General features: G+C 36.9%; 2 long non-coding RNA genes across 5 annotated transcripts; one reads left to right on the plus strand and one right to left on the minus strand.

Annotated features, from left to right (window-relative positions):
• The first annotated feature begins 56,932 nt into the window (after positions 1-56,932).
• On the plus strand, positions 56,933-112,484 carry LOC125694523 (uncharacterized). 2 transcript variants are annotated; one of them, XR_007377592.1, is made up of 4 exons: positions 56,933-57,042; positions 107,583-107,708; positions 109,716-109,885; positions 111,280-112,484. It is a non-coding gene; the product is annotated as an uncharacterized LOC125694523 (long non-coding RNA). The 2 variants fall into 2 exon arrangements; XR_007377591.1 differs by lacking the exon at positions 56,933-57,042 and adding an exon at positions 100,563-100,903.
• On the minus strand, positions 110,183-216,952 carry LOC125694522 (uncharacterized). 3 transcript variants are annotated; one of them, XR_007377588.1, is made up of 6 exons: positions 216,842-216,952; positions 171,011-171,058; positions 121,294-121,425; positions 118,806-118,911; positions 115,496-117,748; positions 110,183-110,529 (listed from the first exon to the last, which is right to left on the minus strand). It is a non-coding gene; the product is annotated as an uncharacterized LOC125694522 (long non-coding RNA). The 3 variants fall into 3 exon arrangements; XR_007377590.1 differs by having other exon boundaries at positions 115,496-116,374; positions 117,617-117,748; positions 118,806-121,425; XR_007377589.1 differs by having other exon boundaries at positions 115,496-115,724; positions 116,249-117,748; positions 118,806-121,425.
• Positions 216,953-288,358: the final 71,406 nt, after the last annotated feature.

Raw genomic sequence — 288,358 nt, forward strand, 5'->3', positions numbered from 1 at the left:
GTCAAGAATCGTGTGCTGGCTGTTCCCTTCCATTTTCATCTGGGTTAGCAGTACGTATTGCACTGTTTTTTTGTTTCTCAGTTATTCCTTGTAATGGCAAGATTTTCAGAAGTTCCACAGTAAGTGAAATTAAGATTCTAAAGACATTTGACATTAAATAATGGGGATATTGAGTGAAAAACCACTCCTTTCTCCCTTTCATATGTCATATTAGTCTGGTATGCTCATCTCCATACTTTTTTTTTGTTAATCTAAATTTAGAGGGAGGTGCAAATAACTTTTTGTAAGCATTGTCCAGCTTGTGTATATAGTCTAAGGACTCTAAGACTATGACAGTTACAGCAGTAAGGTATCAGATTGAAATCAGACTTTTTATTTTAGTCCTACACTGCTCTTTTGACATGATTCAAAATATCTGAGAATACCTTCTTCGAGTGGACAGAGGTACTTCCACAAAAACGTGTGCTATTGCCAGAAGGATGAAGCAGATTGGTTGGTAAGTGTGGCTGACCTGTGTTTGGTGCAAATGTCTGAGGGAATGGGAAGAGAACTGACTGTTGCCCATACTCATGCTTGTTTCTGAGGTGAAGCAGGAGGCTTCTTGGAGAGGTTCTTGCACCCAGCTGTATGCACCCACGTAGGGTGAGAATGGCGCTGAAGTTTATAATTTCATTCAACAGTCTGAAATGCCTTTCATACAGTTTGCAGTCATATACTGGGCTGAGGATGGCATTGAATTCATATTGTTTGTAGAATCATCTAACAGCTTGGGTTGAAAAGTACTGTAAAGATCACCTGGCTTCAACCCTCTTGCCATTGTCAGTGATACCTTCAATTAAATCAGGTTGCCAGAAGACCTATCCAGCCTGGCCTTGAACACTTTCATGTTTCTGCTCTACTAATGGAGCTATGGGGATAGCTGCTGTCAGCAGAGGACAATGCAAACAGTATATTCTTTGAGTACATGAGCAGGTGTTAGAAAAGCTAACATCAGTAATTGGCAGTGACTCCAAATAATTCAACTCTTGAAGGTCAGCTGGATGGAGAAGAAACTGGGCAGTGATATGCCTGTCAAGGTAGCACACTGGCACAGAGCAGAATTACCTCATCGGCAAGTAAAGGTCTATTGTGTTTAGTTGTCATGAGTCAGAAGCATAGAATTAGGTTTGTATACATAAGAACTAGGCTTACTTTCTCTAGGTTGAAGTTTAGACAAATCGCATTGCATTCTTTTTCTTCAGCCAGTGTTGGAATAATTTTCACTGCTTCTATTTATTTTACAGCTACGTAGATTTGGCATTTAATGTTTCCTGAGAGTATAGTTAATAAGAATACAACTTAACATTTGAAATTATGCGGGTGTAGAAACTGGCTCTGAAATGCATTTATTGCTACTTTGGCGATTTTAAATAGTATCCTCTATGTCAGCACCTCAGTGGTTGTTGAGGTGAGTGAATAAGTGCAATCAGGGTCAGGAATCTCCTGTAATGAGCAAACAGAAGTCAGTTTCTCAGCAGGAGTATGGTCAGCTAATTCACTTAAAGCTCTGACATAACAGCACTCAGTTTAGAGAGCTATTTCAAAATTTGGTTTCCTTAGTGGTATTTTTCAAAAAGAAATGGTCTTGTATTTTCTTAACATGATAAGTTGCCACGTTTTTGAAGCTGAATGCATTATGCATTAATGCCTGTTCTATCTTAAAGAGTTCTAGTCTAATAATTGGCTTTTAGAAAGGTAGCTAAGAATTTGGTGGAATAGTACATACATGGAATATCTTCAGGGGAAGTTTCAGAAGCCACTGAAGGTTGTTTTATTTTTTCCTTCTTGAAAGAAAGAGTTACTGAATGGGCTCTGTGAACATTTTCAAGAGGGTGCATAAGTTTTAGCTACTCAAATTTTTGCAGTACAGTTCAGTAGCTGACATTCAACTAGAAGGATTCTACAGTAGGGAATGGTACAGAAGATGTTTGTTGCTCTTTCTCACAAAGCCTTCTGAGTTGCATTATCGAAATGATGTAAAACTGATTCTTGTGCTCAAAGAGCTAAAAAACAGAAAGCATAACAGAAACCCAAACAATAAAAAACAAAGAGTACATAAATATATAACTAGATTTGATATGATCTCAAATGAAATGAAAGGAAAAATGTGCTATAACCAAGTGTGATATTGTTTATATTATTTATGGACTGAAAACTAGTCAAAATCATGACAGTCAAAAGCAATTGGAAATATCTGACCTTCTTTTAGACATTAAACTAATTCTTCACAGTCTGTCCTGAGTGTTCAGGAATCATCAGTCAACTGACACATTCCTGTGAGAAGCAATAGGGATAAAATGTTTTTCAAAATATATTGTCTTTGTTTGTTTGTTTTTGTTATTTGCTAAAAATGTGTTGTATATACAAAGAGAGCATTACAGAGCTACAGTGATTTCAAATAGAAAGGATTAAGAGAGTCCTAATTCCCAAACTGCTATTTACTTATTAGCCAATATCACTTTCATATGATATGCACATTCTAACCAGAATCCCCAAAGATGAGGCCCAGAGGGAGTAGCTGTCTGTACAAAATGAGAACCAGTAGCAGAGTTTGCAATTAACCTTAGCTTCTTGGCGGATAATGAAGTTTCATACATTTTTTATTGTGAGTTATTAATCCAAATATTAATGTCTATGGGGAATACAAGGAATCGCTTCTGCTATTAATTTTCATTTTCTTCTAATTTAAATTGTTGTCATCCCATGAAACAGAGCAATTTCATGCAATTTTGATGATGAATGACAAACCAGCAGTAGGAAAATACTGAGAGAAAGCTGCTTGAAATCAATTCTGGACTGAGAACTCCTTGGTGTGTGTAGCAATATGTTTATCTGGAGAAATTGTGATCCTCTAACAAATCATTTATAAATGGAAAAAGAAGGCTGAATTGGTCATAAATATTAACAACAACAGCCCTTCCAACCCACTGTATTTTGTTCTGCAGACATATGGTATTCAGGTTGGATAGCTGAGAATAAGAGCTTGGTTTTCCATTAGAAATGGTCTCTTGGCATTGCTTTAATATCAGAATGGAAAGTAACCTGGCGAGGGCCATGTATTGGAGAATACTTGCTGGGGAAAAAGAAAACTATGAAACAAGACTGAAACAATTATGGCAGATTGTGTCTGTCTTCCCATTGAAGACATTTTTTCACGCAGTGTGACCTAGAAAAAAGGGGCTGGCCCGAGGTTCATGTAACAATCACTGATGGTGACAGCAGATTAGAATGTCTGTGTTTTCCTTGTCATGTGGTGGTCTTTTTAGATATCTGGAACATATTCATTTGACTTAAAATAAGCGCCACAGTTTTTTAACATGCATATACAAAAGTTCAGAGTAGAAGTATATATTGTATATGTGTGTGTGTATATATATATATATATATATATATATAAAAGGATATATTGGGGGGATTGAAAATTTTGGCATGTTTCTTTCCAAAGTGATTCTAATCTGACTACAGGAAAAATTAGTGTCTGTCAAACGAAGATATCACAGAACTGATTAAAATTTCTATTTTTGAGCTGTTTTTACTTAGCAGTCCAATCCTGTAGAAACAAATTCAGCTGTGAAGTCTAAGGACATGCACACAGGTAACAAGCTGGGAAAACCATTATACAGGATTCCCAAATAAATTTCATTAGTGTTTGAACACTGTACTAATAATATATTTTATGAAGACCAAAAGTTCAGAAAGATGACAATAATTCTGAAAATAAATATTATTTTAATGCCATTGCCAGCAGGCATTTAGCAGTGTTTATAGCTACATTTATGTTGAATCACTTTAATTAATAATGAAAATCATCTCCTAAGCATGTGGGAAGTGCAATTCACAGAATCATAGAATGGTTGGAGTTGGAAGGTACTTTTAAGGGCCATCTAGTCCAACTGCCTGCAGTGAACAAGAAAACCTGCAGCTCAGTCAGGCACTCAGAGCCCTGTCCAGCCTGACCATGAAAACCAGGTGGGACATCCACCACCTCTCTGTGCAGCCTGTTTGAGTGCTTCACTGCCCTTATCACAAACAAACAAACAAATAATTTTTTTTCTGAATTTTCCCTCTTTTAGTTTGAAGCCTTTTAACCTAGTCTTACCACGACAGACCTTGCTGCACAGCAGTCTACTGCTACACAACAGGTGTTTTCACCTTATGCATTCCAGTACTCGTTTTGTCTGGGGAGTCTGATAGTGCAAAGCAGGACCAAAGAATACATTTTCACTGATGATTTTTTTTCTGTGTATTTTGGATAAGCAGGTTCCAAAGAAATACCTATATTTAACTGCAAAATTTATTTACTTAGTACTTTTCTGGAAAATATCATGCTATCTACACCATACCATTCTCTCAAGGTATATATACTCCTGTGCATACATATATCACTTAGCAAAGAAGACAAATTACCATGATAAATGAATTCCATGATCAACAAAGACAGTCCTTTTTTTTTTTTTTTTGAGTGCTACAGTGGTAGTTAAAGTATACTCTATACTTACATGTCTTATCATTCTTTATTAGTGGAAAGATTTTGTTTCTGAGAAAAGCAGGGCTTTTGCTGAATTTGGAGCTCAGTAAGAGCAAGAGATGCTTTTGATCAGATTCCTTATCTCTGGATAGGCAATGATTCCCTATGAACAGCTTTGTTTGTCTCTGGACTTCAATCATGGCTATACACAGCATACTGAAATGCAATTTTTTTTGTCTGGAACTCTAACCCTCAGGTATTCCATGACTTCTGTTCTTGAATTTCCTGTAGATATCAGCTGGAGCTTTCTCTACTTTAACACAAATATGTGAAATAATGTGTGTTTTTGGCTGTTCGTGTCCGACCTAAGAGGTTCTCTCACACTCTGTTTCTGAGAATGTAAACATCCACAGTTATACTACAGCTTACGCATGTCAGTGAACGGATTGCCTTCAGATAGGAATTATTTCATTTGACCTAGATACCACAGATCTGGGTCAAATTTTAATTAGTGTGAATTAGTCACTGATTCTACAAGCCATTTGCATTATGCTTGTATTCAGACTTATGTGTGCTATTAATCCCTCTGAAATCAACTGGTATTACTCAAGGTCTCCAGAGTGTAACTACTGGTATGATGAAAGTTTTGATGGTGCTGGCAGTTTGTAATTATTAGTCCTATCAGCATCCTTTTTCCCCTCCAAAATGCAAACCTCAGAGAAGGAAATTCTGGGTGAGAACATTGGTCAGAATGGGGGTGACAGCAGAAGGTTCCATCTTGCATTTTGATGGAAGGTTCAAGTCACTGGAGATGTTGTATCATAGGCTATACTGCCAGTCTTCACCTCTCCCCTATGTAGCTCTTTTGGCATGGGGGCAAAAAGCCAGCATCCCAGAGGCCCTTACAGAATGGTTATTCAGGCTTGTTTGCCATCAGAAGAAAGGTAACATCAAAAAAATAATTTTAACAGAAATAATCATTTTGCTCTTTTTGTAGTGAATTCATCCCATGTTTAGAGGATGAGAAAAAGTGTGAGAGTTCGAAAGAAAATTGGACTAATAAGTTATGACAGCTGGCTTGAATAGACATGGAAATCACTGAAGAGCACATATTCATACCACGGGCTATGCTGTACTGTAAGCCACAAAGCACATTCGGTATAAAACTTCTCTTTGGATCAGGAGCTGATTGACTGAAAAAGAGAGCAGTCTCTTGCTGACATGGTGGCACAGCCAAGAAATTAATTTAGTTGTGTAGAAGTGAGTAGACTGAGAATAGGGGAAGTGGAACGTGTCAAGATGTGAAAGTAAGGTGGTGGATGGTGCAGAAGTCAAGGTGAAAAAAACTGATCTGGATTTCATCTTCACCAAAATGAACAGATTAGAGATATTATGTAGAAAGGAATAATTAGCTTTGACCTCAATATTTAACACTAGAGACACTTAAGGGGAAAGTTGAGCCCCTTGTTAAAATCTCAGGTACTGACATGGTAACAACATCAGCAGTTTTTACTTAGTTATTGTTGGAGATTCAGAAAACAAATATTTTCCTGAGCTTAAAAAGACTGGAATAATATTTTGTCATTGCATTAACTCCCTACTTAAGAAAATGTTTTGATAACAGAATGTAAGAACTTAAGGCTACCATAGCAGGTTACCTAGGAGCTTCCTAAACATGTATGTGGGAGAAGGAAAATTAGCTTCAAATTTTTCCTCTGAAGTGTTTTCATTCTATCTCTGTGACTCCAAATAATCAAATTATTATTAGTATATGCCTCATAAAGGACAAAACTGTGCTCCATAAGCAGATTAAAACATGCAGGAATTTAAAGGGACCAAATTTTTCAGAGGCACTGTTAATACTTTGGACAGCCTCTCATAATAATATTAATGTGAATTTATGATCATTACCTGTTAGTTTTAGGAGGGATGTCCTGTTGCTTTTATAGTTTTCACGAGACAAGCCAAGCAGAATGATGATTAGACTCCGCATTTGCTCTGATAGAACATGAGTTCTACCAAATGGATAAGATCAGTTACAACAATATAGTTTCAGAGAGAGCATGACTTACATTAATATATATGTATTTGTTGTTGGAATATAACCATGCATTATTCATGTCCTAGCCTTTTTTGTACATTTCCTATCCTTATTACCTATACTTGATCTTTTAGATTTCCCCATGAAAACTTGCTCTTTTACTTGATAATGTCATAGGGCCTGGCACTGATTTGTTTGTGTATGTTCACAATGAGACATTAAAGAGGCATTATGATTCTGAATGACTCATCTGTTGTCCAGTTTTAAACTGTTACCCACTTGACTCCATGACTGTCAGGTACTTTTCTGTTTGAGTAGGTGAATTTTCTCCAGAACAGCTAAGCTCCTTAAAAGAGTTTGTATGTTACAGTATTTGGATACCAGGAGGTATGGGAACTCTAAAATCTGGCAAGGAAAGTCTGAGTGAGGGCATTATCTTGTGCTCGACTGAACATGAAAGTGCCACGCTTCAGACCCTAAGGTGTTTTCTGGTGACATGATTAAAGTGACATAAATGGGCAGAGCTGAAATTATGCACAGTTTGGAAAAGTATTGCTATTTGTTCTACTCCGTTTTCCATTTCGTATTCTTAGTAAAATTATCTTTCTGCAGATTACAGATGAATTATCAAAATTACTCCTTAGGATCTTCTGTTTTTATCAAATTAATTACCATTTTGAATGAACCTGTGACTTGTTTCCTCCAGATAAAGTTGTTTGCTTAGCCACTATGACTTCTTGCTTTACATAGTCACTTCCGAAGAAGGATTTTCCTAAAAGATTTTCAGATTGCTAAGTGCTCTAGTCCAGTGTTAATTGCATTTTGCTTATTTGCTGTAACGATTTGGAAGAATTCTAATATTTCAGTCAGGAAGCGCTGTTATAAAACTTCTGCAGCTGTTACTACACAAACCTTGTATTTTCAGTATGCTTGTTGTCTGTATCCCACAGAACTGGCTGGCATATTTTCCTTTATCATTGGTATTTTTTTGTTAATGGGTTCATACTGTATTCTCGTCTGATATTAATTGGCATAATTAAACTAAATCAATAGAGGTATGCTGGTTAGCACTCACCGAATTGTTAAATTTGGACACTTGACAAATTTCTTTATACTCTTGCTCCAGACTCGCATAAGGTAAATCCTGATCTCTGAGGACTCAAGTGTAATTGGTTACAATTCTGGCACCAATACTTTGTGTTTTAATCACACTGGTTGAATAGACATTTTTCACTTTTACTGACATTACCGGTTTGCTCCTGGCATTCACATAGGATGGTGATTATCTTCTGAAGTTCTAACATTTGTGGATGTCTGCTTGGCACACAAAGAGCCCTGGACAAAAGTAGGGACTGGTGACAATTTTGGATTCAACTTCCATGTGTACAGATATATAGACCACCAGAAACCTTTAATTAGAAAATGAGTAACAAGTATACATGTTAGAAGTCAGCAAACGTGTTTCTACATGCTGTTAGAGGGCAGACTGTGAATTTATCTCCAGTCTGTTCTTCATTTGTAATTCCATAAGGAAAGGAACTGGGAGCTTGAGTTCCCAGACAGTGGAGATGACATGAGGTACTTAGAATGCAGAACTGTTGAATTATAGATTATCAGCAAAAGATGGTGTGTGTTTGAAACTTCAAACAGTAGCCAGACACTCACAAAGAGTTGTTGATCATCAGACTAGTGGCAGTTATTTTGGTTGCTACGGCAGACAGAGATTGCAAACATAAATGATTAATGTGGAGAAGAATGGAGCCTGAGCACCCTGAGAGTACTCAACCAAAGGGATGCTACACGACTTGGAAATTCTGAGAATTTGCTTTTGGTCTTTTAACAGAGGACAATGGGAAGAAAAAAAAAAAAAAGAGCAATAACAGAAGCAAACCCTATGCTTAGTTTTGAACCTGAGAAGTGGCGGATTAAAAAGTGGTTTGACATTGATGGAACAGCATAGGATATACAGAACAGCACTCTCGAGCTGAGACTACTTTCTTTTGCAAATTGGAAGTGTTCTTACTTGTCTGTGCAACCAATGGAAAACTATAGCTCCTAGAAAGGATATGAAGTGTTACTCTAAGGATCAAAGAGAATTACTCATTGAAAGTGCAAAGACAGGGTTTTTTTTTTTGACATTAAGGACCAATATTTTAGAGAAAATTTAGGAAGACATAGGATCAGAATGCGTGTCTGCAACTTGATGAAGACTGTATTCGTTATGGCAGCTCTATGAGAAGAGTTTGAGCTAATACTTGCGCCAAGTTTCTAATTGCTCATTTGCTAACTGATGCTCTGACTCCAGGTTGAAGAGTTCCAACTGTCTCCCCAGGCAGTGAAATGTTGGCACTGTGCAGGAGAGGGCTGAAGGGGAAAGAGACTGGCTTACACTCAAATTCCACTTCTGTAGAAAGTGTGGATGCAGACACAATTAAGTCTCTGAAGAGAATTCAAGTTTAAGCACAGTGTCCAGGGAGGTTTCAATGTAGCCTGTAATAATATGTTTAGGAATTGGATGGATTTGGCTTGTAACAGGCCTGAACTTTGAGGAAAAGGTGAAACCTCTTAAATATTTGAAATGTGAAGGATTATCACATTTCAGTCAATCTTCCCTAGATTTTTTTATAAATAATTTCTTTTATTAATATGATCACTTACAGATATTGCCAATTGTCCTTTCAGTGAGTATCTTAAACATCAGCAAAATTCTGATGCACTCTATCAAAGAAGTAACGATTTTTTCAGCTCACAAAAAGTTAATCACAAAGAGCAAGCCTTTCAGCAGCAGTATAATAGGAGAGTAAGCCAACACAGATTCTGTTATGATGTTGATATTTGTCAGTGATAAGATTTTAAAAAAGAGATGGAAAAATTAAATCAATTTTTTCATGAAACAGCCCTCTATCCTACATACCATATGGTTGTGCATCTCTTCAAATTACAAAATTGTGTTAAGTAAACAACATTATTCTACCATGGGTCATATATCACATTTATTGAGAGAAGAGCCTTGGTGACTTTCTTTAATGTGTATTTGTAGGCTTACAAAAATCGAATTTTGGTGAAAACCTGTTCAAAACTAAATAAAACCTGGTGACTTTGTCTCTAATGGAGCAGTTAATTGTGGTCAGTAGATGTTTGTATAGTCAGAAATCTTTCAGTGAGCAATAGCAGGCAGTCTATAAATGCTTGTATAATATATGTTGCTCTTCTAGGCTGGATTTACCGAGCTATATAATATTTTTTAAGTAATTTGGGATCGGTTAGATCACAGAAACATTTTGCAGGTCTGCAGAGACAGTGTCCAAAGCTAGTTTTAGGGCTAATAAAAATGGGAGAGAAAATTAACATAAGAACATGGATGTACTTTGTTCTGTATATAAGGAGTTTTCAGGTATTGTGCTTAAGTAATGAATGTTAATTTGGTTTTTGTGCATGTGGCTCTCAGATTTTCTGATGAATAATAGTGTTCCATATTTCTACTAGTAGTCGGACAGGTGCACCAACCATTTTTACACTTCTGGAATTTTTAGTGCCCATGCATGTCCCTTGTCAGTTCTAAGGACTGTTTTCAAAACAAACAAATTTGCCAAGACAAAATGAGGTTCTGCCACAGAATGGATATGGACTCCAGCTCTTTGGTTGCTCTTGAGGTTTTAGCCCATTGGGTTTGATTGGGCCTACCAAAGGGGGGAAAATAGACAATGAAGAAAGGGGACAGCTGTCAGAGAAGGATCCAGGCCTCCCTTCCATCAAGAGCTGGCATTAATTGTGCAACTGTACAAAGTGATTTGCCTGTAAATTTTTCCAGTTCTTTTTCTGCTGCTATAGTTACTGTTATCCAAATTGTTTGGCTCGTACACCGACACAGAAAGGTTAATGAACATCCAGCTGTATAGTGGAGGTTAATAATGGACGTAGAAGTTGAAACATGCTTTAACTGTGAATCTTCAGTACATTATGCAGCTATAGAGTTCTAAAATGCCATTTTAAAATCAGTTTTCAGATTAGAATAGCATGTTATTCTCTTGATAAATTTGAACTCAGGGATTGTGACTTTTCTTTTAAATGATGATTTTTTTGGTAGAGTTTAAGGAGATCTTGATCATTGTTGGGAATTGAAGTCCTCTTGGCAGCTTCTGTTGCTGGCATGTTTCACGGTCTATAAGGATTTGTTTTTATTTTCAACCTCTTTTTTTTTTTTTTTTTTTTTTTTTTTCTTCTCAAATTGTAAATTCTTTGAACAGATGGTCTCTCTTTTTTTTTTTCCTTTCTATTTTTATACTACGAAGAAGTGCATACTATCAAAATGTGTTGCCAAGAAATCTAGCTAATTGTAGGTACCTAAGAAAGATCTTACCAGGTTAGATGGAAAGTTTGTCTTCCACAGCAATTCATCTGTGACAGCAGGCTCTAAGGTAGCAGTGGAACCATTTAACATTGCACAAACAAATTTATTGTGCATAGTCATGCAAATTTGTAAGATTTGTGAGATAGGGACTGCTTGAGCTACAGACAATGCGTTTGGTATGTCTAAGTTAAGAAGTACAAGATCTTAATGTGTCTTGACACCCCAGAACATTAAGGGTACAGCAAAAACAGGATATAAAAATTAACTTTTGAATCATGCATTGGTTGGAAGTCTTGTTCAATGTTTGAGAATATACTTAAGTGTATGAATATTCTGAATATTCTGAGACTAGCAAGACCTGTATGCATAACAGAACGGCTGCACTGAGCCTCGGCAACAGTGGTGGAAGAGGTGTGTGCCAATGCTAGGGAGAGAAAAATAAAACCAAAGTACTCGGACTACTTTTAAATGACGTGACCTGAATCTCAGCAGAAACACAAATCTTCAGCTCCCATCTGTGTTCAATATATATTTATTTTGAAATACAGTCTGACTGACAGTTATATCTCTTGGCAGCATTCACCTGTCTTTCAAAGAGTGGATTTTGTGTAGCTACATTATTTGTGTACAGTTTTGCATTTCATGGAGTAAGCTGTCTAGTTCTGTCTGCCAGGGTGATAAACAGCAGTAAAGCTGCATCTAGAACTACTGAGCTGACACTGCTTCTCTATCATTACATTAATGGAAAATGGAAAACATTCAAGGGGTGGTCCCACTCTGGTGTTTCAGCCTCTTCTTTCCTATTTTGAAAACTGTAATTCCTGATATTGTCTGCTTACTTGACCCAACGACTGATATAATCCATGAATGTTGTCAAATAGCTACAGAAATGCAGAAATAAGTTTCTACTTAGGGGAGAGGGCTTCAGTCAGCAATTGTACTTCAGAAGGATTTTTAGTACTGGAGGTACTTAGATCTTGACATCATTAACTGTCCCTTAAATTATCTGAGTGACTAGATTTCTTGTTTTGCTATCTTTCTAAATTTAAGAATTCTTTCTCCCATTACTGAGAAGATCTGTTAGTTCCAATAGAAACAATATTCCCCTAAGGTGTATTAAGAAATGAATACATGCAATACTGAATAGATACTGCTAAGTCTGGACAGAAATACTATTCGTTCACAGTTTAAGAAGACTTTTGGTTGGTTTAGAGTGGTTACCAAGTGCTACGTGTTTGAGGTGCATGTTCTCTAACCTAGCTATAGTGATTGTGACCTTCTCAAACTCCCTGGTGGGGAGTTTTCTTAATCCTCAGTGGTCACATTCCCTGCCATATCCAGTAAAGGATGGAGATTCTCCATTGCCCTCCTCTTACTGTTAATGTATTTGTAAAAAATGGTTTCCATTCTCATTTACTACAGTGTTCAGGTTGACATCAAGCTTGGCTTTTGTCTTTCTAATTTTCTCCTCCATATCTTAATAACTTCTTTGTACTCTCCCCAAGTTGCCTGTCCCTTCTTCCGCTGGAGGTAGACTCTTTTTTCTTCTGGAGTCTCAGAAAAAGTTCTCTGTTCAGCCACACCAGTCTTCTTCCCCACTGGCTCATCTTTCAATAAGCAGTATAAGTTTGACATAATATAGAGAGATAGGTATGTTTGATGCAAGATAAGCACATTTAGGAAAGAAATACCAGTTTACTCACTTTGCATACTGTTAGAATTTAGAGATTTAAGTGACAGCTAACTGAAACTAATTTGGCATGCTGATCTTAATCAAATGCTTTATATTCCTGAAATTGTGAATGGGTTACTGCCTGTATGATGGAACTTGAACTTAAGCATTTTGAATGTACAGTGAAAACAAACAACTACTGGTGTGGAACTGTTGTTCCATTCCCTGCATTACTGCCACACAGATTCCAGTGGACAAATCCTTCTTTCTTTCTTTGCCTTTGTTTTTCTTTATAAAAACAGCACTTCGTAAACCTAGAACCTGTTGTGCTGATTGTTTCAAAAGTAACCTAGTAGGAAACGATCTCAGGGAAATGTAACTATCTTGGGGAATGTGATCAAGGAAATGAGAGTCAGAAATTTCAAACTCAGGAAATTTTTCAGTGCACAAAATAAATACAACAGAGTTGTAGGGGTTGGAAAGGACCTCAGGAGATCATCAAGTCCAAATCCCCTGCTAAGGCAGGTACCCTATAACAGGTTGCACAGGTAGGCATCCAGACAGGTCCTGAATACCTCCATAGAAGCAGATTCCACAACCTCTCTAGGCAGCCTCTTCCAGTGCTCCATCACCCTTACTGTAAAGAAGTTATTCCACAGATTAGTAGGCAATTTCCTATGTTCAAGCTTAAGAGCATTCACTCCTTTTGCCTTTTGATGTTACTGTATTCCTTCCCTTATCTCTTGAAAGAATGTGCAGTAAAGATCTCTTGAAACTACGGCTTGATGTTTTCAGTGTTTGATTTTTTCGGTGTTGGAACACGCTGTCTGACTTCTGCAGTATTTTATGGGAAGATTGTAAGGATTTAAATAATCTCTTCTGTTGCACTTGAAAAAAAACAACAACACAGCATTGCATATGATTATTATGGGCTGTTTGTTTTGAGAATTCTGAGGATTAAACTTAGTGCGTAAGCTTGTGAATAGGCTAAATCAGTCCAGCATAAATAGCATGAAATAAGGAGATGGCTTGCTATTTTCAAACCAGGCTGTCCAGCAGGGATTACCACCTATCCTGTTGTAATCTTCACAGTAATAAACAGACTGTCTTTTTTGTACCAAGAGGAAGAAACTGTTTTGACACTGACTGTCAGAAAGTCAATCTTAAAACATTTCATTTCTGTACCACTTTTAAGTGATCATTGATGGAGAGAGAAATCACTTGTCTTCATCTATGGAGAATTTTCAGTGTGTGTGTCTCTTTAGCATATGAGCAGGATAAGCATTGTGTCCCCACGTTCTCAAAATATAGAGGGCAGAGCATGTGCTCCATTTGTGTCATTCAAGTGGAGGAAAGAAAGCAGAACTTAGCTACATGCACTTTATCAGACATCTCCTTGTCATACCACACAATGCCTCTAAAACCTTAAATGCATAAAAAAAATGTAAAACAACAACAACAACACCCAAGCAAACAAACAAAAAAAGCTTTGATTCTTTTGCATTCTATTTCCTATCTCATAGTCCTGCATTCTGGCACATGAGCATCACAGGAATAACTGATTAATAAAAATACTTTTTTTCCCCCTGAACTCACTGTTTCTTAAGAAAGTACTGGTTTTCAATACTTAGACCAAGTTTTATACATCTGTACATAAAATGGTGCATATAAAAAATATTTTTAAGAAGGGAAATGAGTGAAAGTTACTTGAATGGGAGAGTATGCCCCCATTTCATTATGTCAGTGGTCACTAAAATACATAATATTATGGCTTCCTGGGGAAGTCTTTCTCCTAGAATCTAATTAGAGTGACTAAGGTGATCTGAATTCTTGGTTTTAGGTGAGCTTAAATGTTACTTACAGATTGACTCAGTGGCTCAGGATGCTTGACAGCTGGGTCACAAATCCTTTTCGCGTGCACATTTCATTTTCTCATCCTAAGTCATCCTATCTTGCTGCTTCACAGAAATATTAAGATGTATTCATTGTAGTCAGTGAAGTGCATCAAAGGTCTTCAACGTAGAGTTCGAGAGCTGTTGTTAAAATGACAAAGCTGACCAACTGAAACATAAATGCCAGTACTTTCATAGAAAAAGAGATCTTCTCTTTCCTTTCTTTATGCCCTTTAACTTTAGGGCTTTCCTTTTTATTTTATTATTGCCTCTGAAGTATATAAAGCTTGATTCAAAAAACAGCTAGAATTTCTACTGCCAGAGGCTAAGCTATAAATAATTCTTCCCTCATTAGCTTTTTTTGAGTTTAACAGCTGGAATAGGTCTGTGAAGCGTATGCCAAAGTTACATATTAACTTCCTCAGTAAAGAGGAAAAAATGTGCACGCAATTTACAGTTCCTAATGAGGAAATGAATTCTTGATTTATACTTTGGTTGAAACCTGAATGTCATTAACATTTTTTTAACATTTTCAGTATTTGTAATCTACATTCTTAACCTATTAATGAAAGTGAAAATAATTCACTGGGGAGAAATATTAAAAAGTAACTTCTGCTAACTGAATTTTCAGCTAATTTTCATGAGTTTTCTACTTTCTCAAGAACGCTAAAGCAAGCTTAATTAAAAATACTTTATCTCACCTTAAAGTATAGGATCGCATGCAATGATCAATCTACGGACAAACCTTATTGTGAATCCCATGTTGTCTTCTACCATCAACTGTTTGACATGAATTAACTCTGTATTTAAACTCTTGTCTCTACCTCCAGTAGACAGTGCTCTGCTGCAGTATGTAATCACAGCTGCTAGTGGTGACCCTGAGAGAATTCTAGTGTATTAATTCATATGCAGAAATAATCTTGCAATTTTGGGGTCAGTGGTTATGGAATTTGGAAAGTTCAGAGACTGGACTGTGTTTCCCTGCTGTCCTTATCAGTTTGATGAGATAGGAAGCTTACAGACCATATTAAAAAAAAAAAACAGGAAAAATACAGCATGACTTGATCTAATGGAGACAATTTTCTCTTATATTCCACATTTCAAACCAAATATAAGGTTAAATGTGTACAGAGGGGCACTAAGCAGTGTCTGTTATTAACCAGCTTATGAAATGTTAGATTTTCCATTCTTTCATAAAGAAAGTGACTAAATTTATAATACCTGGGTAGTTGTCTGCACTTTATGACAACTTGTTTGTTCAGTGAAGCATTAGAAACCAAAGCCTAATTGCCCGAATATTTTTTTTCTCCTTGAAATTTTAACTGAATGATTTCCTTATCAAGAACTCTGATGTCCAGTTCAAAATACCAGGTAAATATTAAAACCATTCATAACTCTGACACTAATTTTAGAGCATGTCAATTATTATTTTTTTAATTGAAACAGGAAATAGTATTATTTATTATAGTTATAATAAATAATAGTATTATTTCAGGAAAAAAAATGTTTTTTGTTGCTGTTTTTTTGTTGCTGTTTTTTTGTTTTGTTTTGTTTTTCTTAAACTATTTATAAGAGATTTTGGTTTCAAAATATGATGCTTCAGTGCCTGATGGAAGTTGACACTTGGGATAAGGCTGGTTGTAGCTCTTCCCTCTCTAAACATGGACATTAGTCTGATTAAATTCCATAAGTTGCTGAGGGAAATATGAGCTTACAAGAGGAAAAACTGTAATCCCCACTGAGACCCAATAGACATCTTCTAGGACTGGAAGGAGACATCAGACAGCAAAGCCTAACAAGACAAGAAGAGCCTGCCAAATCTGTTCTTATTTTGTTTACTGCTGCCAAAGAATTGCGTACAATTATATTCCTAGGTACTCACGGTTTAGTTTATAGAGGTTAAAAACAGCACTTATGACCCTTCTGATCAATCTGTGACCTAACTTTCTTTTGCTTTACAATGGAACAATAGCTCTTAGCACCACAGCCTACCCCATGGAGAGCAGGCCTTTAAGAAACTGAGCAAACAACACGAAAGGAATTCTCACTAGATGTGAAGAAGGATGGATCTATGCGTGGCAGGGGAGGAGAAAGGGCAGAAGCTATAGAGAGAGAAAGCTTAGTAGCTTTGGGAATTTCTGCAGAGTGATTTATTCAGCCAGACTTTTAGACTTAGCATTCCAACAGATGTTGCATTTATTTATAGTTCAGGCACTGCAGACAAGGTAATTCATCAGATGGAGTCAGAAGTTAGGGTGAACGGCTGACTTTCAGTTCATAGAAATGAATACTCTAGACCATGGATGACTGCATTGACGTGTTCAGTGATAACTGCAAACTGCATTCAGGATTGCAGGGATTGAGGAAGCATGTCTGTCTCCTTTTGGTTAGTCTCTATTTAGGGTGTTCAGAACATACTCCTTACTTCGTGGCCTTGCTGTATCAGATGTAGGAGCCCAGAATGTTAAGAGCTCGGCAAGTCCAAACACCTTGCTGTAGCTCCTTATATGCTCCAGTGGGAGGATTATTTAATGTGTTCAGGACTGTTCTAGGAAAGAGGGCCTACAGGAAATATGGAGGTAATATTAAAGTAGTGCTTGCAGGATTGTTGTTTGTGCCTTTTGCAACTGTGATGCACTGATTAGATACAGACACCGTGCAAGTAGCATGGTGGAGGTTTGCCTGCGATCTTAGCTTACCAGTCACTGTGGTCTTTCTGAGGCGATGCCTGAACTTCTCTCCTTTAAAGAGCATGGAAATGGAGTGAAAAAAGGGTTTTTTGTTTTTGTTGTCCTACCACAGCCTTGGGTTGCTAACTACAGGATCTAGAACTGCTAGGGGCTATCGTTTATTTAGACATAGCTATAAGAACAAAGCTTCAAAGGAGGAGTGAAAACTGAATGGAAGAACAGGCATGCTGCTGAGGTAGTATGTATCACTGCCCTATTTCGCTTTGGCATCCTGTGGGGTGTTGCTTTTTCCCTTTAAAATTCTAAAACTCAAGATACTAGGCATACATCTTGCTGACATTTAGGTGGCTCACCTAACTAAAAAGTTAGATCATAATTTATGTGTAACGTATGTTTTTAACCACTCTCAATGAATACTAAAATATATACCTTTATACTTATTAGAGTTATTTTTGCACAAAGCCTAAAACTCAAGTTGTCTACTGGCATCTGCATGGTCTCTCACACTTTTCTGAATTGCTTTAACATTTATCTCATGGATTCTGACTTAGGACTGACTTAGGAGAACAAACAGCAGGTAGTAACTGTAAGGTTTGGAGAGTGCCAAGCAAATGGTCCTTAGCAAGCTGGATGTGAAACAGCAATCTACAACAAGACAGTTCAGCTTCATTAAGGAGGAATCTGATTGAATAGCTTTTCCTTGTAGCTATTTCAAACATTTATTTAATAATATATTATTAGAGGCATGAATTGTTTCAGGCCCATAAAGAAGAGCTTAAGAACAGAAGAGATGCTGTACAGGGGGAAAATGCTGGTCCTTCCAGGCCAATAATCTCTTCCTACCAGTCGAAAAGGAAATTGGGCTTCCAAACCTGTCTGTTTCTGTGTTCAGTTCCCCAGCATCCTTCACTGATGTGTTATGAATGTTTAAAGATAAATCTCTAATCCTTCCGATATTCATGAGAGTTTTGGATATGAATTTTTCTAATCCTTCTTGAATTTGCACATAGTGTCAGTCTCCATAACTTCATAGTGCATCCTCTCACAACGCATCTCGGATGTTCATTACACTGTGTACAAAACAGTGTTTTTCTGTTTCCAGAAATAGCTGTTTCTTTTTCTTTTCTAGCTGCAAGCATTGGTATTGATCTGATGGCTCAAAGAAGGAAAATCATAGTGTGTTCCCTTTCCTTTTCTCACTTTTCCTCCCCTCTCTGCTCCCTGCCTACCCTTGGTAGCTTTGAGCATTGTATATTAGCTCTGCTGTTTTCAACAGAAGTATAATGTGGTAAGAGGGAAAAAAATAAAAATAGAAATTCCACTTTCTTCTATATCTGTAATGTTTGTTTTTATTCTATATCAATAACAATTTCTGCTCCCATATCAGTAATATACTGGTTTTCATTCTATGCTGAAATCAAAATCAAAATGTGAAGTCCTTATCTGTCTGAGACACTGTTGACAAGGTAATCTGTACCAAGATAAGGAACCATTTTTTACTCATCATTGTGACACTGATGCATAAATTTAATACTTAAGGTTTTCTTTATTTTCCGACTGCAATTGCTGGATCAGTTGTACGAGATGGACGGAGCTGTTTAATGTAACTACAGATATAGAGTGCATTGCCAACTTTCTCATCCATCTTTCCTAAAGTGGAAAGAATGATTTGAGATATGGGATTTAGTGGTTCTGCTTCCCCTTCCAGCTCATTCTCTGATCTCTTTGCAGGAACTGCTGCAAGGAAGTCAGACAGTAGAAACAGTGAGCATTGTCTTTATAAGTATAAAAGCAGCTCAACAGGCATAAGTTTCACAAAAGATCTCTATCTTCTGTAATTATCAGTTAAGAAAGAAGTCTGATGGTATTTCAATCCAAAAGTTTTGTAATAAGAAATACAGTGCTCAGAAATTAGAAATTATTGTCTCCATGTTTTTACTGTTTTTCTCTTTGCTTATCTGAACTTTTTTTTTCTTTCTAGCAATTAGTCAGAACTGGCAACAACCAACTCTTTATATTTCTATTTGTGATAATACTAATAATTAAAGTGCTGTTGAATAATATTCATATGATGTCTTTCATCCAAAGATTTGCAAGTGCCTTTCATTCATCAAACTTCACTGTAACCATGTGAATTATAAGGCAAAAAATTGTCATGTTTTGTTTTCTATGCATAAGTGCATGTGATAGTATATGTACAATTATAGAAACATGAGCATTTGGCAAAGGACCCAGATTTGAATAGCAATCTAAGCAAAATACAACAACAACACAAACCCACAACAATATTCCTTAAAAATTCTTTCTCGATTTATTTACAGACTTAATGCTTCAATTGGTATTAGGCAGCTAACCATGATAAAATAATTTCCTCTACTTTCTTTAATCAGGTAGTATTTCTTTTCAGTTTTCCTGCAGTTTGCTTTTATTTTTGAAGGAGATTATTTAGCTACAGAATAAAAATTGGTTGGGTGCTCTTTGGAAGAGCCGCTTTCACTGTTTGAGTCCCGCCCAGAGTTAGCCTCTGAAATGCTGCTATGCAACAGGCTATGCTATGTAAATGGGCATCATACAGTAGTAGAGTTAATGGACAGCACTAATGAGAATGAAATCTGTGGTTACTTTTGAACACAGTCTATTCATAAGATTCCAAGACTGCCAGTTTGTGCAGAAAGTGATCCAGCGCTTCCCTGCTGTAACCTTCCTACCCACACCTGCCACTGCATCTCCTTTTCCTTTTTAAGAGATCTGATCAGAATCAGGTCAGACTTTCATATATTAATCTGCAATCTGCTCTAACCTCTCATCCTTTGCCTTCTGTTCTGCAGCCAATAGAGTAGACAGTCTGTTACCATGTGTTTATTTTGTAGTGGGGGTGAGGCTGACAAACACTTCTGTGACATGTAAATTGAAATTCACTGCTGGGTTATCCTCTGCCCGTTGAGAATGCTGATTGCATTCCACAGAAATTTGTCCATGCTTAACGTGCATGGCTTCTTTAAATCCAAAGTGTTCTCAGAAAAGGAAGCGTTCATGTATTCCAAGAGTAGATTTTAGGTCATCTGAAGAACTGAGAAATATGTTACAGTGTGCTCAATTCTTGCAGACCTGTTCAAACACAGTCTGTGACAGAAAAGTAGCTTGTAATATTTTATCGTACAACCAGTGGAGTATTTCAGTGCCCGTTTCTTCTGAGAGCTCTTATGAAATCCTATAAAGAAAGCAATTTTAGTTATTACATAGTTTAGTGAATTTATATAAATATTTTAAGTTCATAATATAGCTACAATTATAATGCTTACTACATCTTAAAAATAATGCAAAAGGGAGAACTCTGAAAACCACCATAGGTATGAACTTATGGCTTCAGTGCTGTATTGCTAACAACATGTTAACAGAGCACAGTGCAAAATCCATTCCTTAAAATTCTAAATTTTGGTAAGCTACTAGAAATAATGCAGAAAAAATGCAGAGGTAGTTTCTTGTTAACTGACCTTAGTGATGGATATTGTAATGATATCTAAACTGGAAAAACATTGAGAGCATTTGTATTGATAACCCTTTATGATTAATTCATAGGATGGAAATGAAAGTACAAAGATAGAATGCTACCTCGTTAACATTGAAAGCAGAAAAGCCCAATTGATTAATACCTCTTCTAAAAATGTAACTCGTTAATCTTCTCTCTTCCTGGGGTCATATATGGTCAGAGCTGAATGGATGCAGTGTTTTCAGTTGATACACATCCTCCCATTCAAGTACTCATGATTAGCACTGTAATTCATTCAGTTGAATTTTAGGACATGAAGAAATTATGAAACTTCTTTGGGAGAAAAGTAGAAAAATGTGCCGTAGGTACAAGCTTGCACAATATAGCAGGATGAGAAGTTAATTACTCATCTAACCCACGCTTTCTGTTTTGTGGCAAAAAAACTACTTGTACCAGTGCATATAAGAAGGATACGTCTGTTGATGTGAACCAATAGCTTCACCTTTAGTAACTTACATATGGCTCTGCAATGTCTAAGTAGTAGTTGTGTATGTTTGATGGGAGTAAGCTTACTGTGTTTTTCTGTTTCTAATATGCACAAGTACTGAAGGTTAAAATAGAAAGAGAAATTGTACTTGAACTCACATATAAGCGGTATTTCTCTCCCTCTACTCTGCATAAGGTCACATTCTCTTCAGAGTGACTATTGCCTATGTTTGTGTTGGAACTTAACAGTCAGTTTTCTTTAGAGACCTACGTGATTCATATCAGGACTGTTCCTAACCACCATTGAAACAAGGCTGCTTATTATAATCCCTACACACAGCCAGAAAGACTCTATCTCTGTTCCATTCTTAACCTGTTTAGAGAAGTACTCCATTGGTTTTCATTTGAGAGGAGAGAATTTGTATTTTTGAATTTTTTTTCATTACTTCTCAAACTTATTTTTGTAAAAATTGTTTCATCTGAGGAAAGGCTATGGTACGGATGGCTTCCAGCCTCTGTCTGCTTTTGAATGCTCATAAAGACTTTCCTAGTGGAAGATTAAGATGCACATACAAAATATTTGCTTTTTATAATTACTTTTTTTTTGTGGATCCCTTCTATAAATAGTCCTCAGGTTCCTGGAAAAAAAGACTGCAAACATAAAACAATTGACTACAGCTCCTTTATATCAAAAAGGTTCAGATAGCTGTTCAGGGCCTTTCCGGTTTTAATACAATAATGCAATTTTTTCTTGGTTTCAGAGTATTATCTAAAATAATCTGATTTGTTGTTCCATTCAAAAAAGGAAAACGCATTTCATAGTAATAACACATCTCCTTTGTATCAGGAACCCAAATGACTATTGTTCTACTTTTGTAAATAGCGTGTATTAGCAGCAGCTGTATATTGAAAAATCATATTTGTAAGATTGTTAGATATACATATACATTATATATTCAAATTACATAAATCTTGTAAGGAACTCTTCATTTGTAATCCACAAGAATAGTTAAACACGGCTCATTCTGTAATGAAACTGAGGGGATGTCTGCCAAAGCATTTGTTAACATTTGCTCAGTTTAGACTTGACTAGTATTTGTGTCCTCTTTTTCGGTGTGCTTTTTTATCCTAAAGTATTTTAACAATGTACTGATTCTAAGAAATATTTAGGGAAGTAAAATCGTGCCCCATATTAAGAGTCTAATTTAAGAAAAGCAAAAATGTTACCATGACTATATATAGAAAAATCCTTTCATTTCATCAGATGGCAGTTTTTTTCAATCTTTTTTTTTCCAACTTTTTTTTTTTTTTTTTTAAGAACCGTGTTAATCCAGTCACGGAATAGATGAGATCATATTTCTCTCATGTATTCAAAATTTCAGTAATGAATGAATGCAATAATGAATAAACTTCTATGATGGAGACGTTTATTCATAGAAATCACTAAAGTAGGATTCTTTGTGACTCTGGAGGTCCAGTGCACATCCTGCAAGAACAGGAACGAGTAATAGAAGCAAGGCAACATGTGGTGCTGGCATTCAGGGGAGAGTGGCCAGGAGGACAGATTCAGAGCCCATCATGGTCAGATGACTAAGAACGACATTGATGCATTCAGAATTGAAATAAACATCCCATGGGCAGCTGATTGATATGGAATTATTTTTAGAAAATGTTTTGTGTATTAATGAAGCAATGTGTGTGTTCTGGAGTTATACCCATTATTAAAGCATATTTGGGTTGATAATAAGAAAAATCCTTGTTTACACAGTTGCTTCATTGAGAGGATGTTTGCATGACTAGGCCTTTATACTTATAGTTGATTATAATTAGAAATACATAACGTAGAGTTACTATTTGATTCTTCTCTTGAATAGCAAACGTAATCCCTTGTCAGCCTCATTTTCAGGGTGAGGACTGTATTCGCTAATGCCCAGCTTTATTCAGATGGAAATGCTCTCTATTTCCCTATACGGATATTAATCTTAGTACCCTTGATACTAATGAGAATTGAAGAGAAATATGAAATTTTCCTACCTGTGAAGGACAACGCATTATCTTAAAAGAATTTAAGATGTTTAAACAAGTAGTTTTAAAATATTTCTTTGCTGTTACATAGTGCACTAAGCATTAAACACAGATCCTGTCATGAATTTTTATACGAACTTGGTTTGCAGTACGAGCAGCATAGCATAAAGAATGCAGAATTCTTAATCCAGGAGTAAAATGTATGAAATGTGTCATGCTGGTTGAGACCAATTATGCATAAGGATTGTGATAGGAAGGTCTTGCTGCACTCTATTTGCAGAAGGAATGGATTTATTTCTATTTGCCCTAAAAGTGCAAGTGGTTCCTGGGGCAGCTTCTCCCTGAATGGACAGCCAATGTTAGATAGCAGAATGTTTTGAAGAAAACTGTGTTCTGTGAAGTCCCATATATTCTCAGCGTTGCAGTCAGCCATAATATGATTTAACTGGAAATAGTTCACTTAACTATACAGCACAAGGGATTGATTTCACAAATAACTTCATGCAGTGCCTCTGTATTCACTTACTCAAGGCCAAATCCTGGAAATGAGTATTTTGTCTCAAGAGTTGTACTGTAGTGAACAAGTTTTCCTCTGAGGTTGTTTTGTCCTCCCTCAGCTAACCTCCACCCTTCCATGTAACTAAATGAGCAGTGGTACTGCTTTAAACCTGGTCCATGCAAAATGGAGACTATATCTGCACCTTGTTCTGTCTTCCCAAAGAAACCTATTGCCCCCAGAAATGTGTTTAGTTATGCTATTTTCATACAGGAGCATTTACTGTAGGTGTGAGGTATGACTCAATTATTATTTTTACAACATCAGTTAATGACTTCTTTCATCAAACAGGATGATGTATGTATAGAAACAATTTGTACTTACTACAGTTTTGATACCTGTCTTACCTACTGCAACTGCATATCGCCGTGCTTGTGTAAAGTATATCTCAACTCCCATTATAAATAGATATGAAAATAGCAGGAGAATTTAATGCCAGGGAAGTCATCAGAAAAGCCTTTTTGGAAGGTTACTGGAAGCACAGAGCTGAACAAGGAGAATGTTTTCTGTTCTGAATTCTAAAAAAACGTGACAAATAGCAAGCGGTGGTTGAGTGGTACTCAGCAGTGGATTCAATAGTCAAGTAGCTTGTTACAGCATAATCAACAGATTTGAAGTTTCTCTGATTTACACCTCATTTGATCCCTAAATCCTTAAAGAACCATTTAGAAGGGATGCTGCCATTCTTCTTGTGCAATTTAACGTCATTCTTGGTTGACAGAGAGAACATTCTGAGAAGTGGAAATCAGTAAAAAATGGAAAACAGGATGAGGGTCTCATTTTCCTTTGAGGATGTCAGGACTTGGATTTTCTTTCCTTAATTCATGCTTAGTTGCATTAGACCCCTTCATAAATGGGTGCTAGCCGCTTACTTTGACAGAGATAGTTCTTACAAGCTTCTTTTCTGGATGCATGTTGACTTTTTGTTGAAATGACCATGGATTTCATTCTTTTTGTTCCTCATCTCCATGTGCAAATAGTTCTCAGGGCACAGCATTTTCACAAACATGAATAGAATCCATGAGGTGGCACCGTCTCAGTGTTTATTTGTGAGAAATATAGCTGAACGTATTACGTAAATTCTTTGCTGGAAACACATGGAAAAGTTAGCAAATGCTTAAGTAAGCTCTTGTTTGGGAAATATTAAATAGGGCACTAGTTCACAACAAGCTAAACATCTGCAACAATTACTTGGAAAATCTTTGCCATGTGTTATTTCTAAGAAGCAAAACAAAGCAGCTGTAGCTCTACTATATCAGTTTCTGTGGATGTTTTTTTTTCTCAGCTAAATGACTGAATATGGAACAGGTTCTTTCATTACTTTGCTTACAATCCTCTTAATCAAAGACACTCTAACACGATAGTAAAGGCGTGTTTTACATCTGGGCTAGAGATAGGCCCCAGTTGCAAGCCCCTTTTGGAGATTGTTGTGGTTATGACATATCTAGAAATTTGGAACAGGTTTTGAAAGTCCAAATTTAACATAAATGTCCTTGCTATGATCATATATGGGGCATTTCTAACAATGTACTCTGAGTTTTAGATGACGTGTATGCAACATGTTTATGCACCTTCTAGAAGAAATAAATAGTTTGTCACTTTAAGAAAAGGCTAGACTGGGCAAAACCATTACTTTTTTCTTTTTTTCTGAACACGTCATTCTTCTGACACCAACTGCATGTTACCTTCTGTTAACCCAGTTTTAATTTAGTAAGAAATATCAGAACCAGGAATTCTGGAACTTGCAGCAAATGTGGGACATTAAATATTTCTAAAAGCAAATATTGAATATAATCAGAGCCATTGTACATCCTACCTGCTATGCTAAATCTTAAATGTATCGCTGGAATAAAACCTGTGACTCTTGAAGGCAGTGTGCAAGGAATTGAAAATATGTAATATGTAGTGTTACTTGCTTTGTATTATATAATATGTGTGGTTCAAAACACCCTACACAAGAAAAATGCATTGGACTAAAATGTCTGATCTCTCTGAGAAATAGCAGGCATAAATTCAGAAGAAATACGAGTAATAAAAGACATACCTTAAGGCATGACATGTAAAAGTTCAGCTTCAAATACTTTTTAAATGCTAATTAATATATTGTCTGAGATTGGATCTGGCTAGTTGAGAACACTGCAGTTGTATGGTTGATTTGCTTGTTTTTAAATTGACATAAATTTTCCTACAATATGAAAAACATTGTTATGGAACCCCATTACATGGTATTTCTCAAATAAATGTTCTCCAAGGCCTCTGAAAGAAGGAAATTAAATCAGTACCATCAGCGTTATTATTCATAGAATCAGAGAATGGCCTGGGTTGAAAAGGAGCACGATGATCATCCAGTTCCAACCCCCTGCTATGTGCAGGGTCTCCAACCAGCAGACCAGGCTGCCCAGAGCCACATCCAGCCTGGCCGTGAATGCCTGCAGGGATGGGGCATCCATAATTTGGGGCAGCTGAATTTCGGCTTTGTAGCAAGCTATCACAGAAATGCCTTCTGAAACCAATATCTGGAAACTTGATGCTGAAAAGATTTTCTGAATGGACCTGGACCTTTGTGCACTACGAATGCATCCCCCTTGACTTGTGGAAGTTTGCCTTTAATGTAGTAAGAACCCATCATACACAAAAATTTGAACATAGTCTATAGGTATTTTCTAGAGAAACTTTGCTTCTCTGGAAAGTTTCAGTAATGGTACAGGAATAATTATGATGGCCAGGGGAAACACAAAGGAAGTTTCTCACTGTATTGAAAAGAATACAGCTGAAGTTAAGTGAAACAACCCCTGGTGCAGGACGTAGTTTCAGGCATTGACGCTGGCAAAGCATGATTTATGACTGAACTTATAAGAGATAGTGGACTTTTCCCTTTAAATTCTCATGTCCAAGGTGGTTTTCTATCATAATTTTTTGATTTATTCATTTTGGAGGTAGAGACACCAGTCAAGGTGTACAATTGCCATTTTTTATTTATGGGAGCAAGTTTAAAGGCTGTATCCTTTTCCTTTTTGCATAATCTCTAAGCAACACAAGATTAAATAATCCTTTGCTAGATTCAGATTGTGAATGCAATAGAACAAAATGACCTATATTAGACATCTGTAGCACGGGAAAAAAATTCTCTAATGCATTTTGTCTGATGCATAATTTGGTTTTGGATACCTTCCATTCATGGAAATGAAGATCAGAATGAAGCTGTCAGGATCTATCAGAACATATTTTGCAGAATTGTACTAAAAAAAGAAACTGTAATCCTTAAGTGATCAGGGGAAAATCTTTTAGAAATAGGGGGGCAAGGCTTCACTTGTATGATCCCTGCAGTGACAAGAATGTTATCAGAATTCTGCTTTCAGTTCCAGACATCAAAAATGAGGGCAAAATATCCAAAGGGATTTTGGAAATAGTTATTAAAAAGCTAAATTTCCAGAAAATTGGACTTGTAGTAGTAGATTGAACTTTGTTCAATCTTTTTATTCAGGAAAGAATAAAAGATAGGTTGATGACAATCAAAATGTGATGACAATCTTCCGAGAAGGGCTGAAATCTGACCATGTTCATATATTTTATTGTGTTTTTACTTTTGAGCTGTAACAGCACTTACAGCTTACGATATACCAGTATGCACTAGAAAGTAATGTCTCCTGGATCGACCTTTCTGTCATGCAGTCAACTGCAATTCAACTGTAATTTTGCCTTATAAATTCATTTTTAAGAGATCTTTAAGCAACTTGTGAGAACAGACTATAAAGGGCATTTTTAATGTAATTGCACTGTGCAACAAGATTGTGTTATTTCTATCGCTGAAAGAAGTATTTTCTTATATTTGGGGTGATATTTCAGTAGAATCAGGAGAGTGTTGGCTGTTTAAGAATACTCTGATTCTTGATTTAAGTGGGGACAAGGAAAATGTTTATTATAAGTTTTGGTTTGTTTGTTTTTGAAGTTCTCTGAAGATTACTATTATTCCTCATTTAAAGAACTGCTAAAAACTTGTAATCCAGCAATCAAGAATGTAAATCTAAGTACAAGATTGAATTGGTGCTTCAGTGTATACACAAATTCATGTATTTTCTGAATCATCAAGCATAATTTAATCCCTCAGGGAAGTCATGCTTGACCAGTCATTTTGATGAATATGCAGAAATGCTGATAAAAATAAAAGAAATAACTGATTTTGATGTGGTAATGTTTTAGATGTTTATTTTTAGTTTGTTCTGGTCACAGTTTGCCAAGATTTACTAATTTCAGATCTTGGCGTGCATTAAAACTGCTTTTTCCTTAGCTTTAGATACTGGATTACTTCTATTCACACATTATATTTGCTGTAATCATTTTTCTTTTAAGAAATTGCTTTGGTTGTTAGCCAACACATAGAAATTTTAGGGATAACTTTTGCTAAGTGGGACATCAGTTCTTCATACATGCTTTTCTCCTTAAAGCTGTTTCTGCATTAATATTTTAGAACATTTTATTCATCTTGCACTCAGGAATGACCTTTGTCAGCTGTCACTGTCAACTAGGCATCGCTGCTCCTGACAGTTACTGTCAGCTCTGAAGAGATGTAAATCTCTATGCTATATTCCACAGGGCTGGAAAACTGAATCTCTCTTAACTGTGGAATACATTGTGGAATAAAAACAACCACCCAAGTACACGGCAAATACTATTTCTTCAGAAAATAACTTCCCCTTCCCCTTCTCCTTGCCCTTCTCCTTTTTCGAAAGACCACAGAGTATGTCCCACAACCACAACTCTGTCTCCTTTTCCCTTGTACAGACATGCTTATTTATTAGGTTTCTGGCAAATTTCCAGCTGCTTCCAGCAGTGATAATTTCTTTGCTGTGTACAGCGCTGGGCACTCTTTCAGTTTGAAAGATCAGTTTGAGGTGGTGATATTTCAAAATTTGGATCTCTATCTCATCTTCTGTCAGAGAGAAGGCCTGCTTGAACAGAGCTGCTTATCAATACTGGTCAGAAAAATAAAAAAATAAAAAAAAAAGAAGAGATTTTTACAAATTTAGTTCAGTATTTTTCCTATATATTTAAGTCTTTTTTTTAAGTTTAAAACAGACTTCTGATATAAATGAAAAATGTGTATTTCCTTTCAATCATTTTTGACATCTCTCAAGTTTTCTGATTATTCTTAGACAACCCAGCTGTACTTCAAACTGCTTTTTCCTCTTGACATACATATATAAACAATCTGAGAAAAAGAGGTAGAAAATAGGAACTGAAAATATATCAGCAGAGAAGCAATGATGCTACTTATAACAATGATTACTTTGGTAACTATGGTGCTGGCAATTTTTTCCTCATTGAAAAAAAGCTACAATGCTGCAAAAGGCACATAAGAAACAAAATTTAAAGTGGGGTAACTTCCAGGCTTGATTATAGTATTAGAAGAAATTCAGACTTTCTCTTATATTAGTTTGTAACAAAAAAAAATCAATCAGTATTTAAAAAAAAATAAAATTAAACTTAGAATCATTTAATAAAAATATCCAGACGATTCATAAAAGAGAATTTCAAGAAGTCACAGGACATATTCTTGTAGAATGTGTGGACAAGTTGTCCTCTAGGGATCATCTAGCCTAGCTGAATAGTCAGTGGCCTTTGTATGACCAAAATGACAAACATTAGGTTGAAATTCTGAAACTGAAACTGAAATGTTTCCCGTACTGCATTTATTCTGTTTATTCAGCAGGCGTTTCTGTCCTTAGCTCTGCCATATTTTTTCATGTTTAAAATAGTAAAACGAACATAAATAAAATTTTCTCTATTGGTACAATGTTGACACCCTCGCTCATGGTGTAAATCTCTTCAAGAAAAAAGACGCACCGAACCTGTTGAATGAAGGCATTGCTTTGTGATTTATAAATTTGATTGGATAGATTCCTTATGTCACCTTCAAAATTTGGGTTTATGCTTTATAGTGAATTTGTCTCTGGGTGTAGATACCTCACCGTTCTATAGTGGCTATTTTAAGTAAAACAGTTGTGGTGCCTGAATCAATGTGCTGAAAGTGGGGATAATTGCGTGCCTGTGGTACTTAATGATATGCTTTGTTTGGGTTAATATCTTTTGGGAAAGACCTGGAGATTCAGAGTGCCTCTCTGAACTATGCAGCTTTGCTACAACATGTTTTTCTGTAAGGTGAACAGCAATTTGCTGTCTAGCACTGAGTTCAATATTTAGTGTGGCGAAGGTGACATCTGCAAAAATGATTTGATAGTTTCTTGTAGTGACATTGAAACTGAGCTCTGATTCAGTTATTGAATGTCCTTGATTTGTCTTTCTGCTCTGCATTGGATTTTCTGTTGCAGACAAAGCCTGAAGAAATTGTAATACTTTGATAAAGCCATATGTCTGGCAGATATTGAATGAAATAAATGCACCCTCTTAGCCAGAGCCTGCACAATTTCTCATGCTAGGGGATTCTCTGCTGTTGCTAGTTTATTGGTCATTTTGTCATCGTGTTTAAGAAGCTATGAAATTAAGATGTCTGTGATAATGTAGGTAATGAAAGTCATAAACTGCATTTAACGCTATTACATTAAAAATCAGTCGTTAGCAAGTTCATGCATTGAAAGATCTCTTGGTTTCTTGCTGTGATCCCCATGACTATTTCCAGGAATGCTAGACTGGTTTAGACAGCTTTTGAGGTAAACATTTCAGATGACTCTCTTTTTCTATCATTGAATGTGCACCAGTTCTGCTGGTTAACCCAAGGCAACTGTCACTTGTTTTTCTTCCAGATCAGTTGAGGTGACTCATTTTCACCCATCTTTAAAAGGAGTTCAGAGCTTTGAAAAAGGCTTTCAGAATACTGAATCACAAGAGAGAAATGCATTTTGAAATATAGTATTATGTCTAAAATATTTTCCTATTCTAAAGTCTAATAAGTTTTATTTACATGTGGTCTTTTGCATCTTGGTGAAGGAATTGCAACACTTTTTTAAAACTAGGAAGCCACTTCTAGCTCCTGTGTCACTTTGGATGATAATGCTATTTTCTTTTTCTTATACAGAAACTGTTTTTCTACAGCAACTATATTTTTATGTTCAAATGCATTTCTTATATGCTCCAGTAATTTTGTTCAACTTCAACTTGCACAATTCAATTAGGATAATGGAATATTTTAATACCTTTTTTAGTAACCGTGGAAAAACATGGATGCATCCAATTAAACTATTTTTATCTGTTCTGCAGAGTTACTAACAAGCTGAAAACATTCTAGACCTTATATTATAGTCATATCTATAAAATATATCCCAACAGTTTCCTTCTTCTTGATATAAATGGTCTAAATGCTTCAAAAGAAGTTATAATATTGCTTCTGAAAACAGATGGGGAATAATGTAACCCACATTAAGTCACATTGAATCTCCAGTAGATTAAAATGATTTAGAATATAAACCTTAAAATGTGAAGCTTAATGACTTCCTGCAATTTTATTATTGCATTTGCGGATGTTTACATAACTGTATATTTTCATATCTTTTATTTTTTTAATTCTGGAGTTCTACAGGTATTTCACTTTTCCGCTTTTCCTTTTTACTGGATGCTCCCTTTGCATTGTGTCATAAAATATAAAGAAAGGGGCCCTAATTTTACTTTCTCTGCACTGCTTATCCTATGCTGTCCTATTATGTCTCCTTTGCTCATTTTGATCAGTGTTCTCTGATATTATCTCTTATTGAATGTATTTCTTTTAAAGAGATGGTGACTGGAACTGTGCAGACCAATCCATATAGGCCCTTACAATGGAACAGGATGATGGATAATGGTAGAATCTATTATATTGTCATCATAGCATCATTTCACTTTTTAATGTATTTTTTTTTTTCTTTTCTATTGCAGCTATTTTGGAAAGATTTTCTACAATCATTCCTCAACTTAATTTTTGATCACGTTTCATCTGAAAGTCAAGAAGTTGAAATCTATGGCTGAATGCATCTCCCAGAATTGCCTGTTAGGTATGTTTTTCTTTTTTACAGTTTGCAAACATGTGATAAGATTAACATTGCATACGATTTAGAAGTTCTACTCTTGAAATGCATATTGATGTACTTAAATTCTGTGTCAGAGTGGTTTTTTGGGAGAGCTGTGGTTCCACTGTGGTCTAGCTGCCTGTCTACTTCAGGGCTAACCAAAAGCTAAAGCATGTTCTCAGGGCATTATTCAAATGCCTCGTTAACACTGACAGGCACAGGGCACCAACCACCTCACTAGGAAGCCTGTTCTACGAGCCCTCAGCTTGTGCTTCCAGCCCTGTCACCAGCTCTGGTGACTCCTCTGAGCACTTCAGAGGTCCTTCATCCCTTTTTTGTATTTTGGAGCCCAGAACTGTACACAAAATACAAGGTGAGGCCAGATGCATGCTGAATACAGTGGGAGAATCAGCTCTTTTGACTGGCTGAACCTAATGTGGTTTGCCCCGACTGCCAGGTTATAATGATGATTCTTATTGAGCCTGCAAAAAGGACAGACTGGATGAAGGAGTTGAGTACCCTCAGTATGCTTGCAGGCACCAAATTTTCGGGTAGGAAGGCTCAGATGGATCTGGATAGACTAGATCAATGGACTGAGGCCAATTGTATGAGTTTTAACAAGGCCAAGTATGTGATGCAACATTTTGGTTGCAGAAATCCTATTCATTAATACAGGCTTGGGGCAAGGTGGCTGGAAAGGTGCATGGAAGAAAAGGGTATGGGGGTGCTAGTTGACAGTCAGCTGAACACAAGCCTGCAGTGTGCTCAGCTAGCCAAGAGGCCAGTGACATCCTGGCTCTCAGTAGAAATAGAGCAGCCAGCAGGAGCAGGGAGATGATTGTTCCTGTACTCAGGACAGGTGAGGATGCACCTTGACTGGTGTGTTCAGTTTTGGGCTCTTCACTAGAAGAAGGACATCAAGGCGCTGGAGCACGTCCAGAGAGCAGCAGTGAAGCTGTGAAGGGTCTTGGAGCACAAGTCTTATGAGGAGTGGCTGAGGGAAATGGGATGGTGCAGTTTGGAGAAGAGGAGGCTCAGGGGAGGCTTTAGAGTGCTCTACAATCCTGTAGGTGCAATATAGGTTGTGGTGAGGTGGGGGTCAGTGTCTTCTCTCACATAGCTAGCAGTTGGACTAGAGGGAATGGCCTCAAGTTGTGCCAAAGGAGGTTCAGGTCGGATGTTAGGAAAAATTTCTTCTCTGAAAGAATGGTGATTGCAACAGGATGCCCATGGGGGTGGGGGAAGGTGGGGGGGAGGAGAAGGTGTAGAGTAACCAGAAGTTTTCAAGAAGGATAGTTTTCAAGAAAAGGGTAGATGTCATACTGAGGGTTGTGGTCTAGAGCAGTCAAAGGCATGGGTTAATGTTTGGACTAGGTGATATTAGTGGTCTTTCCAAACTTAATGATTCTATGATTCTCTGAAACTTGTATTTTGGAAAGATAATGTTTCGTATTAACAAGAGGTTTTATTGTAATTTGTTTCCAAAAATTGCATTATCTTCAGTGTCAGCATACATACAACTTTAGTGGCAACTGAATGATAATATGTAACTATACTTGATCATTTACTGAAAAAAAAGAGCATACTTTCACTTCAGCATGCTTATGGTAGCTTGGAACATCCCACTGTTTATTTGTTCCATTTTAGATAGTCCTTATCTGAGAAAGGAGATGAGAAATATCTCCTTGTGGATTGCAGATTGCGGAGTACTTACTCCATAAGCAGATTGCAGAATACTTAATGAAGGATTCAAGGTATGAGTTTATATTGCATACTTACTGGGATTATTTCAAGGTAGCAAAAACAATCGAATTGTTAGCATTGATTTAGGAAAAGAAAAGCTGTTCTCTCTTTGTGTTTATGACTTCAGAACAAATCATTGCTTTCCATCTTGAGGAGCTGGTAAGTAGATAAAACTTTTCACGACTGTAGGGTGCACTGACACTCTACTGATATGAAATATAAATATCTAGCATCTAACTCTGGATCTGTGTTGTCTATGCAAAGGCAAAGTCTGATTCAAATGGGATTAGCAGTGTGCATGAATTTAAGCATGTCCATAAATGTCTGCAAGGCTTTAGTTATTCATTGCACTCATTATCTCAATTTGTTGTTTCGTGGAATTGTTCCAAGCATCTCATCTAATCAGATCCTCCTGCAGGCACAACATATGCTCACAATAATGTTAGCTATATATAGCTCCTTCCACAATTGTGAAGGATCAATGGAATGTTTTTATTGCCAGTGCATGTACGTGTCTGTGAATTATCCTTTAGGAATTACAATCCCTCGATGAGATTACAGTGTGAATCCTAGTGGTTATAAAGCTGATGGCAGAAGTGTAATTTCTTAGATAAAAGCATTATAATTAGATTTAGTGTATACAAATATACAGCAATGCAGTAGAAATACTGTAAAATGGATGCAAGTTATATGATTTAATTAAAAAGCAAGCTTGACACTATTGCTTGTATACCAGTTGCACATACAACCCATAAATAAAAACAATGTCACTGTGCTGAATGAAAGTCAGCCAGATGTTCTTCATTGAAAATGTTTACCTCAGTAGTAAAGCATGTTTATTTCAGGCACCTAATGACTGACCTTTCATATTTAAGCTTGAAATGCAGATGGCAAATAGCCCAGATAATTCTGTTCTCAGTAATGCTGTTGTAAATCTGTTGTGTTACTGTACATCGATGAGGGAATTGAGTGCACCCTCAGCAGGTTTGCTGACGACACCAAGCTGAGTGGTGCGGTTGATATGGTGGAAGGAAGGGATGCCATTCAGAGGGACCTCGACAGGCTGGAGGGCTGGGCTCGGGTGAACCTAATGAGGTTCAACACGGCAAAGTGCAAGGTTTTGCATTTGGGCCGGAAGAACCCCAGGCACCTGTACAGGCTGGGAGGAGTGGTCCTTGAGAGCAGCTCGGCAGAGAAGGACCTGGGGGTCCTGATGGACGAGAGACTGAATATGAGCCAGCAGTGCGCTCTGGCAGCTCAAAAGGCAAATGGGATCCTGGGCTCCATCAGGAGAGGGGTGGCCAGCAGGGACAGGGAGGTGATTGTCCCTCTCTACTCGGCTCTTGTGAGGCCCCATCTGGAGTACTGTGTCCAGGTGTGGAGCCCTCAGTACAAGAAAGACATAGAGATTTTGGAATGGGTCCAGAGGAGGGCGACTAAGATGATCAGGGGGCTGGAGCACCTCCCCTATGAGGACAGGCTGAGGGAGTTGGGCTTGTTCAGCCTGGAGAAGAGAAGGCTGCGGGGTGACCTCATTGCAGCCTATCAGTACCTGAAGGGAACCTACACCCAGGAGGGGAGTAAACTCTTCAAAAGGGCTGACAATAGCAGGACTAGGGGAAATGGATCCAAGTTGAAGGAGGGAAGATTTAGGTTGGATGTTAGGGGGAAGTTCTTTACTAGGAGAGTGGTTAGGCCCTGGAACGGGCTGCCCAGGGAGGTTGTGGATGCCCCGTCCTTGGACGTGTTCAAGGCCAGGTTGGATGGGGTCCTGGGCAACCTGATCTAAATGTGTATGTTTGGTAGCCCTGCTAGGCAGGGGGGTTGGAACTACATGATCCTTGAGGTCCCTTCCAACCCGGGTGATTCTGTGATTCTGTGATTCTGTGATTCTGTGAAAGCAGTGTACAATGTGACAAGAGGTTATGGCACATTTCTGCTTTCTTTGTTGCTTTCATCTACAAAGGCATTCATAGGAATCAATGAAAGTATGTATAAAATATTACTTGAAATGTAAGCATGTCAGAATTTGACTCTTTAGAGCCTGAAAGCATTTAGTAGTATTTTGCATTTAATTTACCCATCCTATTTAAGTGATTGTCAACTATAGAACTAAGAAAATTTTAGTCTTGCTATACAGGTGATTGTAAAATGCCAATGTTAATATTACTAAATAACTTTACCTACTGAATGGATTCAGCATGAAGCAGTTGAAAATTAATTTGATAGCATATGGTTTAATCAATGTTACTATCTTTGTTTCTAGATACATAACTCCCTTTTGGCTATGCTATTCAATATATTATTTTGATAACAGTTGGAAAAACTGTGCTGTGAAACTGAGTATTAAACTTTTTTTTCCTTATAATCATATGCCACTTTTAAATTTCTATCAAAGCTCACGATATCTAGATGGAAAAATTCAAATATTAGGACTTTCAAACAGCGGAGCAGGCAATTTCAGATGAACTTAATGCATCCAAAATGCCAGGTGCAACATAAAGGATTGGAGGTGGGAGAAATTAGTGAGGTTTATGTTGGTCTTAAATCTGAACATCCTTTTTTGTTTAAATAATATGCGTGGTCTGCATGCATGCATATGCATACACTCACCTTACTGAAAAGACATTGATTAGATAATGGAGTCAGTATGTACTCTCCATTTTTTCAAGACAAAATTCAGGTAGATTTTCAACACTATTTCATTCAGGAAAAATACTATTCAAGACGTAACTTCCACTTGCTTCTTTATCTCCTCTGTGTTTCTTTGAGGGACCTCAAGGATCATCAAGTTCCAACGCCTCACAGGCGACAGGCAGGGCCACCAACAATATGGAGAGGTATTAGTGTTACAGCTTACTATAAGCTAGCTTTGCTCGTCTTTTATTATGATCCTTCTTCTTGGTGAAAACTGAATAGATCAGCATGTCACACACGATCATTGGTTTGAAGGAATCTTTGCACCATAGGTTGTAAAAGTCCATCCGAATGTATTACACTGTGTGTAATAGAGAGTGTCCCTACTGTCAAGGGTGTAGTAACATAGACATAGTAACAAGTATTTCATTTTTATGGAATGGTAGGCCATTTGTAGTATTGTATTTATTTGATATCTGTATCTGAGATAGCAACATGTATCACCTGAGTGAATGACTTGCCTTGGATTTGTTTACTGCCAAAAAATTAGGATCTAATTTGACTTGTTTGATACTGGTTTTTTTTCTGACAAAGTACTGGAACTTTCTGGATGAGAACTGAGTTTTGTTGTCACTTACAGTCTTTTTAGTCTTCATGAAAACAGCAGTCTTCAGCTTTCATGTTTGCGCTGAATTAAATTTTCTTGCATCAGTATTTCACATGATCATATGCTGCACTTTACTACTCCAACATATGACCTGAATAAAATTAAATTTGATTTCACTTTTCCTATACATCGTTGTTGACCGTTTCACAGTGTTTTCTTCCACACTGGAGGACCTCAGTGCTCTCAAATTGATGTTAAGAAGATAAAAAATGTCACTAAGTTCCATGGGTCTTCAAAGAGCTACTTCAGTTACACATGCACGCTACTGCTTAGCTGGGTTTCTGTTATTTCAGAAAGAAAAATCTAACACTACTTACAAGTCCCTCATGCTGCTTAAATAGTATCTCTTCAGCTTCTAAGTTGTTGCATTTGTTGTCTGTATCGTCAAATAATTTCATTATAATTGGTGCAGAAAGTCTGTGAAAAGCATGACACTGGGAATAAATATCTTTTTGAAGGGATGAGAAAGTGATTTTGTCTAACTGAAATAATCATTGTGGAAGAAGACATAATAACAAGGTGGTGAAACGAATGTGTTTGCCCCCTTCTTCTAATTTAAACCAGAGGCTGAGAGGTGTTACAGAACATAATACCAATTTGTGATGCTATTCATACTCTTATATTATGCAGTTTTTTAAAGCATTTGGCAACTTTTTGCTCAAGGTGTAATTTAATCTGAAAGAAAAAGGGAGAGAAAAGATTTGTGTTGTCATTGTGAAAACGCTCGTTAAGACATTTCTGCAATTGAATCTCAGCCACAGTTTTTGCTAGTTATAAAAGATTATTGTAGGATAGGCTTCCCTCAAGTCCAGCTACTACTGTTTCTTGAGTATGATACATTCTATTTTCCAAAAGCCTGTGCTGAATGATGTGCAATGATTGTGTGATCTCGTGATGGCTGGAAAGATAGTAATTGTCACCAGTACATCTTCAGCATTAGAATATGCCACTGTAAAATCAGATCAGTCAGATTTGGCAGATGCTCAAATAACAATTTTGGTAACTTGCTTGGAAATAACACTTAAAATTGAATTTGGAGTTTAGTAAAAAAAATTACAGCACACAAGCCATTGAGAGTCCAGCCTTGAAAGGACACTCTGGTGATTAAATACCATGCACATTCAAAATAGGGAAAAATAGGAATAGAAATAGGCTTATTATTCAGTCAGGTTTATTGCTATTTTTTTTTATCTCCTCAAAGATGGTTTATTTTGGGCTTATTAAAGTAAATAACAGCGATAATTTCATTTATCAGTTGCTATTCTATTTAGTGACTTTATTAATTAAACATAATTCATGATTTTTATGAAAGGCTGTGACTGCCCTCATAGGAAGGACTAAAATCAGGAGAAATAGGAAATATTAGCTGTCAGTAAAAAGAAAAAAAAGGAAATTCAATAAAGATGTAAAGATAAAAAAGAAAAAGAACAGAGTCCCCTTTCACCAGCTTGAATGCAGTTAATAACAGAAACCTTTGACAGGAAATTACATCATGGGAGGTTAAAAAAAAAGAAAAAAAGGATAAAAAGCCTTATTATGTGAAAAAAAATATTTGACAATGGCTACTATATTTACTACTATGAGATTTTTTTGTCCCTGCTTTCAGATGCTGGACTTGAAAATCCTTTGTTATGTTATAGGTGTAGATGTTATGAGTTAAGTTTTGCACATTTTCTCTTTGAATCATTGCTTTACTTGGAAGGAAAATAGTAGAATGTGGCAAGATTATGTTCTAGGCATTCTAGATGCTCCCTCAGCAATTCTTGTTTCCTATCATCAACTGTCTTGATGTTTGCTTTGGTGGGGTTGAATTACTGCAAAAGGAATATGAGGACAATAATTAATCTCCTACATTTACTGTATCCATTGGGATCTTCATCTTTGCCTTTCATCAGCTCTCTTGACCTCAGCTCCCTGACCTGGGAGCAGCTACTGGGTACTATGCAGCAAGCTGGTTCATTTTTCTCCTCCCCTTTTTTCTTTTATTGTGAGTGACACATGAAATTGCAAGTGGCTGGTATGTGAGTTTCTTTGAGTACTGCCTCTTAGATCAGCCTCATTTTTCTCACTGTTTAGTTTTGCTGAGAAAATTAATAGTTCTTTGTTTCTGTAGAATCGGCACCATCTTTGCTTTTAAAGAATGTGTGGGTCTGTGTGTTTCTACTTTGTGAATGAGGCCAGAATCTCTATTAAGATATTAATTTCAGCTACCTTTGGTTAGAATAAGGATCAGTAAGAGCATAATTAATTATGTTATTATATAATGTATGTAATTAATTATATTCATACGTTGATCATTATAATAAGCGTTTCAGCAAGAAATTGCTATGTATTTCTAAAGACAAGGTAATGGAAAATGGTAATGGAACAGCAGGGATAGCAACAATACCTGCACTGCTCTCAATTTTTGTCTTTAGTCAGGATGCATTAGTGAATACAACTGGTTCAGGACTGAATTGTGACAGCACAAAGTCTCTGGATAATCTTGACACTTAACTTGAATCCTGATTGACTTAATGTTGAGCAGAAAGCTAATCTAGTAGCTTTAGTTCAACAATACTGCACCCTTTGTAACTCTAGCATTGTAACCCTTCTTGCATAGGCGAGGAATCAAATCTGTCAAAAACATGATTAGGCTTGGAAAGGTCTCAAGGATAGATTTCTAATAGTGGATATTAAATCCACTTGAACCTTTTCAATATAAATACACCCATTTATTTCATGGAAAGTGTAATACCTTTTGTTGATTATTATTGTACTTTTCATCAAAAAAGAAAAAAAAGTTCACAAATGTCTCTACTAGAAAGTCATATTTCAATTCAGAATCATATTTCTATTCAGCTTTTATATTTCTTTTATTTATTTTTCTTTAAAACTGATGATGTGTACAATTCATGCTCACTGTCCTGGGTACTACTGTGTACTACAGGAATCCAATATTTTTATTGGAAGTAAGTATTCTAGAGTGGTCCCATTTGATTTCAAATCCAAATGTGAGTGGTCACATTTGGATTTGCTGAAGCAAAGCAAACTACAGTGCACATGAAAACAGTGAGTGAAAAAGCTATAGATGTTAATTATTTTCTTAGTAATTACTGTTGTATTTTGTTATTTTTAGCCTAATCTGAGTTCTCTTAGTCATGAGATTTAGTAACCCCAAGAAGAATGACTAATGTGAGTTGAAAATAATGAACCATTATCCAAGAGAAGAGAAATGTACTTATCGTGCAAATGAGAAAGGGCTGTTGGGGAATAAGACGAATGAGCTATAACTTTAAAATAATATAATGAATCCTGAGGGCAGCTTACAGCTTCCCGGGGAAACTGAACTAGCTAGGCATGTGACAAACCACAGACCTTTGTTAAATATTGTAGCTATTTACAGCTCAAGGTTGCAGTTTGTTGGTTTTTTTATGTGTGTGTGTGCACGTTTTATGGGGAGAGAGGGAGAGCTAGAGGGAAGAAGGTTATTTTGTTTTATGCTAGGATATTTGTAGACCCTTACCTTGAGATCTGCATACCTGATTTACAGATATATAGAATTCAGTCTAGCTCATTTGTGTTTTGCTTATCATACCACAGCCTATTCAGTTTGACAATCTGTACTCCACATTCACTCCATCTTTAGACTGCTAATATTTTAGTGATATCAGCTCTCCCGTGAAAAGTGGAGATGTGTCATCAAGAGTGAAGAATGTTATTTAAAGGTTGTCATTCAGGACACCAGGGAGTGAGGGAGAAGATTCTTTTTCTTTAGCAGCCACAGGTAGCTGGGACAAAGTCAGATTTGAAAGCTGTCACCCAAAGGCACTGGTGAAATACAGATTAAAAGCAACACAATTAATACTTCCCTTTCTCTTACCTCCTTCAAATTTCAGATCAGGAATAGCAGCTAGCAGTTTGCATTCTCTCACAGCTTCCCTTACCCTTCTGCAAGCAATCACATTGACTTCAGACTAACACCAAGAGCACTCTCTATTGAATGCCAAGAATTGCCTGAAAGAGGCGATTCCTTTGAGATCATCCATGTTAAAGTGACACAGTGCAACCCCCATTTAGCCATCTTCTAATAACTGCACTTGGAAATCAAGTGTGGGAATTAGCACTGCAAGTCCTTTTAGAAACTAGTTTAAAATTAGTTTAGAAGGTTTTTGTTTCCCCTCCCTCTATCTTTTCTTTGCAATTGAAGACTCAGTTGTGTTTTTCTCTTGTACTATTGTAGCATCAGGATCCTAAACATTTTTGTAAAATGGTGAACAATCTACGAAGAGTTTATAAAGTGAGTTTATAGAGATTATGTGACTTGTGTGACTTGATATAGTAGTTCTGTACCAAATGTAGGAACTGAAGTCTGTATCTGTATATCCAATTCCATTATTGGATTTTTCCACCTCATGTTAAGTAAGTAATATGTAGGCCACTCTGAAAGTAGTGCCTTGTGTTAATCTCTGTGGAAACTACAACAGATACCAGAGGCACAATAACACTATTTGATAGAGCAAATTCTCAGCTACAGGCCACTGTTTTTCAACATGGTTCCTACCATTAGCTTTATATTTTCAACAGCAATGGACAAGAGCCTGCATGCCTTGCTCATAAAAATCTGCATGGCCAACTGGAACATGGCTTGTATTTCCCATCGCTGTCCCCACTGCTGAAACACACCACCCACTGCTCACTGTGCTCACATCCATTGCTTGGTCTCCATAAAAACACCACAAGTGTTGCCATTTTTTTTTTCTGCAGGAAGGCATTCAGTGACACACCTTTGCTTCATCCACATTTCCATGTCAGACACCATTCTGTCAGACTGCCTCTCTTCTGCCATCTGTCACATGGCAGCAAAACATCATGGGGTGCTGATGGAAGGTTCAACCTCTACTGCTGTACCAGCAACATCCACCTCTGATGCTGTGGGCCAACGTCGTAACTTAGGAGGTATAACTTTCAGAGCTCCTTATATAAAATTAGGAGTTAACATAGAAATCAGGCTATTGGTCCCACCAGCTTTTCCTCATGGTAAGGCCTCTGTACCTGCAATATCATGTCATTTGTGAGCATCACTGTACAAAGGCCAGAGAGATGGCTTATCAGTGCAGATGCATGTCCTGAAGTATGATAGGCATTCCTTTGGCAAAGTGTCTTTATGCTCTCATTACGATTTTTCCTTCTTCTGCCTGTGCAGCATTTGCTTTCTTTCAAGGCTGACATCTAGAATTCAAATAATTCTATGTATTAAGAAAGCTCCATACAATTTATTTGTTATTCACAGGCTGTTTGTGAAGTAGTTATAAATGTTTCTACTTGAATTTGGTAGAGAAATTGTGTTCAACTTCTGCCTTCTTCTGGCTCTATTAGGCATAGCAGTGAGAAAAGTACTTGAACTCAAACTGTGTTATAATATAATGATACTATATAATCCTCTTAATTTCTGTAAGTTAGCAACTGCTTTTTCAGATAATGCAGCACTGACTTTCTACCCATGCTTTTGAACAGAAAGGAAGCAAATTATCATTTACATCGTTTTTGACGATTTATTTTTTGAGCACCATGAGCCCCTCATCTACAATTCCCACAGGGTTCTGCAGAAGGCTCCAGGTATCCCAAATTATACTGTTTCTATGGTTTAATAAAAATAATGTCCTCATTCAGTTTTTAGATGTAATTCTTAATTGATGTATACCTACCATTTTTTGTTTTGTTTCTTTTAAATCATGGACGTTTGGTGTGATGTACATATGCATCATTGCAGTGCAGCTTCTAAACAAATGCTAGTGTTCTAATAGTTCTGGCTTTGACAGAATATGAGCAGTGTTGTTCTTTTACCACCCTTTCTATATACAGTCACAAACATGAGGAAATCAGTGGTTCCTGTTGTGGCAATGCTGAAGTGCTTTGTGTGACATAATAGTGAAAAGGATTTTCCTCCTTTTCTCTCATTTTTACCACTTAAATGATTTCATGTCTGTGAAAATGCAAGAAAAATGAAATCAGCAGTAGCCTGTGGTCCCAACTACCCAGGATAAAACAGTAGCCTGGACAGGAGAAAATTTAAATACATTCTTCACCGCCTGTCTTTCACAATAGCTGGTAAAAGTGTATGAATTCACTGAATGTCAATAGGAAATGGTGAGCAAAGAGCAAAATGAAACATTTTAATTTGGTCATTCAATAAAGAGCAATCAGCACTGGGACATAACTGTTGCACTACCTACTGCAATAATTGGAAAGATCAGGAAAAGCTAACCTGGCTCAGTATATCCAGACAAACAGAACCAAATTCACTGTTTAAGGGTTCTCATGCATTTCATGTTCTCTTTCCATGAGGCAGTGAGTGACCTCACATAAAACTTAACCTTTTTATTAGGAACAGTAATGCTCCAGCAGTTCCTTTATGGTCAGAATATTTATTTCCATAGATTATTGTTATTTTTCCAGAGCTGTGTGTGTGTGTTCCGCTCTGTTAAAGTTTTTAGAGACTGAAATTCTGTTCTTCCTCAGACAGTTGAAATCCACTGATTTCAACTCATAAGCAAAACACAAATAGTCAAGTTGGAAGTGGATTGATTTGTAATGTATTGAAGGTATTTACTATATTTTTACAATCTGTTTAAAAACAAAGCCAAAAAGAATGGAACGTGGCACTATTATTATTTTTTTTTTTTCCCAGAATTTACAAGAGCTTTTTAACTTCAAAATTAGCATTGGCATGAATGAGTTGAAGCTTTGCATTCTTAAACCAGGTGAAAATGTGATAGTCAGAATCCGCAGGGCTGAGCTTGGATCTGAACTCACTAGAGTAACACCTACAATCTTTTCTTCAAAATAGTTTATCTGATGCTGAACTGAAGAATTAATCAACACGTGGCCATCTGTAAATGAAGTCTGGCCAAAAACATTTATCATATGCTTAGATATACTTTTGGTGTTACCATGGAATTCACTAAACAAAACAGAACCCCTTTCCTTTTCTCTGCTTTTCCCCATCTATACAGAACGTACGTGGATCTACCTCTGAATTCATCCAACTTTACAGATTAATTTTTGAGCCCAAAGGCATAACTAAGATTTAAGACATGAATTCTACAATCTATCAATGAAATTTAGCAACGATTGAAATGCTATTGCTCATTGCTTATTATTCATTCATATTTTAAACTCCCAGCTGGAAATTTCTTGAAACAAAATATCAATATTCTTGGTGATACCATTAAAATTTTACTGATCCTCTATATAGGAATTATAAGATATGCCAAAATGTGTATGGGAACGTTATGCTTTGAGACTCACGTGGGAGTATAAACATAATTGCTGTTATCCCAGTTAGTCAATCTGTCAGCTTATCCTGTGGAACAGAATTCATTCAGTGTACTTTTCTCATTCTTCTTTACTGTTGTTTTGTTTTTTTTTTCACTGAACTTCTGTGTTATGTTGTTCTGTTTTGTTTTTGTTTTTTTTTTTTTTTTCTTTCAGGTTCATACTTTCTTTTCTTTTTTTTTCTTTCCCCAGCATTTTTAATGGTAGCAATTAGTGACTGCATTAAATATTATATGCAGTATAATTCCTTTTTTCCATCAAGGAAGGAAATTGAACATTTTCGGTTTGTGCATTTTTGTTTTGTTGGCAACAAAAATGAAAAAGAAAATAGTGAAATATTTAACCTTGTTTTGTGAAACTAATGCATGACACAAGTGGTTGCAATTCTTAGTGAGCTCTCAAGGTGTTCATCAGAGAGTTTTTATTTAATTTTACGCTTCCTGTGCTTTTTCCTTGAAAATAGTTGTTCCCAAATGTATGTACTGCCAAAAAACAATGACACCAATAAGATACAATTGTGAAGCAAGGGATGTCTTTCTCTAGTAAGATAGGTCTTATAGAAGTCTAGTAAATAGACATGGTCAATTTTTTCTTTGGGTTGTATGCCAGATTGCAACTATACATCACATCTGAAAATTTATGCTAACTGAAAGTGGAGTACCAAAAAATTGATGACTTTTTTTTTTGAAACCTTGTCACCCATTCTCAGAATTGAAAGAGAAAGCAAGTCTGCATATTTTTCACTGTTCACAGGGCTGTGCTTAGCCAATGTATAAAAATACATAAATTTATTTGCCAACTTGAGCTTGCCATAATTTGAATTTCATTTTGAACTCTGATATGGTTTGAAGTAGCACAGATTAGTTTTCCCCTTGAAGATGCATGTTTATCTCATTTTAAATGAGTGGTGAAATCCAACAAAAGAGCTAGATCTGTGAGTTATCTCAAAACTAATTGGAAGCATCATAAATTATTTTATACTTGTTAGGAGCCTTTTGAGACATTGAAAAGTACAAAATCTGTCAGCACCACATAAGTACTGTGGAAATTTCTTCCTTAGTGAAGGTGTTAATTTATGAAATTATTTAACAAAACAACACAAGTCCAAGTTTAATAATTAAATAAGAAAACTCACGCGTCTGCTTCATAACAAAAAAGCTTATTTCTCTTCAAGCCTTCAGGAATTAGATTTTGTACAGTCGATTCCTGTGCAGCCAGTTGTTTCCTACTTCTGTCTGAACAGCTGCATGTGGAAGCAACCACCTTACAAACTCCTGGTGTTCTGTGTCCTTGTGACTGATTAGTGCCATCCCTTGTTTGCTCGAGATTTCTCTTCACAACCATTGATTTTCCATTTCTCCTTTTTCAGTGGGGAGAACTGAGGTTGTAAAGCATTGTTATACAAATGTCCTCACCCACTATATGAAGGGAAGGACTTGTCACTTAGCATGGGGTAAGGGTAGGGGTAGAGAGCTGGATGGAGGCAAGGGCTCTAATAAAAAGAAGAAACGCAAAAGGAAAAAGCTTTCTGCAAAGCCTTTAAGGAATTCTGCAAGGAAAATGACAAAGCTTAGTAGAAATTAGCAACAATGAACATTAACAGGTACAGACATGATTATGAATATGTTGCACCAGGTCCGCCTTTAATGGAGTCAGTTTTCTCCATAGCAGTTTGTACAGTGCTGTGCTTTGAATTTCTGGCTAAAATAGTTTTGGTATTTGGCATTTCAGCTGTTGCTGAACAGTGCTTCCAGAGCATCAAGACTTTTCCCTACTCCTCTATCGGTGAGTAGCCTGGGAATGGGCAAAAAACTGGGAGGATACACAGCCAGGACAGCTGACCCAAACCAGTCGAAGGGATATTCCAATGCCATATGGCTTTGTGCTCAGCAAATGAAAGTTTAGGGAACAGAAGTGCTTGCCTTTCCAAGTAAGAGCCGTGTCTGCTGAAACTCTGCTTTCCAGGAAGTGGTCTTATTGGCACTGCCTGCCAATAAGAGGCAGTGAATAAATTCCTTTTTATGCTTTGCTTGTGTGCACAGCTTGTATTTCACCTATTAAACTGTCATTATCTCTATCCATGAGTTTTCTTGCCTTCCTTCTATTTTCTCCACATCCTGTAGGAGAGAGGAGTGAGTAAGCAACTTGTGTGGGTGTTTGGCTGGGGTCAACCCACCACTTATATATAAATATTTCTCATCTTATATCCTAGATTTTGATGCTAATGAGATTGCTGTATATAAGAATATAAAAATCACATTATATTTACAAAAATGTTTTAGAGGCACATCTTGCTCTCAAGCTGTACTGTTAGATCCGACTGATCTTTTCAAATAAGAATTAAAAATAGGAACATGCAAACATGGTTCTCTGAAAACCTTACCGTTTTACTTTCAAATTTTTGCTTGAATTACAAAGCTCTGAAATCATACGGTGCAGGATTCCATCATGACAGGCACTATCATAATTTAGATGACCACAAAATTAAAAGTTCAAAGACTTTTTTTTTTTTTTTTTGGTAGAAGAAAAAGATTCCATAGTTCATTAAACGTGGTAATAGAAGTTATTGTTCTATGTTGTTTACTGTTAGGAAGTTAAAATGTCTAGAGATTAATGCAGAAATGCTCTAGGGTATCAAGTAGTTTTAAGACAAAATATTTACTAGTCTCTGAGTCTCAATTTTCAAAATTTCAATAACTTTTTATGTGTTATGTTGTATTTAAAGCACATTAGAATTTTAGAAATGATAAATGTTCTGTTAGTAATCACAGTCACTTGCAATTCTGGGACAAAGGAAAGCGATGGGCTGCTTTTTCTTAATTTTTCAGTATCTCTGTTGTGGCATCCTTCAAATATCAGTAAAGTCATCCCAAGACCATGCTCTTCAGAGTGGATAATTAATGTATGTCTGACCTCGTTAAGGTGCTGGGTGCAAGCATTAACCTCGTTGTATTTCATAGGCGTACACTGACTATTTGTAGTTAGTGCAGGAGTGAAAATAAATAAGTTCAGTGAATAAAGTTTATAGAAAGTAAGGTTTAAGCCCTACTACATGGATGGGGGGAAAAAAGAATAAGTAATAGTATGAAAAGTTAATAGACTGCTCAAGCTGAGATCATTCTTATCCAACTCTGCTCCATTTTACATGTAAAGAACAAAGTTTATTTATAAATGCCAACAGTTCATTTCATCAGCAAGGAAAGTTTTTTTTTTTCTGTAAGCTGCTGTCTAGTAGAACCTTCAAAATTGATCATAACCATCACATTTATTTTTCCATACAACTTAACTGTCAAAAAACTTTCACATTCGTAGTAAATTAATCTGAAAAAAACTCATCAAAAATGTCTGTATTTTCATTTTGAAAGCAGTAATTTATATTTGCGTAATTTATTTCACTTCTCTGAACAGCACTGCAATTAACCACAATACTTTCCATGATAAACCTGTTTTCTGGGGAATCATCATTCACATATAATTATTTACTCCACATTCAAAGGGTTGTGTGAGAGAAAGGCATCATGATGTAAAACCAAATTTGGAAGTATCTCCATCCTTATCTAAACTTTAGCCTGCCCGCTGTTATTTTATGACTTTAGTAGATAGTTTTTAAAAAGTATTTTATTATATGGCCAATTAAAGGGATGCATCAGAAAAGTTTTGTGTTATCTTTACCATGAAGAATACAGCACAAGCTATGTATCAGCTCAATTAAGCACATATAACCCTGAAGCTCCTATGTTAATTCCTGTGGTGATAAAACAGTAATTGTTCTGAGAGACTACAAGCAAAACTGTGACTCAAGCAAGGACATGTTGTTCTATTTGATTGCAATTACTGGCATATAACTAATTGTTTTCTCCACCATCTTGATGTACTGCTTCATTTTCCCTGAGGATTTCTCACAAGATCTTTTATCTTATTATTTTTGTGTTGACTATTTAATCTGCATTCCCAACCAAATTGAAATAATTGTGTCTATTTACCTGATGATTTTTTGAGATCTCTATTTATTGCAGTATTTGAAATGTTTCAATTAGTTTCACATTAATCTTTAATTTGGGCATTTTTGAATACTCAGATTCTATATTCTTCTTTTTTTTTTTTTCCTTAAGTACAGACTTCTGCTCCAAATAGGCATAATTAGTTCATACTTTGTAAGGACTTCACTTTGCCATGGGCTTACAGCCTTCAGAAAAGCTACTCTGGACATAGATTTTCAAGAAAATATTTTCCTTAAGATTAAATAATCCTAATAAGATGAAGGTGTATTGAAGTACAACCAGTTTCTTTCTTTCTTTCTATTTGTAACAAATTAGATAATAACACAAGTAAAAGTTGTATTCATATTTCTCTGTGAATTTCTTTCTGGAGCCCGTTGTGCCATTCTGACATGTTAAGAACTTCTGTCTTTCTCTCCGTCTGGTAATTGAAAATAATAACACAAATCACATCAAAACCACTGAAAAGACTGGGTGCACTTCTGCTGATATTCACTGCAAGATAGTTAGTTAAAAGTCAGATGACGAATACACTTTCTTTATTTCAGATATGCTATCTTATTCAATGATTGCCCAAAATGTAGACAAATAAAGAATTACTGTCAATATGTGTAGATGCTGTTTCCAAACTCATCTGAGATAAATGAATTTGCCAGGAAGATGGAAGAAAGAGATCACTTGAGATAGAACTAACCAAGTGAAACTGCCCCAAGGGTCTAGGCTGCCATCAGTAAATATTTTACGTTATGTGATTATAATTAATACAACAAATACTGTGCGCGTGAAGAGAGCCTTGTTGCTCATTCAAACATGAAAGATTTGAGAAGACAATGAAGTAGACAGGCTGGAGAGCAGCTAGGAGTTGTACTTGACCGATGGGTTAGAGAGGGATGTCTGTGGTGCCTATCTATAAAAGTGTTAAACAGTGACTCACAGTGGTTGGAGGCTCAAGGTACTGTGATTTTAAGTACCTAAAAAAGACCTCTCCACTCCTTTTTATGGTTTATGCTTCATAACAATGCCTGGCAAAACAAGGGAGTGAGAGTGACGTTCTGCTATTCAAACACAAAATAAGTGTTTTAACTAAGCAGAGTGTTACAGGTAGATCAAAGGGTGAATGTGATTAGAGAAATTAATTGTCCAGGCTGTGCAACTATTAAAAAAAGAAGAAAGGGAAGGGAAGGGAAGGGAAGGGAAGGGAAGGGAAGGGAAGGGAAGGGAAGGGAAGGGAAGGGAAGGGAAGGGAAGGGAAGGGAAGGGAAGGGAAGGGAAGGGAAGGGAAGGGAAGGGAAGGGAAGGGAAGGGAAGGGAAGGGAAGGAAGAAATCTAAAACATTTGTCAGTTGACTTAAAAGCATCTGTAACAGGCTGCAAAATAACTGGTTATAACATCTGCTCTTATGATAAGCTGTTTTCACTCGCAGGAATAACAAACATGGTAATAGTAGGGCTCTGCATCAAGCCAGACATAAAAAAAATGTTTGTACTTTTGTTTTTGTACTTTAAAATATTTTAAGTGGTTTCATTAGAATTATCATTTACAGTCATGGGAACAGTTATCATTTAAAGGATCAGCTGAGATGTCTTAGGACACATCCAAATATGAAATTGCTTCTTCCGTTTGTGTGCTCATTTTTCTTTGAGGCTGCTCAGAGGAGCAGGTATTTGCATAATAGTGAAGTGATTATGCTGACTTCTAACAAGGATTTGAGGATCAGAAAGGGTTTGAAAAGCTACAGATCTACACAGTGTGAAAAGATATGAAGCTGTAAAATAAATGGAATTTATTAGTAAATACTTAAATAACAGTGAGTCAGTAGGGAAAAACACGACTTCTGTAGAAGGAAATCTTACCTTTAAAATTTATTAGAAATTTTTGAAGAAATAAGTGCGCATGTGAATGTGAATAAATAGTTAACACTCCTCTCAGATACCTTATGGGTGCTTGGTACAGGTCCTCACCAAAGAAAGCAGGAAATTCGGAGCAGAGAAATTCAACTTTGTGCCTGATTTTGAACTAGTTCTGTCCATATGAATGTGAGCAATCTAATTCTTTTGGAGTGCAAGCTTTAAAATTTCGTTAACAGTGTTACAGATGAACTCAGAGCCTTGTGAGAATATGAAGATATAGCAGGTACAGTAGCCTTGTACACCCTCTAGTGGTATGTACAGATTTTAAGGCTTTGGTCAAATCTCTGTCTTTTATGTAGTTTTTCCATGTATCTTTGTCTATCATACATGTTGAAATACATCCCAGTGGAATTTGGCTCATGTTTTGTTAACCATCCTTACATCTAGACTTCTAGCAGTAACAACAGCAATAAATAAGTAACAATAAACAACAATAACAAATAAATGGCAGATTGTCAAAAGTCATTTGTTGTCTACACTCACATAAATCTGATTTAAAAAGACCTGACACGACATGTTCTCTTAGAACTAACCTTATCATTCAGGCAGAGACTTCAAAAAATCTTGGGAAAAAATGGCTTCTTTGTCAGTCTTTTTGGTTTTACCCTCATGTGTGTACAGTTCAGTATAGTTCTTAATAGTTCTTAATTGTTTGTAACATAAGACCTGTGATTTTCATCTATCACACCAGGAAGCACATTAATCAATTAGACTCAAGTTGGTTGAGATTAAGAGGGTGTTAAGTGCAGGATTCTGGAGAAATTGAGAGGGGAGAACGGATTTGTATTTTATTAACAGCCATGCTTCTGTATCTTAGCAACTCTTAATGTATTTGCAATAATCTACTGCAGCCTATCCATCCATCCTTGGATGTTTTTCTAAAGAAGGTTTCAGAGGAGTTTTACTGAAGAAAGTTTCAGACCTGGGACACCTATCAATCTTTGAAACATCCCTAGAACGTATGCTAAGAACAACGACTAATTTTATGTTTTTTGAACAGTTAGGCTATAACATCTACCTGTCTTTATCACAGTGCTCATCCCAGTGTGAGCTTGGTGAATGTTGTTTAACCCAGCATTCAGTCTGAATTCTGCTCCTTAGGATGCCCTAGATACAACATCATAAATGGCTGGAGTAGAGGTGAAACATTCTGCCTAGAGCTCTGAGTCTTAAGGAAGTGGTCACTTGGCAAGCTTTTAAGCTCTGTGGCTCAGAGCTAAGGTGTGTCAAGATCATAAAGAATTAACTCCTTGCTTTCCAGAAAGTGTGGAAAAATTCCCTGTTGAGTGACTTAGCTGTAGGCCATGGAAAAGGTACAGCCTCAGCCCAATTTGTACAGTGCTGTAGCTAGTGCTTCAGGTGAACTGCTTTTGTAGTTTCCACGGCTGCAGTGAGTCTTCTTGCTTGTTCCTGCTTTTCAGCCAGGTCTGCTCATTAACTAGAACTGGCCAGACATCTCTGAGGAATGCTATCTGAAATATAGACCCAGAACTAGGAGGGCCAAGGGACAGGAATGGAAACTTAGCTGGTGTGTTATGGGGAAAAAGAGAAAACATGTTATTTGATTTGATTAGCTAGCATCAGAATTTTATCCCACCACTGTTGCATTTGTGGTCTGATTCTGAAATAAATGAATGCTTTTAATGAGTCTTAATAGCATCATTACAATCTAAGCTACATTGCTGAGTAGAATGCAAGATAAGATACTGAAGCCAAACCTCTTTATCTCTTGCAGACCATTTGCTATTTTATGTGAATTTATTAATGTAGAAAAAGGATCTATATACTTACATTTTCTTTGTTACATATATGATCTAGTTACTAGTTCTCTCAGAAATGCTGAACATTTGTTTCTTCTTGCATACAAGTTCTTTTGAGCTTGTAGCACTTTTTGTTCTGTTCCATAACTCACTGGAGAGCCTGTATTTCCATGCAGCTTTTTCCCAGGTCTTAGTGACATAAATGTTGCAATAGTGTGCAAGAGATCAGTTATAGTGTTTTTGATGATTGCTGGATAGCTAGCAACCTGTCTGGTTATACGTTCTTGAAAATAATTTGAAAGAATGAGTCTCACTGAAACTGCAAAATAATTTTCTGTAGTCTTTCAATGGGGAGCTGTAGTTAGCAGCTTTAAATAGTTTAGAAACGTTGGTTAAAAGTCTGCTAGTGTGAGAATGCAGTATTCATTTACCTATAACTTGAGCTATAGGTTCAGAAGAGTTTCTTAAACTTCTGTACTGTAGAAATTATACAAGGAATGGTAAAATAACAACATATTTTAGACTCCTTCCAATACTGCTGTAGTTTGAACAAGTTTCATCAAGACATTATCAATTTAAGAATATGAGGATGCTGATGAAATATGTTGATACATAGTGACTCTGAAGGGAATAGGTGAAATAAATGCTGTTCAATTTATTTCCATTTCTTTTTATTGTATTGTACATATGCTTGATCCATCCGTATGAAGGAGTCCTGAAATTTCTGTCAAGCTTGAGTCATTGGTCTAAGTGGTGGATATGCTGTGAAACAATATTATGTACTGGAGATAGATGACTTGTCACCTTATTTGATATAATTGTTATTTTAAAGTCTAACTGCTCATGTTGGTCTTTCTCTCCTTGTTACATTTTCCCGTTATGCTTTTGCAATAAGCTGCTCATTTTGGTTTAGTATCTAAGTAGGTCACTTTTAAAATAATGCCTCCTATTTATTCTCATGGAAATTACAACAGATCACAGAATTGCAGGGGTTGGAAGGGAACTCTTAGAGATCACTGAGTCCAACCCACCTGCTAAAGCAGGTTCCCTACAGTAGGTCATACAGATAGGAGATCAGGTCTTGAATATATCCAAAGAAGGAGATTCCACAACTACACTGGGCATCCTGTTCTAGCATTCTGTCACCTTCAATGTAAAGAATTTCTTCCATATGTTTGTGTGGAACTTCGTGTATTCATGTATATTCATGTGTTTGTGTATAGATTTTGGCCATTCCTCCATGTCCTATCACTACACACCACTGAAAGGAGTCTGATCTCATCCAATTGCCTTCTGCACTTCAGATATTTATAGATACTGATCAGATCCCCTCTCAGTCTTCTCTAAGCTGAACAGTCCCAGGTCCCACAGCCTTTACTTGTGTGGAAGATGCTCCAGGCCCTTTACCATCCTTATCACCCTTTGCTGGACTCTTTCTAGGAGATCCCTGTCTTTTCTGAACTGGGGAGCCCAGAACTGGACACAGTATTCCAGATGTGGCCTCATCAAAGCAGAATTCAGAAGGAGGATCATCTCCCTTGAGCTGCTGGCCATGCTCTTTTAAATGCATCCCAGGACACCATTGGCCTTCTTGGACACAAGGGCACACTGCTGATTCCTGGTCAGCCTATTGTCCACCAAGACCCCCAGGTGCTCTGCAGAGCTCTATCCAGTGGGTCATCCTCCAACCTGTAGCTGCATGTGGCTATTTCTCCCCAGGTGCAGGACTCTACACTTGCTGTTCTTGAAACCTCATCTGGTTTCTCCACCCAACTTTCCAGTCCTTCCAGGTTTCTCTGAATGGCAGCACAGCCTTCTTGCATGTCAGCCATCTCCCAGCTTTGCATCATCAGTAAACTTGCTAAGGGTGAACTCTATTCCATCATAAATGTCATTGATGAAGATGGTGAACAACACTGAACTCAGCACTGGCCCCTGGGAAACACCATTAGCTCTAGGCCTGTATATATTATTATTACAGACCTGTAACGTGTTATTACAGTGAATATCAGTAGGTGCCATTTTTTTCCACATGGAGGAATTCAGTGACACATCTCTGCTTCATCTACACTTCCATGTCAATTACCATTTTATCAGACTGTCCCTCTGCTGTCAGATGACAAAATGTAATGGAATATTGATGGGAAAGATCAACCTCTACCACTACTACCACCACCTCAGCTGTACCACCATCTCTGTCTGACACTGTGGGCCAAGATAATAAATAAGAGGCATTACTTTCAGAGCAGGCCTCGCATAGAATTTAATTTTTGTTAAAGTAGATCATCAAGCTCGTATCTAAAGGCAAATAAGAGAACAATGCTGTTACTCCTAATGAACGGGAAAAGTAATCTGATCTTAATCTAAACAAATTATATTTAATTGAAAGAATTTTTAACAAGTACACCTGAAATAAATTCATTTATCTTTGACATCTACCTCTAACTCATAAAATATCAGGCTATGACATGACAAGTTGTGAAGTACCTAACCAGCTGTGTTAGAAAGTTGCTGGAGGAACAGATTTAGTTTTAATAGTGAAGGGAAATAACACACAGAAAATGGACAAAATGTTAGTTCCATATAAAAATAATTAGAAAGCTTCCTAACAAAAACTGTTACACTGATCAAGATTTTAGACTCTATATTTGCTAACAAAGTGGTTATTAGGAGGTGTTTTAAAACAACAACAACAAAAAGACACCTTATAGTAGCCAATGCATCTAGATGAGGAGAGAAATCTTTCAGGCTTATTGGCTAATACTGATATCTCAGAAAACACCTACATGGCACTGTATCTGTTATCATGTTATGGGCAGTGCATGCATATTACTTAGCAAGTTAGTTACAATAGATACTATTTTGTTTTTGCAGTGATTGTATCATAGAGGCTCAGACCTCATGCACTTTAGATGAGGTTTTCTCAAGTACACAGTTATTTTCTGCAATAGCTTAGATTCTTGAATAAGAATCATGTTTCATGGCTTTGGAGGCATTTTCCTTGGTAAGCTGCCACATTGTGGGAATCAATGTATTATTTATATTTTACTAATTGTTAGATCCTGATGTACTCAGCTCAATATGAGTAGCAACTTACTCAGTGGGACCCTTCTGGAGTACAGTGCTACTCATTGTGAAGGCAGATGCCACTAATTGGTTCCATGTGACCAAGCCTGAAAAACAGCTTATAATGGCTATGCAGATATGTCTATGAAGCTGGCAAACTCAGCCTTAACTTTGACATTTTAGTACTTTAGAAAAGATTTAAGTGCTATTTTTGATGTGCTATATTTAATGTATTGATTTCAAACCTCTCCGCTTCTTTTTTTGTGATCAAACTTGAAAATTGCTGGTATTTCATGAATAATTCCTAGAATTTGGGGATGTTCTTTCTTTAGTGTGGGGTCCGGAATATTTAGCAATGCTAGTGCTTGTGTTATTTTAAAAACTGTACAAGTCTTATTTATTTTAAATAGTGTTAGTCCATTCAAATACAGACAGTTTGACCTTTCAACTTCCCTTTTATCTAAGTGATACAGCCCAGAACTTGTGCTTGCAAGTAGTTATTCTTGTTCTCTTAATCTTTTATTCTCTGGATGTCTTGTAACAGCACAACAGTTTGAGTTCTTGATGCTAAAAGGTAAACACAGTCTTGCAATGTCCGGGGAAGAGGGTGGCCCTGTAGATAGCGAGCACAACAAAGTAAAAAGTAGCTGATAAAACTCTCAGATTTCTCAAGTCCTTTGCATGGGTTAAAAAACTGGCAATATCAGCAGTCACTTAGCCAGGCATTGAAGCTGGGTTGTTTGCCATTTGTAGCTATCAGCATACTGCCCAGCTGCAGCATAGCTTTAGAGTACCTCCACCTGTTAGCGACACTGCCACCTTTTCTGTCATCTGCCATCAGAAATATGAACTATGTATATATATGTGTGTGTATATAATTTAATTTTTCCTTCACTTTCAATTATCAATTATCATGAGTAGTGCTAGTACAGTGCTAGTGCTAGTACAGGCAGCAAGGAGAATGTTTTAAACTAAAGGTGAGACTTTCAAGGTAAGAATCTTTCACTAAATGTTTTTTTTGTTATTATTTCTGCCCACATGATGGCAGTATATGTTAATCCAAATGAAGAAAATTTAAAACCAATTGCAGCTCTTCAACAACAAAGTTCTGTCGCTCCCCTTTCCCAAAGCCAAGAATCTATGAGAAATTTCTAAAAGGCATTATGAATACATATGAAAGGATAACTCCCCCTAACTGTAAAAGCCCCCAAGTCTTGTAAGGCAGTAAAGCACTGCTTCATGCAAGAACCACATGTAACTATGAATGTGTATGGAATGGTGCTATGTTATAAATAGAAGTGGTCTGTAAAACTTTGTCAGTCACGCTTGGCTTAATCATTTGAAGTCAATAAAGTCATTGAAGTGCAATAACCACTCCCTGGCATCAGTTTTGCAAGTGCAGAACTGGAGTTTTGAGCTCCTAGATGCTGATTGTTTAATCTGTGGTAAGAGTATGGAAAGTCTAAACAGATAGTCTATTGAGATATTAGCTGCAAAACAGTTTAGGCATTACTTCAGAAGGATTATAACCAGGGACAAAATCTATTGAATTTGTCAAGCTCTTCATCTGTTTGTAAGTTAAATCAAGGGAGTTTGCATGTGTGCAAGGTTTGAGTGTGTTCGCTGGGTAGAGTCAGAGAACATTGCCAGGACTTACTGTTAAAGGTTATAATGTTAAAAAGAAAAAGAAAGAAACAAAAACAGTTGTTTTTCTAAGCTTTGACATATCTCTAAGCAAGTACTTTTTTGTTTGTTTGTATTGACTTATACTTCATATTTCTTTTATGCTAAGATCTGATAAGGAAAAGAGTAAAAATTTGTATTTACAATTACAAAGCTAGAAAACTAGGAATAGATACTCATTTCAGCCCAAATGCAAAGCTCAGCATGTTCCTTTGATTAAGGTCTCAGGTGAGCACCATCTCATCGAATCATGGAATAGCTCAGGTTGATAACTCTAACGAGCCCCTGTGACCAGTTTACCTCTTGATCTGTAACAGGATCCATGTGAGCACGGGCAGTACTTTTTTTTTTTTTTTTTCTCTTTCTTTATTTCTTTCTTTTTTTAAATCCTCTACTTTTCTTTTTAGTATTGTGTTTAGTTAGGCTGTTGCAGTACTGCTTTATTTGAGCAGCTTGCCTTTCTGAAAAAAAGCTGGACTTGCTGATATGAGCTGTTTCATGATACGTACCTGGAGATATGAAGCTTGAAAAAAATGGGAACTGAAGCAGCCAAAGTGAGTAATTTGTTGCTACTTTTGTTTATTATAGTTTTTATTTCACAGATCCTAAGGATCATTACATTAGTTCCCATGGTTCGTGTTATTAAGACTAAAATTATCTTATAAGGCATCTCCTATTGCTACTATATGTAACATACTGGGCAAATCCCTGCCCTCATTGTTTGCACTCAGCAGATATGGGGGAACTTATTGTGGCATGCAATGTCCCTGTATGTTTTGAGTTGCTACTCAAGCTACACCTGAAAATAAAATGTCAGAAGACGTTAGTGGTAACTCGCTTGTTCCTGTGTCCACATTGGATTGGCAGCAGTAACAGGAAAGTTCTGATTTCTTGAATGGCTAGGGAATTTTGTGACTCTTAATTCCTGTAGATTTAGAAACTGATCACTTTATTTTAATCTTTCTCATATCACATCTGTAGTAACCTTCATTTTAAAAATCTCACTTTCTTCTCTGTGGGTAGCCTACAAATACCACCTACCTCTTGGTATTGCCTATCAAAACTGCATGCGTTTTTTATTCTTCCCACGCTCCACCTCTTGTATTAGAAAATAATCTCAATATGCTTCTCTATGTGGCCAGACTAGGTTTCTTTAACTGCTGTTTCTCTCACTGACTTGTTCAACTAAGCTGTTATGTAAGGTAGTTTTCCCATTAATTCTTTAAAATGTGTGGTTTAGTAGAAGCCAGGGATTATCCAAGTCTAGTGTCTAGTGGAGAATAGGAGAAAATCTCTTGAATGTATTAACTTGAAAAACAATTCAGATACAACTTCCACAGAAATATAGGGGAAAATATTTCTGCTGCAAGTATGGAGAGTGTGGCTGTTTCAGGATGAGAAAAGTAAATATGGTGGAAAAGGGGTGCATTATACTGGAGGGAGGGAAGACTGAAGAAAGCAAAGCAGTAATTTCCTACATACCCAAAATAGAGATGGAGTTCAGTTATAAAAAGTATGTAGAGTTCTCAGAATATCCAGTCTTTGATCTGTGATTATTCCCTCAGCTTGATTTTTTTCTATGCCTTGTTCCCAAACTGAAGCAGATCCTGTGTATTAACTAACATTGTGAGGAAGGATAGGGAAGCCCTGCATCTGTTTCATGCTGGCATACGATTGCTGGATGTGGCATGATCTGATGTTGGTAAGTTCCATATTAAGATGAGTTTTTTTGTGGTTGGAAAATTATGTATCCGAGGAGACTCTTAAGGCATTATAATTTTTCATATTATCATGGGTGAGAGAGCACTTTCCTCTAGGCTCTTCATAAAACTACTTTTAGGTCATAAAGCTAACTTTAACACTTATAGAACATAATACTTGCACAAAAAATAGATACTCCTATAAAGCAACATATTTTGTGCCAAGCTGATTGGTAATTTTGCAATATTATGCTACTAAGATGGTTATAAAACCAAAAGGTACTATGGTAATGTTGACTGTGATGCTGTGCTGCCTGCAGGTAAACAGAAGTTATTAGGAAAGGAACATAAAGAAAATACTCTGGTTTTTGAAGAGCATCCTCTAGAGTTCTATATGTGTTAAAGGTGAAGATCGTATTGCCAGATTCTAGATTGTTAGTTTCCTGTTTTGCCAGTGTTGTAGAGTAGAACGTTGGTTCCCTCTAGGGAGAGCCATCAAGGTTGTTTACAGGGGACAGACTGGTACAGTCTTGGCAGACAAAGCAGTTGTGCCACTTAGAACTTCTTGAACTGTGTCAAAAAGGCAAGAGGTACCAGGTACCATAGATACAGGTACCACAATGGCTCTCCCTAGAGTATTTATGTCTGTGCATTATAGAATGTATGTGAAACTTCCTTACATGAAACAAAGCCATTGCTTTTTGGAGAAAGCCCATTGTTTTCAGGATTGTTTCTCTTAATACCCTGCTATGCTCTTGTAAGTAACCTTGGACGTAAAACTGTGAACAAGAAGTCTTTTAAAGACAAGGTCTTCAAATCAACTTTAAAATTTGGAAGCAAAGGGAAAGCTGAACAACTCATTTTGGAAGCAATACATTTAATAAGGCAGAATTAGTTTCAGTGATATTATTTCCTAAATATTTTAATGGAGGCTGTAAAGAATTTGTTTATTAATACAGCTATCATGCGTGTAGTAGAAAGTGCTCCTAAAGGAGATGGTTAGGGGTATGAGCGTCTCTGTATCATTTCTGTGAATGTCCTTTAAAACCAGAATTGTAGTCATATGTTTTTAGACAACGTTTATTCAATCTGAATTGCTAGTGGATGCTGTCTACTAAGAGAATTGTTACTTCATCTGTGCCATGTGGTATTTTTTTTCTTATTTGGTTTCCTGGTATATATGCACTCCTGCTATTAACAACATTTAAGCGAGTAAATTCAATTGCATCCAAAATAAATGTCAATGTCTGTTTCTCTGAGAAACTGTTCGATAAACATTTCCAATTCCTTATAGCCTGCTATAAGTAAAGATAGCTGGGGATTGCTGGTTGGCCTAAGACTTTGCTGGTGGGTTAGAGAACCTTCAAACTGCAATGAAGCTGCTGTTTAAAATTCCATGTAGTGCATTGCAACTAAACAGTAATGGGACTGTGACAATTCTGAAAGATTAGTTTGGTCTCTTTCCAGTCCCTCGTGGGTCAAATGCTTGGCTACCGCTGCAGCTGGCAGCAAAGGGTAGCCTGGGGCTGTCTTCTTGCATCCGTTGAAATTTCTTTTGTAGAGGCTTTTTCCCTCCTCCCTAAACTTGCTTACTGAGCCAACAGGATGTTTCTTGAACTAAGAAGTAAGCTGGACATTATCTTCCACTGCATGGGTACATCTTGCAAAGAGACCACTAATTGGCTGTTGTTTTGTACTTGTAGAAGTACTCCTTTATGGGCCTCTGCTTGTTTATGTAGTTCGGAGAGGCCTTGGGGCTTCTTTGACCTAGTTCCTTGCATAGACTAATGGAAGGACTGCTGTCAGGCTCAAAGATTGCCTTTGTTTATAGCTTTCACTAGCATGGTGGACAGATCTGATTTTGGTGATCTTGGCATGGAGAAGATAACAGATTGGACTATACTCTTGCTCTCAGCAGTAAGGCCTCTAGATTAGAAGTGCTCCATTCCAGAAACTAGTGCATGTTTTGTTCTAGTGTCATCTAAATCCACTTAATAAGGTGTAGAACTGCAAAATCTCTGTAATCCTGAAAGTCTTTTTTTTTCACGTTCATTCATGTATAATACTTATTCTGAGTAGCATTTTAATATATAATCTGATTGCATATTAATTGGTGCTACTTCAGTGTTGCACTGAGTTCAGTGTGTGGGTCACAGAATATAGTATTACATATAAAAATTGCAATTTCTGATACAATTTCATGATTAAATGCACTAGTGCATGTCAAGCACAAAAAAAATTAACTAACTCCTAGCTAAGCACTAGAATGAAATTGATGTGTTTTTTTTTTCTTTTTTTTTCCACTCGATGTGAATATTAATTCTGTATGTTTGTTGTGTGGAACTGAAGTTAAGTTGCCTGTAGAATGCTTGTAGCCAGTTAAATAAATGAGCATGTTATCATACCCTAATCACCATCGTAACAGGCACAATGCTATGCACTGTGCAAGGCACCAGCAGTGTGGTGGTTTCCATAAATTTGGGCTGAATGAAAACTCTTTAAGTTAGAGTAATGTGGAAATCTTGCTGCACAGCCCATCACTAGTTTCATCCAACTTGAAGGCAAAATGTGTTTATTTAGAGCTAAGAAAACAGAACTGGAACACTGTGGGGGGGGGGGGGGGAAACAAACAAAAACAACTCATTTTCCTTAACTTGGATATAAAATCATTTTGTTTGACTTACTATATCTGGAAAGCTTATTTGCCATTAGAAAAGCATGTGTGGTGCCTCATGGTGGTTGCTCTGGTGGTTGTGGGGATGAAGGCCATCTGCCATCCTCGCAGTTTACTTCTGACCCCAGTGTAGTTTGAGGAAGTATTCCAGCTTCCACTGGTTCAGTTTCTAGGATGGTTTCTAGGATGTGGCTCCTTGGACCAATCAGCAGGCTCCTTTGGTTACGGTTGAGGCACCCCCGTATCTTTCCCATTGTTCATGCTCAACTACTTTTACCATTTTAACAATATAACAAATTAGCCCTTTACTCATTTCCCCCCTTTTCTATATCCTAGCAAATTCTTTTGCTGAATTGCTCCATTATTATGTAATGATTTTCAGACATACGCTCCACTCTCTGTTTTCTGTCTCAACTTACATATTTTTTTCCATGTCTCATAGCTATCACCTGTTTGTTTACACATCCACATAAAACAACATAGCATACAGCATTCAAATATCCCAAGAAAAGTAAAGTAATACGTACTACAAAGAGCTGCTTCAGCAAGACAGAGTTTGGAAGTATTGTCCCACCAGACTGAAGCAAGTCCTATACAAATGCTACCTACAGAAAATAGTATATATATGTTGCCTTCTTAAGTTTTGACTTAAGAGGTTCCTTCTCTTCAACAGTCCACTATGGCTTTGTTGTCTTATTTACTCGAGTGTGATGGATTCATGACACTGGTTCTTTCACCTTGATTGCTATATAAGATGTTCTGGAACCCCAAATCTTGGAATTATCCCTTGTAATAATACTTCAGTTACTTCCTGCACTTTGTTGGTCCTGCAAGGGAAAGTCTCTGACCAATGTGAAAAGGTGTCTGTTAATACCAACACATACCCTTTTCCTTGGGAGTTCCAAGAAATCGATTTGCCATTGTTGCCCAGATAATTTCCCTTCCCTATCTGTCCTGTGTACATAAATAACATTGTAAAACTGTGAAACAATAGAAACTGAAGTTTTAATTAGTTTGACTAGGTGAAACAGTGACGTGTACTCATGTAAAAAACGTGTAGTGTTCTCTTACACAAGGCATGTCACTTTGCATGACATATTTTGAAAGACCACTTTGCATGACATATTTTGAAAGACCACTCTAATGGGAATCTCTTTATTCATTTGTAGCTTCTTTAGTACTTTTACATTTGTAATGGTATCTCAAACATAATTTGTGAAACTGGCTCCCGGTAAGTGAGTTTAGCTTAAACAGTAGCTAAGTGCATGCATAATGTACATAGTAGGCATTCTCTTAAATTGTCCTAAGAAAGTAGTGTGGTAATGGTACTACAGTTAAAAATAATGATCATTAAATATTTACAGCAAATATTAATCTGTATGTCTTTAAAGATGCAGAGAAAATATGAGTGGGAGTAGCTCTAAATACTTGAGATATGAAAGCACGTTTTAGGCTTAGTGGAAGTGTATATCTTCTGGAGTAGCTCTACCAGAAATGGTAGATAAGCAGTAGCTGAACTTAAACGAAGCATGAAGCTTTAACTCCATTTCATTTACATGAACATCACTGTAATTATGCAAGTTTTTGTTTTGGTATGAAATGGGAACGCAGTCCAGCTGAAATATACTTGTGTCCTAAATAATCAACAGAATTTTACCTTTAAGAGGCATTGTTTTGTCACCAACACTTTGCTCTCTAGATAGTTATTTGGAAGGGCTGATGATCTCAACATGATTTTCTTTGCTGTGTTTTCCCCTTTGCTTTGCCACTTTTCAATACAGCTTAGTATGCAGCAATCAAATGTGGTCCAAAAAAAAGTAGAAGTTGAGAGATCAGTGATGATTTTAGTGTATAACTATTGTTCCTGGTGGGTGGAAAATCAATTGTATTAAGCATCAAGCATTTCAACTTCATCAGATTGCGCAGTGTGTAAGGCAGAGGAAAACTTTCAATATTTTGTCATATTGAAGATAAAACTTGCAAAATAGTACCTCGTTGTTCTATTGGGTCTGTCATGGGAAAGTCTGACTTGGTCTGCAGGCTCAGTAAGAGGATCCTATGTACTGTAAGAGCACTAGCTCACTGGTGGCAGCCGAGCACTGCAGTCATGCTGGTGTCTGGCAGTTTGTGTATATATAATAAAATATACTAATCTTTTCATACAACAGCACTGCATGAGAAGTAGTTCACTGGATTTACTTTTAAAAGTGTTTTGGTTTCACTGTGAAATGCTCCCACACACAATTTTATGGGAATGTCTGTCTTCCAGTTAAGCAGAATTGTAACTACAGAATTCCCCTCTCCCATTACTCTGCCCAGTGGAGGAGGACAGCATATACACAGCAGGATCTTTTTTATGTCAATCTGTAGGTGGAAGTGCCTGCAGCTAGATACAGATTCTGTGAGAAGACTTGAGCAATAAAATTATTTTATGCTTTTACCTGCCCTTCCCATCAACAAAGATATTTCTGCAGGTGTGAAGTGACTTCTCCAGCAATGCTTCCTCCAGTGACTTGGTAGTAAGAGAGATATTTAGAAGTGCAACAATGAATCGTGTGCTTTGGTTGTCATTTTCTGATCTGATGAATTTTCTGTGCTACTTCTGAGGCAGCACATGGCCTTTTTTTTTTCCACCTGTTTACTGTTAAAAGGATAATTACAGGTTGTTAATATTGGAGTAACTTAGAGAGTTTACTTGGGTGGCAGCATCTTCTAGTTTGAGGCTCCCACTTTGAAAACAGAAGCAAAACCATGGAAGACGAACAGCCTAACACTTTGCTTCTTGGAAGAATGCTCTGAGATGTTCAAGATCTATTCTGTGTCTTATCAAAATTGTTAGTTAAGATATAAACTGTTGTTTTGTACAGTCAACTAGAGTGAAATTCAGTCCTGTGTAGAAACATGTCCATTTGCCTGCAAGTAGGACTAACCAGTGCTAGTTTAAGTGGTCAGTGGAATTTCTGCTAAACCAGTGTTTAAGAAGATACAACCATCAGTGTTCACCACTGTATTGAAGTGTAAGAAATCTGCCTCTAAAGGAAGGCAGATGTCAATCCAGATTAAACCTCATGCTCACAGACCTATCCATTTCTAAAGAAAATTATTTTACTAGGAGCTTTAAGAGTAGCATACAGTCATAACCACTTCACTATTTTCTGCCCTGACAACAGGGTTGAAAAAAAACAAAACAAAAAAAAAACCTCCCCTGAGAATGAGTCAGTCTTGGAGAACCTGCTTAGTTATTGACTCTCTTATACCTAGCTCTTTGCCCTTTTAATCACCTCCAGCAGAAACATTACAATGTTTACCACAGACATTCACGTACCTTTCTATAAATTCCTGGCCTATTGCTCAAATGCTTATTGCTAGCAAAGCTTTAAAGTAGTTACGTTGTTCAGAAGTTTGTGGGGTGTCTATTGTTCGTTGAATTGCCACAGACAATATTCTCTTCTTAAATAACGAAACACTCCTCAAAATTGATTTTTAGAGAAGACCGTGGCCAATTCAGGAGGGGGAAGAAGAGGAGAAATCAGTTGCCTTCTGTGGGCGAACCTTTCTTTGAGTAGGTGTGTCCAATACCCATTGCAGCGTATGATTCATGTCGGCAGGGCTGCTTTAGTTGCACAGGCTGTCCAATAGCCAGGTGTTAATGAAGCAAGGCTGTGAACTGCCCAGGCTCTGTCATGGGCAGTGAAAAATAAGAAAGGTTGCCTGGATTACCCAGGAAGACTTTTGTTAGAAGCAGTAGGGTATTTCCAGAACTTCATTATATTCAGTTACAGAAAGGCAGAACTGCCAGTCTGATATATATACACACATATATGTATATGTCTTCCTTAAACATAGTACAACTTCATAAAATGAGCAAAATAGGGCTTTCTCTTCATTTTCATCCCTCACTGCTCCCTTTGCTCTAGCAGCCTCCTTGGTGATAGGTGTATGCAAGTGAAGGATGCTCCTCTTCACTGCTGGTTTTTCTACCTGCTTGCAAAACAGGTGACTAGGAGAAAATGAAGGCATTTCATTAGCTCCTACAAATGCTGCCTGGGGTAGCCTATGCTTGGATGCTTGAGTGGTTATAGATTCCTAGTCGCTTCAGTTTGTGTCTGGTTGACTTTTGTCCTGGTCTTTGTAGGTTGTAACTTAGCCCAAAGGCATCAGTATGAAATGGCGTGAACTCCCTTCACCAATCTGAGGCCATTCACAGCTGTGCCTGGAAGCTGCTACCAACCATAGGGTGACTAGATCCAGTGATTCATCAGCTGTCTAAATGTTATGTAGGTGGATTAACAGTGATGTGAGGGACAAAGCTCTGTGAAGGCAGCAAATTTCTGGAACAAAAACACTCCATCAGAAGGCAGCCTGCCTGTGTGCTGAGACCACGTATGATTACTGTAAGCAGCCTGTGTAACTGAAACAGGTCAGCCACCTGCACAGTGCAGGTAAACAAAATGAATTCACAAAGAAAGGCTGCCTGAACAGGAGAAATAAAAAATTGCAGATGTTTACACTGTCATCCAAATGAAAGAAAAGAGTTAGCACCTGACTACTGATACACAGCAAATTGGAAATGCCTTCCTTTTGGATTGTGCCTTCAGATGGGAAAAGAATCCTAGCGTAGTCTTTGGAAAGTTCATATTATTTATTTCATTTTTCTTTAAACTAGTTCATTTGCTTTCCTGATTATACAATCTTTACAAAGGATTAACACTTTAAATATCTGATTTTTGTAGACTTAGTTGACTGCAAATCCTGACTTTGGTGTTTACTGTAGAACTTGTCAAATCATAGAAGCCTTTACAGGTTCTCCACAATGACATTTCTGAATAAGCAATTTCTAAATGATATATAGAGCACAAACAATTGGAGGACTAATAACATCATCTCTGCATGTGAAGAACTTTGAATAAAATTGACTTTCTTTTTTTAAACTAATAATATAATTATTTCTAAATTCTTCTTTTCTGTTAGAGTTGACAGGGTAAAATTTGAGGTTTAGTTTATAACAGAATTAAGTTAAAAACATTTCAAATAACCTTATGTGAAATTGGATTGTAAACTAGGGTGAAGTATATGAAGAAGGCAGCAGGAGGAATTTGTTTATTCTTACTTTCTCAAGATAAATATATATATATATGTATACATAAACAAAACAACAACAATGAAAAAAGAAAGCAAGCAAAAGAAAAATTAAAAATCAACAGATAATTTTGTCTGTAGCATCATCTTTTGCCAATTTTAATTGCATTATTTCCTGCCCCCGGTCTATAAGGAAGGATTTTATCTCATTATTTTAATGTGTAATGCTATTTACTCGTACACATTTTGCTTGATTAAAAAATGCTTCCTGAAAAGGTGAAAAGATTCTTTTGCATATCCAAGTGTTTGTAGGCATTGACTTGAATGTGATTAAAGCAGAATTCAACAGCTGGAATTAAATTACGACTCCAGACTCATTGAGCTCTGGGTTACAACTTGAACAGTGCTGTCTAACTTCTATATGTTGCCTGTTCATAAAGCATTTTCATGTACAGTTAGGCCATCTACAGAATAAGCACTGCTAAACGATGGTGGTAAGAATGTTTATACTCAATTTGTGTATGTGTGCACATATTTGAATTTCTCTTGAGTAGGAGATCTTTCCCATGGATAATGAGATGTAACACATTTCAAGTCTTCCACAAATCATTTTATCCTTGTGACTCTTCTCTATCTCTACTATGCTATTAAGGCTTTGCAATCTTATGTGTACCTTAAATCCCTTCAGGAAGCTGCCACTTTTTTTAATTTTTTTTTTTTTTTTTTTAATAAGCCAACTTCAGTGATTTCTGCCTATCCCAAACTTAATCCTGACTTCTGCCAACGTAAATGTGTCCTAGACCTGTAGCCTTTTTAGCACAGCAATGTAAATCCAGCTTATAGGTTATGAGATTCCATGCTTTGGCTCTATTGGCATCCTAAACTGCTTAGCCAAAAACCTAGTAACTTTTACTTGCATGGGACATAATCCACACCCTAAGTGATTAATAGCCTTCATCCTGATCTCTCAGCAATTCTAAAATCTATTTGCAGACGTGTCTGAATTACAAAACAAATAACACATAGTATATATTAAACAGGCACATCCATGACTCTAGTTGCTCTTTATTCTTAGTTCCAAATGTACATGCTGTAGGTTAGAACAGACTAGTCTTACTTCAGCAGCATGCTTGAAGACTTCCATCTCTGGCAAACTCTTAAAAAATCTCTATGGCCCTTTGTTCTCTGAGAAGAAAACCTTAGCAGAGATGGTCACTTTACTGTGTTATCCTTTGGAGGGCTTCTGAGATTCTGATTCAAGGAAAGGTGGCTCCCATTTGAGATAACAGTGAGGAAGAAGTGAATGCACAGGAAATGTGCTGGAATGCAAGTTGAGAGTGAGCAACAGTGACTGTGAGCAAAGTTAAGACAGTCAGAAGTGCAGAGAGACATAGAAGCAGGGATAATGGTTGGAGGGGAGTGAGCCAAACATAAGGGATGTAGGAAAGATGAAGAGAAACAGTTATGGGGAAGCTTGCAAAATAATAAATGTTGGAAAGCTCATTGAATCCTGGGAGAAGATACCTTAACTGGAGAGTGGGATTTGTTCAAATACATACATTTGTGTTGATCTGTTCTTTTCCCCCTAAAAGTACCTGAGAAGTACGACTGAGGAAGGGCATCTGTGCTTGGAGAAAGAATGGCAGGGGAAGAGTGAAGGAGGGAGAAAGGTGAAAAAAGATATATGTACAATTTTAAATCTGCTTTGGTGGTGCTGCCCAGGAAATAATCCAACTTAATTACTAGTCTGCATTGTAAGAGATTGAGACTCTCAAGCTTCTGAAGGGAAGACTTTTAATCTTCAGTGTTCTAAAATATCATTTGAGCAAAGAGCTGGTCCAAATACACAAATGTGTGTGTACTTGCAATATATGTACTTCGGTCTTCAGGTGATTCACTTCTTTGCTTTTACCCCTTGCAAATGCATAAAAAGTCAGTAGTGTTTGTATCTCATGGTTGCTTGTTCTGTTTCTCTGCCAGTTCTAAATCCGATGTCCACTCTAGAAAATACCTTCTCCGCTGACCTCTTATTTTTTCCTCTGCTTCCTTTGAGAGGGAGCTTCTTGCCTTTTTTTTTTTTCTTGATCCCTAGACAGCCTCCCAGCTTGCCACTTTCTGTCAACAAAGAAACAAGCAGTCTCTTTTATCTGGTTTGCCTTTTATCTATTCTCAGTTCTTTAAGTTATGACCTAGAAAAAAAAAAAACAAAAACAAACCTAAAACAAAACAAAAAAACAAACAGAAAACAACAGGCATCGCCTGAAGTTGTACTTAGGTGAAAATCAGATGTTACCTGTGCTAGCAGTCCATCTTTGATGCAAGCTCATGTAACGTTATGTGGGTACAGCTTTCAGTGCTGTTTCTGGGAGGACTGTCATTTAATGAAATAAAACAGTTGTTAAGAACCTTCTTTGCTGGGCAAGTGATGGCTCATTTGTTAACAGGCATCAAACAGTGAACAGAAAAATATATAATGATTAATAGCTATTATTTTTTTTCGTATATGATTTTGGACTCTAGAACATGACCCTGACAGACAGGTGAGAATTATACTGTAGTACAACAGTATAAATGTTATATATATATATATATATATATATATATATATATAAAAATGTAATAACTGTCCAGTTATTACCGTAAAATCATTTTAATTAATGGGCATACGTAAAAAAAGACTCAATCCTACAAGGTGTTACAAATATCTGTAAGCCTCAGTGAAAAGCTGGGGGTTCTCTCTTTGTAGGGTCACTCATTCTAGTTCCTGTACTGGAATCCCAGAAATCTGGAACTTGAAATTTCTGTTTCTGCTTGGAATCAAACAATAAAAATTCTTATTTTTGCTTTTGTCCATATTTTCTCCTACTTCCTTAACAAAGTTGTTCCCCGTCGGTTAATTAACAACAAATCAACTGCCTTTGCTAAGTAAGAAACATCTACAGCTGTTAAAGCTCCTCCTCCTGCCCAAAATAAAACTTTCTGAGCATCCCATGGAATCATGCATATGATTCTTTTTCTCTGCAGTGTCTGTGCACGTGTTTCAATCACACAGTTCTAAAAGTGTCTCATGTAAGAAATGATCACTAAAGGTACTTGCTCACCTTAATTTCTTGCTCATTTCTTCTTTCAACTCTGAGTTTGAGACTTCACTATCATTCTACATGAAGGATTTTAAAGGTATTCTATGGGCTTTTATTTTAGCAAATAATTATGTAGCACTAACTTACCATTAATGACGACTTAATCTCTAAATCTGTGTTTGTAGTGTAACAAGAACTAAGATTTGAAATGGTAAATAACATCGTAACAGGAAAGCAAATTGCTTAAAGCAAAGACATCTCTTTAGATAAAACAAGGAAAATGTTCGGGAGACTTTCTTGTGAACAAAGATTGGGATTGCTGCATCGTTTTGTCAACTCAAAGTTGATAATGGAATTATCCATTAGAAGTTATGTTGATGTTTATCCATTTGGATGCAGTTTCTAGCTGCAAAACTCTGCCAGCATATACATAAAGGGATTTGGATATGTTGCTATACTAAATCATAAGCTGTCTATTCCCAATCCACTGCACTTCGTTAGACTTAAGACTCCAGAACAACCTGCAGAAAGTGAGAGATGTTTGAAATTGGTTGCTGTCTGGATACCACAATCAAGTTCTTCCTTGCCGATTTTCAATGAATTAATAGATGTCCTTGTTTTCCCAGCTGGTAAACACTGCAGAAAAACCCAACTCTTGGTCAGTTATGAATAGCTTTGAATGAGTTCAGTCTTTTTAGTAACTCAGGAAAGAATGAATATGTAAACTTTTGAGTTCTTTTTTCATTGTGAACTTCAGTTGGTTTTTTTTTGTTAGTAGCTTCATGTAAAACGACAATAATGTAGGATGTTTTTTAACAGTAAAAGAGTTTTCTAACTCTGAGTTACAGAGCTTTTCTTGTGTCATTGATGTGCCTCAAATATGAACTTGCACTCAAAAGCCCAGGGGCAGATTTTACCTTATTAGTTGTGAATTTTCAGGTAAAAGACTGTAGTCAGTGGAGCTTTATGAATTTAATGCCAAATTTATGCTGTAAGTGGTGAGCCTCCTGACATAAATGCGAATCTGGTAAAGAAGCTAAAAAAACAAATTCCTCCTTTTTAATAAATGCTTTATCACTTGCCTTTTTACGTAGAAACGTTAAGGGAAATGTAATGCAGATTATCTTTCGTTCATTCATTCTACTTTTACTGTTATTCAAAGGGTTCTGATGAAAGCTAGAGCTGATTAAATCAAACTCTTAAATATTTACTCCTAATCTACTCACTTCAACTGATGTGAGGTCAGGTTAAAATATGCAAAGCACTTTGTTGTATTTAAAATAGAGACACTGATTGAAGAATAATTTCAAGTTGTAAGTTCATAATTAACAATACTAAACACATGGTAAATTTGGCCAATCATAATTTCCTCTGGAAAACTTATTTGAAAACCTTCATGTTCATTTGTCTTTGCTAAGCTATACTGTGAATCTGTGGAAGTCCTTCTGTTCTCCCTTTTTCTGCCAGATTTGTGGGGAAAGAAAAATAATCAAATCTACTCTTGCCAAAAATAATGCCAGTTTTTTTTGTACAGAAACATATATGCCCTGACTTCAGAATGTCCTGGCTAGGTTACTGTGTCATTGCGCACGTATTCTGACATTCATTCTAAATTCAGTTGGCTTCAATGGGAGAAGGATTGAGCAATAAGAGCTTTTCCAAGCTTTTGGAATTTGAGGGAAAAATGCTGATAGCTGAAGCCTTAAGCAGCAGTAGTAGGTAGTATCACAGATCTGTAAGTGGGCCATGTATCATCATGGTTTTTGAAAGTCTGATGCTGCCTTTTAAATCATAGTCAAAACTTGATAGATTTTTCCTTCCTTTTGCTTTTTACTTTTTATTTAATGCTGCAGTTGTTACAATCAGCAGTGTGCTGTATCTGAACTAATGATTATGAAGAACATGAAGAATGATAATTTTCATTTACCCTGCAGGCATCCACTGACCAAACTACCAGCAAATAAGAGCAGCTCTTATATCTTTTTACACGGTAAAGAACAGAATGCATTTTACAGAATAATCAAAAAGTCTCCATTGACTATTGCTGCTTATTGGTAATTTCAGGCTTAGCTTTTGATATTTTCCATATCCGGTCATTTTCTCTCCCTTAGTTCTAGAACCAATGTGTAAAACCAATGTGTAAGCTGTTATTTGCCAGAGATCTCAAGACCACTAGCAATTTTTTTTTCTCTTTAATTGTATTTGCTTAAGTTGGCAAGGAAGATAAGTAAAATTAACCCTTCGACAGTGTGTTTTTTTTGTAAGAAAAATGATTTTTAAGGCAAAGACCATGTGTGTGTGCAGCTACAAGGTCATCGTCTTCATGTAAATGACAAGTAAGAGGCCAGGGGCAGACATCCATAGGTTAAAATTTCCTACTGTTGATAGGAAAGGGGATAGACAAAGTAAGGTAACATTTGATCCAGGTATTGCCAATACCAGAAACTTCTGAAATTCCATAAATGTTTTTAAGTACTTGTAGGGTATGGCCTGGGTGTAGGTCTTCTGTGGAAACATATCTTGTGTCATAAACTTTAGGGAATATGAGTAAGAGCCAATATTTATATTGTTATTTATGATGTGAAGATTTCATATGGCAGAGAGGTAAGGCTGGCGTCCCTCAATTCTCTTGATGAGATGTATGCACTCAGTTGTTGAGTTTATCGTGTTATTATTTGGGATGTGATGTTTAACTTCTTTAAGTTTGTGTAAAAATGGGTTAATAATGCCAATGTGCATCTCTAGAATACTACTAGAATGAAATAAATACGTCTTTAGACTAATGAATGCTACATTCCTCTTTCATTAAGACATGCTATTCTAACAAAAAGAGAGGAAGATGTTCCAGTTTCACACTGATGTTTAGGAAGAAATCCACACCATTACATCAACAGATCATATATTCTGTCTTATTATTTCAATACTAACACACTAAAGACCAGAGGTAAAAAATTTAGTGTTCTTCTGTAAGTCAGTAGCAGTTTTTCTGGGTGCTTCTGCTTTTTACAGTGTATCTGAAGCACTGCTGCCATATCACAGTAATAAAATCTCACTCATCTCTAGATTATCGTGTTAGTGCACGGGTACAGGGAACTGAGCAATTCCAGTGTCATTTTGCCCAGCATATGCAGCAACCAAGCCTTCTAAAAACTGCAGGCTTGGGCCTGGTGTCATATTTTGTGTGTTGAAACTGTCCACTTGTTACTGTAGGTGAGAAATATCAGACACTAGTAGCAAAGGGGCAGTGCATAGATGGTTAAAAAAGTTTCAGTGGGACTACCCAGTTGGTCTGAGTCTGTATTTTAGAAGAGAACCATAGTGCCAAACTACAGACCATTGTATGCCATGATAATTACTGTTCTGCTAAAGCATCTTATTAAGAAATAATGCTTTAATGCTCACAGACGAGGTCTGTCAACAGACAGGTGGTGTCAAATCTCTGTGCTCCTTTACAAGGGCAGGATTTGGTCTCCTTCTCAGAAATCCATCCTTGTGCTTCCTGTTAAACTTGACACAGTTGTTTTTTTCCCTTTGTTTGAAAGCTTCTCAGAAGATTAAATACAATTATGAATTACAATTATACAATTATCCTTGGGGGGGAAAAAAAAAAAAAAAAAAAGAGCTAGGCAATATACTTCCAAACCACAGAATCATGATCTTTGTGATCATTATTTCACTATGATCTTTGTGGCCATTTTCCTCTGTTGCTCATGGAGGAAGTGTTTTCTGTGTTTGGGGAGGAAAAAATAGGATCTTTTGGTAAAGACATCATGATTTATGTCAGTGGGTAGCATTTGGGCAGGCATGAGTCTTTATTTTTAAGTTAGCACTGAACCAAATGTTGCCTACTGCAGATTTAAAAATGGTGAAACGGTGCATAGCATTCCTTCATTGAATCTGCTGATCGTGTCTGGTAATGTCAGCAATGACTTGTATCTCCTTCTCTGCTATTTAGCTTTCTTTGAAAATGTAGCAGGATGTCTTTTTTAAACTGATGTTGCACCTATTTGCTAGTTAGTGGCAAACTTAGTGGTAAAGCAGGCAGGAGGGTGGTCAGCAAAATGAAGAGACCATCTGTGCTGAAGAGAGTGCAGAATGGGAAGACCAGTAGAAGGTAATGAACTTTCTTCTGAGCAATTCTAGCGTGCAGACTGTGTGAACTGCATGGCCCATAAAGAGTTAAAAGTGTTTGTTTCACAGGAAATTGGAAGAAATTTATGTGCGCAAGTGAAACTGAAAGGTCGAATGTGTGACTCATCTCTATTGACAGATGGAACGAGCATAACATAAGAAGACAGTGACTAGAAAACAAGCAGGTTGTGTGAAAGTATTTTTAGAGACTAATTTCTACCCAGCTGTGTCTTCCATGAATGGAAGAAGTTTGTCAAAGTTACCTACAAGTTGCCTGATATCTACCTAGTGAAAATTAATTGGGATTAATATGATTTAAATGCACACTTAATCCCTTGGGATAAAAGCAGAATTAACATTTTTTCAAGAATTCTGAGATTTAAAAACTGTAGGAAAACAAGACTTAGGAGAACATATAAGTTTTTATTAGTGATCCCTAACTTTTAAATCCTCACTCTAATTCAGTTCCCCTGTTGACTCTAACTTCTGTGCTCTTTTCCCCTCTCAACCCATGTTGTCTTCAGCTTAAAATATCAGAATATACCCAACTTGCTTGTTATATAATTATGAATCACACCCTCAGTGGCTTAAACTTTTCTCAGTCTTTATATCATTACTTTTTATGTTTGAATTGAGATTTAGCCTTTTCACTTTTGAGTACTGCATTGTGGGATTTTTAGTAAGTTACACTGACAAAGTGATGCTGAAGTGTATATATAATTTAGTTAGGAATATGAGGATAAAGAGTTGGAATGCTTTATAGGATACATTCATTTTGTTGAGTAAGGGAAAAAAAAAGTATAAAAGCCCATTCTATGTTGTATTTAGTAACCCCAGAGTCTTCAGCAAAATACAGATATGAGCCATGTGATAAAGAATATAGGAATGCTTGCTTGCTTGCTTGTTAGGATGAGCAGCTTGGACATATAAAGCCGTGTAGCATATGTCCTTTGAAATACTCGAGGCAATTGATATAAGAATGTCTGAGGCAACAAACTCAAATTTGCTCCTGCAATTTGTCCTATCTTGATACACTTCTGTGGCTATATGACCACAATCAAATATATCTGAAAAATCATCTCCTATTAATGTGTGAGAACCTTATATGTTAACGTGGCACCTTCTGAGCCTCTGCTCCTATCTAGGTGAAGGGATATGCAGGAAGAACTCAAATCTCCAGGAACCTGAGCACAGAACATTGTGAGGATATGACAGAGGCTTTGTGTCCACCTTCTCAGCTTTCTACATGTCCTCAGTATAAGTTATACTTCAGTTAGCTACAGTCTATATATCATAGATATCTATCTCTATAATTATGTTCTGGGATCTCTATAGATATAAGGAACTGCCTGTGCCCTGTACATTGTTTAGAAGGTTCTCACATAAGTTAGTAGGGCAAGCTGGAACAATGAAAATATCTGATGTTCTCTTTTACAAGCGAAGAAGTATTCAGTAAATTAAATCCACAGATTTACTGTCATGTGAAATCGCTGAATAACAGCATAAGTAAGGGTATGGGTAAATCCTTCTGTTAGCATGGCATGCTGTTGCAATTACTACATTTGCAGCACAATACTGTTAAGATGCAGGAACTATGCAGGTGAAGAGCATAACTTGTTTGTTAGAGTGGGCAGCAAGGAACAACAGAAGAACTGTGTATTGCAGAAGCAGGAGATCTTTCTGAAATAAGCACATACGTGTAGTGTATTGTGTGGCTTACATCCAGCATGCATGTTGTTGATCTACTCCTTTTAACGAAATAATTAAAGGAGTCTCTTGTGAGTAATCCTGTACCATTTCTACAGGAATTATGTATTAATGGATATTAAAACGAAATATTGAGTGATAAAAATTAAACGAGAGAGGTAATGGAGCAAATTTCATAATTCCGACTAATGGAAATACAATGGCAAGTATATAAACTGAGATATTAAACAGGATTTGACTTTATCTTGTCAAGTAATACTCATCATTGCCTCTTTTGTTTTAAATTATGGCTCTCTCAGCATTTTAAAAATTCTATGTATTCACTTGCATTCTTACGAAAGTGTTTTCTCAGCTTTCTTTGAAAAATCTGAAGGAGAATACTGTTTCATATTAGAAATATAAACTGAGAGCTAAAATCCCAAGTACCACGAGAACTTGCTTTAAATATAGGAAGGAGCTGGCAGATTACTGTAAAAGTAAAAACTGCAGTAGTGGGTGCCTAAGATCTTTTTTATTTTTTCCTTTTTTTAAACAAAGGGAATGTTCCAACTGTTGCTAGTAAAAGGTAGAACATCCACCCTAACTTGATGGCTCAGGAATGGAGCATTCCAAAATTTGCTGCAAGTCGGTGCTATTCCTCTGCTGGAGGGGGATTATGCTGATTTGTGCCACTGATGGGAGGCAGGTTGTTGATGCTAGTATAGCATACCCCTTTTTCTTCCACTTTTGTGTAGCCAGTAGCAGTGTATACAGAAAAGAGCCCCTGCCTGTGGTATTAATTTTCCACAATCTGCCAAGGCTTTCAGAGTCATATTTCAAAATCAATTCTGCATGAAGCGTTGTGCAATTTAAAATCCTCCATTTGTTTGAACGTCATTGCGCAACGAGTGGCTGCAAAAGTAGTTATTGGCACTGTGGCAAAAAGTCAGAGTCCTACACCCAATGAAGAATTTGCAGGTCACTAATAAAGTAAAAAAGTAAACACAGGTTCATAAAACAGCATGCATGGATGCTGACGAAGCTGGCTGTCTTACAATAGTCATCTTTTAGAACTTTGTGGCGTTCTTTCTCATTTTCACCCTTTTCTCCCCACTCTGATGCATTACGCTGTTAAGCAAAAATTAAAAGTACCTTTCTAGCTAAAAGTCTGGTAATAGTCTTGCATGCATGCCAGGAAATATACAGGCATTGCAGGTTTTTGGAAACAGCAGTAGAAATACTGTAATTAAATTTTAATAGACACTTTCTCTTTGTACAATGACTTGTCTTCAGCATTCCATAATTGGTATTGAAAGCTTCACAATCAGAGTATTATTACACAGGTAACACAAGCTCCCACACATTCCTTCGGGAATTTTTAGACTGCTGCAACTCCTATGAAAGCAGAAAAATAAAAAGTTTTTCTTGAACGGTCGTACAGAGAAATTGATGGAATTTGTATCCAGTTAATGGGGTAGCCAGGCATGCTTGTGGAAATTGACACAGCAATATAAAGGTACCCTTGCTACTTAGATAAAGGTCACAGGTACGGAGGTCGCATTCCCTCCAAGTGAAATTGTGTTGATTGCTTATTCCCCTTGCTTATCACAGATGATGATACAATGTGTGGATGGACATCATTATGGTGAAGATTTTTTGTATCTAATTAGTTTGTTTGTGCTTTTTCTGAGGGACTTACCAGCTGTTGGTGTAGGAGTAGCACTGTGTGTTAATAGTATTTATCTTTTAACCTCTGTTGCTGCCTTCAGTGAGTTTAATGTGAATATTTTCTTGGCTGCACATATGACAGCATTTTTGAAAAATGTGTCAGGCAGCAGCGCTGAGAGAGAAGAGCCTATATGTCCAACATAAAATTGTCTAATCTGAGTTTGCATGGCATTGAAGAGGGCTGTAATCCTCCCATAAGTCCCTTTTTCAGGAACATCTCTTGCTAATGTGCTTGTTAGAATAACCACTGGTATTTGTAGGCCCAGTGAGTTAATAAATAAAGATCTCTGAGTCAGAAAACCTCCCCAGACTTGTTGACCTAGTAAATCAGCTTAGTCTTTGATCTTTTTTATTTGATAGGCTGAAATTTGCCTTATATTATACCTTATATCGCATGACAAAGCTCAGCACTTTCAGAGAATAATATTTTGAATAAGTAACAGGAGGTGGGCAATGGAAAGGGAAGGGAGCACTGAGAAAGGCAGACATCATGTTGCTGTCTGTGGATTCTGAATATGTGCTTTGAATATGTTAATCTCCTCAATTTGTTAGCACTTACCGTTGGTACGTGCCTGCTATGCACATCATATCCTGGAGAAAAACAGCAGAATTCTTAGTAGCGTAAAAGGGATCTGAGTTTACTCCAAAGTTGCATTACAGTAATTAGCAATGCCTTTCTGTGTAGGTAAATGAATATGAGTGGAAAATTTCACCCTACTATCTAATCTAAGTCTGCCCCCTTTTAGTTTAAAACCATTCCCACCTAGTCTTATCACTGTCTGCCAGTGTAAAAATTCTGTCTCCCTCCTGATTATAAGCTCCTTTTAAGCATTGGAAGGCCACAATGAGGTCTCCCTAGAGCCTTCTCCAGGCTGAAAAAGCCCAGCTCCCACAACCTTTCTTCGTAAGAGAGATGCTCTGATCATCTTTGCGGTCCTCCTCTGGACCCACTCTAACAGCTCTACATCTTTCTTGTGCTGTGCCCCAGATCTGGAATTATCAGAGCAGAGTAGAGGGGGATGTTCCCCTCCCTCTCCCTGCTGGCCATCCCTCTGTTGATGCAGCTTGGGATACTGTTGACCTTTCAGGCTTCAAGAGCACACTACTGGCTTATGTCCCACTTCTCATCCATCAAAATCCCAAGTCCTCTTCCGCAGAGCTATTCTCAGTGAATTCTCCAGGTCTATACACATATCTGAGACTGCTGTGACCGAGGTGCAACACCTTGCACTTGGCCTTGTTGAACCTCATTCCGTTCATATGGGACCATATTTCAAGCCTGTCCATGTTCCTCTGAGTGGTATCCCTTTCATCTATTGTGTCAACTGCACCTCTCAGCTTGGTGTCATGAGCCAACTTGCTGAGAGAACACTCAATCCCGCTGTCTGTGTCATTGATGAGGATGTTAAAGAGTACTGGTCCCAAGATGGACCCCCTGGGAGACACTTGTGATTGTTCTCCACCTGGACATAGAGCCACTGACAACAATGGTCTGGCTATGACCATCCAGCCAATTCTTTGTCCACTGAATAGTCTACCCTTCAAATCCACCTCTCTCCAGTTTAGAGATAAGGATGTGATGCACAGCTCTGTCAAAGGCTTGCACAAATCTGGGTAGATGACACCAGTTGCCCTTCATTTGTCCACTGATGCCATAACTCCATTATAGTAGGCCACCAAATTAATCAGTCACAATCTGCTGTGCTATCTCAGATCATCTCCTCATCTTCCACGTGCATTAGCACAGCTTCCTAGAGGATCTTTTCTATGATCTTCCCAAGCACAGAGGTGAGGCTCACTGGCCCGTAGTTCCCCATGTCTGCCTTTCATTCCTGATACTATGACAAAACGTGAAACCCAGGCACATGTGCTGTATTTACTGAACAAAGAAGTAGTAACTCACTGTTTATTAACCTGAGAGCTGAGCCCTCCTTTGCTTTTATTATAAGTCATTGACAGAAATTAATTCTATCTAAACTCACTGTGCATGTTAAGTGAATGAAAACAGACATCAGTGGGTTCTCATAACATCTAAAGTCCCTTAGTTGCAGCAATAGCATGCTGTTTGCCTAATAATTCTGTGAGCCTGTTTTCTTGTTTTCTTTTTGCTTATTATTTAAATGAACGTACTCATTTTAACTGAAAATGCCAAGTGACTAATGAGTAACGACATGGAGAAATAGAAAAGTTGATCATTCTGCTGGATACATGATCTATTTCTTTTTTTTTTTTTTCTGCATATATTCTAATGTTCAAGGGAAACTAAGAAATGCATATAATTCACTGCTGATAATCATGAGATTTTCAGAGATCGGAACATGACAGAAAATAAGCTGTATGACAGACAGCAGTGAAAAACACAAATACAGAAGTGCATTTATTAATAGGCCATACTGTCTGAAACCAGCTGGTTAGGAAAAGTACTACACTGTTGATAGCAGTAAGGGCACAGAAACACTGGAGGAAACATCCCTGTGGCTTAGTAGATGATCAGCACATAAGCATTGCTCAAAAATTTTTAAAAATTGTTCCAAATGAGGAACAACTGACGTCAAGATCTTGCTTATCTTCTAACCAGGTTCACACTCTGGCTGGCCCTGGTGACTTAAGTATTAATAGAACACTTAGAAGCAGTCTTTCATAAAATGGTCTGTTGTGTTCTGTTGTTGTTGTGGGCTTTTTTTTCCTACTTGCATTTCACTTTATTCACAGGAGGGTCACAGGTGCCCTTAGAAGGCAAATTTGCGTTACGCTGTTCAGTCTGTATTTTGTTAGTATCAACAGATAAGAAAACCAGGAATAAATAATGGTGTACTGTTTAAGGTGGAACTGCACTTGCACACCGCAGACCACAAATGATACCTGGTCAGTAACAGTGTTTTTTTCCTGTAATAGAACAACACAGGTATAGAGTGAAATTCCTTTTGCCCCTGAGGCCAAAGATGTTTAGCAGAACTCTTTCTGTTGAGGGTGAGTGGTGTCAGGATGGCCCCAGTCTGAACTGTCTGGAGCTCCAACACTGTATGTTTTAGGGAAGGGATCACTGAGGTAGGGCGGAAAAGGGACAAGATGCCCCAAATCTTAGTTGCTTGGTGACTGCTCTAAATCACGTTGAGAAGATATTCCTGAGAATCACAGGTCCAGGATTAATTTCTGATGTGTTGTACTCAACTTCCGAGGACGTACTAATTTCAGCTCTGAGTCAGGAAATGGAAAATTCCATGGAATGAACCTGGCTACTTCTGAACATGTGACTGAACATCGCCGATGCTCAGAAGGGTTATTAATTTATTATTTTTTTTTTTTAAGCGATCCTAAAAGCAAGTCTGAAGTCTGTCTTCTAGAAACAATCACAGCGGGAAAATAATTTGTCTTGAGTGAACAACAAATGTGACATGTCTGTGACTGTTCAAAAGTATTGTTTATGTAAGAATTATGTAGTTTTCCATTGAATCTGTTAAATGGAAATGCATTTAGAGAAATTAATGTGAGAAAAGGATGAGTGGATTGTATCACCCTGTGAAAAGGGTAGAACTTCAGTTAGTTCTGTTCCAGCAGCCGCTCTGTTTTCATGACTGATTTTTCCTGTTAGCGGTGTTAGAGCAGAGGACAGAGCAGTGAGCACACTGCTGCAAAAGAAAAGAAGCTGATCAGTAAGGACATAAATGTTTCTTCATACTACGTGAAAAGTGTTTGATGGCTCAGCAACTGAAAGACAAAAAGTCTTCTGCCTGTGTCGTAAGATATAATGGGTGACCTTGGATGTTACCTAATCCTGCTGTCCTTCAGTTTTCCACTCTTCTGCAGTTTCTTCAGTTTTCAGCCTGCCTATTTCCCTTTCATTTCCAGTAAAGCAATGTAACAATGAACAGCAGCCTCTCGTACTCTACTGAGACATTACACATATCCTGAAAGCCAACTATTCTTTGTCAGCAATATGACAAAATCATGTGAAAAATATGTTATCATGCTTACTTTTTTTTTCTTTTAGTGTAATTTTAAAGGTTTTAGTGTTTGCAGTTTTAGCTTTACTGCAGCAGTTCATCAGAAATGTTAAGCATAAATAGGTAGAGCTGCCTGGATTATTTTCTTCTTCATTCCGTATGGAATAATAATTTCTTCCAAAGACAGGTTCTGGGTTTGACTGAACATTTTCTGTCTCTGTGTCACTGATTTGAAGTGAATTTCAAGTGAAGCACTACTGATATAATCAGCTAGCACTTGGGGTTTCAGGGTCATTAAATGAGTAAAAACCTGAAGAAACTGCACACAAGATTTGCAGTTTGCTTAGTTTTGCTCCTATTGTTTCAGCCTTTGTCACTGCAGGCAGACTTCAGCTAGGAACTTTGAGCAAATGTGCTGTCTTTCAGTGTTTCAGCTGTACAAGATCTGTTAGGTCTACCACAGACATCCTCCTTGGGTTTTTGGAACATAGCTGAATTTGTTCTCAAATGTCTATAGATGAGTTTTTCATCTGCCCTTCATTCTTTCTATTTCATTAACTCTGGGAAGTGGATAATTCCCTAGCTTGTGACTTGGCAAGACTTTTAAGTGTATTTTTCCAGTTCTTTTAATTTTTTTAATTTTTTTTATAAGTGCATTGGTTATATACATTTCTTCAGTAGGTAAAATTGCAGTGTCTAGCATTCCCAATTAGACATGCCAGAGCATTGCTGAAAATCCAACTATATCCTAATCTGTGCATAGATAAATTACAGGTTTTTGGGCTTTTCTTTATATGAATACAATTCAGTTGATGGATGGCTTCATTATTTTACACTGTGGTAGTCAAGATTTCATAATGCTCAGTAATTCATTAAAGAAGAAGGAGCATTCATAGGTGTTTGCTCTCTCTTAAGCAGTGAAGCATTCATGCCTTTCAGTTGCCACAGTTTATTGTAATATTCAGCAGAAAACATTTTATTGAGAGGAAGGCTGGTCAGAGTTCAGTGAAAATTCTTCCTCCATGAGGAAAAAAAAAAAAAAAAGAACAGATTGTTTTGTCTTTTCATTTATTTACCTATATGTTAAATAAATTATGAGTGAAAGGTTCTCTTTTTCCACCAAGCATCCATGTGGTTAGATGCCTGCCCCTGAAATTTTATTTCTAGAGAAATGTTGGCATCTGGAATCTGTGAAGGGAGACTGTAGAGAAGGCTGGTGAAAACAAGCCCCTCTGATTTTCAGCAGCAATTACACAGAACTGCAGTCATCCCAACAGCTATGCCTCTTGCCTTCTCTTGGAAAGGCAAAGCTAAGTGGTATAAGAAGAGCTTTGATTTCTTTGATTTCTTCTATTTCTATCAGAGAAATGGGGCCCTTACTTGTTTTCTGTTTATTTTTTCTTAGTGCTTACGTAATAAGGACACCAGATCCAAATTTTTTTTACTATATAAACATTTTTAAAATCTCTGCATCTGTAACATGGCGATTAAGGAGTGCTCACGATAGATGGAGAAGCTTATGTTCATTATGCTTTAGGATGATAGTGCAGATATTTGGCCTGTAGTTGTAAATGAACTGGGATGTATGGGTAGCACTAGAATAAAAACATTACCAGAGAGCTTTCATACTTACTATATGCAGTCTGTTTTACTCGCTGTTAAAAATTCCTCATTTATAAACAGCAGTTGAGGGTATGAGTAGTTTTACCTGAGTTGCTGTGTTGCAAAATCACCGATAGTGAAGACTATGAATGTAACTTTCGCTGACCAATATATTTTAAATGATTATGCTGGGACATAATCTGCCTTTGGACATGATGTCTGCCTGAACAACAAAGGTGCCCTGAGACCATACAGGTTTGAACTTTCCTGCAGGTGTTTATCTGAAGTGACATTTTTTTCCAGTGTTGTTTGGTTCTTGACAATGGATTTTATTTGCTAGCACAGCAAGTATACTCACTGCTAAAATGCACTTGAGTATAAGCTTTATGTCAAACCTATTTCAAAATAATGTCTATATCACATGCAGTTTATCTCTAATGAACTTCAACTTGATAAGGTAAATCCTACAGAAACAGATTAAATACACTACTGAGTACAACACATGATGTTAAAGAATTTGTCTTCATACTGCATCTTCATTTGTCATTTTACAAATGGGAGATGTGAGGTTAAGAGTTATAATAATAATAATAATAATAAAAAAGCCCTGCCAGAAGGTTATCCTCAGTGTAACATGAAATTCAAGAATCTCAAAAATCTCATCTACTGCTTTCTCTTATTAATGTTTCTAAATTGAGCTATAAGGGGTTTCCATATGAATTTAGAGAAAGCTGATGTCAGAGCTGAGAATCAAACTCTTATTCCTTGACTTTCAGGATTGTTTCTTCCTTTAAATCTTAATGTAAATTATTCCTGTTGTGTGAATTGGGGTAATAGCATGAGTAATAGCATATAACCAAGAAATTGCAGTGCTGGGAGAAAACAGGGCTTACAATGGTGTCCGATCCCTGGAAGAGTTTCTATGGTGAGAGCGTCTCTCTCCTGTTTTGTCCTTTGGACAAAACCCTCTGACTTTATCACTGCAGCCACTTCAGCCTGCGTGCCAAACAAATCATGAAAAGTCAAATCCAGCCCCACTGGTATCAGAAAAACACTCCTTGACTTTGGTGGAAAGAACACGGGTCACCCAATGGCTTGTAAACATGCAGATGCAGGGCCAGTATGGAAAGGAGAGTAGACCTGAGTGTAAAGATATGTTTGCATTGTAAAATATGCCTGAAACAGTTTCTGTCGCTGAGGCTAGAGACATCTGTTTTTAACTTCCCAGCTTTCTTCTAAAACATCAAAATAAAACACTGAATCTTATGCTTTCTGCATTACTGAAAACAGGCTTTAATATTGCAAAGAAGGAGACATTATTATGTAGGCATAGTTTATGATTTAGCAAAATAATACATAGACACAGTAAAACAGGTTTATTAGCAGTCTGTCTCACACTGCATGTTGCTTGGGTTAGGGGAGTTAACAGCAAAGATGGTGTAATCTTGCAAGCTGACTAGGGAAAATTACAGAATCCCTTCTGAATAAACAACGTTATAAATGCTTTTTTTTTTTTTTTCCTTGTACTTTTTTCTGTTCTTACTAAAAAGATTTAAGTTATCAAAGCCTTGGAGATTAAATAATTAAACCTGTAGATAACCACAATTTTTTATTGTTAATTAGTCAGAGAGAGGTGCCATTTTCATAGGATGCAGAGTCCCTAAATTTAGCTGTGGAATATTACATTGATCACACAAAAACATCATTGATTCTCTGGGGAAAGGTTGGACGTCAGTATGTGCGTTTTGGCTCAGACCACCTTTCACCTATTAAAGGGGGTTCCAGGAGATTTTTATCCTTGCTGCACATAGCAACAAAGTGTGATTTGCCATTCTTAACCCTTTTAACATTTCCAGCATCTTACAGCATGATGATTCACAGTTACTCGGTTACAATGCAGGGCATGAAAGCAAGGTACCTGAAATCTTTACATCAAAAGTGCTGCATTTTTATCCTCTGCTGCTGCTGGCTTTTTTGTTTGCTTGTTTTCTTTAATATATGGCATACTTGTTTAAATATTAAATATGCACTGAAGCGAATACAGCATAGCTGTAAAAGCAAAAAACAAACAACAAAAAAGCCTGAAATACAACACCCTCCTACTCTGACACCAATTCTTTTCTTTAAATTTATGGTAGGGAATAAAAATCTAAAGCTAAATTCTGACAGGATGCAGAATACAGTATTTTGCTTTACCTGTTTGCTTACCAGCGATAATGACTCAATTAAAACACTGTGCAGACTATTTTTATTGCTGTGTAGATCTTTGCCATTATTCATTAAGATGTTTCTCTGATTATTTTTTTTTTTCCAGCAATCACTAATTAAGTGTAACAGGCATGCATCCAGAAATTCTTGCATTTTAATCTTCGTGTTTCTTAATCAGTTGATCAAATATTACACTGGATGTAGAAAAAATATGGGACACGCTTAAAATACAAATAGAATTTGTGTAGTTGTCCAGATAAGAACTTAAGTCCAAATGTTACATTTGCTCTTGCAAACAGGGATGTGTACACACAAATGATGAAAAAGATCCATGTGTGTACATGCGTGTAAATATTTTGTGCACATAATTGTCCATCATTTTCATAAGCATGTGTAAAACTTCATTTTCAGAATACTTTTGACTATGTACGTAAGTCTGGCTTAAATAGAAGACCAGAAGCTAGCAATACTCAGAAACAGTGATGTATAATGAAATCTGACAGAAGGAAAATTTAAGTAAGTCAACATTCAGTACCCCTAGCTGTCACCTGCCTTGTAGCATCAGCCCTTTATAGATCACAGAATTGTCAGGGTTGGAAGGGACCTCTGGAGATAAGAATACCTCCAGAGAAGGAGACTCCACAGCCTCTTGGGGCAGCTTGTTGCAGTGTTCATCCTCACAGTGAAGTTCTTTCTCGTGTGTGAATGGAACTTCTTGTGTTCCAATGGGTGCCCACTGCCCCTTGTCCTGTCAATGAGCACCACTCTAAAGAGCCTGCTCCCATCCATTAGATGTTCATAAGCATTGACAAGGTCTTCTCTTCTTCAGGCTGAATAGCCCCAGCTCTCAGCCTGTCCTCATGAGGGAGATACTCCAGGCCCCTAATCATCTTTGTGGCTCTCTGCTGGATACTTTCTAGAAGTTCCCTGCCTTTCCTGAACTGCATAGGCCAGAATGGGAGACAGTATTCCAGCTGTGGAACACATATTAGATTATCCCTCAATTCTCACCTGTAAGCTCTCCGTTCATTTGTTGTACATCCTCAGGCAGAACTCGCAACATTCCAGTTGCTTTCTCACATAAACAGAGCTCCACTGCCCTGTCGGTCTGTCATTGTAAAAAGGCCACAGCCTTGACAGTGTTCCAGTCTGTCTCATCGTGGCTCCATGATCACAATGAGATCATGGCCCTGTGGCCACAGACATTTCACCATACTTTGTGCACTGGTATCTGAAGGTCCTTTAATGATGGAAGAGCTTCCCTCCTGATTCTTTCATTGCTGATGGGATATATGGCAGCTGAAGTGCCTAATATTTTACCTACCTGCTTGAAAATGGATTGCATGATTTTGCAGAGTCAAGGAGGATCTGGTAGTTCAAATAAGCTTTCAGCAAGGATCTAAACATCATGCTGCTTAGCTAAAGAGTGTTTTGATGTTAAATGCCTCTTAATTTTCCTTCATTCTTCTCTATCTGAACAAGCATCTACAGCAACTCTGTACTATTTATTGTGGGGGGGGAGGGGGGAAAGAGCAAAAATTGACAGTTGAAAGAAACATTTATTTTTCCAGAAATCAGTATTATAAGCCCAGTGTTATATTTCAGAATTGTGAATCCAGCCACAGTTTTGTCTCAGCTTTGTTCCTTGCAATGTGATTTAGCTGGGCTTAGTTGATTGCTTTATTTTCCAAATCTTTGGGCTCATAAAGGCTATGAAGATCATGGAGACAGATTGCTTAGGCACTGAAGAGAGAGAATGCCTTGTGTGCTATTTAGTAGCAGCTGCTCAGCCTGATTTTGTGAGACAGACAAAAAGAAAGAATGAGCGTATGCAAGAAATACTAGTAGTGGCAATACCTGCAGTTGGCAGGCAGTGGAGCTACGTCTGTGTTAGCTGCTAGATAAATAGGAGTGGATCTGTAGAATAGAGCAGCTGGTGCCAGGGACCTGACAGTGCCATTATGCCTGTGTTGAAGCAGTTTTAGTTCAGCCTAGCTCCATTGGCTGTCGCCTGCCCCTTTGCAGCTGGAATGTGGTGTGAGCTGCTGCAGCGTGTCTTCCATTGAGCTTCATCTGGACCAAATCCAGTTTATGATCAGTGAGACCACACCACGGTGTGAACTAAAGCACAGGAAATGGGACTGGTCACAGAATGAAGTTAAAAGGATTCTTCTAAGCTGTGCTGAAGCAGTAATATACCTGCATTCTTGCTCTCTGTGCAGCTGACAAAATATATTAACCTGAACACTTCAGAAAAAGCTTTTAGGAAATAAATGTTTGGAAGTGGATTACTGTTTGGCTGTTATAGTAGCTGTGAAAGTAAATGAGGACAGGACGTTCTCTGTGTCAAGGGAGCACCCTTCTGTACTGACAAGTTCCCCACACAAGTCAGAGAGGTGTTTACCTCCTGACTGTGGAATACCTTGCAGTGGTAAGGTTGTACACATATTCTGATACTTGGAATTTAAGCTGCAACAATGAAATCAGTACCTTGGGAGATTGGCAAATCTTGTTCTGTCCCCTTCCCCATCCAAAGTTTCACAACACATCCCCATGCTTGCGCATTTTCCTTAAGCCTTCCAGCTTCATGGTTTTTCTGTGCTTTAACTGAAGTAGCAAAAAATGTAAGAGCTTTTAGAGAGGACAAAAGCTGTGAATAAGGTTGTAATCACTACAAGGGGTGTCGTGTTCCTGCTTTTCTTCTGTCTCCCTATGAATACTATACATCTTTTTCCATAATGAACTCACCTATATTAAGGAAAGAGATAAGTTGAGCTGTAATAGAAAATGTGAGTCAAGACTTAGATGCTAATGACAAAGTACTTCCCTCAATTATCAGCAGTAGTTTTACATGAACTAGAAAGTGGCTGCTTAAAGTAATATTCAATGAAAAGCAGAAAGGTAGACTAAACATTTGCTTCACAGAATTGTTTCTATCTAGAGGTTGGACGTGCATCCATTACACATGGCTGCAAAGGCTGAGCTGCCCTTTTTAAAGCACTCCATCTGCAGTATGTCAGAAACAGTAATGTCCTACACATGCTTACATTTTTGGCACCGAAGTTACACTTTTTAATTTCTTTTGCAGTAAATACATAGATATGTTACCGAGTGAAATGTAGAGCAGATGTTACTAAAATGCAAAGAAATTCCATTCCGTTAGTGTTAATGTAGAAACCTCAATCTTTGGGGGGAAAAACAAAACAAAACAAAAGCACCACAAAAACAAATCAACCAACCAAACCAAAAAGCAGTTTTGCAGTGCAATCATGGTAGAACTATAAATATTTGTAGAGTCAATGTACAAGTCAACACCTCGTATCAATGGATGTAGCCATGACATCTATAAGTAGAGGGTGAGCATATTTCAAATTACTCTATAGGAACTTCTAAAAGTTTTCAGAGTGAGGGATCATTATTGTATTCAGAGTTCCAGCATAACAGGCTTGACTCATCGACAGATGGCACATCAAGTACAAGGAATTTGAAAAAGTGATGCTTAACCTCACTATAAAAAAAAAACACACCAAAAAACAACAAAATCCAAAAAACAAACAAGCACATACTTTTGAGAACAGGAAAGAAGGAAAATTGCTTTCTGATCCTTGACACCACTCCGCTCAAAAAGGGTAATGAATGTTCTGATAAAACATACTTCATTGGACAAATAAATCTGGCTCAAACTGACAGTGTTATGTAAAGGGATGTCCAAATCTGTTTAAAAATCATTTTGAAATGGAACACAAACATAAAAACTGAAAGTCCAGCAGGAAACTAGAAATAAAACTTGCCTGTGCATTCATTTTCTGTGCAATTTCTCTTGGAAAACTTTTAAATCTTTACATATTAATAAATAAAAAATATGCATACTAAAATAACTGTTATGACTTGGCAGTTCCTGTTGTAGCAGTTTATTATAAATGGGAAAACCTGTGTTTTAATTACAAGAACTCTGTAGAATCATAGAATCACCAAGGTTGGAAAAGACCTTCAAGATCATCCAGTCCAACCGTTCACCTATTCCCAGTTGCTCCCACTAAACCATGTCCCTCAACACAACATCCAGCCTTTCCTTGAACACCCCCAGGCTCGGTGACTCCACCACCTCCCTGGGCAGTTCATTCCAGTGATTTTCATCTGTATTTTCATCCTTCCTCCTCCTCCCTTCCTCCCCCCCCAATTTTTTCTAACTGTTAAGAAGCTCAAACAGATGTTTGAAAACTTTGACTTCGAGTGGCATCAGAAGCTGCTGAATGCTCTCTGCATACTAAATCTTCAGGAGTTACAAGCCCTCCCCACTAAGTCCTCACTTGTTGTATGTGCTTGAAGGGTCTCATGTGAGTTGCAGGTATAGCAGTTGGTTCTTGGCTTTGGGATTATTTCCTTGGGAAAAAGGAATCTGTCACTAAGTCACAATAATGATATGAAATATCAATCAAGATTGAGAATTTGCCACAAGTCTTCAAAGTATGTACTGAATTAGTGCTTACCTCACCTACGCATTTTGGTGCCTTGATTTCTTTTCATCCTTCCTTATTTTCTGTATTTTGTACTTCTGGGATGGCCATCATTAAGTTAAGGATGCTCTCAGGAGAATTTTTTAAAATATATTTCAAGAAATAAAATGTAGTGTGTCATTAAAATAAATGTTATGTGAGAGGAAAATAAGAATTCTAACCAGGATTAATGATTAGGAGATTTTCATTTGTTTGTTTTTTTTTAAGAACATTTTGCATCTGTTTGGTTTAGTGCTTTAGGTAACATTGATTTGTTATTTCTATCAGATATGTTATTTCCATTTCTTTTCGTGTCCTACAAAGAGCTTGTATGCTGCCTTTAGTTTGAAGACAGTTGGACTCTAGATGATCTTATAGGTTGTTTCCAACCTTGTGATTCTATGATTCTATTATGGCTTAGTGCTGGTGGTGGCAATGGTGATGAGAAGACGGTTGGACTAGATGATCTTATAGGTTGTTTCCAACCTTGTGATTCTATGATTCTAAATTAATTTCTCCTGAGGTAAATAATATGCCTCTTTAACCAGAAATAGATTGATGTATAAAACACAGTCGTGTATAAAACATTCCTGGGGTTGGTAGAAATGGTAGATGGTTTGAAAAGTAAAGTTTCTAGGATGAGAGATGTTCAAAAATCAGCCTTTTCTTAATGTTTGTTACATTCAAAAGATGTCAAATGTGAGATAAACAATGCATTTCTGCTCGGCCTGTTGTTGTTTGTCAGAAAGGGGTTCTTGGCTGTTACACTCATGTGAGTTAAAATTGCTGATGATCTTCACTCCTGGCTTTTAGATCAATGGGCCCGTGTGATTATAATATGTGTTGCTCCACAATTCAAAACAGCAAAGGAGGTATTTAATGTTGTTGTTAAAATAATCTGTACATATATGTAACGTAGGATTGCTACTAATAAATCCCGCATCTGGGATTAGATGGTTCATAAGAGAAGGTCCTTCCTTAGCTTTCTAGTCATGTCCCTGTTGCATCCTAAGATTAAGTGGCTTAACTTTCTCTTTCACCTTCCTTTTTTCATGTCTTTCACCTGTTTGGTACAGTGAGAATAGAGTTGAGTTGCTAACTGATCTCAACAGCCCCTTTGACTCTCCACCCTCTCCTCCCACTGACAGCCCAGTAATGAAGCACTGTGTGGTGGATCCTCCAGCACTCTGCTGCTTGCTTCCCTGCAGTCTTGTATGTGTTAAAGGATAAAATGTTAAAAGGGTTGTGATGTGTTATGAATTTGTTTCTTTAACTGAAATTTTAACCATGTCAATAGAAGGCAGCTTAAATAACCTTTTAGCTTCTAAAAATTTCAGGGATGTATAAATAAATTATCTAGTTAAAAAAGAGAGAACCCCATCCCCTTCTGATATAACCACACCAAAGCAGTCAGCCATTGTCTTGACTGTATTGTGTTGAATACTGTTGTAACATTTTGAAGGAGATTTTTGACTTTTAGCAAAGGTTTTAGGAAATCAGCCAACCAACCCAAAAACCACACAGCCATTCACATTGCATATCCCCAAGAAAGAGCATTCCTTCAGACCTGAGCAGTTTGGTATCTTGCATCTTGTTTACTGCTTCAGTTTAGGTAGAATGTAAGAGCTGTATCATATTGTTTTTCCAGGCTTAATTCAGTTGCTTAAAAATAAATCTTTCCTGCCATTTGAGACAGAATGGAACATCTGAAGGCTGCTGCATGGGGCTTACAGATGTGATCTGCAGATGTGGGCTACCTTCTGGATTAGTAGCTAGAGGCCAGTGTAAATAACACAGACCACATCAAAAGGCTTTAGATACCTGTTAAATACATGTCACCTTTATGTTTTAAAGGTGTAAAGCACCTTTGAAGTCAAAGGGAAAGGGAGCATCAGCATTATTTAAGTACTTCACGTAAACAATTAAAACTGAGTCAGTCTGCATAGTAAGAATTGTGTATGTCAGTTGTTTCCTACATTTCCCACACTTAGTAAAGTTAATGTAACTTATTGCAGTTGGAGAATGATTTTCTTATTAACAATTTGAAGCAGCTATCTCTTTCTTGCTTTGGGAATAACATGTGAACAGACACAAATGGAAAAGAAAAAAAAAAACCCTCATATTTTGTAGAACATTTAATTCTGATATAGCCATGTCACCCCATCTCCCATAAAACACTATTTCACTGTTTGATACGATTATTTAAACGGTAATGAAAAAATGAGGTTTTGAAAATAATATCTACTTGAGAAGACAGTGTGTGGATTTTTATTTAAGTATATAAAATAAAGCACGTGTGTAGGGAATTGCACATAGGAATATATCAAAGCCATTCACAGAAATGCAAGGAATTCAAGCTGTTTTAGGAAATAAAGCCTACTGTAACTAAGAAATGTGTTCATGCGCTATGAACCTCTTGTGAAGAAAATCTTACACTTGTTCCAGGTGGAATAAAAGGTTTTCTTCCAACCAGGTGTTGCCTGTGTTAAGAGCCACGTAAGTTTCAGCTCTTAATTTTTTCAGCAAATGATCTAAATGCAGCATACAAGAGCATCCATTTGGGAGATCTCCTCGACTTAGTGAAGTCTGACAGCATGAAAAAAGGCTTGGAAGTGTTTGCATTTTCTTCACACTTGCTGAGCAAACTGACAAAACATTAAGCAACACAAGTGTTAACACTATTTGTTTACTATGAAATGCTAGGTTTTGCTGCAAGAGCAGAAAATAGCTGTAGTGAAATATCACATGGTACAGCTAAAGAATCTCTTGGGAGATTTACAAAAAAAGCTAACAAGGAAAGAATCAGCAGAGGAAAGATTTGTCAGCCAGCTGCTTACTTCTAAATTTGTGATCTACAAAAGGGAACGAGAGAGTAATTGCACAAGAATTTATGCATGTCTGCTAAAATGTGCTTTAATGTCGTTGTCTGGAACATCATCGTATACAAATAGAATATGAATTATATAAATTTCAAGACCATTGCATTCCATTTCAAACAGTACCTGGATCCAAGCATTTTGTGGAAATAAAATATAGAAGCAAAAATATCTATTTTATGTAGGAGAGATAAGGAAGAACAACTTTATCCCCTTAGCTCTTTATAAGAACAGATGGTTTGAAACAAATGACTTTTTTATATATGCCAAGCCTACTTTCCCTAATACGTTAGCCACTCTCCATAAAATGTAACTTTCTGTTAATCTCTTTAATATATTTATTTCTCAGTAATCCTTAGCCATTTATTGTTTTCTCACCTGTGAAGCACAGAAGAAAAGGAACTTTGAACTACTTTTATGCCATTTTATAAGTGGTCCAGCTGGTGATTAGGCACAAGTGGTGTTCCCCAGGGGTTGGTACTGGGGCCTGTCCTCTTCCGTATGTTCATGGATGACCTGGATGAGGGCACTGAGTTCACCCTCACTAAGTTGCAGGTTACACCAACCTGGCAGGAAGTGTCGATCTAGCTGGGGGTAGCAAGGCCCTACAAAGGGATTTGGACAGGTTCAGGCAGCAGCTGAGGGATCTGGGATTGTTAAGTCTGGAGAAGAGGAGGCTCAAGGGTGACCGTATGGCTCTCTACAATAGCTGAAGAGAGGTTGTGGTGAGGTGAGGGTTGGCCTCTTCTCCCATTTAACGAGCAGGAAATTGTCTCAAGTTGCACCAGAAGAAATTTAGGTTGAACATGAGGAAATACTTCTACAAGTGTGTGATCAGATGCTGGAAGAGGCTGTCCAGGGAAGCGGTGGAGTCACCGACTCTGGAGGTATTCAAGAAATGTGTACATCAAAGAATCATACAATGGCTTGGGTTGGAAATGACCCCAAGAATCAAGTTCCAACCCCCTTGCCACAGACGGCCACCAGCCTCCAGAAGATGCTGTATATGGTTTAGTGGGAAATTGGTGATAGGTGGTTGGTTGATGGGTGGACTGGATAGTCTTTGAGGTCTTTTCCAACCTTGGTGATACTATCATTCTGTTATGTGTATGGTCAAGTCGGTATTTATCTGGAGACTAAGGGCTCTTGTGGAATCCCCCCCTCAGGAACTGAGGTCTCTCAGAACTCATTACTATGTGTGTATATATATGTGTATACACACACAAGATAAAGATTCTCTTATTAGGAAGCCATGAGATTTTTACTGGGAAGTGAAAATTACACAGATTTACAGTTGAAAATTGTGTCTTGTTTAGTTGTGTGTCTGGAGATGGATTTTGAAGCCTGGTTTTTGGGTACTGACATTTGAAAATGTTAGCCTTTGCCTAGAAATTATTCCATGATAAATCTGTTCAATTAACAGAATATTCTGTCCAAGTATCTGTCATAGCTAACAGAACGAAAAGTGAGGTAGTGTCATATATTCCAGTTATTTCCTATGTTTTCTGACTTTCTTTCTGCTTTGGTTTTCTTTGCTAGGGATCAAGGTGGGTAGGGTAATGGTTCCAGAGATTTTTCTCTGTATTTCTGACCTAATGAAGCAGCCAGGGTTGTTAAAAGTGCTAGGCAATTCTCTAGATGCAAGAAATTTCTTAGGTAAGGCAGTGGTTTTGTTACTTGTATGGAACTTGCATTGTTTTCTTTTCAGCAAACTTAGTGCTGAAAAGGTTAGGATGTTGTAGGGTTGAAACAAAATTGAAGATACAAAAAATTAATCTGACATTGTATGTCTTTCTTCTTTTCTTTCTTTTTCTTTTTTTTTTTTTTCTTCCAATGGACATTCTAAACTTTTTAGATATTTCAATTTATTTTTATTTCTAATTTTTATTCTCCTCCCATTTATTTTTCTTTCATTGAGAGGTATGTAAAGCTAAAAAAGCATACAAGAGAGGTGGAAATGGAAACATAATAAAGAGAACAGCGGGATGAAGTAGATGAACTACCAAGACCCCTTACAAACAGTGTTATTCTTAAAGATCCCGTGCTCAATTATTTCAACATTTCTTCTCAATTATCAATTAATTAAATTATCAGGAATTATGGAAATTGTTTCATCAGCATGTATGCAGGTGTAGGAACTCAATGGAAATGATTGAATATTAAAAAAAAAAAAAAAAAAAACTTTTTTTTTTTTTTTTTGTAGGTTGTGTGTGGTTTTGGTAATTAACAAAGTATCTGAACCTGTGCTGTAGGAGCCTGGTGATCCATGCCTGTGGTACTCTTGACACCTTTCTAAATCACATATTAAATCACATAGTAAATGTTTGTAGCCTCCTTCTGGACTGCTTCCAGTAGTACCCCGTGTGAACGATGGAGCCCAGAACTCGTTCTTAGTTTTCCTCACAGACCATGCTGTATGTGGAGTGATTCAAAATGCAGTTAAAAATATAATTAAACACAAGTATTTTGCAGTTAAGTGACAGTTTTCAATTGTCTGTTGCTTAATGGAGGTAAAATATGCCAGATTAATCATAGCATCACAGCATATCCTTAGTAAGAAGGGACTCACAGGTATTATGGCATCCAACTCATGAAGTTCAGTCTATATCCTGATAAATTCTTATCATTGTGGTGATCCAAAAATATTACTACTGGAGAATATATAGTCAAGACAGAAGTTGATTTTATGTTTAGATTTTTAATCTGCTTCTTTTATGAACTTTTCCAAAGTTGTTACTAAGTCATTTTATTTTGAGTGAGAAGTGGTTTCCAAGTTCAATTTCTCCCTGTCTACAGATCAATAATTTGATATTCCTTTTGATACAAAGTAGATTTTTTTTTTTAATGCCTCCCATTCTTAGTTTAAAGTCACTGTCATAGTAATAAATGAAAAATTTAATACATAGAACAATGCATTTAAAACATATGTTAATGAAAAATATTATTAAATGGTTCCTGTCATTTACAGTAGTAAGAATAAAGGTGGAATAGAGTTCATACTTTTTTTTTTTTGTATTACAAACTTCAGCTTTGTATCCTTGTACCAGAGTAAGCCACCAACACTCACACGTTTTTATTCTGTTGTGCAGTACAACTTTAGAAATAGAGAAAATTTAATTATGCATGTATTTCTTATGAAAATGCAGATTTCATTCTTATCTTTTGAGGCTCTATATCTTCTGGCAAATGTCCTTTGTGTTTGGTGATACATAGGAGAATGCTGTTTTTTTAAAACAAACAAGATTTTGCTATTCTATTTCTCCCAAACTAGAAGCCTTTATTCTTCTGTTCTTTCCCAATGGGAGGTGGAAATCTAAATGGAAAGTAGACAGCAATGAAGCTCCACTGTCTATTCATTCCTCCTACTCTCAAACCCTAAACGAGTGGGAATAGTGGAACTCAAAGACAATTGTCAGTCTTAAACTGATGAATGAGATGTTTTACTGAATCACGTCTGTCACAGCTTGGCATGTGTTTATTTAAATCCAGCTTTGATACCCTGTCTCTGTTGTAATGGAGTATCTTCATGTCAGACTCCACCTTCCTGCCTAAACAAAGGAAACCTGCGTGAGATGGGCAAAGCGAATGGGACTGTGAAGCTAAAAACAGAACTGGAGTACAGTATTATGAAAAATCTGGACCACTGAATCCAAACCTTTATTGTAGATGCTAATAGTGCCCAACACCATTTCATTAAAAAAAAAAAAAAAAAAAAAAAAAAAAAACCTTTAAATAAATATTTTTCCTCCCACAAGGGATCTTTTCTAGATCCACACTCCTTTGATGTGTAGAAGACTTCATTTGAACTTATTTATAGACAGCTCCCGCCTACTTGTGTTGAAGCATTCCCCTTCCATGGAGCCTTTTTCCTTCTGGTATCTTTCTAGGGAACACAATTCTTTCCTTTCTCTTCTTTTCTCTCTTCCCGAAGATTTCCTACTGTTGAGCAAAGTAAGCCAAGACCATTTTGGTCTAATCTTCCTCTTAATTATTCTGTCAATACTTCTGTATCCTTCCTCTGGTAAGGTTATTTTTATTATTAATAGAGTGAATATTAATAAAGTGAATGGATTATTCATGTAAATAATTTTTGAAGGATTAGGCAGAAAATTAATTGCTGGTATAGCATCAAAGTCAACGCTTACATGATACAGTCCTGTGTCATGCGTATGCAGCACGTATTATTTATTGAAAAAACTATTTTGTCTTCCTTGCTTAATGCATTAATAATTTTTCAATATTTGCAATACTGATTTGTTTTAAGGAGATGTCACTATCAGTACTTAAAAGGAATAACTGGGGACAGGAATCATATGTGAATACTGGAAATGCTGCAGTGTATTTCCTGACTGTTTGGCCTGTCTCTGTTCCTCGTTGGACAGAAGAGTGAGAAGGAGGTACACTGAGGGTATGTCGTCCAGAGTTTGGATCTGAAGATTTGACTATAGCTTAGCACAGGTAGGCATCCTGCCGTGGGCATCATATTGAACAGTAAAGTTGGGTCCCACCCTTCTGAAATCCATGTCTTGATGCTGTTTTATTAGCATAACTTTATTCTGCTGTTTAACCTCTTGTTAACAACTTATAAAAATATTTTCCATGTATAGAATACTAACTATAAAGCAAGCAAACAAACAAGATGACTGGAAAGGAGTAAATTAGCTGGTCAGTGAAGAAGGCACAGTAGACCATAGGAGCACAGTCTGATGCTTGAGTTGTTTTTATTTTTTTAAGCAAAAAAACCTTTCTGTGATAGAAAAGCATTAGGTTACTTTCTTGCGGAACAGAAGAACCGTGTTGATATTCTGTTTGGAAGAGGTTGTTCTGGTATAGGTATGATATTAGCATTGAACACATTGATTTTGTGAAAATGTAGGTGCTTTGCAAGATGTCTTTGATCATAGAATCATAGAATCACCAAGGTTGGAAAAGACCTAAAAGATCATCCAGTCCAACCGTTCACCTATTCCCAATAGCTCCCACTCAACCATGTCCCTCAATACAACATCCAGCCTTTCCTTGAACACCCCCAGGCTCGGTGATTCCACCACCTCCCTGGGCATCCACTGCAGTGCCTGACCACCCTTTCTGACAAGTAATACTTCCTCATGTACAGCCTGAATCTCCCCTGCCGTAGCTTGAAACCATTCCCTCTGGTCCTATCACTAATGACACGAGAGAAGAGGCCGACCCCCAGCTCCCTACAACCTCCCTTCAGGAAGTTATAGATGGGACTGGCTGTCCTGACTAGATGATCAGTTTGACTTCTAGGAAATCAGAGGTTCAGTGAAAAGTTTAGGAAAGGTTTTCTATGTCACTGAAGTTGAGTGGTGGTAAGCTGCTTGCTGTGCTGTCTGGAACTCATACAAGATGATGTGGTTGCAAGGGTAAGAGTGTTTTGGGCTAGATCTTCAGGTGGTTACCTGAATAAATACATTTATTGCTGTTGAAGCTGTTACCATATTCAAGAGAAGTTTCCTGGGAATTTTTTTAACCTGAGATGAGACAGAATTATTAACTTTCATACTGTTGAGTCCTAGATACTAAAACAAATACATTGGGGTCTTTCTTACTTGGGGTGTTTGTATGATGTTTTCATTCTTTCTCCCGTTAGAAAACAAAAGCTGAGTTTCCTCCTTCTTTTTATGTTTAGTTTGGTCTTTACTCAATAAAATACAGTCATATGCAGATATGCAATTTTCAGTCTCACCTAGCTTGTGGTACTAAAAGTCAGATGTGCTGTGAAGCACTTTATTTTGCTCTCTTTAGTCTATCCCATCATAAAATCTGTCTTGAAATGGTCTTACCAGCAATGTTTTCAACTGTTAATTGATATCTTGTTAGAGAATTTAGTATACTAGAAGATTATTTTTCACATCTAAGATTTGTTGCCCCTAGTCGAAGCCTTCTGTATGGTTGCCCCACTGTCAGGAATCATAATTCTATTCCAGCAGAATAACATATAAATACCATTTTGTGGATTTTGTTATTCTGTCTCTCCACCTCCTCAACAAGATAGTCAAGAGGGAGATACTAATTCTAGTCTACTTCAGGCTTCAGTAGAAACCTTCTTTTCAGTGGTAGAAAGATCAGAACATTGCTGTTTTATGGAAATTTAAACATCTAGATTAATAAACTGATCCCATAAAGACAGTTTCAATTTAATTGTTTTGTTTGTTCTGAACAATGAAGAGGGCTTTACTTTCATTCTGACCTAGTATCAGAAGTAGTAAGTTAGTCTATTAATTCATTCCTTCATTTATAAGGCAAAATAATAAATACTGCTGCAAAATATTGAGAAGTCTAAAATACAGGTAGCATGCGCCAGTTGCGAAGGTTTTTCTCTAATATGTCAAATGTGCACTTATAAATATCCTGTTTTGTGGGACCTTGATTTGCACTCATTGTAGTGGTTTGCTTCTGTGTCTCCTGTGTTGCAGCTATATTTTTGTCCTTAAATGAAATTTGGTGCCTGTTCCCTGTATGACCCTTCTAGAGAGCTTTTTTCAGCAGCAACAGTCATTCTGCAGTCAGTACTATTTGTTCTGATATTTAGCAAAGAAATGTGAGCAGTATCTCCTCTGAATGCATCAGAAGTGCCTTTTTCCAAAGTAAATACTAATTCTTTTAAAAAATCTAACTATATTCTCCAGCTGAAACTCTTTGATAACTAAATAGGGTCAACTTATTTACCCTTCTGTTGTAAACCAATAAGTTTTATTTGCGTGCGGCCGTGGTTTTCTTGGCCTTGCTTGTTTTTGTGGGGGCAGGGAGTTATCCTATGCAATTCAAAAATTATTATTCATCATTTTCTACTGTATTCCATTAAATCATATTGTTGTGTGAACAGTACCATACTCGTTCAAAACAGTTGTGCATGTAAACAGCTTTACTTCAGCAGATTTGGTAGTTTTTAATTAAGCACGTAGGTAGGGGTTTTATTAGAATGTGTCACAAATCAGTACTGAATTGTAGAATCTTTCTGAAGATTCTCTGTTTCTTCAGTCTTGTTTTCTTGTCTCCAAAGTTTATTCTGCTGAGGAAGTCATGGAAGTAGATGCATATCCCTTACCATGGCCACAGTTGCTAAGAACTGATTATAGTGATTATTCAGGGTTCTGTGTGGAAATGATAATGTGAATAGGAATTCGTATCACGTATCTGACATTTATGAAGTGGTGGGGATCATTAAGAAGTATATCCAGATCACAGATCCCACCATTTACCACACATATATTTCATGCCCTGTATGGCATGGGGAACTGGCAGTGTCATCCATAGTTCAGCTTTACTGACGTTTCCAGTTGCTTTATTTTAGTTCAGTCCTTAGGCTGATATTTTTAACTTGAGATGAATTGCCTGAAGCTGACATTTTTGGGGAGTTTGAGATGAAACATTTCAGCCATACCTGAGAGCAGTACAGGCATAAAAGTGACTACTTTTTCTTAAAATAAAATAAAGTTACCCTGATCATTTTATTGGCATCAGCTTCATGCTTAGGAACAAAGATTAAAAATAAATGAAAAGCCTCTGAAAACTATCCTGAGCTTCCTTTTCCATAGGTTTTTGAGATCTATTCTCATGAATGAGTCTGCACAGCACTGAGGAGGTGTATTAATAAAACTCAGAAACTGAGCTGAAGACTTTTTTCTGAAATGCAGTTGTGGATCCTCACTTCATTCAGGCAGAATAGTTCATTTCTGCTATTTGGTCAGAAATACATTTATTTTCATACAACTGGTGCCTCGGCATGCTAGCAAGCTATGAACAAGTGACTTCCCCAAAAAAGATCTGTGAATCACAGAATAATGTTTATTACTTACGGAGCATCATAGAATTCTCTTGGTGAACCAGTAAATGCGAGTTGGCATTTTCTGCCTCTATATTGTATACAGTGTAGAACTTTATACCTGTTGTTTGTTTGTTTGTTTTTTAATTTAATGATTTTGCAGCATTCTTTCCCATAAATAGCAATCGTCTTCAGCTGAGGCATACAGTGCCATAGAAAGATTTCTGCAGTTTTAGCAATGTAAGACGTTGAGGTCCGTTGCAGTAAGAAGCACACCTGCTGCTTCACAATTAGAAGAAATAGTTCAACTGTTTTGATTTCTTCAAAACATACAGCCATCTCTAGGGAATGCAGCAACTGATTAAGATTAGTAGATCATTAAGGAAAAAAAAAACCTGTAAAAAAAACAGCAACAACAAACTTAAATATTTTGAATAAATATAGAAGAATAAATCATGATATAATTATTGGCATAAATAAGATACGTTGAGGGTTTTCTCCAGAAATAGAAGACTGTTTAGTTTTCTATAACATTTTGTTGAAAAAATATCTTATTTTTACAATGGGAAGAAGACAAAACTGTTCAACATTTGTCATTTCATTTCTCCTTGAACTACTTATCTTAAGGACAAAGGAGTTGCAAGAATTGCAATGTTCTGATAGCAAAGACAACACACAAAGAAGATATTACACACACACACGGGTGAACTAAAGAGGATAAAGGCCTTTTTCCTCGATCTTGACCCTGAATAGTCTTTTGTACAGTGCTGTGGGTGTTTGTGGAATTTTATTTCATTATTTTATATATTTTTAAGGCTGGAGAGTGAGAACATTTGTGTGCTGACCTGAACAAATGTGTAGAAAAAGCCTGGTGCTGGGAGGTATTATGGATAAGTTCGGTTTGTGAAATGTCAGTGTGGGTGGTTGTGAGATGATTGAAAGGAGGTATGTCATGAATTCTTTATAAAGACAAACATACCCCAAGCTCCATAACATTTGTGAGAATTGTTCATAGATGGTATGAATAATTGTCTTTGGAATTGGAGCTGTGGTATGTCCTATTATTGTAGCTCTGCAAACTCAGAGAGAAATCAATGCTCCCTGATTCTTTTTGAGTATTTTATTTGTTAAGGATTGGCATGCTGCTTTGCTTCAAAGCTCTATTAGGTCCCCGATGTAACAAAAAGGAAATATTACTAAATTTGCATAATGAAATTCCAGTTGAAAGGTTATTTTAACAGAAAGAGAGCCCTAATGAAATATCAGAAGGAGTAAAATGAAAGAATCTGTTTTCCTAAAACTATTGTCAAGAAAACAAAAAGATTCTGCGCAGGGAAAAGGCTTTCCATTAAACAGGTATGACAGAGAAGCAACCTGGCCTTCCTGGCACATTGAAAGTGCAGCACAGAGTAAATGACAGAGGTGAGTTGCCTTCTACGTTTCTTCTGATATAACCTCTGCTCAGCATAACTATTTTCATCCTTGGTGTAGCTCTAAGAGAGTTGGTGCAAAGCTGTAACAGTCAGCAGAGTATGATCATTTGGGGAAAGAAATACAGAGAAATTCTGCCTCTGGAATGGTGACCCTTTTAGCAGATGTTCATTTTTGACAGGTAGAATGTGATGGATATTCCTGTAAGTTTTTAAAAGCATAACCGCCTCCTGTTTTTCAGTCACTGTTAGGCTGGCAATGTGTAGATTAAACACTGTAATGTGTAAAGTGTAGATGCAATATGTAGATTACAGTTATGTAGACTGCATAGGTCAGTTAGGAGCTACGTTTCAGGGAAAAAAGAAAAAGAAAAAGAGGATTGTAACTTTCCTGTCCTTAGGAGGGGAAGTCAGACACCTCTGATAATTTCTGGATAGAAATATCTCTGAAGCTTTGAAAAGAAATTAGTAGACGCTGCATTTCTAACCTGCTGAGTGATGAAGATGGAATTATTCCATCTATGAGTACGTCTGTATTGCCATCAAGCAGACTGCTTCATATCTGCATTGCTTGGGGGTATCCTTTAAAATGAAAGTTAGGATGAGTAAAATGCTGGATTTTACTCCCTGGTTCTCCTTTATATAGCAGAGTAGATACAGCCTGCAGAAAAACAGATACCACAAATTGTGTATGGGGCAAGTAGTCCAGCAAAATGAATTTCCATTTATTTGAGCTGATTTCCTGGGAAATGAGCTATTGAAGCTTTAAGATTAGGGGCAAGACAGACTTTTTTTTTTTTCTCTTCTTTTAAGGCCTCAAAATATTCTGAAAATTCTTGCAGTTACAATTCTGAAAACTGAAGATATATTGAATGCATATATATTTTTAAAATTTCAGGAAAAACTGACTTTTGCAGATGTAAAATAATTTCTGGGCTGACTTTTAAGTAAGTGGTAACCAGGAGCAGTATCTGTGCTATTGAGTTAATTTTCAGTTATCATGAAGTGCTGCATATTTTTGTCAGCTTGGCATCACTATGGAAATATGACTTTCAGAAGGAACCAAAAATACTTGCTCTTTTAGTGAGTAACAATTTGAAACATAACTATATATAGGACAAACAGCTTTTTTAAAAAAGTCCTCATATACATCACTTAGGAGATAGTATATGCCAAGAAGGAGATCGGAATTAATTTTCAATTTACTAGCTTTGGGATCAGTTAAGGACCTGTGTTAAATCACAGCATGGCCTGGGTTGCAAAGGAGCACAATGCTCATCCAGTTCCAACCCCTGCTGTGTGCAGGTCGCCAACCAGCAGCCCAGGCTGCCCAGAGCCACATCCAGCGTGGCCTCGAATACCTGCAGGGATGGGGCATCTACAGCCTCCTTGGGCAACCTGTGCCAGTGCCTCACCACCCTCTGTCTGAAAAACTGCCTCCTCACATCCAACCTAAACCTCCCCTGTCTCACTTTAAGACCATTCCCCCTTATCCTGTCACTATCCACTCTCATAAATAGCTGTTCCCTCTGCTGTTTACATGCTCCCTTCAAGTACTGAAAGGCTGCAATGAGGTTTCCTTGGAGCCTTCTCTTCTCTAAGCTAAACAATCCTTTCCTTGTAGGAGAGGACTCAGATTTGTTCCACCATTACAGTGAGACAGAAACCTCTCCCCACACCCTCATCTAGAGGCTCATGGTCCTGGCAGACATGGGAAGCCTGACCACTTGTGAAGACTGAGGCAAAGCACTCATTGAGCACCTCAGATTTCCTATGTCTGAGGAAGCCAGCTCCCCATTACCTTCCATCGGGGGGAACACTTTCCTTGATCCATCTCCTCCTGCCTACCTACCTCTAGAACCTTATCTTTCACATCGCTTGCCAAGTTCAGCTCTATTTGTGCCTTGGCTTTCCTAATCCTATCTCTACACACACAGACAACAGCCCTGTATTCCTCCCAGGCTGCACAACCCTGCTTCCACTTTCTGTGCATTTCCCTCAGTTTAAGCTGCAGAATCCTGCACATCCATGTTTTTAACAGTTATCAGTATGTTTGTGGTTTTCTTTTTTTGTTGGTTGTTTTCTGTTATTACTGCTGCTTTTGTTTGTTTGTTTTCAAAGGCAAAATATGCCAGTGTAAGGTATAACATATTAAAGCAGTATGCAGAAGCATGATAGAGGTCCTCATGAGATAGTTTAGGAGTGATTAGGATGGATAAATGGTTTTCTTGGATGGGCTTCTGGGTTCAGCTTTTCAGCATTGTTTGTTTAAACCCTTCATGTTTCTATAGAAACTTTTCACCTGAGACTTTAAATAGAGGCTCTGCATGTACCCAGAAAGTAAAGTTCTCTGTTGTCTTTGGCTACAAGGTCCTTTTTGACCCAAAGTCAAGTCTGGTAATGCTGAAAAGATCAGAGTTACTCTGAAAGGAAAAGTGATGTAGAGATAACATATAGATGTAGTATTTATCTGTCTTTGATCTTGGTTTATTCTTAGCTTATCTCATTCTCTGTGTAAATAAACTGTCTAAAGCATATACTGCTCCCAAAACTTCGTGTGCTGCATCTACTAGCACAAGAAAATTGTTTTCTTTGCTATTTCTTCAGGGGAAAAAAAATCTAGCTCTTTTAGTTCTGAATGTTCTTGAATTTATTCTATCATGAAGTCATGATAATTGGTAGAATTATGATCAGACACCATAAGGCAAATTCTACCATTATCTGTCAAGATAATACTCCAGTGAAAATATCCGCTTGTGCCAGCTATAGGCAGTTTATCTCTTCAAAATAATTCAGCATCTGTTCTAAGATGTATTCTGTGCTGCATTTTGGATGGAAGTAGCTGGGCTAAGCTGTACTGCACAAGCCAACTGTGTGCAATGGTTGGCCCAATTCAAAAAACCTCTTTCTTCAAAATAAAAATGAAAGTACCAAGCCATGGCTTTTTGATCCCAGTTAGTTTTTCCCTAAGTCTTCCTGTCCAAGTTAGTACAGTCAACTCCAGCTTAGAAAATATTTTGGCTCAAACATTCCACAATTCTTTTTATTTGTGCATTTTCCTCTTGGATTGTTATTTGCTTGGATTGTCCATTGTTCAACAGCTGAAAATGTGTTTCTTAGTTGTTTGTTTGTTTCTCTTGATATGCTGACTTAAATTAACATTTTAAAAAAAATTAGAAGTATTGTTCTTCTGAACAAGTACTTTCAAGTTGCACTTTAAAAAATAAATTAACAATTTATATTCAAATGTGATTAGCTATGGTCTTATGCTAAGGCACTGTACTAAGTTTTGGATCTACTGTGATCTACTGTGTTGCCTTGATTTTATTTTATTTTTTTAAGTATTAGCTTTTTAGCAGGCAGTAAACTGTTTGTTTTCCTGTTATTTGCTACAGAACAGTGAAATGATGTTTTGCTGTGTTTTTTTTTTTTTTCCTGGGTGCAAGTCCCATGCCTACTTGCTTGATGTGTAAAATTCACAATTACGTTCAGCAGACAGGGAATTAAAGGAATATTATGCTATTAGATGCCCTGTAAAGTAGTCCTGAGTTCCTCATTCACTTTGGTTTTGCTCTTTATTGTGTGTCTGTCGTACTTGGGGAGTTGGAAATCTCACATAGTGTTATAAGGTAAGACTAATACAAGTTGTAGTGTTGGTGAAATTGGCCAGAACCAGCTACCTTGCTAAATAAGGACATCAGTTACTTCCTATGAATGCACAAGTGGCAGAATAGCTAAATCATGCATTAGTCACATAAGAAGTTGTATATACAAAATTGAGTTTGGTAAAAGAGGGTAAAAATGATTAGAATCTATTTAGGGATAAAGATTCAAATCTAAAACATCAGATGTTAAGCAACTGAAATTTTAAAATATCACAGGTGATACAATTATGGAGCCTATTAATGAAACCATTCCACCTTCCACAGATTTATAATTTGTTGTTTTTTAGACCAGACCTGATTAATTAAACCACTAAATAATGGAGAGTATTGTCTTTAATATGACATGGTAATGTCTCTCTAATACATGTAGTATTAAAGGACAAGAAAATAATTAAAAAAAAATATTTTGTGAGTGGGTTTTTGATTTTTGGTGTTGTTTTCTTCCTTTAGGAAAAACCTGATTGTCAAAATATTTAATAGCTGTATATTGAAACAACTAATAGACCACTTCTAAAACACCAGGATTTTCAAAGCCTAATTGCTTGGGCAGTCTTATGTAGGTCTTTGCATATACTTCTTAGCTCAAAGATTCATGAAAGTACAAATCTTTCAAACCCTGGCTGTTTAGCTCATTATCATTCAAAGACAAGGTTGTATCTTCTTAAAAATACAGACAAACTGTAGGTGAAAGGGCAGCAACAACATCAAAGAAAGGTGAGAGTTAGTTTGGATGAAGGTTCAACAGCATGTTGTGAGGTAGGATAGAGGAGTATATAGCAGTCTATTGAATTATACCAGTTAGGGTGTTTGGCCTTAAATTCAAAACGATTTTCAGCTCTGTAAGTTAGATGTTTCTATTACTAAATGAATGCACTTCTGTAGATATACTCGAGCAATATGTTTTCCTGTAATATTTTGTGTGACAAACTCCTTATTCATTCTTGAATAAGATTCTCTTGTTCTTTGTGTACGCTGGGTACTGATCCGGTTAAAAGATGTGTGTGTGCTGAGATGACATGAAATGCAGCAATCCCAGAACTATGCATAAACTCTCTCTTGCATGTGATTTATCTTCTTTCTTGCAACCTGAGTACCTAGACTGTGAAAATATGGCCCACGTTTTTAAAAAGTTTATCATCTTTCACCAGAAAGCTCTGGGTAAGCATTTCTGGTATTGTCTTAGTTTAATAGTATAATAAGCACTTCCCAGTAAGTTTCCTTTAGCTAAGTCCTACCTGGCATGTTTTAGATGAATCCACTGAAGTAGATTTGATGTTCAGGATTTAAAAAGAAAAAAAAAAATCCATGTTGATTACTCTCTATTTGAGCTCAGTAGTACTATCTTGTATGTTGTTTTCTTGTTATTATCTTTACACATTCTTATTTAACACTAGTAGAATGCTGCCTGTGTAAATATTCAGAATTTGGTTGAAAGTAACACATAGTGAAAATCTCCAGTAAATTATTGTTTTGTATTTGACCTTCAGGATACCTTTTTGCAGTACCTGGAAAATGTGGCAAGCTTTGGAAAAGCATTTGCTGCCTTTAAAATGCTGTTTGTCTGTGAGTGAGAAGCCCACTTAGACTCTGAGAGTTGTTCATTCACAGTGCCTTATCTGCAAATGTTATGTTTCTAGTGAACTATAATTAAGTTGTGAAGCAGTTATTGCAGAATCAGGGTATGTTACATGAGATCCAGACAAATACAAGCTATCTAGACCTAATATAGTCTGTCACAAAGAGTTCTGCAAATGAAAAATCTTAGGACTTGAAGGAAAACTTTCATTACTGTTCTCTCCACATAGTCACATTCTAAGGCTTCCGGCATCTTTTATGACACAGATCAACTTTCTGCATTCACTAGAGACAGTAGATACACTATGACTTGAATCATTGTATGTTCTTACTAAAAATGGTGTTAACAGTTCATCTAAGAATGAGACGAATGAAAACTTTTTAACTAAGATGGCTTTGCAGTTTGAGTGTTTTTCCTTTTGCTATTGTTTTTTTGTTGTTATTTATTTGATATCTACTGGTATTTATTGAGGTGATTCAGAGTTATGCTTTCTTTATTACATACCATTACTTTGGTATGTAAAGCTGAGCAATTCATGGAAAGAATAATCTTGTCACTGTGACCTTAACGTTTCTGTCTACTAGGGTAAGGAGAACTTGCAGTCAGCAGATATTTTCTATTAGCTATGTCTTATTTGAACTGACTTTAACAATAAGAAGTTGGTTCTTTCAAAGCACTGGTTAAACTGTAATAAGCTTCAATATTAGCAGTATTTTGAGGTAATTATTTTTAAAAATAAGTGTAGAGCAGGACCAAGCATTGAAGCTGTACCATATATTCATCTTTAGAGTGACTTTAATTCCAAACCATACCCATAAACTAAAAACTCATGTAAAATACCTACTGCAAATTAGGTTATTTTGTAAACATGCTCTTGTAAGTCCACTGGCAAATTCCATGATGGAAATCACATAGAATTACTGCAGTTCAATGAAAAATATCATAAAAATAAATACGTATTACTTCGGTGAATGAGATCTCAGGCAAACTGTGTATTATTTAAAACTTGCATATCCAGCTACATTATAATGAGCCATGCTTTTAATCAGATTAATGAGTCTACAGTTTGGCACTGTTCATGACTCACAATAGTCTTCCCCTACGGCACAAGTTCCTAACAACCCTTCATGTATCATTCATTAAACACAGACTTTGTAATAGTATGTACAGCATAAGGACGTACAGGACAAGTGATTTTTGGAACAGTGACTATAAACAACTGTGGTAATCCCTCTCTTCTATATCCAGCTCTTCCAAAAAACCCAAATCAGTTCTGTATGTTCACTCATTTTATGAATGTTGCTAAGATCAAGAATTTTAGAGGGATTTCTGTGAAACAGAAGTCACACAAAATCACACTCTTTTGAAACATGATGATTTTGGAAAGATTAATATATGACTTTTCTCTCCTCTTCAATTAACGTTGACAGAAATGAGCAAAGCCATCAGAAATCTGAGACAGTGTCTACCCCAAGTCAACTTACATGAATGAAACCTGAACTGAAATAAATGTTAACAATGAGATCATCAGTAGGAATCATGCTTCTCCAGGAAGGGTAAGTAACTGTATTTGCAGAAAGAATTATTTGTGTTGTATTCAGATTTTTTTTTTTTTTTTTTTTTTTTTTTTTGTGTCATCATCTGTTCTCTCCTGCTTCTGATAGTTTAATTACTATCACAGTCATATTGACTCCAACAAGGACAGTTTTACATACAAGGCTTTCTACTCAATGGAGAACAATATTTGAAAGGTAGTCATTCCAAGTGAAAGGTACAATGTTTCCTTTGAAAATGGCACTCAAGCACGGTGCTCAGAACAGAAAAAGTTGAGTTCAATTAATTAGGAACTAAGGAATTATGTCATGCTATGAATAGCAAATAAGTTTACACAAAGTATTATCAGTGAGTCAAACAGAATAGCTTTCCACTTCCCAATGCTTCAAAAATTCTCAATTCTAGAATACTTTGAAATAATCTTTTTTTTTTTTTTTTTTTTTTTTTTTTTAAATTTCTGATCATTGCCAGAGTTTCAAATATGTAATAACTTAAGAGGAAGAATAATTAAGAAATATCCCAGGCTACTAATATTTGAGGTCCATCAATGTCAGCTTTGGAAGAGTCGAATTGCACATCTGTTGAAGTTTCAGTCAAAGATGTTTTTGTTCCTGACAAAACAATCCAGTAATTCCTACTCCAAATCTAGTACAAATCTTATAAAGCAAAAACCAACTAAACAAAACAACTTTAAGGAAATGTAAGATAATGTGTTGTTATTTTTATAAATTGACACAATTCTAGTAGTATGGGCTCCTAGAATAAGATAAGGAGCTGAGCAACCATTTTTAAAGCTGAGAAGAGGTCTATGTTGTTACTCAACAGAGTGCTCAAAATCAAACCATTTTGTGTTAGCATTACTCCAATAAACAGGCTTGTGACTGAATTTAAATTAATATGAACTTTTTCAGCATCAAAAAAAGTTTGCATCCCATAAAGTTTGTCTGGGCTCATAGTTAAATCATTCTGGAAGACGTCATCAAGACATCATCAATTTCATGTGTTTCATTTGTCAGCCTAATTCTGTTTATTTTCTAGGTTAGCAAGAATACATACAGCAATGTCTTTGAAAATATCACTTAGCTTTCAGATACTCCGACAAACTAGATTTGATATCACTTCTGACACTTGATATACTGCCTCCAAAAGGCAGTGCTCATGGAAATAGTAAGCGGCACTTACAACTTTGCAACATTATTCTCAAAAGTACTGACTGACTCATGTTCATCTGAAATAGTTTGCAGCTCTAGGGAAAATTAAGGAATGTACTGTATTGTTGTAAAGAAATCTCCCAACAGTGTTAATGTTCAGGCAAAGACAGCTGTATTTCTTATAGATTACAGACATACACACTTTTGTGTAGGGGAAGATTAAACATTGATCTGCAACATGTCATGGGTCTTCAGAAGTATTCAATTATGAAAATCTATTTCAATTAAATTTCTTTATGTAAACATCGTGGCAAAATGTAGAAGAATATAAAATAATAGTAGATTTTTTTTAAGGTGTTCTACAATGCGCACTCCTTTCAATAGCTTCTTTAAGTATGAAATATTATGCTATGATTTTAATAGTCTTTAAATGATATTAAAATTATATATGTACATATATATTTTTTTTTCTTAGTCAAAGCTTAAATAGAATACTTGACCATACTAAATAGCATTTAATTTTGAAAGAAATTTTCTTAAATTGGGAATACCACATTCTTGTGGGTAATATGAGAATGCAGTTCTATTTGTTATTTTGTGGTGTTTGACTTTTTTGCTCTGGCAAAGTACTCTCATTTTACATATGTTCTGTGCATTGGGCAGAATGTGAGAGTCTAGATTCTTAATTGGATGTCCAGCTTCTCTATCATGGAATGTTTTCTTCATTTCATTTCAGCAGAATTTGTCTGAGCTTGCATTTGTCATTCTTAAACCAAATTAGGTGTATTCACAAGCTAAAGAAGATTAGACTTTGTGTTCTGTGTGCCTGTTATTGCTATTTATTTTTTCTCTTCCTAGCAAGCTACCTTTCTTACCATGGGAATGCTCCATAAGTATTTGCATCAACAACAATACATGCTTTAGAGACCTGGAGAAATAATTACTGCAGTGTGGTATTTTGACTTCTGCTTCTGTGAAGATCTAACTGAATGTCTCAAGGAGGTCAGTTTTATGGACTGCTAAAGGAGGTAGGCTTCCTGAAATTACTTACAGTAATTACTTATAAGTCTTACAGTACAAGTACATTTAAACAGTATGTACTGTTGTATGTACTGATGTAATTCCAGGGCAGTCAACTGAATAATTTATCCTAGGGAAAAATAAGACAGCAATTGTTTCCAGCTCCTCATTCTGGATACTCCTGTCATAGTCACTACACTGAGATTTGTGGTTACAGTGATGGAGGGGAAAAAAGAAATGGAAAAAAAAAAAAAAAGTACTGTACTTTCAAGGGTCAAATTTCTGTTGATGTCACTGAAAAAAGAACAGTTTCATTCACAGGAAGACTATAAGATTTTTTCCTCTAGGTGATAGGTAAATATGAGGTGCTCTAAAAGTACTGCCTCCTATTCTGTTATGTTGTCCCATGACATCAAAGATGGGTACTGGTGGTATGGCAGTAGGGGTTGAACCTTCTCACCAATATTCTATTACTTTTTGTTGTCGTGAGACAGATTGCAGCTAAAAAATTGCTCTATCAAATAGTGTTATTGTGCTCTTTATTGTGCATAGTTTCCATGAAAATAAGTAGAAAGCATTCTTTTTGGAGCATCCTACGTCGATTCTTCTGTTTTGGTTCTGGACATCCTTATTTTTTGCATGATATCTGCATCTGTCAGAATCCAAAGAAATCACAGAATCACCACGGTTGGAAAAGACCTCCAAGAACATTCAGTCCAACCATCCACCTACCAACCATATTTCCCCACTGAACCACGTCCCTTACATCTAAACATGGGATGGTAGCCTCATATAGAAGGGACTCCTCTGTTTTATCTCATAGGCACTATATATTGCCTCTCTGTCAACGTCACCTTCAAGGAAAATAACAATTACTTTCTTTTCCCAAATTCTAATTACAAAATGGAATGACTGTAGGTGGATAACGATGGCTAAACAGGGACCAACATACAACACAGAGGAAACAATCATTTGAAATGAGAAATTAGTCTTCTGCTGTGAGGAAAATAAGTCAGTCTTTCTATATTTAAAATAGGAACTTCTGAGAACTTCATCTTTGCTTTCCTATAGCAAAGAAGAAAAATACATGGAAATTTCAGTCCACTTATATTTTCTATGTTTCTGAGAAAAAAAAAAAAAAATTGAATGTAAACTACTGAGTCTCACACCACTGTCTTGGTATGTTGTGGTTATGGCATGTGGGTTATTTATTTATTTATTTATTTATTTATTTCTGAAAATGATGTAAAATTCTTGATGTTCTTCCTATTTTATTCTGAAGATTCTTTTCTGAATGGAACTTTGTCTCCTAATTCAAGTGCCACTAAAATAAAGGTTAACCTCACTGACTGTATATAACTTCAGTGGAAAAGTTTTTATAAATTATCTTGTTGTTTCACAGGCCTTGGAGAGTGCTGTTGTGGATAGCAATGAGGGTGACTCATCTGGCTATAGAGCTGGAAATGGAAATGTAATATTAAAGAAAATAAATAACAAGACTGAAAAGAGAATTAAATGAGGAAATGAGGCGTGAATGCGTGAGACAGAGGTTAGTCTACTGCATGTAAGTAGGTATCACCTAATTGTTTGGGAAGCAGAACTTAGTAAGGGAACTGTAGGATTATGAGTGAACTAGAGCACTCTAGGATATGCCTAGCAATTTCTTTATTGCAGCAGGTAGATCTGCCACTCTGTGGTTTATAAGGGATAGCTTGAAAACCCCTTTCTTTGAAGAAATGCATTATGAGTAGTGATTAATTTGTATTGCTTACGTATGTGTTACAATGGATTATTTGCATTGCCTATAAGCAGTTTATCACATTCAGATTTCCAAAATCATTCTTCTAAAGAAAAAACAAACAAACAACAAAAAAATGTAAATTTACTTTAAAACACAAGAAATAGGTCTTGAAACTTAACATAAGCTTTGTTGCATGAAAATCTGAACTTAGAGCTAGCACTACTTCTTGAGAACTCTTACACTTTTACAAATTGATCTGTAAAGGCAGCTGAGACTGAATTTGGTGCACAGAGATACTTTTCTACGTCATTTGACAACTCACTGTACCCTTACTGCTGCGGAAACACTTTGCTTTTCCTATGTCAGTTACTCAAATGTCAGTACAGCATCAGGTCGTAAAACAAACCCCTCTCCAAAATTTCATGCAAAAATTCATTAGAAAGAATGAATATTTTAAATTTTAACTCCAGTAAATGTAATATATAATATACTATAATATATATAAAATAATATATAATATAATCAAACTATATCTATAATAACTAAATAATGTGTAAGGATGTGCAACTACTCATAAAAGCATTGTTGCTGTGAAATCTCTAAGAGGTTACATAAATGAAAGCAATTAAGAAGAAATTCAAAATAAACCCTATCTTTCAAAACTCTGGGCTTGTGTATACATGTAAGCTACAAACGGAGGACAAAACTGCTCAATAAGTTTCATGTGAAACCTTGTTAGCAATTTGTATCAACAAAATAAATAGAGGTTAATTGAGGTGCGCTCATGCAAAATGTTTATTTTGCTGTCTGAGCAAATAGTTTTTATTTGTAAAACTAATTGAGCCTTTTGCGGTTTGTTTTTTGGAACTGTGATATAGACATTATCATACAATCCTGTTAGAAAAACAGAATAAAAATTGCATGATCAGCTTCTTAATTGTAGATAGTAATGTATTTATATTCATATTATATATTAGTTACATAATACATTCTTATCAATATGTATGAATAATATATTTTCATTATAATTCTTTTGTCAAAATAGATCATATAGAGAGACCTTTTTATTCTCCAGGTTTTATTTTGGATTTGGAAAGAAACAAGAATGGTATAATTGAGGATTATGAGATTTCTTATTTTGTACCTCACAGACTTTAGGATAGTCTTCATGGAAGGGCAGAGGTCTGGATTAATAACAGGAGGTTGCAAGTCTCTGAGTTCAAGCCCACCTGGGTCGGGCCCCACAGGTCTGAACATACAAGTGAGATCAAATAATAATGCTACTTGCCAAAGCCATTATTGATAATTGATGATGTGGTGGAGGAAGCAGGGCTTAGCACAGCTAGACCATATTCTAAACTCATCTGTTTAGCTTCAGACTGGTGGAAGTCACAGCACAGGTCCTTGTAATTAGAAGAAGGCTGTGTCTTTCTTAAATCTGAATAGACTTCGTTCCCAATTATTTCCTTTTTATAGGATGAGCTGTGTCAACACTTTCCAGGCACTTTCCAAGGTCCCCAAAACAAGCTACTGAAATATCACTAAACTTGTGTTCTTGACAGCTAAAAAGACTAAAGACCTAATAGTGTTTGTTATTTGCCTTATAAAAGCCAATTCATTTCCCATACACATAAAATACAAATATAGTCTTTTTTAAAGGAAATGAACCATTTGGAAACTGAAGAACAAAATAATTCCCCAGATTCCCCAGTGTCTCATCAAGTGCTGGAAGCCTGAATCTAAATTTAGAAAAGGCAAATGAAAATACATTCTGTATTAAAGTGTCAAGAGTGGTTTAAAAAATGTTGGTTGTAAAGCAAAGTGTCACTTATAGTATATGTTTGTATATTCCCTAAAAAAAAAAAAAAAAAAAAGCACTAGGACTTCTGAGGTTGGACAGAGCAAGAATAGAATGGCTGCCCTTCCAGATATGCCTAGCATTCAAAGTAGGGTCACTGTGCACAGGAGCTCTTACTGCCACAGCTGTAGAGGAAAATTCAGTTTTTACACTCTCTGCTGCAGTGCAGGATGAGTGGTGGCAGGTCGACATAGCTCTGTTATATCCCACATCATGTGTTTTTGTAAGAGGGGATAGCCAGGTCCAAGGTTCATTTATAAACAGTATAGCAGTCTAACAGAATCTAAGTAACTGCTAAATAGGTCCTGGCTGCTCTAGGTAACTATGTTCATATTTGAAATCTTTTCTCCCTCAGCAAATATTCACCAAATAAAGTGAGTAGCTGTTCCTGCGTTTACTTCCTTGCTAAGACAGATGCTGCCTTATTATCGGTAAACAGCCTTCTGATATAAAATATTAAGTGCGAATCAGAATGGATCTAAATATTTATATTTGAAAGTTGTAGTTGGTCTGTTCCAACAAAAGATGGCACTGCTGTTTTCTTCAGAACTGTAAAGTCTATTCATTGAAATTAAATACTTTTAAAACAGTTCCCTCATGTTTGTCACAGAATATGCTCACTGAGATTGGTATTTGTTATTACTTAGCTATTACTTAGCTACCAAAGGCCTTAGACCTTTGAAAAGCACATATACATCCACAAGAAGTCCCAACTGGAAAAAACTAAGTGCCAATAATTCACAAAATACTCTTACAATTTTAATGCGTTAACACCCTCTTGGAGTCCAATTTAATCTTGATCATTATTTTATGGAGATAGTTTTGCAACAAATAAGAAATAGAAGGAAAATATTTTTGAAGATTCTCCCTGACCTGTCTTTCTTTATTAGATATTTATTAACAATATTTTTTTGAAATGCCCCTGGATCCAGGTGCACCCTTCCTTGACATTTTCTGCCAATATTACGTGTGCTCCTAATAAGATTTTTCACAAGTCTGAACTTGTTCCATTGCCTTAATTCAAATGAATTAGCTTTGTACTTCAGAGCTAAGCAAAAATTAGGTATGAGTACTAATCCCATAAATAGTATAGATTAAGATGACAATAAGGAACGAATAGAATGTACTTTCTTAGTGTGAAATAGACTGCACATCCCCAATTACAAAATAAATTTGCAGTAGGTGTGTTAAAATTAAAGCATCTACCTGTTACCCTGACTAAAACCTAAAAAGAAAGCAAAAGCCAAACCCCCAGACAATAATAACCATGGTGTGTAAATCGTAAGTAGTCATTTCAGATAGAACTAAATTAAAAAAATGGACATATTCAGCATCTTGCAGGAATACACAAAAATCATTCCATATTTGTCATCACCTTATCCCAGTATGATATGAAGTATGTAATTTAGTCTGAATGACACCATCAAAAACTCAAATGTCCCAAGTTATCCAATATGCTTTACATTAAGTGGAACCAAAAAATTCAGATGCGTTTGGATAAAAATTACAATATATTCTGATACTGAGGGAGCTTTTTTCCTGTCATTTTTTGGTGATATTTCTGTATGTCGGAAGCTACATCTCAGATATGCTTTCAACTTTCATTTTGGGTTTGTTTTTCTAAGAGTACAGTCATGTTATGCTGTAAGAGAACCTTTCTTGTTCTTTTTCAATCCTTTCCATACTTTTCTCCAAAACAATGATCAAAAAAAATAAAACCTGCCAGGCAAATGATCCTGTATTCTCAAAGCATCCTGAAGTTGAGAATAAAGGTTTCTTATGAAAAGAAGCATGTAACAAACATCTTTCAAACTACAGTGAACTATTCTCAACATGGTAAAGCCCCAGATATTCCAGCTTCCTTGCTGCTAGTGATCACCTCCATTCAAAATGGCAGCCAGCGGAAGTACTGAGGAAGCAAAAGCTGTAATTCAAAGATGATCACGGAAGCGTATCACAATGAAACTGTAACAGTTCAAACAGTGAAATAATACAATTTCTTAAAACAGTAATACTGACCTTTTTATTGGCAGAGGTGTCTTTCCATGCAGCTCACCAGTCTCACCAGTAAACAGGACAGTGACGCATTGACAAACGCTTACAATTGTCTTCAGTGAGTGGAAGGAGAACTGCAGTTTTACAGGTCTTTGCACATTTGCACAGCAAGACATCACCTTGCCTCATTAAGAATACATTACCACTTTGTTTGTATGTTCAGAGTCTTTTTAATGAGATTCCCCTTAAAATACTGTTCGGAGAGAAGCAGAATATTAGCACATATGTATTTCAATCATATGTTCAATGCAGTAAATTCAGGAAAAAAAAAGAACTGTCAAAGAAGTGCAATACGTGGGTTTTAGATTTTCTCAAAATTAAGCTTTAAAAATTACTATTAAGCTTTAAAAATTATTATAATGTGTATTTTGTCCTTTCCCTTTGTCTTTTGTCCTTTTTCCTTTGTATTTTGTCCTTTTATCCTCTTCTAATATAACCTTGCAGTTGGGCATTTCTCCAACTTTAAACTCTTTTTTTAATTTTCCAGTTTTACCCTGGTTGGTTTTCTTTCTTTCTTTCCTTCCCCCCTTACCTGATGTTCCAGGCTGCCTTATACAACAACTTTGCTCCACATTCTTCCCTTCCTGTCTCAGAACTCTTTGCCCTTTCTGTGTTCTGCCTGCTTCACTGGAGAACTATGTCTATATCATGGCTGCATTCATTCAAGCTGGAAATCAGAAGAAGGTGAGTACTGAAGAGAAACTGCAGGAAACTTACTGTCTTTCGAAGGAGCTGAACTTTCTGTTCACTCATTGCTCATAGAGAGCTCTGCTGACTGCTGTCACAACCCCAACTCGCAGCCGTTCCCCAGAGGTAGCCAAACAGGCACAGCTCAGGAAATTCCTGTAATTGAATTATGTCAGCTGCCGAAAACATTCATTTTATTGCCAAAGTTCTTACAGAAAAGAAGAGAAAGTAATATTGAGAAAAAGAGCTTGAGGAAGAGGGACTGAATTTTATGCTCAAAATTAATGCTAACATAATAAAAAATGTTCATAGTAGTCAACCATATTGCAACCTTTCCCACATCTTAAAAATGTACTTGATTATTTACTGCAATATCACAGTAATTTTCAGCAGGTACTACTGTTTCATGATGCTGCATTAGCAAATCAAGCAGTAGACCAGGGTTTGCAGGTGTCTTTCAAATGCTGCCATTCTTTCACAATTCGTACCACAACAAACAATGATATGCAGAGTTAAAAAACACTCAGCGTTTCCTGCAGGTGATATTTATTTATCAAGATATCATCATATACTAATGTAGATATGCTGAAAACTTAGAACTACGTTTAGATTAATTCATAACGAGGACGTATTTAACATAGCATAGGGATAATTAGGGAATTTGAGGTAAAGGACACTTTGTTTTTGTAGTTCCTACGAAATTACCATGCATTAAATTTAGTGAAAATCCTTTAGACCAATTCGTTTTCTGAGTTATCTAGTTATTAAACAAGTTACCTCCCCATATGTGTAAAAATGTCGTAAATGCATTCCTTAAGATCACATCAAAATCTATATGCTAAAAGGCTAAGCACGGTGCAATGGCAATAGAAAACATGTCAGAGTATGGTATCACTGTAGCATGACCAAATTCCCTGAAATGAAGGCTTGGGCCTCGATCTTAAAATTCAGTTGGATGTTTTTGTATTGTTTTCAAGAGTTTACTGTAGATAATCAAGAATCTTGAGTAAGAGATGATTAGAAAAACTGATTCTAAGCTGAAGACTTCAGCTGCCTAACACAAGATGACTGTATTAATAAAGAATTTGAAACATGAGTTAAGCTTTCACAGTATCAAATCCATACAGAATCAGGAAAAATAAAAAATAATTAGACTGAAGAAACTCAGAGGAGTAGTGTAATCTCTTTGTCTCTGAGAACGGCACATCATAAATATTTCTTCAGTCATCAGAGAAAAATAATTTTGGCTCTTCTCCCCTCTACTGCTGCTCATAAAATAGAGGAGCTGTGCCTCTGTAATTAGCTTGGAAGGTAGCTTCTCCTCTTCCTCCCACCACCTGCGTTAGCTTGAAAACAATAGTTTCATACTTACAGCACAATTAAACACAAGGCACTGACCTTTCTGTGGCATAAGTGAGAAATGGTCAAGATTAAAGCCAGTGGTTAGCGACATCAACTCCTGGAAGCATTTATAATCTCACTGGGCTTGAAGTTCATGAGATCCCCACTGTGTTGTGGTTTGAAGCAATTCTGAAAGGAAATAAACACATTCTGCTGTTTGTTCCTGTCTTTGCAAATGCATTTTGTAGCTGTAGTTGTAGTTTTGTTCTCTTTGGAACATATGAAATTTAGAATAAATACCTAAGGTGCTCACTGTCCTGATCAATAGCCAGTACACTATTTTAAATAAATGGTTAGACTGCTCTCTCAATCTCTGGCAAATGGAATTTGTACACACTTACTTACCTTTAAATTTATCTACACTTGAATATGTAGTTTTTTGGACCAGGTGAAAAAGTCAGGAATCTAATAAGGAAATGATCTTAAAAAGAGGTTTTTAATTTCAATTAAAAAATTAATTTTGTTCCAAAATTTGATATTGAAAATCTGTCACAAAGAAATTTTACAGTTCTAGATTTCTGCTATAGATTAAAATAAATACATCTAGAACATTTCTGAAACAGAACATGCTCTTTTTCTTCACAACTTGCCTGAAGAAACCAATGTTTTCCTTTGGTTCCTAAAAATTGAAATCAATACTGTTGAATTTCAAACACACTAGTACTGTATGTAAACTTTGTTTCAGTTCACATTTTGATTAATGGATCAAAGAGCTTTGTTAATACAATTCTGAATTCTGATTATTTCAACATTTATTTCAAACTGCTTTTTTTTAATCACACTTGGAAACATACCAGAAACGCCCACTTTAATTATTGATACTATTCAAAATCAGTATGAAAAAGTAAACACAGTCTTTGGCCTCTGTCTTAAAAATGGCAATTAAAGTAATGTAGAATATAAATCCAATATCTAGATTACAGTATGCAAAAATAAATAAATAAATAAAAAGTTATTTTAATTTGTGACATTTGCAACAGGTGTAATTAGGACTCAATCTCTGTTTGTGTTAAATGCAGCTTCCATGTGGAATATTCATAACATTAAAAAAAAAAAAAAAGTTTTAAAAAGTTCTGGAGTACCAATAAATTATTTGATTCTAATTTCTGTGAGGTCAAAAAGAACTATGACTTTTTCCTCAAGATTTACATCATTATAATTTAAAAAAAATACAGGATTCCCTAACCTTGTACTTTTCCACTGGTATCTCATCTTTTTTCCTCTCTTTGGTTTTATGTTACTATTCCTCTTGTACCTCAAAATTTGAACCCTTGAGTTCAATCATCTCAGACCTGGAAAGAAGGGAAAGATGAAACAATTAGTTGCTACCTTGAGGGTTCCACAAAGTTATTCTTGCAGTTCTGAGGAAACTTCACAGATTATGACTTTCAAGCTCTAATGGAAAGGACCCAATGGAAAACAGAAGAGCTATCAAATGATCTGTTAGTTGTTTGTGTGATGCTATCATCTCCTAACAATATGCTAGTTGTATCTAGCTCCTTCCCAATAATAAAATAACAGATGTTATTATTCTATAAGAGCTGCTTTGAAAGTAACACCTCCTATTTTATTATGCTGGCCCACGGCATCAGAGGTGCATGCTGGGGGTAGAGGATGAATTTTCCCACCATTAAATTTTGTTGCTGTGAGACAAATGGTAGCAGAGGGGCACTCTGACAAAATGGTGTATGAAGCAAATGTGTGTAAATGAATTCCTCCATGCTGAGCGTTTGTAGATACCAAACAGTGAATAGATGGTGCACTTCAGCAGTGGCTACTGTGACACTGGGTCACCTCCACCAGTGCAGATTTTTACAAGCGTGGCATGCAGGCTCTTGTTTATCACTGGCAAAGACAAAACAAAACAAAACAAACAAACAAAAAACAAAAAAACAAAAAAACAAAAAAAAAAAAAAACCACAAAAAAAAGCCTATCTTGTGGCAGTGACTATGTTGGAAAAGAGCAGCTGAGAATTTGCTTCATCAAATAGTTTAATTGTGCTCTTTGCATCTGTCGTAGTTCCCACTGAAGTAAATAGGAGGCATTACTTTCAGAGTATAGCCTTAAAGTGAATGACATGCTATACAGATTGCTCTCTATCCAGCCTGTCCTTTTGGAGTGAATTATAGTAAGGAAATGGATCGTCCTCCTTATCTACATAAATTGTATATAATATAGCCTTTTTTAAGTGATGCAAACTCATATACACCTATTAAGGTATTATTTTATTAAACTAATGAGATTAAAACAAACAAACAAACAAACAAACAAAACAGCTAATTAGGTATTTATAACTTGTGTCAAAACAGGCCAATTTCTACCATGACTGATCTGAATCACAGAATTGTAGGCGTTGGAAGTGACCTCTAGACTTCACCCAGTTGTCAGTCCACTTCCCTATACACTTGTCTATCTGGCTTTCCTTTTTCCAGATCTAGTCAGTCCAGTTCCTATCTCAAAGAACTTTCTCACTTCTGATTGTCTTTTTGGGTGTCCTTACATGCTGGTAACTTGCTCATCTACTGATATCATGGTTTTATATATTAGGTGTAAACGTTTGGTCTGTGATTCTTTAATCTCTCATTGAAAGGAAAAACAGCTACCAAAACAGTAGAACAAGATCCAAAATCAAATGCATCCAAAATGGAGACCGACTAGAAAATCACAATGCATTTTCTCAGATTATCCAATACAGGCATAAACGACAGAGAAGTAAAAATTGTGGCCATGAAACTTCTTTCAGATCTTAACATACAAGGATGAAATTGTGTTAAAGATCCTCTCTTATCTCCGTGCTTATTTTATTATTTGGGTTTCTTGATTCTCTACCTGATGATTTATAATCTTTTTATCCTCTTACACCTCCCCCATCTCATGGAAAACATATTATGAAGGATTCTTTTTTTTCACATCACCTTTTAATTTAACCAGAATCTGTTTCTAATTTTAGTGGTTGGGATTATAAATTACTGCAAAAATTTAAACAGATGTGAATTTCCTTCTCATGGTGAGAAGGCAAACCTGGTCCAGATGCAGAACAACAATGCCAAGTGTGGCAATGGCTGGGCTCTCTAATGCTTATAAGGGATATTTTAGATATATATATATATATATGCACATATATTTAAAAACCTCTTGATCTCATTCAAAACATTTTTTGAAGAACAGGCTATTTTGTTCCTATCCATCTTAGGGTGTTTCTTTGCATAGAGATCTGTAATGAATAAAATTGTAAAAGTTGTTGATGGCATGTAACAATTATTTTTAAGGTTCTGTGGAACACCCTTGAACAATTAAGTAAAACTCATACTTTAATATCTCCTATTCTTTCTTTTTATTTTTTTTTTTCTAATTTTGATAGAATAGGCAACATTTTTTTTCCCTTTACACGTGATTTTGTATGTTATTCCATAATATATTGGAAGTTTGGAAATATATAATTTAAAAAGGCGATGTAGCTAAAAAGATAAGGAGACATCTAAGTCATTAGTCCTGTTCAGTTGCCTACAAGTTAAACCAGTCAGTTGAGCAAGTTTATATTCAGTCTGAACTTACATACACCATATATAAAATTTATCAGTCCTATCTGTCATTTGAAAGAAATTTTGGTAAATATGTATAAAATAAATGAATTTTAATTGCTATTATTTTATTAGATAAAAAGCTTAATTACCTTTAGATGAGTTTCAGAAACAAAAAAAAAATCCTTCCAAAAATTCCTGAAGAGCTGAGCAGGACAATCCAACTGAGCTGGTGCAACACGAAGTGATTACTGTGCAGCATCTTCCAGTGGAATGGTTGTTAACTTAATGAAAAATAAAAAATACCATGATTAGCATCAAACGAGGTCCAGTGTTTAATAACATCCAATTCTGATATTTATTTCATTGTGTGACAAAAAGAATGGCTGTATTTATTATGCTTAGGAAAATTAAAGTGGTTTCCATAAAGTTTGAACACGTCTGTTTTCACATAATAGCTTTTCAAGCCAACAATGGTAAAATTATACTGAAAATCTGACCCTGAAAAGAAATTATGTGATTTTTTTTTCTGTGACAACAGAATTAGACAAGATTAAGTAGGTATATAATTGCATTTAAGTGCAATGAATTAAATTCCTTCTTCAATACCACGTATCTTTCATCTAGTACAGGTTAAGTCGTACTTTTTTAGAAACTCAGGACTAATATTTTCAGTTCAGTTTTCATTTTATAGTAATGTCCTCCTTAGGGAAGTCCTGTGAGTGTTCTCATAGAATCACAGTATAATGGCTAGCTCTGATTGGCTCAGTTTGTGTCTTTTCCACAGACTCCCTATGTCCAACAAACCTTGGACAAATTCTTCTATCTAGTTCCGAACGCTCCATCTCTTTTAGCAAAGCTGGTTATGCTCTATTCTTGAAGTGACATGATAATCAGGGCCACCACTGAGAATGCTTTTAACTGGAATTCTGACAGATTTCTTTTCCAGGCTTTTGTCTGTGATGTTAAGATAGATTTTCATATATTATGAGGTAAATAGTGTGAAATAGGTTTTTTGTTCGCTTCCATCCTCAAATCCTCAACTTTAAGATAAATATGCAGGAGAAACCAGTTTGCAAATACAAAGTTGCTCAGTTTCATAATTCTACATCCTAGCATCTTTTTTTTAATTCTCTCCCTTCCACTTTGCCATTTTTCATCTGCACATACATCAAAATGACGAAACAAGTCCTCACTGTAAAGATTTTCTTTCTGCCTTTAAACATAATGCTCACTCACATTCCTAATGCTGTAATGATCATCCAGTATAACTGAAAATTCTTGATGGCTGAGATTCCTTTTCATGAGCAAATTACAAATGGCAGTAAAATGAGTTTTGCCTTTCTTAAGATATTATGTGATTTAGACTCAAACTTATGATTTAAATTAAAGGAAATGTCTTTTACTATCATAATAATTGATTTCAAATCAAATTTGAAAATTTCAAACTCTGATTTCAGAATCCTCCTCAAAGTATATAGAAGGGTTATGTAGTCACTTGTAGACAAGAACACTGTAACATTCTGATGGCTCATGAAGTGGCCATTACTCTTCAGTTTCTCATCTCTATAGTATGGTGTTTTGACTTTGTTCACCGTATGTACTCCTTCAGTGCATGGAGAAAAATTCAGTTAGCTGTTCAAGGAAATGCATTTTTGTCAAAACTTTGTGGGGTTGGAGCAAGGAAAATATCAACTCACAACTGACTCGCAGTATCATTACAATTCAAAACTGCTTCACAGTATCACAAGGATAATATCAACTCACAACATCAACTGCATCTTTGGACTAAAATGTGTATATTAAAATGCAGAAAGGAAGCTCCCTCATCTCAAACACAAAATTTTTCTTGTTATTATTAAAAGAGTTCAAAAAATAAAGACCCGAAGAACGATGAAGATCAAGAATCTCTTCCTGACTTGTTAAAATTGCTGCCCACGATAGACTTTATTTGATGGTATTTGTAATAGCTTCAAAAGGATATTTGAGCTACAGGTAATTGGTAAAAAAGAAAAAGGTTTCTCAACTACTTTAAGATCTTGTTGCAGCTCTAAGGAGTGACTGTAGATACCACCTTTAGTACATCTAGACATACTTGAACACTAAAAATATACCTTCAGCTGCACTTTCACAAGCCCTTTTGTATTATTGTATTATGTACGATTGTATTATCTTGAGCTGGTTACAAACTGTGTATTCCTTATGGCAACTGGAGACGACCTGCACCTTGACAGTAAGCATAATATAAAAAACATAAATAAGAATCACACTGTGGTTCAACTGAATAATGCAAATTTTGTATTCTGTTAAGTGTGGTTTGCATGTGTACTGTGATTTCAATGTCTTGCTATATTACTCTGCTAAATCAGTGGCACCATGGGATGCCATGTAACATCAAGTATCTGCAAGCAAGTCAGTATTGAACATGGGATCTCTACATCTGAAATATCCAAAATGAAGCATTCAAAAAGTACAGGAGTCTGACAGAGTTGTAACAGTTATTCACCTCTTTGATACTGAGACTGACTTAATCTGCTACTCGAGAATTGTGGGGTTTGCTTCAACTTGAGTAATTCCACAGGGAGCTCTCCTGTTTTCCTTCTTGGCTGGGTGCTACCATCCTGATCTCTGCCTAACTGGAATTAGCCTTCATGTTGTGTGCAGAGGACAGGTAGACCATTCTAAGTGCCACATGAATCACAGTCTTTCATTTGACCGCAACATTTTTAGGCATACTATTAAAAAATGTCAGATTTGGAAACCTTTCATTTGACATTTATCTGAACAACCATAATGTAACTGTATGAAAATGTCAAAGGAGAATAAAGCTGTATTCTTATCTGTACAAATATCAAATGAATGGTTGTTTCCTCTGATATTTAGGGTCTGAAAGGGTAGAGGTCAAATGAGGTGCCTCCCCTCACGAAGGTTAGTGGTAGTGATGAACAAGGATAGTTGAGAATTCCAAGGAAATAGCTCTCACCCATATCATGGAGCTTGTTGCCCTAAGAAACTCTAGGTAGAGATTCAAAGAGAATCCCAAGGTAGCTTTAATGCTTTGGTAACAAAATAGCTAATTCCTGCCTCCTGCCCCAAAGGCTGCTTGTCCCTGACAGTTGGTTTTGTGTTTTTATTTGGACTTTTCCTGTGAAGAATGCTTCCCTTTCTAGCTCCATTTTTCCCTTTTCCAAGTAAAATAAGCTTGCTTGCTTCTCTCTTACTCCTTCAAACTTTACTCAAATATTTATCATGAGGGATATTGTGGTTTTGTGCTTAAGCACATGCAGTCCAGATTTTCAGAGGTTCAGTAATTATTGGAAGCATGTTGTTTGAATTTCTTCCTGTTTTTCAGTTTGAGAGTAAAAGCTAATTTTTTTGAAGAGGAAATACAAAAAATGACTTTCTACGTAGCTTCTTGCATTGATAGAGCTATGAATATGCAAGTTTCTGCTGAAATTTATCATTGTTTGCAAATTATGTCAAATTCCTCTTTGATGCTCGTGATCTACAAGTATTTAGATGTCTGATTCCTACTGACATAATTCTTCACTGCATAGCCAAGCAGAGCACTCTTCTGCAGCTCTAACAGTCATTCTCTCTGTAATCTTCTTTTATGCATTGATGTCATAAAACTTTAGGGGATACCCTGGTTGAACAAGTCTGGCATTTGTGGATTGTAACTACCAGTAGGGATACCAAGGTAGCTGTAACTTACAGTCCCTTTATAAACCTCTTCTATATTACGGTTGTACTGTTAATTCAGAAAGTGAAAGTAAACAAGTGACTCTTTCCCAAGCCTATTGGTACTAAATTATTTTAACAATATTTACCCATTAGAAATAGTAAGACACCATTCAATTTCTGGAGTCAATGCATTACAAAGTCACCACTTTACAAGCTGCACATTCAAGCTCGAAAGAGATTCCTGAGATGACTATTTTGCTGTCCTCACCATGTAAATGATACTGGCACACTAAGCCTTCTCCTGCAGTATCTGTTTTTATCAGCAGATGTCTGTGGACTTCATGCTGTCAAATTGCCCTGTGATCTCCATCATGCCCACATTTATGAGAAATCCTGACATATTTATTTCTAGAGCCCGTCTTTTGCACTGAGCATCTCACAAGAGTACCATTGTGGGTTGCACCCACAACGTCAGTACATCTGTTGTGTCAGTACTGTTGTGCATGACTGACAGTGGTGTGGATGTGCACACGATTTATCACACAACCCTGCATTGAAATACTATCTGTGGATGTATGCTTTCCTTACTTCTCAGAACTTGGAGAAGAGAGATGAACCCAGGTATTCCAATTTCCTAGTGAGTGCTCGTCTGATTAAACTACTAGTTATATTACAGATTAATTCTATTTGAACAGGGACAATAAAGATATAAATGAAAACATCCAGATTCTGTATGCCCCTCATACTGAGGGCATACTGAGGGGCAACAGTAACTTCTGTACTTTTTGAAACTCATCTCAGGTACCACAGTAGAATAGAATTACTTCCTCAGTAATTTTTGGTAAGCCACTTCGTATGTAAGAGCAATGGCGTATCATTACACTAAAACTGTTACATTCACGACTGAAAGGATTTCCAGAATAGCCAAAATTTGTTCATTGATATCTAAAAAGGTCCAAAAGTCAGTTTGTCTATGAATGACACCGTAACACTAACAGCATCAGGCCAAAAGTTTACCATACATAAACCAACCATCCAAATTCTTCCACTAGAGCATAAAAGAACTCTTAGTTTTGTAACCACTTGTAAATATGCAAATAATATTCCCTGATAAGATCTTAAATACATTGTCATGTGAAATGATTAACAACTACTATAAATTTGGAAATGTTGAGATTCACAATTCCAAGTGCTGATTCTCTTACATACTCTAAATGCAGACTTTAAAATTTAAACACAGTAAGAAATGCTATTTCACAACATCTGCTTCAAGTACATTATGATACCAGAATGACATAATTGTGGTCTAAGAGCAGAAACTAGGAAAAGGGCTGCTATATCATCTTATTCCCACTGAAAACAAACAAACAAACAAACAAAGAAATCCTTACAACTCATTCCTCCACTACCTGACTGGTAAATCAGTATGCAATAAATAAAAATATAAGTTAAATAAAGTTAAAACATTAAAGCCTCTGGCTTGAACAACTGAATGGTGAGAGAAGGGGAGAGGATGTGGGGGAAATACACTAGACTACACTGGAACTCCAAGGGAACATCTTTTGTATGCCCTGTGTAACACTCATTTTACCTGTCTGTTGCAGTATCCTAGTAATGCCATAAATCTGAAAAGTCCTGTGTAGGCACTCCTTGGCAATTTTCTAGGAGATTTAGAGCTGAGAACACATTCAACCCTTCCTTTCTCTCATATTTTCTTCGCCATTCACCCATTAGAATTAGGATTCTTACTGCATTGCTGGGTCTTCATTGTCTGAAAAAGCATGAGACCCTCTAAGTCTAAAACTTATGTATTTAGTATCCCGAGCAGCAGGAGGACTCTCCCTGAAGGCAACAAGGTGAGGCTTTCTTCTAGGTTGCACATTGTCCAGGATGTGGATCATCTGAGGATCCCTACTCTATTAATTACAGGGATCACGGGGTAACCTGAGTGTTAAGTAGAGCAAAGAATTCCACAACCTAAAATTTGATTTTGTAATGCTGCCTGAGGATATCCAAGTCTGAATGCAATTTCTCTTGGTACTTTACATGATTTTTTTTTTCTTAATTTCACTGAAATTTTACTCCTGCACAAGCAAGCTTATATTCATTTGATCTGTGAATATCCCATACTAGTCTTTTCAAGCATGCAGTGAGTAAAGATGACATAAAAGGTCCTAGAAATGGACTTGAGTTGTTCCTTCCCCATAAGATATATTAGTAAATTCAATATCTTTCTGTATTAAACTCTGCAAACATAGGAAGATGTGTGAAATGAACAAAGTGTGTGTATATAAGCATGATGGGTAAAGAGTGTTGATGTTGAACCTGAAATGAAACTAAGGAAAGCATATGATGTGTGAAACATATGGCAATGCATATGTATGAAGTTTGGATCAGGATATGCATCACAAAATAGTAATAGTTTTTTATTCTGGGAGCAGAGAGTGATAAAGCAAAGGGGAATAAGAACTTCACACTAAAAACAAGAGAAGTTGGAATCTCCTTCCTCTTTGCTATTTGGCATTTCCTCTTGAGAGAAGCGGAGGAAGTATTTAAATATTTTATAACCTTCCTTATTGGAACATACATCTCTTTATTACATTTTTGGAAGCATGTGTTCTATTTGAAATCATTATGGATGTATAAATATTTTTAGGAGATGATTATTCTCTGTATGTAGGTGGAGAAGAACATCGAATTAGTGAGATCCTGCTTTTGTGGGTAACAGAGCAGCTGGCATTATCCCTCCTTTCCTCCGCCTCCTTAGCTAAGGGAAAACACCTCTCATCCTCAACTTTAATTCCCAGAATAAAATAAGAGATGGTTTAATGGTTTTTACTTCTCCCTTTCCATCTACTTCAGGTAATACTGAAGTTTCTTTGCAATTTGTTCATCAGACCACTGTGAAAGCACAGGGAACAAAAAAGAATGGCACAGGGCTAACACAACTGTAGAAAGCAGAAAAAGAAAAGATCTAGACTACTTCCCTTCATTGGTTCTCAAAGACATTTATTTATGGCGATTCAAAAATGGCACCTAATCTTTTGTACCCTTTACACATAAGCATCCAAATTCAGGTGCTTATCAGGAGGGCCATCTCCTCTTTATCCAGTATACGAAGCAGAGGTCACACCATTGTGAGAATTCATTGTACATACAATTGCCAGATGGAGCTCTGTGCCCTTCCCCTTCAGTATTCACTGGTGCTGGAATAAAAATATTAACCAGTGATGCTGAAAAAAAGATGATATTCCCCAGTTCTTGTAAAATAGAAACGTATATTAAAGGAAGCTACTCAAGATCACTGTTTCATAAAGGCTGCAAAGACTTGTTTTTCCCTGCTCTATACAAAGATGTGGCAACAGAGCAATGAATAGCAACAGATACTATGGCTCAAGTTTATCCAGCTGAAGCCTTGAAATCTTAAAATCACTTTTAAACAGAGGCACTCAACAAAGTTCTAACTTCATGTTGCTCAAAAGTCTACTCTACTCACCTATCTTCCCACATACTGTTTTCCTGACCACAAACCTTATTTGCTAATGTTTAAGTAATCAGATTTAATGGAACAATGCTGAACTATTGCACCTGAAAATCTGTCTCAGCATCTTCAAGACACCACTGCACTGCAGAAAGGCAACTTCATCTTTTCCTAAAAGACCACTTTCCCTCATTTTTACTCATGGATTAAAAAAAAAAAAGAAGAAAAAAAAAAAGAAAGAAAAAAAAAAGGACAAGTGTTTACACCTAAACACTTAAAAAAAAAAAAAAAAAGAATTTGCCAGGGAACCCAAAGGCTCAAGACAGAGTGAAAACAAAAGTAAAATACAATCAGGCCATAAACAGAATATCACTGTTCCATTACATTCAGCAAACTAATTTACTAGGAAATTATGACTAATAGGGTGAAGTATCTATGCTAAACTGGCCATGACTGACACTGCAGTGTATTTTCAAATTAAGAGGGCTAACAACATAATTCAGGAAAGTAGAGAGAGCCACAAAATCATCATGATAGTTGAGTTCTTCATTGTAAACGAGTTAAGCGATTTATCTCTAATTTGACAGACTGCTAACTATGTGCTGAAGTTTCTTTCCCATTTACTTTCAAAGGTTTAATATGAAATACAATATTTTAGAATGGATTCAGCTATTAGAAAAAGGTGCAAAATAATATTTTATTTTATTCATCTAATGTACGCAGTTTTTACTTCGGCTCCTTATAAAGATTTGGGCAATATACAAATTTTAAATCAAGAGTTATGTTTGGAATTTTGAAAGATGCCACATTCACTGCTCTTCAAATTACTTGCTTGTGTGTAGTAGCCATGGCAATCTGCAGATCGAGAGCTGCTTTAATAAGTGCTCTGAAGAGTCTCTAATGCTTGTGTGTTTGCCAACCCTTTCTGATTTCCCATCATTTCTCTGTTAGAAAGCAATAAAACTGAGGGATTCAGATTAAATAATCATCTTGGAGTTACTGTATGCTTTTTTAGCAGCTTATTGGGCAAAGATGTAGTCTGCACTTTTCATGTCTCTCATGCCTTTTTTATCTAATAAGGCTGTTCATAGCATCCCATCATTATGTCTTATCTCAGGTTAAATACAAAACGAAACAAAAAACTAAAAAACAGTCCAAACCTAAAAAAACAAGCCATATACAACAATTCAAACTACAGTACATAACTAATGAAACTATGCTAATTGCCTGATTGTACTTCTTAATTTCTTTCCATGATGTGTCACTTTGCTCAGTGTTACAACAATACTTCACATTTCTGTATTTGTGCAGCTCCCAGTACAACTGGAATTAAACACTGATTAAACTCTGATGTCAGATAGAAACATTACTGCTGTCATCCTAAACAAATACATTTGCTTAAAAGTAAGCATGGTGAATAACCAATAATATTTAATAAATCCCTGCCTTTTACTTTACTTTGCTAACACAACATATGCTACATTAAAATGACATTGATGTAAATAAATCTGAAATGATCCTATTATTTGTAGTAGAATTCATCCACGCGGATGTGGATGTTTACAGAGAACAAAAAAAAAAGTTCAAAATTCACTGGGAAAACAGAGTAAATGGGTGTTAGATCTGCCTGACAGATGTGAGCCAACTCTTAGGACTATGAAGCCCACTGATACTCCTGTACTACAATTTATTTCACTTCTAGAATATTTACTGCCTTTCTGCAGATGCACAAGGTAATTAATTTGATTTTGATTAATACATTCTTTGTAAGCCCTCTGCACTAAAACGTCATGAACTGCAAAGTCTTAATTTCTTGAGATTTTGATTCCATATGATTTATCAGATTTGAGTACAAGAGCAAGCTGACTGCTTGCACTTTCTGGTCACTGGAATCTAATTATGAAATATGTACATGCAGAACATTCCAAAATAGCATAGCTGTCGCTATGACTGCATGTCACTTTTGTCTCCGTATCGTTGGTTTTAGAAACATTACACAAAATGAATTGCATCAATCTTCTGTTTTCTTTCCTATCATTTTTTTTAAGGCAGCCCAGGAAGTTCCTGATGGAGCAGTAAGTACAGATTTTCCTGAGTATCCCACAGACACGTAAGTCATTTGGTTCATATGTGGGTGGTCTTTGACTTATTCATCGAGATCTGTTATAGACTCTCTAACACATCCAACCCAATTAGACAGATGCACAGTGTGGTCTTTACAAAATATCATTCAGCCTTGTATCTTGCAACAAGCAATTACAAGTCATCTTCAGGGCATTGATTTATCTCTCATTGCCCTACCAATTTAATGACCTTATGATTTATGCTGATTATGGAAGTCTCTACTTGGCAAGCAAAGTAATTATCCATCAATCTTAAATTCTTTAAGGGAAGAAAATGTTTATTTTCTGTCTGCATAATAAGTTTTATGTGATTTTTAATGTCATGACTCCCACATGCATTGAAGATATATGTAGTGACTCCTAACGTCTCACAGAATGTCAACTGAAAATGTAATTTGACAACAGGCTTAGCTTCTATTGTCTGAATATTTGGCGTTATATAATAAAGATGGTTAAGCCCTCTGCTTGGAAACTCATAGATTATCCTCACGCAAAATGATGGACAAATATCTATGGTCCAGTCATGACACCCTATAGAAAACCCTAAGTGAGAAAAATAGCAGGTTTTATTTTAGTACATTTAAGTATCACTTCTAGACATAGAGACTGAAGATCATCTGCATGGACCATACCACAGCACACAGAGGTGAAGCAAATGACCTCTCATTGTCTCTCTGTCACTGCTTTTTTAAAGTTGTTTTTAATTAGGAATGAAACCAATGCAAAATTTACAATCATAACCACTTCCTTCCATGCAAGATCATCCAAATTGAACAAAATGTTCAAACATGAACAAAAACAACATTGTAGGTTTTTCCTCACATTCTTACCGCTACCAATTTCAAATATCTAAGCAACTCCATCTATCCAGGAAGTAATATAGATAGATTTGTGTCCACACTACTTAAAATTATTTATACTGAAGTATGGATGCTTACATGCAATGTAAATAGCATCCATATCTCTCTTTTACGTTAGACTGTACATGATGCAGGGTGCCTAACTTTTGGCTCTAACTATCTTATGATCCCCCAAATGATGCTCTGTTGCCCTGATCATTATTGTACGGTTTAAAGTTTTCAAAGCACATGTAATGATGCAGATTATCTTAGAGTTTGATTTCTTAGCCCCAAATGGAGGGACTGGCATGAGGGCGTGTAGAATCACAGAATAATTAAGGTTAGAAAAGACTACTAAAATCATCAAGTCCTGCCCCAACCCATCCCCACTGACTGCATCCCTCAGTGTCACATCTCCATGTCTCCTGAACACCCCCAGGGATGGTGACTCCACCATCTCCCTGGGCAGCCTGTGCCAATGCCTCACCACTCTGAGAAGAAATTTTTTCTCAAGATCCAACCTGAACTTCCCCTGGTACAACTTGAAGTCACTACCTCTTGCCCTGTTGCATGTGGGAGTGCTAAACGTTCTGAGATAGGTTTTTAAAAGACTCTGTAGTTAGAGGAAGTTAATTTTTATGGATTGCCAGTCATTGTAGTTCTTGGAAGCACTCCAACACCAATTTTGCAATAATTTGAAGTAAACCAAGGAGCCTCCTTCCTGGCCATCTTTAGTAGTTTAGATACACTTTGTAATAGGGCACAAAATACAAATAGCACATATCTCAATTAAGCAGTTTTTACTTTCTATTTATATCCTAAGTGTGCACTGTGAAACAGCATCTAGCTCCAAGAAGATACTGCAGTGTTGAGAAAAACAGCTTTCAATCAGGCCCAAAGGAAGTATAGAAACATATACTACAAAACAACAAATAACGGGAGATTGAAATGCAAAAATAGGAGCACCGTAAATCAGTTTCAGTTTTATGGAATTAAATGTCACCAAACAAGCTATATAGAAATTTCAAGCAAACTTGTTTGTTCATGTAAAATTTACAGATTTCATTTAGTATTTAGGATTATGGTATAAAAGTATGGAAAAATAACATAAAATATAGGAAGCTGACTAATTTTTCAACCAGCGGTGTTAATGGGGAACCTTACTAATTAGAGCTTTTTCCCACATAGCCTAATAACATTGCCTGAGTATTTATCTCACTGAGCCAGTTTAAACATGAAAACTTCAGTGGCTGTTTAATAAACTTTCATTTTAATACAATCAAATGCAAGGTGATGTGTATCACAGAATCACTGCGGTTGGAAAAGACCTTCAAGTTCATCCAGTCCAATCATCCACCAATAGTTCTCACTAAACCATGTCCCTCAACAAAAAATTCAAACGTTCCTTGAACACCTCCAGGGTTGGTGACTCCACCACCTTCCTGGGCATCCATTCCAGTGCTTGACCACTCTTTCAGAGGAGTAGTATATCCTAAAGTCCAGCCTAAATCTCCCCCGGCATGGCTTGAAGCCATTCCCTCCAGTCCTATCTCCAGTTACATGAGAGAAGAGGCTGACTACAACTTCCCTTCAGGTAGTTATGGAGAGCAATAAGGTCTTCCCGATCCTCTTCTCCAGCTCCTTCAGCCACTCCTCATCAGGCCTGTGCTCCAGACCCCTCACAGCTTTGTTGCCCTTCTCTGAACCCGCTCCAGGACCTCAATGTCTTTCTTGCAGCAAGGGGCCCATGTGTGCATATAGAAGATACTGCTGTATATCTTATGGATGGAAATGCCTTTTACCAACACAAGTCTACGTATACAAGCATCAGGGTTATCGCTGATAGTGCTCTATCACTAGTTGTCAATTTCCACACTTCAAAGTTCTGAACTGTTTTGTATACACACAATTTTGTATGTACTGAGCACATAATCTCGGAAACTTACAATATATTTCTAATGTTTTTTGAATTAAATATTAAAATGTACCCTATACCTGAACTCAGCCTTTAATGCATACTTTCTTGAAATGCACAAATTTATTGTTTTCACAGCATCCTGAAATTGCTTTTTCTATCTGTGTTCTGCATTTGTAATCCTTCAAATTGTTTTTCTTACACTGTAGATAAATAAATGAACATTAGTGAGATCTTGATTTTAGATAAAAGCTGGAAAGATAAATTCTGGAAAAATAAGCACATAACCGTATTTGTAAAATCGTTCAGCTAGACTAACTTTCCTGCTTAACCTTCTTCCTACATAACTGTATTGTATTTGGCCTTTCTAGCGGCCCATCACTTGATATCTAGAAGCATCTACTTGCAAACAGAATTTTTCAAGACACTGGATCACACTATAAAACAATGGAAAGATTTATTCGGACCTGGCACACAAGGCAGATTCCCTTACCAAAAAAGAGATGACCAAAGAGAGAAAGGAAAACCTCACGGTACTTAAAAACACTTCTGAGATCTGTATGGAGATTCACCAGTTATCAGAACTGATTGAGAAGTTAAGCATGTCTCACACATCACAGGTATGCAGTCTTTTCAATCGCTCATGAGGAGAGGAAGAAAAAAATACAAGTGATATATTTCATCTTAATTGATTATTTCCCTAATGTTTATCTGTGTTTTGTAGAATGCAATGAAGTAGCATACAGAAGGCACGAAAACTATGAAAACCGCGATATGCTTTTCCTGGGGATTTTTATGTTGTTTCTTAGTGCTAATAAAATTCCAACTACTTACTGTTTCAAAGTATTTTAACATGAAAAATACAAGAAAGTTTGGTTATGTCGGAAATGTCAGGGCCTTTGGGAAGAAAACATGGAAAACAGATGTTTGTTGTTTAAGGTTACAATGTAATTAAGCCAATGGGACTAATATTACTTACATGTCGTTACTTAAGAAGCAGCTGTTCCTCCCACCTCCTGATTCACTGATTGGATCCTATGTATTTTCCACCCCCATAACACTGTCTCCTTGTCAGTATAAGCTGCTTCTCTCTAGTAAATTGAAAGCGAAGTTCATTCTCAAAGCCTCAATGAATGGAGGCTGCTGAAGGCATTGTCTTTACCCTTGGATGTAATATTAGGAGTTTGGTTGTGTTCTGTTTGTTTTGCCTGATCAGAAATTTAGCCCATCTTATAGTTAGAAAGGAAACACAATACTGTATAGGAGGCTCATATTGTTTTACAGAAAGTCACAATAGGATCTAGAAAAAGTGAAATGTTGCTCTAGTAGAGTTCAGGAGAAGATGTAAGTAAACACAACTCTAGAATATTTATGATAAGAAAATACGTAGTAATGCCACTTCTTGAAAATAAATGGAAAAACAGGGTTTTGGTAGAGATGGCAACAGCATCAAGAAAAGGCTTGTAGTGCATGAATGGAAAAGGCAAGCTTGTGGAGCCTACAAATAACCAGTCTGTACCCAATTTGTCATTTGTCAAATACAGTTACCTAACTTTGATAATGACCAGCATCTAAACCCAGCACCATAAGAGATCTATAAGTTACAATGCTTAATCATTAAAAAAAGAGAAACAAAGACAATTCAGAGGTATTCCATGAATTCCTGTATGAATCCTACTCATGATGTTGACAGGTTTGACTTGAATATTCTTGAAGTATGTGCAGATAGACAATATATAAAATTCCTATAACAATCTAGAATACGGATGACAAAGTACAGCGGAAATTTCAGTGACCACAGGTGATAGAAGGGAGAACTGTTTTCTTTGATTTAAGGAGCATATTCTTTTGATGCATCGTTGCAGGCATTTTGTTGCTGTCATTACAGAATCTAAATGGCAGCATAGGACAGGACACTGCAAAGAGAATGAAGCAAGTAGAGTGTATTCCTAGAGATCTGTCCAGAGGAGTGGGGCAAAAATCATGAGCTTGTCCTTTTTAGAAAGAGGCATTGAGTATCGAGCACAGCGGAGGAAACAAAGGGACACATTTAACTTCATTTTCTGACCTTCCTCATTTTGGGAAAAGTTGTGGATATTAGTAACTTGAAGGTTGTGTTTGAGTCACATACTCAAAATATGATATGAAGTACTTCATCAAGAAGTGCCATCTTTGTGCTGAATACGTAGTAGCAGAGTTACAAGTGAGGTCAGAACCTGGTACTTAGAATACAAATTTTCAGAAGAAATTGCAAATATGTAAATCTTTGAATTTGCAAGTACAATATGTTCTTTCAACTCATTAGCTCATGCTTTATGCCCTGCCAAATTGCCAATTACAATACTCCGAAAGATACAATCTTAAGCAAACTGTAGAGAAGTGACATTCATAACAATAGATTAATGCCAAGTTTTTTAATACCAACTGAAAGATACGGGCAGCTTGGGTTGAAGGAGGTTAATGAGCCAGAAGACTTGGGGTTATCTGTTTGGATACCACTTTTTTGGTTGTGTTTAATTTTTGGTTTGTGTTGCTCTAAATACCACAGACCAGAATCTTTTCAATGGTGATTTTGTACTATGTAAAATGCACTATGGAGCTCTATTCAGGGAACTCCATTTTTTGTCATTAGGCTGAAACATTTAAACCGTGATTTGCAAGGATGCTGAGCACCTTTGACTTCCCAAGATTGCAATGAAAGTGTCACGTTTTTTTACATTTCTTTTGTACATTTTTCAGATCACCAATAAGCTGAGTATGTTACCTCTTTCCTCACTGAAGCAAAACTGAGGAATGTAGCACTCTGGAAAAAAATGCTCAACTCTGGGCCTATCTCATGCTCTCACCAAATTACAAAATGCTCATTGATTTTGGTATTCAACTTTTAGCTGTTGAATCCAGGATTTTTATTTTGTTAGAAACAAAGAACATGCAACAACAGCTTTGCAATCAACATGAACACCTATTTTTGGTTCATAAGAAACAGTCCTTTGTAGACAGAACACCATGGTGCTTCCCTACAATAGTTGACACGAATTCGCTCTACGAATTCCTCTGAGCATTTATAACAATGTTTATATCCATGCACATACTGGAGTTTCACAGTATCATGAAAATGTAATCAAACCACTTACGTGCAAAATTCCACTGAAGTTAACGATACTTTCTGCAGACCTGTCTAAAGGATTTATTTGTAAGACCTGGTACAGTGCCCTCTGAATTCAGTAAAATGTTCAGAAAAAAATAACTGGGATGTATACAAACTGTACAGGTGGAAGAAAAGGATATTTGCCATTCCATGCATCAGAAAAATACTGGATGTGAGAGATTCCCAGTGTGAAAAGTGCTGGTGAAGCTTCTTTTACCCACACCACTGAATCACCCCTATGTCAGGATCCATCTGTAGATTCCTTACATCGATATTCTAGGGCTTTGTGTTATCTATTTATTTATTTTTAAGCTTTTGCCTTTCTTTTAAAACTGTGGGACAAAGGGGAAGTCTCAGAAGTCTATTTTCATCCAGGTACTGCCGAAGTGTTTTGGGAAGGGACAGAAATAGGACGACTGTTTTGAAGGAGCAGAAATGTAAACTCAAAATGAGTTTACTTGAATTTCAGACTGTAAAATTACATGTGTAGAACTGAACATTTCCTATGAAATCAGGAAATCATTTGAAGTCATTTTTTTCCTTTAAGAACACTGAATGTCCAAGAGACTTGTCAAGCTTACAACAATTTAACTACCATAAGTCACACTGTACTTAAAATTTTTTATGCTGAAAGTTGTCTAAGTCCAAAAGTCTGCTGGAATAATGGATCTTTCCTTCAGGAAGACTTATAATAACTGAACCGAACTTCTGACTGCTCATTTGTGCAAAGAGATAGAAAACACAGTAGGCAGTAAGCGACAAAATATAATCAAGTAGAAAAGAAGCAGTTATTGAAACAGAAGCAGTTATCAAAACGCCTGAACAATCACTGTATATACCCTAACAGGAAAAGATGCGAACAAAAACTTCAGAAGAGCTGAATGTTCTGATATCCTTCAGTCAGTTCAAGGGAGCGGTAGTGCAGATGGTTAATATGTAAGCTTCTCATGTCTAGCAGTATTGCATATTGCATCAATACAATCTATAGCAGAGAAAACTGCACCATCACTGCAATTCATGCAGTCCACTAACCTTACCAAGCAGTACAATGGTTTTGCAGAACAAATGATCAAAACAGAATACAACTTTCGCTTAATGTACCACTATAGAATGTTTCTGACTAAAAAGTTTGTTGATTTTCAGCAGCATCACCAAACGATATATATTTTATATACAGAATATATTTTAAATATAGTACTGTAAGCCATCTTTCTTACAGCCAAAACGTAACCATTTCTATTAGCAAGTTAAGCCTTGATGCAGTCCCATAAGATACTATTACTACGTATTTACGCAGTGAGAGACTCTACCATAGTCTTAAGTGTCAGCTATTTCTGCAAGTTCTCTAAGAGAGCTAAAAATAATAAATCGTCAGAGGAATTTTCTTTTTCTTGGCAATTGACTATTTAAAGAAAAACCCATGTAATATGTGGGTAACACGAGGTTCTTTGCTTGGCTTGTGGATTTAGGCTTAAATTCTGACGAATTTTTAAATTCCTGCTTATTTAAAATAGACCCCAAGACCTATTTCTAGAACATACCACACAAAATCTGTTCGTTTCCTCACAGTTCCTACAGTTCATAATTGAGAAAGAATAGCTAAAGCATACAATTATTTGAATTCCATTATATAGGAAGAGATGAAAGATGGAAGAATAAGTGAGAGGAAAACCAAAGAATTAATAAAAAGGGTCAGATTATGTTAAGTTAAAAGTTAAAGCCATCAAAGGGAAAATGTCATGTGCTGAAATAAAAATGATAGAAGATAATTAGGAGAGCCATCGTATGAGTATTTTAATAAGACATGCAACTGGAAATAAAATTATAAAGATGTAGAGAAAAATGACTGAGATAAAATAATAATAATGAGAGATAAACCTGCAATGCTTCCAAAAAGTGCAGGCGGAGTACAAAGAAATAGGAAGTGGAAATGCAGTTATGTGCCAGCTATTAGCAAAGAATGCAACGAAAATTATGACCCAGACTGTGGATAGCAGAACAACAACGATTTCCAGATAATAAACATTGTCAGAAGCTAAAGAAATTAGACAGGGAGAAGCAGCAAAGCTAAGCATGTGTTTCACTTCTGCGTGCAACAGAGTAAAATGACTAAATGAAACATTAAAAGTGTGTAGAGCTGAACAACAGAAGACCAAGGATCACTAAACATGCTTTGTGGGCTTCTGCAATATGGATTTAAATTGTAATCTCCTCAAGAAGAAACACAGCTTTATTAACAAATATGCTATTAATCATAAACTATCTTGCAAAACATATTCCTGCATTTCATATATCACTCTTCACCTTGACCACTGTTTCCTGCCCTTTGTAGCAAAATTTATTGTCTCTTGAGCTGTGGCAATCTGAAGCATTTATATAACTATGCTACAGATTCATTCAATTATTTTTTTTTCAGGGTAAATAACACACCAGAAAGCCCTGGAGGAGTTTTTCTAACCGAGGTCACTCCATGTGCAGGAGAGCTGGCACAACCAAAACAGTGGCACAGGATGAGGAATGAGTGCATAGAAACAGAAACCTCTAAAAAACTGACTGTTTGACTTAGGGAAACAAAGAATCAGATCTGAAGGTGCAGGAAGGAAGGCTATATATGAAGCAGAAATTTAGAAAAAGCACTATGATACTCATGCTCATGGTTTTCAAGTGGGACTATAATGCCACCATAACTCACCCAAATGAAAGCAAAAAAAAAAGAATCTCTGGCATGTCACAGAAATACTAGGGGAAAAAGGAAACATTTCTTCTTTTACACTGCCACCAGTGAACATGGAAGTATGGCTCTTGAAATCCCTTTCTTATGCATAGAAGTGAATAAACAAAAGAAAGGACATCCTTTGATTCTTAGAATTTATTTGCCTTGAACATAGAGAAGAGAGATAACAGTCTTTTTTTCTCCTATCACTCCTTATTTGTGAGTGAAAGCACATCTGGGAAGTTATATTTATATATCTATATTTATAGAAGAGAATAACACACCATGGAAAGAAAAATCCTCTAGATATACATATATGGTAGATAAAGCAAGGTGTCAATTGAAGATACAGTGAGAAAATTAGCTCAGCTTTTCTGAAAGGATGATTAGTTATTTGCTGTGTTGGGTTTAATTGGAACATTCTTCAAAATCTTTTAAAATATAAATAATGTATAAATAAAAGAAATATATAAAAGAAAAAAAATGTGCATATATATAATCTAAAGAGTTGTGTGAGATGGGAACACTGGAAGCACAGATAAAGGAAAATATGGATTCTTTGAGCACTACCAACACAGAAATTCTGAGAATGTTCTTTACCATCACTAAAACTTTTGACATAACCTTTGTCTGTTTAAAGCATGCTGACTTCTCATTCCTTGTATTATCTCTCCTATTCTCCTGGTATATTTACATATTTACACATCCACACTGTGAACCAGAGTGGGAAACTGAACCTACTGACAAGTAACCCCTCGGAGAAAGTCATGTTTTAGACTTGGTTGAGTTTCATAGCCCTCTTGCATCTTTAGCTGCACAGCTAGCTGCCCTCGCATACTCAAATGTAGGGAGGAATTAGGGCCAGAGGACAGACTATTAGACAAGCACTACTGCTGGGATAAGTTTTAAAAAAATTACATTCCAGTATGGCCTCAGCCTTCTTGAATGTTAGTTTAATGCTAATGTTAATCAATAACAGAGTGCTGTTGCTACTTTGATTTGTTTTATTTTTTTATTTTGAGCATACGGCTCAATTCCAGCGTACAACTTCCAGCTTTTTTGTCAGGCTGTGGATAGTGGGGAGCCTTGTAACTTTTAAAAAGTTATTTTCAAAAGGATAATATAGGTCTTAATTAAATTAATAGTTTAGAGGTTCATGTTTTAACAGACACACTATTTAAAATCCTGCATGGCTTAAACAGAGTTGAGTAGTTTGGTTTTCTGCTTCTGTGCAGCTGCTCAGTAAACTGAGAGGAAAAAAAAACAACATTCAAGAGCCAATCAAAATCTGAGTATCCCTTTGATGACATATGGCATTGATAACTACAGTGACAGCGAAGCCGAGAATGCCTCGGGATTCAGGGAGCAGAAGTTTCTTACACAGGCCAGCTGAGCTGAGGAAGTGAACTATATAATCTTTTTAATGATTAAAAAAAAAAAAAAAAAAAAAAAAAAAAAGCTTACATTTTTAGGTATTTAGGATGAAACCTGCTTTCTTGGTTGACTCTGAGATTTATGATACTTGCATGAGACCTCGTGTGTTTTTACAACATGAAATGCCTTGTCCCTGAGTTATTACACTTTTTAATCTTTTTCTTTTAAAGCTCAAAGGCAGGACACGATACAGCCTGCAGACCTCTTTTGCCCCAGAATGGTATGTATATGTCCTGTGGTACATGTCTGAACCAAGAACAGTTTTACTAACCAGGGTTAGCAATTAACAATCCCTATTAACCACCAAATAAGGAGAGAAGTTGTTCTTTCGTCAAGCTCTTATTTGTCTTTAAGAAATCTGCCTAAGAGAGACCTTAAACATTTTCCTGCTAAGTTTATTGTCTTTATGGAATGCTTTATGGAATTTTGTAACAGACATTTTTATAAAACCTACCAAGATGGCAACTGTCTATTCTAAAGTTAAAACGGATATTGTAATTTTATACCATAATACTGATCTAATTAACATGCGAAGGGATTAGCTACTATGACACTGGATGCTATAGAAACCTCAGGTTATACAGATAATTAGAGACTGAAAAGAATTCATGATCCTCCAGGGCATGAGTAAGAACAGCTATGCTCAGTTTCTGCTTTAAACTGTTCCTTGTTGAAGCTCATCTCTCTTCACTGACTACAGTGAGAGTGTTGAGATATTTAGCCAAAGCTATAATTAGCCTGTGTGCATTCCCACTAAGTACCAATTCATAGACTTCCATCAAATTCAGTGGAACCTAAGTCAAATTTGTAGAGCATTCCTTGCTTATACAGCATAACATGAAATAGTTGCACAAACTAAGAATTCTGTTATATTGCTTGCTTGGTAGAACGGCATTCATAGCCTCAACCCATAATTCTCATTTAAAATTTAATTTCTAATATGGAATAAATACATCTGCTACCCATAAATATTTCTGAAACGTTAATAAAATGATATAATCTCCAAGACATAAAATACTCTCCCATCAGGTTTTGGAGGTAGAAATCTGTTTGAATATAAACAGTATCTGGCATTAAGTTACATAAAGACAGCTTCAAACAACTTGGAAAAGTATGTAATAGACTACAATGTATGCTGAATCTAAAAGAAAAATACTTGCCTGATACTCCTTCTGAAACTAACCTCGTTAAATCTGAAACATAAGACTAGAAAACAAATACACAGAAGTAGATCAAAGAATAGTATAAAATGTTGAATACAAAGCAACACAAGTGCAAACATAAAAAAAAAAAAAAAAAAAAAAAAAAACCAAAAAACAAGAAATCTTGGGAAAGTGATTTGAGAAATTAACATTGAACACAGTCCATTCACAAATGCAGAGCCTCTATGTAAAAAAAAAAAATACCTGAGCTCAATTGTGAGACAAAGCTTTTTACTTAGACACATCCTAAAGCTCAAATACGAGGCAGCAAGGCCAGCTTTGATGCCTTGGTTCCACAGATGTTTTTCTTAGCACAGTGGAACCTATTCCCATATAAACATCTTTCCTCCTTTCTCCCAGCTTTACTCACATGCAACGCTTTATGAAGCCAGGTGAACTGTATCAGGGGACCTATCTGGCCTAAAGATAATCCTACAGAAAAATAGCTACACAAGACAGGAACGAACTATTGATAGTGCAAGAGGAACAGCCTGACCTGGCACTCTTACCAAGAGAAACAGATGAAAAAATGTGGCCCAAATTAGCAAGTAATTGTTTAATGTGCTAATCAAATACAAGCGTTCAGTACTCAGCGAACAGTTAGTATACACAGCAAACAGTAAAAGCCATTTAGCTTAGCTACTTTAGAAATGATCTCATCTATCAGACTACAAACATGCCATATACTTACACCTCTTCTTCTGAAAGAGGAAATATTAGTTTCATGCCAGTAATATATATTTCCTAATCTTTCCTGTTGGAAAGCTGTCAATGGTTTACAGGCTGGTTTGGCCCAGTTCTGTGACTAGAGGGGTGGAGGGATCCGAGAAAAAATGGGAAAATGGTAGAGAGATGGGCCTAAAAACAAAATCTGGGGAGAACAAAGCTAATTTACTCAATAAGATATTGAAATGCAAGATAACACACTATAATTCAATATAGAATTGAAGCTAATAAATCAAATTAAATGAGAGTGTCTGAAAACCAAAGACCTTACTCTAATGCAGTAAGAGACGAGCAACAAAGGCAAGCCAGACAAGCGGAAACAAAAGGGCCATCTCAGGTGACCTACGAAGGCCTTTGATCTTTTCCACCTGAACGGGAATGGTAACAGAACAGCAAACAATCCTCTGAGGGATGTAGTAGTTCTTCTCTTCCCAGACCTAGAGCATTAACTCTTTAACACCCAGCGCACTGCATGATGTTATGATGTGGAATACCGACAACCAATCATCATAAAACCATGGCAGAAGCTAATGCTGAGTTTTACATTGGCCTTCCAGGTCATAAGCTGGTCTGACACAAAGCAGATATTTGAAATAGGTAAGTGCTTCCTCCAGAGCTAAATCTGCTTATAGGAACATGAGTTCATCTTGGTTGATGAACCACACCTTAAGTTCTTCAGCCCTGAGTGAGGGAGAAGAAATTAGGTGCCTTTTTCATTATTTTCTTTTTTGCTTATCCAGTTCTAAAAGTTTTCTTCTAAAATTTTATACCTTCACACTAAGGGTAGAATACTGAGACCTCCTGGTAAGCAGTGATGAACAACTGCAAAATGTTTGGGAACACTCTAGAAAAATGCTCCTTGTAATTAAAAAATGCTGTCACCAAGGTTAATAAAAACATTACTTGATATTTGAGCAGGTAGGAGTAATGAAAAATATTCCAAGTCATGGAGATAGAATGAAAATGTAAATGAAATTATAAGTCAGAGACATATTGATAACTAGTCTATTGAAGTTGCATAGGAAAAAAAGAGGGAGTCAGTCATCCATCCTTACCAACTCTTTTGCACAATGAGCTATGAAGAACACGTATGAATTCAGCTCTTGTTCTGCAAATTTTTGTGAATTTGATATAGATCTGTAAAATATTCACTCATTTTCAAGAAGAGTACTGCCTCAAAACTAAGGAAGAGGAGAACTATGTTTGGACATTCTTAAAAGGCTCGATATTTACCTAGTATTTGTGTAGGAGTGTCCTGGCTTCCCACTTAACACCATAAGAATAAAGGTATGGCTAAATGGCAGAGCACCTATTCTTCTCTTAAGACAGCATTTCTTTGCTACCCCTACAGTCTGGAAAGTCATTTTGAAGGAAGGTGATTGCTGAAATATCACAAGCTATACTAAGTCCATCATGTAAGAGGCACTACTCTCACATTCCATTGCTTACGATCTTACGTTGCAACGTTAACTGAAACTCTGACACTGAAGAGGTTTGCTTTTTACAACTGCCATTTCTTTGTCTCTAAGTGTTAGCATGTGCATATCTGGGTTTACAGCAAACACTTTTTATAATCGTTGCATATAGTCGTAGGTTATGCAAGTGTGATTCCATAAAATTAAGCCATTTAAAGTCTTTTAAACGGTGTATTCAAGCAGAATAGGAGCTAATAAAAACCAAAAGAATCATTCAATTACTGGCTACTTGTAGGGGCCCAGTTACTATCTCGGAAGGCAGAGGATGAGACTGTAAACCTTTTGCTTTGTAGCTTTCAGGATTCTTGCATTCTCTATGATGGCTAAATTATGCTTGTGTTCTTCTAATAATATTATCAAACACAGGAGTTCATTTGACACGGTGATAATCTGATTGTCAGTTTGATTTTAACTCGATTTTATGACTGCATTGCTCAACATATTTCATTTAATTTTGTTAGGCTTTCAGTAAATTTGTCATTCTGTTTCATCATTCAAAATGCATCTCAGAACACAAAATTACATTAAAAAATCACGTATATTAGAAGGTAAATAAAAAAGAGAATAGGCAAGTAATTTGTTTCGATCCACTCCTGCCCCCATGTTTAGATGTACGGCATAAAAGTACTTTTATCTCTGAACATTTTGAAGTCTGTAACGATTGTACTTGCCCGTGAAGCACAACAGAGGGAGCAATGACATAAGCTTCAGCTGCCCAAGCCCTTGAGTGAGGCCAAATCCTGACTTGGCAGGACAGTCGAGATCTACTCACTCATAGTTAGCCCAGAGCAACGCAACTGCCAGAGAAGCACAACTCAAAATAGAGGTTTATGCAGTGGAGTGGTATACCAGGAAGAAGATCAGGAATACATTATAGACCACCTGCTCTGCAACAACATGCTCCTCGTTTTGTTTTTCCAGGAACATGTATTTCGTAACTATCGCATAACACAACATAATTATAGCTGGCCCCCTGTTACCCTTAATGGCCTGAAGTCTGATTTCAGACAGCTCTGTACCAGAAAATAACCTCTCGTACCGGAGGGGTTCTCTAATGTCAGAATCCAGTTTCTTTACCACTTCATACAGTTAAACAGAATGCCTCAACACAAGTGAAAATGACTAACGTACTTACTGAAACAAGAAGCAGTTCTGTATCAGACATTAGTTTGCCACAATGCAACCTTCCTTTAACAAATAGGAAAAGCAACAGAATAGCAAGGCACTGAGACTCCAATTAAAGGCAGGCTGGAGGCCCACTGTCTTTATCAGGCTTACACTATTTTGAAACGGGAGGACTGGGGTTGTCCTCCTCACATTACGTTTTGGTGGCCATAAAATTGCCCTTTGAAATGGTTGTCATTGAATTAATTGAGTTGGTGAGTGATTAGAGTGACAATAACAACTATTTGGATTTTGATATGTTACTAATTATCTAGGCAGAAAGAGTCCTGAATTATTTTTCTTCTTTTTGATGGTTACTGCATACTGCTTGCAAAGTTCTGAAGACAAGCTAAAGCAGTTTGTGTGATCATGTAGTTTTCAAGTTACACAAAGGCAACAGAACGAATGTCTGCAATCACAGAGGAGATGCATCTCTGCACTATATTTGGAGATAGGTCTGCAGAGGAAATGACCAGAGGAAATTGCAGCTGTGGCAATTCATAGCAGGAAAACATAATCCTTCATAGATCAGTCTGTGTCCTTGGTGTGCAGGATGAAAATGTCATGTACTGCTCCCAGGAAGCGGCCCTCCCACCTGCAGGTTCCTACCTCAGAGTACTGCAACACTTCTTGCAAAGCAGGGAAACTCTGCTCCACTTCCCCAGGGTAATGCCTACCTGAAGTTTGTAGCTCTTTGCTTTCCCCATGTATGAGCAACTGAGCTGACCTAATCTCGTCCCTAGCAAACATTCAGGAGCACGTTGTGCAGATATTTTACGTATGAATTTAATAAATGGATTTCCATCAAATGTAAACCATCCAACAGAGGAACAGCTTGTATAAAGCTATGCACATATCTGCCGTCATCACAGACCACTCGGGCTTTGCTCTCATGGTTACCATGATATCATCACAATCCCTCTGAGTGCCTACCACGTTCTCTCTCACCACAAATGTCAATTATTAATGTCTGTTCATCACAAGAGCACATCATCTAGAAATGTTTTTTTGGTTGGTTTTTTCTTTTTTTTCTCCATATGTCTTAAAAAAATTGTCTAATTTCTGACAGAAAAATGATTGGAAAAAAAAACTATTTGCAGAAAGAATTTGCCTTTCCTAGATTAACTTGCCTGCTAATTACTCACAACAAGTATAGTGGATATTTATAATTGTAAGAGAGATAAGAAAGGCAGGTGGGAAATGATTATAGAGGCTAGACAACTAACTGCTTTTGGTGCCAAAACAAACAGGTGCAGATTTTATTGGTGCAACAAACACAGAAACAAAACCAAACAAATACACAGTCGATGAGACACATTTCTGTACCACAAAAAATGATACCTACAAAGTGAAACATAAAATGTTCTTCTTTTTCCTGCTGGAAACACAACTTTAGGACAGCTCCACTACCATTTGAAGCCTAACATGAAGGATTATACCCAGAGGGACATTCAGAAAGTTGTCCCACAGCAGATGTGCCAGCATTCCTGAGGGAAATAGTTGTGCATATTTCCCTTAGGGGTCTGACCTCAAATGGCAGTCCAAGATGTGTACTAGTAATAAAATAAATGGAAAAGCTACCTATCTTGCCAGTCATTCAGTGGGAAGAATGCATTACCAGTGGGCATACCCACCCTTGTCACATCCAGAATCATACAACAAACTAAAATACTAACTAGTAGATGCAGCTTGGAGGCTTTTTTCTTCCCTTTAAAGTGAATGCTCTCATTATGGTTCAAATATAGAGCAACATTAGGATATGCAATGCAAAACTAGGCCAGTAGATGCACAACAGCTACCGGTGGTGTTCTGTCAACAGAAGTGGAGCTCATCTGTAGGAACACACCCTCCCTGGAAGATACAACATGAATTCTGATCTTCAGCAAGAACTGTTTTCCTCAACAATTTCATCTGATTAAGCGATAACTCCCATCAACTCCACTAACAAATTCTATCCTAATTTTTAACATGCATTTTGGACTAGATTATTTTAATCTTTTGACTGCTTTCTAACATCTCAGAACAATAATTTACTTTCCTGCTAGACTATTTGTTTGGTCAGTTTGCTTATTAAACCAATTTTAAGAACAAAATATAGCTGAAAGTAGTAACAGCCATGAGAGTTCCATGGTAAAACATGAGCATTACCAAATGAGACATGAAATGAACTCTACTTAAGATTATTCAAAAATCCTAACTGCTTTCTAAAAATGTCTATTTTTCATCAGAGCAGCTTGAAACTGGTTCTGAAGATAACTATGGAATTGTTTAGCAACAGTCAACGCTGTTTTGTTGCTATTTTTGTATACCAAATTTTCAAAACTATGTTCAATAGAATAGCAAGAATGTTTTTCTTCCCCATTTTCTTTTGCAGCATTGGGCTTTGACAGGATATGGCACAATGCAGCTACTGCCCAATTCCATGACATTCACGTGACAGGCAGCAGCAGTCAATGGCCTGCCCAGGGGAGCTTCTTACACAACTTACTTTCCCTAACTACATTGTCTATAGCAAAGAAGAGGAATGCATTCTACAGAAAAAATAATATGCTCAGTGTAACAGGCCACCACTAGAGAGAGACCACTTCTGTTAGAAATCTCAAATACCACATAGAAACAACTTCATGAAAAACTTCATGATCTCAGATCTCAAAGGAATTGAAGATAATTCTATTTTTTTTCAAATACATGTGGTGTACAACTAACAAGTGTTTTTTCTCAGCAACAAATTAAAACAGGAAGAAACGGTACTCACATCAGTAGCATAATTCTTTCAGACCAGCTAGCTCCCTTTTTTTATTTTAATGTTGTTAGTGCTCAGAAAATGCTTAATTATGATGACTTCAGTTTGTCATGCAAAACAGAAAACCTAAAGTTTCGTGTAACATACTTTTGTCTTTAGATTTCTGTCTACATAACTAAATACTATGGGAAAAATTCCTTGTCTTCTGCTAGCTAGTGAATATGACAAGGGCAGTTTTCTAAATAGACAACAATTAACATAAGGGCATTCATTCAGTGCAGACTAAATAAAAAATTAGAAGATATAAGAGCATAATCTACAAAAAGTTTAGGGAGATCTTATCTTAATAGTAATTCTACTATTAAGAACAGATGGCATGACTCATCTATTAAACTGTCAAGAAGAATCAAGTTGATTTCTTGTAAAGTAACTCAAATACTCTACCTGCATGATGAGTTTTTGCCTATACTTCAATTACCTGCCTGAAAGAGCTGTGAACTTTAGCTCAAGCTAGATGAAGGCACTGCAACTCTTAGAATCATAGCATAATAAAATTTCTCAGGTTGGAAAAGACCTTAAAGATCATCGACTCCAACCACAACCTAACCATACGACCCTAACAACCCTTTGCTAAATCATGTCCCTGAACACCACATCCAAATGGTTTTTAAACACATCCAGAGACGGTGACTCAACCACCTCCCTGGGCAGCCCATTGCAGTGCTTAACAACTCTTTCTGTAAAAAAGTGTTTCCTGATATCCAACCTAAACTTCCCCTGGCACAACTTAAGGTCATTTCCCCCAGTGAGAAGAGACCAGCCCCGCTCTCTCTGTAAGCACATTTCAGGTATTGGAACAAAGCAATAAGGTCTCCCTTCAGCCTCCTTTTCCCCTGACTGAACAGCCCCAGTTCCTTCAGTCTCTCCTCACAGGCCATATTCTCCAAGCCCTTCCCCAGCCTTGTTGCCCTTCTTTGGACCTGCTCCAGCACCTCCATGTCCTTTCTGTACTGAGGTGCCCAAAACTGAACACAGCACTCGAGGTGAGGCCTCACCAGTGCTGAGTACTGAGGAGCAGGATGACTTTCCTAGTCCTGCTCACCGCACCATTCCTGATACAAGCCAGGATGCCACTCGCCTTCTTGGCCACCTGGGCACACTGCTGGCTCATATTCATATCATGACTGTCCATCAGTACACCAAGGTCCCTTTCCACCAGGCAGCTTTCCAGCCACTCTTCCCCAAGCCTGTGGGGTTGCCTGGGGTTGTTGTGACCAAAATGCAGGACCTGACACTTGGCCCCATTGAAACTCATACAGTTAACCTTGGCCCATCGATCCAGTCTATCCAGGTCCCTCTGTAGTGCCCTTCTCCCCTCAGGCAGATCAACACTGCCTCCCACCTTGGTGTCATCTGCAAACTTACTGAGGGTACACTCAATCCCCTCATCAAGACCATTATAAAGATGTTAAATAGAAGCAGCCCCAGTACTGAGCTCTGGGGGACACCGCTTGTGACCGGCCACCAACTGGATTTAACAACAATGACCACAACTCTTTGGGCACAGCCATCCAGCCAGTGTTTCACCCAGCGGATCTACCATTCATGAGCCCATGCTGACTAGGCCTGATCCCCTGGTTGACCTTTAACTGGTCCATGATGGCTCCCAAGATTATCTGTTCCATAACCTTCCCTGGCACCAAGGTGAGACTGATAGGTCTGTAGCTACCAGGATCACCTTTTCGGCCCTTTTTGAAGACAGGTTTCAAATTTGCCAGTCTTTAGTCTGCCAGGACCTCCCCAGTTAGCCAGGACTGCCAAAGAATGATGGAGAGAGGTTTGGCAACCACATCTGCTAACTCCCTCAGCACTCTAGGGTGCAATCCATCCAGCCCCATGGACTTGTGAGCATCCAGCTTCCAGAGCAGGTCCAAAACCATCTCATGGATCATGCAGGGCCTATTCTATTCCTCATCCCTACCTACCAGCGGAAACTTCCCAACTTCTCCTTTGATACATCTCTGAAGAGCACTTTTCAACTTACTTTGTGTCTACAAAATCTTACAAGAATACTAGCAATAATAGCCTTCAAGTCTAATTCACGGGCTGTGCATGCTGTCTTGCTACATAAGGACATGATTCAACACTTCAGCAGAAAGGCCTGCTTGAAAGTCCTGTGTCACAGCCAAGAAATCAAAATACTGCCTCAGGAAACTGTACATGCAACAGGAATACCAAGCCCTGGAGAATACAGCTATCTAAATAACAGCAGACCTGAAACATATATTTCACTATGCCTCATCCTGCAGTCTATGCAATGATGTCCTCATGCCATGTTGAGATGTCAGAAATATTTATCTCAGCAAGTTCTTCAGAAACCTTGGGCTCCTCTCATTTGTTGGGCCACACCACAAAATATAAATTAGCTGCAAAAAAAAAGTCCATAGATACTCTCTGGACTAAGAAGAGAACCAGAGATGAAAGAATGGATTCTAAGGGAATCACAATACTATGCAAAGAGGCACCTTATCTCTTGCAGAGCAAGATATGCTCACATGATGTGATGCATAGCTCTTGACTTACAGGAAACATTTGCTGAGACTATGTCCAAGGTAATGCTAGTTACTAAGTGCAGGGCAGCTGGAGACCCTTTCGCTCAAGTTAGGTGGATAGAAATTGCCAGTCCAGTCCCAAAACATTATGCAAGTAGCCAGAGGGACTTAGCAGTTTGTCAAGCTGACACAAGTGAATCAAAAAGTTACTGCATCCACTGAAGTTGCCTCTGTTAGCTGACAGGATAGTTAAAATAAAGATATTATGGAGACAACTGTCTTTTTATTATTATTATTAATTAAAACTTAGAGCTGTCAGTCTAAAAAAAACACAGGAAAATATTTTAGATCACATTTGGATAACTTTGGCTGAAAGGAAAAGCTTAGTACTTTCAGAAATGAAGTTTTGTCTAAAGATGTGTCCAAAGATGAATAGGAGAGTATAGTTTTAGGCAGATGCTGGACATGAATTTCCTACTAGCACAGAATGAAAACATTCAAAATGGAGACTTCATTCTGCATCTCCTATAGAATGAGACATATTAAGTGAATGTAGCCAAGATTCTAAGTAGTCTGGTCTATCTCCTGTTCTCATAGCTTTTCTTTATTGCCTCATTTATAGCTTTTCATAATGATGTGTCTTTTCTTACATTAAAGAGAAAAAATATCTCAGAATCATTTCAAAAAGTCATTTCTTTTTTGCTGATCTCCTGCTCAGTGATAATTGAATCCTAACCAAAACTCTTAGACAGTGCTAGCTATTACTACTATTATTACTAGTAGTAGTATTTAATAGTCTAAGATTCTAAGGATTTTGTTCCAAGCACTGACATTCTACACAGAAATTTCTAATCTCATCACAATTTTTTTTTCATTCCCTGTTCTTTTATTTAATCTACTTAGACAGTGGAGTCTTTTTTTGCTTCCATAACAGCCTGGGAGTTGGTGCTTTAGATATTTCTATGAAGAGAAGTAGGTACGATGCTTGAGAAGGCTAATTCTGTTCTGAGTATAGTATGTTTCCCACTGCTGCCAGCACTGTTCATTATTCAGACATTGCAAAACTTATACTATTACATATCAAAACAGCAGGAATGGCTAGAGGTACAGGTACTTAAAGCCTAAATAAAAAGACACAGTGAATATACATTTCCTATAGCTCTATTAATAGGAGTGAGGATTTCTCTGCTATCTTATGGTGACAAATGACTCACCCTAGCTACACTACAACATCCATGAAATTTTCCTAAAATTATATTTCATAATTAGAAAACAACATTAGGAAATGCTCAGCAGTTTATAAAATATTTAAAATAATTATATGTGCTCATGTCATTTCTTCCTAAAAACCAGAGCAAAATGCTAAAGAAACTTAATGAGTCAGTCAAACACCAAGTCTCAATTTTTGGTGTCAGCTGATTGCTGCTCACTGATTATAGGTTTCCATTTAACTTGATTAATAAAATAGCTGTTAGCTTGGTGGCAAGTGACACAACAGGTGTGTTTTTTCACTTCTTGATTGGCTTCTTTGTCAATACAGACATCAGCTTACGAGTTAATAAGACACAAAAATGTCCACAGTTCTCTCACTCTAGTATTTTCCACAGTACCTAAAGCCAGCCTCTTGAAAGAAGCATTAGATTGTAAGCAATTTGACTTACTAGACTCATTACAAAACACTCAGCTTTTGAAATAATTCATCATCACCACTGCTGCCATGGAAGGAGTTTTTAGAGAGTGTTCAGGGTGCTCTGTGGAAGATGCTCACTCTGCTAATTAAGTGAATATATTAGCCTGAGCAGAACCTTTGGCTGTTGTGGCTGAACTGTGACATGCACCATACCTAGATTCCTTACACTTAATTTGGCTGGCTATGCATTAAGCTTGTCTTTGTTGTATGCATTTATTTCATGTATACACGTATTTCAATTCCCGCTATTATGCTCCTCCAATCATTCATCTGTTGTGCCAGTTCATCCTGTAAAATTGTCTGTGCATTCACCTTATGCTACTTACATATTTATTTTCTTCTAGTTCTATCAACAAGCAAGAGAAATTGACTCTGCAGGGACTGTAATAATGCACTCACCCAGAATGCGACAAGGCCCTTTCTCCAGTTTATTGCTGGTTATTTACTCAAAGTGGAAAAGCTTCACTTCAAAGGAAACTTAGAAACATTCACTAAATCCTACATACTTCCTTTAGGACATTACCTCAGAAGCATATAGGAATCAAACTCAAAACTTCTGCCAACAGAAGCAAGGTCCTTGACTGCTTTCATGTAAATGGAAATTATTTCATCTCTTAGCTGGGTGCCTTCCCACAGAACTATTAGTTTTAGTGGGGCAGGAGCAAGAGTATCTATTTATATTTAAGAGGAAAGTCATGTAGCTTGCTTGGTTGTTTAACCTCATCAAGACCATTTGCTTCCTTGTTGTCTATAGATAGGCATATTTATTTTCTTTGTACACTTCACAGGAAATTTAGACACGTGGTATAGGATGAGGATTTCTATATGTGTAAGAAAAACTAACAGCCAAAAAAAGAATTTACTTCTCACTATTAGATAGCTATCAGATAGCATCAATATCCTTTACATCTTACAACATTTAAAAAGCCTCTTCTAATTAAGATAGGCTTATTTAAAGGAAAGAAATGGGTGAAGCCTTACATGACAGAACCATCTATTGAAAGCTCATATTCTCCACTGATATTCTGAGCTCTAACAAGTCAAGAAACTCATGTACACAGCAGATATGAAGGACTTTTAAAACACCATATTTCATTACTAATCACACACTATCCCCCTCATTTCTTGCATTCAGCAGAAGTAGTCCCTTCTCAATGCAAACCAAAAGCTACCCTACGATTCTCAAAGGCATTCAACTGCTGTAGTTGATAGTCTATCTCAGGAATTTCAAGAAAAGCCACAGTTACATAAAAATAGTATTGCAGCCCAGCACAAATTTAGCAGGTGCTATGATCCCTTTCCTGAAGCATCTGTTGAGGTGTAAGACTTTGTTTTAGGTGTGCATATATATGATAACACCCAAATCTATCTCAAGAAATATTACAGAAGTCAATATTAGAGATTCTTAATGTATCATCATTACCTGACTAAACAGATTATGGCTTTATCACTGCTGGTCCATAAGTCTGATACACACACACACACATACACACAGAATTACTCAGTTTTGATATCTCGATAGCTTGTTACATTCATTAGCCAATTCTACAATTACAGTATTGGGTACATTAATTGAACTTGTCCTACTCCATTCATTAGATCCCATAATATTTTTTATACCTTACACTACATAAATCTATCAAATTTAACAGTAGTTTTTGTAAGGAAGCACAGCAAACTACAATTAAAAATAAGTTACAGTTTTGGTAAGTTTTCAACTTGTTTGCTCCTACTAAGAGAAGGATGACTGTAAACATTTTGCTTAATGTATTGATACAAGTGCAAAGACTTAGATATTCAGTGAAATATATATTTAAGTTTTTCCTAATGCTTTTTGTTTTTTTTTGAAAACTAAAAATGTTTCTCAATCTAGAAGTGTAAAGATATCTTGCTTTTGTGACTCTCAAGTATTAAAGCCAGATATTCTTGCACTACAGCATGACAGAAGTTTGAATTTTAATGTGAAAGGATGAACAGGTATACTTTGCATAAGCACAGTTATCCGTTGTGACACATGATAATAGGAGACAAGAATATTCTTTGAAAACTACAATTTAAAGCTGTGAAACCAATTTTGATTTTGAATCACCGTCTCTAACAGTAAGCAGGAAGTCACTAGGAGAGGTTCTATTTGTGGCACGTCACACTGACTGGAGACATGTTTGGTAACGTGGACTTTAAGAAAACATTTCTTATAGTTATGAAATAACACAACCTGGTAAAGTTTTCTGTCTGCTGATGTTATTTTTCACCCTGTGGATTTACCTGTTTTTCTGTTTTCTCAACCGGTGTCCTCATGGCATAGAGAAATATGCAGGATGCAATTTTCTATCACTTCTGCTGTAGTTTTATATTGTTTGGCCAGCTTCATTAGCCTTTATATATATATATATATATATATATATATATATATATATATATATATGTATATGTATATGTATTTATAGATAGATAGATAGATAGATACAAATAAAGCATATATACATAACACTAGCTTTAAATACAAATAAACTTTTCTAGATGTCTCTAAGCAGATATCAATAGGATAACAGTCATGTCTGCTTTCTGTAATACTCATCAAAACGTTCCCAATTCTTACTAAAAGAAGCAGGCATATGCCTTAGGGGCATTAAAGTAGGGTTGGATGCTTTTTCTGCAGCATTGTATTTATTTTATTCTTCTGATACAATCACTACGATTGCTAGTTTAACTGCATTGTTTCATTTGATAAAGAGCTTACATTTTCCCTGGTTAGTGTCAATCTATACTATTGACTTTTCTGTAGCGCTTTAATTAACCTGTGCATTGCACAGCTCTGATTTCATTGGTGCAGATATACAAGGTATAAGTGCTCAACAAATAGCCTTGATGGCAGCTCCCATTTCATGCAGAAGTGCTTGCAAAAGCACCAGCAATACTGAAAGCACAGGTGCGTATTTAAGTGTTAGGATATTCCCAGTCTTCGCTTAAATTTTAACACAGAAAAGTCAACTCAGACTACTGCCAAAGGTAACTGGCCTCGTACATAGATTGAATTAAATTTGGAGATATGGACAAAGCTAGTTCTAGTTTAAGTTCAGAATAGCAACTTCTACAACATAGCTTTAAGATAATTAGCATTGGATTTATTTTCAGAGCTTTGAAAAGCATGCCATAATAAAGCCAGAGGAAGACAGTTCCTCATCAACTCCTCCCCTGCAATGTATCAACCAGGCAGATTCACTGATGTTACAGTAGAATGGCTAGATCTGTGAATGAAAAAATTACTTCTATGGGTAGTTCAAGGCAAAACGTTGGAAGCTTCCAAAGAGACTGAAACCTGAAAGCTTTATGGTGTTCCCCGGCCACCACACCAAGCCTTTTCACAAGCAAAAACTTCAAATCTGCTCTACATTGCTTTCTATATGCTGTGTAACTGTTGAGTAAGACTGTGAACGTGACCCTAGGGGCTGGTGTTTTCAGACAAATGGTCGTCTGTTTCGAAAATAAAACTCCACAGTATACAGATGAGAAGGACCCGAGACTTCTGACAACTCAAGTTTTCCCTATCGTTTGGTACAAAGTCACTGAGAAATTAGAGGAAGAATACCATAGGATAAAAGCAACCTAAATGAGATGACTGCAGAGAAGTTGGAGAAGTATTGTATGTTTTGGACAATTCATCCACACTGAGACAGCTCTCTCTTCACAACAAAACAGTTATGCCTTTCTATTTAAAATATTAAGAGAAAAGTTTGATTTTCTTGGGATCATAACAGATTTTCTCTCATTTGCCTGGACTCCCACAGCCTGCGTCAGGTAAGGCGAATGTGTGGGGTAAGAACATCCATTTGCTGGAAGCTGAGTGAGAGTGAAAGCAAAAAATATCGATCACAATGCAATTATTTCTCAGGCGTGACATGCTGGTGTGCTTCCCACACACCAACTGCCCGTATCTGTGGGCTGGTTCTGGTTTAACTTTACTATAGTTAAGAAAACATCACTTTACTCGTGGTTCAGATAGACTCAGTGAATTTGAGCAGCATGCTGGTTTTTTTTTCCTCATTACTTTAAAAGACATGTTGCTTTTAGAACATTATTTTCCTGGAAGACAAGCAAGTACAAATAGCGAGTTTGACTGACAAGCCTAAGATATATCAGTATGGACACATTTGGTATTTTATTTTTATGTCTAAATAGCTTCATAGATAACTTCACAAAGTGGATAGTGTACTATTTTATCAAAGCATTTGCAATAGGACAAAATGAATCCTAAAAAGCCAAAGGGTCGCTCTTAGGCAAGAAAGGTAGATTTTAACTAAGGAACATGGGAGTTTCTCTGAGATTTTGGGGCACAAGAACGCAAAAGATAGGATGAAAGAGCATTAATTCTTCAAATCTCATCTCCACCAGAGACAAAAAACAGAGGTTGTAAAAATAATACTAAAGTTTTCTAGTATAGGAACAGGCTTAATATAACTCCAGAGTAATGTAATATGGTTTAATACCACTAGATATCTGAATGCTAAAGATATGTCCAAAAACATGTATAGCTAAGTAAAAAAAAAATAATTAAACCAATAAACACCGTGCAATTAAAATAATACTGTAAACACTATTCATTATGACAAGAACAACAGTAACCCAGTAAACACGTATGTGAAATACTATGCCTCTGACAAACTTTCTACCTCGCTGTTCACTTCCATTCTGCCTTCCTTTCCCTTACTCTTCCAATCTCCTCACAGTCAGTAGCCTGTTGAGCAAAGAAAAGCTGATGTACTGTATAAAAAAAATAAGATAAAAGCTTAGACAAGACAAACAGAGGAGAACTTGTTTAAGTATGTCAAGGAAGAGTTAAAGTAAGCATTAAATTATAACACTCAGTTTATCCATGCAAGCTGCTTTCACAAGGGAAATAATAAATAACCAAGCACACGTCCTCCAACATTTTACTGCATGAGAGGTTGAAATGAGTGGAGAATTAGAAAACACCTACAAAGACACTTCTCTTTCCCATACAGACAGAGGAAATACAGGGTGATTGTCAGCACTGAGGGTGGGTCTGTGAACCAATGGTAGATTAGTTTATTTGAGGATCAAAGAAAGGAAGGTACCTACAGCTCTTCATTTTTGGTCATTCATCTGCATGCTCATCCTTTTATGGGAACAACAACATCCCTTTCCATCTTCTACATTTTGTTTTTAATCAGGAAATCCTATAGGATTCTTTTTTTCTGTTTTGACCCCTTCTATTATTTCATACGGAGAAATTATAGTAGCTTTTTGGAAGAACAGTCAAAAATATTTCTTCCACAAAAATAACTTAGTAGCTGAAAAAGTATTTAAAAAAGGAAAGGGCAGCATCTACTAGAAAACAGTGTAATCTGCTTAGGTGTAAGGATTAGAAAATTCATTGTGCTATGAACCTAATGAACAGGCAATCAGTTCAGTAGGATATGGTGACGTCAAATATAGTCTTTTGAAGGTCAGCACCTGAGATGGTCTACATTATTACAAGTTTAGAAAAGCACCAGAAGTTCTTTGATCTGCATAATATGTCCCATAAATTATTTTGTTGACCTTTGCAATTAATTTTAAAACACTATATGTTTTGGTGATCTGCATCAAGGAAAGAGAGGTCCATGATTCAGCACCAGGCTGCAACCATTATTCACTGTGTTCTAATTATTTATAATCGAATAACTACTTTAAAATGTATTTCTTTTTTATTTTTCAACAAAATAAGTTGTTAAGAAAGATGCATATCACTTTCTTAAATATATTTTTCTGAATAACAAGTTTCTAAGGATTTCTAGATATGGAGATGATGTCTTTTCACTTCTACAAACATTAGGGTCAAGGGGGGAGAAATAAAATAGGAGAAGAAAATGATAAAACAACCTATGTACATTAGGCAATTGTACAGGGCAATTGTAATAAGAAAGAGACAAAGCATAAATAAAATAGGCTAGAGTAAAAAATGCAAATTAACACACACACAAAAACCCTAGGAAATACAGAGGAGGTTCATAAACAGAAAATAAATAGGAAAAGAAATTGTTACAAACTGTGGACTCCATTCTCTCTTAAGAAATATAAAGCAACTAGCCGTATCAGCTGACCAGATTCAGGATTTGTCATAATTAAAGGTTATCTTAAAAAGTGAAGCTGAATCACTTTTGGTTCCATTTAATTAATGGAGGGAGTGGGGGAGAGAGGAAGCGGGCAGCGCTTCCTATTCCATTTCAGACTAAGCAAGAGGAAGAAGTTATACTTGTATGTCAGTACGTCTGGTCTAGTTCATGCAGGAAAAAGGTTGGTACTAGTGCTGATCTTCTCAACTGCTCTTTCCATTTGCGACTCATTTGAGACACAGATTTGTATTTTAAGGAGTTAAATGAAAAATATTAACAAAATCACTATCTCTGAACGATCATCTAATCTACTGATGAAGACACTCGGACATGATGAATGCCCTGATGTCTCAGAGTTATTAGTCACGTGCTTCAGTGAGACTTAACAAATTTGAAATAATTTCTGTAACATTATTCATCTGTTTGAAGGTAAGCAAATGCTTTAATGTACAGAACTCTCAACCTCTACGTAGCTCCCTGCATCCCATCATTCTTTGTGCACACTGTACATCCTCAGACACTGTGCTATGGTTCAACTGTGTGCTGCAACTCACTGGGTCCTTTGCCGATGATGTATTAAGTGTCGTTCCTTCAACCTGTAAGAATGTTGATTTACCAGTGTACTAGTCCATACCCTACAGGAAGGTGACAAATAAGGGTTGGACAAAAAGTGAACGCCTCTATGTGTTTTCTGTTCCATCGTGAACTCATAGTAAGATGTCAAGGGGCTAAATATCACACAGCCCTTTACCATTTAGGTGCCCAGTCACATGGTGGGATAGTGAAATTATACCTTATTAATAGCTAAATCACTTAACTTTGTGTAAGATGCATGTGAAGAATTAACAGTGAGATAGGCAAATGAATCAAATCTAAAATGCTGACTGAGGGGGCAGGTAGCCCATCCAGTAGAAGTGCTGATGTGCTGACATCCCCTTCACCTGTGGTGTCACCAAAAGTGATGTCTTTCCAGTACAGAAACCACATCTGTAAAACCTCTCCCTGAGGCAGGTGCTCACAGTAACTGCTCTTTGGGACACACAACAGAAACTATAGTAGCATCTCAGTGCATTGCTAAATTTAGGAATCTCACGCACCATTTGACACTTGGGGCCCTTTGCCTTCAGTGAGCAGTTGCACCAGTTCAGTAAGAGACAAACTATGACCTTGCAATTATCCAGAGAGATGCTATCTGTACCTTGGTGAGAAAACAGCAAGTATTTACTTGCACATCTAATTCCAAAGTGGCATCTGGGCAGTGACCAAAGTCAAGCTCTTGTTAATAGAGAAAAATACTGACAAAACATTGCTTTTTGTGTTATTCTATTCTATTGAATAATCTTAAATCAATCATAACTGTGAATTGCATTAACTAACCAAAAATAATGTTAAAAAATATCAGGAAGAATCCCAGCAATTATTTTGTTTACAGCTGAGAGCCTCGTATGCTGGGTAAATCTGAAAATCTTCTGGCTATTTCCTAAAAGTGTTGATTTGTGAACAGTAAATTGTTACAAGTTAAAAATGAGCATATTTAATAACTACGTATCTGCATTAAAACTATACAACTATACAAATACGTACAGTTATGTAGATGTAGACACAGACCCAGAAAACTGTGATTTTTGTTATCTGTAGATAATCCTATGATTTAAAAGTATAAACTCTGTTCTCCTGTTTTTATTATCACACAGGGCTTTAGGGTTTAAAATAATTTAATAAAGATTTGAGATGAAGCCTGAATAGTTGGTGACTCATAGGTCTTCAGTGGGTGGCAGGTAAGAGAAAGGAGAGCCTAAAGCAGTTTAGGTTTTAATGAGACTGAGAGCTAGTTTTCAATTCAGAACATTATTAGTTATTATTTTTTCCTGTTGTTTTATCCCATACACAAGGTTAAATATATTCTTCCTTCTGAATTTTTGTTTAGTCTAATTTTTTTCTCCTCTTTTCTCCAGAGCTTTTACCAAACAAAAAGTTTGTGTTGCTGTTTCAAAAAACCTAAAACATTAGTAAATATAACGAAATTTTAACCATAGTCTTATTCTTAGCAGGAAAGATGTTAAAAAAAAAATAATAAATCATTCCATAGCTGTAGCTATTAATTTTGATTCTTATAAGAACAGAAATTGTAAGTAAAATTACCATAGAAAGACTTTAATTTTAGAGATGCACCTTATCTTACTCACTGTGTATTAATATACAATTTGACTTGTGAAGAGGAGCCAGAATTTGACAAGGTTCTACAATTTCCCAAGTAAATTGAGTCGAATACATTAACAGTTTTTATTTCAGGAAAGCTGCCTGTTCCAGTTCAGCTGAGATTTCATGACAGTGGTAGGAATCAAACTTCTGGGAACCTGTCTTAAAATCCCAAACTGTTCTACCTGAATCACCTAAAGCGTATCCTCAGTTGAGTTGCAGAAGCTGATACTTTTCTTGTCATCTTCTTCCAGCTCTAACCTCATAAAAGGGAAATCTCCCTCACCCAGTGGATGGGAGGCAGCCATGTCTACGACAACAACAACATTCCCCTCTGAGAGGTTAATGAATGTGTGAGTCAGTCAGACTGACTGAATTACAAGAGAGTAAAAGGAACACACAGCATTGTCCCCAGCGTCAAATAGAAGCTAAAGTTTAGAGAGTTTTTGCCTACATGAACTTCTTTGAATAGCTTCTGCTCCTCTCTTTTTGTAAGTCTGTGTCTTTCCACAGAGAAAAAAGACTGAGACCTTGTTCCAGCCCACATAATGCTCTTTTTCCCCAGGAACCTGTGTCCTCACTGTTCCCTCTAAGTACATTTCATCCATTTTCTTCTTTTAAAAAACAGAAATAATATGGTTCTGGTATGCTCCACATTTCTTCACTTCTCCACTCTTTCTAACTCCTACAATGTCCTCTGTTACTTTTTCAACGACTTTAAGGAGCAAACAAGACCTCTCCTCTTCACACATAGAGGCAATAATTCCTCTTGTGTTAAGCAGAGTGACTAAAGGATGAATAAGGATGATGGCTCACACTTCCAAAATCAAAACAATTTGACAGAACATCTCAGAACAGAAACTGAGAGACAATGCAAAAGCAAGTCTGATTATTTGTTAATGCAAATCTCCCGTAGCTCATTTATTTTCACAGAATGAAGCAAGTGCTCTGATTGAAATCTGACTCAGCTCTCTGACAGTCTGAGAAGATAGTGTTTCCTTCCTTTCCAGTTGCATAAGACTGTGGCTTACCCAAAATCCTCAGCTTCTATCTACATCCAGAAAGGAGATGTTTTCTTATGGATGCTCTGAATAAGAGAATACACACTGTTTCTTACTGTGGTAAAAAACCAGCAACAATAAACTAAATGGTACCACCATAGAATTGTGCTGAAATGTGCAGAACATCGTGTGCAGAACTACCAGCATAACACTCACAAGATCACCATTCTGTTCTTGCAAATTCATACAGGAAATCCCTTATTCTGCAGCAAAATAATATCTTTAAAAATACCATATCTTTATGTTGTTCAAACTCAGCCTCCATTAAAGAGCCTCCACAGCACATTGCATATCAATTGCAAACTGAACAGAGGCAGAGAGTTACAATAATTTACAAAACTAATCTAAGAACTTAGATATAAATAACTTAAATATAAAGAACTTAAATATAAATAAACCTCAAAAAATCCCAGGATTTAAAATTAACGAGCCATAATTCTCATACTAGTATCAACAGTCATGAGGATATTCAGTTCCACTGAACACACTGTAAATATGTATTGGTGCTTTGGAAAGAAATGCGACTGATAGTTTATAACCAAAGACAAAACTGTGCAAAAATAATCTCCCTTCCTGAGCTACAAAAACATGCAAAAATAATAGTCTCAAACATCAACTCTGAGGTCAAATGCTGATGAATTTCATATTTTAAAATCTCTAATGTGAAAGGCGTGCTTGGTCAATTAGAGTGACAAAGCTATGCTTGTTATTGGTACCAGTTTAATAATCCATGTGTGCAATAATTCTTAAAGGTCTTAGAGGCAGCGAAAGTCATTTTGTTTCTAGATTTTGATTTTCACTAAAGTCATTTTGAAGAACAATTTCTGCATAGCTGCTTCTATGCATGTACAAAAGTCTTGTGCAGAAACAGAGCTGTTCTCCAATGTAGCAAAGTAGGACTAGTGATTGCTTTACCTGGATTTCATGAACACAACCTACAAATAGTTCTGTGACTATCAGCATAGGTTTTATGCTATTAACTAATGATTTATCATTCTTACTATCACTGTGCCTATACAAGTAAACAAAGATACCATTTTGCTACGTATGGTACACAAAGGAAGAGAGTTTATTTACATTAAAACAATCAATATTTGATTGTTTAGAGAGAGACAAAAAAAAAATTAAATAGCACAGTTCTGCAAAGTCTCAATTCATGGTCCAGCTGAGATCAAAAGCCAAAATTGTACTGAGGAGAAGGTGCTAAATAAATAAATAAAAACAAGCTATGATCTATATCATGGTTTTCAGAAAAAAAAAAATAAGTGCATATACTCCTCTCCTTAAATTTAACAAGATACAGAGGTTGAAAATTAACCAGAAAATAATGTTGTGAAATTACCAAAAATATAGCAAATTAAGTGTTCATTTATAATAATAAGTTATACCTCTGTCACTTGCAGTTAAATTAATTTGCAAGTGCAGAACTCCCAGAGAGCCAATTGTTACTACGGAAGTTGATATAGCATTTTCATGACCTTGTAAACGATGACACCCAAGCATCAAGTGAAAGAACAATGTTACACACAAACTTGGAAGAGAATTTTAGATATTTGATTAGTGGTATGCCATGGAACTGTGAATACAGCCTTGGTTAATTAAATTCCCAACTTTTGTTGGGCATTGTTTTTAAACATACAGAATCTATACGCAATTCTTTCACTAGTTTGGCACTGTGCTTTTAAACCAGCATTATTTTTCCTTTACTAGAAAACACAACTTTTGCCTTTTTTTTTGTTTGTTTTTTTGCTAATTACTCTATGATCATGGCAAACTTCCCCACCTCCCATCACTTGAATTGTTCCAACTTACTGAACACCAGTTATCCAGGAAATGTGCCTAAGGTTCTAACTGCGCTCCTAATAGCAACACCACTGCTTTCCTTCAGGCATAAGCTAAACACTGTGTGTTAGCTTACTTAGGGTAAGGAATCTCTGTGCTCCTTAGAGAGTATCTGAGCCACTCAACCCAGTGAAATAAGTAGTCCTCAGTTATCACTTGAACCTTCCTGTCACCATTGGCATAGATCACAGCACAGCCACTAACACTATGAAACAAAACTGCAGACGAGTGAAAGGCTGCTGTCTGTTTGCAGGTATATTTGTATTTTTCTGCTATTAGATTATTTTCTTCCAAGTGGTCCTGACAGCACTCTCTAAATCTTCTTCCTGTCACTCCCTTAAGGTAATGGCCTCCAGCCTCAAGCTTTCTTCCAGTTGTGCTCTTGCTTGCCCCATAACCTTCGTACTGAGTTCTGTAGGAAGCACGGTTTTAACAGGATGATGATGCATTACCAACCAGGGGCAATTCTGCTGTCAGCTAGCAAAAAAAAACTGCACAAAACTCAAGTACAAATATAAAAACAGTGAAACATCTTTGTTTTATCCTGGGGAACAAGGAAACTGAATTTAGACCTTATATGCTGTCCTTCAAAACAAGATCGTGTAAGACCTCGTCTGAATTTCTGAAAACAGGTAGCCAGATTTGAAACACTGAACTCAAATTTCTGGTGCATGTCAAACAGGATCCCTACTGAGATTTGGGGGGAAAAAAAAGTGCCCTTTCGGAAATTAAACCATAAGTATTTAACAGGAAGTAAGCCTGAAACAGTGATACCTGTTGGTGTGCAGACTTCAGGGATCTCAGCTAGTGTTTGTAGCAGAAAGCCGGCACTGTAGCTCTACGGTCAACTCATTTCAAGATGTAAATTGTGCTTAGCTCGTATTTTAGATTTGAATTTCATATTTTGTCTCCAAAATCATTACTTTAGGCATGGATATAGATGGACAATCCACTTATTTTCACAATTGGATGAAGTGAATAAGCTGATTTTTTCCTTTGAAGAATAATGTTACGTTGAGACCTAGAAAACGTATATGAGGAAATGTTCTAAGGATGAAGTCAAGTGACAGCATGTATATTGAACTCTCAAGAAAGAAGAAACACCAGATTTCTGAAGGGAACATAAGATCAAGTGGGTTGAATCTGCCTGATCTTCACTGAAACAGTTATCCCTAAAATGACTCACACTGAAATTTCACTCTCTCTTAGAATCACAGAACGGTTTGGGTTGGAAGGGACTTTTAAGATCATCTAGTTCCAACCCCATGCTTTAGGCAGGGATACCTTCTTCTAGACCACATTGCTCAAATTCCCATACAGCCTGTCTTTGAGTGCTACCAGGGAGGGGGCATCCACAGCCTTGCTGGGCGACCTGTTCCAGTGTCTCATCACCCTCACAGTAAAGAATTTCTTCCTGATATCTAGTCTAAATCTACTCTCTTCCAGTTTAAAGCAATTTCCCCTCATGCCGTTGCTACCTGCCCTTATAAAAGGTCCCTCCCCAGCTTTCCTGTAGGCCCCCTTCAGATACTGGAAGGCTGCTGCTATAAGTTCTCCTCAGAGCCTTCTCTTCTCCAGGCATAATGTCAGGCTATTCCAGAGAGGAGATGCATTGTTTCTACTATATATAGCAGAGAAAGTAATTTTTAGAGATGTAATTTCCTTGGAAGAATCTCTAGAGGTAAATTTCAGTACACCTGTTTGAATAGTAGAAGTATGCAACAGGAAAACGCAGAATTCTCCTTTATGCAAAACAAAAGCCAAAAGGGCTTTTGTATGCTTGTTTGTATGCTAATAACAAGTTTTCTGGATAGTCTCTGTTGTGTTTAATCATTTCATTACTATTTCTTGGGCATTGCTCAATTTCTAAACTTGTTAAACCAACAGAAACACATTTATTCTGATCCCTAGTAACAACTAAACCACTCACAAATTTAACTACAAATTGATGGTAAAGAGTTTATTATTTCCTAAAGAAGAGCATCCACTTGTAAATGCTTCAGTTCCTACAGTGTTTTAAAAAAATGCAAACTTCCTTATTGGTAAAGTCCTCTCCTTATGTAATACAGAATTGTTTGTCTGTAGAACCTACTGAATGAACTTGATGAAATTTAAGTTGCAAATTCAGTACGTTATAAAAACTTCTTCTTGTTTTTGTTCCTGGATATTGCCGACAGAGACCTTCCACTTCACAGCATCTTCCTGATGATCACATTTTCATATATTGGGGGGTAATGTCAGAGACAGAAATCTATCACAACCAGTGGCCTTGAAGTCCAGTACTCAGATTTTTTCAGCTTCCAAATGCACACTTGGCAGCAAAGGCTAAATTTTCTGCTGCCAAGCTATACAGAGCAAGAGAGGTGGCAAAATAATTCACAGGTGTCCCATCCTTTTTCCCCAATCTCGCCACAGGGAACCAAGGTTTTATTTATTACTATGTAAGAAAGGCTTTGCAATTGAGAAATACCAAAATAATCACTCCCTCTTCTCTCTTTCCTGGATGTGTCCCAGCCTACTCCCTGCCTCTGATTTTCAGCACAGATTTAACAGTCCCGGTCAGCAGAGCAGATGAAGACAAACCACCACCCCAGGAGCTCTCAAATGCATATTCTCTTTTATGGCATTCTATAATGTCAGGAAGTTTATTTTTCCCTTTCATCTCATTTCTGATTCCTATGCTATGTAAACAAGGGATCAAAATAAAGTCATAGGCAGAATTTAGACGGTATGAAAACAAGACATAACAGTCAATAAATCAAAGGAGAAAAATGGCTCTCTCTATCTGATATTGCCTCGAGTATTTTGCCGCCTCAAATATTTAATTGCTGAGCATCCCTTGCTGATACACTGATCAATGTACAAAATTTAAAATAGTATTTTTTTAAAATGCTATTAAATTGATAGAAATCTTGTTCACCGATTTTTGTTTCTTTTCCAGGCTTACTCTGTTTTACAGAACTATTACAGAAATCTTAAAATGAATTTTGTTTGAGTTTTGAGCATAGATCCCTTTTTCCTCACTTTCTCACAAACAGGTGTAAAGTTAAAATTCTTTCTTTTTCATACCTCCTTATGGAGCTGGTGATAAATTTATCACATGGAACTGAAGCCAGGTTTTCTAATTCTAAATCACACTACTAGGTTTTCCTCTAACAGTAACAGCATCCTTTTCCCTTTTATAGGAAAATATACAAGAATGAAACATAATGAATTTATTCAATTTCCAAGAATTTAACTCGATTTCAGCCTGTAGTTTCTACCATATTGAAATCTCTCCCTGTCAGTTGCTAAAGCATGAGGTGTGGGAAGAATTTAAGAACTGAAAAAGAACAAAGTAGGGAAAAGATTTTAAACCCAAAAGTATGATGTATGGAATGACATAGTGACTGCATCATTATTTCCTTTATCTGGTTAGACCTGTTCACTCTTCTAGAGATTCGGTATATATGAAATATAGGAAAAAAATAAAAACTTCAATAAAGTTTTGTGAAGTATGGAAGTTTCTCCTAAAAATTAATCTTTTGCATTTTACCTTGAAAAAAAGATTTTGATTAGAAGTACAAATTTTGTAAAGTTGCTTTGGTCCTAGCTTTCAAGAGTTTCAAGAAAACTTCTTAAAAATGATCCACTTCCCGTTCCCAGTCCATAAGATGGAAGTTAGAGTGAATTTCCAGCTTCATGCTTGTGGTAGGATTGGCCACAGCCAGCAATTAGGCATGTGCCAGGTGCTCGCTCACCTCCCACCAGCAGAAGAAGGAACTGGGGAATCAAAAGCAAGACAAATCTTGTAGGTCAACTATGACTTTTTAATAAGTAAAGGAAAATAAAGAGGAAAACCAATACCAACAAAAGTGATGCAAAAGAAATCACTCACCACCTCCCACCAGAATAATGTCCAGCCAGTCCTTGAACAATGGCTTCATTGGAAAAACTCCCTCCTCGTTTTATTGCCAAACATGATGTTATGTGGCATGGAATATCCCTATGGTCATCTCAGGTCAGCTGCCTTGCCTGTGTCCCCCTCCTGTCCTTTACCCAATCTCAGCCTACTCAACATAGGGTAGAACGAGAGAAAGAGAAAGCCTTGATACTTCACAGCAGTACCTAAAACACTTTGGTGTTTAGTCAGAATCTTAAGTTAGAAGCTTAAGATGGAAAACTGGAAAGCTAAAACCATCCCAGACAAACCCAGTAAAATGCTTAAGACAGTGCAAAAACAGTGATTCTCAACTCCTGGTAGTATTTTCCTGCATTTTTAGTGCAATGCACTAAAAACGAAATACAAATTACAAAAAGCTCTGAATACAACTACAGTACAGAACAGCTAGGTTTTATCTATTGACTAAAATATTTCATTTGGTAACTCTCACGTACGGTAGTATGAACAAGTGCTCCCATCAAAGGCATTGAGTACTCTTCCTTGAGGAGCAGAAAGATAACAATTACTCATGCCATTAAGATAAAGCCACACTTGTGGATCATGACAGTGAAGGATGATCACAACATTCACTGTGAAGTGTCAGCTCTAATGTAACCCAGTCTTTCAGTAAGGTTCACTCTAGGACCTAATTATATCTTCACCAGTTATTTGAAAGTATTTCATTTGCAGGTAAAATTTTACTCTAAACTGATTAATAGGTTTTATTTGCCTCAGTAGAGCCAGAATTTTAACACAAGATTTGGTAAAATCCTCCATGGCCTAACTCCAACATTTCTCTTTTTCACCTTAATTTGCATGTATTATTTGTTAGCACTCAAGTAAGCGTTGTATTGCATTCCTCCCTCAAAAGGATGCTGTTCAACCAGCAGAGCTCCAAACAGCAAAGATGTTTAGAAAATAAATGGGGAATAAAACACAGAAAAGATCCAACATCTTGTATCTCGGAAACAAACCAGGAAACACGTAAAAACAGAATCATAGAACAGTTGCAACAGAACACTGATAATATATCAGTATAAACCAACATTATATTTATGGACTTTAAGCCTTTTCCTCTAATTTCCTCCAGTTTCCTTCACACAATTTTTGCTTTGTACGTTTAGAGTAAAGAGAAAAAAGAACAAATAAACAAAAAGACAATTTTAGCTAATGCCTAGTCTGGAATGTACAAAAATTTTAAAGCTGTTTACAGGCAGAAGAAATATTTCTGTCTTAAAAATCTTTTGAATTATCTATGTGTACTGTAGTGACAAGTCAAGTTGGAGAAAAGTAAAGATGTAAGAGAATGCTGCCCACCTAAAACTGAACTTAGGGAAGGAGGAATTGAGGATGTTGCTGTGACAAACAACAAGCACTGGACGTACGTTCTCTTGGAGTGATATTTACCCCATCCACAGGTTTGTGGTTTTTTTTTTATTAAACCAATCTCTAAGAAAATAAAAAAAAAACAACAAAACCTGCCTAAATCAAGAACTTTAACAATATCTGAATTACATATTCTTTGTAATTCTAAATAGAATTTGTTTTAAAAGATTAAGGTGATTTATTTTATTTTTGTATTTGGAAATAGAAGCTTGTTTTCAAACTTCAAAATAAAATTTAACCAGGCTGTTTTAAGATGGCTGTTTCTCTTGGGGGTTTTCTTAAAGATCACTTATGGTCTGTATGCAGTATGGCATGCATTGGAAAAAAAGTCAAGACAGTTCTTTCACATGTTTCTTTATCAGACACCCCTTTTCTCTTCCTTAAAAATAATTACAATATCTTGTCTACTGGGAAAAGCACTAATTGGACATATCTGCCATCACTGTACCATGTCACAAAGGGAAAAATCCTCACTAATTTTTCCTGAAACGCCAGTCCGAGGTAGATGGCATTAGATGATTCACAGAAGACAACCATCTCTGTAAGTCAATTATTTTTATTTTGTTCAGACTTCGCTGGTTTATTTTGAATTAGTCTTGGGGTAGTTAATGAATGTCACTCACTTCATTAAAAACCAACATTCTCATCTGTTGTAAATAGTAAGCAAAGTAAATATAGAGAGCAAGAAAGCGCTGACCACAGTGCCCTCAGCTTAGTATGACAAAGCACCATAAAATCAAGCTTTAAAATGGAATATAGACATTGCAAGGAATTATACCAAGCTATGCTTTCTCAAAAATAAGGAAAAACTTGCATTCATATCACAAACTATTATACACCCTTGACCCTCATTTACCAGGTGACTCTATTAAATATCAAGTCAGCCAGTAGAAGTGGTCATCACTGCTTTCAGACAGAGGACTGAGATAGAAATACTCAGGATGACTGTTAGTCTGGGAATCACACGCAGGCTCAGACATCAAACTACATGAGAAGCCACATGCATATCCAGAAACAGCATTAACAAGGTTTGGAGTTGAGGGAAAAGAGCTCAAGCTTACTAGGTAAATATCTTCTAGAGAAGCCAGCAGCACTGTATAGTCATTTCAAGAACTCAACTGTTCTGTTTAGACACCTACTTTAAGGTATTTAAATTCCTCTTCCAGCCATCTATAAACTCCCTCCCTAACAAGACGGTTGAAGCTTTGAGAAAACTAAGACCCATTAACAAAACCAGAAGTTGTATGTAAGACAGAGATGCAACGCATGCGTACGTGTACATGAAAAGAGAATAAAACCCCTAGGGTTTATTGTACATGGAAGATAATTCTACAACACGTCACTTCAACAACTAAACTGGTTTATGAATTTCCAGTTCTCTTATCTGGAATCTCTTATAATCTCATTTTTATCTCTGCAAACAATTCTGGACCCTCACTTCTGCAAAAATGATTTAGATCACACTATTCACTATAAGCAAGGTTGGTTATAATCACAATCTCCCCTCCCCCCTGCCTTCCCTCCCCCCCAAAAAACAAAACCATACATTTCTTAAGGGTTTTAAAATTCACCTCCACTTGATGACCTTGGATGAGGGAAACTTTCGCACACATGATTTTTACACATGCTTTTTGATGTAAAATCAAAACATGCCTCCCTGTGCAAATCAAAACATAGTTCCCTATTCTAATTTAACCCTACTGAAAGAGAGAACTAAGAAAAGTTTGGTAGTTAGCATGCAGTCTTACTTTGCTGCCTAGAGGGGGCTACCTTGTTAGAAACATCACACTCCGTGCATCATACTTGGTTCTTGGTGAATGATGTGGTAGTGACTATATATTGTGTACACTTAACATCCCTGATTCCATTGAATGTGAGATCTGGGTATCTATCCACTGTGTCACTTAGGGAGGGCACACAGGTAAAACACACTGCAGGGAAGCAGCGGTTCCCTGCTGATCAGACAGCTCCTGGGGTCCTCATATCTAAGCTACCTAAATCTGCCAAAGACTGGCCACTAAAGTGCTAGTTAATAGACTTTCAACATCAAATGACTGGCAAAATATTTCTAATTCTTATGACTAATGTAAATTATTTCTCAAAGCAAGGGACACTTCAGGGAAAAAAATTCTCAGTTACATTTGTGTAAGCGAGGAGTGAAAGCATTGTTTTCCTTTGCCAAAGATGGTACACTACCTAACTCTGGGCAGAACAACAGAATTACCCTCTACTTTTAAGTGCAATAATAGTTGGAAATTGTTTCTCTTTACCCACTAAATAAACTCTGTGGAAACTTTAGGTTTTCTCTTGGCACTGAAAACTACCTTCTGACTAGTGTTGTTTTTTGGCAAAATAATTTGATACACACGAAGTACACATAATCAATTTTTAACATGCAGAACAGTATCAGTATAAAAAAGTATTATTATTAAGTAGGAATAAAATTGCTCTTACCTCTTTGCTCAGGGTCTCCATAATTTCTCAAACGTTTGTCTTTGAAATCTAAAAGAGAGAGAACAATTTAATAAAACAACTACCAAGTATGCTTAGCATTTAATAAGTAAAATACACCATAATTTTAAAAGAGAAGGAAAAGAAAAGCCAACAAAAAACAAACAAAAGCCTCTACAGCATTTTTTATTGTTGATTTCTATATTGCTAATTTCTACAAATGAGCTGGAAAAGAAAAAATCAAGGAATTTGCTTTAGAGAACACAATTTTCTGGAAGGACTGGCATTAAAATACTAAACCATGTACAACATTAACAGTCCTAAGAAAGTATTCCTAACACTAATATTTAATTATTTTGCTTAACATCTCAGGTCTTACAGATGGCTAGCTTACAAAGAATAAATCTTATTCAAGGCCATATTAAATCAGAAATAAGCAAAAATCTTCTAACAGTCAACATGAACCTCACATGAAAGCGATGTTAACAGCAGTTTCATGCTATCGTGAGAAAGAGCCCATCTTTCATCACATAACTACCAACATAAATCACCAAATTTAGTAAAACAGAGACAGCACAAGTAGGGCACACAGCTTTTACCCTAATTTTGTTACCTTGAAGATTCCTGAATGAAACTAAATCTCTACCTTCTCATACATTACAACAGAATAGGTCAGTTAACTGCTTCTTGAGGTTCTCTTCTACAATTACTTCCTTTTCATCTTCTTTGATAGCTTTATTTTGTTCTAAATTAGGCTAAAGCATTCTGAAGTAGAACTTACAGAGTGTGCAGAACGTTCTATTTTAGATTAGGCACTGTGGAAATAGGAACAAGTGTCAACATTCTTACTTCCACTGGCTTTTTTTGCAGGCACTGCTCTGTCTTTGCACTGAGTGCTTGCATGACACAATGTATTGGTTCCACATGCCATGACTACTGGTCTACAAGATTAGCGTCCATTTTCTGGATTCTTTCCATATATATTAGTTTCAACTTCTATGAACCTTAATAAGAGGTTAATTCAATTTTGTGCCTTTATAGTAATGTCACTTCCTTTGTAGTTGAGATATCACAAAACTCAGAAAATGCTTAAATTTAATTACAGCTTGTGCAGCAACAGAAGTTTGATCCTGCTACACTTAGTGAGTATAAACTAAGATTAATTTCTCACCTTGTAGCAAAAAAAAATAAATAAATAAAAGGAAAGACGTGAGAGGAAGAAAAAAAAAAGGAGAGAAAAAAAGATTGGAAAGTGGGAGGAAAAAAGAAAATGGGAAAATGAAACAGAAAAAGAAAGTGTTTTTTATTTCAGGTTTCTGATGTAAGTAGGGAAATTACCTCAGGCACTATAATATATGTTGAGCTCAGACACAAAGCAGCAGTTCTCATGATTCCCCATCCAGTTCAGGATTAAACCAAAACCAAAACTGAATTTAAAAAAAAAAAAAAAAAAAAAAAAAAAAAAACACCATGACAAAGGAAAAATTTACATGAGCAGGCTATCTACAGCCAACCTACAGCATGATACGCTGTTCAGAATTTAAGTATATCTCACTAACCAGTAAGAGAACAATAATCACCATCTGTTATCAAACTCTTTTGCGTAAATGCTAACAAGAGCAGCCACCAGAGCAGAGAGCCTCCAATATCTAACATCGCTTCCGATTGGCCTTGAGAATACAGTATGTTGCATAGGCCATTTGGATCAAAGAACTTCATCAATAGGCAAAAGGAAGTAGATTCCTACCTAGTTTAATTTATCCCAAAGTAACACTCCCAGAAAAACATCCATAATGAGTAGCTTCATTTGGGAAATTTAATTAGATAAACAAGAAATTAAATGAAGACGTAAATAAAACAGATGGCTAAATTAATAGGGTGGGTGCAAAGGATCAGATAGGAAGAAAAAAATAAGGAAAAATACCTTTTTTTGTTTGCTTTTTAATGAAAGGCAGCAAGAACGAAGAACACGTTTCAGAGGTGCGTACATTCCAGTGAAATAAAAAAATATATCTATTCTGCATATGCTGTCCTTTGAAATTGTACTTTGAAGCAAAAGCAAAGTAAAATATGACATGGAAAGAACAAGGTGGATTTGTAGCATGTTTGTCATCTTTTTATCACTTCTTTTTTTCTGTTTCCTTTTAGAGATATCTTCAAAAACAACTAAAGCCACTGTTTTTTGTGAACTGGCTGTTGTGTGGACTGAAATCATGTTCCTTGCTACTTTAACTCCCCACATCCACTAACCACAAACTAAATCAAACATGACAGCCACCTCCATTTCTCATGTCTTCAGGATATTTCCTGCCCTCAGATGGCATTCAACAGTGTATAAAGGTAAGCAAGAAAGCACATTTTGAATAGGACTTCAGTGTTTTTAGCCCTCCAGGAAAAATAAGGATTAGATACCTAAAAAATAGAATATCTCCCTAGAGTTGCCTTTATATTTCTTTAACTTGATATATTTACTGACTGGGTACTGAAAACAAAGTTAATTTATCTTCCAGGTTTAAGTTGACAACCTAAAAAGGTGAAGGGTGGAGTGGGGATCCAAAGGAATTACAAGAATACTCTTAGGAGAATGACTCACATTATAAACTGAATGGAGGCTGAGCAAAGAACTTTGCAATGAGCAAAAGCCAGGTCCTGTAAACTATTCACACTCTCAGCTCTTATTAGCTTCAGTAAGATCAGGGAGGGCCTCAGTCTCTGGAAGACTGCATCAGCTGTGTCTAGGATCTAGATAACAAAGTAGGATTAGAACAAAAGTGAAATAGTAACAGAATGGTATATTCTTCATGATAGCTGTCACATTTAAAGAATGACAGCTACAACAAAAACATAGATTATAATAATTTAAAAGTGTACACCAAAAATGACTACTGCCTATGTGCCTCCACGTATCCTTTGGAAAAAAAAAAATAGAGGAAGAAGAAAATAAAAAGCTGTTGGTAATTCAAAGATTTCTGAGAAGCTCTCAGAAGCCTTCAGGTTCTTCTTCAAAGCACAAGGATTCTTCCTGTTCTAGTTCACTTAATGTAATTCTCCAGTTGAACCATACCTATCCGTTATCTCTGAAAGAACAGCTATGTTAAATCCTCAATACTACTGTTCCCTATGTCAAATAGGCCACCAAGCCACATGAGAAGTCTCTCATTCAGTACTGCTGCTTTTATATATTTTGAGAGCCTGTCATGTTTTGTACTCCTGAGGAAATACAGTTATTGAAAAAAACTCTCATATTTGATCCCTGAAACTAATATCTGAGTACTACAGCTCTAAAGATGTAAGATTTTCTATCTTAAAATAGATGTACTGGAGCAGCCATTATTAGCAGATTCAGTTACTAACAAGTTTTCTAAATTGTGTGCGTTCATTCCCTAGAGATATGTGAGAATAACTGCATTGCCATTTCTCATAGAATTTTGTTCATTAAAAGAAAGCGTAACTGGCAGGAAAAACAAGTCACAGATTTCAGGTTGTTGGTTTTTTGTTTTGGTTTGTTTTTTTGTTGTTTTTTGTTTTTTTGAGAAACGCTGTTTTGTTAAATATCCTAATTTTTTATGGTCCATCACTCTGTTGATTCATTTGTAAATAAACACAGCAAAGACTTAAGAGCATATTCAGCTTAAAGTTGTACGTTATTGCAATGATAGTAAATAGCATTTAAGAGGCAATGGAAAAAATGGGCAGCTTTGATGTTGTTGTAACGGGAATAAATTGGAATATTTCCCATGTTCCTGAATGGATGAAGTATCTGTAGGAAATCCACCCTCACTGCACTGCTCAAACACCTCAATAATATATATAGGTCAGGAGGACTGATGTCAGTGTTCTGGATAAGAAACATTGTGTGTGTTATGTACAAACAAGGTGGCCCTATTGCTGCAATAGAGTATCTCACAGATCACCTGCTTCCTTAGGACATACTTGCTATGAAGGGTTTTTTTACTTGGTTTGCTTTACATATTTTCACTTAAATAAAAACCAAGAACAAAACACCTTAGCTAAGCCTATCTGCTAACACAGAATCATAGAAGCTTAGAGCTGGAAGGAACCTTCTAAGGTCACTTAGTCCATCTCCCGTGCAGTGAACAGGGACTCCTGCAGCTTGCAGGTATCAGGTATCACACTATCAGGTGCCCAGAGCCCCATCCAGCCTGACCTTGAATGCCCTCAGGGATGGGGGATCCACCACATCACTAGGCAACCTGTGCCAGTGCCTCACCATCCTCCCTGCAAAAGACTGTTTCCTCATATACAACCTAAATCTGCCCTCTTTAAGCTTGAAACCATTTCCCCTTATCCTGTCAACAGAAGATCCTGCTTAAAGAAAGAAAAAAAAAAAGTTGTAGCTCCCACTTAGATAATCAATCAAGAAATCTCTTGTCGAAGTAGTTTATATCATAGAACCAATTAGATTGGAAAAGACTGTCAAGATCAAATTCAACCATCAACTGCTAAATAAAATACTTAAAGCCTAAATCCCTGCCTTTCCGCACATGAACATGCATCTGAAGTGTATGCCTGTTTACTGCCCTCATTACACATCTATCATTCCTAAATCATCAACGCAGTGCTATTGGGTGACAAAACTTCCTTGCTGAACACAGCCTTTGTCCTCCAGAGGCTCAACAGCAATGTACTACCTGAGCAGAAGACATCTGTTCTGTCTGCATGTAATGCTGGAGGTAATGTAACCAACTGCAAAATTCTAAGAGCTGCATACTACCCCAGCAATGCTGAAGATAAACGCAAGGCTACTGTTCTTGAAGTTATACTCCATACTAGTCAAAGAAAATGCAAGATGACTGAATTTCATTTAGCATTTGTATTATCTCTGCTGCATAATTTGTGAAATTAAAGTATCCATGCTGTGCTTCTAGTTTGGCAGGGAAGATCATGAGTAAGAGATCTCTCCATGGATGAGTCTTTAGAAAGACACTAATGCCCATACAGAAAGGAGGAGTGAAAGAGAGATGCTGAGAGGCTGCATATCCCATATATGTTATGTCAATATACTTCTTACAAGCATTCACGTCATTCTGTTTCAGATGTTCAGTGTTGTTCCATGGAAATCAGTATGGGCTATGACTTTTCTAGCAGCAGGAACAACGCCTGAGTAGGAGGAAACGTGGGCTAGAAACGAAGGCTTTTGTGACCAAGACCACATGAAAGTTGATGTGCAGCTTTAAACAGCAGCTTGAGGACAAACTAGATTTATGCCTACTAGTATTAAAAATACATGAAAATATGAAGAATCTGTTTTCTTTGAATGATCATTACTTTTTAAATGATTTTACACTTTTAACAACTTTTCTGCTCCATATCTTTATATTATTTGAGAAAGGGGTGACCCTACTGTAGACAGGAAAGTGGTTCGCTGTTGATCCAACTTTAATAATAGTAAAATCAACCAGCTTCGAGGAGAGAAAAAAGTTTGAGCTTAAAGAAAGCCATACTAGTAAATAGATCCCTGCACTGAAATACACAAGGTTTGCCCATGTTCTTTTGAAATCAAAGGGAGTCAGGAGCCCAATCTCTTTTTGCCACAAGTTTGTATGCTTGTAAATATTTGCAATTTGACTTTAGAGCTGTGGTGAGAAGTGCTTGAACAGGGAAAGGGTGGGAGATAAGAAAAAAAACCAGATGACATGGACATAGGATGGTTTGCAAGTTACTCTGTTTAGATCCCTACGTAGGATTTATTTTGTTTCCACAGAAGTGCAATTATTGCAAAACTGTTTTAAATTACTACGTGCATTGCTGGAATACTGTGTGTGTGCATGCACATGTGCACATGCTGGGCCAAGGACAGAGAGAATCACGTATTTCTCATCCAAAGAAGAATACAGATAGTGAGAAAGATGTAGCACTGTATGTTCTTGTCACAGATCACACACAAACTGCCTAAAACACAGCTTATGATCCTCCCACAATGGGATATTTTTACTATCCTTAATGAAGCTAGGCAGGTGTTTACACTTATGATGTACGTCCATCTAAAGTTGGAATTAAGCACAGGCACAAAATAGCAATGCTTGATGCACTAGGCCATAACATGCTGTATGTACTGTAATTAAAATAAACTCCTGCTTTATTTTTATTTATTTCTTAATGAGGAAATAAGAAAAGCCATGAAGATGCATTCTGCTTTGCAGAGAGCTGCAACCTATTCTGAGAAGTGTAAAAAATAATTCACAGAATAAAATAAAATTATCCAAAACACCTTTTTAGCCTTGGCTTACTCTTTTAGCCTTGGCCAGGTGATTTTGGGGGAGGAGGAAGGAAAGGATCTTTCCATCTGTTGGGGTGTTAAGTTTCTAAACGTGTTCCTGAGCTAATTTTGACTCTTTAAAATGTGAGATAAGATAATATGCTGTAAATCAATGTATCGTGTCACTCAACAGTGTTTTTCTCAATATCAGCCCACTCACTTCCGTCTCCTGCTTGCAGGCTTTGGAGGCTTCTGGCTCTACAACTACATTTCCCTTAAGAAATGAAGCATTCAAGTGGTATCAACAAATCAGCAATGTCTCTAATAATACAGAGCTGAACAATGTGAATAGAAATAGCGCGACCGTTTTGCAGTCAGGTACCATTTTACCTAAATAATTGCAAATGCTCAGAAACATCAAGTGGAAGGAAAAAAACCGTGTAATGAAACATCAAATATGCTATCATATTAAAATAGATGTGTTTCACCATATTCTTTCTGCATCCAATTTCAATCTTTCCAAACTAGGTGTAGTTGCCTCTGAAATATGTTAACGTTTGCTGGATATTACAGAATAGAAATATTTGGAATATTATATCATCACCTAGCCAGAGTGTGTGAACATTTACTAAACCTAGGCCTGCTTAATCCACTTTCACAGAGAGTAGTCAGTAAGGCTTTCTTGGAGAAGCTGAAGACTATGTATATAATAACTGCCTCTGTGTAAAGCATCTAGGAACTATCAGATTTGCATAGCCTGGAAATTATATCTGAACCATCAAGCTTAGTAGACAAATACAGACTCCATAAATCAGCCTTTACATTTTTGGTCTCTATAACATCCTTTGGCAATATTTTCTACACGTATAAATTGTGCAAAACTTCCTCCGCTAGCTATAAATTTATTAACAAACTAATCATTTTATTTCTTTATTTGCATTTCACTTCTTCTCTCCTCTTGCTCTGATATCTTCTCCAAACTGTGGAACTGTATTCTAATCCCTATTATAAACCATATGACAGATAGTCCATACATTTGATCACTCAAGGCTTTTCCTACCAAGTTCTGCTTAGATCCTTTCTTGAAACAAAACAAGCAAGGTTGCATGAAGTAGTCAAAATTTAATTTATAAAATAAACAACTTTACAAACATATTTATGCAGCAGCACAAATGAGTTTCCTGATTTGCTTCAAGTTCCTCTCCTAGTAATTACAGAATCTGTAGAGTTGGAAGGGACCTTTAAAGATCATCTAGAGCAACTCCCCTGCAATGAAAAGGGGTATAAACAAATGCCTAACATTGTATTTGCTTTTTGACCAATGATGAGTATTGAGCAGATTTCTCAGATAAATATTCATAAGTATTGCCAACAGGAATCACACAAGCATTTGGAAGACAGATTATGCTTAAACTATGCGCATAGTTTTCATATACTTCTGTGTAAATGAGGTATAACCACAGCATCACACCAAAGAACATCTAGCTTGTTTGCTGAAATATCAACCTCAGATTTTAAAATGTGAAGAAAAAAAAAACCTCGTGTATTAGTCTCTCATTTTTCCCTTCTTTACCTTTGTTAAAATAATAATAATAATACTGTCATCGAGAAAAAAAAAAAAAAAAAAAAAAAAAAAGAACTTGTTAAGAATCCCTAATTCCAATTCCAATTTCATTATGTGTGGCCTGAAACACTGACGCAGCAACATCTTGGGGACATATCTAACTTTCAGAATGAGTCACACCACTGTGACTCACAATCAATAGTAATTTTAATGTGCAAAGATTTAAGATGGTTTTCAAGATCCTTATTTGGTTAGCTTCCAGTTTCAATATATACTGCCTATGGTTTTACCAGTAAAAAGAGCAGAGGCTTGGCTGCCTTGAAAAAAAATTATCATGAAAGCAAACTTTACCCAGTGAAATGTGTGGATTCTTAAGATAATGGAGATTTCTTTTAACAAAACATGCCCTAAAGTCTATAGGTTACATGCTGATGCCAAGAAAACCATGCATGTCCTGTTTATTTTAATCAAAATGAAACAATATCCTAAACCCACCAGAACTACGTATAGAAGTTGGTCTGATGTTATTTTTACTTTTCCTCTGAAATGCTGATTTACCACCTGTGCATACCCACAAGCAGACTGGGCATGACTCAAGTTTTTGTTTTAAACACTTTCTCAGATTTTTCGCAGGGACACAGAAGTGACAAGGGAAGGTGACTATTTCAGATGGCAAGGATGGACCAGATCTACTTACAAAAAGCCATTAAGCCAGCCTCCATTATGGTTTCCAGCCTTCTAATTCAGAGAGGCCGAAACCCGGCAGATTAGCAGATACAACAACCAGATGACACAACCTGTTACAACATTGTGTTTGTGTGGTTGCATTTTTATGCTAACCCTTAAAACCTCACTGAGAACTCCCCTGCCTACAGTTCATTCACAATTCTTGTCTGCAATATTTCCCCAATGTCAACACTAGTCTGGCTGCAGACAGGATGCATGATAATTCTCCCTAGAATGGCGATTTCCTCACGATGAAGAATAAGGTCAAGAAAGAAGAAAGCCTGTGAATTAGATTTAACAACCTATGACTTCTTTAGCAGACAAGAACTTCAAAATTATATTGGATATGTATGTCCACCTATACCTCCAACACCTATAATCTCCTGTAAATGTCACAATTGACCACTAGACTTAGATAATTTTGAAAAGGGCTTTAGTTCGCAGCCCAATACATTTTTGTGACTAAAAGTGATTCTGATTATTCACGTTCATAAATTTTCCCCTAATCACTGTGCTGTTTCTCTCATTAACATTTGAAGATGCTTTCCCCCAAGTATTCAGAGTAAAGGAACAGCAAAAAACTGTTAACACTTCCATTTTAATAGAAGCTTTGTATTAAGAAACTAATATTCTGCTGATCCTCTCACATACAGAGCAAGACTCTCAAAGCAACATCAAATGGGGAAAATTAGTTTTTGAGAAGCTAATGGGGACAAAATATATAGCCTTTCATAACCAGAAAATTACAGTGCTCCCTATCTAATTTTAACATTTGAACACTAAGGTACAAAATAAGTTTTTACATAGTCCCATACTGCCAGAACTCCACACGCGATCCCTCAAAACCTGAAATTATTTTTTTCATAAATTTGAATGTAGTACTAGAAAGTAGATGTTCTATCTATAGAATAGAACTAGTGGTGTGATATAACTTGTATGAATGTGCTCCTTAGTTTACTTTCTCAGATAGAACAGGTGCTGAATAAACGCTCTACTACTTAGCCCAGACTTCTTCCCACTCTTTTAAAAACAGAAATAGCAACAATAAAATGTACTAACTCACAAACTGCTAATGTCTCCACTGCGTTAAAACATGACCTTCCTCCTCCACAAGCAGTTCAAGAGGATATGTAGGACCTTAAATTTCTAGGAATTCCAGAAATTCCTCCATTATTAGGGTTATGGCCAAGACAGAATCCATGCACTTGCAGGTTATACAGAATGAGAGCATTATTTTATCCTATTAGTAGAGTTCCTACTAGTAAATTACAACCCACCATTGTCTACAGACAGAATTTTCAATTATGTAAGAAAAGGAAAAATCATAAATCCTACTTGTGCTCATTTCAACTGTAGTTTTATTTCCTTCATCTATGTCCAATTTGAAACATCAAAAGAAATAAAGCAAGAAGAAAATAAGAGATGAAATATGAAACTTATATTGTGAAATTGAAATTAAGGACGCAAGAACATCAGGAATACAAACAGTTCACTTTTGTGCTTTTCACATGAAAAAAAAAAAACTTGCAGCCTGTTGTGAGCTATAAAAATATATTTAAAATCATCACTGGTGTTTCAGTAGTCCAATATTTCAACAACATTTCTCTTTATGCCTATAGACTTAGGTACTGACATAAAGAAGGGCATGAAGAATCTTAAGCTGTATTTATCTAATAACATCTTCTTGAATAAGTCCTTCGCACATCCAAAAAGCTTCAGCTAGGAAAGACCAAAAAATGATACTGAAAGTTTGGTCAAATCCCTTTAAATCCTTCATAGAAAAAAAAAAATATAAAAGAACATAATACATTTTAAAAAGTAACAGAACTAAAAGTTCATGACAACTACACTATTTAAAGACATTTCCAGCAGGGAGAAGAGCACTGAAAGATCAGTACAAAAGCTCTTTCAGTTGCCTACAGCAATGTCTTCTAGATTCCTTGCTCCTGCAGACTTGATTTTATATCTCCTTACAAAGAATTCTTAATCATTGAAAACCCACTATAAAACTGAATGCTGATGGCAGTCATTTAATAAATCCATGCAGCTTGATCTGTCATTCACAACAATACCAAATACTTAACACAATGCTCACAAAACACTAAAGAAAACTTCATAACCTTAAAAATGCAAACTCTAATCCATACACACTAAAATGTAGTGATCACATGCTGTTGCTTTGCAAGGATGCAAGTCACCATTTGAGCCTCGATATGCTCCTTCAGCTGACAGTTGCAGTTAAATTCCCACCAGGAAGAAAGGCTGATCTTCCCCTCAACTAAATCATCAAGTCTAACAATGTTGGGTTTTTTTCCTTCCCAGTGGTTTAGACTATTTCAGCTAATCACAACACAAACTTATTTGGGTCACCATGACTCTTGATACTGAAACATGCAGAAAATTAACTCATTTGTGGTTCTTACAGCTAAGTAATTTCAAACTACTACTCACGATGAACATCATTGGCCTCACGTTTGAAGAGCAAACACTCCTCATATGCCTCCATGCTTTGATTTGTTTTTTTTTTAAAAATCACCCTTTGATACAGTACGCACTGTAAAATCATTTTAGTAACAGAGAAACAGCGTAAAGAACATAAAGTATTGCCAACAACTGGCAGATCAGAGAAAGCAGTGAACTTACTATATTACCACTTACTTATATTACCACTTAAAAGTCATTTTTACACATCAAACTGAAGCAAACTGGAGAAAAGCTTTCCAAATACACAAATTACCTATCTATAATTATTAGCAGTTAATCCTGTAGACAGAAACAAGATGTAATCTCTCTCTTGCAATTTAAACTATTGAGTCCCTAAGAACACATTCCCCATTTTTCAGAAGCCAGCATACAAAGACTTGAACAAAATCAAATCTGCAGAAAGTCTTCTTTAGAAATACCACCAAAATCCAAAAAGCTTTAGACTTCAATAAAGTTCCACACCAACTCTGAAAAAAATTTAGGTGGGAATCAGCCCTGCACTCCAAATGACAGTCATTTCTGAGGAACTGAGATGGTCGGACATTGCCAACAAAACGACTTCATACCCTTTTCATTACTCTTGCAGAACACCTATGCATTTTATCTCCTCTTTGAGCAGCCACAGCCTAACCTTCCCCTACATACTTGCCAATCAGATTCAAATAAGCAATTTAATTTAAAATAAAAAAATCTTTTTTATTCTTTTCAGCAATATGGCTATATAAAGCCATTATTGAGCTGCTCCTAAATCTAATTTTTAATTCACTCCATATCAAGACACAGTCAAAAGTGCAAAATGTGAACAAGGAATTTCTCACATTGCGTGGTCTGTATGCAAGTAGGTATTTACTCAGCATATGACAGAAACAATACTGATTCTAATTGCAGACTGTTGATTTCAGAATTCATCTAATATATGCTCAGGTAAACAGAAAGCACCACAATTAATATTATATCATATCATTAATTTCAACAGCCACACTTCTAGGGAGATTGCAGCAGCATCAATGTGGAACACCTTATTTATGATGGCCATTTGCTCGGTGATACACCTGCTGGTTATTGCATGTTTGAATGCATTGATCATGCTTTCTTCTTCACAGTTTTCTTATTACGTGCTCTGCAGTTTCATTAATTTTCTATGTGTCAGTCATCTTATTAGAGCAGTTTGCTGCTTTTTGAAAGAGGAAAGAAACAAAGTTCAAAAAAGATGTTTCCTTGAAACTTGAATTGGTTCAGCTTTGAGCAGAACAGCACCACACTAATGGAATTGGCTCTTATATCTCACTGAGAGGTGAGGTAAAACTAACAATTTTTGTCTAAAAAAAACAGGTCAAAACAGCTTTAAAAAAAAGTACAAAACAAAAAAAACCCAAAAAACAGCTCAGATATTAGAACCCTTAAACCATATGGAACAGTACTGATGAAAATACATGAACATACAGTGAGTAGTGAAGTTTCCAAGTAGCTGAATAGTGAATAGATGAATAGTGAATGCACTGAAAAGCAATTCAACCAAATCTGCTGAAATTCTTTGTCAGGGTGAGGACAAAACTCACTAGATGGCACTGTTACACATACAAAGTTAGTGTTGGAGAGTATATTCCCCCAGCACACAAATAGGTTAATAGATCTGGGGAGAAGAAAAAGCTTTTTTTTTTTTTTTTTTTTTTTTTTTGCAGCTGACAATGCCAACACATCAGGCTTTCTGGGACATCCTCTGACCTGGAAACACCTGAAGGAGTTTATAGTCAAGGCAGAGATGTTCTCTGAGAACTGACAATATTGTTTGAAGTAAAATAAACAACACCAAAACTACCTGGAGGTTTCTAAAAATTATGCAGACAGATCAGTAAGTAGGATATATAATATAAAATAGGCATCTGGATTGTAACAAGCACGCAAGATGCCTGCTTCTGTATGTGGTATCACTTTTCAAAATGTTCATGTGCTGTATGCATCTTAAATGCGTTTACAATAAATTCGTCCACATTAATATCCACAGATATTAATGATAATGAACACATGATAATGAAGTCTTTGGGATAGCCCAAGTGCATTCACCTCTAAGGCTTTCATACCTGAAAGCTGTGTGGACTGATGGATGTTCAGAAGAATGAGGCATTCATGGCAGTCACAGAGACTCCTCTCCCATGGAAGGCTGAAGCAGACAGAAAGGAGGATGCCATATTTACAGCTCCTTGAGAGCCTGCTTCAGACTGCTATGTATAAATGGATGCGAAAAGGTTTTAAAGGTGCAGGTCCATATTGATTTGAGAAAAGATAAAAATATAACATTCCTGAAAAATGTATGGAAGCTAGATAAAATTTCATGAGATGCGTTTGTCTACATTAAGGAACACCAAATCGGCAATTGCAAGGGAGAAGGGCAGTGGGGAGAAGTGTCTTGGCAGCAAGAGCTATTGTAAGAAAAAAGCAATGCCATTTAAAGTGGATCCATTATTTGTTACCAAGTACAAACTATTGCCAAGAATAACAGCTCTAGAAATAATGAATAAGCTGCTTAAGTTACTTATATATGACTAAATATTAAAAAAAAAAAAAAAAAAAAAAAAAAAAAAAAAAGAAATAGAGGAAAAAAAGGAAAAAGAGGAATAGGCTTTGATTCTATTCTGAGTGATTGATCTATTGGTATCAGTTCTGTTATAGAAAAAGAGCAATGCAAACAAAGGAAACCCATTTTTACAAGAGACTGTAGTCTCCATGACTGCATTAATCCCCAGAGAACAAATGCAGGTTGTTGGAGAAGAAGCAGGTCTCTCACTTGAGTAAGCAACGCACTACATATCCATGGAACAGAATTCTGGAGTAAGACAAAAAAAATCCTCCAAAAAACACATGAATTTGACTTTCTGACTCTGCAGATCAAGTCCCATGGAGTAAAAAATAAAATAAAAATTAAAAATTTGACACTTTGAACTCAATTAAATTTGATGTTTTGACAGAAGTGAACAACACTACTATAAATAAAGAATAAATTTCAAGGCATGCCATAAGAAAAAAGCAATGCCATTTTGACAGTGCAGGCTGGACACCCCTACTCTAAAATACAAGTGCCGCTCTGAAAGTATTGGCTCCTATTTTATTATGCTGGCCCATGACATCAGAGGTGGATGGTGACGGTATGGCAGCAGAGGTCGAAACTCCTGATTTGATTCCATTTACCACCTAATCATCCTCCTTTCAAATCATACCTAACTTTCCCCCCATAAAAAGATCCACAGCTTTTGCTTCCTATTCACAATATAGTAGAAAAACCTATCCTTACATTGCTTAACTCTGTTGCTTTACTCACCACCCTCCATACAATGTACAAGCTGGTTCAGTGATCTTTGCTGGGGAGAAAAAAAAATAATGGCCATGGGAAAACAGCATAATGCAAGTCCTGATGTAACCCTAACAATAATTTTGCTGTGCAGGTTACAACAGTGACAGCTAACAACACAAATATTGCCTTATACACGCTTGTGAACCTTGACAAGTACATGGAACTGCTATTATGTGGTTCCTGAAAGAAAAAAAAATAAGAGCATCTGGGCTCTAAACAAGCATTACAACGTTTTCTCTTTTCCACAGGCTAGGCCAGTGAATGTTATGATTGTTAGAGGACATTAAGATAAGGAAGCCAAATAAAAGAGTAAAAGGGATCCTTAATGTGCGAAACAGATTTAATAGAGGTTTGCATAATGTAAATATATAAACAAATGTAGACACAAATACTGTCTTAGAACAGGTGCTTGCAAATAGGTTAGTTTCAAGGGCAAAAGTCAGTAAGTTAGCACCTAGTAAAAAGTTATGAAGCAATAAATACATAAAGTTCAGCTGAGTAGAACATGTCAAACTGTATTTTTTTTTTCCTTTTTTTATATTCACTTTATTTGTCTCTTATTAGTGGGGGGGGGGGGGAGAAAAAAGGACATAAGTAAGGAAACAAATCCAAAATGAGAGCTGCTAAATCTTGATTTCTATCTATTTACCTAATTTTCAGAACAGCACAATGCTACGTCTAGAAAAATATCACATAGACTGCAAATAATGCTATGCATAATAGAGAAATGCCTTGGTTTTATTTAACCTTCCTTTAAAGTTGCAGTAATTTCCCAGTACAGATGGTGGTTTTGATCAGTTAGAATACAACAATTGGTTTCAATATCTCAGCAGCAATTTTTTATTTTTTTATTTTTTTATTTTTATTTATTTATTTTTTTTTTTTTTGTGATGTATCTGTCAAATGAGGAGACAATACTACAATACATGTGTGGAAGGAAACCTTTTTTTCTTCTCTAACTTTGTTAACCTGAACAACTTCATTTCTCTCAGTACAATTCTTTTAATCTTCTATCAGGATAAGGAGGGAAAATGAGACAAACAGACATACCTTCTCTAAAATTGACAGAAGTGAGATAAAACTGAGGTCTATTGCCTTTAGCTGGGCACAATGATTTAAGCCACTGTTAGAGAAATCAGAACCACATTTACTGGATTTGTACTGTTTAAAAACATGCCCAAAACACATTGCTTTAAATAGGTACAAGTGAAGTAAGACCTCAATAAGAGGTTTTGCAATGAGGAATCTGGAACAGCTCTGCTGCAGATGCTACAAGTGCCTGAATAATATCCAGCAAGTCAATATGCATCAGAACATTTCTTTGTTTTGATTATGTAAATTTCCTGTGGCTGATTCTCAAGATAAACTTCTTTGAAAACAGCATAGTATGGCACAAAGCCAACAGAACTGGAAGCAAAATCTGGTTTATGTGTTAATAAATTATTCATATACAAAAGTATGGAATGTTAGGCTACTGAATTCCACATGTCCCACCTGTAACTAAGTAGAAGGATCACATTAACTTTACACAAAAATAACTGTTTTTTATCCCTTTTCCCTTTGACTTTTTTTCCTCTTTTATCAAGACAAGCGTAGTAATAAAAATCATAGAATCACAGAGTCATCAAGGTTGGAAAAGACCTCCAAGACCACCTTGTCCAACCGTCCACTTACCCATCAACACTGTCCTAAGGGACTAAGCCACATCCCTTCATACATCTAAGCAATTTTTGAACACCTGCAGGGACAATAACTCTACCTCCCTGGTAATCCCATTCCTGTGCTTCACCACTCTTTTGAAGAAGAAAGTTCTTCCAGTATCCAACCTGATACTCCCCTGGTGCAACTTGAAACCATTCCTTCTAGTCCAATCACTACTATTACAAGGGAGAAGAGGCCAACCCCCACCTTACACAACCTCCTTTCGGGTAGTTGCAGAGAGCTATAAGGTCTCCCCAAGCCTCCTCTTCTCCAAACCAAACAATCCCAGTTCCCTCAGGTGCTCCCCATAACACTTGTGCTCCAGATTGCTCACCAGCTTTGTTTCTTTTCTCTGGATTTGTATTAAAAACAAAAACAAAAAGCTCAAAACACCTTGTTCTAAGTAGGTATGAGTGAAGGAAGTTAATGCCTCAAAAGAGGTTTTGCGCTGACCATGAGAGGAATCTAGGACAGCTCTGCTTTAGATGCTACAAGTGCCTGAATAATATTCACAAGTCAGTGAGCATTAGAACATTTCTTTATCTTGATTATGTAAATTTCTAGTGGCTGATTCTTGAGATACACTTCTTTGAAAATAGCACAGTATGGTACAAAGCCAATGGAAGCTTTGCTACCCTGAGATGTTTACAAGTACATGAATTTACAACATGTTCATGAACAGCGTATGCTGAACTAGGTGAAAGACAATGAGTATGAACCTGAAAACACCTGCAATATATAAGACAGCTTAAAGAGGCTAAAAGTATTTGTCTCATTTGCAATCATACCTTGTATTTCAATTTCTGCACTAATTTGCTAGACTAAAGACCTACTGGCTGGCTGTAAATGACTTTTTAGTATGCTTAAAGCATGAAAATACTACTTACGAAAGCATGTTCCAGAATCGTTAGCATTCTATCGCCCTTGTTTTCAGCTAGTATTATTTGTCTAGGCAAATCAATAGATCATGATTATTGACACATGCTATCATTCAGTCATTTATCATGACTGCAAGCTGACAAAACGAATTTTACAGTATATCGCATAGAAATCAAATTTACTGTGGTTTGTACACAAGTATCTTTGCATGTCCTTACAATGCTTAGTGAATTTATAATTAAAGAGCATGGGGGGAGCAGGGAGATTAGGGCATGGGCTGCATTACCAATAAAATAATTGTAATAATTACATAAAATTACTTGCATATCCATATGGTAAACATTAATCAATTTTTATTCTCATATATTCCGCGAATTAATAAACCCTGATTTCGTAGTAGTCTGTTGATGGAAAACATGACTTACATAATCTTACAGTAGATACACAATATATCATTAACCATCTAACAGATATCAGAACTATGAACATTACCATATGTGGATTAATAAAGAATATTTATGGAACAATAAAAAGAAAGAAAATATGCAATAAATATGTCACTGATCTACTTCTAGCTAAGCTTTTCTGTGAATAATTGAAGTCATAGCAACACCGCACTCCAAAATATCAATATGAGGGAAAATCCTCCCAAACTTGAAATAAACAGGATAATTTAAAAAAAAAAAAAAAAAAAAAAAAAAAAAGGGGGGTGGGGGGAGGAAGAGGGTGGGGGAGATCTAAAGAACTTAGCTACACGAGAAGAAATGAATGATGTAAAATATAATCCAATACCTGAGATGCATGTATCTTTAATAGATAAGGAAACCTGAAAGCAAGGACAAAGAAGTGCCTTGATAATGTGATGTTCCAGGCAAAGACAGACAAGTTGATTTCAAAGAGTTTGATTTTAGAGGTGATAAGGGAGTAACTCCCAATGAACATCAGCAGAAAAGCTTTAAAAAGAAACTTGTTCTTCATCCCAAAAGTATTTGCTGCCCCAGAATACTTGCTTTAGCCCACCATATTGATACTAATTTTCAGTTTGGAATGTCAGTGTACATTAACACCTGATCTATGGAGGGAATGCTGAGATCTCACTGAAGCATTGCTCACCACACGCTGGGAATGCAGGGTGTTAGCATTCTTGGCTCAAATGTCTCAACCACACACACCTCAATAATTAAAGAAACATACCACCAAATTCATTACACAGAAACACTTTGGAACTAGTACCTTTCTCCAGCTTATTTAGCAATTACTAATTTCAGTGATATATGAATTCCATTTCAAGGAGCCAGACCTCAGGCCGCTTTGGCAAATACATGATCCCTTGGAATATGCATTTTCATCCGATAGGTGAGTAAGTGGTTTCTCCATTTTCTTCACCTTTTCTTAAGTGACTTTTCAGATATTTTTTTTTTTTTTTGCTTCTAGCAGCTGATAATGTATTTTATCCCAAGTTCTATACTGTCACACTGACAGTTAACTTGAGATCTCATTCAGAAATCAGTCTTGTCTAGGATAACTTCTTTTTAACATTCCAAACAAGATATCAAAACAAAGTGATTTTTGAGACTTATCCACAGTTCCCTGGCTACTCCAGAAAGCATTTCTATAAGTTCTACTTCCAGATACACCTCTAGGTATCCCTTCATTCCCTGAACTACTCTCTTGTATCATCTCAGAAGTCAGCTACTTAGACCCTTCAGTTATAATATAATCATCTAAATTACACTTCGTTTCCACTTTCTATCCCATGTTGTTCTTTCACAACTTTACGGTCACACCAATAAATTGGTTCGCTTTCGTTTTTACAGTGAAACTTTTTACCTTTCTCAGGAATTTTCTCCCCAGAACGTATTTCTTCATAGATTTTCTAGGACAAAGTGTAGTGATGTTCCTTATCACGCTCCACACACCACTCCTTTTGGTGGCAGTTTCTTTGGACAAGCAGACAAGCAGTTGCCAAGGGCACGTGGAGATGGAATTTAAGAAAATGAAGCTGGTGTATTCTGTGTTGCTGCATCTAGAATTGTCACAGTTAATTCATCAGTAACCTCGTAAGCAAAAATAGCATTTGTATTTGTTTGCAGACATTTATTATACACTGTTAATTGCAAAAGAATTTGCCACAGGATCATAATGAAAATCAGGTAGAAAGGGGAAAGAAACAGTGTAATTAAAGGCAACAGAAAGATACAACGTCTGATTCAGTTTCCATGGAAATAAAAAGCTATAAAAGCCTTTTCTTCAGTGTTTTCAAACAATTCTCTCTATTTAGACACCTGAAACAAGACTACAGATACTACACAATTTAAACAACTATATAAATTCTCCAAATACATTTCATTATCTAATTCGGGCTTTTTGGCCATGGAATTCAAGAAAGCTCCTCAAATGAAAATCAAGTACTTGTTCTATGAACTTTAACATTGGGATATATTTGAAACGTTGGGAATGAGGTGAGGTAGTGTGCTTTCAGGAAAAAAAGCAAAGTTGCCATAAAGGTGCTTGCAATACCACACTGAAAAGGCACAAAAACTCCAGTTATCCATTACCAATAAAAAAAATAAGGTACATAACAGACCACAAAAATGCCCGTGAAACAATAAACTTTTACACAAACATTCAGTCTAAATCAGCATCCTGTCTGATGAGAGAATCTTCATCTGCTGCTCATTGAACGTATGCTTTGATGGAATGTAAAGAAAGCCCCAGGTACTGTTAGAAGAGGCCTGGTGTTTCATTACCTCATGATATGTTGGAGCCTTTAACCATCTCCATTTTCCCCTGGTGCTAGGAAAAGGCTACATAATCGTCCTAGAAACCACAAACACACACCCTAAATAATTAAATCTCCCTTTAAGCATGCTAAGTCAACACACGTAGAAAAACCCTTTCATTTAGATAGCATGGAGCACATTACGTATCATTCCTAGAAAACAGCTCTTGGAGTTTACGTTTAGATTTATGATAGTTGCAAGTTTAACTAAGCAATTCCCTAAGCACAACAGCACTTGCTGATCACATAACAAGGCAATTATATATACACGCACCACATTTTTATTTTTATTTTTATTTTTTTTAAAGTCAGATACAGACACGTAATTCATTATCATCTATGGGTATCCCTGAAAGTAATAAGCTCTTGTCATTTTGCACCTACACTGAGTATTACATACTCATGTATGCACACATACATGAGTATTTCATGTCAAAAGATAGAATAGCACATTCTCACTCATAAGCCAGACTCCAAGGCTTAGACTCTAATAAGCGAGAGAAACAAAATAAGAAAAATATTCTTCATTTAATTTGCAGCAAGTATAACACAACCTGGATTTTATGTTTTCAGTATACATTGTGCTCTTTCCATTATCCAAATTTCACAGAACATTCTAATGCAAACGGTACTCAGGAAAAAAAGTACTTAGCAGTCATAAATATCTGCAGACTTCTAAATTTACAATGTCTTGGAAATATATTTATGCCTTGCAAGCATATTTCTTTTAAGCTCCAGCACCAAACTTTCAGAGAGCAGTGAAAAGAATTGGCCTTTCATCCATTAATTTGGAGATGAATATGCATCATGGGATCATTCATGACAATAACATGCGAGACACTGGGCATTTTCCTTATTAACAGTCAACTTGTAAAGCAATAACCAAAAGTTTTACTTGCATGTTAGAACTTTTCCTGGGTATATGTCAATATCCTGGTACAGTGTCCAGACTTTCACAGGTTTGCTTAGGTTGGAGGGGACCTTAAAGATCATCCAGTTCCAACCCCCTGTCATGGGCAGGGTTGCCATTCACTAAATCAGGCTGCGCAGGACATCACACAGCCTGGTCTTTAATGCCCCAGGGATGGGGCACCCACAAGCTTTCTGGGCAACCTGTTCCAGTGCCTAACTGTCCTCTGAGTAAAAAAATTTCTTTACATCTAACCTCAATTTCCCTTCCTTTAGTTTAAAGACATCCCCCCTTGTCCTGTCACTATCAGATTTGTGAAAAAAGTCAGTTCCACTCCTGCCTGTGAGCAGCCTTCAAGGACTGGGGGGCCACAATGAGGTCGTCTCCCCACAGCCTCCTGTTCTCCAAGCTAAACAAGCCCAATTCCCACAACCTATCTTAACAGAGAAGCACTCCAGCCCACTGGTCATCTTCCTGGACCTCCTCTGTACCTGCTGCAACAGCTCTGCATCCTTCCCATACCTGGGCTTCCAGGCCCAGACACAGTACTCCAGATGGGACCTCATGAGGGCAGAGCAGAGGGGAACAATCCCCACCCTCTTCCTACTGCCACCCCTCTGCTGATGCAGCCCAGTATACTGCTGGCCTTCTCACTCAATAACCAAAGTCTATGTCATTGAAGAGCACCAGACTCAAGACAGACCCCTGGGGGGTCACCACTTGTGGTAGCTTCCAACTGTTTATAGAACCCTCAACAACAAGCCTCTGGCTTTGACCATCCAACCAATTCTTTATCCACCTAATAGAACACCTTCTAATCCACCTCTGTCCAATTAAGAGACGTGTGGTGTGGTAGCATGACAAAGGCCTTACACAAGTCCAGATAGATAACATCAGTTACCCTTCCTTCGTCTACCAATGCTGTCACTCCATCACAGAAGGTCAGGCACGATCTGCCCTTGGCGAAGCTGTGCAGTTTGTCTCATCAGAAAGATGAATCAGCCAGCATATATAACATCTTGCTTATCCCAGAACGGGATAAGACAGAAGCTCTGAAACCATAGAGAAAAGACTGTTGCCTAGCTTCAGTGCTGCTTATTCAGTTCTCTCAGAGGCAATTACTAATTGTTCCTTTAGCTTTCTGCATTTTTACCCATGCAGGGTTTGTGCCCTATAGCAGCATTTCTGCATAACTTAGTCAACCTCAGAAACTCTGCTTACATACACACACATACCACATACATGTAATATGTGTTTAAAGTTTACAAGCTTCTGTTTCCGCACAAGAAAATTAAAAGATTAAGTGAAAAAAAATAAATGATGGCTCAATGATGTATTTTCTCCATGTCCCTCAAACCACTCACAGCAGCTTTTCATGAAAGCTGCGCTTTATCAAATAACAAAACCACAACAAGTAATCACTTCTATCAGAAAATAAAAAGAGAAAAAATTAAACAAGCATCTAATGTGAATTCACAGAAGCTTCAGGGTTCTTGCTTGGCACCTTCAAAAGACAAGAAAATTAATTCTTGTATCCTAGAACAAAGAGTTCAAATGCATGCTCACCACAAAAAAGATCACTTATCCACATTCATTTTTCTCACTAAGATCGTGGATCTCCTGTGATCTCTCTCACACACGCAGGATATGCTAAACTGAATGCACCTCCCTCATTCAGACTCTTTCCTTGCACAACTCAAGAAGAGCCTCCTACCTGTACCACAAATAGCATAATTCAACACAGAGGTTCCTCTTTCAGCCTACAGATTAGTTGCTCAGGAGTGAATTAGTGTTTCCATTTCCTTCCAAAGTAGCATTAAAAGTATTGATAAGATGCTGTATTATAAGAATTAATAAGATAAGTATTATCTCTATTTCACAAATGGTCTGTACAGCTCATTCTTTTTCTCTATTCAATAAAAATAAGAGCTAAGTAAACACACTAAGAAAATAATAATTTAAAAACCAAAACCAAACCATCTCCAGAACAGTCAATGCAGTTCTAGATAGAGACCACATCAGAAACAAAGGCAGCCTTGGACCAGGCTGTACTGAAAACAAATAACAGTGAAGAAATCAGATCTCTGCAAACTGAAGCACCCCTGTATTATTTCTCAAAATAGAGGAAAACATATTTATGAGTACGTGCTATTTTACAGATGTGTATGCAAACACCACAAAAAGACTACAACAAAAATTGAGAAGTAACGTAAGGAATGCTCACCGAGGTCATGCTGAAAAACATGGGTTGTGAATTTGCTTGAGAGTACATGAAGAGAATTTTAGATGAAGTATCACATACTGTCTGCTGCAGAGACAAATGCCTTTTCCTGCTCCTTCATTAAAATTTGCCAGACAACTAACTAGTGCTTTCAACACCTAAGGAAGTTAAATAACTGCAAGGTTTTAAACGCAGACAATTCAAGAGGGTATTTAAGATTCACATGAATACTTGGAGGATGTGCAGAAGGGGAATCAATTGTGAGAGTTTAATTTCCTTACATTAATCATTTATTGCCATATCACAGCATTATCATAAAAATCAGTTGATCTGGAAATTCAGCACAGCAGTTATTATGTACTCAGAACAATATTTAAGCAAGCAGTTTAATGGTGTGTACAAATCTCTTTTGTGTCTACAAAAAGATAAACATATGCATAAACGTTACTCTTAGTAACTTAGAACATTTTATTTCAGTAGCCTACTCCTTTTCCAAGTCTAAGAGACAGAAGGGAAAAATACTATCGATACATTCAGAAATAATGCAGAGTCCAACAGAAATAAGCACGTTCTAAGTGCAGTCCTGTAAGTGGGCTAAGGTGGGCCTGGGATGTAAATCTAGGAAACATCAAGGAGGAGCAGGGTAATGATTTAATAGCAACATCTGGCACTAGCAAGGCTTTTACTGATGCATTTCTCCATGAGTCAGAAGAGATTCTGACAAACTGCTACGGGTTGAGAAGTTACAAAAATAACCCGAAGTCTAGAAAGTGATGCACCGTATAATCTTAAATGTTAAATCAATTAATTTCACAGCCAAAAAGGTAAAGGGACAATTATTTTATTACATAAAATTACGTATACGAAGAGATGTGGTAGCACTGTAGTTTTGTTCTGCTCCCCGACTCCTTCGCATGAACAAATATAAAGTCAATCGTAATTAGATTAAAAATAAGTTGCAACTAACTAACCAAGGAATTCAGACATTTCCTATGACTGAAAGTTCTAATACCAATGGTAAGAAAAATGGGTATTAAAAACTAAGGATTTCACAGTGCTTCTCTAGGCTAAAGTTTACATAACAAAATATCAAAATGTAAATCTGAATTTACAAGTGACTGAAGAGAAAGGATACAGCTTCCCTAGTTAGAAGATATGCAAATTGAAGTAAACACTGCATGACACCTGAGTTGAAGTTAAGATCTTCAAGGTAGCACTTGCTACCTACTACTTTTCTCCTTAAATGTACTTGTATACTTCTCCACATTTACAAGCACACATTAATTTGTTTAAACCAATGTACGCCTTGTGAACTAAGTTTCTTCAGTGCTATACACATATTTCTCCCTCAGCAAGTTCTTACACTTATCAGCCTTCACAATTTTGGTAAAACAAATCTACTGCTAAGGAGAAATAAAAGTAAAAACCATCCCTCCAGATTTGGGAAAAAAAAAAAAAAGGTATTATGCATGCCTCTCCTGATGTTATAAATAGCATCTTAAAATATCTCTACCACAGTGCTATTAGGCTTAATATGCCTACAGTAGGGCTGCCTCTGCTGCCACAGCTTCATCCTAATACATTCATGTGTCATCTGCAATGGGCTTTGAAAATAAAGGCACAACCAGTCAAAATATTTACATACTTACATACTTCTTCATGAAGTATTTCTTGCAAAGGCTTAACAGGCATAAGAAAGCTACGATGACTATGTTCACTTATCATAAGTAAAGAACTTTGAGAATTTCCTGGCATGCAGGGATAAGAAAACTAAGCAACTCATCAATTTCTGGAATGCAATGTAACCTTCTGGCCTTTCTTTCTTTTTCAGTCCTTCAGAAAGGACAGTCAGCTGGTAACAGACTTTTTCACAGATTCCAAAAGTTGTGACATAACTCAAAGAAGCACAAGATCTACGAGGCTCAACCTGTTTGAGGGTTTTGTTGTTGTTGTTGATGATGATGCTGTTTGATTTTTAAAGTTTGACGGATGATGCCAGTTTACATGGATTATTTTTTCTTCCCATTTGCTAGACTGCTATCAGAATCAAATCTAACATATGCCTTTAGTATTTAAAACTATATTTACTGCAGAAAATTAACAGTAGAGAAGGGATCAGGATCATAATAATCTTAGCAGCTTGGCCTTTCAGCCTGATAAGAAAGGGTATGTTCCTTACAAAAGGAAAAAGCATTCATATGGTGACATATGCTACTAAATTAATTTCTGCTCCAAGTAGACAGACTAGCAATAGCAAGAATATGAAGGTTTTTGTTTAAAAAATAGGCTCTTATTTAATGACATTTAACTTAGTGAACAGTTCAAAGAGGAACATTTATTTCCTAATTGCCTTGTTCTGCTAAAATGCTCAGCACTCATAAAATACAAAAAATTAGGAGAAATCAGGCACCTTTTAGGACCAAATTCCACCAAATAATATAAATATCAGGTAGCGTTAAAAATGAAGGGCATAAAACAAAAATGAATTCACATGCAGTAAGGACTGGTGCACAAAGGTTAAAGAAAATTGATTCCTAACAACTGACACGTATGACAATGGCAGAGGAAGACAACCAGCCCAGAAAATTAGTCAGCATACAAATTAATCTTCTTACCTAAGAACAAATTGGAGATGGAAGAAAACAATACAGAAGCTTTCTGCCGGAAGAATACTATCACAGTATAGAAGAATTTCTGAACTCCTGAGGTAGACAGGTGATCAAAATTAGAAGAAGCAAGAAGAAAGTTTCTACCTAGCTCTACAGGTCTTACTTATCTCATCAGAGATGTCCATTTGCCAGTTATTTAAAAAGGAGTTCAGAGTTGAGATTGAAGTGAAATAGCTGTAAACTTTACAGCCATTTATGCACTAAAGAAGCCGTTTCCACAATGCCATAAAAAGAACTTGAAAAGGAAAAGAGAAGGAAATACAAAACAAGTGGGTGATATTTATTAAGGTCACTGAAAGCATGTGTTTCCTTTCTCTCTGCCTGAAATGTTCTAGATAGTAGACATTTACTTACGTGTGTTAAAATACTTTCGTAACTGCATTCTATCAGCTCACAAGTCATCCATTTTGACATTTCTTTGGATGAGCACAAGTCAGACACTGGCTGAGCCAAACGTTTGAAGAATGCAGTGTGTTCATGTCTCCCATTGTCTAACAGTTAAGCTATTGTAAAATCCTATTTATTTATTTATTCCGTATGCCATTTAATCTAGCAGTTTGAGTAAAGACTAGAGGAGCAGTTCAGTTCCCAGCTTGAGCACACCGCTGTGAGAGCAGGTCGGTTCTGCAGCGGACTAGAGATCAGTTCACGCAGTGCAGCACAGTGCCATCTAACTGCAGAAGGTACGTTGCTACATTATGAGCATTATGGCAAAACTTTGCAAATCCCCTCAATGAGGTAAAGCGTGTGTACAACTCTGCAGCATTAAGACCAAAGCTGTTCATCCTCCAGCTTATTTCAGAGCTCTGTATCATGCTAGTTTTACTACTGCTTCCCCCTCCCCCCTTTCCACCTATCTAGGAAAATACGTCATAGCTATTTGTTCATTTTAATCAGTAAAATAAGGATAACTACTTCCCTACCTTATAGATGGAAATGAGGTAATTAGCTTTGTTCAGTTCACCCTTTTGCCTCCCACTGCAAGGAAAGCTTTCACTTCTACATGTCCATGCAAGTCCTTCTCTCTAGATACTTCAACTTCCTATTTATATTGGAAATGTATCTTCAGAGATCAATTTTATACTATGTTCTTACATCCCGAGTAAAGTTTATAAAATGCTTCATATTTTAGAATTTTACAGCAACGTACTTTTCAGTTTTTATAGAGTTTGAATTTTTGTAGATGGAAAAGTAAAGTAAAACATACTCTCTAATCTACATATTTAATCACCTATAAACTTGATTTACGGACAATCGCGTGCTGACAACTGAAAAAAAGAACACAGATTTTAACTGGATACATAGTAACAGTGCTGAGATAATTCATTATTATTTGAAGTTGAGACACATTGAGTGCTGAAAGTTTTGAACAAAGTAAGTTAACTGAAGCATGATATAAAGACATTTGGTTTGGGGTTTTTTTCTCTTCTTGCTCACAACGGTTTCTGGAAAAGCTTCCAAAGAGAAAGCACTAATGAAAAAGGTGGGGAAATTCAAATAAGTGATAATTTTAAGCCAAAACGTCTCTGAAACTTTACAAAACATTTGGGTCTTCACCTAGAAAAGACTTTACAGCATAATTATAAAATAGCTTTAAGGTATCTTTTCTGACAATGTGAGAGGTATTCTGGAGCATTCCTAGAAGCTGGATGAATCCTCAACTGGAAGAAAAGTCAGTCTAATTTAAGGTTTTATGTATGGCAAAGTTGATTTTCCTAGCAGAATGAAAGATACGTGACCATGTTAACATGAAGAATTATTCATTTATGGTTTAGGATTAGACCACTGACGCTGAGAATTTGCAGTATGTGTTACTGTATAGGACAGGCAGGAAAGCAGCAAAGCACATCACAAAAACTTTCAGTAAAGAGAAAGGGGTTATGATAGCACAAACAGGAAGCAAAAGCGAAGTCTCAAAGGAGCACATAGCTGTAAGCCCAGGAATCTGCAGGACAAAGCATACAACTGAGGTTGTAAGTGTTAAGGGTCTCAGATACTGAGGCCTGGAGGGATAGCGCTTCTGAATGAGCAAGAAGCAGTACACAGAGTTCTTGCCTGCTGCTTGATTTTGGTGTTTTGCTGACTGATATGCAAAGGAACATGGTTGGTGCATGGCAATTTTTCTATACCTGTTTTCACTAACACTGTACTCAATTAGTAGAATGCTAGCAAAGATCACACACTAGTGTTGCCAAAACACCAAGGCCAAGTCTTAGCTTATGTACAAGGGCTGGGAGATGAAAAGCGGGAGAAAATGTCTTCTCTACCCCCTCCTAGGTTAGCCCACACACTGTTACAACCTCCATCTAAGAATCTGTAATAAACACTTTTGGAATATTATCACGTGGTCCAGATAACATACATGGGATCAGCAGCTCTATGGACTGCTATTGGAAACTATGAAAAATGCTATATCCTTAGAGACTTTCTTGAATGGCTTAACTTTAGCAGCACCAGAGAGTTCCACAAGTCTATTAAGATTTTCTAAGATATTTACTCTTCTTTACCTATTAAAATGAAAAAATCTCCCTTTGATCTTTCCTTCTATTTACATGACATTCTCTTAAAATCATACCCTTCAGTGCCAGTCAAAAATAAATGTCAATTTAACATTTCCTGCTGCAAACTTTTATAATTTACTGTAGATACCTGACAGAACGTTACCTAAAAATTTAATCCCTCAAAAGTACCAATCTATAATGTTAGAAATAAAATGAAAAAACTTTAAGCAATTACTTTCCCACAGTTACTCCACGGCCATTAAAAAGATTTCAAGAAATGAAGTCACTACACCAGTAAAAATATTTAGTGTTATACATCTGCTATATACCTGTTTTCAAATCAACGGATTAGAACTTTAAAGCCCTTGATTTATTCCAAGAAAGTTCATGATTGTGTAAGGTCCTTCCTCCTCAGCCATGTATTTCAGACCTGCCTCTCCTTGAGGAGAACGGAGTAGAATATAAAAAATGAAAGCACTATGTGTAACCAAAATTTTTTATAGCGACTGTGGCCTAAGTGGTTCCTAATGAAACATAAAAGTTGCCAAGAGAGCAACTTTGGTATTCTAATAACCTCCCAGCCACTCATCACTTTGGTGGGACTTCAAAGATTACATGCGAATTCTATGAGTGAAAGTAATGAGTTCTCAAACAAAAGAGTAACTCTTAAATTAAGGAGCTTCGACACCATCCATCTCCCTTGTGCAGATGACTTAGATTTCATGAGGATGATGCTCACAAAAGTTGAAATTTCTTACAGTATCATGTAATTCTACAAAACTCAGATTTTCCAAAAGTCATGCATCTCGAATCCATCTACTTCATATTTAAAAAAAAAAAATCAACAAAGATTTGCATTACTTTTATTTATTTCGTCTGACTTGATTTACTAGATTAGGTTAAAAAAATATTTTAAAAATATGATTCCCCACATAACCTTTCTAGCAGGGTGCTGCTTTTGCTGTTTCGTGCAGTGCAACTCATCATTATGTACTTCAGCATAACTCATGAAAAAATTAACATAGTTCGGAGATTTCTGGAAAGAATCTAATCATGTTCTTAGCCATATGGAAGAACTAGAGGATGCTCGCTTCAGATTTTCATATTAGTCATTATTCGTACATTTGGCTATTATCACCATTTGTCTGAGTGTAACGACAAAACTGCCACAAATAGGTAGCTTCGCACATGGTATGAAATGTCTCGCTAGGACACACTCCTCCTTCTGAGTCGACAGTTACTATTTGTAGAGCTATATATCTTGCTTTTAACATTCAACACAAATGTTTTAAAATATGCTTGTAGGAGTCCTTTATGACGCAGTCCCTGTGTCACAGAAATTAATAGAAAAACTCCTACTGATTTCAGCCCCGTTACCAGAAGAAACCAACTAAAATCCCTCCCTTGGAATACCACTTTTTGGCATCTGGGGCATTTTTACTGGTGTGTGCGTGTGTGTGAGATAGAGAGAGAGAGAGAGGGAGAGAGAGAGAGAGAGAACACGTGTGTTTCAATATAAACACCTATTTTCATTTTCTTTTGGGCGTCGGCTAGAGCCAAAAATCTGTGAAAAAGCAGAGACTTCCTAAATCAGTCTTCTAAGCTCATACCCTATATCATTCTTTCCTTCTTCCCTTCCACATTTTCTTCCCTTCCATCAGCACAATAAAGAACCTCTTTCATACCATGAATGAGTTTGATCATAATTTCCCTTTTGACGTTGAAACCTCAGATCTTCAGGCTGTCCTTCAAGCATCAATTTACAAGGATTGATTTGAAAGCAATATCTCCTATTTATTTTCATGGTAACTACAACAGATACAAAGAGGACAATAACACTATTTGATAGTGAGCAAGTTCTCAGCTACAAATAATATTTTTCAACATAGCCACCACCATTAGCTTTGCATTTTCGCCAGCAAGGAACAAGAGCCTGCATGCCTCAATCATAAAAATCTGCATGGGCTTGAATTTCATGTCCTTGTTGCCACCACTGAAACACACTACTCACTGCTTCACCGTGTTCACATCCATTGCTTAGTCTCTAAATAAACATTCATCAAGTGTTGATGAATGCCAATGGGTGCAATTTTTTCCATAAGGAGGAATTCAGTGACACACCCTTCTTCATCTGCACTTCCATGTCAGACACCATTTTGTCAAACTGTCCCTGTGCTGCCATCTGTCACTCAGCAATAAAATATAATGGAATACTGATGGAAGACTCGATCTTCACTGCAACACCACAACACTGTCCTCTATCAATATGGGCCAACAGAATAAAATAGGATGCTTCACTTTCAGAGGAACCATTGTTCTTTTACCAAGCCTTCTCCAGATGGAAACTAGACTTTCTGAGCATATCAGATGCCACCATTATGCATCTACCAATATTGGCAATAAGTTAGAAAACAAGCAGGAAAAGTTCATCCTTGCTCTAGGAATCTTAATATTCAAGGCATATTCATGATTGCAGACAGGAATGGGCATCAGTTAAACGCGCCAGGATATACGAAGAAACACAAAGCTTTTTAATTATCAGTTTGGATAACTATGTGACCAAACCAATTATTATTTTCCCTCTTAAAGAGAGTGCTGAAGGAGTTGGAAGGCTAGCACCTTCTGAAGGGCCCAGAATTTGCCTAGGCAGTTAGAGAAAGTGGTGGGGAAAAGTCATAGAACACATTCAGTTGGAAGGAATCTCAGGTCATCTGATCCAAAGCCCTGCTCAATTCATATCAAGCTTTTTGTACAACCACTTCTTCTGCTATACAATGAGCTCTATTATGAATACCCAGTAGAAGTTTAAAACATCAAATTTCATTCTATAGCAGAGAAGTAAGAAGTGTCTCCTCGGGATAAAACAAGCTAAGAAAGTAGAGAGCGGTATAGTTTGGGATAAGGACATTTCCTTTCAAGAAGCTGAATTATTATTACAGCCAAAAGAAGAAAATATTTTGGACTCTTTTGTACAAGGGAGAATAGTGGTGTTATTATAGCACTGGAATGGAATCAGTTTTTCAGTCTTCCAGGCAACCTTCTCTCTCTTCTTTAGGCCTCAAATTCTTTACTTCATTTCTTTCTTCCAAACCACCTTGCACTTAAGGACTAAAAATGTTTTATGATTTGTTACCATGGATCTACTGTTATTCCTAACCTCATTTGATATAATGTTAATTCTCAGAATATAAAAAGATTTTTTGAATGACTGATGAAGTTGAAAAGTTCACCTTTATAGAAAACCCTTCCTTTCAATGGTTTTTTTCCACTGAAAATCTCATGTGTCTCTACTTGGATGAAGGCCAGATTTGTTTGAAATAAGGGAGGAATCTCTATAAGATGGAAAAAGGACAAGAAGACAATGTTCTTCTAAGTCTAGAATCTAAATGAACTCAACTGTTTGGAGCAAGGCTGTGTGCTCCAGGACAACATCAAGCACTTGATGCAGACCCTTCCATACATATGTAGTTATTTCCAGCCCTTTGCTTCCACCAGACAACACAATCAAACCAACAAGTACATAGATGCAGGCAGTCCTGAGAAGAAGCTGCAATTATTCAGAAATACTTAGGACACTTCTCTCACTTCTGGTGGGCAAACAATGGGTGAAGTCTTGTATCATCCTGTAACATCACGTGATAAATATGATCTTTACATGATCCAATACTTCAGTGTTCTGCCAGTGCACATCCATGGACTAAGAATCAGATCCCTGCCCAGAGTGCTGAAATACACAATTTTGGGGGGAAATATGCAAAATGTGCTTCTCTGAAGCTGCAACTTTCAACAGTCAGTACAAATTTAAATGCTTAATTTAAAAGAATAAGTAAAAAATTTGAACTCACAGACAAAAAATGTAATTTCTACTTCAGCTTTCTTCTTTTACATGTTCTCCCAGATCGTGAAAGTTTGTTCCATGCTAACAATCAGCTTTAGTTATCGTTTGCAGTCTCTATTCATGTTCAGAGGCAGTACTACACTCAAATGCACTCTGATGAATTTGGAATCCATATATCTACTAATCCTTCACACAGAACACATTCAGATCTTCAGTGAACTAAGGATAAAACGAGATGTATTATTTGAGTTGCATCCTTCAAAAGCCACCCAAATAAGGACTGAGGTAGGTGAGGAATAAGATCTCTTACTCTATTGCAATAATATTTCAGATGTACTAAATACCTGCAGGAACTGAAAATTCAAATCCCTACTAACAGAATCTAACATTTTTTTGCTCACACTGCTTCCAGCTGCAACTAGAAAATTGTGAGAAAACTTTGTTTCCCCAATAGATCTTCAACTAACTTACTCCTTTGGGTTTTAAATGCAAAGGCAATATTTAAAACTCAATTCTCACAATCTATAACAAAAACAATCAATTTTTTTCTTACATGTTATCACAGAGCTCAGGATGAATTCTTTATTTCACTTATTATTGTGCTCACCAGTGTTTTGAGTAGATACTGCATTCCCTTGATAGAATTATTAGTACAAGTACCTTACGATCTATACTAGAAGATTGAAATACATGTTCCAGTAGAATTTACTCATTTACCACTTCTAAAAACCCATTCTCTTCCATAGTTAGGTTGTACCTTAACTAGGTAAAGGAGTCAATTTGTCTTTTAATACTACTCTGCTTCTAACATAACATATTAATGCAAAGACTTCTTAAGTTTTCTTTCTCTTAATAAGTTGTTAGTGCAGTGTTTTACTTTGTGCTGGCACATCAAAGGCATAGGAAAAGCAAATTTAAGAGTCTGCCATGAAGCAAATTAAAAGACACAGAAACATTTGGGTCCAAATGAACCTCTTGAGACCATCTAGTCCAACCTCCCTTCTCAGTCATAGTCAGCTACCATAGTTATTCATGACTGCGTCCCATTCAAATTTCAATATTCCCAAAAATTTCTAGAGCACGGGGTCCCTCACAGACTGCGTTATACCTATTGGCTTATTTTCTTCAAAATGAAACAAATGGCAATGCCAAAGAAGATGACCAAAAAAAAACCACAAAAAAAGAATGTGACCTTTGTCTCTAGCATCTATAGAATAACTTTCCTTGACTTTAAAAAACAAGCCATTAATAACTCCAGAGGTTACTTCCTTGAAATCTAAACGAAGCCTTGTTTTCTGGGGGTAGAGCTTTTATATTCTTCTTTTTTCAAACTTAGACTACTTCTCATGTAATCAAATCACTTTCAACACTGTTGGAAAGCAGGCACCAATTCCTTGGGTGCTTTTCTAAGGCTTGTGATAAGAACTGATTGAGTTTACCAATACATCTTAATGAAAGCTTACATTAAAATGAAATGTAGGCCTTAAAGTTTAACCCAACTTGTTGAAATGTTAGTAAACATCCTCAACTTCACTGTCAAAGGATTAAGACCTTACATAGACTTATCTCCAGGATTTTCTATACATGATGAACTGGAAATAATGTTGGAGTATGTCCCAAATCACTCCTATTTCCTGTCCAAAAAAGAAATGACACGAAATAATTATCTACAGTCAGACTTCGCTTTTTGAAATATTTAACTTGAGAATGTTTAGACTACTATACAGCATTGAATTTAATGTCATCCAAAAAGGCTGAGAACTCTCCATCCACCCCTCAGTCACCAAAAATTTACGTCACTTCTATATATTCACTTACAATGGAAAACAGAAACAGACTGAAGAAATTGGGTACTATAACTATATCTGAAAATATAGCTTGAAAAGAGTGCAAAAAGAAATGGACGTCAAATGTCTGTTATTAGCTGGATAACACAACAGGTGCTAATGAAATTACTGGCAAACATTCAGCTCATCTCAGACATCTGCTAGGAATGAAACCATTAAAAAACAGTCCATTTTCATCTTGTAGAGGTTTATGCAGATATTTGCTCCTGTTCCAGTTGAGTGATTGAACCTCAAAATCACAGAATCATTTGAGTTGGAAGGGACCTTTAAAGGTCATATAGTTCAACTCCACTGCGATGAACAGAGATACCTACAGTTCAATCAGGCTGCCCAAACCACAGTCCAGCCTGCCTTTGAATTTTTACAGAGACAGGGTATCCACTACCTCCCTGGGCAGCATGTTCCAGTGTTCCTCAACTGTTATCATAAAAAAAACTCATATGCAATCTAGATCTCCCCTCTTTCAGTTTGACAACGTTTTCCCTTGTCCTGACATAACAGACTCTTCTAAAGAGTATGTCCCCTTATTTTTATAGACCCTCTTTAGATATCGAGAGGCTGCTATCAGGTCACCTTGAAGCCTTCCCTGGGCTGAACAGCCTCCCAGCTCTCTAAGCCTGTCCTCATAGGGAAGGTATTTCATCCTTTGGATCATTTTTGTGGCCGTCCAACAGGTCCATACCTCTCCTGTACTGAGAACTCCATATCTCAATTCAGTACACCAGGTGAGGTCTCACCACTGCAGAGCAGAGAGGCAGAATCACCTCCCTCAACCTGCTGGTCACATTTTTATTTTTTATTTTTTATTTTTATTATTTTTTTTAATGTAGCCCAGGATATGGCTGGCTTTCCGAGCTGTGAGGGCACATCGCTAGCTTACATCCAGTTTGCCATCCACCAGTACTCAAGTCCTTTTTGAAAGGGCTGTGCTCCATCCTTACTGCTCCCCATATGCTGATAGCGGGAGTTTGCTACCACGCAGGTGCAAGACCTTGCACTTGGATTTGTTGATCTTCATGAAGTTCATCTGGTCACTCTGTTGGAGCCTGCCTAGGTCTCTCTGAATGGCATCCCATCCCTCAGACATGCCAACACAGCTTGGTGTCATCCATAAGCTTCCCGAAGGTGCACTCGATCCCACTGTTGATGTCACTGAGGAAGACATTACACAACACTTGCCCCAGTACTGACCTCTGAGGGACACCACTGATCTTCATCTGGACATCAAGCCATTGGCCATTATTCTGTCACTACAATCTGGCAAACAGTTCCTTGTCCATTGAACAGTGCACCCATCAAATCCATGACTCTCCATTTGGAGAGAAGGAGGGGTCTGCATCAAAGGCCTAGATAGCTGATAACATTAGTGGCTCTTCCACTGCCCATTTATGCAATTATGCCATTGTAAATGAGCAGAAGGTTGGTAAGGCAGGGCTTTCCTTAGTGAAGCTGTATTTGTTGTCTCATATCACCTTATTCTCTTCCATGTGCATTAGTATAGTGTCCAAGAGGCCTTGTTCTATGATCACCCCCCGCACAGATGAGAGACTGACAGGTCAGAAGTTCCCTGAGTCATTCCTTCTACCCTTCTTAAAAATGGGTGCGACCTTAAAGTCCATTGTCTTCATTGACGTAACAGTCTTTTTAGTAAAACAAAAAAAATTGGCACTAGATGTTCTTTAATGCAAGATGAGTGAAATCACATGCTTCCAATTCCCTCTGCTCCAGATTCTTTTCCTGACAACAGGGAGAGGGACTGCATTTATGCAATCCGAGTAACAATTAAAACACATTAAGAGGATTGGAATAAAAAAAAAAAATCACGATGCCAAATTCCATCACAAACCTCTGGACTCATACACCTGTGGACTCACACATCCTGCATTTTTTTGCAGTAGTCTTATTTCAAATGAAAACATCAAGCTTAGATCCAGAACCGTCCAGAAAATGCTGGAATATTCCCGAGATCTAAACAGTTCTGAGCACAAACAGTCTCAGGATAATAATGTCCAATAACTGAGGTCTTCTCCTAAGTGAATATAACGATTAGAAAAATATAACCACTGTCTTAGCTGTGTATCTGCCTTCAGAAGAAAGCATTCACTGTGAGTCCCTAGTGGCTAGCATGTAGCTGTGATTTAAGCATCTACAATCTAGAGATAATTGGATATTCAGAACTCTCCCTATCAATCACATACAGATTCTTATTCAGTATAAAACAACATACAGCTTTTTCTTCACTAAATCTGTAAAGACCCTAGGCCCTTACCTAGAAAGCTAGTGCACACACACCATTAATCTATTAACAGGAGAGGCAAGGCTGGAAAAAAAGCAGGAATGCTGGCAAACCTCAGGATGTCCTGTGACAAGAATGGGTACCGTATAATTGCATATCAGCAATGCTATTTTGTTTTCCCATCATTGTTCCTATACGAATACACATAGATTCCGAATCACATTCCAGCACTCATAGAATCACAGAATCGTAGAATCACAAGGTTGGAAATGACCCACAAGATCATCCAAGTCCAACTGTCCTCTCATTACCACCTGAAACACAAGCACTAAACCAGATCTCACAGCTCCTCATCCAGACCTCTTGAACTCTGCCAGCAACAGGAACTCCACCACCTCTCTGGGCAGGGCATACCAGTGCCTGACCACTCTCTGAGAGAAAAAGTTCTTCTTTATGTCCAACCTAAACCTCCTGTGGCACAACTTGCAGCCATTTCCTCAGGTCCTGTTTGTTGCTTGGGAGAAGAGGCCAAACCCCTCTTCACCCCAACCTCCCTTCAGGAAGTTGTAGAGAGCAATGAGGTCTCCCCTAAGCCTCCTCCAGACTGAACAATCCCAGTTCTCTCAGCTGCTCTTCATAAGACTTGTGCTCCAGACCCCTCACCAGTTTCGTTGCCCTTCTCTGGACACGCTCCAGGGCCTCAATGTCTTTCCTGTAGTGAGGGGCCCAAAACTGAATACAACACTCGAGGTGCGGCCTCCCCAGTGCTGAGTAGAGGGGGATGATCACCTCCCTGCTCCTGCTGGCCACACTATTTCTAATGCAGGCCACCCTCTTAGCCACCTGGGCACACTGCTGGCTCATGTTCAGCTGAGCATCAATCAACACCCCCAGGTCCTTCTCCACACTCATCCAGCCACTCGTCCTCAAGCCTATAACACTGCATGGGGTTGTTATGCCCAAATGCAAGACCCGACACTTGGCCTTGTTGAACCTCATCCCATTCACCTCAGCCCAGAGATCCAGCATATCTAAATCCCTCTGGAGGGCCTCCCTACCCTCAGGCAGATCAATACCACCTCCCAACTTGGTGTCACCTGCAAACTTACTGAGGGTGCACTCAATGCCCTCATCTAGGTCATCAATAAAGATATTAAACAAGATGGGCCCGAGTACTGACCCCTGGGGGAGACCACTTGAAACAGGTCGCCAGCTGGACTTCACTCCATTAACCACTCATGGAACACATTGAACTGAATCTGCTTTGGACTGAATTGGACTGAATCTGCTCAGAAAGATCATGAGAACAAAATTTCCATTATTCAGGGAGAAGTTCCTTAATGGAAATTAATTCGCCGAAGTAAGATGAACAACTTGCATTAATTTTGGTGTGGCTAGATCTACACAGAGAACGCTAACAGCACTTCCCAGACAGATGTTAACTCCATGTCAGAACATGGCAGGAACAGTGGTCTTCTCGTGTTCTACATAGCCACAATGACTAATATCTCTCAAAGTAATAAACTACCTCCGCTAAATACTCTAAACTATAAAGAGATATTAACACATGTTAACTAATTTAGGCTTGGACTCTGTTAATGACCCTAACAACGGGGTCCTAGGAGCAAAAAATTAACAGCAAGAAAAATTTGCTACTCGCCATGAAATGAAAGTCTTTTGTATATATTTTGTCTTCTTGTATGTTCTTTTGACACAATCTAAACTTTCAGTATGAAAAACATGAAAATGGTATTCATTTTAGTGAAATGCTTTTTGTGTACAGGATTTTTCATTTCTATAAAGTAGAAAAGCATCAGTTAATAGTAACTGAAAAGAAATAACAAAACAGGCAAGTCTACAAAGCCTGAGGACATTTTAAGAGTGATGCAAATAAAGCATATCACAAAGACCACTTAGTAGTAATCCTATTTTACAGGCATAACTTTCAGTAAAGTTCAAGAAAATTTAATCATTAGAATTATGGGAGGTAAGAATTTCTTATAAGTATTACAGGGCCATTAAGAATTGTCATCAGTTTAAAACGGACTTAAATCATATTCATTAATTATTAAGCATTACTCTGGTTCACTGATGTTTTTAATGGAATGAACTGCAGTAACATCACTGCTATCTATTTATAGACAACTCATCTTTCAGTATAGAAGAGCCTTTTCATGTTGGTATCAAAGCAGGTTCTCCCTCTGTAGCAAGACTTCTAATCCATTGCTTAGTGAATGAAAGAGACAGAACTGAGGATGCTTATGAATCTCATAGTAGCCCATGCACTCATTCATAATACTATCAATAAAACAAAGTCAGGTTTATAGAATTTTTTTCCTCCTAAAGAGAGAATACAATCTCTTTATTAACATTTTAAAAGATCTAAGAGAACTGAATGAATAATGTCAAAAAAGTAACCTGTTGCTCACTGCTGGTCTTTTCTCTTGACCTTTCCATACTATTGATGTTAATCCATCACAAGGTCAAGTGTGCAGTCTCGTTTCATGGACATTTTGTTGTTGTTGTTCCCCCCCCCCCCCCCCAATGCCTTAAATGAAGTAGTATGCTAGCTGCAAGTCTTATTCCTCTTACTCCTCCTAGCTGCTGACAGTTTGTATCTTTCCCAAAAACATTCCATCACATTCCTGATTTTCTCATATGAAAGTATGATAACACACCCCAAAAAAGTAAAGAAATCAACTTTCAAACAACCTCAAATACAGTCTGAAAAAAGGACTACCAGACAACCTGCAGATAGTTGTTACCTAGAGATAGTAGATGCTAAATAGAAGTGCCATCTGTCGGAGCAAATTACCATTTATGTGTCTCACTACTCCTATGCGTTCAGAAGAAAGAAATTTATGTGTCTCACTACTCCTATGCGTTCAGAAGAAAGAATTGCAGCCTCATCTACCACACTGATATCCGCTCACAGCAGTTCCAAACACAGCCAAAAAGCTCTACACTGCAAAAAGGCCAAAAGTCTTCAAAAGAAAATTCTCATTCTAGCACTGCAATTACAACAGCATTAATTTAAAAATTCTCAAAGGTGCTACCTCACATTGCCTAAGGTTCTTCTTACCCCCTGAAATGTTAAGACTGTCCAGAAAAATCTATTATGAAAGTTACTGTGATGAAAGTAGATTAAGTAGTTTTGATTTTTTTTTTTAACTTAAAAAAATATATATATCCTAGCAGAATTTATCTGTGGTCCTAAACTGAAGAGTTCATTCTTCAGAGGGAATAAATACAGAGCTGTTATGTAAGAAAGTGCATGAGAATAATTCCTCTGGATTATGTGCGTATCTAGAGGCTGAACTCTTTTTTCAATAGAACACCACAAACAGCAACCTAAAAATGATAAAAATAACACAGCCTCTGCAACATAAGGCGGCAACCACATCTTCAAAAAAGCTGCTGGAGGTAAAGTCTCAGTTCCTTCAGCTTTTTGCCATCTTCAGATAAACCAGTTTTCATTCTGACCTCAGCATTTGTGTGCGTCAGCTCCTCCAGTCCTATTTTTGGTTCACTCATCGAACAGTATCAGTGTCCTAGAGAGTTCTGCCTGTTAAGTGCATTCTCTGTAGTGACTAGCTTTTTGTAGTAAAGAATCCTCTTCATTATACACAAATCCAGGGTGCAACTACAGGTGGCAAACTGCAATAGGACATTTTTGTAATTAAATACTTGGCTTCAATATTGTTATTCACACGAATTAAAAATAAAATCGCAATTTAGTGTCATAGAACAGAAGTTTTACTGCCTCCTTACAGAGCAAAACAGAAAACTGACTGGTAACCCTACACAGTTTATGCATTTTCATGAGCTTCAACCAGCTAGTTTCAGGTTTTACAACTAAAGTAGATACTTGAATTTATAATCCAGTTCAGAACAACAGTGAAAGAGTTGGTGTTTGATTTAGTTAATGTAAATTACAGATAGAACCTCATTCATAGACTTGCAGTTCATTATTACTGAAGTCTAAGCACTTCTACTCACCGTTTATTCAAAATAAGAAATAGAACTAGGCTGCTCTCTGCCAAGCAGTACAATGTTCAGAGGTTCCTAATTTTATTAATGCAGAAATCTTACTAGCAATTACAAAAACTCCTGTCCCTTCTCTTTCCAGTAGCTATTTTGAAGCCTCCTACTTCCTTAGATCCATAGTTATACCAGGCAGCAGAGCCTCCCAGAGGTTCCTTTCACAGGAAGGCTCAATTCATCCCTGCCATACCCTCCACTCCTGAAAGTCTTTCTGCTAGCCAGACAGAAAAGCACATGGAGAACTAAGCCTTAGAGAAAGCATGAGGACAGCAGCACAGTGCACAACAGTTTGCGAAATCTGAAGGAAGTCAATCTTTTCACATCATTAGGATAATGAATAAGTGGCACATACCAAACACTGGAGCAACTAGTACTTCTTTCTTTGCAGTCCTACCTGAACTGTTCAAGTACTGCCAAACCGTGGATGAAACTAGAAGACCTAATACTGAACGTATATTTCTGAAGCTAGTAAATAAAGCAGAATTAAACTTCATGTTTTAATTCATCATATCCCTCTACAGTACTGTACTTATTTCTAAGATAATTCTATTCCTATCTAGGTGGAAGGTAATCTCATTCTTAGGAAACTGTTTTCAGTAGAAAGGTAAACCAGGCCATTTCCACATATCAGAGTGGAGTTAAAGGAAGGGCAACAGCACATACATGAGTGCAAAACATTACGTAGGAGTTTGTGACAAATTGAGTCAAGTTCCCCCTTCCAACAGGAATAAACTCAGGCCAGAAAGCATTTTAGGCACCAACTATACGGCATCAGACTTATACCAAATCCGTTTTGAAGTAAACTGTCTGTATCAAGACACAAAATCTGAGACACCCCCATCTTTCTAAACCAGTAACTTTTGAAATCTGAAGTTCAAAATACTATTGAACTTCAGTATGAATCCGAGGACTGAAAACAAACGTTTCTCAACAAGATTCAAACTCTTCACGAAATCCTTTGGAAAGAATACCGTGGATATCATACAGCTATCTTGGTAATACCCTCAGTGATTATTCTTGATAACCCCCATCCATGAATCTCATCACTGACATCATACATATCACAATATAGATGGATTTTTTTAAAATGCTACACAAATTGCTCATTTAGCAAGATACTGATGACAGAATCATTACGATTTCTTCAGTAATTTCTATGATGACACTGACGACCTGAAGTGATAACATTTAAATACAATTATTCACAAAGCCACAATGTTGCTGCAACAATTAGAACATCTGTAATGAAGGAAAAATAGCAAATTAACTGTAGTATGATAAGCAACCCATTTCAAACAACAGATCCCTCCCCTTGCAATTAGAACATATGTTTACGTGACCTGTCCCACACAAATTCAAGTGGAAAAGCTTCCAGACATTCCATGCTAGCTCAATCCAACTGTTCTACTGAAGAAGAATATCTGTATGTTGTAAAAGCAGAATTAAATATGTTTGAGAGATGAAAATGTAATAATGTCCTCCAGCATGAACAAAAATAACAATTTACCCCTAGGCCTCTTTTACACAACATACAAAGTAAAGGAATGCCTTATCAAGTACCCCATTTGAAAATCTGCACAGTAAAAAAATTCAGTGATACACTGCAACCATGAGATTGTCGTAACTAATAAAGCCATGGGTTTCATTCAGAATTTCCAGACTAACATCAGACAGCAATTATTTTTCATTTCCAATGTACTGCAAAATATAATTTTTTGTCATAAAAAGAAATTGGAGTACTCTGAAATGCTTCTAGCAACAAGCAGCTCAAGTGCTTTTTTTTTTGTTTTCCATTTTCATCTTCCATCTCCAAAGCCTCTGTTTTATTTCACTTTTCTTTTTACTTAATTCCATCTGTGTGCAAACTTGCTGACACTATTAGAAAAATAAAATCATAGAATCACTCGGGTTGGAAAAGACCTTAAAGGTCATCAACTCCAACCATGACCTAACCACACTACCCTAACTCTACCAACCCTCCTCTAAATCACATCCCTGAGCACCACATCCAAATGGTTTTTAAACACATCCAGGGATGGTGACTCAATCACCTCCCTGGGGATATTCCAGTGCTTACAACCCTTTGTGTAAAGAAGTGTTTCCTGATATCCAACCTAAACTTCCCCTGGCACAACTTAAGGCCATTTCCCCCAGTGAGAAGAGACCAGCCCCGCTCTCTCTGTAAGCACCCTTTAGGTATTGGAACAAAGCAATAAGGTCTCCCTTCAGCCTCCTTTTCTCCTGACTAAACAGCCCCAGTTCCTTCAGTCTCTCCTCATAGGCCATATTCTCCAAGCCCTTCCCCAGCCTTGTTGCCCTTCTTTGGACCTGCTCCAGCACCTCCTCAGGTGCCCCAAACTGAACACAGTACTCGAGGTGAGGCCTCACCAGTGCCAAGTACAGGCTAGGATGACTTTCCTAGTCCTGCTCACCACACCATTCCTGATACAAGCCAGGATGCCACTCGCCTTCTTGGCCACCTGGGCACACTGCTGGCTCATATTCATATCATGACTGTCCATCAGTACACCAAGGTCCCTTTCCACCAGGCAGCTTCCAGCCACTCTTCCCCAAGCCTGTGGGGCTGCCTGGGGTTGTTGTGACCAAAATGCAGGACCTGACACTTGGCCCCATTGAAACTCATACAGTTAACCTTGGTCCATTGATCCAGTCTATCCAGGTCCCTCTGTAATGCCCTTCTCCCCTCAGGCAGATCAACACTGCCTCCCAAATTGGTGTCATCTGCAAACAGGTACAAAAACTAAATGTGAAAACACATATATACGAAGCTCTAGGAGTGAACCTGATTTCATCTGCTGCTAACCTTGCTGATTTCCAAATATGCCATTTCTGTTTATGTCTTTGCCTGCAGCTGCAAATGTGCCATTGTACTGGATCTAGCTCTTAAATCCCTCTTTTAGTGTAGCGAGGTCACAAACACCATGCCACATTTGTTTTACAGTGCTTGCTTCTCTGATTGATGACATCTATTGAGCTATCTGCAACTCCTTTATTGCTTCTGTACACTTATTCAATTTGTTTCTGCTCAGTCAGACTGCATATTTAGCACTATTTTGCTTTTAACTACATCATCTGGCAGAATACAATGAATGGACTTCTCATTCAACTCATAATTAAAAGCACCATGCAGGTCTTATCAGACAAGGGAACACTCTTAGAAAAGATGCAAGTTTCCAGTGACTAGGACAGTTTATTTCCCTACTCTTAAACAGTGTTAAGCATTTAGAAACATAGGTCCTAAGAACACAGACTCTCAGCTTACAGCTGTTTCTAAACAAATTTATTTAAGGACACATGAGAAACTCAAGAAAAGTTTCCACTTCAGTGACTTACAGAAAACAAACAAAGAAAATAATCCTTAGCCTTAGCTCTTCAACAACAGGCTTGCTGCTTACTCACTGCTAGCAGGTTAAGATTTCTTTTCTGTTCTAAATTAAATAATAACTCGGTCATACTTTTTTCCAGGAACTCTACTCAGCGTCATGGTTCACATCTCTATGTGTGATGCTGACTAACAATATGAACTGTATGAACTGCTGTGAAAAGGTGACAGAAGCTGTTGAATTACTAAGGCTTGGGACATGGGAGCGCACTCGACTATGATAAACACAGCAAGCAAGAAAAGTTATTCCAAAAGCTTCCTGAAGCTCAGACAGAATTAACACTATAAGATGTGGATCTTTCTGAATATGGAAGATTTATTATCTTCCTTCATCTGAACTAATATACATTGAAGTTTTTATACGCTGAAGTCTGGAAGAAGGCACGCAGAACTCATTAAAACTTTAACAATTTAATGAACAAGAGGAGAAAGAATTGTAGACCATAACCAGCTAGCCAATTTATGTGACTAGTTCCAAGTGCTAGAGGAAGGTAAGAAACCTGTGCTGAACCCACGAGAGCCCTTTCTTCATTAGCTGTTATTTTTTGGTCACTCCTATAATTCACATTTTTCTCAAGAGTAACAGTAGTAGCTAAGCCTCTTCTAAATCCTGATTAATATTTAAATTAGGCAGCTACCTGCTGGCTGGGAACCATCTGTGGCCAAATAACAATTTCAGTAAGTTTCATACATAAAAAGACAAGCAAGCAATGTTTAAATTCCTATTTTTCAGATATTTTGAATAAGGAACACAACTCTCCTCGTTACAGCATAAACTGTTCATTTACACAGTGTTTCTAGCTTACACCAGTACTGATTGCCAGGTAGGTGCTTTGGACAATCAATTTTTAAAATTATTACTATTTTAATGTTTTCACACCTAATTAAATATCTAATTTTCTGTCAGTGTACTTAACAAAATATCAGACCTGAGGCTCCAGGTTCAAGTTTCAGTCAATGAAAATGAAACTGAATAGAAAATACAGTAAATTTCTTCTGAAATGGGAGCTTACTGATCAAGCATTTCCAGTTCCATTGTGACCTTAAAGAGCAGCTGTATTTTCTATTATAATTAGCTCTTGCGCCGTAAGGCATAACTGTTCTCATCATAGAGCAGGCAAGCAGCTACTTATATACAGTATTTCCAGTAACAATTACTGTACTTTAGGTGTTTTGTATACTTGTAATTTAATGCTACAGAGCCAATTACAATATCTTCGATGTACATCTACATTTCAATATTCCTTATAAAGTAAAAACTGAATTTAAAATGATTTTTCTAAACTGGTTTCATCTCCTATTTGCAATAAAGTAGGAATTTCAGAAGCATTCACTTATATTCTTTTTTTCTGTTTTTATTCATGTCACTTCAGGATATATCAAGAAATCAAACTTCTAAAACCAAAAAGAGATGTATCTTCCTAGAAAGGAAAGGTATCAAGCAATATCCAACAACTAGTCTTGACCTTTTAAGCTTTAATAAAAATGGAATATCAACTATCTGAAGAGTCATGAAAAACAAAGTTTAAGTAGTAAAATACCAAGAGAAAGCTTCAAAAAAAATGAGAGGTCTCACAAATATGTTTTACATGCACACACACACATAGATCAAGTCTGTTGAGTCATACACGAATTTCAATCCGTGGCTACAGAGTCATGCTTAATCTTGCTCTTATATTTTTTGGAACCAGCAATACTGAATTCTCTTCTAGACAGTACCATCACTTCAATGCTTGGTGATAAAGCCTATAATGTTACTTTCTCGCTCTATGTGAGTTTAGGATTAACTGGCATGTTGTCCTCCAGCAACATAATATTTAATATTTAAGGACCATTTTTACTGTAGAGAATCATGGGGAGTATTAACATGTCTCACTACACAGACACAGAGCACAAGTAAATCCACAGAGTTAAACATAAATCCTAAGGCTGGGGGTTTGGAGGGGGCAGCTTCACTAATGTGAGCCATTCCGTTTTCATTTTTGTTTGCAAGTTGTTAGCTGCTGAAAGCCAAAATTCAGGAGTGCACGTCAAAATTCTTCCTTAGTGTAACCAACACAAGAAGCCATCAACTCAGAAACTAGCTCAGAACCTTGCTCAGAACTTAGCAAAGCGGAAGCTCAAGTAACAAAGCTTTTCTTGTACAACACACATTTTGTCAGAGGGTAAGACACTGTCATTATTTTTATACCACAGATTCAGCTTAAAAATATTTTTAAGACTTTTTTTTTTTCTTCAGTTTGGACCACTTCATAACTACATTGCAGCTTTGCTTGAAAATCACTTTTCCAGCAACTCTACACAGATCAGAGAAAAACTCTGCTGCACTCTGTACAATATGCTTTTAAAATACAAAAACAAAAAAAGCCCCTTCACCATATAAAAAACAAAAACAGACAAAACAAAACAAAAAAAAAGAACAAAAACCAAACAGAAAAGAATCCAAAATAGTTTACTTACTTATCCCATTTTTGCAACTTCTCTTTCGAAGTAAAATACCATGCAGAGTAACTTTCCACTTTCTGTGTTCCACTCGAGAGTTCAGCCAGGTGCATCAAATCAATGATGCTTTAATTACCAACATGTGTGAGCTGTGGGTCAGCCAGAGGATTTGTAGCCTCTTGGGAAAAAAAAAAAAAAAAAAAAAAAAAAAAAAAAAAAAATCAGCTGCAAAATTAATTACACTAATTACTTTCTATGCTTTTAAGTCTTAGTAATTATCAACTCATGAAAAAGTACTGCAGAAGAACCAAATTCTATTATTGCTGTCAAGACAAACTTATTTTCAAAGTACTTTTCAATGTATCTAGAATTATTGCTAAATTACTAATAAGCTTTCCAAATGAAGTGTTATAATTTTTTCCAAATGTACACGCCCCAAAGTGCCAAAATCATGCAGAAAGTGCCTTTTCTAAGAAAGCATGTCTAACCAAAAAAGAAAAAATGGGGGAGGGGTTGCAAAGAGGAATTTATAGCTTCTGATATGTGTTTAATAAAGTTCCCAGCAAGTCTACTATTAACGTTCTTTATCTGATTCTGCAAATAAAAGTTCTTTTGTGTGAGCATATTTTGCTGGACTTCAACATTTCAAAGCAGATCTATTTATGAATTAAGTTCTTGAAACAGATACTTTTCGTGTCTAGGAATAGAAGAAAATGAAAAACCAAACTGAAGTACCTGATCACAAAATCTGTCAACAGCTCTTTTTAGAAAACCCAGTTCTCAAGAGGTTACAATTATCACAGCATGCCATTTTTTCAGGAAAATAATTTTGTCCTAGACAGCTTTCAGTTGTGTAGTTATGTTCTTTTTCTTTTCCTTTCTTTGAATGAATAATGGCTGTAGCCATATCTGCATGGTGAAAAGTTACCTCACAAGTCAGACTGCTCTCAACAATCTGAAAAGAGAGAGGGACATGGACTAGGTCTGGATTACACTCGTTGTTTTTCTGATGCTTGAACTAAAAGGTTCACATTAACATGCTATCATAAAATCTAATAATAAAATTGAGGAGCAGACTGACATCATCCCTAGTTTTTAAGATTTATCTGCAACTTAGATCACTAAAACAGTCTGTTTTCGCAGTAGCTCTTCAAAACTAATTTAATGAAACTTACTTTTTTTTTTTAATGTGTTCATACACTCTCTCAAAATATTAATGCCAGGCATGCAAAGCAGACATTGTTTGGTGAAGAAAAGAAATGCTAGCTGATCCTTTATGTCCTGGCTTGAGTCAAAATTCACCGGAGACAAAGATAAGTCAACTGTACCTCAGCATTCTACATCACCAAGGAGAGCATGGCAAGGCTTTCCTGCTGCATGTTGTTAGAATTATTTTTATAGAATTCTGCAAAGGGCAGAAATAATAACAATTGATTTCATATTGCTTGCTATTTGTGGAAACTTACAATGAACTGACATATTAATGGGGCTAAGCAGCATTTCCCATGTTTCTCAAAGTTCCTATTTTGTAATTTTACTTTATCCTTTCACACTTCAGAGATTTGCTACGCATTCTTTAGAGACAGCAGAGTATTGAAAGAGTGGCACACAGTAAATGCTAGAAACACTCCTGATTGTGCTTATCTTTATGTTAAAGACAGAGGAAGGATTCAGAATATTAGCTGTTTTCATTGTTAAACTGTTGTACTTTAAAAATAGAGCTTTTCTAACAATCTGGGTTTGGAACACATGACAGGTTTCAAGAACTACCATTTCTAGTAACTTCCCTAGCTCAGAACTTTTCTGTGCACTGCAGATAACTTAATCCACCTCATACAAAATTGTCAAGGTTTTTTTTTTTTTAATATTCAATAGTTATGAAGCCATTTTTCCTCGTTATTTTCTCTTGAATCATAAGAGCACTTGGCAAGAACTCAAAGCATACGTGGCTGCCGATGTTTCATATGCTGGCAGAGAAGGTGAAGGTTGAATCACTCTAACGCATAGGAATCGATTCGGAATAGCTCTTGTAGGTTTGGAAAAAGCTACTTGCTCTCCCAGCTAACAGAAATGTTACACCACGCCACTGCAGACTGAAAGAGTTACAGAATTTACGAAGAAAGCTATTGTACTTGGTCGTACACTCTATTCCCTGAACCTTGGCAACAAAGGAAGGGTTGAACCTCTTAGTGGGAGGATGATTACCGAATAGTGCTCCTGGCATGCACAAGGCCTTTCTGTTCCTCATTGATTGCTGTGGGTATCAGAAGTGAATGAAGTAGGAGAAGATGGATTGTTCTAATACTCAGTTTCCCTGCAGATAAGCACTGAGCTGGGGCACTCTTTCCTGGCTTCAGATGGACCTTCAGCTCTTTTGAATTCTGGAAGCAGTTTATTTATATTCAGAGCCCTTAAAATAAATACTACCTCATTTTCAACTGTCTCAGATTAACTACGTCTCTCTTTCTGTAACAAAACATTAAGTTCACTGTTTTGCCCAGAGCCACGCTTCTCCTAACTCAGGGGCTCTACAGAACTTCCGTTTTAAGTATTATCTTGAACACCATCTCCCTTCCCACTCAGGGCTGGTGTTGCTGCAGCAGCCTATGGCCCACCCAAATCCCCACCTTCCCCTCCTGTCAGGGCTCCTACCTCTCATCTTCCCTAGGTGCTTGTCCTAACACCAAACAGCTGTGTCTCAACCAGCTGGGAGAAGAGCTCTGCCTAGCCAAATCCTTAGGGCTTCTACTCAAAGCCTGAAAGTAACAAGCAGTTGAGTGTGCTTTGGATTACCTGTAGCAATATCAATCCGTATTGAAAGATTGAGGAGATAAGGATCTAATAGCTAGAGGGATTCATGTGTAATTCAGAACACTAAAGAAGAAGGGCTTCAGCCATACAGGAGAAGAATCTCAAAAAGCCAACACAGCATTCATAAGTGTCCTCCCTCAGAAGAAGAAAAAAATACTATTTAGCATGTTAGCTACTAAAGGAAATAACTGGTAGACATCAAGTTTCTTTATTATTGAATAAAAATGGCCTTCATTCAATAAAGAAGCTGCTTGCAAAATATATATATGTGTTTGAGAGTTTTATGTTTTATGTATAGTAAATAATATAATCATTTTAAACAAAGGCTAATTTTTTTGAGTTTTTATTCATTTGTGTATGTCATTCATTTTGTCCAAGAGATATAGTGGAGAGGATGCAATATGAAAAATGAGCACTGTGCAGGTGTTGTACTTTTGTTTTCTTTTACAAATTTGGACACTCAAAACTCATGAATTCAATTTCAGCTTGCAATTTTTCCACCATAGAAAACTGAGACATACTGAAAGCATTCCTTTTTCTTCATTAGATATGAATGGTTCCATTCAAATGTTGTTCTTTGCTGCTCGTGATTTAGAATTGGTCAACTATCATGATACTTCTACTGCCTTCATAAAAAGGTTGCTGCAAATCTACTTTATACCTTGAGCCACAGTCATCTGCAGAGGCTGGTGATATTCAGCTACTGCAGATTGACTCACCACCCATAATTCTCCACACTTTCTTTAAACCTTATCTACTTTGTCTGTAAAGAGTTTAGTTGTGAATAGTGTGGATGCCAAAATGAGTGCAATTGTTTCATCACAAACAAGGTTTTATGCCCTATAAATCTTTTTTTTTCCTTTGATGTAGTGTATGCTCCAGTATTGCATTATTAAGGCATTCAGCCTTCACTCTGTTGTACTTTTTGATGGTTTGGGGTTTCTGGGGGTTGGTTTTTGTTTCTTTCTGAATTGAACAGGATAAATAAGAGCCAGTTGTCTCTTATTTGTCTCTTATTTGTCTCAGGACACAATTGTGAACAACACCTCAGGAACTGGTCCTGGTACATTCGCTTCTAAACGATAGGGCGTTCTAGTCTACCTGACAAGAACAGAACTACTACCTTACAAGCAACAGAACAATTTCAGTTTTGAAGTTTAATGTGCTTTTTCAAGTACACACAGCATACAACATAGCAAAACCAGAACTGTAGAGATGGCCACAGATTTCAATTGTAATAATACCTTTACAGGTTTTATTAATCAGGTCCCAGACACCCAGTGGCTAGCCATTCTGTTTTGATATTTTCCTCTACAAAAATTTACAATAAAATAATAGCAATAAATAAATAAAAATTTGAAAGCCTTTTGCTTCTACGCTTTCTTTTCTAGCTGGATTTTAGACTATGGCTGTGTTGTTAAACCTGTTCCAATAGCTAAAAACAAAAGGAAAAAAAAGAGAGAGAGAGAGAGAAAAGGAAAATAAATACTGCTTATCCAACAAAAATCACCTGATTAATTTCCCTGTGCGTCACAGAAGCCTATGTGCCTATGTAGTGAGAATATCTTGCGCAGGTTAATAAAGTAATGGAGTTAATTTATTGCCCAATGTTGAGTCACAAAAAAGGATAAAGATGTAGTATCTGGTCAGCTCTGCCTGCAAGGCATGGCATGATTTCTGATCCCCTCTACTTTGTCCTGGACTATTGTGCCCTCCACACTGTCTCATTGCTTTGATCGAGATACTGAAGAACTGGAAATAAAAGAAACTGTCAGCCTGACTGCTCATCCAATTCCCACCTGCAATAGAAATTGATAATGAAGCATAAGGCTCTTCATCCTTAAATAGTCTTCTAGGGATAAATTACACGAATGTCAAGTGTCTTCCTGGTAGGCACTGAGAGTTACCATTGTTGGACAGACTGCTCAGACCTCCAATTAATTATGTCTGTCCATCTGAGACTACAGCGTGTGGTGAGATGGACACAGAGAAAGTTTTATTGGTGGGAAAGGAGCTAGGGCATTTTCTAGCAGGGCTACTTAGATCTCCTCAGGCAGCATCCTAGATACTGGAGGTGGCATAATTTTGTCCCTGTTGGGATATATGCTGTTATATATAATGTAATATAATGTGTTATATTAGAGACATAGACAATTGTGAGAATCCTATTTTGAAAAACTGTTCTGAAAAGGGCATCCCCTGATGTCCTTCTTTTTCCTCTAGGTAACCAAAGACGTTCTCTTATGTGTCTCTCAATCATCTGCTTGTAACTTATATTTTGACATTTTTTGTCTTGAAATCCAATCCGCTTTCTGCGTTAAGGTATGTAAATGTACCTGTTTGCACTGTCACACAAAGTTACGGGAATGAGAAACTGTTAATAACTTCCAATTAATTGTAATTTATATTATCACTATTTTGTCACCTTACATAAAAATTGACCTGTATCAGAAAAAGTAGAAAATTATAATTACTGTTAGACAAGGTGAGAGGAATACACTCTTTGGAAACTACAATATGTTGAATCAGTAAGATTTCAGAATCTTACACTTTAACACTTAACTTTAACTGCTTTTCCCCCATAAGTGAGATTTGAACCTTACAAATCCCTAACCTGGCATAGATTTCCAGCACTGTAGTTAATTATTCTGTAACAACACATAAAATTAACTGGATTGGTGAATAATCCTAACAACAAAGGAGGGGAAATAACCTTTTAAGTATTATTATATTATTTGACTAATAATGTTTCCATATGGAAAGTGTCTCCACACTTAAAATATATTTGAAGACAAATACTTCATTCTAAACAGAACCACAGAGAGGAATCCTGACATCTTCCATAGTGCCCCACAGAAAAGTCTTGAAAAGCTCATTCCTGAAAACCATTTCAACAGAAAATAAATGTAATACTGACACCAGTTTAGCACAGACAGCACAAAGAACAAAAACCTGAGACACTGAGAAGCTTTGTGAACTTGTATAACACTACAGATTTCACAGAATCTTCTTGAAAAGGTGACGAATACTGAGTCTGTCATCATGCAAACTCTCTGACATATGGCCAATAGATTGTTGGTAAATATTTAATAAAATGAAACATTATTCTCTGTCACAAAACCTCTAGTATTACAAAGATGCAAAGGAACAGCAGCAAAGCACGTGCTTTTTTTGGACAATGGTGCTGTGTTTCAGGTTGCCATATCTACAGGCTAAGATTAAAACTCAGTCTGTTACCACAGTGTAATACAACTCAGCAGAAGGGGCCTCTGTAGATTTGCTTTTTAGTTAAACTTGGTTTCTATGGTTCAACAGCTTGACAGCAGTGTAAAAGTATATTGTTTTTGCTGGAACATCTGTCCTTCAAGGTACTACTATTCCTACTATAAATCTTCACAGTAAAGCCATTAGTTTGAGTGAGAGTTGGTTTTTTTTTTCTTTCTGCTATTATGTTCTATGCTGTGGCAGGTGTAAGATGGACACGAAGAACAGAATTGGTGTTTCTAAGTTTACAAAAAAATTATAAAATACCTGAATTCATCAGTCACACCTGCTCATGTGATAGAGAGCTCCATTTTACAAAGGACAAATTCTCTTTCTTTTGCATTTCTGACTTAAAAATCGGAATTGCTATTAAAAATAGTATTGGCAACTTTCATTCCAGTGGAATTCCACCAGCAAAAAACAACATATTTGGAAGATCCATTGATGACTGTTATGAATTGCTGGAATGCCAAATGCCCGCATTCAGATCTACCATGCCAGAGTTATGTGCAATATTGCCAACATTGCCAATCCAAATCCTAAAATCCTGGATGCATTTAAAAATCTTTAATTTTAAGAATAATGAATGTTAAGTGTTTGGATTTTTTTCTCATGTTTTCCCGTTTTCCACATATGTGCGTCACACTCATTTCAATGTACTCTAATTGAGCATCAAAAATATTCAAGTATAATTTCTTCAGTGAAAACCAGAACACAAACGTCATTTCCAGAGGTTTTAAGATACCGAGTCCCCTGTCAAAAAATTGAGGAGTGTTTGAAGATAAAAAGATGCAAGATCCACTATAAAGACTGACAATTGGCCACACTGCACACGGAAAGCACATGCTTGCCAAGTTTCTGTGATGGAATTAATCAGCCATCAGGAATGTCTGTCTCAGTCCATTTGCTTCAACTACTCTACCTCCCTCTAGAAGCAGTAACACTGCTGTACAGATTTACTACAGATAATTTAGCAGTTGAATGGGTGCATATGTCAATGAATAAGCTGGAGAAATTAGTTTTACTGCCTGGCAAACAACAGGCGGGGTCAGTACATGTGTCTAGAAAGCTGTTAATGAATAATAGCACTTCTTTTCCAAATTAAATTAAAACAAAGGACCTCACATTTAACATCAGCAGTAGAGATCAAACATTTTTGAAATCTGAGAACTCTCCTTATCCAGCAGAGGTTTTTGCTTTCTTCATTAAGAACAAAACAAAGCAACGTCGCCCAACCAACCAGCCAACCAAACCCCAGCCTTTTTAAAATGAATTCACCCTGCAAGGCAACCGTATTTCTACAGGGCAGTCAAATCCCACAAGGACAATTATTGCACTTAGTGTGCACTAAACACTCCCCCCAGTATTATCTTGCTGTAAGTTATTTTCTCATCAGCTTACTTACTTTAGTGCTTCACATTTCATAACCAAAACTTCAACCAAACTAAAAACAAATACATCTGCACTACTGAAAAATATCCTGGCTACAGGTCAAATTAGTAACAACGTTTAGAACATTTGTCATTTAAGCTTGTTTGATTCCTCCACAATAAGGAGCATAACTACACTTCACCATGAGACCTTGCGTTATCCAATCATGTATCAAGAAGACATGAGAAGTCACTCTAGAATAGCATCTATAGCGTTTAAGTTCTGCAGATGTTAAAGCTGATGTTGAACACAATTAAAGTCCACTAGGTGGCATAAAGCAATAAATATCATGATAAAAGTCGAAACAAAAGCACTACTTTTTGTCATGATATTTATTTATTTTATGACAAAAAACACCCGTAGCAAAATATTTCCTTTTTCTAAGCATTGATGTTAATAATTTGTTGCCTTCTGTATACAAATTACTCTAAAGGGGAATATTGAAGGCACAAGCTTAGATAAGTCAGGTAATATTAAATAAGGAAGGTTACGAATACAACCCTAACTCTTCCCTTTATGATTTTATATAGTAATACAGCATTATTGCACAATCAGAAGCTACTCTAAATATAATACATCATAATTTATACTTTCATAGTTAGCTTTCTACTCCAAAAGAAAAGAGACAAGAGAAAAGAGAAGAAAAAAGTAACAATTTCCCACTTCTTAATATTCAGAGTGACTATGCCTCATTTTCACTAGACATTTTCTTTAAGAATAAGACCTGCCCTGGAAAATCTCATCTGGAAAACTGAGTGCTCAGATGAATTATGGGTGCTTCTAAAATGTGCATGTTTTTAATCATACCAGTTACAAGTACTATAACCTTTACAAGGAGGCACATTGCACGTTACCTGCATATGAAAGAACACAATTTAACTCTTCATGGCTCTGTGTTTGGAAAGCACAATGCAAACACTTAACAGTTTAATTTCCACACTGCTTTTGCCAGATTGCCTGTGTTCCCTACCTCACATGTGTGAAAACTGAATCGATGAACAGTTAAATTACCTGATACATGTTCAGAGAACAGATGAAAGAATTACAATGCAGGAATCTTGTGCTCAACTATCTATCTGCCTTTATGTTAGGTGTATTGCAGACTTCACTCTTCTCCCAGAAAAGACAATAAACATGTCTTGAATGTTTTTGAAAGCCTGATTTTAAACTCACAAAGGGCATTTATATCTTCAGTTCCCTCTACACACATTGCTTTCTTCTAGCATTCATGAATACATGCATTCAGTTTTCTGGATTCTAAACTGAATCTTACTGTGCAGCTTCCGTACTTGTACTATTGTAATCTGAATGCAAAATGAAGGTACAGTCCCACTGAAGACTGTTCAGTAGTGTAATGTCAAGGGGAGGTCCTCTTTTTCTTTCAATGGGCACCCATGAGAAAAGTCTTTGTGTCTTTTTTTTTTCCCCACGTCAGGTATTTATAAATGCAGGGAACATCCCACCTCCCCGATGAGCCCCTTTTTCTCCAGGCTGCACAGGGGCTCTCCTCATGGGACAGATGTTTCAGTCCATTAAGTCATCTTTATGACCCATTATGGACTCACTCAATCCTGTCTTTCTTGGGGAAAACCAGAAATGGACCCAATACTCCAGTTATGTCCCACCAATGAGGAATAAAGCAGAAGAACCATCTCTCCAAGCCTGTGGGAGGTGGTCTTTCTAATGCAGCCTGGTTGATTCCCAGGCTGTGCAGGTGAATGGAGTTGTTCCTCTTTTGGTGCAGGACTTTGCATTTCCCTCTATTGAACTTCATGAGATTCCTTTCTATCCACTTCCCCTAGCCTGCCAAAGTCCTTCTGATCAGCAATACTTCCACCAACAGGCTCTCATCCCAGTTTTGTACCACCTGCAAACTGTTCCATCATCAATGTTATTAACAAAGATATTAAGCACTACGAACCCCTTTATCTAGTTCTGGGTGCGCAGGAGAAATCAAAGGTCAGGAAACATATTTACAATCCAAAAAGAGGTCATCTGCAGACACTGAAGAAAAACCTTCCTCATAAAGGAGTGCTGTGAAGCAGGACATTTCTCCTCAGTGCACTGTTTCCTAGTAGTTATTCTCTTCAGCTCTCTAACTAAGCTGTTCCACAAACGGGAGCTTATCTCTACGTGATAGCCAAGAGACCCCAGCGTTACATGTTCACTATTGGTAGCAGCCACGTTATTACCTGATCTCAGATAGAAAGCACAAGAGCAACAAAATATCTTGTCTTTGTTTCTTCTGCTATAGTGTTTCTAGCTTTGCAGATGTAGCAAGCTGTTGCATGCAGTCCTTTGCTGCTGTTTAATTAGCAATCCTACATACTTTGGAATGTCATTGCCTGTACGCTTTCTTTGCATGCTTTCAGATGCTTACCTTATATTGAAGTGCTCTTTAGCAGGTTATATAAGACATTTCAGCAAAGGGATACTGAAGATGTGACATCAACTTGTTCATCCTTGTGGAGGATGAGTCAGATGTGGTCCCTTTGTATTCATCATTCAGGCTTCGTTTGGGCTTAGTTTTGTAAGTGCCCCACTCACTGGTTACCTTATTTTTCTCAGTGCTTTCTTAATGTGCATTTACACAACTTCAATATGAATTTGAGCTTAGAATTATTATTCCCTTTGACAAATGAAATTAAAGCCTCTTGGAAATTTCATGTTTCTGGGCCATAAACATTTCTTAGCTAATTATTATTACAAAAAAATATAATATATGGCTGAGCTGTCCTTGTTTTGCTTCTAACGTGTTGACCTCACAGATTGTGCCTAGACAGTAAATTACTGTATAATGAAACATGGCCTTCATGACTGCTATCCATAAACCAGTCCTGTTACGTGCAGCAGTGGGACATCTAGTTATGAAACATAAAAATGTTAGAATGAGTATAATTTTTTCCTTATCATGTAATTTTAAAACTAAAGATGCTTCACAGCTAACTGGATGTAAGGAAAAAAACCAGATGCTACTTTGGTTAATTGTTTTAATCTTTATTGAGAAGTATGTTATCTTATTAAAATCCTATTGCAAAACTAGATGATTCCCCTTCTATCTGTACCGATATCCCACAATAGCCTGAAGGATTTGTTTTGGTTTGATTGTATATTTTAAAGCTTAAGCAGCAGGCTCACTAAAGAGTGGAAAAAAGACATTTGGTATTACAGCTCTACCATTAAAATTCACTCTAATATGACTTGAATGCTGAATTTTCAACACTGGAAGTCTGAAAATGATTTTTGAGCATTCTTTTAAAAGATAGGTTATGTGGAAAAGTCAAAACCTCGCTAAGTTCAATCATTTGTATGCTATGCTAATCAGTAACATGTGTTACGGGAGAAGAGAGAGAATGTTAGAGGATGCCAGTTTGTCTCTGTCTCTTTATAAAAACGAGGATCAAATGATACAACCAAAAAAGCACCTAGAAAAGTCAGGTGTCCTCTGCATACACATGCCTCCCATTAAATAAAAGGTTTTGTTCTCTGTCTGAACAGAGTATCTTTAAACAGCTGCTCCTGGCTTTGTTAAATTCAGCTAGAATAGTAAAGCTGGTCATGAAATGGAATTCCAATTCAGAATTGGAAATGCTGAAATCTTTTTAAAACCTATTAAAAGAATGTAAGTTGTTTGATTAAAAAACAAAACAAAACAAAACGAAAAACAATCCTAAAAGGACCTTTAACAAATGGACCTAAAGCTCCTAGAAAAAAAGAAGTCAACTTAGAGAGACTGCCCACTGGGAAGCCTGGAATCTTAGACAGTTGACAATGATGCGTTCCTGAAATCTTGTTATCATATAGCAATCTTTGTGAGACAAAAGTAAAAAGTGAGTAAAAAAAAATCCAAATTAATACCAAAAGTCAAGAGAAGATGACAATATATAAGCATCCTGACCTCTCTAAGTTATTTATTTGCCTGGTATAATTCTCATAGATAACACTTCTCTTAACATCGATGTGCTACTAGCACTACTTCATAATGTCCCACATAAGCCAAAATTTCTGATTCCCTTCAGTGCTTGCACCAGAATTAACTATTAATGAAATAATATTAAAAGGGAAGAACCAGAAAAACAAAACAAAACAAAACACAGAAATTCTTAATAACAACCACAGCCCAGCAAAGAATATGTTGATGGGCAGCATGTAGACCATTATCATGGGTTTATATCCTCTTTTTTGTTTTGAAGTTGACTGGTTGTACTACTGTTTCTTACAAACACCAAACAAAGATTTTAAATACAACGCATCACCTGTCTAGCTTCATCTGATTCGTATTTATCAGTAAATTCATGCATCCTAAAATGGGGTTGAGTAAAAGCTTTCTTTGCAGGATTTTGATACTGGTTTTATAGAAGACCTTGATTCTGTCTTTCACACAGTTTATTTTTATAATGCTTATAAAACATATCTAAGTGATAATAAAGTAATAATTTCAGTTCTTTGCAGGTTTCCTGAGCTGAAAATAGTATAAAATGAAAATACTCCTTTTTTTTTTTTTATATATTTAAAATGTTCTGAACACAAGGAGAATAGAGAATCTACATATGGCATATTAACACAGTTTGACATTGAGCATTTCACTGTTTTGAAAATTGAAGTGACAGCTAGACAACAATGTAACAATTACCATGAATACTGAACTCCAATATATAACATGAAAATAGTTTAAAATATCGTATATTTAACATATTGTATATATGAGGGTAGTTTGTTTAACATTTTATATATTTTCAAGGGCTGAAACTGATTTGTATTCAAGAGGCAAGAGATGTACTTGAAATACACAGGCTCTTTACAACTCCTGTTTTCCATAGTAGGACACTGACATCACATGACTGAATGACAAAATGGAAACTATACTGTAATTCAGTGTAGGAACTGATCAATTAAAAATGCATGATTTATATCACAATACATTACTAATCTGGTACCACAACAAACGTGATTTTGTGATTTGGGGCACAAAATTTGGGGCATAAAATTGTTGGACAGTGCCAAAAAATGGTTCTTATAAAATAGTTAACACAGTTGTTTGATCTCAGTGATACTGGTCAAAAATAAATCAGAACAAAGGACGGTTGGGAAGCAGAAGACACATCGCAGTTTAACAGAGCCCACTCGTATCTGTTGTGTAGATAAACTACTTTCAGTCAAACATTAAGTTGAACACTCAGTTGCTACTGGAATTGAAGATGTTAAAGAAGTACCAGGTCACTGCAGTGTGAAAACTCAGAAAACTCATTCAGATCTACGATGAAAATCACTCTGTTCCAAATAACAACACACAGCAGATTCCATTTTCAAGGATGTCTTTGTTGAAATCTGAGAGCGGTTTTTAAAATCACTACGTACAACTCTTCATGTCAGTCAGTACCCATCAGCTGTGTCTGAAATATATCACTATAAAAGCATGTTGTAAATCCTTGGATTAGACAACTGCATACTATGGAAAATGAAGAAATTGTATCTCTCATGAAAGAGTGTGGTGGAAACAGAAAATGGCAGTCTTTGTTTACACTTGCTGCAAACCATTCTGTTAATCCTGAGCAAATACTGTTCCTTAAAGTCTGCCAGATGAAGGACCACTTCCAGCCTCATTAGGTAAAACCCAGTTTCTTCGTCAGGCAGTCCAATGAACAATTTCATTTGTTGCCAGGTTACTCCATCTCTAATTTCTTTTGCCAAAGGAAGGTCAGAATTGGCATATATCTGAAGATTCCACAATGAAAATGGGCTGGCACAATTTTTATTGAGAAATTACACCCGTTTTATGATGAATTTACAGGTCAACACAATGAATAGCAGCTTGAAATCAGTTTGGAACAAAATTATGCCTTTAACTGTTATGAGCTTTCTCAAGATACTCTGAGAAACAGCTTCAAAGTACATATATTAAGAAGAGAAGGGAATACAGACAATCTTCAAGCTTTCAGTTAAATCACTGCTACTGCACTGGGAAGATTTATTAAGACTGCTTCTGAATTCCCACCTTTCCCCATAGAACAGTATTCAGTTCATTCCAACGGTGTTAGTGGTACCAGAAAGGCACCTTTGAAAATGGTTACTTTTAAAATACCTTGTAACTCTAGAAAAGTATGTAAAACTTTCAATTGAAAGGCAATCTTGAGCAAAATGTTACGTTCTATTTTTCTACTGGCACTATTTTTGGTACAAAGAGTTCTTTCTATTGCAGAAAATACATTTCAGACCCTTTGTCCTTGCCAGACAGCAGAGGAGCAAACAGCTCCCCACCCTTTTTTTTCTTTTTTTTTTTTTTTTTGACTTAACAAACTAGGAACATGCAGCAGGGATATGAGTAAGCACGCAACAAAGGTATGTTTTCAACTTCCTAAAGATACAGCAACTAAACTACTTCATTAAAAGCGAGTTTTTCCTTTATATTCTTCCTCCTTATCCTGGCCACTGGCAAAGTTGCATTATTATCCTATGAGTCATTCTTCCTTCAGAATCTCTCTCTGGGTTGTACTTCTTAATTACACTTTCTCATCCTCTCTCTTTCCCTCGTACAGTTGTTGGCTATAGTCGTGTATCCCCTCTTTTGAATAGATATCTATATGTAATCTCCCATTATTAGAGCAATAGGAAGGAACTGACCATCTTTTACCATGTGTGCCTGTTGAGCACACAATCACTAATTATATCAAATATGCCTTGGGAGGGCTACTGGTGATTTAAATAGCACATTTTCTTCGTCTCTTTAGGACAATGCCGTCTATTGTACAACGCTTCTGTCTGATTCTTTGGTGGAATTCTAGCCACTAAACTTGAAAAGTTCTTCAGTTTCATAAAGAAAAATGTGGAACATCTGCCTGCTTTCTTTGGGCATGACTCTGCAGTAGCTGAAGTCGCCTGCTGTTTGGAAATGTGGGGTAGAAAGTTAAATGTCATTTGAATACATCTTGCAATAACAGCCTGATGGTGGTACTACAGCCAAAACCAATACTCATCACTGTTGTAGACAATAAAATTATATGCACTGAATTCTTAATTTTATTTTTAAATGAAATGATGGGAATTCATTTTTTTTTTTTTTTTTTTTTTTAAGAAAACTAGGTTTTACTCCCAACCATACAAACACAAATAAATATCTAATGGTGGTTCTGTTCCACCAGATATACGGAGAATTGAGCATGAATGGGTAACGTGAGTACAGGTGAATGTATACTACTGCTGCTATTTATGCTCAGTGAAGGAAATTGACAGGGTGGGTCCAACAAGTTGTAACCTGTGTCTTTATCAGTAGTTACTTAACGCATAGCTCTGTCCAGACTCTATCTCTAGCTGTAAGCATAGGGCAGGGTAGGAAAGGTGAAAAAGAAGTGAAAAATAGCTGATTAATTGGAAAAGCAAGATAAGCAGAAGAGTAAGAAAGCCAAAATAAAGCCTTAGGGACTTCAACTAACATCAGACCTTCATCACAGATGCTACTGTAGAAACAAATAATTAGAATGAAAATTCTTAATTGGAATGTATAGGAATTCAGTAACAGTTATTAAACTTAGGCCAAAAAAAAAATCTTGGATTAAACACAACCCCAGAATCTACTTGGAAAAATCAGTCCAGACCTTATCCAAAAATCCATCCTCTCCTCTCCAGCATAAAGTAACATGGATTGCAACACTGGGTAGCCGTGACTCTCCCTTGGTGTTGATCCGATAAATCCTTTGAAGTCCCTTTGTGACCTCCGTTTCCAAGGATTTAACAGTAAGATAAAGAAAAGGAGAATGGGCCATTATATATGTGAGGTTTGATCTTTTTATTTCTGTCATGTATGAACATCAAAAGCATGTGTTGGGACTGCAGTTGTCAAACTGTAAGCCAGCATGTGAAAACAGCTGTCTATCCTCAGCACCAACAAACATGAATAGATCTGTCATCATAATTACAGCTCAGAGCTGGATTGTCTTCAAATACCAACAACAGCCTGCACTGTGAGCGATGTCAAATAAGACTGACTCAACTGGTTTAGGATTCATTTTTCAAGAGAACATAATGATATTCTCTTCTAGGAAGGGTTGCAAAAGTTTCTGTGTAACAAAGTCTGTTACTTCTCATGCTAAATATTTCATGACCTCGTAAAAGAAGTCATTCTGGAAATAAATAAATAAAAAAAGATTTATACATTTAATAAAATAATTACGGAGCTTATTTATGTGCGTATAATGTTAACTTGATTAGAAAGTATTGTTTCTGTATTACAGCAGTAACTGTCCTCTGATACCATTTTACAGATCTCTTACAAATGTTTCTTTATATGCATACAGTAGCTGGAGGGGGATTTATAATGGAATACTGAGATTTTCATCCCCCAAAAAGTCCACATTAGCAACAAGTGACTGAGAGGAGTGTGAAAGCAAGTATCTTTGGACTTAGCGGTGACCCAGCTAAAACTGATGCGGGAATTTGAGGAAGAATAAAGAACTGCAATGTAAATATCACACTGTTCACATAGCTGGTCAGCAAATTTACCATGAATATTACATTTCTCTGTATATCTGTGATCGTATGAGAAGGAGATAGGCTTATGTCAGGAAAAAAAAAAGCTATAAGCAGTCACCTCCTTTGTGAAAGCAGGAGCCAAAATATGACTAAAGGAATCAATTCCCAGTTGCTGCTCTGAGCAAAACTTGTGCAACGGACCCGTGTACTGACTTTCCTCAGGAAAGCATATTACAGTTTTCAGATGTGAGATTACAAACTGGCATTCTTAAATTACAGTTTCTAATATTTGTTCTCTAAGGATACAGTTTCTCTCAAATTTGGTTACTGCTTGATATTCAACACCCAACAATAGGCAAGCTAGGATACTCTGCTTTCCCACCATGTATTACTCCTACATTCCTGAATTATTTTAATTATCGTAACAGCTTAGTTCTGATGCAGGAAGAGCAGGAACTAATGAAGAGAGGCATACTGCTGAACATTGCTCTTACAAAAAAAGGAAGGACTGGTTGGTAATGAGAAGGTGGGGGGCAGCAACCATGAGACACTGGAGTTCAAAATCTTACATGGAAGAAACAGGTATTAAGTTAGGCCTGCAACCCTGGATTTCAGAAAAGCCAGCTTTGACCTCTTCAAGGAGCTATGTGAAAATATTCCATGGGTTAGGATCAGTGGAGGATAAAGGGTCCCAAAAGCGGTTGACATTCAACCACTTCTTCCAAGCTCAAGATGGGTGCATCCCTAAGAGTAAGAAATCAAACAGAGGTGGCAGAAGACCCACATGGATGAGCAAGGAGCTCATGAAAAAACTCAAGATAAAGAAGAAAGTCTATGGAATGTGGAAAATGGGTCTGGCTACTTGAGGGGATTATAGGAATGTTGCCAGGGCATGCAGAGATGCTATAAAGAAGGCTAAAGCCCACTTGGAATTAAATCTGGTGAGGGAGGCCAAGGACAACAAGAAAGGATTATTTTAGTACATCAACAGCAGAAGAGAGAGTAGGGAAAATATGGGTCTGCTGCTTAATGAGATGAGTGCCCTACTAACAGAGGATAATGAAAAGGTGGAGTTACAAGACATCATTTCTGCTTCAGTCTTTACTGCTAAGACTGCCGCTCAGGAATCCCAGATCCTGGTAATAAGAGAGAGAGTTTAGGGAAGGAAGACTTCCCTTTAGTCATGGAGGATCTGGTCACAGATCAATTAGGCAAAATTGACATATGCAAATCCATGTGTCCCCGTGGGATGCACCCACACGTGCTGAGACAACTAGCAGAAGCAATTGCTGAACAGTTTTCTATCGTCTTTGAAAGATCATGGAGAATGGGAAAGGTGCCAGAGGCCAGAAGAAAAGCCAATGTCACTCCAAAAAAGGCAAGAAGGATGATTCAGGAAAGTACAGGCCAGTCAATTTCACTTCTGTTCCTGGAAAAGAAATGGAGCAGCTATTCTGAATATCATCTCCAAGTAAGTGCAAGAAAATAAGTTTATCAGTAGTAATCAGCATGGATTCATCAAGGGAAAAATCATGCTTGACCAATCTGGTAGCCTTCTACGGTGTCATGAAGAGCTGGGTAGATGTGGGATGGATGCTGAGTACCTCGACTTCAGAAACACTTTTGTCTCCCATAGCATTCTCATGGGTAAGCTTAGGAGGTGTGGAATAAATGAGTGGACCTGCTGTAGGGAACCTGCTTTAGCAGCAGGGTTGGACTTGATGATCTCTAAAGGTCCTTTCTAACCCCTAAAATTCTGTGATTCTTGTTAAGTGGTTTATGTTCAACATGGAAAATAAAATCTTTTTTAATTACTACATGGGACTGTGTTTCCAAAATATATGTATTTCTAAAAGAAGCAGGCAGTGAAGAGAGTAAAGAATGTAAGAAAGTGAAAGAGAGGGAAGTAGTAGTTGGTTATTGTTAGCTGGTGATAGAGTAGAAGAATCAACTGAAAGAGAACTTTCAAGTCCATTGTTGGAGCTGGATCCCCTTGTTTGATTTGAGTCTATACTTGAAGTTAACTGTTTAAAAACTGTGCAGGCATTGAACCTTAAAATCGTTCATGTCAGAAGGGACATCAGCAGCCTTCTAGCCTATCCTCTTGTTGGAAATCCCAGGAGCATCTCTTAGTTTGATCCTATCTTTGATAAACGCATGTGTTCCTGGAAATAGGAAGTATGTTCTGTCAATGTTTTTAATGAGAAAATACATTGTCATCGTATTATGAATATTTTGCATCTTAAGATAGTCCTAAGTAGCTTACTGAAAGAATCTGAAAGGGTCTTAAAACTCAGTAACTATTTTAAAGCTCTCCCATCCTCTGAGGGCCAAAAAGGTCACAATCTTTAAAAATGAAACTTTGGATTTTGGCTCTGTCATGAAATGTAGGCACATTGTATAGCACTTACTCATGCAAGCTGAATAGTTGGCAGCTATGATTAGTAAAACTGCCTACTGCAATAAATAACAAAAATCAGGTGCAAAATTATAAGAAAACCTGTTTACCAAAACTTAAGCGAGGTTCTAATTTAGGAAAATGTTGTCATTATCAAGTTACACGAAATTAAATAGTTGTAGCAGGATAAATAATACTTACAATCAAATATACATTTTCAATAGATATTTTAAAACCAAGTAACTATAGATAAGACTGGACTCTTGTTCAAGCTGATGAAAACGCACAGCTAATGGTGGTGACTGTTGAAAAATTGTGTTTTGTAGCTGAGCATTTTACCTATCAAATAGTATTATTTTGCTCTTTGTAACTGTTGTAGATTACATGGAAATAAATAGCATGTATTATTTTCATAACTACCTATATATAAGGATAGAACCAGGGAAAACAAAATACTTGAGGTTTTACAAATACAAAGTCATATCAGGCATTCTGCAGTAACACTTAAATTAAAAAGCACTGGTGACAAACTGATAGTTAATGGCATAAGGGAGGGATACTGACAGAAATAAAATCTAGCAATGATTAGTCTCTCAGCTGCAGATTGCAGTGATTGAATTCAAGCCTAAATTGTACAATATTATATCTTTTTCCAGACCCCTCATCCCACTGAGCCCAGCTGTACATGCGTACCTGGTCACTGTATATGGGAACCAAAGACAAAAAGGAAAAATGTAGTCCATTTCACTTCATATGATACAGGCACAGGGTTTCACTTTCTGCCTCAGGACTTGGAGCAAATTTTGGTATACATAAATACAAATATAACTGAGCACACAGTGAGACATGCATACACATCATTTTTCATAATGCAACATAAGCATAAGGCTGAGCATTGAAGATGTGGGTGAACATGATGGGAAGACAAGCATCTAAAAACAGCTTATTGGTGCTCTTCAGGTGTGATTTCTGCAGATTTCTGTATTCACTACATTACATATATATCTATCATGCTGATGGCATCAAAGAATGAACTGGACCTTCTAAACATTTAGAAAGCAAATTGATATTCAAGAGAAATAGAAGCAATGTTGGACTGTACACATCTGTTGGCATTCTGAATCACAGAACAATATATCATTTGTTGTTAATTCCTATTTAAGCTGCCATCATTCCAAATTCACTTCAAAAAGATCAGTGAGATGGTAGTAGTTAATTCACATTTCTAAAAGCCACTTCTGGTTTCTGGGACATGTGGGATCTCAGAAATATAAGAAATACTGTAACTCAGCATAGGGCTTTTATACCCATATTTTGTTTTGTTTTAAGGTTTCCAAATAAATTATAGGTTATAAACAGGGAATCAACTTGTGTCAGTTCACGACCTACTGTCAATTGATGATGCAAAATCATCTCAGGAAAGGCACCTGTATTCAAAATTTGACATTCTCATTTTTCATACTTGAAAAACTCAAACAATTAATCCAAAACAGAACTGAAAAGTCTGATTGGTTCTGTCAGTTTAGAAATTATAGAGGGGAGAGAACGAACTTTCCTATGCAGTACAAAATCCCTGTGTACCTTTAGATTACTCTAAGAGCACAGCAGCTGAGGGAAGGTGATTCCTTTGCAGGCCTGTAGTTCAGAAAAAGAGAACTTGTATTTCAAAGAGGCATTCATGCATAACGCAGAATTGCTCCCCATGATTAAGGTTTGCAGAATCCTTTCTCAACTTCTCACAGCAATAGGTGAGGAATGTGCAAGGGACAAAGAATAAAATACAGTATCACAGATCTGCTAGTGATTATCGCAAAGTCAAAAAGAATCACATTACTTGTTGTTATGAAGCTGAGCTAAGGGAAGACCTTCGCAAATGAGAAAAGCTATTACTTGTGATGAAATAGGACATAATCTCCACTTTGGACTATGCAACCCGGCAAGAATAAACAGATGTGTCCAAGAAAGCCTCTGAAACTCACTCATTATCTGTGTGAGCCTGCAGAGGGAAAGAGAGAGAGTGGATATGTTTCAATTCCATCCAATTCCATCCAATAGATAGAAAATATTTCTGTAACAGTCACTAGCATTTCTTGGATATTCTCTTTAATACCATGCAGAATAATGTAATTAATGGAACAAAAACACTGAAAAATTAAAGGCTTGTATAAAGAAATGGTGATTCACAAAGAATTGAATATACAAAACTCGGTTTGAGTCTGAGTCATGTGGAGCTCGGTGTACTATTCATTTTTGCCAAAGGCAATTGTAATAAGGTTGAAAAATATTACAATTTTAAATATGATTAAGCTCATTAAGAACCTGTTTTGAAGCTTAAGTGGAAAGGCAGTAGAGGAAAGGCATGGATGCAACAGTGAATCATGGAATTGTGCCAATTTCACTTTGAAAACCTGTTCTCCAAACACTGGAGTTGTACTCTGTGGCTAGTAAATGAGCTAAACCAGTTTCCAATGCAGTAAGCCAGCAAAAGTGATAAAGTTCACTAACCCATAAAATACAGTTTCCTATAGCACCTTTGCAAGTCCTGTTTCCTGCCAAGCATGTAATAACCTGAGACTATATTTGAAAGTGATAGAAAATGGAAATGAGATGGAGAAATAGTTGACAAAATGAAATATGAAGCTGTTCAGTTTAGAAAGTTGTCAGAAATACGTATCAAATAGGTAGCGTGAGACACACTCTGTATGTGCCTTTTTTTCATTTTCAGTAAGTCTTTTTTTAGGTATTACAACATTTGGAAATTACCTGCAGAAATAAGGATACCCGTTTAATGACATAAAAGGTAATGACAAATTAGATAAATTCCCCCATCCCCGAAGGTGTTCAGATTGGATGGGGCCCTGGGCAGCCCGGTCCAGCATTAAATGTGGAGGCTGGCGGCCCTACATGTGGCAGGGGGTTGGAGATTCATGATCCTTGAGGTCCCTTCCAACCCTGGCCATTCTGTGATTCTGTGATTCTGTGAAATTCACTGCTTATTATTTGTGAGAAACAGCTGTGACTCGAACATAATTTCTACTTACCCTGGTAGAGCTCTAATCTTCAACTATTTCCCCCATTTTCCTGCTTTTTTTGTACAAAGCTTGAACAATAAGGAATGATTCTTTTCTCCTTTACCAGTGCTGAAGGATTAGGAGATAGCTGAGACAGTCTGCTGTAACAATTACAACTGCATTGGAAGCTTCCACTGATATAGACGGTCACTTAGCTGTCATTAATTTCCAAAAAGATTTAAAAAAAGACACATCATTTCCTTACATGACTGAAAACCTTTTTAAACAAAGGTTAGAAATAACCAGTTACATTCCTAAGCCAAAGCTTAGTACAAGAGGTAGCACCATAAAACAATTCTACTATTTTTTCCCTCATTAACATGGTGGCAAAACTTAGACAATGACATTGTCTTGGATTTAATTTTTCATAGGCAAAGAAAACAAAGGATATCATACTGGCTTGATGCCAGCCTCAAAGTTTAACTATTCAAACTTAAGCATCCATCATCTAAGACTGGCACCTGGCACTGGAAAAACTTTACTGCAAGTAAACAAGTTCCATGCTCAAGTTCGCAACTATTTTCTTCCCAAATTTGGCTTTTGTTTCCAGAAATAAAGCCTGAAAACTCATCATGTGTACTTCTATGTTTGAAATAAAGGCACTTATCCAGAGATTAAGATAAAAAACTCAATGAAGCTGCAGTCAAAATGTATCCACCTGCACATACTTCTAGGTAATGAAAACAAAGATGCAGAAATATGATACAGAAATGTTCTTGTATCTGTCTAGGAGGATTTCTTCCCAGTGTAGTTCCTGTGTCAAATGGAGAGTCAAAAGAACATTACACATTTTTCAAATTATATATTCAAAGTGTAATTATACACCCGAAGTCCTGTGAACTTCTTTATACACTTCAACAGAACAGCACAAAGACAATAATTTCTTAGTTGTTTTCAGAAATCCAAGGAATGGCTGAGAAGTCTAATGAAGGGAGATGTGGTTTTTTTTCATAGTGATTCAATTAGAAACTGTATTCAAGATTACTTTTAATGAAGTCCTTAGAAGCTGTGTGCTTTCCGTTAACCTCACTCCTGCCACATATAACACAATCCTTTCCAAATGGCTTTCAGGGTACACCAAATAAAATCTCCTTGCTAAACATTCAGATGCCTATTAAAAAGGAAATTTTTTTTGGAGGGGTGTGGGGGGTCAGAAGCTGAAATTTCAGCAGTTTCAACAGTTTCTTTGGAATGTTCATTAATTTTTCACTATTTAAAAATAAATATAGAGATTGGAAAATTTCATCAAACCATCGAAGAGATCAGTTTGTTGTTTGAGAACTTTAATATTATTTCTTCTAGGATGAAAATCAGAAGATATGCAGCGATGCTTGCATTTAATATGTCAAATATAGCTGCAAATGTGTTATTTTAATGTTTTTAGTCTTTTAGTAGTTTTTATTCTTAAAGAGTGCTCTTCATTTTTACTGAGTTTATTAATGGATGTCTCAGCAAATGAAATTCACTTTTCAGAAGCCCAGACCGAGTCCTATAAACCGTTCAAACTCTACTTAAATTCACACAGTTGTTGTTTTTTGGTGGTTTTTGTTTATTTTTAATGAACCATAAAGAAATAGGGCAACGTTGTGCCAAGTGTTTATAGAGCCAAAATTTGGGGGTCATATTAAACTGAAAAATACGATGTTCATACTAGCCATTTTTTCAAGGCAAAAGTGGTTTAAAGCCTCAAGCCTAGAGACTTCTCACATTCAGTAATTTCTTAGTTACTATGCTATTCATACCAAAACCAGTTCCTACCAAAGAAAGTGTGGTTACAATAAAAGTGTGGTTAAAAATGAGTAGTTTTATGTAACACTAGGGAAGCCTTTTGTGTGAAACTAAGTTTTGATCTAATTGTTGGTTCTAATTGGATATCAGAAAAACACACAGACAAAAAAAAAAAAAAAGCAGATCCAGCAATTATATATCTAGTGGATTTTAAATGGCAAGACATAGTATAAGATGGAGCACTACTATACATTTAGTTAATTTTTTCCAGCTTAGTTCAGCTCTACCTGTACTCAGTAGAAAGTGTCCCATGCATTTCATGAGTTACACTGAGCTTTTGTTGAAGGAATGAAATGTGATTAAGCTTAAGCCTGTGTTGCTGAATTGGGGCCTGAAAATAAAAATAAAAGATGAGTAGTTTTGACCAATTATCACAAGGACGGTACATTGAAGGAAGGAATGTTCCAACTAGTTTAGCTAAACACCTGCCTAATCTCTAACAAACAATGCGTTATATGGAATAGACCGCAAAAGAGATTATTGTGCTAATGCCAAACAAGTTGTTCACATCTGCAAAAGAAAATTTCCACTTATACAGCTCCAATCAGTACCTTAAAACAGATCTGGTGCAAATGCACCTCTTTCCCTTGGCTTCAATTAGCTCTCTAGTAAGTAAGCTTCAGGTTCTCCAATGCCACTGCGACAAAACAGAAACAAAATCAAAAGACCACGCCCATATCTTTCCAACAGATTAAATGGGATAAATCAGTACTAAGAAAGCTGAGTATTTCTGAATGACAGAAAACTGTAGTAATGATATCCTTATAGAGAATATACTGTTTATTTCCTCTAAGAGTAGTTTGCCCTGGTGACAGCAAGCTTTGAAATGGAAGTACTGTCCTCATCTTTGCAGATGCACTCATATGTCTACATTCTCCTCCCAAATTAAAATTGCTACTGTGCAATTACTCAGCATTCTTCTGTATTTTGCTGAGAGAAAGCTGGAAATAGAAGAAATTTCTTGATGCTAAACTATTTCTTAGTAGTCACACATAATTATAAAACAACTCCTGAACTACCCTGTTTGAGGAGTTGTACATCTATGTACGTCTGATCTCTGTTTAGGCAGAACACATTATTGTACCCTGAGACTTTGAAGAGCCACGGCCTGCTAGTTTCGGCTGGTTCACTTTTCCTCTGTGTAAAATGGAACCAAAACAGTAATAATGAAAATGCAATGACTCAAGATACCATAGTACGAGTACACACTCTGCCTACAGATGTTTTTTGCTCCTAGGAGTGATTACATGTTAGACAAATACTCTGTTTAACACCACCAGATAATCTGTCCTGAAAGCAGATAAGACACCCAGGCTCCTATCCCCAAGTGAACTTTGTTATCAGTGTGCTGAACAGTCTGCTTTTTGAATCACAGAATCACAGAATTGTAGGGGATGGAAGGGACCTCCAGAGCTCATCGAGTCCAACCCCCCTGCCAAAGCAGGTTCCCTACTGTAGGTCGCACAGGTCGGCATCCAGGCAGGTCTGGAACATCTCCAGAGAAGGAGACTCCCCCACCTCCCTGGGCAGCCTGTTCCAGTGCTCCGTCACCTCACTGTAAAGAAGTTCTTGCGCATGTTTGTGCAGAACTTCCTATGCTGCAGTTTCCAGCCGTTTCCCCTTGTCCTGTCTCCACTCACCACTGAAAACAGTCCGGCCTCGCCATTCTGCCCCCCACACCTTAGATATTTATAGACCTGGATCAGGTCCCCTCTCAGTCTTCTTTTCTCAAGGCTGAACAGACCCAGTTCACTCAGCCTTTCTTCATAGGGGAGATGCACCAGGCCCTTCACCATTTTCTCCTTGAAGCCCTGAGAGAAATGCTGCTGAAGATTTCTGTGCCAATACTGTCTTCCATATTTCTTCTATCAGATGCAGCAGATCCCACATTGTGTTTCTATCTAATCTCATTCCTATAATATCCTTAAAAATATAGCATTCTGCGTACTATCTATACCCAAAGATTAAGGGCTGCAGTCATTAAATGCTTATATACTTTGTTAATTCAGTTGTCGATCTGTAAGCAACTCTGTCATCCCTTTACGTTTTTGCTTTTCTGATGCTACCTACATGATTTCTTTGGGTTAGGCATTGACTGTTACTGTACGTTCATTGCAACAGTCACTGTTACAATACAGATGGACATAAAAATAAATCGTTTTCAGTGAATTAATGGTGATCTGTAACAATAGCAAAGCCTACCTGATCAGGCACAAAGCCTGGATCAGTTTCCTATTAAATATGGCATTCTCTTCCTTATTGTAGTAAAGTACCTCATTTTCCTTACCTGCTCTCCAATCCAACAGAGAACTGAGGAAGGGTAAGCAGCACATGATACCATACTAAAAATATGAAGGTGGATTACATCAATGGTAACAGAAACAAACATAAGCCATGATGCTGCCTCTGTTCATAGTTGCCAACAACTCAAAAACTTGCAATAAATGAGCTTGTAAAAAAAAAAAAAAAGAAGAAGAAGAAGAAGAAAAAAAAGTCAGTTATTTCACAGGTTGTTTTGGCCCCTACCTCATGGCTGCGTTACAGTAATTTGGTAACTCTTGATGCGAAAGTTTGTCAGATGCATATTCCAGGCAATACCTCCTCCTCCTTGTTGAATCATACAGACTGTGTCCTAATCAAATTATATTTTTGAAGTGTTTCCTCACTGAATCCCACAAGATTGTTTCTTATATTTCCCCCCACACCTGCTTTTTAAACTAATTATCCCGAGGCTGCCAGCAGATCCTCCTTTCTTTTCCTCTCCCTCCCCCCCCCCCCCAGCCCCAGCTTTCCTTTTTTTGGAGAGGGGAAGCAGGAAGAGAGTCACGTAGTTTTGTTCATCATTTTTCAGTCCTTCACAATCTGCCCTGTCAGCTGACAATATCTAAAAATATGAAGAACACTAATGCTTATTTCTGCCCTCTCAGGTTTATACCTGCATTTTCGATAGAGCTGAGAAGGTGCAAATGTCATCTGTTGATGTCAGGAAAACATTTGCGTTCAGATCTGTTGTACCCTGTTAGTGGACTGTCCTTAGTATTTACAAGCAGGCTCCTTGACCTCTTCTAGCAAATACAATTGGATGGCTTTAAGGAGAAGCTGAGGATATCCACCCCGCTACAGGCCAGGGACAGTAGGCTGCCTGGATGTAAGCTCAGTGCTTACATCCTTGGCTGCCACGATGCTTTCCCATTGTTTATCACAAGTTACTTACATCATATACCCTGATTTTTATTTACAATGGACTCACTGTTGTCTTTTGAATTATTTTTTCTTGCACTCCAAAAATTCTCTGTGCACTCTAATAACCGTGTGCCAACTGTTTCCTCACACAGTGACTTGCAAGAGGACATTCTCTTCACTTTTGTCCAATCATTTGGTAAAACAGAGTCCATTGCTGTGCTACACACTGGTACCTTTCAGATCTTATTCCAGTGCTCTGTGGTAGCATAAAGCAGCCAGTAACAGCTGGGTGCTCGAATCTGCACCCACAAACCTCCCATCTATCACAGCAAAAAAGTACAAGGGGAGACAGGATTTCAGGAAAAGATTATTAGGAAAGGTTGAAATGCAGCTGTAGGCATGATAGTCTGGTGAGGTTCACTATGTGAAATTCAATTATATGTGTAATCTGAGTAGACAAGTCCCACGCATTGAATACTATGGGAAGAAGTGGGGCCTGTCCTGTTTAATATATTTATTGATGACCTGTACAAGGGGAATTGAGTTCACCCACAGTTAGTTTGCAGATGACACCAAGGTGGCAGGAAGCATCGATCTGCCTATGGGTAGGAAAGCCCTGCAGAGGGATCTGGGCAGACTGGATCTCTGGGTTGAGGCCAATGGGATGAAGTTCAACAAAAGCAAGTGCTGAGTCCTGCACTTTGCCACAACAACCCCAAGGCAATGCTACAGGCTTGGGGCAGAGCGGCTGAAAGACTGTGTGAAAGAAATGGACCCAGGGGTGTTGGTTGTCGCTTGGCTGAGCATAAGCCAGCAGTGTGGCCAAGAAGGCCAATGGCAACATGCTTGCATCAGAAACAGTGCAGCCAGCAGGAGCAGGGAGGCGATCATCCCTCTGAACTCAGCCCTGGTGAGGCCACTACTGAGTACAGTGTTCAGTGTTGGGTGTCTCCCAGCAAGGAAGACATCGCGGCCCTTGGAGCATGTCCAGACACAGGCAACAAAGCTGGTGAGGGGTCTGGAGTGCAAGTCTTACAAGGAATGGCTAAGGGAACTGAGACTGTTCAGTCTGGAGAAGAGGAAGCATAGGAGAGACCGCACTGCTCTGTACAACTACCTGAAAGGAGGTTGTGGAGAGGTGGCTGTTCACCTCTTCTCCCACTTAACTAGAAATAGCATGAGAGGGAATGGCCTTAAGAGAAATTTCTTCTGTGAAAGAGTGGTCGGGGACTGGAAGAGGCTTCCCAGGGAGGTGGTGGAGTCACCATTACTGAAGGAGTTCAAGAAACATTCAGATGTTGGACTAAAGGACGTGATTTAGTGAGGAAACATTGGCAGTAGGTGGACAGTTGGATTAGATTAGATGATCTTGGAGGTCTTTTCCAACCTTGGTGATTCTATGATTCTATGAAGGCACTGAACGGCCTCTAACTGTGCAGCTGGGGAATAGGTGACATTAAGTCCAAGTTAAAGCAAAGGTAACATTGCCCTTATTAACACTGGGCCTGAACTATTTACAAGCAGGTTTCATGCCCTGAGATAAACCAAAGATAGAAGATCTCCACTGACTGCTTCCCTTGCATAGCACTAGTCACACCCAGTCTCTCAGTTAACATGCCTAAAGGCATCTATTACTACTGAAGATTGCTCTGCGGCTGCCACTGAAGGTGAAGCTTGTTCGACCTCCCTTTCCCCCTCACAAACTAGTATTGTTTAGTGGAAACATACCTTACAAATGGTAGACTATCAGTTAATAGATCCTACTGTGACTAGGTGACATGAAATCTTAGCTCCTGCATCTACACCATTAGCAATAATAAGGTGTCAGAGACAAGCTGAAAAACATTTCTTTCTTAAGCAGCATTCCCAATGAATCATCTGAATATCCTGATTGTCATGGATCACTGGAAAACAACCCCATTCTATTGGTAGAAATAAAGCACCTCTCCATGACAAAGCCAATGCAAACGAAAAAAAGATGCATTACGTGGAGGACACTGAAAAGGGCCTAGCAGCTTCACCAAAAACTTTGCTTATTCTTTATCAGTTACTTAAAAACAAGCTGTACACAAACTGAAGCAGCCTGGGGATTTAATTGCCACATTCATTTTCAAAAGTATCTCCATCTAAGATGACATCTCAGATGCAACACAACGTCAATCATTATCTCAAACCAAAGGAATTAGATTTTAATAGGAATTGGTTGGGAGAAGATGAAAAGAGATCTTGAATAGATGCTGAAGCCTTTTCACAATATATACATGGAAAAAAGAATATAATAAATTTGTAATAAGTAGGCATATTCATTCTTATTCTGAATATTGACTAGAAGCCAAAGTTGCAGTTTGCATTAGGTGCATTTCTTTCATGTGCTGCAGGTGTAAGGTCGGGGTTTAGTACTGAGATATGTAGTTATACATGGACTACAAAAAGCTCTTCACCGTGCGATGAATACCAATTCTGATGGTTCTGGCTTCATATTTAGGGGACAGCCTGATGTTGGGCTGCTAGTTTCCTTTAATTAAGAATTCTGTAGTCTTGTCAGAATCATGAAAGTATCAGGTGGAGCAGAATGTGAGTGTTCCATAAAAGTGTTTTGTGATGGCTTTTTTCTTTTTTTTTTTTGGCCTTTGCACTTTGAAAAGAGTTAGGCACATTGCTAGAGCTCATTTGAAAGTTACACTCATGAGACAAAGCCTTTTGGGCTTGCTGAAGTTGAACTGCCAGAACTTCTCTACACTCCGCTTTCTGATTTAGCAGTCAGCAGTGACCCCAACCATGCTGCCCTAATTACTGGTAGAGAAACAGAGTAAACAGGTCAATGAAAATTTGTCAAGCCAAATGTTTGTTTGGGCATGATGGATGGTACTTAAGAAAACTCAGATAAGCTTGCGGGCTGCCATACAGCCTTGGTAACAAATGCACTCTAGCCAGAGCACTACTTGAATCTATCTGTAAAAGCATTTTCATTATATTCAGAAGATTTTCAGAGATAAAATCCAAGACCAGCACCAAGGTGTTCCTACGATAAGGCAACAGCTACTAAATGCTATATATAAGATAGTAAAAGATATAAATCAACTGGAGTTTCACTCTAGTTTAGCAGCATAAACTGAGCTTAAATACCTGAACCTTTTTCCATTTAACATTTTTTCAGGACCTACTATGTGCCTCAATTTCATAGGCATTTAGAATTAAAGTGTGCAATCTCTTGGCCATCCCTATAGCCTCTGTCACAAATGTACACAGTTTATCCTCATAGCAATAGTAACTCGGTGTCCTTTCTCCTAGTTCAGTTTGGGTGCATCTATTTAATGGGACATATCTGCATCATGTCTAAGACCTACTAAGGACATCTGTTTTTCCAGTCAAACACAGAGCAGAATAAGTACTCCACAAAATTCCATACAGATTCCCAATTACAATTGCGTGTATAAGAAAAAACACAGATATGCACCACACATCCAACCTGGTTGCTGATTATCACACTGACACTAAGAAAAGGGAGAGTTAGTGAGACTTGTCAGTTTGGCAGATGCCTTTAATTAATCACAGAATCACAGAATTGTAGGGGTTGGAAGGGACCTCCAGAGATCATCGAGTCCAACCCCCAATTAGAAGGATTCCTGAGCAGCCAAACTAGGGATGGGAAAGAAAGCAGCATCAGCAGTATTAGGTGGATGTTGAAGAATCAGTTCAGCACATCCAGCCTATAGCTGGTCAGAGGATCCAGCAGCTGACACAGGGACACAAGCAGATAAGAGGAGAATAGGTAACAGGGAGGCTAGGCAGGGAATGGAAACTATGTGTTCAAATTACTGCTCAGTGTGTGTAATAGGAAACATATCACCTTGCCTACTGAAGCTGCACAACAACTAACAGACAGCTAGATAATCTGGTGACTGACAACGCCTGGGCAGTCCGGCTAAGGGAAAATCTGTGCAAGTCCTCAAAAAGAAAAATACGATGAAAAGATTTGTGGGTCTAGTTTCATTAAGAACTGGAGGGAGAATCCCTGAAGACTGTATGAGTGCACACAATAATACAAAATAACAGAAATTAATAAGCGGAATTCCAACTTGACCAAGAAAATAGCCAAAAAGGCTAAGGCAAAAAAAAATGCATAAAGACTTTATACAGTCTTCTCTTCCTCCACTACTACTGTCCTTGCTGCATCAACAGTTACTACAGATGCCATCATTTTTTTCTTAACCATGCCACACAGAGCTACAAGTTTATCTAAAATGTACTACACACTCTCTCCATCTGAATGCATTATGTCCAGCCAAAAGTAGTACAGAATACAGGGGTAGGAGAAATACTGACAAGTACTAACAGTTAGAAATCAGGATTGAAAACACACGTGTTCTTGTCACACAATTGGGAATGGTCCCAGTCCACTCTAACATGCTGCCTTACTGAGTTGTTACATCATTCTATCTAACCTTGAGGCAAGTTATCTCATTGCGTTAACATTTGCATATTTATATCTCATCTAAAAATACCTGTAAACATATGTATATAAATACTGTATTCCACCTGCCCATCAGCCCCAGTCACCTCCCACCTCCTGCCCACTAATAGCACAGTCCTGCATCACCTCCCACTCAGCTAAGCAATCCTGTGCTAGCTGCTTTCGACATACTCACAGCTATATATATTGATGAGCATGATAAAATCCTTCTGCAAAGATAACATTTTTTTTGCAAGAGTTACAATGCATTTTATAGTCTGTGATGCTAGAGCTTTTTTATACCTTTTTTTATACCTGATTATGTGATACATTTATATATATGTATGTCTTCACAATTCATCTAATTATGAAAAAAATACATCCCACAGACTAAAAAACCAACCATATTTATGTAGGCAAAATATTTTTGCTAGCACAATAATTAAATCCTTGATAATTCTCAATTACCATTACATCTTGGGAAAAAGAAATGAACACAAAGGTATTATATTTTATTTCTAAGAGCAAATACAGGTGTAAAAGACAATCTTCTGAATACTTGTACTCCACATATTCTTTGTCAGTGGCTAAACTGAATGACAGTTAGGATTTCACAGTGCTACTATGCCATCTCTCCAGTCCCAGTACAGTGCAGATACGTTCCAAGCCTATGGCAGAATGATTTTCATCCAAGCCTATGGCAGAATGATTTTCATATGATGCAAATACTAATTTTCTCCTGATTTTGTGAGATTCTTCAATTCCATAGTACTTATTTCACTATAAAAAGTATTTCATGATTCAAGCTGTGGGGTTTTTTTGGTTGTTTTTTGTTTTGTTTTGTTTTGTTTTTTGGGTTTGTTTTTTTTTTTTGTTTTTTTTTTTCTTAATTTCATCCTATTCCAACCATTCTAATATCCTAAAATGAAAATTCCTCTATCTTGGTATTTGCCCTTTTCAAGTGCATATTAACAAAGAATATAACCTTTTTGCTCCATACTTTTTAATTGGTTAAGTTACACAGAGTAATTAGTTTTTGTGATCAGTCAATTGCCTTAGCCTCTGGTATCTCTCACCTGAGTTCAATTAGGACCTCATGCATCAAGGTGTAGAGGGTGCTCCTTTCTTCTAACACAAACAGTAAAGCACTCCTAGCCCTTATAGATTTAGGAACTGCTCATGGCTCACGAAGTATAACCACACACATGAAGAGCATATCAAATTCTCAGTGCAAATTAGAAATGAGTTTCTCTCAGAAAAGTTTGCAAGTGCATGTGGGCTACAACAGTTCTGTATAACATGGATTTACTTGGTGCAAAATGGTGCTGTTTATGAGGGATTCCATAAACTCGCCATGATTCATGGAAGAGTAATAAATAGCTACTCACCTGATTGGCTGGCAGATGAACATATGGGACAAAGTTCTACAAGACCAAGTATCGGATAACTTTGGATACACTAGCTCCATTCAATGCTACAGCCTTGGGGAAGTGGCTGGAAGTCTGAATGGGAAATGGACCTGAGAGTGTTGGCTCAAGTAAACATGAACCAGAAGTGTGCCCAGGTGCACAAGAAGGCCAGTGGTTTCCTGGCTTGTATCAGAAATAATCTTGCCAGTAGGAAGTGAATGTCCCTCTGTTCTCAGCACTGGTGAGGCCACAACTTGAGAACTGTGTTCACTGTTGGGCCTCTCTCTTCCAGAAGAATTGAGCCTTTCCTATCCTAAAGGACAGAGCATGTCACTTCACCAACTAAGAGCTGCATCTTGAACATTTTCTTCAATGGGAAATTCATGTTGCCAGACCACGGACTGCTGTTTGACTCCGACTGGTAATGGTGACACAACATCTCATCACTGGCAATGACGCAATCCAGGAAACTGTCACCTTGAGTCTTGTTTGTGTTCAATAGGTCCTGACAAACTTGCACTTGTTTTTTCCATTCCTTCTGGAATATGGCTTGATTTTCATGTCACTTTTGCCACTGCTGAAATGCACCACCTATTCCCTCACTGTGTTCAACTCCACTGTTCGGTCTCCATAAACGTTCAGCAAGTGTTGATGAATGGCATTGGGTGCAATTTTACCCACACAGAAGAATTCCATTACACACCTATACTTCATGTGCACCTCCATGCCAGGTGCCACTTTGTCAGAATGCCCCTCTGCTGCTATCTGTTGCACAGCAACGAAATGTAGTGAAATACTGGTGGAAAGATTCAACCTCTACTGCAAGTACCACCATCTACTGCAATACTACCAATATCTGCCTCTGAAGTTGTGAGCCAATGTCATAAAATAGGACGTATTACTTTCAGAGCAACTCTCATATTTCTCCATCTCTAGAGGGTCATCGATACTGTTATACTGAATGTTAAAGACCTAGATTTCCAAAATCACCAATTATTTCTTGTGTTTTCATATTATTCAGCAAAAGCTTGTTTCCAATCACAGAGCTTTTAATTAGGCTTTCATTTGGGGTTCTTAGGTGTTAAGAATCTAGGTATCATAAATTACTAAGAGAACAAGAAAAAATTAATGTGACTCTATAAGCACTGTACATCCACTAAAAGAACAAAAAAATACCAATTCAGATCCTTATTTTAATCTTCTCCCCTTCCTTATCCTTAGACCAGCTTCCATGTGCAGGGGTACAAGCACAGGCCTACAAGATACCAAATCTGAGGAAACCAGTATTTTTTCCCTGAAGATCTGAGCCTCGGTCTTAATGCAGATTGTCTTACGAAGTGGCATGAAAACAAAGTACACATTCCGACGTAGGAGGCAAAAAGTCTAGGAAAGCATTTTAATTATGTTTATGCTTTTCAGTGAGCATAATAATAAGTACAGACAAGCAAGTAGGCAGCAACAAAACTCATGGGGATTATTTGTAAACTGCAGTAAAGTTAAGCTAATTAATTAAGTGCAATTGATATTCAGTTGCATTATTCTCAGTAGGCTAGAAGCAGGATTTAGTTAACATGGACATTTGTTTGAGATGTATTTCTGTACCAAAGGATCAAGACCTCTCTTAAAAATTAGTAGCTTCTCAGAACAAAGAAGCCTTGCAATGTAAAATAGTAAATAATGACACCTAGAAAGTGGCCAGGCACTGGAATGGGCTGCCCAGGGAGGTGGTAGAGTCACTGTCCCTGGAAGTGTTCAAGAAGCATTTAGATGTTATACTGAGGGACATGGCTGAGTGACAGGCAGATGGCTGGACTGGATAATTACGAAGGTCTTTTACAACCTTGGTGATTTTATGATTCTATTCTATGACACTTTGTTCATTTTTAGGCAAAGACATTCATCCAGCTTTAGGCAAAGGGTTCTCTAATTTAAATGAGTAGCTTTCCGTATTTCATTGGCTGTCATAACAAAAGGCAGAAAAGGCAGATTTTAAAAATCATAGCTAAAGAAAAAACTGAAGAAACCTTAATTCTGTTAAAGAAGGATACTTTTGCCACAGTGTAAAACAGGCTATTTTCTATTGCAACATTTTGCACTTTGTCTTGGTACCACCAATTTCTCATACATCCCAGAATGCTTCTACACACAATCACAGCACGCAATCAGAAATGCTGACTGCAGTTTATAGTAGCCCTTTCCCTAAAGCTATAACAGAATATTGTAGAATTCAGTGTATCAGAACTACTTTAAGAACACATAATCACTGAGGTTTTCCAACAGCCAAATGTTAACATTAACTAATGAACTCCCCTCAGCTCAGGAAGAAGACTCTAATCATTGCTTCACTTTGCAAAAAAACAAAAGTGCCACACACACACTTGGAAATAAGTCACTGAAAGTTAATGGAAGGCTAGGCATACCAACTGGCTGTTGGTATGGTCATTTCTTCATCAGGCCATATCTATACCTGCTATTCTGAACTTCACGCTATGCCCACTTTTGCTTTTCTCCACTGCCATCCTTTGTTGTCCCCTTTAAAGAACTTGCTGGATGCCACGCTAAGCATATACGTATCAAGAAATTCTGTCCACAAAGGATAGTAGGAGTTCCATCTGTAAGTCTTCGCTAAGTACTCTGGTAATCATTGCTAATCAGCCATGTTTCTAATGTAGTCAATATAAATAATTTCGCAAACAACATTTGCAAAGTTCTGACATGTGGCAAATGTTCAGTAGCTATGTATAGCACTCGCTGGATAATCCAAGTTCTTCATACAAATTAAATTAGCAATTTTGACTCATGATAAAAAGAAGAAAAAAAAAAGATTTTTAGAATCTCTTTCAACTATAAGAGGAAAAATGTGTCATGCAAGAGTGATAAAAACTTACATGAAAAGGTTCCTCCTTAATATAACATGCAAGATATTTTTTCTGGTTTTGTACCACCAGTTATCACCAAAGCTATTCTGTTGTTCAGCACAGAAGAATCCTTGGATATCATATAGCGGCTGCAATCATTCCTATATCATCCTCAGCTAATACTGTGAATTTTGAAATTGTAGAAACGAAACATGTATGTTGATATCCAACTGTCAGAACAGTCCCTTGGGGAAACAACAGACATGCTTAATGTTATTCCTTATGAAGACTTTCATGCTTTTTCCAAAACTGTGCAGCTTTTATTCGCATAAATTCTGCTGTTCATTCCCTTTGGGAAGGAAATGCTTGGTTGTATCATAGCTACATTTATCTTCTTTGGAAAAAGTGGAGTGACTGGAAAACAAAATCTTCCTACTAAAAACTCAGATTTTGCTGGATAAATCTGAATATTTTATTTGCTATTGCTACTACAGTGCCTTATACTTCCCAGCTCAGGTGTTATCTCTTTTCATGCAACCCAGCCATTCCCAAACACTAGAAGACCAGCGAATGGTGAGAATCAGCACCTCAGAATCAGTTAAGGATCATAGTAGCCAGAGTCCAAGAAAAACTTAGCTAAGGACAGCAAACATCTCCTTGGAGATACAGCAGAATAGTCACATAAGATTAAAAGCAGCCATAAGCAAACTATTTGGCTGAAACACTGTGGATGTTCATTCATTTTCTTTTGCAAAAGAAAACAGAAGATTGCAGGTTCTGAACAATTCTGAAATTGTTTGTAAAAAGCAAAGCGAAAACAGCTCACTATTTTAAGACTCAGATGAACAGTACAAAAGTTATGAATAGTACAGAAGTTATCACTTTGATTACTAACATGGTATTTAACAAAAGAAGAAACACGGTAGTTAAGAAGTCTCACAAGTGAAAGGGTGATGGCATGGGAGGCTGAATCAAGTCAGAACATAGCTAGAAGGACCAGAAAGGGGCAGAGGGTCGGGGAGAGGAAAAGACTGTGGGAACTGCAGCTCTAATTGACCTTAAAAAGCCATGAAAACACATCATATACTTCACCTCTAGAAACAGCCACCCAACCTCTCCTCAGATTAGGGCAACTTTTCTTGCTGTTGTCACTTTTTTTTATCAGCAAGTGCCAATTAATGTATTTCTTCTGAAAAAAATAAATAAATAAATAAAAAAGCATTATGCCTAAAGTGTTTTCATTTCTCTGAAAAGTGTTTGGCTTGATCTTTCCTTTGTCCAGCTTCAAGGCAGGTCTTTAGATGAATGCAAAGCATAAAAGATTAGATTCCTCATCAGTATATACATATGTATTATCACAAGATTCCTTCCAGATGACAACAAACAGAATAAGCAGAAGAATAGCTGGGTCATATTACATCAAGGTAACTTTTTGTTCTGCAGCGTGGCAACTTAAATGCTCCCAAAATGACTCGTTTTCATTTGCATATTATGTGGATATCACTTCAGTACTTTGTGTCTGATACACAATGCAGATTCATTCCTGGGGTATTCAGCCGTGGTAGAATTCCACATATTCTCCTCTTTTGCAGAATCTCTGAGTGTTGTAAACATAACAGGCAACCAATCACTCAGGCTACAGTAACACACACATCTCCAGAAGGCAGTGAGAAAGCCTTAAATAAAACATAGTACCAGCTTCAGTAGAGTGCATTGAGACAAATGCCAGGGATGTGAAAGGTGGCGCTGGGATTACCAGTGACGTGCTAATGGCTGTTGAAGCAATCTCTGTGCCTCCTTCTCTCTGACTCACTGCCTCCCCTTGGAGGCTCCTCTCACGTCATTAAGGGACTGCGGGTTATTCACAGATCACTGACTAAACGCAAGCTTTAGCTTCCCGTCTGAATTCCCTGGTCATATGAAAAGGACTGAGGTCACTGCCAAGCAGCCTTTGAGCTTTTTATCAATAAGCTGAATGGAGAAAAAAAAAAAAAAAAAAAAAAAAAAAAACCCAAAATAAATAAAAAACTTGAGTACCTTCTGCTCTCTTGTTTTTGTTTGTGGGGTTTTTTTTCCCTGAAATCAGGACTTGTCTTTTTGTTATGTGCTGTTTTCCCCAAAGGGTTAAAAATTCCCCTGTTCACAGCAAAAGATGTTTTATGGTATCTGACTCATTCCAGAGGCTTCTGACTAATAATGCAAGATGAAATACATACATAGATATAAAGCTCCCAAGTTTTATACAAGAATCCACTTTCAGAAAAGTTATGAAACCTTCTATTACTCTCAGAAACAAACGAACCGCAAGTCAACCTAAACATTACACACCTGTTTCCACTTACTTTGACAGTGTGCCGTGCTGCCTTCTGACATGCTTTCTGTACCATCACTTTAGTAGGAAGCACTGCAGGCACTGCCAGTTGCAATGCATCTGACTCAAGCCCCTTCCAAGTCACTATTAGCACTCAATTTCAGTGTTATACTGTTGCTGATTTCTTTAAACTGGATTCCATGAGTTAGTCATCATTTTTTATGTTGGATTAAAGCATTACATCCCTAAATGAAAGAAGCAAAACAAAGGCAAGCCCCAGTGCACACACTGTTGTATGTGCTAATGGTCCACTAGATCGATTGCAGCATCTTTTCCTTTTCCTGGTGGAGATAGTCTACCCTACAAAATATATGTTTATACTAAATAACCACAGCAATATTATGAGAACGGAGTGAGTACAATTGGAATTAATATTGCAAAGTGGCGTAACATTTGGGTGCAGAGAAAGCATCGATACCAAACAATTATTTCATACAGGATGACAAAAACAAAGCACTCAAATCCTACGTTTCAAAGAACACAAGTTTCAAAACCAGTTCAACATATACAAGAAATATGTCACAGGTGCATGAGTGCAACCCACTCACAGGGTGTTTAGATGCCATCTTTCTGAAAACTTCAAGGGTAGCTGTTCAAAATCACTTTCTCCCCTGTTTTACTTATTCTGTTTTTCCATCAGTAATCTTCAACAGGATTTGAGATGGTACTTTTTCTGCATGCAGCCCTCTTAAACAGAAGAGAAGGAACAGTTTCACTCCATCACTCACTGGTATTCCCAGACTGCTCAGCTAATTTGTCATAAAAACCCATGTCATCAGACTTGGTATTATCACTTTTCTCAAAAGATAACTTCTATTGGTTGCCAGAGTTCAGGAGGCTCAAGCCTCTATTTTGCATAAGTGCCTCACTTGATAACTGTAAAAAAAGGTTTGAATAAGGCTTTGTAGAGCCCAAAATCTGGGAGAGCCTGGAAAACAGGAAATGTAAGGACAGTAACAGACTTAATCTGCTTCAGCCTTTTTGTCTGAAGTGGAAACAGTAACCCAGAGATGAGATAGTCAGCAGAAAACACCCTGGAGGCTACAACATATTAAACCACCAGAGCAAATTTTTCCAGACCGTATTTCTTAGCACCCCAGCACAGCCCATTTAACGCAGCCGTGGCAATGAAGCAGACTAGGGAGGATTCTATTTTCCATCTCCTCCCAAGCGCTCCGCGAAAGGAAATACTTTGCCAAGTTCTCAGTTTACATTTTGTGACAGGGTGATGCTCTTAAAAATTAGCTGTACTCTCACTGAAAGTATAGGTTTTTTTCTGTCATGACTAAATCTCCTGAAATAACAAGTCAGTTTATTTTCACACCCTATAGTTTTCTCTGGTAAAGAAACTCCAATTTATTTTTGTCTCTCTTCTGCCTATTTTCAACATTTGTGACACTTCTACTTTATAAGATAAACATTTGAAAAGGAAGATGTCTCTGCACTACAGAGATGCACTTTTATCACATCGGCTTTTTAAAAGAAAAGTTCAGTTCTGAAAAGGGGGAGAAATCACATCATCTGAAAACGACTTTGGATAGTCCTGTGCATGAATTATTCATGTTCTACGTTATAGTCTTCTTTATTTTCCAAGAAATATCAAATGATTCAGCAAGCCTGTGATTTTCTGTGTTAATCAGACGGCTGACACTATGCTAAGGCCTGACGATGGGCCAGGAAAGAAAGAACTGCTTTGTGTGAGCTAACTGCAAAGACTCTTGATGAATCCCACTCATTTGCACGTCTTCATGCAATAAGACGTTCAAAAACAACTTCATTATATTAGTGAGAATGGAAAATCCTATCTTATGATTTATAGCCCAACCACTAAGACAGCAAGGCTGATATTTCCACTGGAACTGCTATATACAAAACACAAAAATACAGCTTTCAGTTCTTTCCAGAAAAATAATTTCTCCTTTAGTTTTTCTTCCAAACCTGTTAATATAGCTACATGCCCTATGGTTTATTTTTCCAATGCATTTCACACATCGCTGCTATTTGTGGTAAAAGACACAGATATACATACAGACCTGAAATCACATTTGGGAAGATTATGCTAGTTTCTCTAAGAATTAAGGAGAACAACCTAAATTATTTTCTTTTCAGTTTGGTTACTATTAGCTCATCTGTTCAGGTGTCCAGCAAGTGATGGAAACCACAGGTGGAAAGGTGAACCCACTCCCTGTTTTGATAATAACACAGTTTCATGTTAGCTCAGTGGTAACTCAAAGCTGTAATCTTAAGTATGTGTACAAAGGAAGGGAGACTCCTATCAACCTGCATGATCAACTACAAACTCGTTATGTAGGCTTTATAGAATAAAAATGTGTCCTCAAGTATTTTTACGTGATATCATTTCTAACAGAGGTATGATGGATCCTAAACATTTTGAAACCCCATAAAAAAAAGACACATCTCAATTTGATCTGAATTTAACCCAAGAGTTACAATATTTGCCATTTCCTATGTTGTATGTGAGATAAAGCATTAATATAAGGTAGCTATATTTGAAAAATAAGAATTAATAAACAATGACACAAGCAAAAAAACCTGTCCAATAAAACTATCAGCTAGGACTTGCTGGTGCTGCAGTATCTGCTGCCTTTGAAAATAACTGCTGTGATTTCATAGCTTTTTAAAATTACATTAAAAGAGATAGACTATAAAACATAAGATTAAAAGAAATAAAAATTTTTAAAATCTTATTTGCAATAAAAGAGGCTCTTCAAATTTTCAGGGCCTCGGTGAAGACTGAATTTGATTTTGTTATTATGATCTTTATGCGCCAGCAACGTGCTTAGGAAAACAGAAAGAACTGAAGTCAGTCACCGCATTACATTCCCAACTAACCCTTAAAATCTGACTAACCCAGAAGACAGGATTAAGGGGGGCAAAATATGGCCTGAAGTAACCAGATTATACACCCACATGTGAGGGGTGGAAGAGGAAGAAATTACGTAGCAAGGATTAGTCCTGACAGACTCTATAATGCATATCTCAATGCATTCTTGGTTTTTGTGTGAGGTGCTACTCCAAGAAGGAGGAGAGCAGGAAAACAAGGCACTTCAAGAATAAAACCCAATCCACAATAAATATTTAATGTACTTTTTTTTCCCTGTTCAGTGGCCAAGGTGCACACAGCAGCTGTTCCAGGACCCTTCCAAATTGTGATGCTTCTACTGCAGGCAGAACAATTCATATAAGGAACAAAAATGCAGCCAAAAGCAATTTCTTCCTTGCTTAACTCTCACAGTTGGTACAACAGTTGCTTTCTGCAGTGCTGGCTGGAGGGGTCATGGTTTTAGACAAAGCACATAGAACAAAAACCAAGTATGCTGTAGAGCAACAAGTTTGCATTAGTGGCTGGTGAGCGTGTCCAACAGCATCAATTGCCTTTCAGTAGCTTGTAACAGAAGAGGAGGATGTGCAGATAGCACCGTGATAACATCATCAGTACTGAGCAAATCAAACAAATGATTAAATAAATTAGTAATAGAAATTGTGGAAGAGAATCATGAGAACACAAGATATACATACAATATTTATTTTCTGTAATCTTTCAGAACAATCCCTTCTCTCTAATTCTAGATACTAGCTATATTATATTAATTAATTTTACTAGAGCTCACAGCTATGGCATTTCTTGGCAAACTGTATGAAAACAGATGTCTGAGCCTGAAGACACTAGCTTCTATTTTTCCCCCAAATAGCGAGCTGTTAGCATTCTTTCTGCTGCTAACATATTGAAATTTGCTGCCATTTTCTCTCCTGTTGTCTCAGTGTTAAAGCAGAAAATATATTGTTGATAGGGTGAGAGAGAATAGATGTATTATTCCAAATAGAGATTTAAAAAAAAAAAAAAGACAAAAAGACATGATTGGGTTGTCTTTCACAGCATTGCCACCTCCAAAAGAATACACTCTGGGAGAAAAGACTGGAAGTGTTTTCAGCAGTCAATGAGGAAAAAAGAATAGTGCATATAAGCGCATGTAATACAGTCAGGAATACATCAAAAAAGATGTTCTGTTCCATGCCCTGTTAGTTTCTTTTGTTACTGCTAAAGCTACTAAGAAATTGAAAGCTTGTATTCCAAAATTTGGATGTCAAAGGTTTCTCTTGGATGTATACTAAAGAAATCTTCTGATTTTCTTTCCAGATAATCACAATTACTTTCCATATTCTTTATATGCAGAAAAACGTATTTTCTAGCAATTCATTTAGTTTATTGAGATTTTGTAAAATGGAAAAGAAACAAAATATGCCAACTGCAATTTGTATATCGGATCTAGTAATGCTGATTCCTTGGTTCTATTCTGAAAACTTAGGAACAGTGAAGAAAAGGTTTACAAAATCCTTTGAAAAACAGGGAAGAGAAAGTGTAGATGACTGGAAGATTCAAACTTTTGGGTAGTATACTTCAAGCCTTTTTGATACAGAATTTTAAAGATATTTTGTTTAGGAGGAGGAAAAATCATTTGATTGATGGCATTTGTCCAAGTAGAAAGAACAACCACCAGTGAAATGTTCTGCCCTTTCTGCTTGAAAGAACTTTATTGTAGTCTGAAATGGTTACTTCTGTCACCACTGACCACAGTTAACAGGAACTGCCCCCAACGGCTGCTGCCATATTAGGTGCGTAAATGGCAAGCCCTCTCCATGAGAAAAGCACATTCAGCAACTTCAAACAGTGGTCAAATAATGGAAGGGATCAAGCACAGTGTGAAATGACGATAAAAGATACAAATCTGAATGGACATCCCTCATATTTTCCCCAAATTTAGGTCTGATGACATTCAGTATACAAACTGGGTTCTCAGCATATATTTGCAATTCCATTCTTGCCCAGCTTTTCCCAATAGAATAAGGAACACGATGTTGGCAAACCCTTACTCCTCCATCAGTTACTCCAGAGAGAATATGCCTAACGCCGTCTTTTTGTCACTGAAATTATATTTTCAAACATGTTTAATTAGGAACTTTTTATGTTTGTCAAATCCAGTGCCAGATGAATGATGATACAGATCACTACGTCCCAGAACTCATCAGCATCCTGGTAGAAAAGCCTAACAAGCAAAATGCATCAGCAAAACAAGACTCATCTGCAGTGTTGAATAGATGTTTTTGACCATGTCCTCCAAAAAAAGTCAAAGTACATTTGCTTTTAAAAGTCTGCAAAGTTGACAAGCTATCTTTATAACACTAAGCTGTCTGGAACCATGCTGCATTATTTTAGATTAAATATGCCTTACTGATCTCTACAAGAAATATTTGTGAAGATAAATATTTTCAGTTACAGAATATGCTAGGTAATTATTATGTGGAAAAAAAGGAAGCCAAGTTGGCTGCTGAGTAGAACTTTGGCAAAATTGTTCTCTGATACTGCTTTCAATTGTGTGAATTTGGAATTAGAAAGCTAAAGAGATGTACAGTGAACTCAGAAAAGATTAAGAAAGGAGCTGGTGGATAAAGAGAAAAAATGACAGGAAAAAACTCAAAGTTTGGTGGGCAATGCAGAAAAATCTAAAAGGTATGTTACCCGTTAAGTCCCTTCAGATGTCTGACTGGTATTGTTACTGATTAGGTCTATTTATTACTAGCAATTGCATAATTCACAGTAATCTGGTGGAATTTATAAATCCCAAAAGAGGCAGATAAGAGAAAGAAAATCTAATACTCAAATCTTTCAAGGAGAGCTGACTTCAATCAGTTCAAAGATGTTTCTAGGTAATAGACAAGGCTGGAACAGAGTAGTTCTGCACTCACTTATCAGGTCTACATTTTACCAGCAAGCCCAGGAGTGGCTCATCTCTCATTGCTTAAACCGTGCTTTACTAAAAAAGGGGATATTGATACAGCCACATTCTCATTCTTTATTTCATCTATTTAAACTGTAAACCCCTCAGGGAAAAAAATTGCTTCTTGCTACGTGTTCATAGAGTACCTTGCACAGTGGGATTCTAATTTCAGTTGAGCTCTCCAATTGCTGCCATAATACAAATAATAAATGATAATGTGTTGGACCACCGAAGAAAAGCCCTCCAGTTTAATAAATATAAATCCTCACTTGAGATAGTTGAATCTACACTGGACTTAAAAATATATATTTTAGAGAATAATCCTGTAACAGTAGGGGCATAGCTGACCTATTTTTATCTCCAGGTCCATGAATCACAGAAGTTAAAATGGATGTATTACAGTATCAAATGTCTATTTTGAATGACATAATAGGAGGAGAAATCTTTTGAAGTTCCTTTTCTTCTGGGCACAGCACTCTACATATTAAGCACAATGAAAGGTGCTTATCTTTGAAATATGGAATAAAAGCTGTTGACCTTTCAAACATGAAATCTTGGTGAGCTTTGGTGTGGCGTGGTCTAATTATATTACAGTGGTTAGAAGGTAATCTCTTATGTATGCTGTCCAGACACATCATCTCTTATCAGTAATCCGAGGGGAGAATTGCATTTATAGTAAAGCAGTGATGTAGCAATCTTTGTTGAAAGACCAGGATACCATGGCTTCACAACAGACAACAAGAGATGTATGACATTGCTAAGCAACACCATGAGCTAGTGAGGTTTTCTCTGGTTTCATATGGTGTGGTAGTTAAGGAAGAAAGAGCAAGGAAAAGGAAGACAAAAACAACCAAATGAACTGAACAGTGCAAGAAAGAAGGAAAAATAAATGAGAAAGCAAGAAAAAAGTGTGAACTAATAGGGCAATTGTAGAATATCAGAACTACTTATTTATGAAAGCCTTGTTATCATTCTCTACTTAAAAAGCCAGAAGAATTGATATGTTTGCTAATGGATCTCTCCAGCTTAACTTTTATCATCCCAGTTTCCTCTAAATTTTACAATAACACACAATTTGGATAATGCTTCTGAAAATAAACTATATTTTAAAGGAAACCAATGTTTCTTAAAGCTGTTCTCCTGCAGACAGCCTACAGATCATTTGAAAACTAAAAAAGTGGGATCAAAGGTGACTGACAGAATGTTTTAGCATCTCAAAGAATAGAACAACTGAGTAAATGGTGAAAACATTTTCTTCCACGGCTTGACAAGCTCTTTGCACGCCAGAAAACAAAGCTGTTCATTTGTCCTCATCTTTTGCCTGTTTGAGGTTAACTCTCAGATGATGATATGTCTCTATGAATAGACACTTCCAAGTTTTGTTCTTTTTTTAATATAAATATTTTATATTGCTCATTTACTGTCCATGTAGACAATGCTGTTAAAAGTCTTCTCACCAGAAAAAAATCCATAAGGTAATTTTTTTAAAGTATAGCTTGAATTGTTCCTAAGTATAATCAAATGCATGTTCATATGCAAGAAGATCTATTCTAGAACTGTTATCATACAGTCATGTTTTCAACTGAAATATAAAAGAGCATAAATTAAATTTCCTAGACAAAGTCTTCCAAATCCCTTCCCCGACTCACATTATTTTCAGTTCTTTCTAAGCTCTCCAATTCTCCTGCAATTTTCATCTTCTACCAAATAAATGACACTTGATAAAAGATTAATGAATGAACCCAATCCATCTCTCATTCAATGGTGCAGAAGCGTACTGTCACCTCCTTTCAGGAAAATGTGTACGCTCCAAATTTACCTTCTGACCTGATTTCCCACAGAGCACTTCCTCATAAACCAAATCTAGCATGCAAAATTACGATCTCTTAACATCTTGAGGTTGGATACTTTACAACAGCCTAATAAATCATGCAAAAGTTGATGCATAGCACTTCTCATTGTGATGTAAAATTGTTAAAAAGACTGCCCAAAATAAATCAGTTATGACATCACTATAACAGCAATTACATCTATAATCATTGCACAAGTCAACACAAAACAACGTCTCATTTATAACTGGTCCCCCTGGCGACAAACATTTCTCTAAAAATAAACAACTTAGCCAATCTAAAAAGAAAAATCACAGATTAGAAACCAAAGTATCTATTTTCATGCAGAGAACAGGAGTCCCTGACTTCCCATGATATTTTCATTCAGATAAGTTTGGAGTTTCTAGTTTTGTAGCGTTTTGTAAGCATGAGGCACGAACTACAAGAGATTAACTTGCACAAGAAAGAACATCAAGTACAGGCTAAATAAATCACAATTTCAGAGTTGCTGTACTTGTTTTCTCTTTGTTTCATTAATAAGAGCAGAAGTAAATTTGGTAAACAAGTGACAACCACAAGCAGTCTCTGGGCAGCAAACCTGTAACATAGTGCTACCAATGAAACTGATACTTCATAACTATTATTTCTATGCGGGAAGACTGAAATCCTTTACAGGTCTCTAAGAACTTTCGGTCTTTACTAAGTGCCTACAATAAGAAGCTTATTTTGCAGTGTCTGTCACTCCAGAAGTTGTTTCAGTACTCCTTCCATCTTAATGAGAAGACTTATCTTGTTGTTAATGGCCGAGAAGAACGTTCCGTTAGACTGAGGACTCTCCACCTACATATCTGGCATGGTTATGCGGGATTTGAAACATGATGTAATTGGATAAGCTTTTGCTTCATGGTGAGAATGACCCTCAGTCCTCTCCCTTTTTCTGCACAGTTCTAAATCTCACTTCTCCTTAATACTGAGGGACATCAGAAAATTATTCTTTAATAGAGTCCAACAATTACAGGAGAACCTTTTGCAATGTTTTTGCCACTTGCACTTTTTCAGTTTTGTGAATGAGAAGTGACTTCAAACCACAAGAGGGAGCTCATATTGTTCTGTTATGCACAACAGCAATGCGTGGAGGCTCACAAGATAATTTGCCTCGAATTCATTTGTATAGAAGTGAGAAAGGTCATCAGGTGTATTTTACCAAGCAAGATACAGATGTGAGTTGAAATTCAAATTGGTCTTAATTAAGCATTTTTCAACAGAACAAGGATTGTTCCAGACTTTGTTCAACAAAACAAAATGCTACTTATTAACTATAGTTTTTGATAGGAAAAGATTTACACTTTATGGCCGCTACTCTTCTGTGGATAACTCCACAGTTTCAGTGGTACCATTCATGAGATAGCAGACCTCTATCCTTATAACTGCTGTGAAATTTATCTTAGTTCTATACATAACAATATACAAAGGCTAATGTTCCTAGAAGAAAATTCAAATCAAGCAGTTGTAGTAACAGAGCTCCTTGAAGGCTTAGAATAATCTTGAGCCTCTTATCCTTAAAACTAAAAAAAAAAAAACCAACAAAAACAACACAACAAAACAGCAGTGTGAAGAAAAAACCCAAGCTTGGTCTGCAGTCAGAAATCATCAGCCGCTGTGTCTGCAGTCAATGAAAACCTACACATGTGCAGCCTAAAGAAGAGATGCTACTCTCTTATAGTTCTCATAGGGAACTATGAAACAAACATGCTGGGAATACATTATATATTACCTACTTCAAAATGTGTGTTCTGCCATGGGTGAACTGTTTCTTGAAGACCTCTTACTAATATTTAGGACTGTAGAGTTCTAACTGTCCTGCACTATATGGCATTCATAAGTTCCTACAGTCTCCAAAATCCACAGGTCAAAACTTTGGAGATGTTATTTTTGTCTGGATACCAGTCTTCTCTCTTTTTTTTTTTTTTTTTTTCCCCTCCATTTTCATCTAATTACTTACAGCCCTACTTATCTTGACAAACAATCCCTCCTGTTTCTTATTGCTTACCTCTTGATTACGTAGTTGCTTGTTAGTTTGTTTTTGTTTTTTTTTTTATCAACACTTATCCACACAAAACTTCATGCACACATCGCAGTTGACGATGATTAAGCCTGGACCTTAGAGCCACAAAGTATCAAAAAAGTGGCTCAAGCACAGAACTAAGTAGGGAAGGTTTGGGTGTTGGGTTTTTTGTTCTTTGTTTGTTGCTGTTATTTTTATGGGAATCATTTTTGTTGGTGATGGTGTTTTATGGTGAAAGAATTTAATTAATGTAGGACTTAAGATACAAGCCTTCAAAATTTTATCTGGTATCTCAAGCTTTTCTTATGTTTCACTAGCAGTAGCTCCTCATGCGATCTAACTAATTGCACATGCCCAGAACATGCATCCTTTAAATCAATATATTTTAGATATTTGCCTGAAACTATTCCGTTTTTGAGGCCCTTTCAACCATTATTGGAGTTTTCAACAGGGATCATTTATAAAGAAAAGAAAAAAAAAAGGTGAAAGGTATTATTTTCTGTGCGGATCTATTTCAATTCTATTTGAACATTTATATATTGGTTTATGCTTTGAAAAGCAATGAAAAATAACATGACTGTGGTCTACAGGACACACACAGGCTTAGCCACAAGTTGTTCCAACATCTTGCTAAAACATAACAAACTTTCCTGAAACGTATGTAGATCATTAGTGGTTAAAACTAAGTGCTGTTTACTGATTCTAAAAGATCACTCCTTTCTACACGTAGCTCTTGGCAAACTCACCTACAGTCCTTTTCATCCCCAAATCTTCCCTGAAGTAAATTGTAACACCTCCAAATTTGTGCTATTACCATTAGTGTAATCAAAAAAATATTTGAAGATGTGCAGATATGTAGCTCCATGCAGATGGTTTTTGTGTGCATCTAAATTGCACTGAACATTTTGCTACATTGCAAACCTATACATGTTACGTGGTTTTATTGTGATATAAATGCCATTAAACCCCACAGCATATTTCTCAATGTTTTGTGATAATTTACATTTCTGTTCGTGTCTTCTCAGTAAACTGCAGAAAATTAGATTTGCATCTGCTTTATAACAGTGTGAAATATTATTTGTAACTTATTAGAAGTGATGCGCACATTAAAAAAAAGAAGAATTAAATAAAAGTCTCCATTCTCTCTACACTCCAAATTAAAACAGTAGTTGAAGAGAGAAAAAGAAAGAAGAAAGATCTTGTTAAGGACAAAGCTGTACACATTTATGTAATAAAAGCACGTCTGACCTTTTCACAGTCCCCAAAATTGCCAGCTACTGTAAGGCTTTCCATACGCTGCCTGCCAAATTTATAGAAATACTGGCCACCTTCCTACAGTTCACATCTGTGTTCAGTTGCATGCAGCAAGAAGAACATTAGACATTGAGAATATCTGATTAGAGCCAACCTGTAACATTATTTCTGATGATAAAGCTACTTTATCATGGGAAAGCACCAAAACAAGTACTCTAGATTGTTAAGGAATATTTGGTTAATTAAAGATCACTTGAAAACAGAGCTTACTTCTACATATTAAAGTCAGTTAAATCACTTCATAATGCCTGAAACGTACATTTCCATTGTAGCAACATTACAGACAAAGCACTACCTCCATATTTTCATTGTCCAGAGGCTCAGATCCCAGTTAAAGCAAGGTAAACATTTGCAATGCATGCTTTCATTATTAATGAGCATTTAATGACACCAGCAAACCACAACATGAGCTGTCAAAAGAGGAAGCCTTTTCTAAGGAAAGGCACAATACTGCACTGGTCTAGTTTGGATCCTGAATTTTAAAGTTTGTGTGTGAGACATTCAATTACAAGGCATGATCTTGCAAAAATCCTGATTATTTAATGAACGCATTTGTGTTAGCTCTCCAGACCTTTTCTTACAGTCACACAGAAGAGAAGAACCAGTTTAATCCATCCTCTGAGGCTGCCATGATATTCCCAGTTTTCCTGGGATGCAGCTGCTTAAAGCAACTGCTGCCATAGCTACTTACGATCTCTCAGAGTTCCCAATTCAAACCTAACTACACAGACAGTCTCACTACTCCCTAAATACTCAGCACATCTAGCTTTAAATGCGAGTTTACTGCCTTGTGAAAGGAAAGAGACTCGTTGAATTTAGGTAACTGCTGACTCAAGACTGAGAATTTGTGCCACAAACGTGATTCAAATGCACGATTCAAAACCCTTTCAATTGCCAGAAGAGCTATGTAAGAATGGTTAAAACATTCTTTTGGATATGTTTTACCTTCCGACCTTAATAAATGCAATTTCTACAGAGACCAAGTTTATTCTGAAGTGTTTTCAAAATCTATCAGAGGGCTCAAAGCTTGACCAACAGTAATACAACAAGCGTAGAGGCAGTATAGAATGGCACTGCAAAGTACTGTCTCTTGGTTGCTTCACATGGTGCAACACTATCTGATGGTTACAAAGGTCAAAATTGCCAAAGAACTGTCTGCTGCATTTAAAATACAGTGCTAATTAAGAAATAAGCACATAAAGCCCTTACCTTTCATGCCCAAGAGACACGTGCAATGTCAATGCTTTAATCTGAGATATCTTTGGCAAAACTGAGAAAGCTGGACTCTCCTGTTCAGGACTCTTCTTTCACCTGCAAAAGTAGACAGAAAGCAAAAAAAAAAACAACGGTATTATTGATTGTAGGCATTCTACTTGGGACATCTTAAACAAGACTTGCTGTTACGTTGTAGGAAATCACAACTTTTTGAACAATGAACTTCTCCTTCCATTTCACAGACTAAATGCATTTACAATCACTTCTAGCCACCATTATCAATACTAGCACTGAAATAGAAGTATCATAGTTTATTTATTTAGGTTTATTGTGAGAATTAAATTTTCTACCTTCAGTGAAGCGATTGAAATATAAAACATATAACTGCATTAAACAATTACACATAAATAAAAAATCAATATGAGGGTGCATAGTAAGGTGTCCTATTTTATTATGTTGGTTCACAATATCAGAGGCAGTTGTTGGCGGTATAGCAGGAGAGGTTGGACCTTCCCAACCAACATCCCATTACATTTTCTTGCTGTGTGACAGATGGCAGCAGAGGGGCAGCCTAACAAATGGGGTCTGACAAGGAAGTGCAGATAAAGCAAAGATGTGCTATTGAGTTCCTTCATGAGGAAAAAGTGAGACCCGTTGACATTCATCAATGCTTGATGAACATCTATGGAGACCAAACAGCGGATGTGAGCACAGTGAAGAAGTAGGGGGTGTGTTTAAGCAGTGGAAACAATGACATGAAAGACAAGGCATGTGTTGGACAGCCATGCTGATTTTTACTAGTGCAGCATGCAGGGTCTTGTTCATCTCTGGCAAAAATGCACAGCTAATGGTGGTGGCTATGTTGAAAAATACTATTTGTAGCTGAGCATTTGCACTACCAAATATTGTTACTGCACTCTCTGTATCTATTGTAGTTTCCATGGAAATAAATAGGAGGCATTACTTTCAGAGCAGTCTATGTATATCTATAAATCTTGAGACAGCCTTAACAACTAAAAAAATCGAAAGACGTTTTATTGGTAAGTTCTAGGCTTTCATTAAAGAAAGAAAAAAAAAAAAAACTAGAAAAGAATACACCTTGCTCTTGAAACATATTCTTAAAAAATATGGCAACAAATGCCAAAGCACTAACTCAAAAATATTTCTTAAAATCTGTAGGTTTTGTTATTGCATTAAGAATAAATTAAGGACAGGCTTCATCTACAGAAAGTTAAAAAAAAAAAAAAAAGAAAAGAGAGATTTTCATTGGAAAATAATTCAAACATGAATGTGTCTGTATGTAAATAAGGACTGGTTTTGATTACTTTTTAAATCGGTTTTCTAGCTTTAATATTTTAATTGTTCTCAAATAACTGTTTGAAACCAATAAAAGGAACACACACACTGGTCTTTAATTCAAAAGACAGCTGTATATGCTTGTTCCTGTTACGCTAATGCTACTCCAGGCTAGTGTTTAATATAGGAGAGCCTCATACATAATCATAGTCAAGATATCACTACAAGATATCCCTGATTTTCCGTGTGTCTTTAATGAAAAAATATTAAAAACACTGTTGTGATTTACAGTTTGAGCTTTTTATGCTTAACATGAATGTTAGCCCATAAACTTTTTCATAACAATTCAAATATTCCAAGGTAGGAACAATTTCCATATCCTGTTTATTTTCCAAAAGGTTAGCCACCGGTACTCTTATTTTGACAAAGATTATTTTTGCTCCTCTCTGTGTAAGAAAAAATAACAAGCAAAATCTCTGAAAGACAACATCAGTCTGTCCTGTTGGGACTCAGGCAGAGGATAGAATCAAAGCAAATTAGTGAGTGCAAGCTCAAGGCAGAACACCAAGAAGCCGCTAATGAAGCGTCCTGCATCTGAAGAAAAGGAACAGAACAACCACAGTGGTTTTACTAGTTAAGCAAATACAGATACTTTCCAACTTGTATTTCCCTGACACAGTGACACAGTAAGTCTAATTAACTATCAGAGAAATATGAATTAGCTCAACATTTTCTATGACCCTCAAATAAACTGCAACATGAATGCCTGAACGTCATTTTTTCCTCCTTGATTGCATACATCTTTACATACCTTCGTTCTGCTCCAGGGATGAAGTAAAAATGATGTGAAAATGAACAAAACAAGTTTGTTTCTGGCTGTGCCTTTTTAGTTTCTACTTGGGAAGAGCCTGAAGCTTGTTGCTCTGTCTGGTTGGAAGAGAGAGTTTACCTTCTAGAAAGTAAGAGCTGCTTATTCTCATCACTTTCAGTGAACTCTAAGGTCCTACACGGTGCTTCTGACTCAAATATTTGGTATGAAAGGGCGAAGAAATAACTGATTTAGACCTCCTACCATTTTCCAAGCTCACTCCTGTCCTCCCTATTGGTGCATTTTCATCTAGTTTTCACAGAAATTCTTGTACATAGTTACCTGTACACTCACTTGCAAGCTGGTGAGTGAGGATTTTAGGAAGGCACAGAAAAGGAGGATGCTGCCAACATTTGTGATGGCTTTTAAAGGCTAGAATACTAGGGAGAGAGAGGTAGATTGCCATGTCAGGCAGAAAGCAAATAAGTCCCTGGGGAGTATTCGAGAAGCATTAATCCTGGTGAATTGGACTACTGGAATGTAGTTTCAAAGACTCTATTAACTGTTTCACTGGACATTGGCATTTGTAATATAAATAGCATAATATACATAACATAGTCCATACCTGAAACAACTGAGGGCTGATTAGCAGCACTATAACCAATAAATAAAAATACAAACTAAGATTAAAGTGACTCCTGGCAAGTGAACAAGCAACATCTAAAAAGCTAGGCTTTCTAGGCTGCTACAAAAAGCAACGAAGATGAAGAGGTCTGGAGAGATCAGGTCTTAGCATGGGTCAGGATTTGTCTCTGTGTTCAGTCATGCTGCAGAGTCCTCCCTACTGCCATAGCCTGTAAAATGAAATTAGGGGCAGTATGGCTGCCACACGTGCAGAGGTCTTTCTTGGATTAAGGACTAAATGTGAACTTAACAAAAAATAAAGATGTTTTTGAAAAGGTTTAGTGGTAAGTACTTGGTTTAGTTGCATTCACTCACCACCTGCTAAAAGTGAATCTGAAATTTCTCTTTTAAATATTTACCATGTCATCTAAATTGTCAGATGCTCAGCTTACACTGATGAACAACAGCATGTTATGGCTTATGACAGTGATGAGAAAAGCATGAACTTAATATTTTCAAGCCATAAGGAAAGTCTCCCTCACAAACAGTCAGTGGGCAAACTTAGAAGTGATTTAGATTTCTAAAAGAGACAAAAAGGGAAAAAAAAAAAAAAAAAGGGAAAAAAAAAGGAGATTAAAAATGCCAACATGGTTTCTTTGCACTTCTCCTTGCATCTCTTACTAATAAACTCAAGAAAGCACAGACTGGAGGAGGAGTACTGCTTCAAAGTGAAGTTACTGAATGAAGATTCTGGAGATCTTTGGTCATTTCCCAGCTATTATATAGTTTTATATAGATATATAACTATTATATAGTTATAAAGTTTTTGTGTGACTCCATCTCCATCAGCAAAGGCAAAAGCATTTATTTTAAAGCATCTAATTCTGGCTCACTACTTGATATATAAACATGAAATATAACTACTTTTATTTCTCTGCTTTATCTTCGTTTCAAAATCCAAAGTTAATCAAGTTGTGTAGTTCTACTACTGTCCTTTAGGATGCTTTCTAGTAACAAAGTGTTACGTATATATGCTTATTGGTATTGAAGGCTCATGGTGCCACAATATAACTCAAGGCCCCAGATACTACAAAATTCTGTTATGGAAAGCAGTATGCAGACTGCTAAACACACTGTTAAACACGCTGTGACAAGTCAGCAAGAAGGCTATAAATAGCTCAAAGAATTAACAGAATTTTCTTAACAGCAAATGCAACCAAAATCCACATGAAGCATGTCTCACATGGGTGGTGGCACGTGCCATTAAGTGACTGTTTATCGCTTTCAAAGATAGTGTTGATAGACTTGGCAGAAAGTCTATTTAATTTTCCTTTGGAAAGATAATTATATGGCTTTGCTGGGCTCATGCTAGAAATTCAAGACAGTTTATTGAGGTGAATACATAATATATGACAAAAACCAACTTATTTATTGTGAATTTCCACAGAAGAATTGCACAAATGAATTTAGATGGACTGAAATTTGCAGTGGCAACCAAAGCAGATCAACTAATGCTTAGGTGCTTATTTTGTACCTAAGTATCTGGAAATTCTAGCATGACACTCCAGTGCAAACATTTACCACACCAAGAAAAAAAAAAAAAATCAATATGCAATTTTATTCTATGAAAGCTTACTATAATAGCTACTTGACAAAGATAAATGGAAGGTGGCTTACGAGAAGTCAAATTAGGCACTAGTGAATGGATGGAGTGTATTCAATTACTGTACCTATTGTTGAAGCAACAATAATTTCTCTTGATTGATTTATGCAGAATCTGAAATCCAAAAATGTCTCAATAGCACTGAACAGTTTTATCTCTCTGTGCAAACACAAGGTACGTGCATGTTTCCAATATTCAAAATAAGCCTAAAGGAATAATCTCAGCTCAAACACAACGTTCACTAAAACAGAGAGACTAAATCTTCAACATAAGCCTTTACATAATTTATTTTCTAAGACCGTGATACACCGTGAGCTTTCTAGGAAGCTTCAAACTCTTTCAGTTATGAGAATAACAAACTGGAGTTTTCAGCCAGCAGGAATTAGATGTTGCACAGGAAGCTTGAAAACTTGAAACTAAATGCTTTATTTTGCCCTGTATAAAGAGTGCACTGCATGTCTACCAGGACCTTGTTCCCCTCAAAATAACCTAATTCTTTTGGCTGTTCTTGGCTTTTAGAAATACTTTTGGTATAAAGTTTGTGACAACTAGGGAAGGTGTTTTTTTCAAAGCAGTGCATTTCATTAGGTCCCCGAAGGTACCTGCATTTAAGTGCCTTGCTATGTGTGTCTAATTTCTGCTGCTTCACAAACAATTCACAAACCCAGCAGAGCAAGCATCGTCTCCACCTTGTAATCTATCAGTCTCCATCACATCTTTGTGTAAATGCCAAAGTAAGATTTAAATCTAGAGATAGACATTGTTTGGTCAGTCAAATATACTTGCCCTGAAAAACCATGAAGTGCATTGCCCAGCATGGTCTTTGCTAAGAGTCTCAGTTCTTTTCTTCTATTAATTTAAATAGTTCTTATCACTAGATACGCAGGATGCACCCAAATGAGTGCAAACAGAAGCCAGATAGATGAGATTTTTTTCTTGATAAGCCATTGAATGTTTAGTTAGGTCCTCAGTTCTGTATTATTCTCCTGTGTAACCCTAGATGCAGAGCTTGGGTAACCTACGTGTAAAATAGAACAATATGCCCCTTTCTCAGCATGCAGTGTGTGCCTGTTCGCTTCAAAGAAGGAACTGTCTTCTCTTCAAAGCCTTCTTCTCCCTGTATTAATACTGACCAGACTATCTTAAAGAAAATATGTCAACAACATTCTCTATTCATATTGCATTACCCAGCAGAGAGAGGTTCAAATTTCAATCATGAGTGCATATATGGCTTCAATCATCTTTTCTTCAGTAGATCAGAATTATTATCCTCATTTCACAGACGGAAAATCAAGATGAGGAAAGGGAGTATCATCTCTTTTACAGGTCACTCAATGTGTCAGTGGCAAACTTGGGTACAAACTCAGAGGGTTTTTTTGAGTAGAATTCACTACTCTATTAAGAAGACCACATTGATTTTAGTCTTGTGAAGGATATCCTTATACAAACTCACCAAAACCAAGACAGTCCTTCCTTAACACAAAATTATAGCAAGGGACACTTTTCTCACAGGATAATCTCATCTAATAGTTAAAATACTGCGGTGACAAAAAGAGACTGTGATAGTACAGAAAGTCAAGATGTATTGCAACTTCTGTGCATTTCATTGGAGACATTTCTAAAAATAATCTCCTCCTTACTGACGTCACTGCTTTCCTTGACTCATGGGATGCCGTGATAGAAAAAAGATAACTGAAACTTCATCTGTGATAGTGCCTTTAATTACTGACGCATGGTTCTCACTTCTCAAAGCCCATAGCCAAAATAAACCACAATGGAATATATATTTAACAATAGCAGAAGTATAGGAACAGTGCTGAGCACATTACAATAGCTTTCCATCCATCGGAGTCAAACTCAAACAAAATGCTTAAAATTAAAGATCACACAGTCACAATATTTGTTTCCTGGTATTCTTCTTACGAAGATACAAACAGATAAGAACATTCATGATTTCCCAATTCTACCATCAAATGCTTTGCAGAGACCTTTGACTATAAGCTTACGTGGGAGTAAACTGAAAAGTTACTTAAATAGCAATGCTGAACTTAACAGCTCAGCAATGTGTGAACATTCTTTAATCTTGATCCAATAGTCAAATCACGGCCAAGATAATTGCAGCATGAGTTTATTTTGTATTCACTTAAGGTTTTACATGAGTACTGGAACAAAGCCATTTACAGTACTCTACCATAAACACATTATTTCAATCTCAGTGTTCGCCTCTCCTAACTGTCTAAATTCCCAGACAGAAAAGCTGACCCAAGGTAGAGCATCATGAATCTACATTTTGTTCACCAGTGTACTGTGAGAAGCATTGTGATAGTGCTGTTATTGTAGCCAACAATGCTGAAAGAAAGTAAGGGATTGAGGACAGCAAGGGGATAAAAAAGAAAGGAAAGCAAAAATTGCCATTTCACAGGAGAATTCCAGGCACATAATCATTAAGCACATGCCATGTGGTGAATTATACTTATGAAAGGTATAAATTGAGATTTGGAGCACAGCATCATGAAACATACCCTGTCGAATAAGTGGTAGTTTAATTATGGGAGAACAGAAAAGGAATTTTTTATAGAAGTTCTGAGGATCAACTAAAATTCATCAGCATTCAAGTGAATCAGTTATAAAATTAACTGAATATGACAAAGCACACAACGTTTTCCTCAAGCAATCAAAAAGTATATATTGATAGATAACGATCATGTTTCTCATGAGAAAACACTGAAAGCATCAGTCCTTAGCAAATTCAAAATCATCATCACATTCTCTTACCACATTCGTGTACAAGTCTATTACATAACAGTTTTGAACAGTAGTACAGGCATGTCCAGCTTTATCAGAGAGAAAATGCCTTTATAGCATAATGGAATGGCAACAAACAATTCATACAGAAACTTAAAGAAACCCTGTTGGGAAAAAGTATGCCAAACTATTTTTGTGTCACAAGATACTGATAGATAGAAAAAAAGAAAAAAAAACAGAAAAGCTTTACATGTTGAAAACTACCCAGCTCTATTTCATGAATTGGCAATTCAAATTACTTAGTAGAAGTGCAGCATTATAATTCTCTATTTCAGATGGGACAATGAATATTTCAGAGTATGCACAAAATATAATGAAAAAGTACAATATAATCATCGTGATTAAACATGGATAGGAGATAGATGTGCATTTTTTACATTATTCACTTCCTTTCCTTCACATGTTTTTCTCCGTATTATTAAAATAGTATCAGAATTATGCTTAAATTTTTCTTACACAGAACATATTCATTTCTTGAAACACAAATCTTTCCATGGCAACCAACCTTCATGTGAGGGATTCAGGACGTGTGAGCTCAACACAGGTGAACAGGAGCAGCAAAGGCTAGAAGTGCAGAGAAGGTGGCACAGATGCGTCCAGACCCCTAACGCAGAATTGCTGTGAGAAACCATCTTGCAGAAATAAAAGACACTTCCCTCATATTTACTGTATGAAATGAGAAAGCATTGCGTGCACCTGCACTGAATGCAGGGCAGGTGGTGAGGCCCCTAAGATGGCGCCTTGGTGGTGAGGGTCCCAAGATGGCGCCTTGGTGGTGAGGGCCCCAAGATGGCGCCCAGCAGCTGCCCTGGCTCTACACATGGCTCCAAGCAGGTGAGCTGTGCTCATGGCTCTTTTTTTTTTTTTGTTTTTTGTTTTTTTGTTTTTTTTGTTTTTTTTGTTGTTGTTGTTTTGTTTTGTTTTTGTTTTTCCCTTTATCAGGGAGGGTTGGTCTCCAGGACCTGAAGCCTGGGATGACATCACAGGACAGTAAAACTGCTTAGTCCATGAGAGAATTTCTAACTCTGCAATTGCCCTTTCTCAGTGTAATGGGCTGAGAATGAAACAAAACAAAATGCCCTGGCACAATCAGCTCCAGTTAAGATTGTCACCTTGCTGCATATCCTGTGTCTTAAATGTACTTTGACTAATATTGCCATATTCACCCTAACACCTAAGTGGCAAAAACTCCCTATCATCCATCTCTTTAAATATGCAACTGAACCCTAAGCTGAAATCACTGTTTTCCTTCCAGCCACTGGCACAGCTACCAATACATTTCACTAAACAGACAGGAGGCAAAGAGAGGGTAAAGCAACAAATATAACAGGTAAAATAAGACAAATAGTTTTCAAATCTATTTAAAAACTTCCACTCCTGTCTCATGCCTGTAGACAGTGGAAATAAACAAGATGTAAAAAGAATGAAGTTGCTCAGTACCTTCCCCAGCACTGTAGGTAAATTACGTGTTTCCTCTGGAAGAGGTATTTTAGCTCAGTGGGATGTTCTCGTGTTGTGACAAGATAATGTGTGTGTAAAGCACTCCTATAATTTAGCTGTCACACAGACGCGCCTACTCAAGTGCATGTGTGTCAATGGAGAATTAGCTTTGATCTGTAAAATACATCAGATGGTTTCCATTCCTTACTCTGAATCGACTCCGTTTGATAAAGAAATTAATCTGACCATTTTTCTTATATGTATTGTCAGGATGTTTAATCTCTGGAACTGATGCTGTGATTGCATCCAGCTGTACGTAAGATAAAAAACCTAATGTTAACACAGATAAAAATCACTTTTTTTTTTTTTTTAATTATTTATCCCAGCACTTCCTGTTTAGAGCATACTGGACATTTAAGAGCTGTCAGGGTAACAAACTATCTATGCTGGGGACAGAAAAAAATTGATATTTAATCCCAAACAGACACACTCGATTGTGGATCTGCAAAATATATTTTCAATAACTTTTGTAATTTCAGCATTAGTGAACCAGATGTGAAAATAGAGCAATTTTCATGACTGTTCCTTCCAACACTAAGTCTGACTTAAGCTTCTATCTATCTCCTCTCTCATTCAAACATCTGCAAGTTTAAAAAAGTAAGGAGGTGCGGATGCGGATATGAATCCTTATGCACTCCAGCAGAATACAGCTTTAACCACAGCTGGTGCCAAGCTTTTTCTCTACAATGGTTCTTCTTTCAAACAAAATTTAGTTTCAGTCTGGACTCTAAGCTCTTCAATATGTGCTTTTTCAGACAATCAACATACAAACAGAAAGCAAAACTGACTCAGATTTCCAGGAATAAGATCATGAAGAAAGAAAAATGATAAGCATATGCTATAAAGCTAGGGTAACTAATTTCAACGATTTTTAAGTCGTCAATATCCTTTGAAGCTGACATTTACTTTGAGAGACTGTGATCTGTTTCCTACTTTCCTCATTTACTTCCTGCACATGCTCACTTGGATGCTCAAAATGCTTACTGTAAGAAATTGCAATGCATTTTCTACACTGAGAATATTTCAGTCTCTAGAATGTAGCTGCTGATGAAATTCATCCCCAGTTCTTCATTTGGCACGTGGGGGAAAAAAGGGCTAAACATGAGATAACAAAATCTTTTTAAATAGAGTATTTACCTCACGTATTTCTTACTGCCAGATGAACTGTAACACTCCAAAATCTCACCAGAGATAAGTCGAAGTCAAAGACTAGTCTTTAAGAGTTTAGTGTCAGAGATAGCCTACGGTCATTTAGTACAGTGCAAAAAAGAGAACCCGGGATGACAAATGAAAAACATGCCCATACTAGCTCTTCAGCGTGTTACATGTTTGTCTCATCCTGTCTCATTTGCTTGTTTTCAAAGACTACTTTTTTAGAATGAAAACATCAATTTTGAGGAATACGGAAGTCTTTACTGCTAGTACTGCACTTCTGCAAATTAGTACACCAATAATCTAATATAATACATATGTTAATACTGGTGAAAGAAAACGAAAATCTGCCCAGAGATGGGCTGTTTTGCTTTCTGATGAAACCCCTGTGATAGGGCAAAGAAAGATGAAGTTGATAAAATTTTTAACCTTCCGAACTTATGAAGGAGGAGTGTAGAGGAGAGCAAGAGCTGAGTGACTGTGCTGAACAACCAGAGCCAAGTCACCTGAGTAGGAGGCAGCAAAGTGGTACCAAGAGGCATCTTGTCTCTTCTCAGTGCCTCCATGGCCACACGTGTGAGTGGCTATTAACTGTTGTAAGCAGCAGTTAATCTCTGAACATCAAAATAAGTATACCCATATTTGCAAAATATCTTCCAAAAACAATTCTCAGACGTGAAAAAGACACAGGCATGTGGGTATTTTCAGCCAGACCAGGGAAGAACAAGCAGTGTTTCACAATGCAGCCTGTATGATTTGTTGCAAAGCCACAGGAATCAACAGCCTTGTCATCAATCCTTTGCTTTGGGAATCAGCTCTTCTCCAGTGTTCACACGGCAGCTCACCTCTATTTTCGCAGTGATACCAGGTTCTGCTAGCTTCTTTTCTGCTTTCCCTCAGGCATCTGTGTACTTTCTTCCCTACCACCAGGAACACCCTCTCTGCAGAAAACAAACTAGCAGCCCTTAACCTTTTTCATGTCCTCCCTCACCACTAAGTCCTACTCTGAAGCTACAACTTTCATTTAATGATGGTCAGGCTGGTGGCAAAAGCATGGGATGCTGCTGGTTCATTGACTGCACTGTTCTCTCTTAGGAAATACTCTCTCTAAGGAAATACTTATTTTACTTTTCTTGCTTTCTTTTTGCCTACAAACTATCTCATTTGTTACTTTGCCCTGAAAAAAAAAAAAAAAAAAAAGCCAAGAGAGGAAAAGAATCCAAGTCAAATCAGAGCAAAAATCCCAGTATTTGTTTTCAGTAGTCTATTGTTACTTCATCAACCTCCTCTCAAATTATTCTTCTGATATCCTGGACTCCAGGCACACGCTATCCTTTTATTATGAAACACAGTAGATGGGATTTCATCTTGATCTGTGTTCTAGGTTGCTGCAACCATTTTAAAGGACCAGTAGTAACAGGTGTACTTAGAACTAAACTCGAGTGAGATGAGATTTGTTGTGAGAAAGAAAGCAACAAAGTGGAATGCAAATCTGCTAAAGACTGCATTTTTGCCTTAACAGTGAGCTAAAAAAGCATGCAATAACTTGTGGGTCCACTAAAATTGCAGCATTTAAGTGTGCAGAAGTTTATTATATAGAAGCTGTAGGTTTGTTTCTGGCTTGAAAAAAAAAATAGAAATACGCAAAGCCAGAATGTGAGTGGGCAGAAAATCTTAATAGATTTGTCCTCAGAATACATTCAGAAAGAAACTTGTCATAGAAAGAGTTTAACGTCTTTCAGATACTCTGCGCTGCCCAATAATCAAACAGAATTAAAGTGTAGTTAATTACACAGTTTGAAATGAATGTATTAGTTACTCACTGCTACCACTTCTACCCCTAATAGACTTCAAGCTGTCTTGAACCAAATTAGAAACTGGAACAGCAGCCCAGCGTGATTTGCCATATGCAGAGATAACGGACAGGGACCATTAACTGCCTTTAATGGTGTGAACATCAAGAATTTACTGAAGAAAGAATACAAGTACCTGAATCATGTGTTACAGTGAAAGTGAAAGCAGGAATTCTCTAATCTCTGCTGGAATGGTAAATGCAATGATAATAGTATAGAAATAATAACTGCTAGGGCAAGAAAAGCTGGGCTAACTACCAACATACAGGAAATAACAAATAACCAGTATTCATTTGATGAAGGTTTGAAATCATCACACATAAAAGGAGAATATTTTGCACCAGAACGTGTCGTTCCCCGAAGCATTTTTGTTGTTGTAACACACACATATACACCTATTTTAGAGTCAATAGTGAGCAAAGCACTGTGCTGAAATTTCCAAATGTTTCACAGCATCTGATGTACAGAAAAGTGGTACATTCGACCCCTCCAGCTGCCTTAAATTAATGCAGACACACACACAGACTATACAGAAAAGCTCTGAAAGAAAAGAACAAACTTCCAGATGTCTGGAGATCTTTACAACAGGCTATTACTCTTGTGCAACCAGGAAGCAATGTACTGGTACTCATCATCACCATCATCAACAGGGTTGGACTCAATGATATCTTGAGGTCCCTTCCAATCCCTACAGTTCTTTGATTCTGTGATCACAATATTTGTTTATCACTGTCATAAAAAAGAACTCAGAGGGTTTAAAATGTGACACAGTCACACACCACAAAACTTTTAGCAGCAGAACATGGTCTATGTGCTCCCTATACTTAAACAGATTTTCTAAAAATAACACACATAAAACATCATTTCAATGCAACTTCGATCTTGCCACCCAAGAAAGTCCTTGCCTGCAGACAGTGCTTTATAAATACTAATTTGCTGTTTCAGAAAAAGGGTAGACTGGTACCAAATGATCAAAAATGTAAATCGTCTACATAAAAGTATATTAATATCCCTAAAATTTAAAAAGGCAAAGGTGTACAGATATCTCACAATACTGTCGTATTAAATGTGGAAAAATCATTCCACATACACAAGAAAGTCCACAGTTTTTCTGTAAACAAATGACAACAAAATCAACCATTTCTAAAAGCTGACACTTGGAAATGGACGAAGAAATCTTCCGTCATCTTCTAGGCAAATTATCATAAAACCAACTGGGTAGCCTCATGCTATTCTTCATTGAGTATAATTAATCGTGTCATTCCATGCTATGCATATGCAGTATTAGCTTGTAAAATAAACTGCTATGAAAGAAACTTCCATTCAGCATCATATGCAAGACATATCTGCAATGTCAACTATCTTAATAATTATAATCTGACCCCAATTCCCATCATAGAATTTTTGTATTAAGAGCTAGAGATTTCCTTCTTACAACTGCTTTAATAAAATTACCTTATTGTTCTTCTCCAATAAATAAATTATACACTAACATTACACTATACACTTGACTTATACCCATGTCTTTATGCTGTATCTTTGTGTCATTAAGCTTTACTTACGACTGGTATCATTAGATCAATCATTTCTTAGACCAACAATTTCTTAGAAAAACTAAATAAATAAATCAACAATGTCAGTTGATGGAAAACACCAAGTGAAAAGCCAACTGCTGTGACTCTTACCCCTAAATCTCTGCATGGCACCAGTGCACACCATAATGCAGAAGCCACTGCTTAGACCTGATTATGTAGTCAACAAAAATTGTAACAACTTACAGTCAGCAAAAACTCAATGTGAAGTTGAATGTGAATTGACAGAGCCTGCCCAGTCCCCTAAAAAGAGGCCAGTTCAGCCAAGTCTTTCACAGCACCTTCAGAGCTGCTATAGATTTAAGACACTGGCTTAACCTTGCCATTGCTGCACATCCTTCTGTGGTACACACGCAGATTGCTTTCCTACCCCCCTGGTGAGAAAATACAGAATCAACTCACTGTCACTGCTGCTGTCTGGACAAGAGCACTGCTGGTTTACTGGGTGAGGAAGTGATTTCCTAATGGGCCTTTGTGACTACCCCAGTTCAAAGACTGATCTTTGAAAAGTAACATACACAGGTAATATGCTTCTGCCATGCCAAGCTGCCATTAGCACAGTGAGAATGCTCCTACAAACACCAGAGAAGAAGACTGAGAGGACTGAGCCTCACTTACTGGACCTGTGAGGTGGTTATGGCAGCTTCTAGGAGGACCATACAGCAGAAGATATTTGCTCTATGTCCCTGGTGAAGGAGACAGGATAAATGGAAAGTTTCCATTCTCCAAATTTTACATTTGACACACAGTACATTCCTACTCAGAGGCTTCATTTTCTTTGAGCTGGCTGCAACAAAAGTACCAGATTACCAAGTACCAGCACCAGGATTACAAGTAGTAGACCAGCTCAAACTGTAATGGTGGTCTAGCGCTGCGCTGGGGAAACATGAGCAAATTTCTTATAATTGTGCATAAAAAAGACTTACTGCTGCTTTTTTTTTTTTTTTTTTTTCAGCAAGAATATCAAGCAGTAACATGAATTTCTTCTAATTTTAAATATAAGTACCAGGCTGAGTGACCCGTACAGCTTTTCCTTTCTGTGTATTCAATGCCCTACTTCTATGGCTTTCTGCAGATCCCCAGCTATGAATATATGTAATTCAGTGCCTTGTGCAAGTATGCCATTGGATCTAGCATCTGTGAAGTTAAAATATCTTCTTGGATAGCTTTCATTTGAACAAGTCTTCCATTGTGAAAAGAGAAGGACAACTGTATCTGTACAGAAGATCATAAAGAGACCCTCTTATAGTTTCAGACTAGAACTTTGTGGGGCAAAATTGTATGTGAATCAACTGACAAGCAAATGTACCCACTGTAGTTCCAACAGTTTGAATTTACCACAATTATTTGCTCCAGGTTTTTAAATCAGATTCAAACAATTATTTAACTCGGGTTCATGCAAATAGGATGTGAAAGGATGTTCACATGTTCTAAAGTATCAGTAGAGTATCATTTAGTAATTTACAGCTAAAGCACAAAGACAGAATGACTTCTAAGCAAAGCAGAGATAAAAACATCTGTGTCTCCCTTACCATTTTAGGATTCAGTATCTTCTGAACTCAGCAACAACTTGTTCTTCGATTTCAGATGGCATCAGTAGGTTCTTTGAAACTTCATGACTTTTTCCCAGCTGCTGCTTGTCAACTTCTTAATAAACAATTAGGACAGAGCAAAATGAATCACAGTGACATACAAGAAATAAGTAGCTTCTTTGTTAAAATATGTAAGTAAACAACGAAATGTAAATCTACAAATATTTCTATTGCTAAACTTCTGTTGTTACCAGCAACAGGCTTTAATAGGTAGAAATATTTATTTTAATCATTGGCTCAATTCAATTTGTTTTACCTTGCCTAGACTTCAGAAGATCCTTATTTTATCTCCATTTTTCTTACGAATCAGTGAACAGCAAAACTGTTAGCTGGACTCTTGCCTCTTCATCTGTATTTTATCTGATTCTCATGAGCTCAGCGTTACATCATTCAGAGATAAAATTCAGATAATTTTAGTGTCAAAGTACTTCAGTCTTCTTTTCCCCCCTTTTTATGCAAAGAATGAGCTGTTTTCTTTTTAGCATAGCATTCAGCCAGCTTCCTGCCCCATACAACCCTTACGCATGTAGGGCCAATGTCATATGCACAATACATTTTACAAACTGATTTTAAAAACATCAGCCAGATATTATTTGCTACGGACATAGCTACGGAACATAGCTATGAACATAGCTACGGAAAGTGCTTATCAAAAGAAATCTAAGGATTTTAGAATACTTTTAATTTACTAAACGTAGGAAGGGATTCCACATGACGCTACAAAGAAGCAGTTAGTATATCATGTGAAACATGCAGAAAACTAGAGAGCAGCAATCCGGCAAACTCTTCAAAAGCAGATTAAAATCTTGTGAATGAATATGATTATGAAATATTAGCCATTTTATTTATGACATTCCAAATGCCTGTCCTAACAAAAGCTTCAGAAGCAGAGTCCCCTCTTACTTGCAAGATATCTGTCATAACTTTGTAGTAAAACCTGTTTATCTCAGTACAGTGAAAATCTACTTTTGCTGAGTGATAGCAGTTTGATGTATTCTTGGGACATCACTAATGTCTGCTACGTGTTTACATCTCACTCCAGTTCTCCTGGGAGATTCTGGGAAGCTAATCACATACACCACCTCATATTTATTAAACCAACTGCTTCAATAAAAAAACTGAACTCTTATTTTAATCTTTTGAAACAGGCAGCCCATGCCAACAGTGAAACCACCCACATTTCAGTCTACCAAGAATGAGTGACATTTGCTTTCATGCATCATGCAGATGCAACCTTACAAAATGCTACTTAACCTCAGAACTCTTGACCATAAAGGTCTCCACAAAAGAACCATCTTGCTATGATTTTTTCAATGGCTTCCACAACACTCAACTTAATGCCATGTGAAACCTCAGCAACTTGTTCTCCAAAAGCTAGAAGGATCAATTTTCTCATTTCTGTCTTCCTATTACTTATCCTCACTCCTTATTGAATGCAGCTATATTTCAGTATGTTAATCTTAGGATTTTTTTTCTATGCTATGGACTGTAAAATTCTGTAACTCTATACATTCTAAAGGGTATCAATTTTAGCCAAGATTTAAGAGTTGTACTTCCTATTGGAAGAAAACTCTCCAGTTCTGGGATCTGCGGAGAGCACTGAAGTCCACTTAAAAATGTCTTCCATGAATTTTCCACAGCTAGCTAAACTAACTATTACCAGAGCTTATTGTCTATCCTCTTAGCCATGGGTCTTTCTGCTCTTATAAAATGAAATGATCTCTTTCTAAAAATGGATTGCTCCCAGCTGTCTGCTGGGAGTGAATCCTGGCCCAAACCAACTACTCTCATGTCCAAGAACCTATGAGAAAAATTCTGACCGGGCCAAACAGAAGAGGCAAGAGCTATTCTAACAGGAAACAACATAGGCAATCAAGATTCAGTACTGGGAAATATTCCCTGTTACTGCTGGACAGAAATTACAACTTGGCACTGCCTAGAAACCATAAAACCCTATTTAGTGCAATGCTACATATACACTAAGCATTTGATGCTCAGATAAAAGCTTTTATTTTTCTTTTCCCCTCTCTTGCAAAAGTTACATGTAATACTCTCTCCTTTCATTAGCATGGCAGTAAACAAGCATAAAGGACAAGTATTATTTTAAAATTTTCTCAAGTCTAGAAATGATGACAGATTTGAAATAACTTCAGTTTTGCTGTTGGCAGCCGGCCATTCTCTGAGCTAATATAGGAGGGCAGGTTGTTTCAATAGTTTCAAGTTCTCTGAGACCAAGAGTGTTGCATTTCACAGTTGAGCCACTGGGGACTGAATGTCAATCCCACCAGTTCCTTGAGTTTGGTAACAGCATGAGCTCTTTTTACTACGTAGCAACATGGAAGACAAAAACAGATCATGAGAAGTCATATCCTAGCACCAATTAGATCTTTTCACGCATATAGCAGGCAGGAAACCATGTGAGGCTCACATGTCATGAGTTCAACATTTGCAATCTCCATTATCCCAGCATACAACCTAATCACAGTCTTATAAAAGCTCCAATAAAAAGTCAAGAGGTTGCTCCTCTGAATCAGCTCTTCTTTATTGATTCATTTTTCCTTTTCCTGTAATCCAAGTAAGGTGCCATGAGTTCTCGTATGCCTGCTCCAGTGGTTACCACCTGTCTTGCAGCAGGTGGGTCTCTTTCTGTGCATGGAGCACTCTTCAAAACAGCCCTTTATTCTCTTATTGTGGGACAAAATTTAGTCCCACTAAGACCTACTGTCCAATTGTCTTCATGAAATCACAGCCACAGCCCAACAAGCACTGCTGCAGACAAAAAGCCACAGTAGTTTGGAAACATGCTTTTTCATCTGAGATTTAATGACCTATTTGCTTTTTCCAGAAGACTCCATGTTGTGACATTTTGCTCTAACAGATATTATAAACAACTCTTCTCAAAGCTGTGGCCCTTAATTTTGTTTGCTGGCTTTGCATAATGTGAAGACATATTTAACAGTCTCTCCAGTAACACTAGGAATTACTGCAATGGATTTATTCTAAGTATTCTCTTCACATACATAAATTTCCAATGAATCTCAGCTCTGTGTAATGATAACTCACATAAAATCTTCTCTTATAAAACAATTGCTTATGTCTTGACATTCTTCTTGATGTATGTTTGATTTCCCTTTTCTTGTTATTCTTGTCCTCTACCAGCAAATTTGTTTTATGTAAGGACATGAAGGAGGAGTGAGTCTTTTCAGGACAAAAGGATAAGGGTGTTTCAGAGATGACATTTGTAGAGTAGCTGTGTCACCGTGATTTAACTCAGCAGTTTAAGGGTAAGCCAATTGACCAAATTCATGACAGACTGAGAAATTAGATTTCACTGTGTTAAGGGAACATATATGACGTAGGTTTGCCGTGGACTAGTTAAATATGGAGGTCATTTGCTTACGTTTTTATGCAATATTTCTTATATTTGCTGTTAGTTTTCTTCAAAAACACAATGTTAGCACTTTTTGGCCTTAATTTCCAAAGCCATTTTGTCCCAGGATGTCAAACACTGTTGATCATTACACAAATGTAATACACAGCAAAATGTGCACTGCACAGTTGAAAAGTGCTTGATGACAATTACTTATTCAGCCACCTTCATCACTTGTTGCAACAACCAAGGGATTGTAAGAGATGCCTTTAGAGTTGTGTTGCTATGGTGTGCCGGTACACAAAGAGCAGTGATCACACAGCTACTCCTCTGTGACTGAAGTTAGGCGCTCATCGTCCCCACCACTGCAGCCTACAGCACGCAGCAGTCCCATGAGCTGTATGCATTTTTACGTGACAGGAAGTAATGGCCTGGATGGATGCAGTGAAGTGAAAGAAGCATTCATCTTGTGTCAGAACAAACAGCAAAACCCAGCACCAATGCTGTAAATGCACTCTTCCTCCTCTTCATCTGCTTGTTTCTTCCGACACTTCAGTTTTAAAAAGCTTTATTTTGGAATGCATTCTGTATGAAAAGTGGCACTGTCCTCAGAGGAATAGATCACTGACCCACAAAAGCTTCTGTATGGTTACCAATCAGCCTTTTGTGCACACTTAGGGATTCACCAAAGTTATCTAGGCTGAAGAAATCTTATCAAAGTCTTCAGTATTATACCAACTGCAGAAGCATCAAGGGGAAATTTATGCTAATGATTCTCTTTAATCTCCATATAATTCAGGCCAGCTAAAAATAGTTTTTTTTACAAACAATGAATCATCATGACTTTAAGTGAATGCATCTTTGCCTCAATAAAGTTGAAGTCTCTGTTCCATAGCACCTTTCTTTCCTCTCTTCATCTAAACAAGCAGCCAACAAGCCAGTTGACAAAAATAAATAGCATTATTTTTAATTCTACTCTCCTAGTTCATCTACCAACAGCATGACCAAAGACAAGTAAAGAAGTAATTCCAAATAACATATTGATTTGAAGCATAAAATCATTCCAGAGGAAAAACAACATCTACCAATTGATTAGAATCAAGAGAATTGGACATGAGATTGTCAGACCTCACAGGGGCAGAAAAAGCCACGGTAATTTCTTTCAGGGATGGGAAGGGGAAAGGAACCTAATCCCAGGGATGGCTGTAGACCTACTTTTACTGCTGTCCCGCTCTTCTGGAATGTGTGGGAAGCCAAAGATACATGGAGTGACTGAAGCTATTTGTATGATTAATTACTGCCCATGTAACCTTACAGATCAGATCTGTCAGAAAAAATTTCATTCAGTGATATTCTATATGCAAAGATTTCTCTCAGTATGTCACCATAAGCAGAAAAATAGCTTTGAAAATGCTCTAAGGCAGGCCTGCACATTAAGGAAATTCTTTTGTACCTCTTAGCCCGTTTTACTCAAAGCTACTACTGCTGAAGAGAAGTAGAAACAGTCGTGTTTAAATCCTAAACAATAATTCTTCTGGCAATTGGTAAACTACTCACCTCTCAGTGACAGTATACTTATTTCCTAACATAGTTCTGGATTCCTTGAATTTTACCAGCACCCTCATGAAATTCCCTTCAGACTGATATATAAGATAAGGGTTTGTATGCATTTTTCTTAGACAGCAGGTGGAATAAATGAACAACTAAATGGCAAAGGCCAACTGTTAATATCAGAGAGGTTTAGGGCTAAGTGAGATCCAGGTGTTGGCTGATGAAAAGCAACCATGAGAAAAGCTTAAAGATTGTTTCCTGGATTTTTAAAAGCCTCTGTGCTTGAACTTCTCTCTTCTTGCTTTTGAATCTCATTATATTTTATTCTATACATTTCAGTGAAAGTTAAGTATTATCCCAGAGTTCAGATAATTCTTACAGACAATAAGAGATTTATCTCCCAATTTCAGATTTCAGCCCATGGAACATCATGGATCTGATGTGGTAGAGTCCTGTGCGGATATCGATCTTGGGCGGCATGATGGCAGCAAATCCCCATAAGAAGCAACAACCCAGCTGCTACCCAGTGCTAGACAATCTCGGTGACCTCATGCACCACCATGAGGAATTATAGACGTTTGAAGCTCTATTAAATCTTTAAAAGTACTTTTTAAAGCCATTGCAATATGCATATACATTTATATATACATATATCAACAAAATCAACAGGTACAGATACAAAATACAGACCAAGAGAAGAGTAACCATGACACCTGTAACTGTGAAGACAACATTAACTGTAAGAGAAACAGATCTTGCAGGACACATAGGAGAGTGGTTCTGCCAGGCAATGGACATCGCTTACCTCTCCATAATCCTTCCTGAACAGCTGAAGAGGCCGTTAGTTAAGAATACACCATTTTCTGCTCTGTCCTGTTTCCTAGTGTAGAGCACAGACAAGTCAAAGAGTTTGAACTTTGTGTCGGGACGATGATAAGAGTACTGTTCAGAGACCACAGAATTTATCTAGGACTTTGAATTATATCTGAAGAAAGCATAAAATTAACATTTTCTTATTTGCCTTCAAAATGGCTGTCCAAATCTCACTGTCTTGCTGCTATTTTAAACATATGACCAAGAAAGTTGTTTTCTCCTCAGTTTGAAGGTGCTCTAAACAGCTGAGGTATAAGCTGAATTGGAACTGCAAGCTTCTTGGGATTCAGATTTTTATATTTTGTGCTAGCAAGTGTTGGAAGAACTTCCTCTGGGCCAGTAGTTACAGATACAGGTACACTAAAAGCAGTTTTGCACGTTCAAATCTTACGGGAACTTTCCTATAAGTGCATATGTAAGGAGATAGATTTCCAGGAAAGGCATATTAAAATATGAATTGTAATATACACTGATAAAGTAATTCACTTTTGTGGTCACAGACCACAGTAAGAAAGGTGGGAGAGAATTCAGCTACGGGAAGACTGTTGATTTCAAATTTTCCTACAGTAAGAGGAAAGGATAGAGAAGAGCTAATGAAAATCCTGAGAAAGCATCAAACACAGAAAAGAGAAAAAGTACAGTTAAAGTGCTATTACAGACAACATGTTAAAAATAAGAGTTTGTCAAGGAAGCTGAGAGAAAAGTATCATCTCAAATTCAAATAAAAATTTGTTCTACAAATACAATTATATTCTGGAGTACAGAAGCTGAAGTAATATAAAGAAATAACACAGACCTGGGCCGTTTTTCATGTGTTGAGCAATGCCTCACTTCACAAATAACGCTCTTCACTTTTCTTCAGTATCCACTATACCTGGGGAAGGAGCAAACACATGGTAAAGTACACTGGAATCTGCTAAACTGTACAGATCAGAAGGCTTGTTGCAAGATTTCCTTCAAGTATCTATGTTATTTTCCAGCTAACTGCTGGCTTTTTATGTCTTCCAGCCTACAGTCTAGGCTTTCAACTGTGCTATGGATATATGAAGAAAAAGTGGAAAATTGCTGAAAGTACTTTTCTTTGGGTAAATTACTTGAGTGGCTGCTGCACAACAGGCGAAAGAATCCAGCT

The sequence above is a fragment of the Lagopus muta genome, chromosome 6 (assembly GCF_023343835.1).
Source record: "Lagopus muta isolate bLagMut1 chromosome 6, bLagMut1 primary, whole genome shotgun sequence".
Classification (NCBI taxonomy): Eukaryota; Metazoa; Chordata; class Aves; order Galliformes; family Phasianidae; genus Lagopus; species Lagopus muta.